Source organism: Pinus tabuliformis, chromosome 1_2 (assembly GCF_031772625.1).
Source record: "Pinus tabuliformis cultivar Carrire ecotype Pingquan chromosome 1_2, CPIR1, whole genome shotgun sequence".
Lineage (NCBI taxonomy): Eukaryota > Viridiplantae > Streptophyta > Pinopsida > Pinales > Pinaceae > Pinus > Pinus tabuliformis.
The window spans coordinates 263,043,623-263,299,715 of record NC_142298.1 but is presented as its reverse complement, the minus strand read 5'-3'; the positions used below and the strand labels follow the sequence as shown (position 1 = coordinate 263,299,715).

Genomic DNA, 256,093 nt, shown 5'->3' with positions numbered 1-256,093 from the left:
AGCTGAAGCAACTCAAGGAAACCCTCCACCGACTCAAGGGATTGTGCCCACAATAGATATGCAGGTGCCCACAATTGATCTGCAACGCCCTACTAGGGAAAGTTCCTCCCCAGCTACTCAAGCTTCCCTTGCGGGCCCAAGCGAACCGGCTCAGAGGATCCATAACAGCTCGGTGGTCCCTCTCTCTGACTTGGATGACTCCCAGCAATTTAGGGGCAAGGTGGAGGAAGAGCCCTATACCACAGACGATGATTAATTCAACCAATCAGTTCGCTCTCAGCAGCCTGGAAAGGAAAGCTACTCTTTGTTTTCGTACCTTGTTATTTGTATGTGTTCGGTTTCAGTCTGGATTTCAAATTCTATGTGTCGGCTATAAGGATCCATATGTTTATCAGTCCTTGATCAAGTAATGTCATGTGTCGTTATGTTAGTCCGTCACAGCATGTCCATGCTCAGCATCCAATTTTTGTACCTGTTCAATTTTGGGTATGTATAAATTTGGGCAAACTGTCAATCTTTTGGCAGGAGTTACAGGGCCATGGCCCTGCTATAACACTGATGTAATTTTTTGACTTTTTGTACTATAATAGAATAGCCTGATTCAAAAAAAAAAAAAAAAAACATATTGTTTTTCTACTAGGAATAATATTGCAGGAATATATGAAGGGTGTTGAGACAAGATCAACATATGATACCTGGAAATTATGAAGTCAAGAAGTCTCCATCTTGGGATTGATAGGTAGCAATGCGAGAAGATAACCTGAAGGGAAAGTTCATACAACAAGGAGATCACTTTCATGAGGAAGCTATGATCATCTTGAGGTTTGAAAAGGCTCAATATAATTCCTTCATTGATGATGACAAGATGAAAGTGATGTGCAATATTGAAGAATCAGATCCTGTCACAAAATTGAGGAAGAAGATGGCTCCATGATACCAAGGAAGGAAGGAAGCTTGATACAATGAGATGCGAAGGAAAGAGGGATGCATGCATCTATTAGTTGATACTCTTATGAAGACAAGCTATAAGGTTTGTGGTGTTGACTTCCCAAATTGAAAGGAAGTCTAGAATATCCTCTGGACTTGAGAGGGAGTAAAAGGGTCTCCTTAAAAAGGAGCAAGGATCTATTCTTTAATTAAAAGGAGAATAGGGATATCCTCTTTGGTTGAGAGGGAGTGAGATTGGACATCACTTTTTCATTCTCTTCTTCATGTGTCATGTACTTGACGAGGACTAACAGTCTCAAGTCTAAGTGAAGGCCTTGGAGAGAGAATGGTGGAGGATTGGATAAGCATATGTGGTTTCCTTGAGGATGTTAAAATTATGCAACTGTGGTGAAATTCCACTTTGGACAACTCATATTATGAAGATAATAACTAAAATAGATTCCTCTTTTCGAGAGGACCAAAATCGACCTAAAGATCACCTCATTTAGACTACAAAAAGTTAGTTTTTGAATTTATTTTATCCACTCATGTATATTGGAAAAGGTCGACCCTAAGCACATGTACAATTGGACAGGTCGGCCTCAACATTAAGTGGACCCTCATGGAATCCTATAAATAGAAGATACCTTAAGCTCATTTGGACGCATTTGATCATGCCATGTTCCCTTCTCTTCTATTGTCTTGGTTCGCACAAGTCTGACAAAAAAAGTTTGCACAAGGGTCCAAAATTATAGGGTTTAATCTCGCACGGATCTAGAGTTTTTATTTCCTGCATTCACACATGTAATTGAGTATTTTCGACCCCAGATGCATGCACAGTGGTCAAGGGTGCGTCTAGGAAGTCTCAGACGCTCGCACATAAACCTGAAGGGGGCATCTGGGATTTCTAGAACAAATCGGGCAGTTTGGTCCCCAGACGCATGCACGAAGTGGTCAAGGGTGTGTCTGGGAAGTCTCAAACACTTGCACATAAGCCTGAAGGGAGAGTCTAGGGTTTCTGGAGCAAATTGGGCAGTTTGATCTCCAGACGCACGCATATAGTTCACCAGGGAGTGTCCAGGACTGCCTTAGTCGCTTGCACAACTCTTCCTCTGTGTGTCCAAGACTAAAAGATGAAATTTTAGTATTTCAAAGACTCCACTTAGTGACAGAAATGTTCAGGAGTTGACTACAGACAGTGACAGTACCTTACAGTCCTCAGAATCAGGGTTTTGAGTATCAACATGATTAGGTTCATTTCATGGATGTCATAGTTGTTTCACTGGTTAGTTGCATAGACGAAGATTTGGATCATTGTACTCTCTTTTCCTAAATCATTTGATGACAATCTAAGAAGAATAATTTTCAAGTGCTTTCCCCATATTGGGTTTTTCCCTGGTCTCGGACCAATCCTGGTGTCTCTATGTGTGCATGCTTTTCTTCTATTGTTCCTTTATGTTTCGCTGCATTGATGATAATGATGTTGTTCTTTCTACATAGTTGCATATGTTGATGAATAATGATGTAAATCTAAATAATGTAATGATGATATGGGGTGAACTTAATGTGTTAATGAAGAAATGCAATTATCTAAGCAAAGAACAATATAACCCTACGAAAAATTAACATGGAATCAGAGTTGGGTTGAAGAAAAGTCGTGGAGATCATCGTGATGATGACACCTTTGATTGAAGCAAGAAGAATTCTAGGGTTTGAAGAACACCCTAGGCAACTTGGTTATTAGTGTTAGCGTTTGAGATAAACACTGGTTTATGGAAAAATATGAGATGTGAAACCTAGTATGGTCAATGTGAAGATACTCAAGCACTTGTGAAAGATTTGATGAAGCCCTAGATGGGATAATCCCTAGTAGGCCTGGTTGGTTGATTGAAGGCAACATTGGTATGTGGACAATGGACATTAATGGCTCTTGAAGGTTGGTTCAAGAGGGAGAGGATCACCTCTCATTGAAGATAAGTATCTCTTGACTTATGATGCTTCTTACTTTTGTTTAGACTTATGGATCTGATTGTTATGTTTATTGTTTATACTTCCTGCATATGTATTTGAGTATATGGATGTTTCTAACCTCCTTGATGAGATGTGATGAGTGGATCCTTCTTGAGGATCATTTGAAATGCAGGAAGGATGGCTAGAACTGGAAAATGTAAAGAGGCACTATATGAACAGGTGACACAAGTTGCCTATGTCTAATGAGAATGTGCACAGGTATTTGAACACTACTGTGGAGCACCTGGAAGGTATGCTTTTGACTAGCAATCTAGTGGTTTTTCAATAATAGTTATAACCTTTTCTGCATTATGAGTTCAAAGAAGATAAAGGGTTTTGATAAAATGTGCAACAATCGATAAAGGAAGCTTAAGTGCTAATGATTGACGTTTTCTATGCAGGAAGACGCGAAAACAAAGGATCGGCGATTGAAAGCAAGAAGCAAAGAGAAAATAACTACTGTCCCGCCAACAGGGAACCGGATGCGGACAAGATCAAGTAAAATTAGAGCCGAATAGCCCAAAGAAAGAAGGCGGGATACTGAGACGGAGAACGCAAGAAGGGAAAGAGAAGAATCGAACGATTAGCGAATCCCTCAGGATCCTTGATCCTGAGGGATCGCTGCTTTAAGTTATCTTTTGATTATCTAGATACCTCCGTCATTTCTGTTATATAAAGGCACCACGCCATTGAATGGAGGAGGACTGTCTTTGTAATTTTCAATTCCAGAACCAACTGTAATTATTGAGTCTCTCTGAGACCTGACTTTGTTATACTTTCGTTGATGCAATTAATATAAAAGACTTGGTGTTCATTTCGTCTCTGCATCTGGAGTAACCTCAGGCAGTGTTCCATTGGTAGCCAAGGGCCCAGCTCCGAAGGACACTTGCTTTTGTACTATTATACTGTGTGGTTTGTTTATTTCCATTATTTAAGTAATCTGATACATCTTCTATATGATATGCTATGCTTCGTTATAACTGACATCTGAATGAGTTCTTTTATCTCATGTCTCTACATTGTATAAGTGGATCCATTCGAATTACGTCTTTCAGCTATTTCTGTAGCGGAATGTTTGTATGAATATTATTGTTATCAGATCCATGTGAAATAGTACTTGCAAGACTCGAAAGCAATATTACCTCGTTCAGGAACATAGTCGTATCATCCATTATTCTCAGATTGTTGTAGTAGTAGAGAATGTGTACATACGGTTGAGGATTGTTGTTCCATTATTGTTGTTCCATGATTGCTGTTCCATTATTGTTGTTCCATTTCCAGATTGCTGTTCCATTTTACTTTTCGCTGCTTGATTTACCTGCCTTTGTTGTTTTAGTGTGAGAGCAGGCCTAAGGCTGTCGTGAGCCTCAGCAAGACGCTGCTTAGCCCCAGACCTATAAGTCCATGCTCTGATTTCCTTTCTTTATCAGTTTCTAAAGGGATAGGTTATTGTTTCCATACCCTTGACTGATCAACTGCCTTGCGTGATTTTATCTTTTGGGTTAGTTTCGTTACAGCTTAGCATCTGTTTCCTTTCAAACCATTAGGACACTATACTACCGAGCATTACTCGGACAAACAGCCTCGGATTGAGTTACTCCTTGCAATAACAGAACGTTCCCGGATTGACTTATTAATGTAGGATAATTAGCGGTGTGAGAGACCCTAGTTACAGCTCTACAACTACAAGGTATTGTTTCAATGTTATGTTTCAGCTATTAAGCCCTAAGGTATGATGAGAATGTCTCTTTCTTTAATGGCTCATACATGCATATGAAAGTGACTTGGATTTATGTTTCCTATGATGAAATGGTGCACCTGATGTTGAACATTTTGATCTTATTGAAGTCTATGAGGCTACCTAATGTTGATACATTGATATACTTGATGTTTGGCTAACATTTATCTGTTGGATATCTTAATCCTATAAAGAAGGCTAGCACCTTAACTCTAGTAGATGATACTCTTAATACTTGTCATGTGTAAGTCATGATAGATTTCACATAGAAGGATAGCTCATTAACTCTTATACATGATGCTATTGATAATGCTTGTGATAAGCATTATGAAAGCATGTGGAAAGAGAGATTGACACTCTTGCTGTTTTGGTAAAAGCTTTATTGAATGACCTTAATTGATCCTATTGATAATGAAAAGCATGATGATAGAGGTATAACTATGAGATTGATATTCTAAAGGCTCATACTACATGTGATCATGTCTTGATGACATATGGTAAAACTGAATGCCCTAACTTGATAGAAAGTGTTATTGTGTTCATAATCTTCAAGATATGATGTTACATCTGTCTGTTGCTTTGAGTCTAACCCTTGATGAAGATTGATGTCATGATGTTGATGACCATGAATAGATATATATTTGATTTTATGATCTAATAGATCTATTCTTGCATGACATTATTATAGACAGGATGATGACATGAATGAAGAGGAATGAAGTGGATTCCCATTTAGAGGGAGAATCTCTCCTCTAGATTATTACTCATATTACTATTTTCATTATATATTTTGTACTATTGAAGTATGATTGATATGCATATGACATTGTTGAATTGCAACAAAGTTCTGATCTAAGATAAGATGAGTTTTCTCTGACTCAAAGCCTCAGTCGCATGGAAGAAAGGTTATAGGTGTGACTATAGCCTCCCAGTGGCACAAATACAAGCTCAAGGGTGCGACCAAGGCCCTGAGATAAGTTTTGGGCTGATTTTACCACAGTCGCTCGAATAATATCTTTAAGAGTGCGATTGTGGGTCCCAATCGCATAGAGGAAGGCCTATGTGTGTGTTTGTGCCTGCAGAACACAGAAAAATGAAGTCTTGTGCATGAAATCAAATTTTCACCTGAAGGATGTCAGTACTACAGTTATGTAGCAGACAACAGAAAGATCTGAGAGCAGGAAAAGTTTGAATGTTTTCTATAATATGAATATGTAGACTAAACTTGCGTTTGCAGGTGACCGGGATATAGATATGTCATTATGCTTATAGTTTGTGTTACAAGAGCTTGATTAAATTTGTTTGACTGTAATAGATGAGCAATGTTTGGAGTTCTGACATGATGCTTAACAATGACTTAGAACTTGGACTTGATGATTAAGATATTTTTTGGACTACAAATATCTCTATGATAAACAATTTGGTTTTGATTTGATGATTAATTATTTGACTTGAACACTGATGATTCTCCTTATATGAGCATAATGACTTCCAATGACTTATATAGGTATTCAAAAATGGTTTGGTATTGGCCTCCTTGTTCCTTGCACAATTGACAGTATGATTCAGTATGAAGATGGAACTTGCATATCTAGTGACAGAAATGACTTGTATTATGATTATGAGAATGACTTGATGAAGTTTGGATTGGTATTGCATGATAGATGAAAAATTTGTTGGCATGATAATAAATGAATTCAAGACCTTATATGAGCTCTACGTATCACTTGGTTGAAATAATTGATATTGTAGTTTTGATCTGGCTTCTAAACTTTGAGGAGTTGACTTTGTTGATGTGATGGTACAACATTGATTTATGTAAGTTTGACTATGTTGGCTTAGTAAGGAATTATGTCTGCAAAGATAATTGCATGCAGCAAGCTCCCCAATGTAGATATGTCCATATTTGACAGTTATCTGATGAAGTCAAGATCATGAATTCTAAGGTATCGCTTTGATTTTGATTATGGTTTTGGTTTTATATATTGATGGTCTACTCTTGACAAATGATGATACTCTGGTGATCTAAGTAAGGGAGATGGCTTCTTAAGCTAGAAATGATGTATCATGGCGTGATGAATTGATTTATGGAATTTGGGAAAGAAATTCTATATTGCAAAGCTATTGAAAAATGTTTTTGAATAATGGAAATGAAAATCCTTGGACACTTTGATTTGAAGTTCAATATGTTGTTGAATTTGACATGGCATACAAAAGTTGATTGAAGCATTGATGTTCCATTTTTGAACACTCGTCCATATATATGATGTTCATAGCACCTGAATGAGTTCATGATTGAGCTGCTTCATTCACATTGAGTTTACACCAAGCATCCTTTGAGATATCCGCATAAGATGATCAATTCTTGATCTAAGATATTTTTTTATGAAGTGTGACTGCATGGATGTATTTTTGACATTTTATATTATTGTTGATTAACACATTTGGATATTGCTTTAGTATGAGATCTGACATGATATCTTGGATGAGAGGTTCATAGCACGACTGAGATTGAGTATGATGTTGCTAGCATGGCTAGCTGCGAGGCAGGATGTAGAAGCTCCTTAGAGATCCATTTGATTAGGATCTGAATATGACATGGATACATTGTGATGACAGAGAATCCCATATATATAGTTGGGACTGAGATACTTTCATATATTGAGTCAATGCAATTGTTCGAGACAAGCTTAGGCTTGTGATTGACACCTCCTTGAGAGGAAGGATGATTATGGTATCCTTTTGTGATTTATATGATTATTTATGATCTAACATAATATTTGATTTGATGTCATGTATGAATAGGAAAAAAATGTTATTGAGACAAGTAGATAACAGTAGTGTTGATCGAGGACATTGAGCCAACTCTTCCTCCCTGTCTGAACAACTAGGGAGAGGAATTGAGATAGAGGACTCCTGGGGTTGAGAGAACTCTAGAAAATATGGTATGATCCATATATGTTACCCATATGTTTGAAGATGCTTCTCCCCTATCTTCATAGGGTCAGAGAATTTTTCTCCCATGTTTGGTCTTTATAGAGTATACCCTAGTTGGAATCATACCCACAAGCAGGGCTTGTCGGAAATACCGCTCCCCATTTGGCCAACGAGTTGAGAGTGTACTTGGGGTGTACAACCCAAGTCAATTATGATGCAAGTGTTCTACCACATGACTATTCAGGGTCATCGATGGGAAGATCAATAGGCAATAGGATGGGTTGAGATAACCCTATGCGGTTCCAGGTTGAGATTGATCTCCCCGATGTGATCCCAGGGTCGAGATGTGTTCCCCCATGTGTTTGGATATCCTATTGCTCGACATGGGGTGAGAGTGTCCGGTAGGACCTTCCCCACTGTCATGGACAGGAGGTGAGAGTGTCCAATAGGACCTTCCTCGTTTTCATTGGTTTGTAGGTGGAGACGTGCTTCCTGGTGATATGCTCTTCGATGATGATTGATGATGAGATTCCGAGTAGTATCCCACTGACAAATATTTCGGACCATATTCCGATGACAACTTCTTCTTTTAGATTAGAGAATGTTCAGCATATGAGTATAAACAATCAAGAGATAAACGTGAATAAGCAAGGGATAGGTCGAGATGTACATTGATGTTTTGTGATGATGAGATACTTGAGATGGTCATGGCATGATGACTACATGTCAGAGATGGTCAATGACGATACGTGATGACACTAGAATGGCATGTTGATCGATGAATAGATATCGACAGGTGGAATTATCCCAAGTTGAGAGGGAGGGTTAAATTTATGCAACTGTGGTCAAATTCCACTTTGGAAATCTCATATGATGAAGATAATAATTGCAATAGATTCCTCTTTTCGAGAGGACCAAAATCGACCTAAATATCACCTCATTTGGACAAGCAAAAGTTGGTTTTTGAATTTATTTTATCCACTCATGTATATTGGAATAGGTCGGCCCTAAGCACATGTACAATTGGACAGGTTCGCCTCAACATTAAGTGGCCCCTCATGGAAACCTATAAATAGAAGAGACCTCAAGCTCATTTGGACACATTGATCAAGCCATCTTCTCTTCTCTTCTATTGTCTTGGTTTGAACTACAGGGTTGAAGCTCGCACGGATCTAGGGTTTTTGTTTCTCGGACGCATGCACGTAACTAAGCATTTTCGACCCCAGACACATGCATAGAGTGGTCAAGGGTGTGTTTAGGAAGTCTCATATGCTCACACATAAGCCTAAAGGGAGTGGTTGGGGTTTTTGGAGCAGATCCGAAATTTTGGTCCCTAGACGCACGCACAGAGTGGTAAAGGGTGCATCTTGTTAAATTGGCAACTAGGGCCAAACTCCATGTGGGTCGGCTTATTTATGGCAGCTGATATTTTTATTGGATCCCTCTCGTCGAGAGGTGTAGGATTGATCCAAAGATCATCCGATTCCGATAAGTATTTATGGAGATATGAATTTATTTTGTTTATGTAATTATAGTCAAGCCGACCAGCTCTTATGTAGGCTCTAGAAGCCCAGCCGACGTGTCTATTCATCATCCTTGTTTTGGTATAAATAGATGAGGATTTGATATCATTTACACACACTCTTTAGGCAATCTCCTCTCCACGTCTGGGTTTTTGGTGAAGGAGAGAGACACTAAGAGTATGCCGGGCTAAGTCGTTGATGCCCTAGCCGCAGGTAATACCCTAGACGCAGTAATGCCCTAGCCGCAGTAAGCAACAGGCTTATGAAGAGAAAGAATCTCACATTTCCTCTGAAATTTCGCTTGAAGGCGCAAAACTGCAATAAGGGTTTGACTGCACCTCGTTTGGGTTTTAGGTGCAGCCACGATCCTGGATAAATGGAGCAGGAATGACCTCGTGTAAGGATGCAGTAGTGATTTGAGTTTTGTACATTCTCGGCATGTCTATGAATTGCAGTCTTCGTATTACAATGATAGGTTGATCTCGCATGACAGAGGTGCAGTTATGAACACAGCTCGGAGGACGCAATATTGACCAAAGTTCTGGGCTGAATTCACTCTCGGCATACCTATGAATTAAACATATAATACGCTGGGCACTCAAGCAAATGAAACAACGCATGGAGTAATACGCTGGGCACTCAAGCAAATGAAACAACGCATGGAGTAATACGCTGGGCACTCAAGCAAATGAAACAACGCAGGTCATACATATAATACGCACAGCAAAAGCACAGCAATTCTATATACGCATCAGCAAATGAAACAACGCAGGTCATACATATAATACGCACAGCAAAGGCACAGCAATTCTATATACGCATCAGCTAATATACCACGCGGTCATGGAATATGGAACGCAAACGCAATGATGGAACGCGGTCATATAATACGCTGTGTATGGGTATGGAACGCTGTCATACCCTAGATCTGGCAGCGTGATTGTCATAGATCTGGCAGCATAAGATGCGTGGACCAATATATATATACGCTGATATGGGAATGAAGATATATTGAAACGCATACATGTAAACATCTCATACATGAAACGCAGTCATCGCATTATACATGGAACGCAGATGTCAACGCTGGACAGTCATACGCATTAAATGTAAACGTTGGACGCTGGGCAGTTATATATACGCTGCATCATGATATTATATATACGTTGGCATCATGGTCTTATATATACACTGGCATCATGGTCTTATATATACGCTGAGCAGACAAGGATGCCACTGTCATCAAGCCGCAGTGATGAAGAGGTAAACCCAGTCATGGTATTGGAGGAATACCAATATGCTGTGTATAATGAGATTGTGTGAACTATAGCCTAGCTGCTTTGCTAGGCTGCAAGCCATAGCAAGCAGCTAAGGCTGATATCAACAGCAGCAAAATATGTACAACATGATGATGGAGGGCACTAAAGTTGTGTACAACAACTCAGCAATAGAACAGTATGATGCAGCATGGGCAGCATGAAGCTTGGTGAGATCATGGGTGGCATGAAGAATGATGATGCATGAGCAGCTGAAGTATGAAGTCATGGACAACTTGATGTATGGGCAGCACAGTGATCATGAGCAGCATGAAGATACATGATGCAGCATGATGATGCTACACGGTAAGGTGCAGCAGATGAACAAAATGGATAGGTAAAGTCATCACCTAGGAGATTCAGTTGAAGCAGAATGTCTTCAACTGATCTCATCATTATAGGAAATGATCTATGCTCAGAACCAGATAAAGTCAAAGTGTTGACTTCTGTTGTAAATGTATTATCTCTCTCTCTCTGCTGAACTTTGAAGATAAAAGAAGATTTGATCAAAGGGTTTCCCCACACATTGTGGGGTTTGTCCCTGGCTCGCGCCATATCTTGTGTCCTCTTGCCTTGGCTTGTCTTCTGCGATTTATATTTATGTTCTATCTGCAGTTTATCTTAATGTTGATGTGATTGCTAACTGTGAAAATTTAAATAAATTGCTCTAGCATAGAACATACCGAATATTAACAGTCTGGGAAGTCTCAAACGCTCGAACCTAAGCCTGAAGGGAGCATCTAGGGTTTCTGGAGCAGATCGAGTAGTTTGGTCCCTAGACGCACTCATACAGTTCACCAGGGAGCGTCTAAGACTACCATAGTCGCTTGCACAGCTCCTCCTCTGTGCATCCGGGACTAAAAGATGAAATTTTAGTATTTTGAAGACTCTGCCTAGTGACAGAAGTGTTCAAAAATTGACTACAGACAGTGACAGTACATTACACTCCTCAAAATCAGGGTTTGAGTATCATCATGATTAGGTTCATTTCATGGTGTCATAGTTGTTTTACTAGTTAGTTGCATATATGAAGATTTGGATCATTGTACTCTTTTTTGATGAATCATTTGATGACGATCTAAGAAGAATTTGCAAGGGTTTTCCCTATAGTGGGTTTTCCCTATAGTGGGTTTTCCCTGGCCTCAGACCAATTATGGTGTCTCTATGTGTGCATTATTTACTTCTATTGTTCCTTTATGTTTCGTTGAATTGATGATAATGATGTTGTTTTTTCTAAATAGTTTCATATGTTGATGAATAATGATAAAATTCTGAATAATGTAATGATGATATCGGGTGAGATTAATGTGTTAATGAATAAATGCAATTATCTAAGAAAAGAACAATATAGCCCTACGAAAAATTAACAGAGGGTAAAGCATCTAAGAAATGAAAGGGACAGATGCTCTTTGAGACAGGTGTCCAAGATAAGAGTAGTCAAAGAGGACTGATATTCTTTGAGGATTTAGGTTTGGAAATCCAACATAAGGATACATTAAGGGAATTTTGAAGTCTAAAATGGGTCTCCTAAGAAAAATGCACAACCAAAATAAACTTTATAAGAACCAATAGGATTCAAGATGATGATGTCAACCATGGGGGATGATTCACCATTTTTTGAGTAAAAAAGTAGAAAGATTAAGAAAAAATAAAATAATAAAACTATTTTTTCAACTCATATTTTCAACTTATCTACCTAAGTTTTTACTCAAATTTCGAGTGGCAGTACTCATTGGATGAGAATTTTAATTCTTCATCCAAGGAGTACCCATATTGCATACTTTCGATGGACCCTACTATACGAAAAATGAGAAATACATGAAAAAATGTGATCAACGAAAGTATGCGACATGGGTATTCCTTGGATGAGGAATCAAATTTTGTATTCAATGAGTGTTTCCGCTCGAAATTTGAGTAAACCCATAGGGAAATAAGTTGAAAATACAATTTGAAAAATTTGTTGTCTTTTTTCCCTCTAAAATTTGATGATTTAATCTAATATTATTTTTTATTTCCACTATTATTTTATAATTTCCTTAGTAGGCCCATTTTAGACCTCAAAATTCCCTTAATGGTCCTAAAAGAACATACCTTGTGAAAATTTGGATGGGGTATGTGCTTGAAAGAGGTAATAGAATATCACATGTAAAGCCTCCCAACATAATACTCTTGAATGAAGATGAGCTTATCTTGTTAGGCCTCAAAGACAGTGTTGATCATAATGTTGATTCTTACAGTTGGCTTATCAATCTGACTCTTTTTATGAGAACTCTTCAGTCTGAGAATGTTGTTCCAATTATATAATTATGAATACCTCCCTAGTTAAGAGGGAGTGTTGGAAATGTAACTAATTTTGGTCTTCATAATTGTTATTATACTCATTTCAATATGTATCTTATGTAACAAACAAAAGAAGAAAAAGAAAAAGTTATCATTTTAAAGAATGGGTTTCATGCTTATTATTGATGGTCTTCTAGGTAAAGGATGTTCTTCGTGCTTCTAGGGAATTTTAGATCATAGGATTTATTGTCATGAGTCAAGAGATTCAACATCATGATTATAAGACCCTTCAGGGAAAAATGTATCTTGAAAAATAATTTATTTTGAGTTTAAAAGGTCCTCGAAACCTCAAAAGCATAAGTCGGCCCTAGAAGAGACAAGTCAACCTAAAGAGGGGCTATTCGACCTCTTAGAAAGGCTATATATAGAGACATCTTCAAACTCATTTGGAACTTCATCATCTCAAGTTCGATTTGCAATAAGAAGGACGAAAAGGAAGAGCGAAGGACAAGAAATCAAGGAGTAAACCCTAGCAAGGAAAATAAGTCAATTTTTTGGGCATTTTCTCTCACACGTGCGAGTTTCTAGAGTAACTACAGGGCCCGGAATTTCTACAGTAACTGCAGGTCCAAAATTCTATTACGAGGGGGGTTAATATCTTGTTGCAGGTGCAGTTCTGGAAGGGTTTGTTTATGGTCGACTTGATTTGACTTTGACCTAATTGGAAAGTCTCTTTGGAGGGCTGACTTGGTGTTAGAGGAGGACTTGGTCTAGGGTTTTTTGGTCTTAATTGTCTCATTTGAATCAGACTCTATAAAAAGAGGAGATTTTCTAGGTTTTCCCTTTGGAGAGGTTTTGCCCTGGATTGTAGCCTAATTTATGTGTCCACTATTTTTATTATTTTTGTTCTTGATAATTATTTGATGAAGAAGGTATAATAAGGAAACATAAGAAGATAAATAAAGTTCACATGCAATTATTAAGGTTAATGACAATTTGAATTAATGACAACCACATTGAATTTTCCAACCGGTCCCAATGAAGAGACACCCATTCGTGAAGGCATAACACTAATGGAATTCAACCTCCTTCACAAAGGTACCATTCGACCTCACACAAGAAAGAATATTTTGGGAATCCAAGTGAAGGACAAGCAGGATGAAGATCCCTCTCTTTCTTTAGCTCGTGTTTCTTTCTCTAGGCCTCGCACATGTGAATTTTGGGCAGTAATTTCTAGGCAGACAAAGTTGCAAGGCTGAAATTGCAAGGTCGAATTGCAGGTTGAGTTGCAAGGCTGAAGTTGCAGGTTCGAGTTACAAGGCCACGTTGCAAGGCAATTTAATAGTTTGACTTGAGGGTTGTGGACCCAATTTGACCATAAGCTTTATTGGTCAGTTTGACCTCATAATTGACTAGCTACATTAGATGTATCTCTTGTTGAACTAAAAAAATTCTCTAAAAAGAAGGTTGTTGGGTTTTCCCGAGGTAAATCTCGTGTTCTCTTTGTAAATTGTGATCTCTACTATCTTTATGGTATTTGCTTGAATTTTTGAAGTGTAATTGCTTAATCATAAACTGGAATTGTTAAAAGAAGATATATATCATTGGAAGTAATTACTAGTATCTCAGAAATATTGTGCTTGTATCTATTGCACTTGAAAATTAAACACAAAAATTTACCTTCCATCCCTACAATTCTCCCAAATCTCAATAGGCCAACCCCTCTCCTCTATGCGGAAATAAATTATATGCTAGAGGGCAAAAGGAAGAAAGATAAGAAGAAATTCACCTCTCACCAGCTATTAGTCAAATGGCAGTTCAATAAACATGAGTTTAGTGATAAATACTTTGAAATAGGTGAATTGGTGCTAAAGTGAGACAAAGCCAATGAAGCCAAAGATAAATACTCTAAATTTCAAAACCTATGGCTTGGTCCCTACCATAGAGCTTAGCAAATTGGGGCTAGCACATACCCATTACAAAGCCTGGAAGATGAACTAGCCCTCAAAACATATTTCACCTCATTGCTTCAAATAAATAGCCTTGTACCATAAAACTTTTGCCTTTTCATTCTTGTCGTTATTCATTGTTGTCTTTTTAGTTCTTTCTTTTAGGTTCTACACTTGTTTTCTTTTTCTTTTGAATTATTTGTTAATGTTGAGATTTCCAAATTTAGCTATTACAAAAATTGATCTGCCCATATTTGTTCAATGATGAAAGTGAGGTGGGTATCTTCATACAATATTTGAGGTCAAAAGATATACATAGTTCCTTATATGTAACATTCAAGAACAATTGGTTGTATTATCTATGAAGGTGAAGTCTCAAGAAGGGATTATGGAATGAGAGTGTATGACATTTCTAACTAAAAGAAGGCCAATAAGTGACATGTGCTATCTTACGGATTTCGTAAAACTTCAAAACATAGGCATATGCTAACCATTTCAATGACATATATCATCCTTAGGGTTGCAACATATGATCCATTTATTATTATTTCAAAAAAAAAATAGTGAGAAAGGAGAAATACATGTTATTAATCAGAAAATATAGATATCTTCATTGGGGCTATGGATGCTTGCTAGTAGCGAAGCAAGGTCTATGATGTCAGGGTAACTCCATCAAGGCTATAGATGCTTGTTGGCAACATGGCAACACTAAAAAGGCCATTAATATAGCTAAAGGTTACAAATAAATACCACCTTATCTAAAGTAAGTTTCTATGAGGTCTATCTTTGGTGATATTAGTTCTATGTAAAATGAGTCCAAGGTTGGATAGTTGGGGCATACCCCATGCTAAGGTAGTTAATTACTTTGAGTCATACATATTTGGACTGATGAATAAATCATGAGCTTGGATCCCACACCAAGATACTTCACCTAAAGTAAAGATAAGTATTTTCAAGATACAATCAAAGATGTTAGTTTTATCAAGTGAACCGCCATTTGTTGAGTACTCAAGACATTATATTATTCAAATTCTAGGGTGCCACCATCTTTTGTCAAATTTTTAACATCGTCGTACTTCTTTTCTCTAGGAAGCATATTCTTTTTTTTTAGTAGTTTGTTTGGATTCACTTATGTTTCTTGGATTTTGAACTTCAAAAATCTTAGAAAACCCAAGAGGATCACACCTCGCTTGAGAAAAAGAAAAAGGAAAAAAACCAAAAACAATCAAGGAAGAAAATTCGAAAACTTAAAGAACTGAAGAAGTTAATGACCAAATCCATAAAGATTCCACTGAAGGCAAATGAAGCCATCAACATTTGGCAAAATATTTTGGATGAAATAATCAAAATCCCAAAGATTCCACTAATCACCAAAGAAGCTATGAGCGTTTGGGGAAACCCTTTAGGTGCTACAATGAAAAACTTCAAGGATTCTATCAATTTTCAATGAACATTCTACCAAAGTGCTGACAGGACATCCTAGCCATCTATGCTATAAAAAATTATTAAACCTCATCCATCAATGCCACCACATAGACTTTCTTACATCATATTTCTATATAGTCTACATCATCAACCACAAAAATTTTCTCATCATTTTTTGCAGATGGCATTATCTACATCATCGTTCTTTACACTTGATGTCGTCAACTATTTATCCAAAATATTTTCAATCCCAAGCTTTCTATTAAACATCAATGGTTGGCAATCGATGAAATTGTCCATTTTTTTCATAACTCAACCCACAAAATTGACTGAAGTTTGATGAACTGTATAAAGTGTCCCAAGCCTTCACAAGAATATTACCCAAAATATATTGTGATGCATTCACCCAAATGTGCCAAAAAAGTGAAAACGCCTACCTTTCCCCCAAACACTAATGGGCATATTAAAGTGCACCAAAGAAATATTTTCAAAATGGTTAAGGCAAAGTTCCATTTACTCCCTGATATTAGGTCAACCATTAATGGAAAATAGATGTGTGAGTTTACATGTAGGCTGCACAAAATCACAAATAGGATTGTCATGATCAAGATTTGATAACAGTTTGCTTCCATATGTCTCCCTCTCATCTTAAATTCACACCCAAATGACAAATTAACCCACATTGTTCAACATTTGAATGACAATTTGTTAATTTTAGGTATGCTCTATGCTTAGAGCAATTTATTTCAATTTTCATAGTTAGCTCAATATATTTTCCAGATTAGCAATCACATCAGCATTAAAGTAAACTGCAGATAGAACATAAACATAAATCGCAGAAGACAAGCCAAGACAAAAGAACACAAGATGTGGCGCTAGCTAGGGACAAACCCCAATGTGGGGAAACCATTGATCAATTCTTCTTATATGTTCTTCAATATTTCAGCATAGAGAGATAGTATGTTTACAACAGAAGTCAACACTTTGACTTATCTAGATAAGAGCATAGATCATCTCTAAGAAGATGACACATGAGATCAGTTGAAGACATGCTGCTTCAACTAATTCTCCAAGGTGACTCCTTCACCTATCGTTGTGCTACATTTCATCATCATGCTACACCTCACCGCGTTGCACCATGTTGCACGCATCATCACTATGTTGCATCTCATCACGCTTCATTAATCATGACTGTACCCATCATTGTACTGCATTATCTACCATTGTTGCACCATGTTGCCATCTTGACCTATGTGTTGGTTGCACCTAGCTTGCTTGTTGTCCCTTTCTTGCTTGTTGTCCCTAGCATGCTTGTTGTTGCATGCTAGTTGTCCCTTGCATGCTAGCTATAACATTGCATGCTTGGTGTATTTGTTGATAAGTACCATACAACTGTCCCAATGTTAGTTAGTTGTCCCTTGCATGCTGCTCCGGTTGTTCTGGCAGTTCTAGCAGTTCCGGTTGTTCCCAGCAGTTCCGATTGTTCTTGGCAGTCCCGGCAGTTCCGACGGTCCGGCAGTCCCGGTAGTTCTGGATTTTCCGACTTTTCCGACAATTTCAGCTTTTCCGGCAATTTCGGCATTTCCGGCTTTTCTGGCTTTTTCGGATTTTCCGGCTTTTCTGGCAGTGCTGGCTTTTCCGGCAGTTCTGGCTTTTCCGACAGTTCCGACATTTCCGACTTTTCCGGCAATTCTGGATTTTCCGGATTTTCCAACTTTTCTGACAGTTCCGGCTTTTCCGGCAGTTCCGGCTTTTCCGACAGTTCCGGCTTTTCCTACAGTTCTGGCTTTCTGCCCTCTGGATCAGAGCAACGTTATTCCTTAGGATCTCTCCTCCTACTAAAACCCAAAGACAAGTAGAGAGAGGAAGAGATCCCAAGTGTGTTGAAATGACTTGAAGGCCACCTCTATTTATACTAAAACGTTGAGCACAAGTGGAGTTTATTTGGTTGCTGGCCGACCTTGACGAATTGTCTTATAACACAAATAAATTCATAACTCCATGAATATTTATTGGAATTGGATGATCTTTAGATCAATCCTACACCTCTCGATGAGAGGGATCCAAGAAAATATCAACTGCCATAAATAAGATGACCCACATGGAGTTTGGCCCTAGTTGCCAATATTAACACTCCCTCTCAACTAGGGAGAACTCCATCCGTTGATCCATATGTCTGACTGTACTATCTCTGCCATCAATGCCCTGCACTGCTCTGCTCTGCTCTGATTTGTTGAGCTCTGCTCTGCTAAACCATGAAGAAGAAGAATTGATCGAGAATGTCTCATACCATTCTCTACTGACCCGAAGTCAGTTTCATCTGAAGAGAGTGTGTCACATCACTCTTACTGACCCGAAGTCAGTTTTATTGATCCCAAATCAATATCACAAGAGAGTGTCTCAAACCACTCATACTGATCCCAGATCAATGGAGGTTATCCTAGCATAGGGAGTACGGTAAATACAGCGATGCGTCCATCGATAGTACTACTATGGTCCCTATCCTCATTTCCATACTCATTGATCAGATGAGAGGTACTTCCCATGAGTCCTAGACTGCATGGGTAGGATGCCTCGACAGGAGAACTAATCATCCTGTCCACAGGAGAACGAATCATCTTGTCAGTGGATGCCACGTAGAACTAATCATCCTGGCCCACAGGAGAACTAATCATCATGTTCCACAGTCGCCACGAAGAATAAATCATCCTGGCCCACAGGAGAACTCAACATCCTGTTCCACAGTTGCCACGGAGAACAAATCATCCTAGCCCACAGGGGAACTAATAATCATGTTCCACAGTTGCCACGGGAAAACTAATCATCCCGGCCCATAGGAGAAGTAAGCATCCTGTTCCACAGTTGCCACGAAAGAACTAATTATCCCGGCCCACAGGAGAACTAATCATCATGTTCCACAGTTTCCACGGGAGAACTAATCATCCCGGTCCATGGAAGAACTAATCATCCCGTTCATAGCACACCACCAGGGGAGGGTGAGTCGCCCTGTGGTTGTATGTTTCTCCAGTGAGTACCCCAAGCCCCCCAGAGCTCCCAGAGCTCAATGCATGCAACACCCTTATAAAAAGCTCTCTCAATGACTCCAAGTCGTTCGAGAAAGTCACAGATTTGACCTTTCCTCGGGGCTTTGACAAAATGTCTGCGACCTGTACATCAGTCTCAATGTGATGGAGCCTCCTCGCTCATCGACTTACCATATCGCAGATAAGGCAGTATCTGATGTCTATCTACTGGAGCAATCATCGAATACGGGATTCCTCAATAATCGAATCCCCCCTTTAGTTGTCATAGAGAATCACAGTGGTATTGATCATGTGTACAAATAGCTCACTTAAGAGCTTCTGCAACCATGCAGCTTCACACGAGATCATACTCGTAGCTATGTATTCAATCTCGGCGGTGCTTATAGCAACCAACTTCTGCTTCCTGCGCATCCATGATATTGAAGCAGAATCCAAAGAGAACCAGCATTGAGAAGTGCTCTAGTGATCCTCCACACTGCTTGCCCAGTCAGCATTCGAATAATCATGCAGTTTCATATTTCCGGCAGTGTATCTCAATCCATGAGAGATTGTGCCCCGAAGATATCTCAGAAATTCTTGGCACCAATCAGTGAGGCTCAACCAAATATGAACTCACCATGCTAACTGCAAAACATATGTCTGGACGGAAGTTCACGAAGAACATCAACGCGAATGAGTTTATGAACCTCAAAGGCATTTCCGAAATCTAGTCCGACATCACTACCATATAACTTCTGAAAGTTAAGATCCTCCAGGTAGTCACAGGCTTGCAGTTTACCATTCCACATCTAGAATCCAACTCCCTCTTACTTCTGCAAGTGAGAGGGTCTGCACCTGTTTGAAATAGGTTGTCCTCAAAAGGTGCTAGTATGAGAGGTTTATCATCCACAACCTTCAAAAAATGGTTTGGATCGGCTTCACTCTTAGTGAATCTTAGCCTCATCTCACAGCGATCAATCCTCTCATACTACGCCCGGGGAATTTTTCTTCAACCCATAGAGGGCTTTCTTCCACCTGCATATGTGAGATTCCTGATCATGAATCTCAAACCCCTCGGGTTGTTCCAAACCTCTAGACCTGCTACATGAGGGGAATGGTCCCCTTGTAATATTTTCCTTCGGTACATCTCAGACATGTACTTTCATGCTCTTTTTGAATTCAGGAATCCCTATCACCATCTAACTCACATTGGGTAGGGCCCACGTAGGTAGACCTCCAATGTTATAGATGCGATTGACATGATCCCCAATGGACCATCCTGCAACTTGATACAAATTGCCAACCGTAAAACCATGAGAAAAAATACCTTTGAAAATTCTATTTTTTAACACATACCTTTCCATCGATGAGTGCCACCCTGTAACCTTTGACTTCCATTGCCGAAATGGACATTAGGTTCTTCTTGCGATCAAGTACATAAAAGAGATTCTGTAAATGAATCGAGTTACCCTCATTCAATTGAGGGGTAACATTCCCTACACCCTTTCCAAGATAAGTGGCATCGACTCCAAGTATAATGCCACGATTGTTTCCATCTCTACCAAATTAGAGAGTGCGCCCTTCTATCCGATGAAGTGCCTTGAAGCACTACAATTAATAAGCCAGATTCCCAAAGAATCTGAAGGAGAGGGCCAATATAAGATAACGCTTCTTTATGTTGTCAAAAACAACATTTGATTCTTCATACCTGGGGTTCCTTGCTTTCTTCGAAGAGTTGGCCATTTCCTTGATGACCTGCATTAACTGTCATTCCTTTGATCATTGAAGATGTCCCTGGAATGATTGTTATCTTCATCAAGAGATGTGTCTCTGCCATTGAGACACTCCTTCGCATAATCGCCGAACTTATTGCAACCAAGGCATCTGCCTTCCCTTCCACCCTTATATCTGGACTTCCAATGAAGTGATCTTTAGGTAGGCCATCAAAAACTTCTGTTGCGCCATTCTAATAATATTCTCTGCTTCGACTTCACCCTCAGTGAATTTGAAGAGGGGTGAGGAATCCACTGATCCATTTGTTCTTTCCCAACTGTCTTCGGTGATTTATCTTTCACTCTTGCTTGGGCATTGTCTTCACCTCAGCGCTGATACCATGTTAATTTTAGCTATGTTCTATGCTTAGAGCAATTTATTTCAATTTTCACAGTTAGCTCAATATCTTTTCTAGATTAGCAATCACATCAGCATTAAAGTAAACTGCAGATAGAACATAAACATAAATCGCAGAAGACAAGCCAAGACAAGAGGACACAAGATGTGGCACTAGCCAGGGACAAACCCCAATGTGGGGAAACCATTGATCAATTCTTCTTATATGTTCTTCAATAGTTCAACAGAGAGAGAGATAGTACATTTACAACAGAAGTCAACAATTTGACTTATCTAGATAGGAGCATAGATCATCTCTAAGAAGATGATACATGAGATCAGTTGAAGACATGTTGTTTCAACTAATTCTCCAAGGTGACTCCTTCACCTATTGTTGTGTTGCATTTCGTCATCACGTTGCACCTCACCGCGTTGCACCACACTGCACCCATCATCACTATGCTGCATCTCATCATGCTTCATTAATCATAATTATACCCATCACTATACTGCATTATGTGCCATTGTTGCACCATGTTGCCATCCTGACCTATGCGTTGGTTGCACCTTGCTTGCTTGTTGTCCCTAGCATGCTTGTTGTCCTTAGCATGCTTGTTGTTGCATGCTAGTTGTCCCTTGCATGCTAGATGTAACATTGCATGCTTGGTGTATTTGCTACTAAGTACCATACAACTGTCCCAATGTTAGTTAGTTGTCCCTTGCATGCTGCTCTCCTTTAGAGACAGATCCTCCGGCTCTTTCGGCAATTCCCGGCAGTTTTGGCAGTTTCGATTGTTCCCGGCAGTTTCGGTTGTTCTCGACAGTTCCGGTAGTCCAAGCATTTCCAGTTTTCTGGCTTTTCCAACAGTTCCGGCTTTTCCGATGTTTCTGGCTTTTTCGGCTTTTTCGAGCAATTCCCACAGTTCCGGCTTTTCCGACAATTCTGGTTTCTTGCCCTCTAGATCAAGGCAACGTTATTCCTTAGGATCTCTCATCCTACTAAAATCCAAAGACAAGTAGAGAGAGGAAGAGACCCCAAGTGTGTTGAAATAACTTGAAGGCCACCTATATTTATACTAAAATGTTGAGCACATGTGGGGTTTATTTGGTTGCTGGCCGACCTTGACGAATTGTCATATAATGCAAATAAATTCATAACTCCATGAATACTTATCAGAATCGGATGATATTTAGATCAATCCTACACCTCTCGATGAGAGGGATCCAAGAAAAATATCAACTGCCATAAATAAGATGACCCACATGGAGTTTGGCCCTAGTTGCCAATTTTAACACAATTTTACTCCCTTGCATGTAAAAGTGTTATGCAATTAGGGTATCCATTGTACCAGATGAATTGCATCTTGGTTTCTCATTATATTTCCGACAAGCATCCTTAATCTCAACCGTAGTAACATCAAATACACTCCTTTTTTGGTAAAATTCACAATTTCCACATTTTCTTTGGTTAAATTACATTCTTACTAGCAGCGACCACTTAATTATCTTAAAATTCAATGGTTGTGGGTAAATTGCCTCCTAGGAAAACTCAACTCCAAATATTTCCAAAGAAATAGATAATGACGGACAACAAGCCAATGGAAACATCTAGCCTAGTGTAAGTATAGAAGGAAGAATCACAACGAATAAAGGGTCCTGAAACAATCATTTTGCTACCCTTGAGAAAGTTGTCTACGCAAATACCTCTATATGGAGATATCAATCCCAACACTAGTAAACCAGTACAAATACCAAGGTGGAATGAATTTTCACCAAATTCAAGAATTAAGAATAACTTGAGTTAACACCTCATAGTGACCCTGACCCCAAGTGGTAGACAACCACATTTTTTGGTTCATCAAGAATTCTAGATTACACTTAGCCACAATGAAAGTACCGAAGTTTCCCTACATCAAGGTGATAAAGAGGATTATTAAACACACTACTTGTGAAAATTATGTGGTCTTAATTAAAAGGGAGAATGCATTGTGAATTTCCTTCCATAGAAGAGGACTAGGTATTATAAATTCCATGATGCTAAGGAGTTGTCGAAAAAAGAGTCTTTGGTTGCCTTCTGCTAGAAATATGATAGTAGAAAAAATTTGGCCAAGTGGTGGAAGGAAGACAAAAGATTCTTCAACAAGTCTAGGGGATGATACACTGCAACAAACTTAAGAGAGCTCTACATGTACCTCATAATTCTATTGTGTAGATCATATGGAGAAAAAGATTGTTCCCAGTTCTTAGAAACATTGATACCATTGGTCTGCACTATAGCCATGCAAGGAAAGATGTTCAATTGGGGACCAAGCAACTCAGCATTAGGAGTAAACAAGAACATACCATTGAACAAGGTGCAATGTCTACTTTTCACATGGCTTCCTACTTATGTGATATACAAAGAATGCTTTTATTGGATTGTCGCTGAGCGGGAAGGTCTCAGACCTCCCATGTCCATGTTTTCTTCAACTTCTTGTGGGAAACCCAATCTAAGAGATCATATTCTTTACTTTGTTTTTCATTATAGTGCCTTTATATAATCTTATTTTTAGACAAGAATTCCCTAGGTTAAACAAGCACAAAAAATTCTTGGACAAATACATAATACTTATCTTGAGCAACCAACCCACCCCGCCTCTTACCTAACTACATCATGAATAGATTGGTGATTGGTGAGATATGTTGTCAAATCATTATTCAAGGGTTCAACACCACATTGACAAAAGACAAAAAATGATATTAATGCCACGTAACTTTCACATCATATATTATTTTGTCAAGGACATCAAACAAGCCAAACATGAAGTAAAACTGCATCTGGAGTATAGATTCATAAACGAGAGGTTTGGGAGGCATGATCCCAAAGGGTTAGTTCACAAACATGTTGAACATGTGTCACTTAATTAGCCTTACTCCCATCAAAAATGGCATGAAGATATTTTCACAAAAAATGTGCAAGACTAGCAAGAGGTTGCAATAAGGAAAGCCAACGCAAATGTTATTGTTCTTAGGTCTTATCACTAATGATCAAATTGAACTAATAAACTAGGGGACTACGTCCAGCAAGGATAAAGAAGTTATATACATAGGGGAAGCATGGCTAAGAAAATAAGCTAAACAAAAGGATATTCAAGCTACGTTGGATGAGATCCTTTAGGAGCTAGAGTTATGACACAAGGAAACGAAAGAATTAAGGAAGAAGAAAGAGGAAGAGGTTGCTTAGGAACTACCCAACAAGCAAAGGCTAGAAGCAACAACACAACAGAGAAAAAGGGAGGTGCTAGAGTGAAGAAGTAAGGCGAATGAAGTAAAGATTAAGCAAGATTTAGAGGGCGAGATAAAGCTAGCAAAGGTGTTTGTTAACAACAAAATAAGGCATCGGAAAAGAAAACTGAGAAAGGACAATTTAAAAAGTTGAAAAGACAAGAAGAAGAAAAAGGTTAGAACAAGAAATGTCTCAAATATATGCCAAGCCCATCAATATGCAAGATGTTATTGACCTAACTCAAGAAGAAGACACAATAAATAACAACACTCTTAAAGAAAATGAAAGCCCCAGTGACTATGACATTTTGGCTCAAGGATCAATTGAGGCCAAGGTTCTAGTGGGGACTGCAAAAGATACTACAAAGAAAATCTCCAATCCAAAAGGGGATACCATAAAACCCATTGATGAAAAGGTAGAGGATGTTACTCAGGCCCCTACTAATGATATCATCAAATTGTAAGACACTCAGGAGGTCCATGGCCTCAAAACACTCAAAAAGCAACACAATATCAAAAGAATGTAGAAGAGAAGGCCTCCACATGAGAACAAGTTTCCACTTAGGAATAAACCTCTCAAGAAACTTGAGAAACTAATAAAACTCAAGAGACAGTGATAAAACACGTTCACACTCCTAGTAATTTGTAGAATGTCTTGTCTTGGGGAGAACAATCGATTCACTAATCAATTGATGAGGTTGCAGATTTGGAATAGATTGGTTATGACCAAAAAAGATAAATCATCATCTGATGAACAAAGAGGAAACGAAAGATAGTGGCATGCTTTACACATCATAAGAGATCATATTCAAATGCAAAGAAGGCCCATATGAGTGAATTAGTATCAATTGATATTTCCTTATCTCATGCCTCATTAGATAAAAGTAAAGGAAGAGGAGAAGGAATTAGAAAACATAAGAAAGCAATTAGCATCACTCCAACATCAAGTCCAGTACTATAAGGGAGTTGGAGGCACTAACAATTTTGTTGGAGATTTGTTGGAAGGGCACCACAAGTGCCAAGAACTTCTAAGACACATTTTTGTTGCAAATAGTGGATTTCCAAGAAGAAATCCTCTAGCTACTTGAGGCACTCAAAGAGGTACTCTAGTGGAAAGAGAAGGGTGCAAGAGTTTTGAGCCATACTGAATTTATCAAAGAAATCCACAATGGCATCAATATCTTAACAAATGACAACTTGAACAAGATGCAAGTAGCCACACAATACTAGGTAGACCTTGTTGAAGAACCAACAATGCAAATGGATGAAGAATGGTCTATTTGTCACAAGACATGGGAGAAATTCAACAAAGCGATGGTTGAACTCCACTTTCATGTGTTTCGGACATTTGATGACTTTTGACTAGTTGAGGAGGTAGCAGTGGGATTCAAGAACATTATCTACAAGTGCCAAGAAGACATCAACCAAATAAATTCGATTGAACTAGAATACATCCAGAAATTCATGGTCAATGAAATCAAAGTGGCTAATAGACCAGAGCAATGGATGCCAAAGATAATAATAAAAAAATTGCAGTCATGCTACAAAGAGAGTAAAGAGAACTTGAGTGTATTGATGGATCAACACAAGCTCCCCTACAATCAAGAGTGTGAGGACCTATTCATTCAATGGGTTACCTTGGATTGTAGACAAGTGAAGCCAAAAACACACAAATCACCCAAATCATCTTGACTCAAACAATTGTTAGCATTTTCTTAGTTTTTTTTGTATGCTAAATATACTATTTTTAATTAATGTAATAATAATAACTACTAGAATCATTCTCTAAGAAAGGGCTTTGGATGATACATAAAATTTCTAAAATGTAACTAGAGAATCACTTCAAACGTTAATTCAAAAGCTCTACAAGAGCTAAGAGTTTGTTGAATCTCTCTGTGGATTGGATGTTGTTATGGATTATTCTATGCACAAGTTAATATGTTTGACACTTTTAGTTAAAAAAAATATATGAGACCTATATTATCCTTCCATTGCATGAATGAATTATTTCAAAAATTCTCTAAATATTTATAATTTGATGGATGGTATATCACCATTTTTTTTTGTATATCAGGCATGATTCTTTCATTTCAGTGTTAGATGTTAATGTGATTCATCAAGTTAGTTTACTTCTAACTAAACTATTTCTAAGATTCATTTACCATTATTTCAATTAAATTTCATTTATTATATGTAGTTGTAGTGGGTTATCCTTGAATACAGTATTCTATTACAGTAGGTTGTTCTTTCTCCTTTTTGTATGTAAATAAACAAAATCTAGGAAAATAACTAAACCGCCCAAAAAAAAATCATAAATCCCATTGTATAGGTTGTCAAATTTTAACCCATAGGATTATTCCAAACCAAACAAGGAAGAGTCTAATGGGGCTTCTTCTTTGGGTTTGATCCTTGTGGTTTGGGAACCCAATCCCTTCAAAAAACATCAAATGTAATTTATTATGCAATTAGGAATGAATACTTTTGTGGTTCCTCCATAAATGTGCACACGATGTCAATCATGAATTTATACTTTAGTTTAAAACTATAATATCACAATATTAAAATCACTAATATTAATGTGGTTATTAATATTAGGGCCATGTTTCAAACATTTTCGTGGAAGAAATGGGAATTATTTAAGCATGGATGGGGGAGATAAATACTCCATCTTCCCCCCCTTGCCTACGGATTAGAAAAAATAAAATATTTGCCAAAAAAATGTCAAAATTGTTCAAAATTTCGTAGTCAAGATCATAATTTCGTAGCATTTCATGATTTTATTTCAAAAGTGTTGATAATATGGTGATATTTGAAAATATCGCGATATTTTTAGCAAAACAATATATCGGCAAGTAAATATCACGATATTTTCCGTTTTGAAACTATTGCGATATTTTCAAAATATCGCATATTTTCAAAATATCGCACCATATTTTCAAAATATCGCATCATATTTTGAAAATATTGGCTAGATATCATCATATTTTGAAAATATCAATAATGTTTAAAAATCTGGTAAAAAAATAATTTTTTATGTCTGACGATATTTTCTGATATTTTGCCGATATTTTTGCTGATATTGCCAACAAGATGTTTTCAAGGCCCTCGCCTATATTTTGCCGATACCTATATGTTCAACACTGCTTCATATTAAAACCTAGTATAAGTATTAAAAACCTTAATAAGTGTTTTAATTTTTGATAAAAAGTAAATTGGAAATCATGCTTCTAGACATTATATAGAATCAGTTACATTGATTTGCAGTAAAAAAATTTAGCAAAGCAAGCCCTCCAACTTATCCATTGTAACAGTCCCTTGAAAAACAAAACTTACTCAACTTTTGTTAAGATAAGCATGAAACATTTGTAAGATTTTCAGATTGTTTGTTTTGCAATATCCCTTTTGAGCTTCAATTGCTCCAAGTGAAAATATCGTATGCATTAACTTCTAATGCCAAAGTTATTATCAGATATTTTATTCTATTATTTAATTCAAAAACTTCATATATACCGAATAAGATCCACTGCAAACTTGCCTTTCCTTGTGGTTTTTATTTCTCCCACCTGCATCAACAAATAAGAATACACTTCACAGGTCGTAAATTACATGGAATAAATTTGTGTAAAGAAGTTGAATTTCATTTATGTAACAAATACAACCAATGTTGGACTTCCTGGAGGATAACTTCACCTACAAAACTATTGATATACTCCAAAACGTGAGCCAGAACTTTAATCAAGAAAAAAACATGTATATGGCTATTTATAACTTCCAACTTTTGGATTTGAATTTTCAACTACAGCTCCTGGCCAATATGAATTACACAATAAACCTAGCTACTGTGCTCAAGGAAAAGCATTAACTGTGGCCGTTCATGACATTCGATTTTCAACTCATTGTGAAACAAACAGGCAGCAAACCTAGCTATACTAACTTAACTCTAATTTTTCCAAGAGAGCATTCATCATTATGTCCAGATTCTTAAATTAAGGTATCAAATTTGCAATGCAAAAAAAGATCTCAAGGCCTTTATATCGAGTTAGTTCTTGTAGACTCTTCATGAGATTGGGACCTGGTAGTTCTTGGAGATACTAATCACATAAGATCATTTTCAACGAGATCATTTTAATTTGTGATTATATAGATATAAAAATCATACATGTTAGACATGTTACCACAAAATCTAGCACCTTAGTGCAAAGCATCAGTAGTTTCCTAGATCAAGAGCAACAATGGAATCAACCACCATTGTCACATTAGTAACTATTCCCTTTTTGTTCTATGGATGGATGTTATCCCTAAAAGAGAGATTTCCTTGACAGATCTCGAATATTAAGTAACCCAAAAAATTTCAAGCTAAATACCTTCCAAGGATTCTACTAAAAAGACACCCCATAATAATATTCAATAAGATAGAACCCTGAGTGAGATGAGGTAATGAGTTCAAAGAACCTATGGCTAAATTGAGAGGGTTATTTTAGTTTTGGAGATGCTCGAATAGATTCCAACCATATGCTATGATGTTATAATTTAAGGCTTAGAATAAAAACAATTTACAGCATGCAAAATCTATGACTTAGACAATAAGGTAGGGCCTTGGGGAGATGACGTAGTGAGTTCAAAGGACCTATGGCTAAGTCTAAAGGGCTGTTTTAGTCCTGCAGATGCTCAAATAGATTCCAAACACATGCTACCTTAAATTTAATTATTGCTATTATAAATTAGGGTTTAGAATAAGGACAATTTACAGCACGTAAAATTTATGACATCAATAGCAAAAAAGCCTATAATTAATGATAAACAATAAATAATCAAAGGCTATTTAATGAGAAAACAAAGGAAAAAATTACAAATAAATTTTCAATGGCAAAATGCACAAAAGCAATGTTAAACCCTAGATGTCCGCCCTAAATGGGTGGCTGAAAAATGCATTCAAAAAGAAATATTTCTTTTTTAAATTTAGGAGATGCAATTCCTAACCCTAAGACTCTGATGTGTAAGGTATTTTATGCTATTTAATAAAGATTTTGTTGTAAGCTAACCCCAATTTACTCTATAAAACATTAAAAGAAGAAATATTTTATTTCTAAAAGATACACACAAAATACTGATGTCTTTATCAATCTTGGTTATATGGAATCAAAAAGGGCAAGGTCAAGGGTGGAAGACCTTGATTAGAGCAAGTGAGAAAGAGAAATGTGAAAATTCCTTGAACTACAACAACGGGATATTATTCTCCTAACTTTAACAGTTTATTTGTCTTCTATAATAATTATTACAACAAATAGCGAATAATTCACATTGTAATTCTTCACAATAAAATTACACTACAGAAATAATATATAGAACTAAGACATAGATGCACACACACAAAATAATGACACCATTATTTTTGGACAATTGTCCTTGGAAAAACTCCGAAGAGAAATCCGGTGCAACAGATGAGGATTTTATTATTATGTAGCAAATATAGAGAATTGCAACTGGATGCCCAACTGGCAATCCTCCGGCAATTTATCTCCACCGAAAAGCACTAGGAAAATTATTTTCCCTCACAGCGACTCGATTTGGCCCTCTTGTTGAAAAGTGTAACTAGGTTCAATCTTCATAATGACATGTGTAATTATGATTTTATGTAATTGATGTAAAGAAGAAAAAATAAAATTTTATTTTAGCTAAGGTTCCCATTGTGAGCCTTTAGGATGAGTCATCGGGCCATAAAAGTCTATTCAATCAATGTCATGTATGGAAGACCCTTATTGGGCATTTTACATATGTAAATGAGTCATTAAGAAACCCTCCAAGACCAAGCTCAAGCACCTTCTTCAAGTCAGCCTAAAGATATCTCTAGAAAGGCATCTCAGCCTTGGCTCTAAGAGATGTCGGCTTAATTGATGGGCAGATCACTATAAATAAGGCAATTCGGCTTTCATTTGGATAACACATTTTCAGTCAATGCAATCTGAGTGAGAAAAGGTGTGAAGATCACAAAAGGAGAAGTCTTATCATAAAGCGAATACAGAGCAAGATAACCGAGTTCATTTGGATCTGTTTTAGGGCTGAACTCTTCTACATGTTGAGAAATTTAGGGCATTCAATAAATAACAATTTCTCTTCTTGATAATTGCTTGAGATTCTCTTTTCTTCTTAATCGTATAATCAATTCTTCATTAGCTTATTAATGTGTTCTTTCATCAAGACAATTACCAATATGCAATAACAAAAGAGACAAGTGACACAGTGTATAGGCTTCTCCAGCGAAGGTCAAAACGTCTCACCTCTTGAGAGGAAAACCCAATAAAAATTCTTCTTCTAGATCTTCAATTAATAAGTACCAAGACCATTACACAGACCCTTGACTCTAGTATCCTTCCAAGAACCTTGTCACCAACCTTGATACTCTGCCTCTACCTTCGTTCTGCCTTTCTCACACTGCGTTCCTCAGCTTCTTCTAGAGAAACTTGGTCTCTATCCTTCTTACTGCTTCTCGGCTTCCTTAGAGAATCTCGATCTCTAGGTATTTACTTCAACCTCCCAGAAGGGTCTTTCTCTAGCTTCCCTAACTTCGAACTTCCTAGAAGATTCTACTGCCCAGACTTCACACTGCCCCAAAAGATTCTGCTGCCCAGAAGAAATTTCGTTGTCCCAAAAGATTTTGCTGCCCAGAAGAAACTTCGTTTTCCCAGAAGAAACCCTTCTTGTCTTCGTATAGCCCAGAAGAAACTTCGCTTTTCTTTCTTTCGTACTCCTCTTTCAGCTCCTTCTTCGCTCTTCCTTTTTACCCTATCTTCGCACTTCTTCTTATCTCAAGTAAGTCGAGTTTCTTGTCTTCAAATGGAGGATGAGTTAGGCTATATATACAACTCCTTCGTTGCCCTTTAGTGCGACTTGATAGCTAGAGTTAGGCCAACTTGATCTAGCAGCTTCCTTATCATTTGTAGGCCGACTTGAAGAGGTTTGGTGACAAGTTCTTGGAGGATACTTTACATAGATAATATTGACCTTTTACAAAGTGTAACATGACTTCATTTATATGACAATGACTCTTACATTTTATGACTAGATGACAAATAAATCCTAAAGACTCTCAATTGGAGTCTTGACTCAAAAATAAAAACCCTTGCTCATGAAACCCATCAAGCAAGTCAATAAAATAATTTCATTTTTCTTTATTTACATCTTATTTCATAAAATCATATTTACATGTCATTATGAAGACCGAACCTAGTTACAATTTTCAACACTACACATGCGAGATTACAGGCTGTCTACTGCAGGAAGGACCGAGATACCACAGTCATAGTGAGAGGGCAGTTTTGGGAGAGAAACAAAGTGATTCTCAAGCCAAGTTGAAGGAGAGAAGGTCTCCCTCTAGAGCAAAGGGAATCAAGGTGTTTCTCTCTCATATACCTCAACTAGCGTTTCTGAAATAGGGTCGAGAATTGCAATGTTGAACCAAGGAACTGAAATAAAAAGGATAACCGAGAAAGATGAAGCAGTTAACAGTTTAACTATCATTGACTCAAGGAAGAGGAGGAAACTTTCTGCCTTGGTCTTGGAGTGGCAAATAGGTCAAGGGTCTTGGTCTTGGTATTCGTCATTTGAAGTCTCTATAAGAAGAAGAATTTGTTTGGGTTTTCCTCTCAAGTTGGAGAGGTTTGGGCCCTGGCTAGGCACCTACATTCTATGTCTCTTGTCTCTTTATTGTTTATGCATTGGTAGTTGTTTGATGAAAAAGAACATAATAATAACCTAAGTAAAGAGAAGATCCTAATCTTAAGAAGTAAAAAGCATTCAGAAGTTGTTATCAAAAGAAGAGAAATCACCTAACCTTGATGCCCTAGATTTCTCAACATGATTTCAGAGCTAAGGTATCAAATTCAAGGAAGGGCATCTTATCAAGGAACACTCAAGGATCAAATCTGGAGAAAGACATCAAAGCAAATCTAAGATCATCTTGGAGTCAAGATCTACAAAGAAGTATCAAAACCCTAGAACGAAGAAGGGATCCTCAAGTCATAAAAAGGACCACAAAGACCCTACGCAAGATCAAGGACATTGTCATCATCTTCAGAAGTTCTAAGGCAATTTCCTCTCATTGAAGCAAGGACCTTACCATTGTAGAAGATCATCCAAGAAGCATCAAGAAGTCATCATTGATCATCATCAACAAGGACATCACCATCAAAGGATCTAAAGTGATCTCCCTCTTTGTAGGGTCAAGAATCATTCTTGAAGAGAACTATCTTCATCAAGGAGAAGCTCTCTGTTAACTATATCATCATCAAAATTCAAGGAGGCAACAAGTGGAAGAAGCATCTTCACAAGTAAATATATTTATGTCTAAATCTATCAAAATGCCTTTTTGCAAGGAAAGCAACAAATTGGTTGGGGCTTCAAACTATCTTGCATGGAAGAAGAGGACAGATCTAAATCTCATTGAAAATGAGGTGATGGATCATGTAAAAGGCTCTATCACCAAACCAGCGAAAGAAGATGCTCAAGCACTTGCAAAGTTTATGAAAGGGGAAGTGAGGGCTCAAATGATTCTCATAGAATCCATCAAGGATCCCCTCATTCCATATGTATCTAAACTCGACACCTCAAAAGAAATATATGACAAATTGGTAGAGTTGTTTTCTGTAAGCACTGCAGGAGAAGTTATCTCTCTAAGGCAAGAACTCTACAAGCTAAGGATATCAAAAGAAGAAGGGATAGCCTCATACTTTATGAGGATATCTGAAATAAGGGATCAACTTCAAGATCTGGGAGAAATGATGCATAACAAGGAGATGACCATTGTAGTACAAAATGCACTACCAAAGGAATGGGGTAACTTTACTTCAAGCATTTATGGGAAGAAAGAAGCTACTCCATTTCAAGATCTATGGTCTTTATGAAAAATCGAAGAAACTGGACAGAAGGAAAAAACTAATGTGGATCCAGTGAGCAAAATCAAGCATATGTTGCTATGGCAAAGAGAAGAGGAAAGACTAAGAAATTTGGTCCTCAAAAAAAGAAGACCCGGGCTAAAGTTCAATCATATGGATGTCAGAATATGGGCATTACAAAAGAGATTGTCCTAAGCTCAAGAAGGATAATAACAAAAGAGGTAGAGAAGAAGCCCATATCACCGAAGAAGTAGAGGAAGTTGAAAATAAGTCCAAGAAAGAGGAAGTAAGAGATCCCTACTATGATTGAGATAGTCTTCCTCACCTAGTTCTTTTCAAGTTCCTGTTTTCAAATTTTTCTGTTGTAAGATATGGCTATCATGATTCACTAAGGAAAATGATAGGATGCATCATGGCATCATAGAAGCATTAAAAGCAAGAGCTTGTGACATCATCATAGAGAAGCATGAAAGATGGTTGAAATAGAAGTATATGGAAATCACCTATGGAAGGGTAGAGCTCTTGGTAATCTCATTAGAAGCATAAGTGGCGCTTATGGGAAAAGGAAGAAAAAAGTCTAGCACAAAGCTCATCATAAATCAGTCAAAAGGAAACCTTTGCTAGACGAGGATACTCAAGATCCTCTATTGGAATCTTCATCAGAAGGTTCACCAATCAAAAGAAAGCAAGGGTTTCATCAAGAATTCCATCTTGAGGGAATTCATGTGATAATGATATGATGACAAAGGAGGTGAGGCAGATCAAGGGATTGAAATTCTTTCAATCAAGGAAGTTGTTGAAGTCTAAAATGACTAAAGGAAAAATGAGGTATGTATGCTTATATTCAATATTGTAGAGCCATGTCATATTGTTGCATGTAACATGCATAAATGCTCTATCTCGAGAGCATGATCAAAAGAAAGGATCTCCTCCTTTGAAAGGATGCAAGAAGGCATGGGTCACACAATCTCTAGATGAAATCAACATAATATGTCCTTATATGAAATATGAGGTGGTTGAAAAAATTGGAGAAACTATGACTAAAAGTTCCCAGAAGGAAATGTGTGAAGAAAGAAAGGAAGAGATCATGAAATATGCAACTATGGAAAAGGAAATCAACATCCGAAGACTAAGAGATTTGACTAGGATATCTCCATGAAAGATATGAAGACTTTGATGGAGTCTGAAAAAGAAAGAAACCCTTGACAGTATATATCTTATGGAGATGTGTCAATGTGTATGCAGGACGCTGATGCGAACTAGAAGATGTCATGATGAAAGACCATCACGAAGGTAATTTTGATTTAATGTTCATTCCTTATTTTTGAATGACATCTGGATGGGCTTATGCAGGGCTGCCAAAGGAAGAGCTATTGATATCTTCCACCACTGATGTCCATGTGGTATGATGAAAGATCCTTAAGAAAACATGGCATGAAGGCCAGATATGAACTGATGGATCACTTTTCGATGAAAGGAATAATGACATCCCTGACTCATGGATGAAAGTGATGGATGGTCTGTGCCCTACGAAGAAGTCCCAAAACATGAAGACTCCTGAATAAAGAAAAGAAGTTCATGACATCGCGAGGAGGAGTTCTTCAAGAAGTTGGTTGTCCCATCATCTTCACCTAAAGAGCTGTTGTAGGTCCCTAATTAAGAGGGAGCCTGGAAACAAGTTTCTAACTTGGTAGACACTTGGAAGCAAACTCCTAAGCCAAGAGGGAGCTTAGGTACATTCCTTCATTGGAATAGGTATATCCTCCCTAATTAAGAGGGAGAGATAGACACATCATTCTTGTCTTCACTTGGGAAGACAGAATGGAGGATTGGGTAAAGTTGTAAACATTTGGCATCTGATGCTCTTTAAGGATGAGTTAGGGAATCCAAGATAAGAGTAATCGTAGAGGACTGATATTCTTTGAGGACTAAGAATCCAAGATAAGAATAGTTCTAGTGAAACATACTCTAAGAGAACCCGGGTGGGGTATGTTCCGAGCAAGACAATGACGAGGGTGTCTATACATCATTGGTCTGGCCAGCATTGTGCTCTGATCTTGAGGAGAGATAGAGTTGTTAGTCAAGGCCTTGTTATATGACAATACTGGTTGATATGATGTTATACAGATGGGTTACCAATTCGACTCTTCTTAGGAGAATTCTTCAGATTGAGAATGTCCAAGTACCTTGTATGGATTATGAATACCTCCCTAGTTAACAGGGAGTGTTGAAAAGTGTAACTAGGTTCGATCTTCATAATGACGTGTAATTATGATTTTATGTAATTGGTGTAAAGAAGAAAAAATAAAAAAATAAATTGTAATACTTGAATCATGGGTTTCATGATCAAGAATTTTATTTTAGTTAAGTCTCCCATTGTGAGCCTTTAGGATGAGTCATTAGGTCATAAAAGTCTATTGAGTCAATGTCATGTATGGAAGACACTTATTCGGCATGTTACATATGTAAATGAGTGATTAAGAAACCCTCCAAGACCAAGCTCAAGCACCCTCTTCAAGTCGGCTTAAAGATATCTCTAGAAAGGCATGTCAGCCTTGGCTCTAAGAGATGTCGGCTTAATCGATGGGAAGATCACTATAAATAAGGCAGTTCAGCTTTCATTTGGATAACACATTTTCAGTCAAGGAAATATGAGTGAGAAAAGGTGTGAAGATCACAAAAGCAGAAGTCTTATCATCAAGCGAAGGAGGAAGACAACCGAGTTCATTTGGATATTGTTAAAATTGGCAACTAGGGCCAAACTTCATGTGGGTCATCTTATTAGTGGAAGCTGATATTTTTCTTGGATCCCTCTCATCGAGAGGTGTAGGATTGATCTAAAGATCATCCGATTCTGATAAGTATTAATGGAGATATGAATTTATTTGTGTTATGGGACAATTCGTCAAGGTCGGCCAGCAACCAAATAAACCCCACTTGTGCTCAACGTTCTAGTATAAATAGAGGTGGCCTTCAAGTCATTTCAACACACTTGGGATCTCTTCCTCTCTACTTGTTTTAGTAAGAGGAGAGATCCTAAGGGATAACGCTGCCCTAATCCAGAGGGCAGAAGCCGGAATTGTCGGGAATTGTTGGGAAAGCTGACGCAAAGGGCAAAATCCGGAACTGCCAGGAACTACCGAGAACAACCGGAATTGCCGAGAATTGTCGGCACTGTCAGAACTGCCGGGAACAACAAGAATTGCTAGGAACTATCGGAACTGCCAAAACTGCTGGAACTACCGGGAAAGTTGACGCAGAGGACGGAAGCCGGAACTGCCGAGAACAACCGGAATTGCCGAGAACTGTTGGAACTGCCGAAACTGCCAGGAAAGCTGACGCAGAGGGAAGACGCCAAAACTGCTAGGAATAGCCGAAACTGTCGGGAACTGCCAGAACAGTCGGGAAAGCTGACCCAGAGGGCAAAAGCCAGAACAGCCGGAACTGTCGGGAACTGCCGGGAAAGCTGACGTAGGGGGCAGAAGACAGAACAGCCGGGAAAGTTGACACAGAGGGCAGAAGCTGGAACTGCTGGAACAGCCGGGAAAGCTGACACAGAGGGCAGAAGCCGAAACTGCTGGAAGTGAATGGAACAGCCAGGAAAGTTGACACAGAGGGTAGAAGTCAAAACTGCTGAGAACTGCCGGAACTGCCGAAAACTATCGGAACTATCGGAACTGCCGAAAACTGTCAGAACTGTCGGAACTGCCAGGAACAGCCAGAACTGCTGGAACCGTCGGGAACTGCCGGAACAGCGAGAGCATCTGTCTCTGAAGGAGAGTCGCATGCAAGGGACAACTAACTAACATTGGGACAGTTATATGGTACTTAGCAGCAAATACACCAAGCATGCTATGTTACAGCTAGCATGCAAGGGACAGCGAGCATGCAACAGCAGGCACGCTAAGGACAACAAGCAAGCAAGGGACAACAAGCAAGCAAGGTGCAGCCAACACATAGGTCAGTATGGCAACATGGTGCAGCAATGGCACATAATGCAATACAGTGATGGGTACAGTCATGATTAATGAAGCGCGATGAGATGCAGCATAGTGATGATGGGTGCATCATGGTGCAGCGCGATGAGGTGCAACATGATGACGAAATGCAGCACAACGATAGGTGGAGTCACCTTGGAGAATCAGTTGAAGTAGCATGTCTTCAACTGATCTCATGTATCATCTTCTTAGAGATGATCTATGCTCTTATCTAGATAAGTCAAAGTGTTGACTTCTGTTGTAAACATACTATCTCTCTCTCTCTCTCTGCTGAACTATTGAAGAACATATAAGAAGAATTGATCAAGGGTTTCCCCACATTGGGTTTTGTCCTTGGCTAGCGCCACATCTTGTGTCCTCTTGTCTTGGCTTGTCTTCTACGATTTATGTTTATTTTCTATCTGCAGTTTACTTTAATGCTGATGTGATTGCTAATCTGGAAAAGATATTGAGCTAACTGTGAAAATTGAAATAAATTGCTCTAAGCATAGAACATACCTAAAATTAACATGGTATCAGAGCTAAGGTGAAGGCAATGCCCAAGCAAGAGTGAAAGAGCAATCACCGAAGACAATTGGGAAAGGAAAAAAGGATCAATGGATTCCTCATCCCTCTTCAAATTCACCAAGGGTGAAGTTGAAGCAGAGAATATTATTAGAATGGCACAGCAGAAGTTTCTGATGGCCTACCTAAAGATCACTTCAATGGGAAGTCTGGATCTAAGGGTGGAAGGAAAGGTAGATGCCTTGCTTGTAATAAGTTTGGCCATTATGAGAAGGAGTTTCTAAGGTAGGGACACATCACTTGATGATGATAACAATCATTCCAGCGACATCTTCAATGATCAGAGGAATGACAGGTAATGCAGGTCATCAAGGAAATGGCCGACTCTTCAGAGAAAGCAAGGAACCCTAGGTATGAAGAATCAAATGTTATTTCTGATAAGATAAAGAAGCATTATCTTGTATTGCCCTCTCCTTCAGATTCTTTGGGAATCTAGCTTATTGATCGTAGTGCTTCAAGGCACCTCATCAAATAGAAGGGTGCTCTCTCGAGTTTGGTAGAGACAGAAACAACTGTGGGATTATACTTGGAGTGGATGCCACCTATCCCGGAAAGGGTGTATGCAATGTTACCCCTCAATTGAATGAGGGTAACTCTATTCATTTACAAGAATCTCTTTTATGTACCTAATCGCAAGAAGAACCTAGTGTCCATCTCGGAAATGGAAGTCAAAGGTTTTAGGGTGGCATTCATCGATGGAAAGGTACGTGTTAAAAAATAGAATTTTCAAAGATGCTTTTTCTCATGGGTTCAGGGTTGGCAATTTGTATCAAGTTGATGATGGTCCATTTGGGATCATGTCAATTGACATATCACATCTATAACACTGGAGGTCTACCTATGGGGCCCTACCCGATGTGAGTCAGATGGTGATAGGGATGCCTGAATTCAAGAAGAGCATGAAGGTACATGTCTGAGATGTACTGAAGGAAAATCTTATAAGGGGACCATTCCCCTCATGCAGCAGGTCCACAGGTTTGGAACAACCTGAGGAGTTTGAGATTCATGATCGAGAATCTCATGTATACAGGTGGAAGAAATCCCTCTATGGCTTGAAGCAAAACACCTCGAGCATAGTATGAGAGGATTGATAGTTGTCTGATGAAGCTGAGATTCACTAGGAGTGAAACCGATTCAAACCATTACCCGAAGGTTGTGGATGATAGACCTCTCATACCGACACCTTATGAGGACGACCTATTTCTGACAGGTGCAGACCCTCTCATTTGCAGAAATAAGAGGGATTTGGATTCCGAATGTGGAATGATAAACTGCAAGCCTGTGACTACCTCAAGGATCTTAATTTTCAGAAGTTATATGGTAGTGATGTCCAACCAGATTTGGGAAATGCCTCTAAGTTTCATAAACTCATTCGCGTTGATGTTCTTGGTGAACTTCCGTCCGGACATATGTTTTGCAATTAGCATGGTGAGCTCATATTTGGTTGAGCCTCACTGGATTGGTGCCAAGAATCTTCTAAGATATCTTCGGGGCACAATCTCTCATGGATTGAGATACACTGCTAGAAATATGAAACTACATGATTATTCGAACGCTGACTGGGTAGGCAGTGTGGAGGATCACTAGAACACTTCTCAGTGTTGGTTCTCTTTGGATTCTGCTTCGATATCATGGATGAGAAGGAAGCAGAAGTCAGTTGCTATAAGCATCGCCGAGACTGAATACAAAGCTACGAGTATGATCTCATGTGAAGTTGCATGGTTGTAAAAGCTCTTAAGTGAGTTGTTTGTACACATGATGAATACCACTGTGATTCTCTGTGACAACCAGACAGGGGATTTGATTATTGAGGAATCCCGTATTCGATGATTGCTCCAGCAGATAGACATCAGATACTGCCTTATCTAGGATATGGTAAGTCGATGAGCGAGGAGGCTTCATTGCATTGAGACTGATGTACAAGTACAGACATTTTGTCAAAGCCCTGGGGAAAGGTCAAATCTGTGACTTTCCCAAACGACTTGGAGTCGTTGAGAGACCTTCTTATAAGGGTCCTGCATGTTGCATGCATTGAGTTCTGGGAGCTCTAGGGGGCTTGGGGTACTTACTGGAGCAACATATGACCACAGGGCGACTCACCCTCCCCTGGTGGTGCGCTATGTACAGGATGACAGGTTCAACCTTCCCCTGTGATACCCCGTGGCGACTGTGGAACAGGATGATTAGTTCTCCCGTGGTAACTGTGGAAACAGGATGATTAGTTCTCCTGTGGGCCGGGATGATTAGTTCTCCTGTGGCAACTGTGAATCAGGATGATTAGTTCTCCTGTGGGCCGGGATGATTAGTTCTCCCGTGGCGACTGTGGAGCAGGATGATTCGTTCTCCTGTGGACAGGATGATTATCTCTCCTGTTGAGGCATCCTACCCATGCAGTGTGGGACTCATGGGAAGTACCTCTCATCTGATCAATGAGAAGGGAAATGGGGTTAGGGACCATAGTAGTACTATCGATGGACGCATTGATGTATCTACCATACTCCCTATGCTAGGATGGCCTCCATTGATCTAGGATCAATGAAACTGATCTGGGATCAGTATGAGTGGTTTGAGACACTCTCTTGTGATATTGATCTTGGGATCAATAAAACTGACTTCGGGCCAGTAAGAGTGATGTGACACACTCTCTTCAGATGAAACTAACTTCAGGTCAGTAGAGAATGGTATGAGACATTCTCGATCAATTCTTCTTCTTCATAGTTCAGCAGAGCAGAGCAGTGCAGGGCACTGATGGCATAGATAGTACAGTCAAACATATGGATCAGCGGATGGAGTTCTCCCTAGTTGGGAGGGAGTGTTAAAATTGGCAACTAGGGCCAAACTCCATGTGGGTCATCTTATTAATGGAAGCTGATATTTTTCTTGGATCCCTCTCATCGAGAGGGTTTAGGATTGATCTAAAGATCATCCAATTCCGATAAGTATTAATGGAGATATGAATTTATTTGTGTTATGGGACAATTCGTCATGGTCGGCCAGCAACCAAATAAACCCCACTTGTGCTCAACGTTTCAGTATAAATAGAGGTGGCTTTCAAGTCATTTCAACACACTTGGGATCTCTTCCTCTCTACTTGTTTTAGTAAGAGGAGAGATCCTAAGGGATAACGCTGCCCTAATCCAGAGGGCAGAAGCCGGAACTGCCAGGAATTGTCGGGAAAGCTGACGCAAAGGGCAAAAGTCGGAACTGCTTGGAACTGCTGGGAACAACCGAAATTGCCGGGAACTATCGAAACTGTCAAAACTGTCGAGAAAAACCGGAATTGCCGGGAACTATCGGAACTGTCGGGAACAACCGGAATTGCCGGGAACTGTTAGAACTGCAGGGAACAACCAGAATTGCTGAGAACTGTTGGAACTGCTAGAACTACAGGGAAAGCTGACGCAGAGGGCAGAAGCCGGAACTGCTGAGAACAACCGAAATTTCTAGGAACTGTCAGAACTGCCGGAACTGCTGAGAAAGATGACGCAAAGGGCAGAAGCCGGAACTACTGGGAATAGTCGAAACTGCCGAGAACTGTTGGAACAGTCGGGAAAGCTGACGCAGAGGGCAGAAGCCAGAATAGCAGGAACTACCAGGAACTGCCGGAACTGCCGGGAAAGCTGACGTAGAGGGCAGAAGCCGAAACTGCCTGGAACAGCTGGGAAAGCTGACGCAGAGGGCAGAAGCCGGAACTGCTGGGAATTACCGGAACTGCCAGGAACTGTCGAAACTACCGGAACTGCCAAGTACAGCCGGAACTGCCGGAACAGCCAGAGCATCTGTCTCCGAAGGAGAGCAGCATGCAAGGGACAACTAACTAACATTGGGACAGTTATATGGTACTTAGCAGCAAATACACCAAGCATGCTATGTTACAGCTAGCATGCAAGGGACAGCTAGCAGGCATGCTAAGGACAACAAGCATGCTAGGGACAACAAGCAAGCAAGGGAAAACAAGCAAGCAAGGTGCAGCCAACACATAGGTCAGTATGGCAACATGGTGCGGCAATGGCACATAATGCAATACAGTGATGGGTACAGTCATGATTAATGAAGCGAGATGAGATGTAGCATAGTGATGATGGGTGCAGCATGGTGCAGCGCAATGAGGTGCAGCACAACGATAGGTGAAGGAGTCACCTTGGAGAATCAGTTGAAGCAGCATGTCTTCAACTGATCTCATGTATCATCTTCTTAGAGATGATCTATGCTCTTATCTAGATAAGTCAAAGTGTTGACTTTTGTTGTAAACGTACAATCTCTCTCTCTCTCTGTTGAACTATTGAAAAACATATAAGAAGAATTGATCAAGGGTTTCCCCACATTGGGGTTTGTCCCTGGCTAGCACCACATCTTGTGTCCTCTTGTCTTGGCTTCTCTTCTGCGATTTATGTTTATGTTCTATCTACAATTTACTTTAAAGTTGATGTGATTGCTAATCTGGAAAAGATATTGAGCTAACTGTGAAAATTGAAATAAATTGTTCTAAGCATAGAACATACCTAAAATTAACAGATATGTTTTAGGGCTAAACTCTTCCACACATGTGAGATTACAGGTTGTCTACTGCAGGAAGGGCCGAGATACCACAGTCATAGTGAAAGGGCAATTTTGGGAGAGAAACAAGTTGATTCTGAAGCCGAGTTGAAGGAGAGAAGGTCTCCATCTAGAACGAAGGGAATCAAGGAGTTTCTCTCTCACATATACCTCAGCTAGGGTTTCTGAAATAGGGTTGAGAATTGTAGTGTTGAACCAAGGAACTGAAATCAAAAGGATAGCCGAGAAAGAGGAAACAATTAGCAGTTTGACTATCGTTGACTCAAGGAAGAGGAGGAAACTTTGCGTCTTGGCCTTGGAGTGGTATATAGGTCAAGGGTCTTGGTCTTGGTATTCATCATTTGAAGTCTCTATAAGAAGAAGAATTTATTTGGGTTTTCCTCTCAAGTTGGAGAGGTTTTGGCCTTGGCTGATCACCTACATTTTGTGTCTCTTGTCTCTTTATTGTTCATGCATTGGTAGTTGTTTGATGAAGAAGAACATAATAATAATGTAAGTAAAGAGAAGATCTTAATCTTAAGAAGTAAAAATCATTCACAAGTTGTTATCAAAATAAGAGAAATCACCTAATCTTGATGCCCTAGATTTCTCAACACCTCTCTGACAAGCTCACACTTCCCAGCTAATTTGCATTGTTGGACTGGAAATACACATTGCTTGCTCAGATTAATTCGTTCTGCCTCCAAAACATCTCCAGATGAGTCATCCTGCTACAGTGGCTTGAATTCACAAGTGGTAATCCACAAATAGTGATGAATTCATCACTGCCCTATGCAAATCCTCCAATATACGACACCCAATAAGGGTGAAACTAGAGTTATCAAAGTTTGATAGAAATGAAAAGCAAAATGTGGCTTGGTTTAACAAAGCCGAAGAATACTTCGAAATACATCACAGTCAAAACAATGACAAAAAAAATTCAAGCACAACTTGCAGTTTGAGAACAATGCATACAATTGGTACATGTGGTGAAAGAAATCATCCTATTCTAGAATATATTCAAAAATTATTTCTTGAAGAGATTCCAAGTTATCTTAGGAAACTCCTTTTTGCAAAGCTTACTAGACTATGACAAAAAGGTGATTTATACAAATACAAGCATGAATGAGAAGCATCAACAACATAAGTACTTGAGTTCTTGAGAGACCAATTAATCCAATCTTTTGTACACAAAATAAAGCCACAAATACAGAATTAGATACAAATGCATAATACTACAACCATGGAAAAGGTTAGGCTCAAGGAAAAAGTTGAAAAAATTAAATTAGGTAGGAATAAGTCATCCCAAAAATTCAACAAAGTTTATTCAAGATGATAGCCTCACCAAAACACTAACACTTGAAATTCAACATAAATTTGACTACATCTAAGAGGAAGAAATACAGTTTCGGAGCAAGTTCCCTAAAGACCACCTAATCCAATCTTATCTACATAGACTAAAGCCACACATAAATAATGAGATACAAATGCATAATATTACAACCATGGAAAAGGCCCTGTTCAATGAAAAAGTTGCATAAGTTAAATTAAATAGATCATCCAAAAAATTCAACAAAGTTTATTCAAGATGATAGCTTCACAAAAACAAAGACATTGAAAATTCAAAATATATTTCATTACATCTAAGAGCAGAGAATAAATACTATTTGGAAGCCCAATGATGAAGGGAGGGAAAATTTAGATATTGTAGAGATAGGTGATCATCAAGGGACAGATGCAACAATAAAAAATCATGTGTGAAGCTAAAAGAGAATCGAACACCTCCATTAGTGACTCCAATAGAGAGGGAAAAAATGAGGAAAGCAACTATAAAAGAACTGGTAATAATTAGGCTCCAGGTGACAGATATCTAAACAATCCCTTGTATCATTGAAAAATTATGGATGGGAAGCTAGAGCTTGTCCTTAAAGAAGACATGTTAGAATCTGACAAGGATGAAAAATCGCCAAAGGTGTCATTACCAACAATTACATGTGTTGGCTATAAATGTTAGTCACAATCCCAATTTATTATAAATTGAACTTATCATACATGAAACATAATAGTAGTTGTTATAATAAAATCATAGGTATATCATCTAACTCGTAGTTAGAATTTACTAAATCATAAGAGAATGCATCTCAATCAATAACAACTTAGCTTACAACAGGGAAACCAAAAACCCCTTCAACGCCACATAGATCATCATTTTGATCATATCAAATAGACATAATGACTTTAAATCCATCTTATAGTTTAGTTAAATAAAAAGTGTACCATCCACAACAACAATAACAACTCTCTCTCTCTCTCTCTCTCTCTCTCTCTCTCTGCACCCACGTGTGTGTATCAATGTTGATGACATTGGCATCGGGATAAAATCAACAAGGGTTCAGAAAAGCAAAAAATCACAAAAATTGGGAAAATATTGGTAAAATCACAACAAACATTAACAAAAAAAATACAAAAGTATTGATCTTTTTTCAATTTTTTTAACATCTAAAGCAACAAGAGCATCAAATAAATGCATTGCCTTCTAAATATGAAAACAAAACTAATATATAAGATGTCTAGTGGTACATCACACATCAACACCAAATCATGTCCCAAATCGTGAGTCCTGAGTCAAACTCAAAATATCAAAAAAAATTAATATATTTATCTCATCATCATGAAACATCTATAATGAAATCTGATACATAAACTAGTGATTTCCTCTACCCCTTTTATGGGAAAAGGTAATGGATTTTCCTCTAGAGGAAGAAGGCCCTCGGGCTGGCATTGGACTTTGATGTCCTCTAGAAGAAGTAGGAGGTAGATTCTGATATCCTCTACTGGTGCCCATGCAACTACTAAGTCCGACTCACTCTATCAAAGTCCCTAAAGGTGGTGGTGTCACCTCCTCCTCCTCTACCTATCTCTCCCCTGCTACCTCCTCTGATGCCTCCTCCTCTATCTCTCTCTCTCTTGCCACTTCCTCTTGTCCCACCTCATTTAACCAATCATGTATTGATTCCATGATATGCCTCTTGATCTCCACCTTGCATACAACAGTGGTGTCAATCTCATCCAATGATATGGCATGTACATCAGGTGTTTTCTAAAGTTGCCTCACCCTTGATTAGAGATTGTAGTAGACATAGACCATATCATTTCAGGTGTTGGGACTCCAACCTATATGAGGGTCATAAATTATAAGTTAATAATTACAATACATATTATAATTAGTGGGTGACGGGGTAGAAAAGATAAATTATAATTTATAATGAATTCAAAATTTAATTTCAATTTTTTTAAGCTATTATACTTCTTCGTGTGTATTTTATCAAATACGATCCAGTTGCATTCACATCTAGAAGAGATAAATGTTTGGTTGAGGACCGAAATGGCAAGCTTTTGGATATTGGGTACTTTTGCACCATAGCTTTTCCACCAAGCATCTATAACAAATAAGAGAACAAAAATTGAAAGTTGAAACAAAATATGAAGAGTATGAAATTTGAAACAAAAGCTTACCTGGCATTTTGTTCTTCCTATCCTTGATAGCCATGTCAAAGCCAAATGTTCCAGCTACCATCCTATATATCTCCATTTCTTTAGAAATCTACACATGCTCTTGCAAAAATGGCACCATCCTATGAACGCAAGTGAGGAATCCATCTATCACTTCACCACCAAATCGAAAAGCAAAAGCATAATAAAATGTGGGGTTGAGGTAGATCCCTACAGCATGAATGGTGCAATGGAGCGTATTGTTCCATCGCTCATCAAGCACTCTCCATATTAGTAGTCATTTCTCAAACCCATTCCCTTTATCCTCATAATAGGTACAAATGGCTTCTTTGTCCCTATCCATGGCCTCATTGAAATAGTCCATTATGGATTGTCTCCATCAACCAACCAAGGAACATTTTGTTGTTGGGAGTCGGGACGGTAGCTGCCAACTTACAAAGGTGTGTGTATTGGCCTATAATGCAAGATGTCGCTTGGTATTTTAGATGATACATACTTTGTTATACCAACAAGCCCAGTAATAAAAAACAAGGTTTATATCATCTGTTACTTGTACCCACTGAACCCTAGGAAAGCATTTTCATGGATTTTGTAGGTGGTTTTACAATAATTGCGAAGGGACATAATTATTCTTATGGTAGTTGCTAGGTTCAATAAGATGCACATTCTTATGCCTTGAAGAAAGACCATCAAAGGTAAAAAGTAGCAAGCATGTTCTTTGAACAAGTCTAGGTGCACTTTGGGACACCAAGGAACGTCATCTCAAATAGGGATACCAAATTTCTCATGACTTTGGGATTAGACTTTAAAAAAATATGAACAAGAAGTTAAAGAGATCTATAGAATTCCATCTAGAAATAAATGTGGAGATAAAAGTTGCCAACAAGATATTGATTCAAACTCATGAGGGATTACAAATATAAGCATCCAAAGACCTAGGATGGAAGTTTCATCTATTTCAACAATATTATAACAGAGCAGTCCATAGACCCATCAATAAGTCCATTTTCAAAACTTGCTTTGAGTGTTTTCCACCTTTTCCCTTGGATGTTGTATATGGAAAGGAAGGAGAGAGGCGACATGTCAAAGAAGAAGCTTTGGAAGTGGAGGAATTTGTTGAAAAGATTAGGAAGATCCATTTGCAAGTACAAGATACATTGAAGAAATCACAGGAAAAGTAAAATACCTAACATGATCAACACAAAACCAAGATATCATTCAAGTGGGAGACAAAGTTTGGTTACAACTAAACAAGGAAAGACTATATGATCCTAGTAAAAAGATCAAAGTTCTGTAATTGGTCCTTTTCAACTATTGGAAAAGGTGGGTGATAAGGGCTACAAACTCTACTTCCATATATGTGCATTTACTTAGTAGCGAATGTCGAGAAATTGAAACTTTATGGGCCTTCCCCATTGGCTCAAAAAACTAAGGAGCAATACCTACCCTTCCATAGATGACTTAGCACCAAAATTTTAGGCAGAGTTGGCAGAAGATACAATTTCGCAGAGGAAGAGTCCAAAACTACAAGATAAGGGCAGCATGACCTCTAGCAAATAAGAATGAAAGGACAACTACAACGAAAATAAAAATGGTACTCTAGAGAGAAGGTAGAGGATGCATTTCCTCACCTGATCCAATAAGAGCATTTGGGACTAAAAGCCTCCTTAAATGGGGAGATATGATCTGGAATGAATCATTATATAATTTGTCGTTCTATCTTGACAGTTTCTAGGTGGAAAAAATGGAGGAATTAGCTTGCAAAGAAAAATTTAGTGTTAGGTCCCAGTTTGGAGATTTGTGTTCTAGAACCTTCAAGAGCAATTTTGAGGAATCAAATGACACTTTTTTGGGGTCAAAACTCTACAAGCGAATCTTCAAACCCTTCATCATTGTTATACACAATGAGAATTTTCCAATAGTGTAAAAATTGCCTCAATTGGAGCTAGTATGTGGAAGTTATCCCTCCTACAAGTTGACCTACCTTGTTGACCCCATGATACCAACTTCCAAGTGGACGCCATGTCAACCACCATAACTCACATGTAAGGCTAGTCACGTGGAATTTCAAGAAGATTCTAAAAGGTTTGAAACCTTATCACTAATTGAGTGTTGAGGATGCAAAAACCCTAACCCTAGATGGCTATCAGGGTATGTTAAATAATGGACCACTAAGAAGAGGGGGTGAGTTTCCATTCATTAGTATTGTAATTGTTTCATAGTTGAGAAAAGCACCTAGGAGTAGGATTTGAGAGCATAATAGAGGAGGAAGTGGATTCTATAGTAGCCATTCAGGCCACAGTGTCATGGGAAACTCCATAGTGAGTGCCCTTTTCTTTGTATTTAAATCTCATAACTGAAGAAAAGAGCAAAGCATAAGCCTCATGTTCTAGCCAGGTTTTCTCTCATTTTGGGTTTCTCAAGATACATCTTGTATTCATTTATGTGGATGATGTGTTTATTTGCTTGTTCTTTCCTTTTCAAAATTTAATTTATTTTCTTAAATTTGAGCAATAAACTAGCGAAAGAAATCTGAGATCTAAGGAAATAAGCCTACATAATAAAAGACTTCAAAAGATTACAAAATCTAATGTCATGAACTGTTCCAGTGGAATATCCATGACAATTTAGAAATTACTTTTCAAGAATGTTACAATTATTGATATAAGTCTAACAAAATGACACATTTATTACTCTTCTTGTATTTTTCCTTCTCAATCAGCCAATAAAATGTTGGAAAAAGTACTTCAAAGCTTTCTTTGGGGAGAGAAAAAGGGGGAGAAAGGGATACTTCTATGATCTTGGGATATTTGTACATTACCAAGTGATCAAGGGGGATCGAAGTTCTTTGGAATTTTTTATTTCGTCGTAAAATTCAACACCCTCAACACATTTAGTGTATTAGATGCCACATTCAATTGTGATACAAATGACAACACTAAAGCCTTTACACTTCAATTTTAGCTCTACCTTGAAGAGTTTGGAATGTTTAATAGACAATATCAAGCTTTCTCACATGGAAATCTAAGTGGCCACAAGATGCATGGGATCTTGCATCAACACTTACTTGGCCATTTCAATGTTCATGAGGTCAGCTTGGTCTCTTGACTATGTTATCAGGTAAAAGAATGGCCAAAGAAGGTTTGTTCTATCAGAGGGATTTGTAGAATAGAGTGCATCACCAATGGCACACTTGGTAGGATGTAAGATTCACCCTTGGTGAATATTATAATTCCCCACCAAATTTATGAGTTATATATGAGTTTTCAGTGAGTAATTTCATCAAACAGTTTAAGGAGACATGGTTGGGCAATACCCAGCAACACAAATGCTAAATGACAAACCTCTTTGGCAGCACCCAAGAGATAATATTTGCTACAATCACACCCTTACTTCTTTTGTGAGCAAACTCAATCTCAGGAAGAGTGATACCAATTAATTCAACAATAGAACTAAGCATAAACGTCCTTTTTGTAACTGGATATAATAATACACCATGACTGAAAGGTACAGAGGAACCTGTTGTGAATGTATGCAAAGATATTAGTCCAATTTCTGAGTGCATACAGCAGCTTCAGGGTGAGGTAATTGTTGAAAAGTGTAACTAGGTTCGGTCTTCATAATGACATGTGTAATTGTGATTTTATGTATTTAATGTAAAGAAGAAAAATAAAATTATTATTGTAATGTTTGTCTCATGGGTTTCATGAGCAAGGAATTTTATTTTTAGTTATGGCTCCCATTGTGAGCCCTTAGGATTGATCATAAAATCAAATTGAGTAAATGTCATGTATGATGGACCCTTCTTGGGCATGTTGCAAATATATGAGTCATTGAAAGAGTCAAAGAGACCCTCCAAGACCAAGCTCAAGTATCTCCATCAAGTCAGCCTTAAATGAAATAATGATGCCACTCCAAATGACATGTCGGCCTAAGAAAACTAGCAAGTCGGCTTATTTCTCATGGGAAAACCACTATAAATAGGCAATTCGGCCTCCATTAGAAGATAAGCAATTCGGCCTCCATTTGAAGATAAGCAATTCGGTCAAGCAATCTGAAGTAGGGAAAGGTGTGAAGATCACAAGAAGAGCCTCCATCCAAGCGTTGAAGAAAGAACAAGAAGCCGAGTCATTCTTTGAATCTGTTTTAGGGCTAATCAATCCATGTGCGAGATTGTGGGACTGTCTACTACAGGAAAAAGGACCGAGGCATTTCAGTCATCTTGGGTAACTGAATTGGGAGAAAATCAAGTCAAAAGGGAAGCCGAGTCAAGCAAGAAGGAATCTCTATCCTAAGCGAAGGAGTCAAGGGCACTATTTAGAAAGTAACGCTTTCCAAGTGCTGCAACTAGGTTTCTAAATTAGGGCCGAAAAGTTGCAGGTCTCAAGCAGAGACAACGAAGTCAAGATTTAAAGGGTAGCCGAGGCAGAAGGAAGAAGCAGACAGTTGACTATTAAGAAATAGAGATCAAAATAAGAAGCTTGGTGTCTTCGTCTTGGAGAGGTAAAATAGGTCAAGGGTCTTGGTCTTGGTATTCATCAATTGAAGTCTCTATAAGAAGAAGAATTCATTTGGGTTTTCCTCTCAAGTGGGAGAGGTTTTGGCCCTGGTTGATCGCCTATATTTTGTGTCTCTTGTCTCTTTATTTTTTTTGCTTTGGTAGTTTTTTGATGAAGAAGAACACTATAATAATCTAACTAAAGAGAAGATCCTAATCTATTGAAGTAAAAAGCATTCACAAGTAGTTATCATTAATAGAGAAATCACCCAACCTTGATGCCCTAGATTTCTCAATAGTAATGAGTCAAAAAACAACCCGGAAAGGTAGCTCGAACCCAACCTCTTTAATAGTCCAATAAACTAGCAACATATGTGCCACGACCTTCATGAATCTAGGCAGAACTTGGACTACTGAAGATTGATATAATAATGACTAATCTCAGTGCTCTTCTCAGTGGATGTTCAGCCAACAAACAAGGAGGAAGTCAGCCCACTTGAATGATAATATTCAGCTAGCAAGACTGCCCACACAAAGCACTGGGAACTAGAGAAATTCAACCCCTTTCTGCAATTATAACTCGGCCTCATAAGACACAATAAACTTAACAACTGTATATTCAACTTCTGGCCAGGAAATTGCGGCCCACAAACACAACAAACTATACCTACATGAAGTACCCAACTCATCCAGTTAGAAGAAGAGGAGCTCGTGTGAATATTTCACTATTGAAATTCTATTGCAGCAACTGGAATTAATTCTTCTAAATGTAAATTAATTTAACAGTTTATTGTTGCCACAACAACAAATCAATCACACTGCAATCTTCACAAATAAAAATACTACGGAAGATAAACTGGAAAGTGAGAAAATATCGGCACACACACAACAATATAACACCGTTGTTTTTGGACAAATGTCCCCGGAAAAACCCAATGTGGTAAAATTGGTGTAGCAGCTGAGGGTTTTTATTATTAAGCTGCAGTGAGAAAATTCTGAGTATAATAAATGTTGCCAAACTAGTGAATATATCCAAGAGAAGTACTGAAAAAATTTTACTAAGGGATTTTACCCTCTCTGAGCAATCCCAACACTGTCTAACCTCTGAAAAGCTAGTTGTCCAAGTGGTATGTGCAGGCTCTGCGTCACCCTAATGCTACCAGCCACATGCACTGCCCGAAACAACTACCAATTAGTCGTCCTGCCTGCTGGTGACTGGAAAAATACTTCTCCGACCCTCTGGAAAATATTCCCTACCTATGAAACTGAAAATGTCTTCCTCTTCATCCAAATCGAGATGCTCACTTGAGGCTCTGCTTTGCCTCTACGTAGCCTCCTAGAGAAAATTTTCAGCCTCATCTCTTTGACTCTCTAGAACTGGAAAACTTCCTTCGGACTCACTGTCTCTGCCCCTCTCTATCTCTGCATCCCCTCTCTGGCTCGAACTCTTCCGACAAAATGTTGTTGCTCTCTGGAAAGTCAAACTGCCCAAGGAAATCGATCTCAAGTATGTTCCTCCATCTACCCATCGACTTCTTATAATCTCATTGTGGGACTCCAACGGCCAAGATTAAAACTTAATCAACAGCTAAGATTATTTCCTAGTTGATCCGTGAGAAATCTCACCTTCCTCAATTAATTACTATTAATTAATCATTTTCCCTAAGTTACACTTAGGAAAAATTTAATTATTGATTAATTAGCTTAATTAAGGGATCTCTAGGTGGATTTTTCTTAAACCTTTTCTGGGTTATGGAGTTCAAGTGTTTCTTAGCCTCCCTAAAAATTGTCGAGACTAGAACACCATCTAATGCTACAAAAACTAACAACTTGGTCCAAATAGAGATACCACTCTGCCCTCTTTGGGTGACTGATTTGACCCTTTCCAGCAACTTTTGATGGATAGACTCAACCCTATGGCCAACAAAATTCGAACCCTCTTTTATTGATTCGAACATTGTTATTTGATGAACTTGGCTCCAAAACTAAGCTTGGATGGGTATTCTCAGCCTACATAGATTTCATACAAAATCCAATATTAGAAGATAAAATCAGTTGATAAAATTGTTACCTCCATTATATTTTGTAAATCTTCTTCTTTAGTGAAGCACAATGGCGAACCTTGAGTGATCTCACTCCCTAAACTTGCTAGGATGTATGGTTTCAACACTGAAACTAGCAACCAAACTTAGAGTTTGCAAAACCCTAGACTCTTCTCCAAGAGCTCTCCAAAAATCCTTTTTCGCAAATGGCAAAAATGCTAAAATGAGAGACCCCCTCATTTCCCTTTTTATAACTCATTTGCCATTTTTACCACTATTTTACCTTTTTCCACCAACTAAATAATAGAACTTTTCCCTTCTTTATTTAATAAAGTGATTTTTATTAACTAATTAAAGTCACTTTTAACCCTTAATTTGCCCCTTTTCATCATATTTCCTTGTCCCAATTCCAACGAGCTATTACACTAAGGTATTCCTCCAAGTAATCAACCCCAAATAGCACCTTAAGTGTAAATAATTAAAAGATGCATGATAATAACCCCATTTTATGGGAATCATCAGAATGCAACAGAACCAAGAGGAAACCATGCGAAATTGATCTTGATGATGAAATATGGCAAGTGATCCCACTCGAACCCCATAAAACTCCTCCAAACCCTTCGGGCCCACCAATGGTGTAATCCTACTTCTAATGATCTAGTTGACACAAGCTCTAGAGATCTCCCCTAACCATATTACAAGGATATCCAAAAATTGGGGCCATTACATGGGATCTTTCCTTTCTCGAAAAAATTGTGGGATGTTAACCAGGATCAAAATTTGAATCATTGGAACAAATCTCTTTATGAGGACTTTTAAAATTTCCTTGAACCTAACAAGCTAGCTACTTAATTCCTAACATATTACAAATCTACTAAATAAATAAACATTCAGCAGAAGCAAAATGATAACCAATCTCTTACATACAAATATTCTTCCCAATCAATTCTTCTTCATTAATCTAATATCAAAACCTACTTTGGATCCCTTCTCGGGAAAAAGGCCCTCTAAGGAATTTAAAAATACTGCATACCTTGGATCTGATCCAGCTGGTCAAAGCCTAGATCAATCTCTCTGTTGGGTTGTGTTATATTCTTTCCACGACTAGCCTCAGTAGTGAAGCCAGGGGGTTAGAGAGGAGGTGGCCAGCTCCCCTTCGTTGCGTCGGGCGCAGCAGGGGGGTCACGGGGGGGGGGGGGGGTCAGCAGCCCCCCTAGTCGAGGGGTTTGAGGGGAGCAGTAGCCCCCCTCTACGGGGTCTGGGGCAACGCCCTGCGAAAAATTCCATGGACCCTATATTAGGTGGCCAGACCTACCTATGGTTTTGTGCATGTATCCAGGGGAAATCTCTGTGTATATTTGTTTTAATGAGTTATGCTCCCGCCATTGTTTATTTTTTTTTTAGAATTCGTATGCAGGTAATTTTTGTACGATGTTAAAACCTACACCCTCAATCTACTTGGTTGATCTGGATCTCCCTTGCTACACCCTTGCACCTTCCTTGGACCTGACACACTTGGATAAAACTCCTCCTCCACCCAATCACTGAGATCTCTCAAGTCTTGTGCTTACTCACTGTTGTGTGTGTTTTCTTCTCTCCTTATCCTTGCTTTTATAATTTCTCATTGAGTTAAATCCCTAACCCTAATCTTCAAAGTGATGGATGGCTAATATTATTTCCTAAGACACTTGAGATCAGTGTTGCAGGAATCGCCCCCCCCCCCCCCGGATCCGAGGCCGGAATCGCGTCCCGTACGGAAGCGTTCCGGAACCTCTCCCCGAAGCGCGATTCCGATTTTATGAAGCGCGATTCCGTTAAAAAAAAACGATTCCTGGAATATTGGAAGCGGCTGCCCGGATCCGCGCTTCGGAGGGCGCTTCTGGCCTCCGGAAGCGCAACGCTTCAGGCCCGGAAGCGCACGCTTCACGAGGCCCGGAAGCGCGCTTCCTCTCTCCTCCGCGCGGGCAGCATGTTACTTGGTTTTTTTTTTTTATTTTTTAAAAAAGTTCACTTAAGTTAGCATGAGGGGGTGGGTTAGGGTGAGGTTAGGGTTAGTTTAGGGTGAGTTTAGAAAAGAATAAAGCCCCCATTCTCTTCTCATTTTCTCACTTTGAGTTTATGAGAGTTGGAGAAGAGAAGAGAGGAGAGGAGAAGAGAAGAGAGGAAAGGAGAGGAGAAGAGAGGAGAGCTTGGAGGAGTGAAGAAGGAGGAGCTAGGAGAAGGAGGAGGAGCTTGGAGCAAGAGCTTGGAGGACTTCATCTACAAGAGCTAAAGAGGTAAGTTCAAACCCCAAACTCCCTTGTTTTTTTGAAAAAAAAAAATTATTTTTCTCCTCCCTCTCCTACTCTTTCCCATTGTTTCTACTTGCTCCTTTATTTACAGGTTGTCCACCACCTATATCCATATTCCAAGATGGTGTTCTTTTGGCTTCTATGTATCATTCCACTCTTGGTTTTAATGATGGCAAGGGTGAGGAATAGAGGGGAAGAGGAAGGGGATGAACTTGGTGACCCAATGTATGATGAGGAGGAAGGGTTTGAAGAGGAAGGGGATGAACTTGAAGGGGACACTGAAGCACAAGATGGGAAAGGTACAACAACACCCTTGTGGAACTATGTGACCAAACTTGATGGGGGAAAGGGTGGTGGATCTTACAAATGGATGTGCCCTCATGATTGTCATGGAGGAAAACCATATTGTGGTTCATATACCCGTCTGAGGAGGCATCTTTGTGGGGTGCTGGACAGTGATGAAAAAAAGGGTTCTGTGGGGGTACAAATTTGCCCAAAAATTTCAGCTGAACAAAGAACAAAATACATCCAAATAGAGATGGCTGCACAACAAAAAAACAAGAAACAAAAAACTCATTCTGAATCAAGTGCAACCTCTAAATTTGGTAGTTGCCCATCTCCTCATGGTACTTTTTCAACCTCTGGAGGTAGAAAAACAATAGGGGATTTCCTTAATGTTTCTGGGAGGGATGATGTGGATGGAAAGATAGTCCGTTTTCTTTGTGCTTGCGGTGTACCATTCAATGTGCTTCGCTCTCCCTATTGGCATGAAATGGTAAAGGCCATCAATGAAGCCCCAAAAGGATACAAGGCCCCCAACTATGAGAAAGCTAGAACAGTGTTATTAGAAAGAGAAAAAGCTAAGGTTCAAAGAGCTTTGACACGTTTTACACATGAGTGGGTGGATTCTGGGGTATCCATTGTATCAGATGGGTGGACAAATATTAGAAACCAACATTTGATAAATGTTCTTGGTGTTTCTTCTAGTGGTGCAGTATTTATTGCATCTCATGACTCCTCCTCCATCAGTGCAACTGCTCAATGGCCAACATAATTAATTATGTGTTTTTCCTAAGTTAGACTTAGCCTAAATCACAAAAGCAACTTATTCAAAAACTAAGCAAGTATCCTAAAGAAAATTTGGACGACTTTTGCACGCCTAGACACTTAGCCTTGTGCAAAAGAACCATGCAAGCTACAAACATCAACGAGGACATATTTAGAATGATTCCTAAAACTTGTGTTTTTAAATATCAACTTCAAGGGTTGTCTTTTCTATGGGGATTGGAGGTGGATAAGCGGAAAACCCTTCTGCATCTATTGGAAAGGGACCTTTATGGTTGTACATGTCATACTTTTGATGTTGTCTCACACTTGAACAAAAGGTGGGGGTTAAAGGATCTAGAAGCACATTGGTTGAGTAGGTGTTGATCTATTTCGAAATCTATTTCTTCTTTCAAGCACAAAATATGGGCATGGTTGGTGCTCCACCAAGGTTTGGCTGTCAAGACCAAGCTTCATAAATTTGGTGTTACAACTATAACATGCATACCTTAGGGCAAGGATGAAATGATTAAGCATGTATTTGGAGATGCCCATTTTCCAAGACTTTTTGGGTATAGTTTTAGGTTGAACTTGATTTTTTTTATGGCTCCATTTCTGTGGTAAGGTTCACACATGGGAGATACTTGGCTGATTAGGGACAACTGCAAATCCTTATGGAACACAACTTGGTTGTTTGCTATTGGCTTAAATGAAACACCAATGTTTTCCAACTTATCATTAGGAACCATCCCCACTTAGCCTAGGGGAATTGAAGCTTTTTAAGCGGGAATTGACTTTCTTGTTAAAGTCAACCTTAGTTTTTTCATAAAGATGTTGACTTTGTTCTTATTAAGGCACAAACTCATATGCTAAATTTTGGCTTTTTAGGAAGGGATTTTGCTCCTAAACCTATTGTTATATTATTATAACTCTTTTTGTCCCAGGACATAATTTATACAGACCCAAGGGATAGCTCGAGTGGTTCCACCATTTCCACTAAACTCAAGGAGATCATGGGATGCAATCCCACCAAGTCTCATGAGGTTACCAACGAGTATTTCAACTACAGATAAACATCATCCTCCATCTACAAAATCAGGGAAGAGGGAAGGAGTCTATGGCACACTAGCAAGGTACCAACTTCCTCGCTTGAAATGCTTAACAAGTGGGCATGTGAAGGGAACTTATTTCTCTAAAAAAGAATAAATAAATATATATACATTCTTCAAAAGAATTCCTTTCTAGTTTAATTCATAACCAACATATATCATTACATCAATGACAAGATGTCGATATCATAGGTGTCTTTGAGAACCTTTGAATGGTCAATGGTCATGTTACTAACAGCATTTTATCATGATAAAAGATTGAAAATGGATGTTGTTCTCAATGTACTTGTATGCAAATGTATAACACTTAAAGCACCAAACAAGAGGGGAACAGGGTATAAACATTTACATCAGTAAAAAAAACTAAATCCATACCTGTACCCTTCCTTTTCCTTTGATAGAGATTATGTCTCCAGCCTTCAGCAAAGTTCCATTCTTTGTTACTTCACTCCAATTGACTCGAACATCCCCACTACTACTACAAGAGAATAAAAAAATTATTTTAAACAGCTAATCAGTAAAAAGAAATTCCATAATAACCATGCTTCCTGCTTTACTAATCTGACACTTCATCCTATAATAGCCCCTGGCTTGGGCTATCCGAGAGGTGTTTGATCTTCCCTAAACCCAGGAAACCAATCTCAGCCCCTGCCACAGTTTGAGTTAGAGTTTATATTGACTGGGTTGGAGCTTCCATTTCCCTGCATGAGCACCATGCTTTTGTAATTGAACCGGTTCTTTGAGTGGTCTGGGACCCCCCAATGGTGGACCTTCACCAGTTTCCTAAAGGGTTTTTCTTGTCTTATCTAATTTTCAGGAATTTAAAAACATCCTTAAAGAAACAAACTGTTTCAGTCTGGTTTGAAACATAGAACAAGGTTAGGATCTGCTAGAGATCACAAACAAATAAAATGCAAAGTTATAGGATTAATGGCATACATATATGGCCGCATGAGCTCTTATGGATATATATGGATGTAATTGTATATTTTCATATGGCATGGAGAAACTCTATGAAAGAAAGTAGTGTGGACACTAGGATTTGTTAGAGTAGGAATTTCAAGTTTCTTCCAAAACACGCTAGGGACTAGTAAAGCTGAAATGATCCTAAATAGGATTGCCTAATAATATAAGACCAGAAACATTTAACAGTGACAAGTCAACTTTGAAAGCAGACTAATGTTTGTTAAAAGTTAAAACTGATGGCTTACATCAAGCGACATGTCATTGGGTCTATAGAAATCTACCATTTACTGTTTTGAAGTTCTAATTCACACATCATCTCAATGAAGAGAAGCTAAACGGAAGAAAGTTTGAATGTTATGATTCCATTCATCTGTAATTTTATTGAACAGACTAATGCGCTCTGCTGTGTTATCAATTTTAAGCACTGATCATAAAGGATAACCAGCCCTAGTCCATGTAGAGAATGGTGATTTTGTGAACATCTTAACAAAGAACAAATGAGATTTAACAGCAAAATTATATAACAAGAGAATCTAGGGACAACAAAATAGAGTGATAAATTATCCCAAGCAAGAAGCATTTATTGAGTCAAATTCACAGAAAATGATTGTTTACAACTTTTGTGACATTCAAGCTTAGAAATACACAAAGGAAAAGCAACATTGTCAAGTTATAGAGAGGCTCTAAAGGGATGACAACTATAGCAAGGTTTAACTGAATGCTAGAAATTTTCCCGAGTGGGCCAGCCTAGATATCTGACCTAGTTTGCTCCTACTTACAAATTGGAAGTTAAATATCAAAATGAGAATAAATCAGTAAATATTTATTGTGCATTTAAAACCATTTATTTATGATCGATTGCTAAAAATTTAATTCCAAAAGAAAAGGAAAAAAATGTCTTATATGGTATTTGCCAAGATGCTACAAAATCATTAAAAAGTCCCATTAGACTCATTGAATTTATGGTAAAATCTACCTACAGTGCTGAATGTCACATGTACTAGTAACAAAATAGACTTTACTGGTCAAAAAGTTTCTCTACTAATTGTATCCCTCATTTAATATAATAAAAAAACTAAACATCCAAAGCTTAAACTAAGTCACTCCTTTAATTTTGATATCATAGATGTATGATATCGTGAGCCCAAATCCTCTAGAATCCAATAAAACATTTCACAAATTGGAGGAAATGCTCATGCCATATAAACAAATGGATCAAAATAATGGATATATTTCCTGTCTATATGTCAATCTAGATGGATACAAGTTTGTTAGAGATACATTTTGTGAAGGAAATTCTCACACCATATTTAAATTGAAGGAAACTCTCACATTTAAGTTTAAATAATTGACGTTGTTTAACCTTTCTCACATAAATGGTATGCTTTTGTATAATATCCTTGCTCCCCAAAAGGTGTGCAATGGTAGGTACCTGATCAAGTTAACAAGCTTGGAACGAGACATTTGAAAACCTGCACTAGCTATGGCATCAACTCTTAAGGATGCTTCAACGGACTTAAGTACCTTTGTCCTACATCAAAAGTCCAATTGATTGTAAGTTCTCTTTTCCATATCTATATTTTTGATAGATTAAATTAATTGAATACGTTGTACTTTCTATGAAACATAACATAACAATTATGACCTTGGTGGTTGAAATTCCAAGGCAAGTAATGGTATAGGTGAACAAGATACGGGAACATTGCGAACCTGCATATCATATATAGATAAGCATAAGGAAATCAAAATACATATAAAAGGCATGACCTATTTCATGTTTTAACATATACATATGTATGCCTCTGCACATATAGGCATTGATAAGAACATCCCATATTTTACATCTATTGTGCATTTTCAGGATTAACTGCACTTACTACTATTTGTTACCTTTTTAATGTCATAGCCCTTGCTTTTACAGTTTACTCAAAGCATAATTTGTTCAAAAGAGTAATAAAAGACCTAATCATAAAAAAAGGAATAATAAGCAAGCTCAGAGGGTTAACTCAACCAGATGTTGCTAATGTTTCTGGGCATTTGGCTAGTTCCATACTGACAGGGACCTGGTTCAAACTTCAAATTCACCTTGGCCAGGGCCACTACTCTACACTGGCAGGCTTACTAGGGATGTCATCCATCAATGTGAGGAAGCACTGTTTGGGTTTTCCAGCAAGGTTTTCCTTGGAACTAAAAAGATCAATAAACTAAAAAGTCATCCAGTAACAGTGACTTTCACTGGAAAAGCTCTAAGTCAGTGTGAACTAATTCGAAGTTGAAACTTGAAATGCATTCCAATGTCCAACATGAATTTGAAACAAGCTTTCAATACCAATTACAGAAGCTGACCATACATCTAGAAAAATACTTTCAATCCCACCTACAGGACCTGACCATACACCTACCATTCTTCCCTGTAAATGCAAAAGATTTTTAAATGCACAGATATAAGAGTAAGACCGAGCAAGAAAGCATATAAAAAGTTGCATGACATGATAAATTGTTAAAACATGAAGAGTGCCAAGCAGGGAAAATTTTAAGAATCCATAGTTCTGTTAAAATGTAGAAACTTTGGCAAATATTACTAATCTTTGAAATGCCAACTATAAAATATCTGGCAATAATTTTGTAAAAGTATTCATCTTTTAAGGATTTTATTTAGTTTCTAGAAAAAAAATTGTCAGATTTTTAGAGCAAAATAATTTTATCCTATATAATTTTGACAAATTATTTTTAGAAAAAATGAAGGCAAATATTTGTTTTTGCGAACACACAGAAAATTGGCCAATGGATGAAATTTAGCCCCTAAATTTTTCCCTAGTCCCACGTTGGCAACAAAACAGAATAAAATTCCAAAAACGTCAACAAGCAACTTGTTCTTTATGAGAGTATTTACTTTACAGATTTTTGTTCTCCAACCCTCTTACATTTCAATCACCAACAGTTTCAGAAAGTTCATTTGCCAGATGAAAAAACCATAATAGAACCTATTTACAGCTTTCTTATTCATCATAGCATACGTAACAAATATCAATAAAATTGTACATTACATTGTACTTGGATTGAAAGAGTGCTGAGGAACTGGAATGAAACGCCTTGGGAAGAAACTCAGGTGAATGTGTCATCCAGTTGTTGAAGTGAATGTGGTATGGACGTCCATGAATGCGTACACAAGCGAATATATACATTGAAATTTGGGCTGATAGCACTCCAAGATAAAACTTGTGTATAGTGTCTGATTAACTAGAATGACAGGATCAATGCCTAGGTATGGTGTGATTTCCAAAGCCCATTTAGAGGAGAGGCTCAAATAATCGCTTGATAGCTTCAAAAGCAAGATAAGGGCTCTCTAAGAAAGACTTATGAGGAGGAGGCCTAGACCTAGGAGGAAAGGGATACTCAATGCAAGGGATATACCTAGATCAAGGCTTCCTAAGGGGATAAGAGGACCTCTCTTAGGGTTTTGTAAGATAGTGATCATTCAAAGAATGGGACCACAAGAGAGAGACCTAGGGGATCCAAGCAAGGCCTAGGGTTTGTAAAATCAAAGGGGAATAAGATACCCTAGGTCAAGCAAGGATAAGTTAGGTCAAGGAATGATTAACTCCCAACGAGTTTTAAAGAGTAATTGACCTATGGAAAGCCGCTAACCAAAGAGGGAAGCCCACAGGTCCATGGTAAATCCATCTAATGGCAGGTGTCATGTGAAATAATGGTGGAACAGAGTGGGGTAGCAGGAAGGCTCCAAGCCACATGCCATGGTACAAGGGTAGGTATAATGAGGGAAGCCCACACATGGGTGTATACATGTAAGAGGGAGCAATCATAGTACATGAGTTACCCTGGCTTTTGTCTTTCCACCCTTCTTCATATGCCTTTTGCCTTTTATTGATTTTTATTTCTTTTAACTGCTCGGAGCTCCAGGTAATGAGAGCATGATGTGTATGATAAAGCAATGAATTCCCCCTTTAAAGTTGGGCAATTCATCGCCCACCAGAGGTTGGAACAATCATGGGTTCCTTAATGATGCAGAGGGCACACATAGGGGCCCTAGGAACTAGGGTGGTGGCCATAATGATAATGGGTAGAGCTCATGTTTGGCTTTTGGCCACGCGCTAAATTTTTATGTCCCGGCCACATGCCATGGTACAAGGGTAGGTATAATGAGGGAAGCCCACACATGGGTGTATACATGTAAGATGGAGCAATCATAGTACATGAGTTACCCTGGCTTTTGTCTTTCCACCCTTCTTCATATGCCTTTTGCCTTTTATTGATTTTTATTTCTTTTAACTGCTTAGAGCTTCAGGTAATGAGAGCATGATGTGTATGATAAAGCAATGAATTCCCCCTTTAAAGTTGGGCAATTCATCGCCCACCAGGGGTTGGAAAAATCATGGGTTCCTTAATGATGCAGGGGGCACACATAGGGGCCCTAGGAACTAAGGTGATGGCCATAATGATAAGAGGTAGAGCTCATGTTTAGCTTTTGCCCACGCGCTAAATTTTTATGTCCCAGCCATCTTTTGCATTTTATTATAACAACCCATCTCACATTATAGGCAGCATATGAATATTAGCATGCATACAATGCATGCATATGATAGCTACATATGCATGCATCGCATGCACTGCGCTAGTATACATTTTGACTTATTATAAAAATTGCCAAGTAAAGGATAAATGAATTATTTATTGAAAGTTCTAAGTGAATACCTAACTCACAAAAATATTAAATATATAGAGTCAGGTACTTAATGTATATACCACCATCATAATATATATAAATATACAAAATAAAGGGGAAAGACAGCGTATTATACAAAATAAAAAGGGAATATAATATAAATGGTGCAAAAATAAATGGAACATAATTCATATTATACAAAATAGCAAGGGCAATACAATATATAATATACAAAGGAATTATAATATAAATTAATTGTTATATAAACTAAAAGAAGAAATTTTAATATACAAACTATGAAACCGAATTCGCTAGAAATCCCTTGCGTGTCGGAATCCCACGAATCGAACACGATTCGTTGGGGATTCAAATCCCAGAATGGGACACGTTGTGTCCTAACGGGACACGTACGAATCCCGTACGTGTACCATTAGGACACAACGTGTCCTGATTTTGAGATTCGAATCCCAAAAAAGTGAAACCGCGGGCATAAAAAGGTGTTGTCCTTTCAGTCATTTACCATTTCTCTCTTTCAATTTTGCATACATTGAGTTGTGGGCAAGGAGCTAAGGGTTTGGAGCAAGGAGCTAAGGGTGTGGAGCGTTCGGCAAGGAGATTCAAGCACCACGTAAGTTCATTTCATCTCTATTTTTTTGCATTTCTATTACATCAGTTTGTATATGAATTTTTTTTACAAATTTGTGCATGTTTTGTTTATTTTTTTACAGTATTCATGGCTCAATCAAAGGCAGCAATTAGGGGGCAAAGGAAGGGGAAGAATGTCTCCATTGGAGATGCCCCTCCTCCCCCAATATCATCAGAGTCTGTTGCAAGTAAGGTTGAGGGAAGAGGAGGACCTAGGGACAGCATTGAGAAATATCCCTTGTGGAAATATGTCACAAGAGAGGATGGGACAAGCACCAAGGGGAAGGGAGGAGGCAATGTGCAATGGAGATGCAACTTTTGCTACATTCCTTTCAAAAGCACATATTACTGAGTGAAAGCCCATTTGTTGGCTTTACCAGGATGTGGAATTGGAGCTTGCAAAGCTGTTCCTTTACAAAAGAGGAAAGAAATGGAAAAGGAGTTCACTGTTGGTATGGAAAATGTGGTTGCAAAATCAAGAAAAACCAAGAATAAAGACCCCCTTCCATTTTTGAGGAAAGGCACCACCAAATTTCCATTTGAGAGTTTTATTGGGGGACAAGCAGCAAAAAAAAGAGTATTTACACTTGGTCCAATGGACAAGATTTTTCAAAAAGAGAAACAAAAAGAGCTTGATCTCACCATTGCCTTCTTTTTCTATCAAAACTTCATATCATTTAATGTTGCATGCTCACCTCTATTTATTGAGATGTGTCGAGCTCTAACTCACGGGTCTCCATCATGGTACGTGCCTCTTGGTTCAGAGAAGCAACCACATTGTTGACGAAGGCAAAAAAAGAGGTGCAAAAAATGCTTGAGCCTATTAAAGCATCATGGCCAACATCTGGGGTTAGCATTGTTTCTAATGGATGGACAGATCCAGCACGACACCCAATCATCAACTTCATGGTGTCTTCCTTGAATGGTCCAGTTTTCTTGAAAGCAGTGGATACACTTGCAGAATACAAGGATACGCAATTTATGGGTGAGTTATTTGTTAAAGTCATTGAAGATGTAGGTGTTGATTCTTATGTGCAAATCATTACAGATAATGCACCTGTTTGCAAGGTTGTTGGCATGATTGTGGAAGATAAATATCCATAAGTGTTTTGGACACCTTGCATTGTCCATTCATTGAACTTAGCACTGAAATCCATTGCTTCTGATGTGCTTTGGATTGGTAACACTATTGAGGATGCACGACATATCCATAACTTTGTGCAAAATCATACAAATGCCCTCACTATCTACAAGGAATACAACAATCTATCATTGTTGAAGATTGTTGATACATGGTTTGCCTCTTCATTCATGATGTTGAAGAGGTTGAGGGAGGTCAAGACCGCTCTTGGGGCCATGGTTATTTCTGAGTATTGGTATTTTTGGAGAAATAAAGATCAAGTAGCCTCTAAAAGAGTGAAGGACACAGTGCTAGATGATGCTTGGTGGGAGAGGGTAGATCTAATTATTCAGATCATGGACCCTATCATTTCTTTGCTTCGATTTACAGATACAGACAAACCCATCCTAGGAGAGGTTTATGAGGGATGGGATTCCATGATTGAGTCTGTGAGGAGCATTATTCTACAGAGGGAGTGCCCTGAGTATGAAACATCACCAGAGGCCTTCTGTGGTACTATACAGGATATTCTTGTCAGCACAAGGGACAAGAATTGCACACCTTCACATTGTTTGGCTCACTCATTAAACCCAAAATACTACAGCCATGAGTGGTTGAATGGTGGACCTTCCCGCAGATTCCCTCCTCACATGGATGGTGAAATCTCACAGGGGAGGAAAGATGCATTCAGGCGAGTTTTCCAGGATAGAGCATCCCTTGATGAGGTGGAGGATGCCTTTGCAAAGTTTTCCACTGGCACTGGTCGATTTGCAGGATATGATGTGATTAGAGACAGGGGGGCTAAGAAGCCCTATTCTTGGTGGGCAAATCATGGGGCAACAAGCCCTCCTCTTCAACAGTTAGCCATGAGGCTCCTCTCTCAGGTGACTTCATCCTCTTGTTGCGAGAGGAATTGGAGCACATATGGGAATTTGTATAGTGTGAAGAAGAGCAGGCTTGAGCAGTCCAGGGCAGAGACAATGGTGTATGTGCACACCAACCTTCGTCTTATTTACAGGCAGAGGGAAGAGTGGTTGAGGGGAAAGACAAAGATGTGGGATGTCTTTCCTAATGGTATGCGTCTGGACAGCAGTGTTGAGTTGGCATTGGCCAACATGGATCTCAATGATCCAGTGCTAGAGCCTTTTAGATTTGATGATGGTGATATTTTCGAGGGGTCATCCTTCACACTAGCAGATTCAGAGGCGACTATGGATACAGGGGAGGAGGAGGATTTAGAGGAGAGCAATGGCGACCATGATGATGAGGATATTGATGCTGATTTTGATGATGACTACGAGGATTGTTGACTCATCAGTCATGGGCTACCTATTTCCTTGAGGCTTGTATACATGTAGTTGTTTTATATTTTCTATTTCTATTTGCCATTGTGGCATTGCCATTGTACCTATGTAACACATTTTGATTTGATGACTTAATGAGAAAACTATAGTTGTCAGTGTCTTTATCTTACTATCGTGTCACTGTAAGTTGTCTTTCATTTATGAATCATGATTTATCATTTTATGTGACATGTATTTGAATTTTGTATGTACTATGCATGCTAATTGTTATAATGTTACTAACTTACTTTGTAAACAGTAAAACTAACATCTAGATGATCTATGTTTTAAATCAAAGAATTTGTATCATTAATGAGAATTTGTGTAAGAAATATCTAATTTTTAATATATATATATATAGTAAACTAATATATAGCGAATCCTACGTGTCCTGTTCCGGGGGGTCAACATGTCTGAATCCGACTCTCGAATCCCCGTATCCTACGAATCTCGAATCCCCGTGTCAGGTGACTTAGTATACAAACTATACAAACTTAAAAGAATCCATAATATATATATATATATATATATATATATATATATATATATATATATATATATATATATATTATGCAATCAAAAGAGATCATAATATAAAATCACAAGGAGTTATAACAAAGACAATGAATACAAGAAGATGTATATTTTCTATTAAAAGGGGTTTGTTGTCAACCATTAACGCAGGTGGTGGTTCCCTGCACAGACTTCCGCTAAATCTTATCACCTTATCCCTTCGCTAGAGGAACCTCAGACAATGGGTCACCGTCTGGAGGCAAAACAAGATTCTGTATGAGGGGGAAAGGATGAATACGAGGAGACAAACATGGGAAGGAAAGTTGTTAAATCTGAGGAATGAGCCTGAGTTTTGAGAAATTTGTAAAATTAAGCCTATGTTCTTGGAGTTTTGGGCACGAAGGCCAAAAGACTTTGATATCGAAGTCCTCTGGATCTGGAAACCAGATAGGTTGATCTTAGATAGGCTGGGAGGAAACGGTTGGTTTGGTAGCAGGAGCGGGAGCAACAACATACCAGAAACACCTTCAAATAGATATCCAGGTATTTTCTGCATTTAAATTGTTAAATTCTAATTAAATTAAATGTTTGAGTAAATTGCAAAGTCTAGGTATATTTTTTTTGGAATTGTCTGATTTAAATGTAATTTAGGGCATTAAATTTATGGTACATTTCCTGTTGTAAGTGGTCAAATTATGCTTTTAACTTTCCTTTTAGTTGCATAAACCTCTGGGGCATTGTTCCACGCCCAACCCAAAGTCTGGACAAGGGCATGGGGGAGGCTAACTCATTGTGGACCAAATGGACAAATGTGTACCTGGTTGGGAAAAGTGTGAAAAGGGGTTATAATGGGCGGAGGAGAGTGATGTATATGGTGTCGGGAAGCGAGACCACGCAACCAAAATCGAGACTTCCAATGTATTGCCACTCCTAAAGCTAGTAGCAAATAGAGGAGATCCCATGGGACTACGATACAACATTAATCACTGAGTTGGGACAAGGGAACAAGAGTATAGACAAAGCCCATTCTTTCTACTAAATCCCCCCAATAATCCATGTCCAAATGTGTCCAAGATAAGCAAGCACAAACACCCAATTGCATAATGAAAATCCATACCTTCAGGGTTGGAAGGCCCACCTTCTAACATACGATCATAATAGATGGGCGAGGGCACATAATGGTTGGCTCAGGTGGCAGAGAATGGTGGCACATCAAGCTATCTAGTGGTTGTAAGGGATTGATGATTGTCGGCTAAAGTCAAATCTAGGAGAAAAGCTCTCTTATGGGTGTCACCCACTGGTGGTGGGTAACAAGACTAGTGGCCATAGGCTAGCCCTACCTCCATTAGTGAAAACTCATGATGTTTTCCATGTTTCTTTGCTTAAAATATATGTACAAGATTCTAATCATGGCATTGATTGGTCTGTGCTACAAGTGGAATCAAAGGGAGAATTCCAACCAGAATCACTTTGCATTCTAGACAAGAGGAGCTTCATGCTCCAGAATCAAACAATAGAGCAAGTTAAAGTGCAATAGAAGCACTTTGGGCCCGAAGAAGCAACTTGGGAAATGGGTGACTCACTAAGGGCAGCATATCCTTCTTTCTTTGTTGGTTGAAGCAAATGTATATAATTGTAAATACCATAGAGATTTTTGTTTATAAAGCTCCATAAACAGTATGTGTGTGTTTGCTTTAAAGCATGTTTTGGCATTACATATCGAATAAGAACACCAAGAACGGTGTTCCCCCAAGGGGGGAGGGTTTTTGACAACCCCAAATTAACATATATTAAGTATGTAAACATTATGATTAAAAGGATAAATGGGCTGAATAACGGGACACAGATTCTAGAGGGATGGGGTGATTATTTGCTGGAAATAATATTAACGTACATAAAATTCAAATTAGGAATTTGAAAAGTCAAGAAGAGGAAAATCAAATTGTTGGAAAAGATGGGAACAACAAGAGAAAAAGGAAAAGAAAAAATAGAAAAAGAAGAGAGAAGAACACAGAGGCAGCAACACAAGGGGACAGAAATTTGAATACCATGAGAGACTAAACAGCAGAAAGGAATGAAGTTTTTGTTTGGAAAAGGAGCTAGAAGAAATCACCAGGTGAGGAAATGATTGCCTCTTGAGTCCTCGATGGCCTGGAGGGTGGAGATGGTATTTCTCAAGATATCCCAAAGGACTGGAGTGGAGGAATTCATCCTAGAAAATTCTTGGAGGAATTCTGGATGTTTCCCTGTTGTATGTTGAATTTACTGTGGGTTTTGGAATCCCTGCATTGGGTGGAATCACAGTGTTGTGTTTCGAAGGGTGGAGATGTTAATTTTAGTTAACAATGGTATGTTCTATGCTTAGCACGATTTACTTCAATGTTCCTTAGCAGCCCAATAACAATTTCCAATTTCCAATAGCAATCATAATAATCACATCGACAATAAAAGCAAATAGGACATGAAACAAAATGAAAAAGACAAGACAAGACAAGAGGACACCATATTTAGTGGATGCCAGGGAAAAACCCTAATGTGGGGAAAACCCTTTGATCGAATCTTCTTATTATTATATCAAATGTTCAGCAGAGAGAGTACAAAAGTCAAATTGACTTGCCTAATTCAAAGTCAAAACAACCCTATTAATTTCTGCAATCAATTGCAGTCAAACTTTAGCCCAAACCAGAGAGTCAATGTTGGCCAAAACAGCAATAAATTATCCTTTAAACAGCTTGGTCAAAGGAGAGAAAATTGTTGTAATTTTCTGCGCTCAAACTGCAGTCAACCCTGAAATCAGCATTGATCAAACTACCCAGATTCCCTCGATTATGTGCCCAAAAATGTGGCTTGCCCAAATAGATAATCACCCAAAAGATCGAAGTCAACTTCTCCTTGGAATGTCAAAGTCAACTTGGTCAAACTGCAAAATTTCCAGTGATTTTCGACCTTGTAATTCAGTCTGAAATTTCATCCTCCTTGATCCACACATGTGAGAGAGAAGAGTGCCCAATGTTGTATGAACCAATGAGAGGAGAGAGAATGTGTGAGTGATGAAGATGCCAAATGAGGTGGAGGGACACTTGTATTTATACAAGTCGATGAGGGTGAAAAGTCATGTCTATTGGGCTTCATGAGCCTACATGATGATGTGGCCAACCTGAACAAATTGTACATGAGTGGGCATAAATTCAAAATCATACTTCTGCTTGTCCAAATGAGATGATCTTTATATCAATCTTGGTCCTCTCGAAAAGAGGAAGCTAATGCAATCACCATCTCCATCAAAAGAGTTGTCTCTGTTGAACACTAGAGTGGCACCTGATGATTATATGAAAGACTTCATGCCCAAGGATGATCCAGAGGACACTTGTACCATCAGATATCATTAGTCAACAGAGTTTTTTAAACCCTACTTCTATTTTCTCATTATCTTTCTTGTACCTAGATTCCACACCCTGCGGGGAACTGTAATAAGTGATACTAGTAATGATGATTTTTGAGTCTATAACAAACCTAGCATGTTGGGACTCGATCAGCGAATCAGTACACCTTGGAGTGTTTTTTTAATTCGGTTAATTATCCCTTCTTTTTTAGAAGCGGATAATTTTCTGGGTTTTTTCACTCACTTTTTACCCCAAAGCCAGTGTGACGGTTTGAAGGTTGAACCCCTAACACATCTTACTGTCTAGAGTCGATGTATATTACCATACTAGATCACACAAAAAATGTCGTGGAATTTGGTTAGGTCTAGGTAGTCATTTTTTAAATTTTTAGATTTTCCGCACTACGAAAATTGCAATAAAAATTGCATTGTAATGTAATAAGTGGTGTCTAGAGAAGTTGTATGGAGTATGAGTAATGCAATTTGCACTTCTCACCCTCAACTTTCTACTATGACACACTTTAAGAGGTTAAAAATGTGTTTTGAACCCTCAAAACTCACTTTTCCTAAGTTTAGTGGGAAATCTGGCAATTAATTAAACCAAAAATTAAATAAATGGAGAAAAATAAATATCCACACATGCTAAATGTTGTGGAAATGAGGTCAAAAATTATGGGCGAGTTAAAGTGAAGCCCCAAGGTGATGTGGCCTCCTAAAATCAAGGAAATGACATATGCTCAAATAAATTGAATTTCTGGCATTAAATGAGAAAGTTGCTTACTTGGAAATTCGAATTTCTGAAGTTAATGCACATTTGGGAGGATTTAGGAAAATATTTGGTGGAGATTTTTGTGGGAAATTGTCCCCACATGGGTTACCACCCATATACACTTGTCATTCCATCATAAAATTCGAATTTGGGACATAAGGAAAAAAAAAAATCATATCCACTTGCCAAAATTCGATTTTTACACTTGCCATTGGAGCTCCATTCAACAAATTCGAATTTCTCTTTGGGATTGTCACCTCATGCCACTTGTTTAATCACTTCTACATTGGGATTGGCTCCCATAGTTCTATATAATAGAGCCTTGAGCTCTCATTTGTATCATATTGTTACTAGCTATTGTGCTTGTGGAAGCGTTGGTGCCTTGTACACTTTCAAAAATATCAATAAAGACTTTGGGGTTTCATTCATGAGGTGTTCCTCCTTGGGGAGAGATGAATTGTTGATCATTGGTATAATTCATTTTACTCATTCTTTAATCTAATTTGTTTCCATATGCTCTTGTAGATTTGTTAATATAGAGTTATATTGCATTGACATTTGATTTAGAAATCTGCTCTAGGTATAGAATGCTCTAGTTGGTTTTAAATAAATCTCTAGAGTTTCTTATCATTGTTTATTGCTAAATCTATATGAAACTAATTCTTGATTGAAGTTTTGTAGAGGGAACATCTTGTTGGGATCACAGAATCAAGTGTGAGGGGAAGTCTTTGGAGAGACCAACCCACTCTTGATACCTTCTTAAATGAGCTCTCATTTGTTCTTTGAGCCTTCATAGTCTTATCTTACGAAATGGTTTTGCAGGGGTCTTGGCACATAGCTTGTACACAAGCCGAGCACTCCTAAATTTAAATCTATTTTAAAAAAACATTATGCTTGATTCCTTTCATTTGATATCTAAGAAATTGAAGATGGCTAAGCAAAAACGAGAGATTACTCTCACTCTTTAGCTTAGCCTTTTAAAAATTATAATTGTACTTATACATTTTATCTTGTTGATTTTTTCACTAATACTTAACTTATTTTGCAATCATTGTTTGGATTATTTGCTAACTCTTGTGTGACAAATCTTGATGAGGAACCTCCCACAACATCTAACAAGTGTTTGCAAGACTTTTGTCAAGTGTTTGCAAGACCTTTGGCAAATGTTGGGGGTTCGATTTCCAAGGATGTCGTGAGCCCTTTTGAGGCTTATTTTGGCCAAGTCGAGTTCACTAGAGGGCTGTCTATTTTCCTCTCTAAGTCGTGGCCATTTGGAGGAAACTCACACCTTGTTTCCCTTGCATAAGTTTTGTGAGATCTTGTCATTACTTCCTCAAGAAAGGAGGTTTAGTGTCCAAGTTTCAAGCAATTATTGTGAGGACTCTCCTTGAAGTTTAGTTGAGGACTTTGAAGGGCCCTCTTCTCATTGTAATATTAATAAAAGATTTAATTTGCTTGTAGGAGCTTGGGATTTCTCCCATGGTATCCTATCTGCCCATTTAAAGGGAGGTTTCTCTTAGGTGGATTGACATTTAGATGGTTTAAACTTTCATACTTCATTCACTTACATGCATGCTTTAATTGGGAATTAACACAACCTCACTATCACATTTCATTTTTAAGTTAAAGTTTGTTACAATTTCATTTGAGCTTTGCATTTCCTATCTCATTGTTGCTTGGAACTACAAGCTTACACTTACTTTCAGCAATTCATCCTTTACATGCAAGCATTTTATATTCTTAACAAACTTTGATTCGTTATCATTTACCTTGGTAAATTGTTTCATGAGCACTTGAATACATGCTTCATTTTTATGCTACATTGTTATCTTGAATATTGGAGCAATTTATTGTCATTGTCTATTTGAAACAAATTTTACTTTCAAGCAAATTACTTGTATCATTTTAATTCATTGATGAGACACATGCAACACTTGTAAGTTAATTTTATTCCTCCAATTGAGGTTATAATTGCAACTTATGTTGAACACTATTTCATTTTCAAGCATTGCAAATCAATCTCTCTTTTGGGGAAAAAACTTACATGCATTTCATCTAGGCATTTTAGTATAGGAAGGCCCCAAGCCTCATTAAAATTTTACCTCCAACATAAGTTGGTTGAAGTAGACATCTTAGGGACCCTCTACTCCTCTATTGACTCCTCACTGTGAGATCCATATCTTTGGGCGAGGGTGAGGTCTAAGGATTGAAGAGTTAAATTGTAATCTTGTTGTAGAGATAATTAATAAAATTAACCAAGAGCACTTTCCATTACATTTACTTTACTTGTCTCTTGATGGTTTGAGTTTTCATATGCAAAGTCTATTCCAAAAGCAAGTATTGTAATCCTTTCAAACAAGTGTTTTCTTTTCATGCTTCAAGTCTAATTGCATATTGATGTCTTGGTTTAGCACTTTTTTTCTTTTACATTTCCAAGTTAATTACTAATTTTTGGGTTTGGCAAGATATGTTTCACATGTTATGATTTATAGAGAGTATTATCTCAAAAACATATAACAATTTTTGTTTACATTTTAGGGTTACTTTGTTTTCTCTTTTGAGAGCATTGCATTTTACTTTGAGCAAATATATCTTTAATTTGTTGAGCAAATTCCTTATAAGGCATTGGTTTTATGGTTTTTGTCATATTAATGATTCACATTGTTATTTACTTCATATTTGTTCATAAATCCTTAAAAGTAATCCATTTTCACTATAACACTTTCCTAGAAACTCACATCTTTTAACTTAATTTTTCATTAGGGACCACCCCCCTTAGCTAAGCTAGGAGATAGCTCAAACGGAGAGAGTCGGGATTAGTGTGACAGCCCCTTCTCTGAGTTCCCTGCCACCAACCATACCTTGTGGGGTTGAAGGTTTTTCTCACTAACTTGTAGGTAGGTGTAGGTAGCAAGGTCAACATCTTTGGCATTGTTGTCGAGGACAAGTCTTCTTGTACCCAAGAAATACGACTAACTTTTGGTTTTTGCATGTTGGATTTTAGAGTTAGATTCATGTTCAAGTGGCGACTCCACTTATTTCATTTTCTTCAAGGATTTCTACTTGAAGCTTGCTTCTTGTAGATTTCTTGCTAATCTTGGACAGGAGCCTCTCTCTAGTATCCATTTGCTCTTTTCAGGGTCAAGTGAGCATGACATCATGAATAATTTGTTTGCCCCTTGTGATTTTACTAACTTTTCAGGCTATTTCAATTTCATTCTGGATGAAGCCATTAAGGCTATTGAAGAGTTGCCTAGTTTTCTAGGTAACAATGTCATCAGTACTGAAACTCACCTTAGGAATTTCCAACTTTATGTGATAAAATGGTGCCATGATATTAACCAAGAGGACGTTAAAATGAGACTTTTCATCTTTTCATTAGATGGTGATGCTATGGATTGGTTCATAGATTTAACTTCTAACAATTTCGATTCTCTAGAATTAATCATTGATGCCTTTGAAGAAAAATATGGAGATGAAAGAAAGATCAAAGCGAAAGCTGATGAGAATGATAAGGATCTCATCAAGGAGTTGACTCAAATGATTAAGGATATGCAACTCAACCAAGCTCAACTAATTAAGACCATAGAGGTAAATCATGCACAAGCAATAAAGGCCATGGAAGTCAATCATTTTAATCAAATGGCCACTCTTCAAAATAGGTTGTCGCCATGGAAGAAAAACAAGCGCAATTAATCAACACCATGGAAACAAATCATGCCAAGGAAGTAAGTGTTATGAAGGCTAATCAGATAATTTTTCAGAATAGGCTGGAGGAAATGGAAAGGTTACAAGTACAAAAATTTCAGCTTAGGTGAGATGACGTATGGGAAAAGAACAAAGAAACAAATCATAAACCTCCAGATCCACTGAAGCAATCTTCATCTCATTATGAGGAGGTCATTTACTCCATTGAAAAATGGCTAATTGATGGAGACTTGGATAGCAAGGAAACTGAGGGGAATCAGGTTTATACTTATGAGATTGATCCATCACCCATGTCAGAGCATAAGTGGAATGGAAAAAGGCAGGTCAAAGAAGTCTTGGATACTTCAAATTTTCCATCTGAGCATCTTCAAGATTGGGTAGAAAGGTCTATTTTGATCACATCAACATCAACATCACAATCTGTTAAGAAGAAAAGAAAAAAGCAGAAAGGATTTGGTAAATCTGATGACCATGTACAACAGAGTGTTGGGACAAATCAAAATCCTAAGCTATTCAGAATTGGACAGGGCACATCAGAAAAACCACCCATGGATCTGCCTGAAAGTAAACAGGTTCTCAACACGAACTTCATTGAGGACATCTGATGCCATGGGACATCTTTTTGTATCATATTTCTAACCTTATCCCTTGTCATTTTTTTTAATTAGTTTTATTTCAGGAATAAATTGTCATTTATGCTCTTAGAATAAATTTTCATTTCTTCATTTCTATACTTGATTTCATTTGATGATATTTTGAATGGATACTATTGATATGTCTTTTGTCCATTGTTAATTTTAGGTATGTTCTATGCTAGAGCAATTTATTTCAATTTCTTTTCCACATTAGCAATCACATCAGCATAAAGTAAACTGCAAATAGAACATAAATATAAATCACAGAAGACAAGCCAAGACAAGAGGACACAAGATGTGGCGCTAGCCAGGGACAAACCCCAATGTGGGGAAACCCTTGATCAATTCTTCTTTTATGTTCTTCAAAGTTCAGCAGAGAAAGTGAGAGAGATAGTACATTTACAATAGAAGTCAATCACTTTGACTTTTGATATTGGCATGAGATCAATTGAAGGCATATTGCTTCAACTGATTCTCTAAGGTGACTCGTTCACCTATCATAGTGTTGCATCTTGTCTATTTGCTGCACATTACCATGTGACACCTTGTTGTACTATCACATGTGTTGAACCTTGATGACTGAGTTGCTTTCATCTTCATGATGCTCATCATGCTACATCTTCCATGGTCTTATTCATCATCACGCTGCCCATGCTCATGATCTCATTCATCATTATGTTGCCCATGCTCATATCATCATGCTACCCATGCTCATATCATCATGCTGCCCATGATCTCATACATCATGCTGCCTTCCTTCGAAGACAGATGCTCCGACTGTTTCGGTCAGTGTTGATAATATCGGTATCGGGAAAATATCGGCGAGGGTCCAGAAAATATCTTATCGGCAAATATCGACAAGCATAAAAAATGCATAATATATTCATTTTTTTCAGATTTTTAAACATATAAAGTAATAACAACATGAAATAAACACATTGGCACATAAATATGAAGAAAACACTGATATATATGATGTCAAATAGAAATGATACATCAAAGGCGATACCAAATCCTGCTAATCCCTGATAATTGTCCATTTAAGGACTCAAATGTGGAGAACCAATACAAAATAACATCACATATAGAAAAGTATCTCATCATCATGAGTTATATGTAGCACAACAAATAAAACTAGCAGCTATCTATTTGAAATCACTGCCCTCTCCCCCTTTTACTGGAAAACATGATGGGCTGTTTGCCAGGCCTGCCCTTAGTAGTAGGAGGCCCTGACCCTGCCTCTGCACCTAATGTCAAATAATGAGTGCTAGGTATGGGGCTATGCTCTCCTATATCTATAGCAGATGGCGTTGATGCTGATGCTCCCGCAGTGTCCTCCTCCTCCTCCTCCTGCTCCTCCTCTGAGTGTTGTTGCTCCTCTGACTCTGAATCCTCCTCTTGCTGCCCCTGCTTTAATGGATCATCTGCCACTGGCTCTAACCATGAAGGTGACTCCTCCAAGAGGGGCTCCTCAGACTCCACCCTCCACGAAGACAATACATCAATATTGTCTAAGCTAAGTCACATGACACGAGGACACGAGACACGGAGGACACGTAAATACGAGTATTCAATACGAAACACAACTACCTGGAAACAAGACACAGGGGACACGTTTTATATATATATATATATATATATATATACTACCTGGAAACAAGACACAGGGGACACGTTTTATATATATATATATATATATATATACCAAAATATAGTTTTTTATCCATATTAAATTGTAGGTTGCAGCTTATCTAATCAAATTAAAATATAATTACTTCTCAAAGTTCATAGTTCACTTTAAAAAAATAAATAGAATCAAAATTTACTATTTAGAAATTAGAATGTGATATGCTTGGTCTTGATTCTTGAATATTCAATGTTCATTGTTCATGTACAACTTAAAAGCACATAAGAAAATAACTAAAGTCTAATCCTATTAATTTCCTCTGCCCCTCTTGCGAGAAAATGCCACAGCTTTCCCTTTCCCTCTAGATGTAGATGCTGGTGCTAGTGGAGTTGGCAGTGGAGTTTGCTATGCTCTAGAAGTTGAAGAACTAGAAGTAGGAGCTATAGGAGGTAGACCACGTCCTCTACTGGTGGCAGGGGTAGCCCAGGCAGGTGGTGTCACCTGGAAACATTACAATCTCCCAATCCTGAAATCCTAAAAAACTGATAAGTCTGCTGCATTTTGAATGAAATCTAAAATTCTACTTTCTCCATATGAAATCCAATGAGACCGGAACCACTCTCAAACATCCTGAGTCATTTCATGGTAATGTTAAAAATTTAAGTAAAAGTGACATAATGTCACTTTTACTTTAAGAATTTAACATTACCATGAATAGCATATCAATACTAGGGCCTAGAATGCTCAAACCCTCCTTGGCAGCAACCACATAGCTCTCCCCTTCCTTCTCCAGCAATCAGAAATGAAAATGATATGAAAAAAAACCAAAATCGGATTTTTATAGGCCGTGCAGAAATTTTTTACAGTCACCGGGCGATATTTTCGATTGTCGCGCGATATTTTCCGAAATATCGGCGATATTTCGGAAATCGCGCGATATTTTCAAAAGCCGAAAATATCGCGATATTTTGTCGGCGATATATCGGCTCGCCGAAAATATCGCGATATTTCCGAATATCGCTGATATCTCGGCGATATTATCAACACTGGTTTCGGTAGTTCCCTGTAGTTTCGGCTTTTCCGGCAGTTTCAGCTTTTCCAGCAGTTCTAACAGTTCTGGCATTTCCGGCTTTTACAGCATTTCTGGCTTTTTCTGTATTTCCGGCTTTTCTGGCGTTTCCAGCTTTTCTGGCAGTTCCAGCTTTTCCGGCAGTTCTGGCTTTTCCAGCGTTTCCGGCTTTTCCGGCAGTTCCGGCTTTTCCGGCAGTTCCGAATTTTCCGGCTTTTCCGACAATTCTAGCTTTTCTGGCTTTTTCGGCTATTCCAACAGTTTCGGCTTTTCCGGCTTTTCCAACTTTTCCTTAGGATCTCTCCTCCTACTAAAACCCAAAGACAAGTAGAGAGAGGAAGAGATCCAAGTGTGTGTAGAAATGACTTGAAGTCCTCTTCTATTTTTACTAAAACATAGAGGTTGAATAGACATGATTGTTGGGCTTTTGAGCCTACATAAGTTGCTAGCCAACTTAACAATTTGTCCATAAAATAAATAAATCCATAACTTCATAAATACTTATCGAAATCGGATGATCTTTAGATCAATCCTACACCTCTCAATGAGAGAGATCCAATAAAAATATCAGCTGCCATAAATAATATGACCCACATGGAGTTTGGCCCTAGTTGCTGATTTTAACACTCCCTCTCAACTAGGGAGAACTCCATTCGCTGATCCATATGTCCAACTGTACTATCTCTGCTATCAGTGTCCTGCGCTGCTCTACTCAGCACTGCTCTGTTGGCTTTGCTGGCTCTGCTCAGCCCTGCTCAGCTCTGCTGGCTCTCCTCTGCTCTGCTAGCTCTGCTCTGCTAGCTCTACTCTGCTCAACTTAAGCTCTGTTGAACCATGAAGAAGAAGAATTGATCGAGAATGTGTCATACCATTCTCCACTGACCCGAAGTCAGTCTCAAAGTGTGTACCACTGGTCCCAGACCAGTCCTCAACCGACCCGAAGTCAACGTCATAGTAGGTACAACTCCTACCACTGGTCCCAGACCAGTACTCTACTGACTCGAAGTCAATCTCAGAGTATGTACCAGTGGTCCCAGACCAGTCATCAACCGACTTGAAGTCAGTGTCGTAGTGGGTACAACTCCTACCACTGGTCCTAGACCAGTACTCTACTGACTCGAAGTCAGTCTTAGAGTATGTACCACTGGTCCCAGACCAGTCCTCAACCGACCCGAAGTCAATGTCATAGTGGGTACAACTCCTACCACTGGTCTGAGACCAGTATCATTGATCCCAAATCAATGAAGGTCATCCTAGCATAGGGAGTACGGTAGATACAACGATGCATCCATCGGTACTACTATGGTCCCTATCCTCATTTCCCTGCTCATTGATCAAATGAGAGGTACTTCCCATAAGTCCCAAACTGCATGGGTAGGATGCCTCGACAGGAGAACTTAATCAATCTTGTCTCCACAGGAGAACTAATCATCCTACTACACAATCGCCATGGAAAACACATCATCCAGGCCTCACAGAAGAACTAATCATCCTGCTACACAATCGCCATGGAGAACACATCATCCAGGCCTCACAAGAGAACTAATCGTCCTACTACACAATCGTCATGGAGAACACATCATCCAGACCTCACAGGAGAACTAATCATCTTGCTACACAATCGTCATGGAGAACACATCATCCAGACCTCACAGGAGAATTAATCATCCTGCTACACAATCGTCATGGAGAACACATCATCCAGACCTCACAGGAGAATTAATCATCCTGCTACACAGGAGAGTGAATCATCCTGTCCCACAAGAGAGCGAATCATCTTGTCCACAGGAGAGCGAATCATCCTATCCCAGTGCGCACCACCAGGGGAGGGTGAGTCACCCTGTGGTCGTATGTTGCTCCAGTAAGAACCACAAGCCCCCAGAGCTCCTAGAGCTCAATGTATACAACATGCAGGACCCTTGTACAAGGGTCTCTTGACGATTCCAAGTCGTTCGGGAAAATCACAAATTTGACCTTTCCCCCGGGGCTTGGACAAAGTGTAGCGACCTGTACATCATCTCATAGCGATGGAGCTTCCTTGCTCATAGACTTACCATATCCCAGATAAGGTAGTATTTGATGTCTATCTGCTAGAGCAATCGTCGAATATGGGATTCCTCAATAATCGAATCCCACCTCTGGTTGTCACAGAGAATCATGGTGGTACAAACAGCTCACTTGAAGAGCTTCCCCAACCAGACAGCTTCATACGAGATCATACTCATAGATATGTATCTGGTCTCAGCGGTGCTTATAACAACAAACTTCTGCTTCCAGCTCATCCATGATATCGAAGCAGAATCCAAAGAGAAACAGCACTAAGAAGTGCTCTAGTGATCCTCCACACTGCCTGTCCAATCAGCATTCGAATAATCATGCAGTTTCATATTTCTAGCAGTGTATCTCAATCCATAAGAGATTGTGCCCCGAAGACATCTCAGAAGATTCTTGGCACCAATCCAGTGAGGTTCAACCAAGTATGAGCTCACCATGCTAACTGCAAAACATATGTCCGGACAGAAGTTCACTGAGAACATCAACGCGAATAAGTTTATGAGATTCAGAGGCATTTCCCAAATCTGGTCTGACATCACTACCATATAACTTCTGAAAGTTAAGATCCTCGAGGTAGTCACAGGCTTGCAGTTCACCATTCCACATCTAGAATCCAACTCCCTCTTACTTCTGCAAATGAGAGGGTCTGCACCTGTTAGAAGTAGGTCGTCCTCATAAGGTGTTGGTATGAGAGGTCTATCATCCACAACCTTCGGATGGTTTGGATCCGTTTCACTCCTAGTGAGTCTCAGCTTCATCAGACAACTATCGATCCTCTCATACTATGCCCAGGGTGTTTTGCTTCAAGCCATAGAGGGCTTTCTTCGACTTGCATATGCGAGATTCCTGATTATCAATCTCAGACCCCTTGGGTTGTTCCAGACCTGTGGACCTGCTACAAGGGGGGAATGGTCCCATTGTAAGATTTTCCTTCAGTACATCTCAGACATGTACTTTCATGCTCCTTTTGAATTCAGGTATCCCTGTCAGCATCTAACTCACAGACCTTCGGTGCTACGTGACAATGGACATGGTCCCCAGTGGACTTCCTGCAATTTGATACAACCCTAAACTCAAAAGCATCTTTGAAAATTCTATTTCCAAACACGTACCTTTCCATCGATGAGTGCCACCCTGAAACCTTTGACTTCCATTTCCGAGATGGACACCATGTTCTTCTTGCGATCAGGTACATAAAAATGATTCAGGGTTCCTTGCTTTCTTTGAAGATTCGACCATTTCCTTGATGACCTGCATTACCTTCGGACACTCCTTCACATAATGGACGAACTTATTGCAACCAAGGCATCCGCCTTTCCTTCCACCCTTAGATCCGAACTTCCCAATGAAGTGATCTTTAGATGGGCCATCAAAAACTTCCACTATGCCATTCTGATAATATGTTCTGCTTCGACTTCACCCTTTGAAAACTTAGAAGAGATATGTGGAACCCATTGATCCTTTTGTCTTGTCCCTATTGTCTTTGGTGATTGCTCTTTCACTCTTGCTTGGGCATTGTCTTCACCTCAGCTCTGATTCCATGTTAATTTTAGGTATGTTCTATGCTAGAGCAATTTATTTCAATTTCTTTTCCACATTAGCAATCACATCAGCATAAAGTAAACTACAGATAGAACGTAAATATAAATCGCAGAAGACAAGACAAGACAAGAGGACACAAGATGTGGCGCTAGCCAAGGACAAACCCTAATGTGGGGAAACCCTTGATCAATTCTTCTTTTATGTTCTTCAAAGTTCAGCAGAGAAAGTGAGAGAGATAGTACATTTACAATAGAAGTCAATCACTTTGACTTTTGATATCGGCATGAGATCAGTGGGAGACATATTGCTTCAACTGATTCTCTAAAGTGACTCGTTCACCTATCATAGTGCTACATCTCATCTATTTGCTGCATATTACCGTGTGACACCTTGCTGTACTATCACATGTGTTGAAGCTTGATGACTGAGTTGCTCTCATCTTCATGCTGCATCTTCCATGGTCTTATTCATCATCAAGCTGCCCATGCTCATGATCTTATTCATCATTATGCTGCCCATGCTCATATCATCATGCATCATTATGCTACCCATGCTCATATCATCATGCTGCTTATTATGCTGCCCATGATCTCATACATCATGCTGCCTTCCTTCGGAGACAGATGCTCCGGCTACTTCCAGCTTTTCTGATAGTTCCGGCTTTTCTGGCTTTTCCAGTATTTCTGGCTTTTCCGGCATTTCTGACTTTTCCGACAATTCCGGCTTTTCTAGCAGTTCCGGCTTTTCCTACTTTCCCGATATTTCCTGCTTTTCCGGCAGTTCAGGCTTTTCCGTCTTTTCCAGCTTTTTCGGTAGTACCAGCTTTTCCGGCTTTCCCTGCTATTCCAGCAGTTCCAGCGTTTCTGGCAATTCCAGCTTTTCCAGCTTTTCCTTAGGATCTCTCCTCCTACTAAAACCCAAAGACATGTAGAGAGAGGAAGAGATCCAAGTGTGTGTGGAAATGACTTGAAGTCCTCTTCTATTCACCAGTGTTGTTAAAATCGCGATAATATCGCGATTTTATCATTTTAGCGCAATTTTTTCCTGAAAACGAAAATATCGCGAGTAGTACTCGTGTTTTTTTATACGTGATTTTTTCGAAAAAATCGCGATTTTTTCCCAATTTTACGATAGAATTTTCGGCGAAAATCACATGAGAAAACATTTGTCGACGCGTTTCGAACCAACCAGTGTGGACGTGGTCTACCTCCTATAGCTCCTACTTCTAGTTCTTCAGCTTCTAGAGCACAGCAGACTCCACTGCCAACTCCACCAGCACCAACATCTACATCTAGAGGGAAAAGGAACGATGTGGCATTTTCTCTCAAGAGGAGCAGAGGAAATCAATAGTATTAGACTTTAGTTATTTTCTTCATTTTATTGTATATGACATTATGACTCATGAGATACATTATTATATTTTTTGTTGATATTTTGAGGCTGAGTTGAGACTCAGGAGTTAGGACTTATTATTCAGGACATGATTCACTGTTATGTGTGATTTTAGCACTAGAAAAGATATTAAACATCTTATATATTAGTTCTTTTATCATATTTATGTGTCAATGTATTTATTTTAGGTTGTAGACGGTTTAGATATTAAAAAAATTGAAAAAAAATGAATATTTTTGTACCAAACGATTTTTTCCCGATTTTTTCCTCGTGCTGGTATTATCCCGATAACGATTAATGTAACATTGATTTATACTAAAACGTAGAGGTTGAATAAATGTGACTGTTGGGCTTCTGAGCCTACATAAGTTGCTGGCCAACTTAACAATTTGTCCATAACATAAATAGATTCATAACTTCATAAATACTTATTGGAATCGGATGATCTTTAGATCAATCCTACACCTCTCAACGAGAGGGATCCAATAAAAATATCAACTGCCATAAATAATATGACGCACATGGAGTTTGGCCCTAATTGCCGATTTTAACATCCATGGATGCAGATTCCAGGTTCTTGCACACTATCACGTTGTATCTAGCATGCATCCCTATATGGAGCCAAATGTTGACCAATGGAGTAGCACCTGATGATTATATGAAAGACTCCATGCCCAAGGATGATCCAGAGGACACTTGTACCATCAGATATCATTAGTCAACAGAGTTTTTTAAACTCTACTTCTATTTTCTCATCATTATTCTTATACCCAGATCCCACACCCTATGGGAAATTGTAATAAGTGATACTAGTAATGATGAGTTTTAAGTCTATAACAGGACTAAGATGTTGGGACTCGATCAGCAAATGAGTACACCTTGAAATGTTTTTTATCTAGTTGATTATCCCTTCTTTTTTAGAGGCAAATAATTTTCTGGGTTTTTTCACTCACTTTTTACCCCAAAGTCGGGGTGACAGTTTGAAGGTTGAGCCCCGTTGACCACTGTGTGTCAACGACCCACAGCAGTACACCCCATTTCTTTGCAAAAGAGATAGCGCCTAATCAATGTGTTTGTGTCGTACAACTATCATCATCAATTTCACTTCCAAGATATTATGTAAACCATTTTTGCGTGTAATGTAAATAATCTCAACTAATCCATGTCGTGTATGTAATTGCCTAGGTAAACCTAGTTTTCTAGTGTCGATCTACAATCTAGGAGATTTTTTGTCTCACCGATCCATTCTTGGATGGTCGGCAGAGGTTTCCTTCAGTCTTACCCCAAAGCCAGAATGGATTTTGCCACTGGGATCTTAGGCAAGTCCTAGTGTTCTACATCGAGTCTATGTAAAATTGATTTGGGAATAATCCTAACTATTTGGTTATGTTATTTTATTACAAATTGCTTTGTCTGTTGGATTATATTTGTGTCGCGGAAATGGGTAGTCTGTGAGGGTCTATTACAGATGGGTTTTCCCCCTTGTGATGTAAAAAATATGAAAATCATGATGTAAAGTGTCTTAAGGGTTGGAAAAATAATTTATCTCTTCATAGGTTAATTAATTAAATTTTCTGGCCAAAAATTAATTAAAATCCTAAGCCAAAAATTTAATCAATTCTAAGTCTTAAATAAATTTAAATTCTCCAAAGGCAAAATTCATCGATTATTAAAAATTAAATTTTAAGAGGTCCAAGGACTAAGGTAAATTAATTATTTTGATAAATTTTAAGCCTTTGATCCCTGAGGTTAAGTCAAAGTCAAAATTTTGAAGAAATTAATTCAAAATTTTAATTTTTGAATTAATTAAAATGCATTTAATTGAAAATTTTGAATTTCCTCAAGAATATAAAATTTCGATGGATGAGATTAAAAAAAAGATTGATCCTCATCAACGGTCGAGCTTGTTTTGACGAGAATCACTCGAACTACCATTGGAGGATTTATCTTTAAATAGGAGGCATTTATCAGTTGATCTATCTAACCTTTGAGTCGTGTGTTAAGCGAAAAGCTCGTGTAATCTTTTTCTGAATAAGAAAGAAAGACTTTGGGGTTAATTTTCGTCAGTGTTACTCTTCATCAAAATACTGTAAGATGTGTCGTTTTCATGCGTAAATTTTTTTTAGCCATTGATGATAGCTTCTGAAGAGTAATTTGAATACAGGTATCTTGCTCAGTCGTTGGGGTTTAAGTGATAATTTAAATTTTGAATGTAATAGCGGGTATCTCTATTTATTTGAATTTTATTATTATTTTCTCGCTCTATTTTGATGGTTGAATTGAGTTTTGCAGGAAAGTCTTGATTTTTAAATCCTCGGTTGTTAGGGGAAGTTTTCAGTTGGACCAGCCAACTCTCGATCCGTGTTTTCTGAAGAGCCAAGCTTAATTTGATCCCGAGCTTATCATAAGATTTTTATTGGTGATGCATGAAGGATTTTGAGCTAAGCACCTTTAAAATTTAAAAATTTATTTTTTTATGTGCGAAATTGATGAATCTGGTTGTTGATAGTCTTAGATTATCAGATCTGGGAGCAGAGTTGGACTCATACTCCTCAGATCTGATAGATCTACCATTCTTGTACATATATCTGTAAAATATTTTTGGTTTTCTGACTTGGGTTTCTGGGATTTTATTTATTCTTTTTATATCTGGGTTCTGAGTGTTTTTGTTTTCAGGTACAGCTTGCAGATACGAAGGTGAAGTTTGATTTGAAGCCAGATCTAGGCCTTGGAGGGTAAAATCTGACTTCAAAATCATTTTTGCAGGAATATCATCCAGCCTTTTGCAGTCCAAGGGTTTGAAATTTTTTAAATCTGGAAAAAAATTTAAGGGTTTCATTGATAAAGCTAAAGCAAAAGTATAACATCTCAATTAGAAATTTCTAGGAAATTTTTAAGGGTTTTATTGGGCTACCGTTTTCCTTTCTGTCTGCTGCATTTTTCCCCTCCAGACATTTTCGAAAAATTTTCTTTTACTATCTGTATTTTGGGGTTTCTCTGAAAATTTTCGGATTTCTTTATCCTTTGTCCAAGCCCTCCTCTCTGCTACCTTTCCCGCTGCTCTCTGCCTCATTTTCTCTAACCAGCCGCAGTTCCCATAGCTCCTTTTGACTTTCTCTCCATCGCTGTTGTCCTAATCTCCCTTTTCCCTGCAATTTCCTCACCAAATCATCAGCTCCTCCTTTATCATCTGTCCGCAGCTCTCACCTATCACAAACGCTACTACTTCCCTACAAACAGAGTTGCAAACCCTCTCCTCTATTCGCTACTCCAAATCCACCATCCCAGCCACAAATCCGTGAACCCTGCTTCCTGCCCTCCATGCGATCTGCTGCTCCCTCCTAGCCCACAGCTACAGCTCCCGTAATCCCTTTGCGACTGCCTTATCTGACTCTCTGAAAGACGAATCCCACTCTGGTTGTTGCAATAGATCAACGTGGTATCCAGCACGTGCTCAAAACTCACTGAAGAGCTTCCTTAACCAAATAGCTTCACAACAGGCCATACTAGTTGCAATGTATTCGGCCTCAGCGGTGCTTAGAGTAATAGATTTCTATTTCTTGATCATCCAAGAAATCGAAGCAGACCCCAATGAGAAGCAACATCCAGATGTGCTCTTTCTATCCACCACATTGCCAACCTAGTCAGCATCAGAATATCCATGTAGCCTCAAATTCTCGGCAGTGTATCTCAGCCCATAGTTGATCGTGCCATGGAGATATCTCAAGAGATTCTTAGCAACAATCCAATGTATGTGATGAGGCTCAACCATAAATTGACTCGAAATATATATAGCGAAGCATATGTCCGGACGGGAGTTTACCAAGAACGTCAGGCCCCCCACAAGTTGTCGATACTCGTAAGGGTTTGCCACACCGATCCCAGCAACACTTCCACATAGCTTCTTGAAGTTGAGTTCCATCGGAGTAGACACAAACTTGCAATCCACCATCCCACATCTCTCTAGCAGCTTCACAATGCATTTTCCTTGAGAAAAGAAAATCTCGCCTAACTTTTGTCGAGGCCTAGGAAGTAGTGCATTAAACCTAGGTCCTTCATCTCGAATTCAGAAGCTAACTCCCTCTTACATTGATAAATGAGAGGGTCTGCACTTGTCAGAAAGAGATCATCTACATAAAGGACCAGAATGAGAGGCATGTCATTTTCAACCTTAAAATATAGGTTCCTTGTAAATCCCAGCTTCATAAGATAGTTATCATTCTTCTCATACCAAGCGTTGGGGGCTTGCTTCAACCCATAAAGGGATTTCTTCAACCTGCACACGTGTGTCCTACGATCTTGTACTTCAAACCGCAGAGGTTGTTCCAAGTAGACTTCCTCCTTAAGCGAGCCATGCAAGAAAGCAGTCTTAACATCCATTTGGTGTAGGCTCCATCCTTGAGAGGCAACAAGAGCAATAATTGAACGGATAGTGGTATATCGGGCAACTGGTGCAAATATCTCATCATAGTCCACTCCTTCCTTTTGAGAGAAGCCTCGAGCAACGAACCTGGCCTTGTATTTTTCAGCACTCCCATCAGCTCCATGTTTGATTTTGTAAAGCCATTTAGAAGTGACCACAGACTTGTCCTTGGGTCTAGGAACCACATCCCATACATCATTCTTCATGATTGATTTGTACTCCTCATTCATCGCATCCTTCCATACTTGGTGTTTCACGACTTCTTCGAACGTACATGGCTCAGATTGAACAATAGTACTCATAGCAGCAAGGTACCCTTGATACCTGTTTGGCTTCTTACTTTCACGAAATGTCCCTCTTGGAGCAATATGCTTTTCAACATCTTCGAGAGTGTCTTTGAGCCACAAAGGTCTTTTTCTTGAGGTAGAGGGATCACCAAGAGGTGGATCAATGGGATCCATCAGGCCTTCAACATCGGGCATAGGCTCATCGGACAAAGGTTCATCCTGCTTTTTTGTAGCATCATCATTCTCTTTTCCTGGAATGGGGAGATCTCTGGCTTTCCCAAGGGCAGTGTCTTCATCAAATGTATCATCATGGCTTACTTCCACATCTCGTTGACCAGGCACATAGATTCTATATGCCTTTGAATTTTCACTATAGCACACAAATGTTCTTTTATTCCCGAATGCTCCCAACTTGTTTCTCTTCTCTTTAGGCACATGAAAACACACGGGACAACCAAATATTCTAAAATGAGAAACATCAGGTTTCTTACCAGTGAAAACTTCTTCGGGTGTCTTAAAATGCTATGGACACCTATTTTGAACATACACAGCAGTATTGGTAGCTTCTCCCCATAAAAACTTTGGTAGACCTAGATCATGGAGCATGGCACGAGTGGCTTCCATGATCATTCGATTCTTCCTTTCAGCAACTCCATTTTTCTCAGGAGTGTATGCAACGGTTGTCTCCCTCTTAATGCATACCTCTCTGCAAAAATCATTGAGTTCATTTGATTCATATTCAGATCCATTGTCGGTCCTCAATATTTTGATCTTCTTCCCTGTTTGATTCTCCACCAAGGCTTTGAAAGAACGAAACCATTTGAACACTTCATCCTTCTTCTTCAAGAAATAGATCCATGTTTTGCGAGAGAAGTCATCCACAAAAATAGCATAATATAAGTATCCTCCCAATGATGTTACGAGCAACATACTAGATAGGTCAGAATGGACCAATTGAAGAATATCAGAAGTTTGACTTTCACTTGAAGGGAATGGTCCCCTTGTAAGTTTCCAGCTGCACAACCCTGAAAAATTCCTTCATGATTCATGTTGAATTCGGGCATACCTGTGACCATCTTCCTTACCCCAGGTAAGGCTTTGTAATGAAGGTGGGCAAATCTCTAATGCCATAATTCGGATTGAAGAGAAGTATCGCAAGACATGGCTCCCAAAGGACTTCCTCCAACTTGATAAATACCATCAACCCTAAATCCAAGTGTAAATGCATCTTTAGGGTTTCTTTGCCAAATACGTACCTTTCCATCAATGAATGCTACCTTGAAGCCTTTATCTTCCATCGCAGAAATAGATACCAGGTTCTTCTTCAAATCGGGCACATACAATACTTCTTGTAGATGAATGGTTTGACCTTGATTCAAGTGAAGAGTGACAATAACTATGCCTTTTACGGGATAGGTGGCATTATCTCCAAGTATGATCTCCAAATTAGTCTTATTTTCAATCAAATTTGAGAGGGCCTCTTTGTACCTAGTGAAGTGCCTTGAGGCTCCACTATCAATCAACCAATGATCCAATGTATCCGAAGGAGAGGCAATAGATAAAGCGGAAATAAGATAAAACTCGTTTTGTTTTTCTACAACATTACTTTCCTCATACCTGGAATTTATTGATCTTTTGGGAGGTCGACCATTTCCATATCGAGCAACGAGAGTATTCCTCTTTCCTTTATTGTTGAACTTCTTGTTCATTTGATTGCCATTGCCTTTGTAATTGTTCTAGTTGTTGATTTCATCATCCCTTGGAGTATCCTTCTTGTGAGGACACTCTCCAACATAGTGGCCAAACCTGTTGCAATTGTAGCATCTTCTGTTTCTTCCTTCTTTGAATCCCTACTTAAATCCTTGACCTTGTTTCCTTGGACCAACATCGTTCTTCCTCTTAGCATGATCGGAGAAAGCAATAGGATTATTTCCATTTGAAGGCTTATCCCTCTCCATCATCCTTGTCTCTCCTTGAGTGCATCTAGCCAATAATTCATCGAAACCAGGAATCTTGTCATTGTTGAGGATGGTGGTGTTAAACACACCATGCTCTTGTAAGACCTCCAAATGCAATGAGAGCGAGCTCCCTGTTAGAAACAACTTCTCCAATAGATAGAAGGTCATTTTTTATTTGTGTGATCCTCATGAAGTAGGATTGGATAGACTCCCCTTTGTCCATTTTGATGTCCTTCAACTTGTTCTTGAGAAACAAGATTTGATTTGCATTGTTCATTTCGAACATCCCAACCAGCTTGTCATACATCTCCTTAGATGTTTCCAAATCAGAAATATAGGCAACCAAATGCTTTTGAATGGTCTGTGATAATTTTCTTAGCTTTGACCTCACCTTTCTTGTACTTTGTTTTTGCAGTAGCAGGTGCATTTGAAGGAGGCTCCACCATTCTTCCCTTTACATAGTCCATTGCATCATGCTCTTCCAAAGTCAAGTCCAAAGTCATCTTCCATGCATGATAGTCAGATTTGTCCTTGAGCTTATCCTCAGATTTGAAGTAGGATGTAGAAGCCATTGAAGCTAGACCAACATTCTTGTCTAACAGCTTTCCTTAGTGATTGCTTTTCTCACTCTTGCTTGGGCTTTGTCTTCCCCTGGACTCTGATACCATGTTAATTTTAGTTAACAATGATATGTCCTATGCTTAGCACAATTTACTTCAATGTTCCTTAGCAGCCCAATAACAATTTTCAATAGGAATCACAATAATCACATTGACAGTAAAAGCAGAAGGACATGAAACAAAATGCAGAAGACAAGCCAAGACAAGAGGACACCAGATTTGGCGAATGCCAGGGAAAACCCCAACGTGGGGAAAACCCTTTGATAAAATCTTATTATTATATCAAATGTTCAACAAAGAGAGAGTACAAAAGTCAAATTGACTTTCCCAATTCAAAGTCAAAACAACCCTGTAAATTTCTGCAGTCAAACTTCAGTGCTAACCAGAAAGTCAACGTTGGTCAAAACAGCAATAAATTATCGTTAAAACAGCTCGGTCTTTCCAATCAAACTTGGCCTAATCAAAAGGTCAAAGTCAGCCCAAAATAGTCAAGTCAAAGGAGAGAAAACTATTGTAATTTTCTGCGGTCAAACTGCAATCAATCTTGAAGTCAGCACTAGTCAAACTGCCCAAATTCTCTCGATTTCTGTGCCCAGAAATGCAGCCCACCCAAACAGATAATCACCCAAAAGATCAAAGTCAAATTCTCCTTGAAAGGTCAAAGTCAACACTAGTCAAACTACAGAATTTCCTGTGATTTTCGGCCCTATAATTCAGTCTGAAATTTCATCCTCCATGATTCACACGTGTGAAAGAGAAGAGTGCCCAATGTTGTACGAACCAACGAGAGGAGAGAGAATGTGTGAGTGATGAAGATTCCAAATGAGGTGGAGGGACACTTGTATTTATACAAGTTGATGAGGGTGAAGAGTCATGTATATCGGGCTTCATGAGCCTACATGATGATGTGGCCAACCTGAACAAATTGTACATGAGTGCGCATAAATTCAAAATCATACTTCTTCTTGTCCAAATGAGATGATCTTTATATCAATCTTGGTCTTCTTGAAAAGAGGAATCTAATGCAATCATCATCTCCATCAAAAGAGTTGTCCCAAGGTGGAATTTGGTCCTAGTTACCAATTTTAATAGGAGACCGCTAGTCTCTAGAATCCCTATGTGTTTTATTAGTTTTAATTCAGCTGGTGGGTGGAGGTGGTTGAATCTCTAGAGTCCTTGTTTCAGCGGATGGATGTGTTCTAATCCCTGAACCAAAGATCCTTCAACCTCTGGAATTCGGCTCAGAGGTGGTAGCTACAAGTGATACTTGGTTGTAGTTGTCTATGGTTGGGTGGAGAGTCATAGTCCCAAACTCAGTTGTCCATTAGTTTTGAGATAAGTATCTCTCATGTTCTCAAGAAATCAAGAATATATATATATATATATATATTGTGGCAGCTACAAGTGATACTTGGTTGTAGTTGTTTATGGTTGGGTGGAGAGTCATAGTCCCAGACTCAGTTGTCCATTAGTTTTGAGATATCTCTCATGTTCTCAAAAAAACAAGAATATGTGTGTGTGTGTGTGTGTGTTTTCATTGCTGATCTGAAAATTATGTTTATTGATAGCATTATTCATGACTTATTTAACTTTATGAATTGACCAATGTGTTGTTGTTATTGTGTAAAAGGTCTTGGAATAACATGCGGCAGAATTGATTTAATCCTTGCAGTAACTAGCATGTAATCTTCTTTATTACAGTGATATGAATTTGTTTAAATTACAAGATTGTGCATGTTTAATGTGGAATTTCAAGCTACATGAAGATGTGAAATGCATAAAATGCATGGTTTACACTAACATCTTGGATGTAGGGGTTACCTCACTATGATGATGTTGGGTTGCATTGGTAAAAAGGAGTTCCCAATAGTATTAATGGATAGTGTGGAAAGATTTGAAATCGCGTGTTTGTTGCATGCTTAAATTGTTGTGTATGCAATGGCAGATTTGTTGCATGTTAATGGATACATTCTTGAATGAAGTGAGGGAGGCCTTACTGCCATCCCTTGTAGTCTCTGAGACTTTATCATTTATTTGCTCTATTGACAAGGCAGTTGAGCCAAGAAAATCAATGTTCTGCTAAGTGAGTGAGTTGTTACAGCTCTTTGTATTTTTGGAAGAAAAGCACTTGAAAATGTTGTTAAATTGATATCATGCATATGATTGATTGTTTCTTAAGTTTAGCCTTAAATTCCTTATGAATTTATTTGCCTTTAAGTTTTGGAAGTAGTGCTAGAAAGGTTGGAAAAGTTTGAAAAGTTCCAAATCTGTTTAAGTGTTTGAAATTGCAAATCTAAATTGCAGGTCAGCCAAGTCAAAGGTTGAGAGTTTGGCTTGAAAGTTCCGACCTCTATCGGGCTTCGTCGTCGGACTTCCAACAGGTCGACCTAGCTCTCCGCGCCCACAAGTCGGGAGGTCAGGAGGTCACAAGGGTTGAGATAGTCGGGGGTCAGGCCGCCCCTACCTTTTCATTTCATCGTCGGGTGAAACCGGGCCGACCCCGACCTAGGTTAAGGGTCGGGGGTCAAGCCCAACCTTTTGTTAACTAATGTGTTGTCAATGGGGAGGCCAACCCTGACCTTCCTCAAGGTTCGTGCCTGCCATGTGCGTGCAGCAAGTGCCACATGGATGACATGATGATGTGGCGAGGTGTAATTGGCCAATCTTTAGAGGGAGATAACTTTTGATCTATAAGTCAAATTTAGGCGAAATTTATAGCATTGGAATCATCTTGACGAAACGAACACAATGATGTTGTTTATTTGAAGTTTTGGAAAAGACGAAAATTTTAGCTCTCATTCCCATTACTATACGTTGAGGGTTGGCTTAGCAGAGTAACCACCTTCTTCTAACTCTGGTTGGGTTTGGGGTTAGGAGAGGTTTGTTTACATTAATCAACATGTGTGAGTAAGAGAGAGAGAGAGAGAGAATTTTTGACATCATCATCATGAGGGTTAAGATAATCCTAAAAGTCATGTCTCTAAGCAAAAGGTCATGCCTCCTCATCCAATAGGCATGAAGTAGCCCTCAAGAATCCTCCAAATGATGATATAAGCCCCCAAATGTGTGAGAGAAGCTTCTACATGTGAAGCGCTAGGGCTAGGAGTGACTTCATCTCTCCAATGCCTAAAGTTCAGCATCCTAAATGTGTGATAGGCCCTCCAAAGGACTATGCTAGCATCTCCAAGGTCAAACATCATCAAGCAAAACCCAATGCCCAAGGTGAGGTGCATGATGTCATAAGTGTAAATGTTGCATCATCAGGGATGTGATGAATGTTCTAAGGAATTTACACAGCGTCTTGGGTCCAGGGGAGTGAAGGAGGTGAATGGATCATCAATATGACATCAACATGGTCTGTGTCACCCTAGAAGCCCTTTGATTTAAGCTGAGTGTATCTAAAGCAATCTCCTGAAACCTATATACCTGGACCAAAAGTCCCTAAATTCTTCTAGCAAATGTCAACGTCATAAATACAAGGGTCCATAGAAATATATGAAATCGACCATACGTAATGCCTAAGACAAGAATAAGTACTTCACTTTAGGTCTAAACCTCTTATCTCACACTAGCTTACAATATTATATAATTTTCTACGTTTTTATGATGAGTCATCATATACTTCAATAGGGTGTTGCCATCCCAAGGGGAGTAACAATTCCTAGGCCGACCCATCAATCAGTAGGTGCAAGTAATCAATGACATGTCGTGGGATCTACTTCATGGAGGATGCCATTGTCTTGTATTGGGCTATGAAGCTCACAACATCCTTGATCATTATGATGTGAAGAGGGAGCAATCATGGGGGCTTGAGTTACCCCTTTCCTCAGCTTATTTTACCACCCCTCATGTGCACCTTTTTCATCATTAATTTACATATATATCTTGGATTACAAGCTTTCATTGATTCATGATAATCATTATTGACCCCTTAAAGATGAAGCAGTTCTTTGTTCATCGGGTTTAGGATACTCTAAGATCCTTTCATTTAGATATATCATGATTTAGCTAGGAACCAGGTAAGGGCTAATGAGGGGAGTAGAGCCTAGGCTAGGCTTTTGCCCATGCACATTCTTTAATCCCTACCACATTTTTGCATTTTAATATTTGGCTCGTGATTTTTCTTTTCTTTCAACTGCATCGACGTCTCAGGGCAAGGTTGTCAATCCCCTATGAAAAAGATGAGGAAATCAGGGAACCAATACAAGTAATAAATAAAAATCAACCGAAAGATGGGATGTGGATACATGGGGAAAATGCAAGGTGTTAAGTATGGATTACCATGGATGAGGCCTTTAAAATGGATGACAGCATGCTATTTTAGGGCTCCAAATGCTCCATCAATGCAAAGGAAAGGCTACAAAGGTCTCCAAGCATCATGATCAACCTCAATTTGAGGGAAGGTCCTCAAATCAAGCCTCAAAGCATCTCCATGTGTCCAAAATCTAGCCATGGATGCCCTACGTCATCTCCATGGGTACCAAGTAGATAATGTGATGCTCTCTCTCTCCAACGTTGGGGATCCATCAGGTGCAACAAACCCTCCTCTATCATCCTGGGGTCACCATCCTCATCTGGGCTCTAGATTAAAGCATGCCCATCAAGTAGTGTCAAGGCTAGCCTGGGGACAAATTGGATCCACTGGCACATCATCAAGAATCCTCCATGCAAAGCAAGAGAAGCCCAAAGTTTTAACATCTGAGGGTGCTCTAGGGTATCCATCAACTGCTCAAGTCATCAAAGCGCCCAATGCTTTACTATAAAGGGGCAACATTTCATCTACTAGATCAACATGCTCTATGAGAATATAATGTGGTCTGGGCATCATGTGGAATAGGGTTTCATCAAGGCCTCTACTACTCTAGACCACCTAGCTAAACCATCTCAAACTCAAGTGAAAGCAACCATTCATTAAAGATTAAGATCATAAAATGCATCTAAGTGGACCGTACTTAAAGTGTTAAGGGCATATTCATACTTCAAATCGGGATCACCTTCAAATACCTAACTAGACCAAGTCTTGTAAAAGTGTTCCCTACCTTTGTAGGGGTGGCTAAGCAGTCAACCCTATTAGGTGCTTCCAACACCCAAGGGGAGGTGGCATTTCCAAGGTCAACCCTTCAATCCATAGGTGTTAATCAAAATAGGTGGCAATGGAGGGAAAGGGACTTCATGGCCAAGTGCTATGGTCAGGGGACCAACTAATTAGAGCCCGCATCCTGAGTGTGGAGATGTAATGGAGGGAGGAATCGTGAAGGCATGAGTTACCCCTCTTGGTTTGCTTTTTCCACCCCTCTAGTGTGCCTTTTACTTCTTTTTGATAATGCCTTTTATTTTGGTGCATAGCTCAAGGATCAAATCTTGCTATTTATAATATAGCATTTGTTTTCCCCCTTAAGATGAGACGGTTTCTTACTCATCATGTTTGGGACATGCAAGGGTTCCTTTAATTGAGATGGAGCATGGAGTGCTCAGGAACCGGGTGACGGCTAATGAGGGAAGTAGAGCTCATGCCATGCTTTTTCCCACGCGCTAACTTTTGTCCTAACCATCTTTTGCATTTTAGCTTTTGTTTTTCTTTCATTGTGGCCATCTTATGTTTTTCATTCTTTCAGCTACACCAACGTCTAGGGAAATGTTTTCCAACTTGACTCAATGATGTGGATAAGAGAGTGTCAAATCCCAATGAACCAATGACATTTAACCCAAATAATGGAGATGATATGAAAGGAGATAATGTGACATGGAAAATGTTACATATGGAAAGGAGAATGGATACGCTACTTTAATCCAAGTTTTCCAAGTAGTGCCCCACTTATAACCCTAAGCCCTTAGGGGAGGTCCCACTGGATTAGGGCTAAAGATTAAGCCCCCCGGTAAATTGAGAGAACAAGTTTACAGTCAAGATCAGACAACCATCCAGATCACTCCTTTATTCATACTAAATGCCCAAAACATTAATTAAAAGCACTTGATTGCAAAATGATCAAAGGAATTGTTGAGTGGTGGCCCACCTTCATCCAAGAGGAATGTTAAATGGTGAGAGGTATATGATTGGTGCAGATGGCAGAGGAAACTGGCATGATGGCATCATCAATAAGCAAATGTGCAGGGTTCCTAGCTAGTTGGCAATCCAAGATAGGAGAAAAAGTTCTCCTATAGGGTTACCCATTTTGGTGAGTAACATATAGCTACAACTCAGGGACATGTGCTCACCGTAGAGGGCATGATTCATAGGCTCGAACAAGGACTTCATGAGAACCTCAACAATCTTTGGGCTCGCAGACCTATTACCCGCACACTCAAATCAACTTGTTTAGAAGCATGTGCACAGGATGTTGATTGTCACCCTTGTTTTTATATGATATAATAAAATCTGTATAGAAAAGAAAAAGCTAACTAAATGCAATCTAATCTAAGATGCAACACAATAACATGATAAATGCAACAAGTAGGATGCTCACACAAGATGCAACACACAAATGCAATGCAACTACTTATCTAAAATACATCAAGTCCCATTGAACAAAAGTAAGGTGATTTCCTCCTCCCAATGAAGGCAAGAGTTCACAATCAATCTTAGCAATGTAAAAGTACCCAACTCCTACTTTGCCATGGACCTTAATTGGGATAGGGTTACCATCAACAAGGACTAGATCACCTACTTAAAACTCTTTGTCTTGCCTTTGAACCCATTGCTTCTTTTTATTTTAAAATGCCGACCTCTTAGTTTTGTTCACCTGTGTGCTCTTAACTTGGCAAACATTTCTCGAAGGTTCAACTTCTTTAAGCTTTTCATCTCCTTTTGGCTCAAAATGTTTTTGCTTGATATATGCAAGTCTTTTGGAGGTATGCTACCTTTGAATTTTCCAACAAGCTTGGGGAATGGAAAATGTTCCATAACTTCCACATGCTCATGCATATGTGGTTCCCTATAAAGGATGAATGGTGCTCCATCAACCGTGGGTATAGTGGCATATGATAAGTCCATTTGTAAGTGTCCTCCAATTGAGGCACACCACTTCCTAGACAAGAGCATCCCCCAAGCATCTAGCACATCTATGACTACAATATTCATCAACACATAAATGTCCTTATTAGTAGCCACAGATGCCTTGACATCCAAACTAAGATCATAGGCAAGTATAGACTTTGAGTCAAACCCAAACACACTCTTATGAGGCCTCGTGATTTCCATCTCCAATTGTTTCATGACTCTTAAAGGCATTACATTAGCAGAGGCACCGAAGTCAAGCATACAATTGTGTAAAATTAGATTGTTTATCACTAGAGACAATAAAAAGGGTGCATGCCCTCCATTTCTTCTATCTTTATACATGTTTTGAAGCATAATCAAAGGGTGCTTAGGCTCTTTCTCAAGGTTGAACGCCTTCTTAACTTGCCCTCTTTAGGGCTCAAGTTTGGCCATCTCTAAAAGAGGCACCTGCACATTCATTTTAGCTAACACATTTCCCAAGTCAACACCCAAAGACACACTAGGATTCTAGGTAGCATGCTTGGGGACATTCTTAGGCAGTGGAGGTGGCCCCTATCCTTCTTTTGCAGGGTAGTGCTAGAACTAGTGCTTCCTTGGTTTTGGTCAATATTCCTTCTTGAATAATGTAATCCCTTAAACCTTCCTCCTTCAATAACCATGACTGGCTCATCTTGATCACTCTTCTTCATTATCTTCTTCATGTTGTTGTTGTAAGAAGGATTCTCCTAGCAAGATGTTAAAAGGAACATTGTCATGTACAATTTTAGATGCTTTGGGCTTCCTCCTCTTCCACTGGATTATCGGGACACTCCTCAAGGGAATGGAACTCATTGCAACTTTGACACCAGGGGTGCCCTTCTTGGTCAACCATGTTGATTGGAGCAAAATTGCTTTGAAAAAAAATTGTGAAACATTTCCACTAGCAAGGGATTATTCTTGAGGGGTCTCTCTTTATTGAATTGTGGCTTAGTAGGAAAATTTTGATGAGCTCCCCTTTACCTTTCCAACATTGACAACTTGTTCATCATGACCATCTACCCTTACCTCACCTTGGAAGTAGCTTTATTGAATTTTTGGGAAAATGCTTGCAAGGTAGGGTCAACTTGGGTACTAGGCTTAGTCTTTGGTTCAATTTTGGCCCTTGGATAAGCAAGAAGGTCAATTTTGGAAGCATTGAGATTTTGCTCTATTAATAGCCAAGATTTTAGCCTCATCTAAAGATTTAGGCTTCTTGTCTCTCAGAGCATATGACATGTGTCCAAGAAATGCTTTAATGAATCTATCAAGGATGGTATCATCAGTTGGTCTGTACATACTAGGAACTTCCCTGAGTAGATTATCAAACCTCTACATGAACACTAACATTTTCATTGTCGGTTTTTCTAGCCTCCTATGTTGGAATTTGGGTAGCTCGAAAGGTATTCCGAGAGAAGGAAACCCACCAAGGTGATTTGGTTGGGCAAGTTACCCAAGTGGTTGGGGTTTTGACCCAAAGTTGTGGGTTTGGAACCAAGTCAATTAATTGTTTATTCTAATTTATGGTTAAAGGGTTGAGTGGGAAAAACCTTAAAGGACCAATGGTTCCCCAAATAACCTAAAGGAAAACTATAAATAGGAGGCCAAAGGAAAGGCCTAGACACACAAGTGGAGAAGGACTTTCACTTGTGGAGAGAGGGAGGCTAAAGGACCTAGTCATAGATCTGCTTAAAGGAGCCGCAGTAGTAAGGAGGTTGAGTTTCTCCATGATCTGGTTAGCTAAAGGAGTCGTTGCCAAAAGGGAGAAGGAGGCCAAGTAGGAGGATCTAGCTGCATTACTAGAAGGTCAGATCTACAAGAAGAAAGTCAAATATGAGTGTTGGAAGGTATATTCTGCAAGAAGAAAGATTTGAGCGTTGGAAGGTTAGATCTGCAAGAAGAAAGTCAGATCTAAGTGTTGGAAGAGAGGATCTGCAAGAGAAAAGTCAAATCTAAGTTTTGGAAGGTCAAACCTACAAGAAGAAAGTCAGATTTGAGTGCTGGAAGGTCAGATTTGCAAGAAGAAAGTCAGATATGAGTGTTGGAAGGTCAAATCTGCAAGAAGAAAGTCAGATCTAAGTGTTGGAAGGTCATATCTGCAAGAAGAAAGTCAGATTTGAGTGTTGGAGGGTTAGATCTACAAGAAGAAAGTCAAATATGTGATCTGAAGAAGCAGATCTAGCAAATCGAGAAGTTGTAGCATGGTTGCAGAAGGAATGGTTGCCAAGGACAACAATAATCCAAGGACCTTGAGCTGAAGGCACTAGCTTAGGTATGCATTTAATTTTTTTGGGAAGATTGTAGATCTAATGGAATAGATTGCAAGCCCTAAGTTTTGTATACTATGTATAATAGTTGTATCATAGATCTAAGGGGCCATGACCCCTGGTATGCCCTAATGATTCTTTGGGGCCATATAAATCTAAGTACTTAATTGATTTCATTGTTGTTATATTTCTATAATGCAAAGTGTTTTTAGTTGAATACCTTCAATGTGTTTATGATCAAGTCTCGACATAGACTAGATTTGGGGTATAAGGAAAATTCAACATCCTAGAACTTGTCAAGGAGCATAATGTCTTCTTTGATCATGGCCCATCTTTTGTCGAAGGCTTTGTGAAATGTATCCCACTCAGTAAGTACCTTCATGCAAACTAAGGTACCAATCTCAAACACTTCCTTCTAAGGTCAAGGTACAAAATCCCTTCTTATGATGACTTTAGAGGCCGCATTCTTCAAGATGAAAAGGTTGACTGCACCAAAAGATTGGAGGAGTTTAGGGCATCATGGACACAAATAGGATGCACTGTGATGTCAGATGGTTGGACCAACCAAAAGGGGAGAACCCTTATAAACTTCTTGGTTAATTGTCCCAAGGGGACAATGTTTATGAAATCTGTTGATGCATCTTCACATATCAAAGATGCAAAATTATTATGTGATTTGTTGGATGTGTTTATTTTGGAGGTGGGTGCAGAACATGTTGTCCAAGTCATAACGGACAATGCTGCAAATTATGTTGTTGCTGGCAAGATGCTTATGGAGAGGCATCCTACTTTATTTTGGACACCTTGTGTTGCACATTGTATTGATTTGATGTTGGAGGACATAGGAAAAATTTCCTTTGTCAAAGATATTGTTGACTCATCAAAAAGCATTACAAAATTTATATATAATCATGCATCTGTGCTTAGCTTGATGAGAAAATTCACCAACAACAAGGAGTTGGTGCGCCCCGCCATTACACGGTTTGCCACCAGTTTCATATCTCTTCAATCCCTCTTGAATTCTATGTGGGATGTGAAGAGAATGTTTCTTTCAGATGAGTGGCGTGCTTTGACATTTAGCTGCAAACCAGAGGGAGAGGCCATATGCAGATTAGTTTCATACCAAGAAAACTTCTAGGCGGGAGTGCAGGAGGTGTGCAGTGTTACTGAACCTTTGGTAAAGGTTCTTCGATTAGTTGATGGTGAGAAGCCCGCAATGGGATATTTGTATGAGGCCATGGACAAGGCCAAAGAATCCATTCGAGCCTACTATGATGATAAAGGAGATGAGGGGTTTCAGAAACAACTCCTCCTAAGGGAAGTGATTGATGAACGACGGAACAACACACTCTATCGTCCCACTCATGTTGCAGGCATCTACCTGAACCCCGCATTTTCTTACCCATGTGGGTTCTTCTTTGATGCTAAGATCATGGATGGATTCTTAACCTGTGTTTAGAGGATGGTGTGATCTCCAGCAGAACGTGCAAAAATCTCCAAAGAAATGGAGATATACAGGATGGCAGGTGGCACATTTAGCTTTGAGATGGTTGTGGTTGATAGGAAGACTAAAATGCCAGGTATTTTTTAGTTTGTTTCAAATTTCATTGTCTCTTCAAGTTCATAACTTCATACTTTGCTTCAACTTTCAAATTTCATTTTTTTCTTATGTTTATCTTATTTGTAATTTTGTTGTAGATGCATGGTGGACTCGCTATGGTGCCAAAGTACCCCATCTGCGAAAGCTTGCCATTTGAATCCTCAGCCAAACATGTAGCTTCTCAGGATGCGATTGCAACTGGAATGTATTTGAAAAAATACACAACAAGAAGTGCAACAGGTTAAACTTAAAACTTAAAATATTCCAAATTTCCAATTAATTTTTTGAATTCATTAAATAATATTTTTTTTATAATTATTATTTTATGATCTTTGTACAGGTTGGAGTCCCAGCGACTTAATGACATGGTCTACGTCTACTACAATCTTCGATTGTGGGTGAGGCAACTTGAGAGGATACCTGATATGGAGGCCATCTCATTGGATGGGATTGACACCACTGCTGCATGGAGGGTTGAGGCTAAGAGGCATCTCATGGAGTCTGTCAATGATTGGTTAGAGCAGGAGGTAGTGGAAGGCATAGAGGGGGAGGAGGAGATGACACCACCTACCCAGGCTACCCCTGCCACCAGTAGAGGACGTGGTCTGCCTCCTATAGCTCCTAGTTCTTCAACTTCTAAAGCACAACAGAGTCCACTGCCAACTCCACCAGCATCTACATCTAGAAGGAAAGGGAAAGCTATTGCATTTTTTCACAAAAGGGGCAGAGGAAATCAGTAGTATTAGTTATTTGGTTCATTTCATTGTATATGACATTATGACTCATGATATGAAATACATTATTATATTTTTTGTGGATATTTTGAGGCTGAGTTGGGACTCAGGAGTCAGGACTTACTATTCAGGACACGATTCACTATTATGTGTGATGTAGCACTAGAAATGATATTACACATCTTATATCTTAGTTCTTTTATCATATTTATGTGTCAATGTATTTGTTTTATGTTGTAGATGCTTTAGATATTTTAAAAAAAATGAAAAAAATGAATATTTTTGTATTTCCCGATTTTTACCGATTTTTTCCCAAATTTTACGATTTTTTCCCCTCGTTGTTTTAATCTCGATCGCGATTTTCGCAACATTGGTTTATAATGACTTAAAATATTGATGGTTGATGATCTTCATCCTTTGAAAATTTTGGTACATATGCTTCCTTGGAACTTTGACAAAATGTGTGCAACATCTGGCTCCATATGGGAACACATTACTTCCATTAAGTAATGTGGGAACCCCAGAATCCTGCATCCAAGAAAACAGAAGTCCATCAAATAGATATCCATTTAAAATCGAAATCATCATGCATACATAGAAAATTCGCTAGAATAGAAAACATCTACTCTAACAAACTACAAAATATAAAGATACAAAAACATAAGTGCGTAAACTAACTAATGACATGAATGAAAAAAAGGAGTAGGTTAGAGATACTATACAAAGATGCGCCATGCCATCAGATGTCTTAAACATAGTGCATACTGAGCATCTGCCGACTTTTCGACAACTCTGTGGGTTGCTTCTCATTTGTGCCATGTCTAATCTTGCATATCGAAGGACTCTATCTTATCCGAATATCGAGTTGCTCCCGGCCATCGGATGCATCAAACTTCTTCTCTTTGTTCCCATTTCTTTCATACAGGGCAGACCGTGGAAGCTTAGCATTGTCTTTTCCTTTGTTTCTTTGCTTTCTTTGTTTCTTCTTGGCGGACCATGATGCTAGTGATGATGTGGTTAATGTAGACCTGCTTGCCTGATGCCGAAGATGGTGGGATGGAATGCCCAAGACTTTTGTGACCTGTCTCCCTTCATTCTGCATCTAAACGAGATATGTGACTACCTCATGAGACTCACAACAAGATGGGTCCTGGATCAGCTGGTTGGAAAGACTGTGATCTGTTGAAAGTTCTGGATTAGGCTGCAACTTTTGTAATTTTTTCATTTCTTCCAACCTCCTCTGCATGGAACTCATTTCCTTGGCATGTCTTACTATTAATTTTGCTTGATTGATTTTTGTCTTCACGAATCTGTCTTGAAGAGTGAAATGCTTAGCTTCCAAGGCTTTCATTTCCTGTGTGTGATTGTGCTCCATGGTCTTTATCTTCTCAGAGTAGTTAACCTCCATGGCACTGATTACCTGTAATTGTCTTTCTTCCATTGTTCTTATTTGTTGTGCGTGATCATCCTTCATGGTCTCTATCGTGTTCTGAAAACTGATCCTTTGATTATACTGAGTAACTTCCATAGCCTGTAACCTGTTCTCCATGGAACTCATTTCTCTGGTGTGATCTACTATTAATCTTGCTTGACTAGATTGCATGTCTTTGATCATTTGAGTTAATTCCTTAACAAGATGCTTATCATCATCTTCTATAGGCAGGCAATGTGATTCTTCAATAACATTGTTAATTTGGCCACTTGCCCCTGCAATGCCACCACCCAAGATTCCTCTTGCAATAGCACAAGTCGATTCATCATGAAAACTTTCACAAGGACTGCAATATGGCCAAGATTGATCATTATTATTATGCAGCTCATTCTCTTGAGATTCCTCCATATTAATTAGGCAATTATGCATGGCAATGACTTGATTTTATGATCAACTCACATACTTTTAATGATTTAAGGTAATTCTTTAACAGGATCACTTTCCTTTTCTTTAGTTTATTCCTCTTTAAAATCTGGAATCCCAAACTTCCCAGATGCTTTCTTGTCCTTTTCTAATTCCTCAGCTAAAGTCTGAGCAGCCCTTACATTAGTGGGTTTCCCGCGCATCAACTCATGAGAAGTGTCAATGTCAAGTGCATCAATGTAATGGTCTAACAAAAGCTTGTCAGGAGGTTTGTAATCTTGAGATAAGTTTCTTACAATGCCATTGAACCTCCTATTAAATTCTTTAACAGTCTCATCTTCATTCTTTTTCATACTATAAATGGTGCGAAGTAAATCCTTTTCATTCTTCTTATCTCCATATTCATTAATAAAGGCATTGATTATAGCTTGTAGAGAATCAAAAGAATCATTAGGAAAATCATGAAACCAATCCATAGCATTATCTTCCAAGGAAAAGACAAAGAGTCGCATCTTAATGTCTTCATGATTATAGTTAGCATTGCTGCACCACTTAGCCACACAAAGATTAAATTTCTTGAGATGGTCATTAGCATTAATTGCACCATTGCCTTGAAAAGAAGGCAAATTATCAATGGCTTTCTCTGGAATATCATGGGGATAACCCTGAATGTTAGTAAAACTACAAGGAGCAAGCAAGTCATTCATGATGACTTGCTCACTTGAGAGCAAATGGATATCAGTAAGAGGTCCCTGTTCAAGATAAGCAAGAAGTCTACAAGAAGAGGGCTTCTAGCATAAATTCTTGCAAAAAATGGAAGAAGTGGAGTTGCCACTTGAACATGAATCTAACTCTAAAATCCAAAATGCAGAAAACCAAAAGTTAGTCAAGAAGAAGTAAATGGATATCAGGGAGGGCTTCCTGTCTGAGAAAGATTAAATGCTCTCTAGAATGTAATTTGTTTAACCGAGCTCTTAAATCCTTTTCAGGATCGGGAGCGGGGTTAACCAAGCTACTAGGATTTCTTCTAGAGTAAGCTCTTGTGAATGAATGAATAAGTGGAGTCGCCACCCAAACAGGAAACCAACTAATATGTCCAGGTGCTAAAGGTGCGGATAAAGAAGATGCAAAGATGAAGAGATCCCAACAGTGCCAAGAACGTTGTGGAGTTGTCGACTAAATGAAACGATCAAAGATAATTGATGAAGATGAAAGATTGAAAGAATGTCATTGAAGCACCAAAAACAAGAAAGTCCCCGGCAACGGCTCCAAAAAACGTTGTTGCTCAGATTGTACAGGCACAGTGCAATAATGACTCAAGGCAGAGGTTGTCACTCTGATCCCCGCCCACTCTGTTCTAGTAGTCTCCCAAAAACAGACTATGGGGGCTAGTCCCTATGGAAGATAGAAATGAAAGATAAGTTGGCAACCAACGAGTCTAGGAGACACGATTGAATGGCCTAGCCACTTGGTTGATTTAGCAAGCTTTCAGAGATTAGATTTAATTATAAATGAGACCAATGCCTTATGGAGTCAACATACTTACTTTATATCAATTAAGGACCAAATGACCAGATGAACAACCGTTGCTTGAATGCTTAACTATCCTATATGCTATGCAAATCCTAAGACTTAGGTGAAATGCAAGAATATTGGTTACTTTTAATTATATGCCTGTTCTAGATGGTTCCTTCCTCTTAACTATTTTGGAACTAATCTCTAGAGTAGGTTGTGGAATAGAAGCCAACGGGAAGCACACAGAGGCTTGATTAACGATACATCCCCCTGTGTTCTAACCACCCGATGCCACAGGCGTGCAGATATTGTGGCTCTAACAACTGCAAGGTCACCGTGTTAACCACTAAAGAGGTGCTAGGCTCCTCAAGCTAGGTGAGAAAGGTTGTCCTAAATGTCTATCAACCAAGCTTATGCTTGGAGGTAAATTATTAGATGCAAGAATATTCCTAGAATGATATGCAAGGATTATGAGTGAGTCTTGAGTTAAGATTGTTTATGTGATTCAAGTACTTGATGTTGATTATCTTATAACAAGAGTACTTAACAATATATTGAAAGACAATCTTAAACAAGACCAAGTGTTCAATGATACAAGTGCCAACAACCAACAAGAGATCTTCTTACAATAATTCCACAAAGATATTGACCAACAAGTGATAACAATGATAGCAATTTAGGAAACTTAGAGCACTTATCTAATTAGCCAATGATTTCCAATACAAGATGCCAATGACTAAAATTTAGCCCAAATCACTTCAACCATGAATGATTATGAATTGTAAAATTTCCTTACCCAATTTTAGAGACTTATATGTGATTTATTATCGTTGCAACCTTGTATTCAGAGGTCTGCAATTTTATATCAGCAGTCAAGAAGTGATGCAAGATGCCAAAGATAAGCTAGAAAATCAATGCATTTAAATTTCAATGATATTCGCTTGATTATAGCATTGTTTAGAGTCTAGACACTATAGATCAGATTTATTATGCTCAGATCAGACCTCAAAATGATGTATATCAGATCTGTAATAACTCAAAAAATCAGTGATTCAGTCCTTAATAAACCAACAAGGTGCCTAAATATTAATGCCAAATAAGCTCCAATGATTAGCTAATCAATTTGAGTGATTTTTAGATGATCTTTAGTCAATTTTTATGATTCTTATTTAGTTTATATGACTGCATAAATGGCTGTAGAAAACATATCAGATCTGGAAATTGCCCATCAATCCTCAAAAAATAACTTATATGCAATCAATTTAACCACGAGATTAATGTTCAATGACTTAAGTGACTTGTTAACGAATTTAGGCTTATTTTATGTGTGTTTATTCCCTGAATACACCGCGGTAACAATCACATCAGACCTGAAACTTTCTAATTAGACCTTGAAAATTATATGACAACCAACATAAAGCAATAAAATTGATAGATCAAAGCCTTGTAATTTATTCTTGATGCCTTGTATGAGTTATTAGCTTAATGTGTGGATTATTTAGACTTGTATTATGATGATTATGCAACTGTTATATCACTATACCAGATCTGATATAAATCATGCAGTCAATTAAAATGGGAGATGAAAGCAATAGAAACAAACCCCAAGGCCTAATGGTCGATGCCAAGTTTGGAGATGTCAGAGAAATCGTCTGCACTCGCAAAATGTTAACTCAAAACCCAATGATCATAACTTTATGACTGCTGCAAGTGTTTTTAGGTGGCTGTAACAAACATATCAGATCAGAAAATTACCCAACAGTCCACAAAAAATCACTTCTATGCACTCAATTTCAACTTTAGGTTAATTATAAATGCCTTAAGTGATTTATTGATGAACTTAGGCTTATAAAAAGTGTGTTTAGGCCTTTAATTATACTGTTGTCATAAATTACTTCAGAATTCAATTTTAAGATAGAGGTGAAGTAAGAAGGTTAGAAAGCAAACCAAGAGGCTTTGGGACCTTATAGATGGCTAGGAAGACTTCCAACGAAGGTGACCAGCTGAAAACACAATGTTAACCCCAAAATCGTTGCAAAACAAGTTGTTAGAGATAAAATGCCAATCCATTGAAGAAACCCTTGTTTGCAATGAGATCTAGCCCTTGTAAGGCTTATGGTCTTCTTAATGCTTACAAAATTGGTTTCAAACGCTAACCTTTTAGGTTGGGTAAGAGCTAGGGCTTTCAAAAAATGGGTTTATTCCCCAATTTGAAAATAAGCAACCTGCAAAAATGGGTTCAAAAACCCTAGACATCTAGGGTTTTTAAGCATTGGAAACCTCAAAACTTTACTCCTTTCTTTGATCCCGTGAGAGATTTCAACTGTACAAATAAAAAGAAATTTTCCCAAAAATACCCAATATATACAAAAACAAAATAAAAACCCCAAGAAATTATATATAAGAAAAAATTAAAACACAAAGGTTAGTGAAATTATTTGCATAATAGAAAATAAAAGATGAAAGGTTATTATATTAGATAAAAATTAGAGAAACTATTTTCAAATTTTGAATGTGGGATAAAAACTTTACAACTAAAATTTGAATTTCAAATTAAAAGTTAAATCTAATTAAAAAATTAAAACTTAAATCAAATAAATATTTACAATGTTGAAATCTAAAAATTATTTACAAAATAAAATAAATCTAAAGAATATTTACAAGTATGCAAAAAAACCCAAAACATAAAATTTCAAATAAAACCCCAAACCCAAATCGCTGCAAAACAAGGGTTAGAAAAAATTATTTACAAAAGTTATTCTACAAAAATAATTTACAAGTTATATACAAATATACAATGCTTGGAAATAAATAGTTTTGTAAATGATGAATAATGACCATAGATAATATGTGTTATGAAAGTTATGGTATTGCCCACATCCTTAGCGAAGTAAGAAAACCAAATAAAATTCTCAAAGCCCAAACAAGGTCAGCTCTCCTCCAAAGTCTATGAACTTGGAGCCCAAGGGTCGGGGAACCTGCAAACTCTATATATTTTCCTCAAGAAAGCTTGTTAGACATATGGCGAATCAGATCACCTAAGATAGACCCAAAATCTACCAATAGAATGTTCTTATCACCATCTAATGAATAAACAAACTTTAAAATTTTAAGCATAATATAGAAAAGCACATACCCAACACATACCACAGACCATCGGATAAAGAACACCATGAACTGAACCCAAAAGTCTTTTATTATGATATTTCAAACATTCCTAGCAAATCAATGAAACAAAACCAAAGTTACAAAATTACATAGACTAGAGTCAGAGCTTTCATCATGACTTGAGAAGCAAAATGGCCTCTAATTTATAGATAAATCTTCCAAGTGGAAAATAATAGCTAGTTGGTTTCACCCCCGTCAAAATAATCTCGACCATTAATAAATATTTGATCATCTTTTAATCTCTACCATCAAAAATAATTATTTTTGAAGAATTTTTCGAATTTCTCATAAAACTCATCTTTTATTAGTCCAAAAATAATTATTTTGAACTAATTCCCACAAAATTTCACTTTGACTTAACCACCAAAGTCCAAGGGTCCATTTTTTCTTGAAATTTCCAATGTTCCCTTGGTGGGGGACCTCCAAAAATTAACTTTTTTTAGACCCACGAATTTTTCCACTTGGAAAAATTAATTTCTCTAACATTTTAATTTTGACTCTAAATTAATTAATTTTCTGGCTTAGAATTTTAATTTATTTTTGCGAGAAAATTTAATTAATTGACACTTGAGGGGATTAATAATTTTTTCAACCTCTAATATTTTAGCCATGGTGTCTAAGTATGAGGGACCATGCACTAAAATATTTTTTACATAAGATTTTACATAATTCAACTCTCAAAGGGAGAATACCCGTTCATTATAGACCCTCAAAATACATACCCAATTATGCGACATGATATGATCTAGTAAACCAAGTGACTCTTAATAAAATAATTTAGCCAATTAGATTAAATTATTCCCGAAACACTTTTACAGAAGACTCGACTAAAACACTAGGATTCACCTAAGACTTCAACAATAAATTCCACCCTAGCTTTGGGGTGAGGCTGGAGGGAAAAACTTTGTCGATCATCCGTGTTTAGAAACACAAATGAATTAGTGAGACGAAAAACCTCCTAGGATGAAATTCATCACCAAAATAATAGGCTTACCTAGGTTGTTACATACATACACAATCTTACTAGTATCATTTACATTAAAAAAATTGCAAAATGGGTTTACAATGACTTAAAATGTTGATGGTTGATGATCTTGATCCTTTGAAAACTTTAATACAACTGCTTCCTTGGAACTTTGACAAAATGTGTGCAACAAGGACTACCCCCCATAGCTTGTTGTAGGGAGACAACTAGAATGGAGAGGGTGGGGATCAGAATGACAACCCCTTCCCTGAGTCGTTGTCGCATTTACCTGTACAATTTGGGCGACAACATTTTTGGCGTCATTGTCAAGGACTAATCTTTTGTTCCTTGGTGTTCATGACATCTTTTAATTTCATCTTCACCCTTTCCCTTAGTCTGACATCATCACAGCATTTTTGGCCCTGATTCTTGACTAACTTTTCGGTTTTTTGCCTTTTGAATTTTAGAGTTATATTCATGTTCAAGTGGTGACTCCACTTCTTTCACTTTTTGCAAGAATCTCTACTAGAAGCTCGCTTCTTGTAGACTTCTTGTTTTTCTTGAACAAGGGTCTCTCTTTAACGTCCATTAGCCTTTGAGCAAGTGATCATGAATGACTCGTTTGCGCCCTGTCATTTTACTAACATTCAAGGTTATCCTCATGATATTCCAGAGAAGTTCATTGCTAATTTGCCTGCTTTTCAAGGTAATAATGCAATTACTGCTAATGATCATCTCAAGAAATTTAATATTTGTGGCTAAGTGGTGCAACAATGCTAACTATAATCATGAAGACATCAAGATGCTGCTCTTTGTCCTCTCTCTGGAACATGATGCTATGGATTGGTTTCAGGATTTTTCAAATAAGTATTTTGATTCTCTGCAAGTTATAATAAATGCCTTTAGGAATGAATATGAAAATCAAAAGAACCAAAATGATTTACTTCACGCTATTTACGATTTGAAGAAAAGTGAGAATGAAACTGTTAAAGAATTTAATAAGAGGTTTAATGATATTGTGTGAGATTTATCTCAAGATTACAAGCCTTCTGACAAATCTTTGTCACTCCATTACATTGATGCATTTGACACTGACACTTCTTATGAGATGAGGCATGAGAACCCGCTAATGTAAGGGTTGCTCAGACTTTAGCAAAGAAATTAGAAAAAGAGGGGAAAGTGTCTTTGAAGTCTGAGATTCCAGATTTTAAAGAGGAAGAGATTAAAGAAAATGAAAGTGATCATGTTAAAGAACTAACTCAACTCGTTAAGAACATGCAAGTTGATCATAGGAATCAAATCATAGCTATTCGAAATCAGCTAAATGATCTGGAAAGGTTTCAAGAGAATGAGTTGCATCAATCTTTGCAATATTGCGTACCTTTTGAAAATTTTCATGATGAATCCACTTCTGCAGTTGCAAGAAGAATAGTGGAAAGGCAGGGACAAGTGATCAAATTAATATTGTTGATAAGAAACACTTGTCTATAGAAGACCATCTTAATGATGAGAAAGAAAATGATAGACACCTTATCAAGGAATTAACTCAAATGATTAAGGATAGGCAATTCAATCAAGCATATTTAATGAAAACTATGGAGCTCAATCAGGCAAGTCATGCTAAGGAAATGAGTGCCATGGAAAATAGGTTAATGGCCATGGAGGTTACTCATTATAATAAGATGATCACCTTTCAGAACATGATAGATACCATAGAATCAAATCATGGAAGAGAAATCACTGTTATGAAGGTTGAGCATTCTAACCAGATGACTTCTATTTAGTATAGGCTTGGACAAAATGGAAAGATCACAGGTGCAGGAATTTCAACATAGACCAGATAATGAACATAAAAGGAAGATAGAACTTACGACAAATCATAAGCCTCCCAATTTGTTGAAGCAAACTTCATCTTATTATGATGAGGTCATTGATTCCAGCGAGAAATGGCTAAACGAAGATAACCTGGGAAGAAAAGAAGCTGGCAAGAATCAAATTGATACTTGTAAGATTGATCCCTCATCTTTGACAGAGTAGGTTCGTGAAAAAGAGCATGTCACAAAAGTCTTGGATTCTCCAACTTTTCCGTATGAGCGTTTTCTAAATCAAGTAGAAAGTTGTATACCGATTTCGTCATCATCAACATCACAACCTGCCAGAAACAAAAGTAAAAAACAGAAAAGAAAAAAGAAGAAATTTGATGCATATGATGGTCGGGAACAACATGATATTCTGATAAGTCAAAGTCCTAACATCTTCGGAATCCAGCACATCACATCAGAGAAGCAACCTATGGATCTGCCTAAGAGTCGGCAGATGCTTAGTATGCACTTTATTGAAGACATTTGATGCCATAGGGCATCTTTGTATAGTAACTCTAACCCTACTCTCTTATATAGGATTGCATTTACGTCATTAGTTAGTTTCCATTTCATGCATTTATATTTTACATTTTATGTTTCATTGTTAGAATAAGATTTCTATTCCAACAGATGATCTGTATATTTGATGATGTATACATGATGATTTTGATTTTGAGCGGATATCTATTTGATGTTACTTTGTTTTCTTGGATACAGGATTTTGCATTCTCACATTCCTTCAAGCGAAGCAATGTGTCCCCAAGTAGAGCCAGTTGTTGACCACACTTTGTCAGTAGACAAATTATTTCAAGGATCAATGTCATCATTCAACTTCTAGTTTTGTCATTGTAAACCCAATTTCTACAAATTATTGTAAATGATTTTAGTATGACTATTGAGTCATGTAATTTCACCTAGGTAAGCCTATGATTTTTGTCGAAGGATTTCATCCCAAGAAGTTTTTTAACCTCCCCGAATTATGTATGTTTGTAAACACAGATAATTGGAAGAGCTTTTCTTCCAGTTCTAACCCCAAAGCTAGGGTGGAATTTGTTGACAAGGTTTTAGGTGAGTCCTAGTGTTTATTGAGTCTATGTAAAAGTTTGTTTAGGAATATTTTAGTGCATGGTTACTCAATTAGACACCATAGCTAAATTATTTTATTATATACACACTTGGTCTCATACTAGATCATATTGTAGTATTGAGGGGGTTTTTGCAGTGCATTAATTTTTTGGGATTCAAATGTGTTAAGTCATTCATCTATGACCATTTCCATATTGTGTCGCAGAATTGGGTAGTGTCTTTAGGGTCTATGTCTAAATGTGTATTTCCCCTTCTAAGGGTTGAATTAAATTGTAATATCTTGATGTAAAAATATTTTAGTGCATGGTTACTCATAGTTAAACACCATGGCTAAAATATTTGAGGGTGGAAAAAATAATTAATCCCCTCTAGAGTCAATTAATTAATTTTTCTGGCAAAATTAAATAAGAGTCCTATGCCAAAAAAATAATTAATTTTGAGTCTAAAATAATTAGAGATGAATTAAATTCTCTCCAAATGGAAAATAATCAAAAATTCGTGGGTCAAACAGAAATCAATTTTTAAAGGTCCTCCACTAAGGGAAAAATGGATATTTTAAGAAAATTTGACCCCTTGGACCTTGGTGGTTAAGTCAAAGTCAAATTTTTGAGGAAATTAATCTGAAATATTAATTTTTGGATTACTAAAAAATTATTTTTAAGAGAAATTCGAACTTTTCCACAAAAATAAAAGTTCAATGGGGGATATTAAAAAAAGATCAAGATATTTTCAAAAGATGAGATTATTTTGACAAGGATCAAGCAAACTAGCCATTATTTCCACTTGGAGGGGTTTATTTCTCTCTCATTATCTATATAAGGAAGCTATTGAGCTCCTATTTCTCATCTTATGATGATCTTTAGATAAAGTAATTTTGTAACGCATCACTAAGCTTTGCTCTAATGAAATCATTTTTCACATAATAGAAAGACTTTGGGGTTTCAGTTCATGGTGTTCTTCTATCTGTTGATTTGTGGTATGTGCTAGTATTTTATTCTTTCATGCTCTATATTGTGCTAAAATTCATAATTGTTATTTCAGTTGTCGGTGATAAGAACATTCTATTGGTACGGTTATATTTACCTTACATGATCTGATTCACCCCATGATCTAACAATTATTTTCAAAATTAAAGAGGAATCTATAGGTACATTAGCCCTTCGACTCCAAGCTCACAGACTGTGGGGAAGGATCGACCTTGTTTGAGCTCTGGGATTTCATTTTGACAAATGATTTTGTAGGAGGGTTTTGGCCAGTGATTTTTCGAAATTATTCATCCATATTATCTACTTTAAAAATCTCAAAATTTTATTTATTTTGTGCTATAAAGATTTAATCGGCTAAGAAGGGCAGATATTTAAATTTTGTAAATATAGTGAATATTTGTAAATAAATCTAACCCTTGTTTTATTTTGAAGTTTGTAAATAACTATTGGGGTTTTGGGATTTATTTCAATTTTTGTATATATTGGGCTCTTGGGTTTTCTTATTTTCATTTGTGCAAGTGATAGCTCAAGGGTTTGAAGCAGCAATTATTTTATGGGTTATTCATCCAAGCAAGGAAGGTTGATCTAGGCCCTTGAGGGTAAGATCTAGCTTCCCCAGCTTCCAAAAACTCAACGTCCAAATAAAGAGGCAAGTTGTCCAGCCCTTTTGAGCCTTTCTAAAGTAGTTTTGCAATAGAATTTTTGGGTTTTTGGGAGGGAGCGAGTACAATTTTTGCCTCCTAGCCTTATTCACCTAGCAGTAGCCCCTTTTTGGGCTTATTCCCCAAGCGGTAGCCGTTTTGGGCCATGGCCACAAGCTCTAAGGTCCTTTCCCATCTAGCCGCAGCTCATTTAGGGCTTGCGACAGGCCTTAGAGGTCTCACTTAGCCGCAAGCCTAGTTAGGCTAGCGGCAGCCCTTATAGGGCCTTTTCTCCCTCATCGTAGGCCTTAGAGGCCATTTTGCCATGGTCGCAAGCCTAGTTGAGCAATTCCTTTCCATCATTGGGAATTTTTGGCATTATTGTGGGACTTTGGCATCAAAATTTGACATTTTCTTGTGATTGCAGGCCTATGGTAAGGGTTTACATTGTGTTTCAAACAGATAGTTTGTTTTGCAGGTGTTCCAAGTGATTTTGGAGTTAACATTTGTGGTTGCAGGTTGATAGATTCATTGAAAGAGTCCTAGAAGCCCAACTAGTCACCAACAAAGGCCATAAGGCCTAGTGGTTTGCCTCCTCAACCTTTCCTCTCTCATCACTGTTTCATTACAGCCTTAAGACATATCATAATAGTGGCATAAAAAAATTTATAGTCATCTTATCTCATTGGAAAATCATTTGCATTTTTGGGCATTCACTCTTAGCATCCCTTGCATCTTTGGTTGCGGTCTTTGTTGATTTGGGGTAGCATCGGATGTGCTCTAGACACGAAATTTGGTGGAGAGGTTAGGGCACATGAGATCTCCAATACCCAGAAAGGGTTTGGGCAGATTCTAAACAGTTAGGGAGATATTAAAATAATTAATATTTTTAATGGAGTCCATAAGTCTAAACTTATGGAAATTAAAATATTGATGTGAATTAATATTAAGTTGTGTTAGAATGGTCCAAAAGACATGGATCAAGCCGGATCTAATCTTCACCGTCGATTAGGGACTTAATCTCGGCAATTGATATGTCAGTGAGAAAAGTATAAGAGGAGGCTTGAGGGTCACTTGGAGAACACACCAGAGTGATCAGTCATTCTATTCTCTAGAGCGGGGTTTGCTAAAAGAGATAGAATTAGTGATCAGTTGCAGCGAGGGGCAATGAGTACGAGGCAGAGGGGCAGGGACAGTGGCAAGAGACCAGCACAAAAGCAGAGAGAGGCAGACGCAGAGGCAACAGAGACTGTGCAAAGCCAGAAGGGCCTGCGTCATCCACACAGAGGTCGTAGGAGTGACGCAAAGAGCCAGAAAGGTTGCGCAGAGCCTCAGTAGGCTGACACAGAGGGTTTCAAGCTGACACAGAGGTCAGCAGTGCTGACGCTGAGCTTTAGATTGTGCTAGAGAGGGGTTTCGTGGAGCAAGCTTTCTGAATACCTGTTTCTGAAGAGAGGTATTGCTGCCAGATTTTCTATCTCTGTCGAGTTAGCCAGTTTGGCACCCAGTGTACTCAAAAAAGAACTGTTTAATAATAAAACCCTCAAATAGTTGCACCGGTTTTCCCGCATTGAGTTTTTCCAGGGACATTAGTCCAGAAATAACGGTGTCATTTGTGTGCTTGTTTCTGTTTCCTTCAGTTGATGATCTATAATGTGTTGAGCATGCACTTGTATTTATTTTCAGTATTTACATGGTAAATAACTTGTTATTAACAGAACAAGTAGGTAGGAATAAATCAGTAAAGTGCATGAAGGGTTTCTAACGTGTCAGACTTAAAAATTCCAACAGTCTTGTTGTTGGCAAAGTAATTTAATTGGGTTGCCTCTCTTACTGTTGTAGATTTCTTTGCTGCCTCATATCATTCCTGCATTTCATTGTTAGTTCTTGCATCCATCTATTGCACTCTTGTACTCATAAGTAGTTCACTGTTAGCAATCTCATCTAATTAACAAGTTATATGTGCACACATTAACGCTCTAAAAGATAATTGGTATACTTGGACTAAATTGGCATTTCTCACATAAGATAAGCTTGCTTCTCTCATAAGTTTGCTCTTGTTCTTTTAATGTCATTAATATCAACTAAAGAGTAACATTTTTTGCATGTCATTGGTTATCAAATTAGTGAATGCTATGCTCCTTTTCCTCTCATTGGCATTGGAAAGCATTAGTACATTGTGTTGTCTAAACTTAAAGGATTGCTAGCATTTTGTGACATTGGTTTTAAAGGAATACTTTTACTTGTCATTGTTGAAGAAAGTGTAACTAAGTTCGGTATTTATAATGACACATGATGTAAATTTGTATCTAGCAGATTATTTTGTAAAATTTGAGTCATGGGTTTCATGCTCAAAATTGTTTTAGTAGCTCCCATTGTGAGCTCTAGGCTAGGTGATAGGATTGTGTCATTATTGTAATTGTTACACTTGTAAATAATATGTCAAAATGAGAAGTTGTGTCTCCAAGATCAAGGGCAATAACCATGTAAAATTCCTCCTCCAAAAGCAAGGCAAAAGAGCCATTAATTTGGCACAAAGAAGGCTTACACATGCATTGATAGAAGACGGCTTCAAGGCAGATTTCACGTCGACTTAAGGACAGTCATCAAGTCGGCCTAATGAAGCATCACAAGAAGACTATAAAAGGACCCCTCTCACCTCATTCAAGGACATCAATTCGGTCACTCTCTCATACTCAAGAACTCGTCAAAATCAGAGATAAAGGTGCGAGGAAAAGGTCAAGACAAGGAGCCGTAGATCAGCGAGAAAAAAGAGTCTGTTCTGCCATCCAAAATAGCAAGAAGTCTGTCCACACGTGCAGCAACAGATTGAGACTAGGGCATCATCTTGTGTGCTCGTTTTGGCAAGGAAAGGGTTCGTTTTTGGGACAGTTTGAAGGGCAGAAATAAGTGGAAGTATCCTACTAGAAGAGCAAAGGTTTAGGAGGGCTAGAAGAGCCCTAAACCTCTCCCACGTGTGAACTTGAATTGCAGACCTGTTCTTCTCTGATTTAGGGCTGCTAGGACAGTCATCCACAAGGTCTCCAAAAGGTTCGTTCTAAGGTCAAGGGTAAGGATCTTGATACACAAGACTAATCCTTAAGGCAAGCGAAGATATAGGAGGGCTAGGAGAGCCACTCCTTGACATCTAGTGAAGTCATTCACAATGAAATTGCAGACTTACAGGGCTGACTGAAATTGCAAGAGGAAGATCAAGTTGTTGGGTAAAAACTTGATTTGTAATCACCCTTGAAACAAGTACAATTTGAGGAAAGGTACAAGGAAGGTAGAAGCTGCTCCTAGCTCATCTAGAAGCTGATCCAGTTCACTGTACAGCAGCTAGATGACAGTAGCAGTAAGAGGACAACAGCAGTCAAAGGTACTTACCTTGATCTTGGAGACACATCAGTCAAAGGGTCTTTGTCTAGGTCTAGGAAATTTTGTCAAGTGAAGATTCTATAAGAAGATTTTCCATGGGTTTTCCTCTCAAGGCCTTGGAGAGGTTTTGCCCTGGCTGCTGCCTATATCTTGTGTTATTGTTCTTTTGTTTATTGTTCATGGTCGCTGGTTGATGAAGTTAATGAACACACACATAAGGAAGAAATTGTTTGTATAAATAAAAAGTTAAAAAGGACTTCACAAGTAGTTACCTAGATCGAGAAATCATTAACATATCAAAGCCCTCGATTTATCAACAGTCATTGCTATCATGTCCTAAAGAAAATTGGTTATTCGAGAAGTGGTTACATTCCTTTTCATCAATATAGTGGAATAAGCGTTCTTGAGAATAAGTTCACTAACATATTGTTTTGCAAGTGAGCATCACATCTAAGAATCATAATCTTGCAATATTGAAGTTAACTCACTCTTAAAAGCACATGATTGATCTCCATATTATGATAAGAGTAATCTTGAAGTCATCTAACTAATCTCAAGAATTTCTAATGGTATTGATATCTTTTTGACGGATTGGTATTGTGTAATTGGCCCATTAACATTGTTAAGAGCAGTGTTGATAATATCGGTATCAGGAAAATATCGGCGAGGGTCCAGAAAATATCTTATCGGCAATATCGGCGAAAATATCGGCAAGCATAAAAAATGCATAATATATTCATTTTTTTCAGATTTTTAAACATATAAAGCAATAACAACATGAAATAAACACATTGGCACATAAATATGAAGAAAACACTGATATATATGATGTCAATTAGAAATGATACATCAAAGGCGATACCAAATCCTGCTGATCCTTGATAATTGTCCATTTAAGGACTCAAATGTGGAGAACCAATACAAAATAACATCACATATATAAAAGTATCTCATCATCATGAGTTATATGTAGCACAACAAATAAAACTAGCAGCGACCTATTTGAAATCACTGCCCTCTCCCCCTTTTACGGGAAAACATGATGGGTTGTTTGCCAGGCCTGCCCTAAGTAGTAGGAGGCCCTGACCCTGCCTCTGCACCTAAATGTCAAATAATGAGTGCTAGGTATGGGGCTATGCTCTCCTATATCTATAGCAGATGGCGTTGATGTTGATGCTCCCGCAGTGTCCTCCTCCTCCTCCTCCTGCTCCTCCTCTGAGTGTTGTTGCTCCTCTGACTCTGAGTCCTCCTCTTGCTGCCCCTGCTCTAATGGATCATCTGCCACTGGCTCTAACCATGAAGGTGACTCCTCCAAGAGGGGCTCCTCAGACTCCACCCTCCACGAAGACAATACATCAATATTGTCTAAGCTAAGTCACATGACACGAGGACACGAGACACGGAGGACACGTAAATACGAGTATTCAATACGAAACACAACGACCTGGAAACAAGACACAGGGGACACGTTTTTTATATATATATATATATATATATATATATATATATACCAAAATATAGTTTTTTATCCATATTAAATTGCAGGTTGCAGCTTATCTAATCAAATTAAAATATAATTACTTCTCAAAGTTCATAGTTCACTTTAAAAAAATAAATAGAATCAAAATTTACTATTTAGAAATTAGAATGTGATATGCTTGGTCTTGATTCTTGAATATTCAATGTTCATTGTTCATGTACAACTTACAAGCACATAAGAAAATAACTAAAGTCTAATCCTATTAATTTCCTCTGCCCCTCTTGCGAGAAAATGCCACAGTTTTCCCTTTCCCTCTAGATGTAGATGCTGGTGCTAGTGGAGTTGGCAGTGGAGTTTGCTATGCTCTAGAAGCTGAAGAACTAGAAGTAGGAGCTATAGGAGGTAGACCAGGTCCTCTACTGGTGGCAGGGGTAGCCCGGGCAGGTGGTGTCACCTGGAAACATTACAATCTCCCAATCCTGAAATCCTAAAAAACTGATAAGTCTGCTGCATTTTGAATGAAATCTAAAATTCTACTTTCTCCATATGAAATCCAATGAGGCCGGAACCACTCTCAAACATCCTGAGTCATTTCATGGTAATGTTAAAAATTTAAGTAAAAGGATGAAAATGAAGATTAAGGAGAATGTCACTTTTACTTTAAGAATTTAACATTACCATGAATAGCATATCAATACTAGGGCCTAGAACGCTCAAAGCCTCCTTAGCAGCAACCACATAGCTCTCCCCTTCCTTCTCCAGCAATCAGAAATGAAAATGATATGAAAAAAAACCAAAATCGGATTTTTATAGGCCGTGCAGAAATTTTTTACAGTCACCGGGCGATATTTTCGATTGTCACGCGATATTTTCCGAAATATCGGCGATATTTCGGAAATCGCGCGATATTTTCAAAAACTGAAAATATCGCGATATTTTGTCGGTGATATATCGGCTTGCCGAAAATATCGCGATATTTCCGAATATCGCCGATATCTCGGCGATATTATCAACACTGGTTAAGAGGAACACTGAACTTGTGCACTTTATATTTATTGTCATTTGAGAAGTAATTGTCCATTGTGAGATTGTTAACCTTGAATTGTTTTGCACTCTTTACTTGTCATTGGATGATCTAATTCAAGAGTTCATTAAGCACTGCTTTTGGTGAAGATTGTCTTTACAATTGTTAAGTTCTTTCCTTTATTGCTCTAAATTGAATATTGTCTCAAAGTACTTACAACATTTTAACAATATCAACTAAAGCTAATCACTCATATCTACATCGCATTTTAGGATTAATAGTGCATTGTTAAAATTTACCTCCAAGCATAAGCTTGGTTGAAAGACAATAGAACCACCTTCTCACCCAGCTTGCAAAGTTTAGACCCTCACTTGTGGTTAACACGGTGACCTTGTAGTCGTCAGAGCCACAGTCTCTGCAGCGCCAGAGGCATTCGGGTGGTTAGAACTCCAAGGGAGGTATCATTAATATAGCCATTGCTATCTTCCCCTAGGTTTCTCTCCACAACCTACACTTGAGACTAACTTCAAAACAATTGAGAGAAAGGACTCACTTAGATAGGCATCTAATCTAAAATTAACCAAGAGTTTGCATTCACTTAGTTCTAGGTGTCACATCTCATATAGGATAGTTTGCATCCTAAGCAGCAACTGTTCATCCATTAACTTGGTAACTAATTTATATTATGCAAGTGATTTGACTCCATAAGGCACTAGTCACTCAAATAATCTAATTAAATCGTGCTAGCAATTAAAATTGTTGATAATCATTAACCAAGTTGCTAGGCCATTCAGTTGTGTCTCCCGAACTTGTCAGTTCCCGACAAGTCTTTCATCCTCACATTTCATAGGGACTACTCCCTATAGCCTGTTGTAGGGAGACAACTAGAACGAAGAGGGCAGGGATCAAAGTGACAGCCCTGACCCTGAGTCGTTGTCGCATTTACCTGTACAATTTGGGCGACAACAGGGTCCACTGGACTACGATGAAAGATTAACGTGAAGGAACAAGATGACGGTCAAAACCCATCTTCCTTCCAGGTTACCCCATAATCCACGCCAAATGCCCAAAATACAAACAAGCATAAGCACCCGGCTGCAAAATGAATAAACTACCTTTTCATTGGAATCCCACCTTCCAACGTACGCTCTTTCCAATTGGGGGAGGAAACATATGATTGATGCAAGTGGTGGAGAAATGAATGGTACATCATCATCGGCTACTAGTGGCTGTCAAGGACTGCTGGTTGCCGGCTGGAAGAGATGATGGGAGAAAAAATTCTCCTATGGGGTCACCCACTTTTGGTGGGTAACACACCCCATCCAGATCCTGATGCTTTTGCTTGCTCTTCCTCCTCTGCATCTATTTCTACTTCTATTGTGACTATGGATTATGCCACTGTTACATTGTACTGATGGATATAGTCATTTAATTTTACTTTTAGTGTTTCTAACATGTATTTTCTTTCCTTGCTCTTTTAGTTTTTAAATTTCTAGCTTTAGGAGTCGCTTTTGCACTTCCACTGATCAACAATGCTAATGTCCTTTCGTGTCCCATTGACCTACTTTTTTGATCATCTGTAGGCATTAATAAAGTTATCTTATCATATGTACACCAACTTCAAATGATAATTTTCTCAATGAAATTGCAGAACCTGCAAAAGAAATGTACAATCCTCATGCAACCTCTTTAATTGGAACATCTAACATTGTAAGAGATGCTTAACAATGACTATTGCTTTCCAATCTCCTGCCTATGGTGTCAAGACTCAAAATAACTCGTGGCTTGCATGATTCAACCTTTTGCACCTGTATATTGTGGAAGAAGGTAATCAAAACAAATGCCTCAAATTGTCAAGACACATATTAAATTACAAGAACAAGTCAGAAATAAAAAATATAAACAAGATGGAAATAGTTTTTGGCATGGCAGTTGTTGCAGAGACCAAAAAGATGAAATGAAATTTATATTTATGTCCACTAAAGACCAAACAGATAAATGGGACAAGAGATCACATCAGTCATGAGAAGCCCATAGAAAAACAGGAGGGGGTCCTGATGCTGCCGCACCCCCTGCCCCCCGAGATGAGAAATAAAATAACTTTAGGGAAATGAAAAACTAGTAACCAACAACAGTAAATGAACAACAAATGAGAACTTACTGTTTTGTCTTTACAGAAATTCGATAAGAAAAACTACCTGTGTGAGTGACGACACTAGGTAATCGACAAGCTCTGGAACAACTATGATTTGAGCCCCTTTCTCACCCTGTACTGACAAGGAACCTCAACCTACAAAGTTAGTCACTTTATGTGAAAAGTAGGTGCTGACTGAAGTCTGCCCGATAAATATCACTCAAAATGCTTCTTGTAACGACTTGCTCACTAGGTTGCATACCTGCAAGAGAATATCACCAATTTTTTCCCTTCTAATGCCTGTAGCCAGAACAGCTCCAAGAAAATCACCATGTAATGCAGGATCAAAAGTAAAGTTTCCTGAGATGCTGAATAGATAAATATTTTAACTTGTTGAACAAAGCTGACATATAATTGCTCACATTAACAATTAGTTCAAATTACTTCATTCAGGTAGCTCATTTCAGATGAATCAAACACATAAAACCTTAATGCAGCAACTGCATCTGAAGCAGAAGAGAGAACATCAGGATGTCCAATTGATAGGCGACAGCGTTCAGCCTGTCCAGCAAGTAAAATAAGTTTTAAGCAAATATGATGTGAATTGCATGTCAAGTATCTGACTACCTGACAGAAAATTATTAAAAAAAAAAAAATTATAAAATGATAAATTGCAGCCAGATCCAGAATAGTCTAACTCCATCTAATGCCTTACCTGTGGATAGCCACCTTGAACCAAGGTCTCCACATCTGATAGCTTCTTTATTGCCAATAGCGCATCCTCTAGAACAGGAGGCGTTAAAAAATCTGAATGGAAGATTTCCCGTCCAGTGGCTGCTTTTTGTGCCTAGCAAGATGCGAATGCCAATACAGATCAAGAGCAAATGATAATATATATTAAGAGTTTCTAAGCTCCTCTACAGCTAAAAAAATTGTCTTAGTGACATTGACTCCATTGTTGCTCTGCACTACAGAGGAATTTGACACTATAATAGAGTTGTTTCCTTGTATGTTCTTTGGAATATCAGACGTCGGGCTGCTTTTAAGTGGTTTCTTGTTATCTATCTCTTCACTTAGAGAACATATTTCAGTGAAATGGCTGTACAGTTCCTGGCTGGAAGCACTATCATTGGAATTTAGAAGAGATGCTCAAAGATGTGATCCTGGAGCTCAATCTGACCTGTGAACCCTCATATCCCATTTGGATGAGGATTGAACCAGTTTGAAGACCCCGGCCCTGCAAGTTGCAAGGATTTTGGTTTTGGTTGGTGCTTTGATACATAGTCGTTTATGGATTATCACCTCGGTAGCATCATCATTACATGTGTTAGAGGCCTGCATGTTTGATCATGATGGCTCAACTTCACCTTATTCATAAGTGGTTTTACTCCTCACATAGTATGAGGAATGTCCCTATTTGAAGGACCTGCTCAAGCAGGCTGTGTTTGGAAGACTTTTGGCTTTGGAGCCAAGGTGTTGGCTTAGTCACCTAGTTCATGTTTGTGTTCGAGTTCAGCAACCATGAGGCTCGAAAAAAATTCAGTAGTGCAAAACTATGTGATAAAATTAGGAATTAAATTCAGTATAAGTTTGAGAAACTATAAAATTCAAATTTTTAAAATATATAAAATAAAATTCCATGCCCTCACTAAGACTATATTATAAAAATGAAACTTGCATGCCAACATTAAACATATATTTTGAAAAGACATCTTATTAAAAAATTAGGGGTTTAGGTTAGGTTTTATGAATGAGGGATTTCACTTTTTTCCTTTTAAAATTTGATTTCAAATAAATTTGATAAAGTTCAAATAAATTTGGCTTGAAGTTGACTCAAGTTTGGTTTCACGTTCAGTCAAAATTTGACTTTAAGTTCAGCAAATTTTGAATTTCAATCTCGAAATATTTTGAATGTCATGGCTGTTGCCTCAAAATCTAGTAGGTCTTTTCAGAGGTCTCACAAGACGAGAACCAAACCAAGATACAACAATAGGGTGGAGGCCACTGTCACCTCAACACTCCACCTCCTGCTTTTTAGGGGAATTTCACCACACAGGAGGCTTCCTAGTATAAGTCACCTAAAGGTGTTGAAGAATGTAACTAAGTTCGATCTTCGTAATTTGTACCATTATGTATTTTATGTAAAAAGCAAAAGAAAAGAAAAGAAAAAAATTAATATTATTATTTTTCCAAACAAACATGTTCTTCATGCTTCTAGGTTTTTGAGTAAAAGAGTCAAAGTCCTATTTGGACCTATTGTAAAAGAAAAAGAAAAAGAATGTTCAAATATGTAATTTTGGGTCAAATTTCAAAAACCCCTCGAGGTGCCAAATCGGCCTACATATCAAGTCGGCATTGCCCCAAATGGATGTCTATTCGCACCCCTCTGAACTATATATATAGAGGGAAGATGGAGCTCATTTGGACACACACACACTTGGATGATTTTGGTCTGAAATATCGCAGAAAGGATAGAGATGATGAGGAGGGCCAAAGTATGAGAGATATCTTGTTGCTAATCTCTTGTTGATGGATTTGCTGGAAAGAAGGAAGGTGTGGCTTGGCATCTAGAAGTGGAAGTTTTATGTGGTCATTGATCTTGGATGTTATGAATAAAATATATATAAATAATGATGATAATTGTATAATGATTAGTAAATTAGTAATTAGTACTAAAGAGGCATGTCTACATGGGACATGACCTTCCATGAAGAGGCACCTGCCTAGGGTATATAATCAGGTCCTCACTCTCATTTGTATGATTCTCATTCGTACATTTTAATATATATTATTGTCTCTTCAATGGAGATCTTCATATTCCAAGTCTTCTGGAGTATTTAACTTAAGTACGAACTTTGTTCGTTCCATTTGGTATCAGATTTGTTCAATCCTCTGGCCGCTCAACCGCTGCAAAGAGTTGTGTTCTTCGATCCAAGTCTTTAACTATCAAATCCGTCAACATTGTTGTTGTTGAAGCGTTTTGCTACAAGAATTTGGAGTTTCTCCATATTGCCATTTAGGCCTTTGGCCATTTAAAAAAAAAAAGAGAGAGAGAATTTAATAAATAAATAAAAAATATATATATTTATATTTATATATATCAAATATTTAAAAAAAATAAAAAATAAAATGAGGCAAAAAAAGAAAGTCTAAAAACGTTTATAAAAATATATATATAATAAAATAAAGGAAAAAATTATTTTTAAAAAAAGTATATATATATATACACACACATTAGAAAGAAAAGAAAAAGAGTATATATTTTTACAAAAAAATAGAAAAGGGAAAAAAAAGGAACATAGTCGTCGGGTAGCACAACTTCCCTTTCTGTCGTTGATGCCCAATAGCACCGTCACCTGACCATCCGCCTGGCAGCTGCCATATCTGTCGAACACCACTCAAAACGTTTATAAAAAATATATATATAATAAAATAAAGGAAAAAATATTAAAAAAGAGTATATATATATATATACACACACACACATTAGAAAGAAAAGAAAAAAAGCATATATTTTTACAAAAAAATAGAAAAGGGAAAAAAAAGGAACATAGTCGTCGGGCCGCACAACTTCCCTCTTTGTCGTTAACGCCCAATAGCACCGCCGCCTGACCATCCGCCTGGCAGCTACCATATCTGTCGAATGCCACTCAACCCTGTATGACGATAGCTCGTAGATCTCAGCACTAACGTCGTCACCGTCGTCCCAACCGCAACAACCTCCTCTGCTTGCCAATTTTGCCATCAACCGCAGCATTCACCAGCCACCGCTCCCACAACAACAGCCACGTCCCACTTGCAACATTATCCAAACAACCAACCACCATTGCGACAACACGTTGACTCTTCCATGCCACCCCCGCCTTATTCGCTAAGTTCGGGTAACCATAGCGTCCAAACGCTGCCGCTCTACCTCTCCCATCTTCCAGTTGTGTTCCGTCGTGCACACTCGGCCCCTGCATTTCTTGTCGCCCACCTTGCTCCATTGCAGTCGTTCAACAGCAAACCGCACACATAGTGACAAGCCGCAGTCATTTGTTCGTCGTCTTTCAGCCTTCCAGCAGCCATTACTTTTGCCTTGAGCCTTTCGTTGTTGCTGCCAGCAATCCAAAATGACATCATGCATTTGCCATCATGTTTACACATTTTGTCGTTGTCTCTCCTCTGTTCAAGCAACAGATATTGACCGCCTATTCAAATCATTCCATGAGAAGAAAAGGGTCGTGACTCTTTTTGTGACCTTTTATGCTACTAAAAAGGTCAAAAGTATATATATATATAAAGGGACAAAAAAATAAAAATAAAAGGGACCTTTTTTGAAATATGAGGAAAGGTTTCACTAAAAGAGATAAGATTATTGAGCTTATTTATAAATGCTTTGAGTAATTTAATATTAGGAAATAAAAGAGCAAGTATTATTAAAAATAAAGGTGATAAAGTAAATTGAAGCTTTTTAAAGGAGAAGGAATTATTACAGATTTATTATTAAAGTTTTGAAGGGTTATTATTAGGGTGACTAAAAATTCATGTGGCCAAATACTCACTAAAAGACAAAAGTGAAGAAAAAACAAAAAGTTGGTGTCCACAAGAAGCAGTGGTTTTTTTTCAAAATGTTTGTTTTGTTCAAAGGGATATTCTAATTGTCAAGAGTCATTCCAAAATCAAAATGTGGTTTGCAGAAAATGTTACAAAACTTTTACCTTAGTCGAATCTCTAAGTGATGCACAAAAACAATCAATCGCAAGAGATATAGAACAATTAATGGCAATATTTAAGCGACAACATGCAAATTTTAATAAGGAAACAAAGAAAATGGAATCCAAATTGCAAGTGGAACGCTCATCATCACTCCTACAAAACGATGTAATCCAGTGTACCGAGAAAGTGCAGTTGGAAGATCAAGAGAAAGACAAAATAACCAAACTTCGGCAAAACAAGAAAGCATTACAACAAGAATATGAAGATCTTGTGGATATGCATTACAAAGAAGTAATGGAAAAGGACGAAGAAATTTCTCGCCTCAAGGACCATGTTGAAAAATTAATTGCACAAGTCAAGAAGACTAAGGTCACAAAGAAGGAACTCAAGAAGCACCTATCCAAACAAGAAGAGGAAAATTTACGTTTAAAGAACCTTAATAAAAATTTATTAGAACAAATCAAAAGTTTAAAAGATGAAGAGAAAGATATTAAGGCTAAAGTCAACAATTCAGAAAATGAAGAACTTTCACGTCTAAGGAATCATAATCAAAACCTTCTTACGCAAATAAAGAAGCTTAAAAGTGACAAAAGGTCGCTAAAAGACAAGTTAGAAGAAATTATCACAAAAGAAGTGTCTAAGTCGTCAGTCCAAGTGGAAGAAAGAGGAATAAATATCGATCCAATCAATATCACAGCTCAAGAAGACAAGCCAGCTGAAGAAAAGACACTTAGATGTTGCAATCCAGACGATGAACATCCCAAGTGAAGGTTTTGTAACTAACTCAACAACACCGTCACCTGAAGTAAATCAGAATATTACCACATACATGATAAAGGGAAATCAAACCACAAGAACTCCCTATCGACATCTGAATCACAAGAGTAGACAACTCAATCAAATTGCATATCTGTATCACTTAGATCAGAAACAACAAACTTTTGTTCCGAAAGCAAGTTGGCCTTAAATGAAATAATGGAACAACTCCAAACGACATGTTGGCTCACCCACAACTCAAGTCGGCTTATTTGATGGACAAAACACTATAAATAGGCAGCTCGACTCTCATTTGAAAAAAGAAGAATTTGGTCAAGCAAGTCTGTAATAAGGAGTGCGAAAAACACTTGGAAAGTTGCCTCATGACCAACGAAGAGAAGGGAAGGAAGAGCAAAGTCTTGGTATTACTTTGGATCTGTTTTAGGGCTATTTCTTGTCACACGTGCAAAGAAGAGAGGCATCATCTGCTGCAGGAAAGGCCGAGAGTATTACTGTCTGCTGCAAGGAAGGGCCGAGGTTGGTAAGTTCACTCTAGAAGCTGAGTCAAGGAGAAGACATTGCAACCATCAAGCCGAAGTGTAGAAGGAAGTCTCCCCATTCAAGCGAAGTGGTAACAAGGTGTTGCAACTAGGGTTTCTGAAATAAGGCCGAGAATTGCAGTGCTGAAGCAAGGAACCGAAACACTTCAAGATAGTCGAGAAGGAGGAAGAAACAAGGAGTTTGACTATCGTTGACTCAAGGAAGAAGAGGAAGCTTTGTGTCTTGGTCTTGGAGAGGCAAATAGGTCAAGGGTTTTGGTCTTGGTATTCGTCAATTTTAGTCTCTATAAGAAGAAGAATTCGTTTGGGTTTTCCTCACAAGTGAGAGAGGTTTTTGGCCCTGGTTGATCGGCTACATTCTGTGTGTCTTGTCTCATTATTGTTTATGCATTGGAAACTGTTTGATGAAGAAGAACACAATAATAATCTAAGTAAAGAAAATACCCTAATCTAACAAGTAAAAATCATTCACAAACAATTATCTCTAGAAGATAAATCTCCTATTTGCTATGCCCTAGATTTCTCAACATCCCCTCGGATGGCTTTTGTCTTGGCTTGGAGCCTATATCTTGTGTTCTTTTGTTTTTGTGATCTTCATATTCATGTTATGGTGATTGTTTGATGAAAGAATCAGAATAAATTTAATAAGAAGCCATCTAAATTCACAGACAATTACTATTGAAAAGGGAAATCTAAATTAATCTGCAAAGCCTCCCAATTTCCAACAAAAGGATATTCTAAATCAATAGCTCAAAGGTGATAGTTGCAATAGGCTCAGATGGGGTACTAAGACTCAGAACAAGGCTCAATTCTATGTATATAGGAAAACCATACCCTTAAAGTACTTATAAAGGAGAGTTTATAGCCTAGGGTTTGAATGATATGATGCAAAAATAGCACAATTTGACATATAAGACAAAGAAAAGGTTTGCTAGAAAGATATGATCAACAAAAGGGAGCAGCAAACCTTCAATTAGCCCTAAGTTGAAGCCTTAATGCAAGATTAGGTTTATTCAGCCTAGAATTACCTAGGGTTTGTGACATTAGCCCTAAGGAGGCTATTCCAACCATGCAAAATGCAAGATTTAGGTGAGATAAGGTCCAACAAGCAGTAACAACCTCAAAATAGCCCAACGCTTCAACCCTAGTTGAATTTGGCCTCAATCCCTAGCCCTAGCAGCTTGCCTTAAAGGGCCAAATTAGGTGAGGAGAGAGAAAAAAATAAAGTTTTTGTAGTTTTGACCACCTATGTGGGTGTCAATACCCTCTAACTACTTGGGTGATGGAGTCTAAGACAAAATTGCTATGGAAATATAAAACCCTAGAAGGGAGTAAGGGGGAAAACCCTAGCTTTTCACTTTAAAACCCTAGCTATCATTCAATACAAGGGTAAAAACAATGGAAAATCTCTCTAGGAGGTTCTCAACGGATGTTCAAGATTCTTAATTATGTTAGGGTGGACCTGGTAAACTTGACTCAGTCAAGTTACCCGTGGTTTTGGGCTCCACGGTTATGGGCATCCATGGTTTTTCCCATGGTATTCATCTCTGATGTAGCCTATTTAAAGGCTGGATAAATCAATGTTAAATCATCTCAGTGGCCATTGGGAACAAAACAACAGTGTCTTTAGACATCACCACTTCTCTCGGAGCTCTGTGATCCTAACAAATTAAAGCATGCAATATTTTTACCAAATATTTCATATAAAGATAAGCATTTAGGCATGGAATATAGCAATCATAGCAAGATACATTACATACAATAACCATAAAAGATATTCAATAAGAAAAGTACTCACAAGATATCAATGAACAATGCTTCTTTATCCAAAAATGACACCTCCACAACAAGGACTATTCTCCAATAACAAAAATCCACAAAGATCACATCTCCACAAGAGTAGCAAGGTACAAGAGCTAGGTTGAAACTCTAGAAGAGACCAAAATAATCCACACGTGATGATGCTTATGAGAAATGCAATAATTCTCTATAAGTATGAGGTCTATCACTCCATTTAACCTCCAAAAGCCACTAAACAAGTTTGATAATGAGTAAGCATAAACTAAACCTTGGGTTACAAGCCAACCCACTAGCTTAAACAAGAAATAATGCCAAAATAGACCCACGAGTGTGAATCGTAAGCCTCTAATATGGTGATGTCATGCCCTTTTTGGGCTCCAAATGCTGAGTCATGGTGAAAGGAAGGTTGGAAAGGTCTCCGACCATCATAATCACCCTTCATTTGAGGAGCAATCCTCAAATCATACCTCAAAGCAACTCCAAAGGTCTATCACTCCATTTAACCTCCAAAAGCCTCTAAACAAGTTTGATAATGAGTAAACATAAACTAAACCTTGGGTTACAAGCCAACGCACTAGCTTAAACAAGAAATAACGCCAAAATAGACCCACACGTGTGAGTCGTAAGCCTCTAATATGATGACATCATGCCCTTTTTGGGCTCCAAATGCTAAGTCATGGTGAAAGGAAGGTTGAAAGTGTCTCCAAGCATCATGATCACCCTTCATTTGAGGAGAAATCCTCAAATCATACCTCAAAGTTGTTGACGAATCAAGGGGAATTATGTATAGTAGGATTCTTCTAGACTTTATAACAATTTGAGAAGCACTTTTACAGTTTATCTTTGTTAGCTTGATCTTCTTCTCTTATTATTAGTGTGTGTTTACTTCATCAAACTGCTACCAAAACATTAGAATAAGTATACAAGATGTTGGCTACAAGCCAAGGAAAAACCTCTCCTCTTGAGAGTAAAACCCTTGAACCTCTTCTTATAGATATTTAGATGATGAATACCAGGACCCTTAACAAAATAGATTCAAAGTTACCTTCAAGATGTTTGTCACTATCTTCTGCACTAATTGGTCTATGATTCATTGTCTTGACATCACTATACTCCTTCTCCTTATGTTTTCATTGTCCTGTCACTGTCTTCGACATCTTCCCTTCTTGACTTGCCACAGTTCTTTGATTCCTCGTCAGTTATACCAAAGATAAGTTATGCCACCAAGGATCCCTTTCAATATATATATATATATATATATATATATATATATATATATATCCGAGTATGATTGAGAGGTTTCCGAGATATCCTTACAGGCTTCCGGGAAACATACCGAGCTTCACATATAGACTCTGAGAGATATACCGAGACTTTGAGATATATACCGAGACTCTGAGAGAAATACCGAGACTCTGAGAGATACACTGAGACTCTGCCTTTGAGATATGTCTGAGCTTTAATTACAAACCTTGAGAGATATATATCGAGCTTCTGAGAGATATACCGAGACTCTGTCCTTCGAGATATGTCCACTGTGTATTTGATGACTATAATGTGTGTTCCGAAGACTTGTTCTTCATTGATTCTACGTTACCCTTATATGTATATAGGTCAACGATAATGCCTCAAGCCGACAGGAGACCCTTTGAATCTAAGTCGACATGTCAAGGAGATATATTGCAGTTTGTAGAGCGAATTTGCATGATGATAGTGACACTTATCTTGGAGCATACCCTTTGATCTTTGACCTTATGACTTTCATAATATTTATGATGAAACATAAAAATCCTAAAGACATCAAGAAGAAGTCTTTGAACTATGGTAAACACACCTTGCTCATGAAACCCATGACGCAAGGAATAACAATTTTATTCATAAAATTATCATTACGAGTCATGATGAAAACCGAACCTAGTTACTTTTCCTTCAACGCTCCCTCTTAACTAGGGAGGTATTCATTAAATGGTACATCGCTATTCAACACTAAAGAGATGTCATAAAAAGAGTCGGACTAGTAATCCATCTGTATAGCATCATTATAACCAACATTGTCACATAGCAAGGCCTTGACTAACAGCTCTATCTCTCAATAGATCAAAGCACAATGTTGGCCAGACCAATGATGATAGACACCTACATCATTGTCTCTCAAGGTACAAACCCACCCGGGTGTTCACTAAATATGACCTTCTAGGACTATTCTTATCTTGGGTTCCCAACCCTCAAATAATATCGGTCCTCTTGCCTACTCTTGTCTTGGATGCCCTACACATCCTCAAAGAGTATCGGATGCCAAATGATTACCCAATCCTCCCATTCTTTCTTCCTAAGTGAAGACAAGAATGTTGTGTCTATCTCTTCCTCTTAATTGAGGAAGACATGCCCAAGTTTCCTCTGACAAGGAACTCGTCCAAGCTCCTTTGTAATTGGGAACTTGTTATAAATCCCTCTTAGCCAGGGACTTGTCCATTCATCAGCAACTTCTTCTTTGTGGGTCCTTTAGCTACTTGATCTCCTTCCTTCCTTTGGTGTCATGAAGTTTTTGTTTGAACTTCTTCTTGGTAGGGCATTGGCCATCGATCACTTTCCTTCTTGGCTTGCCATGTCATTGCTCCTTCGTGGAAAGTGGCCTTCTTAATGTAGGTCAAGTACTTTTGTCATTTGGCTACTCCTTTGTCATTTGTCTATGCTTTAGAAAACTTATCACGTAGATGCTTAGTTGTACTTGCTTGTTCCCATTCTTCGATTTAGTAGCCCTTCATGACTTTTATCCTAACATTGCTCCAATATTAAATAGTTCTTTTGTTGGATGGCTTCTACATCATGACATCTTTGTAGGGTTGAATCAGTTATCTGCACCTTAATATCTCCAAGGCCTTCATAGGTGTCAAGGGTCCTTTAATCTTTTTCTTCCTTTGTAAGAGTCGTCATGCCTTCTTTCGGGAGATGTCTTTAATGGATCTTATTAGATAGTGATTCCTTATGACCATGGTGTTCTTCACATGCTTGATCTCTTTCTTCATTTGCTTCTTCTTGAATGGTTTAGATAACAACCTTATACTTTTTCATGAGAGCACCTTCTTCTTTACCTGCTTCTTGGACTAGTCAGCATTTCTTCTTTAACTTGCTTCGTAGTCAGCAATCTTATACTCCTTAAGAGAGTATTTCTTCTTCACTTGCTTCTTGGACTAGTCAACCTTATACTCCTTATGGGAGCAGTTCTTTATGTTGACCTTTATTGTAGTACATGCCTTCTAGCAAGTCTTTGGTGAAAGAGATTCCTTTTTATACTTGATCATGCTATAGAATTGTTCCCATGACCCAATAATATATATGAATTTAACATTTGATATATACATACCTCATCTTGATTCTACTTTGATCATCTTCGCTTCATTTGGTGGTCCTTCTTGATTGATGTAGCCTTTCTTGCTTCATTTATTCTTGCCTGCATATCATCCTTCCTTGTATTCCATGAATGGAATTCTTGTTGATACATCTGCCCTTATTTATGAACCTTCTTTTGAAGATTCTTGTCATAGGATCTTGAAGATCCTCATCCTGCAAATGTTTCTTCCTTTTGATGATGGAGGCCTTCTAGGATTTACAATCGTGATCAATTATTCTTTTATCATGGAAGAGGTCCTATAATAGGTATGCTCCTTCTACATGAATATTTTGAGTTATATGTACACCATGCTCCTATATTCTAGAAGATATTTCTATTTTGTTCTATTTCTACATGCTCCTTCCATCCTATCTAGTGACATGAATTTTCTTGTAATGTTCATGTTTCCGCTACTAGCTTTCCTAATGTCTACCTTCATGAACTCAAACGAGACCTTATTCAATGACTTCATTCTTCTATGAGGACCATAACTATCATCCTTATTTCATGCAAGGATCTTGTCATAAGCAATATGACTATCCTCTAACATTTCCATTCCCTTGCAAACCGAAGTCATTAAATCAAAAATTGATTAAACAGGAGAGATACTTACTTGGCATGTGAAGAGTGTAGAAATTTTGAATAATTTAACACATATTCACAGAGATTATCCTAATCATACAATTATAAGCGGAACATGTATAATACATAATCTCCTCTACGTTGATCATCAATTTACAGAAGCAGAAACATTCACAGGCACACATAGAAGCATCAATCAAACCCATAAACACAGTATGTATCCCAGGGAAAGCATCTTGCTAAAAACCCCACACTATCTGTATATTATATTGATTGAATCATGTAACATTACAAAGTACAATGCTTATCGCAAGCAATCCAGTACCAGCTCCACTTGTTACACACAATACAGCTAAGATCTGATCTCCAAATCTATTCCACTGCTTGCCTGCCTCCACTGCTCAATACCTGCTCAAGAACTGATGAGAATGACTTCCCAAACTCGTATTTCACCTCAAAATAATCACTCACACTTTGTTGGACGTGAGCAAAGGCTACAATACTGGGCAAATACATGAGCAAACTCATTGACATACTCAATCCCTTGATTGTGCAAGATCTGGTGCACAACTATAGTCACAACTGATAGCAAACTGATTCTCTACCACCTGTCCCTGTTGAACTGAACATGCACTGACATGCAACTGAGTTAACTGATGTATTCATTAGTTGCATCATGAGTTAATAATTAGTTTAACAACTCATCATTAGTCTATCTGCAGTTAGACTAACTACAACTAGTTTAACCAAGTCAAACTGAACACAACTCCATCAACTCCACAATCAACTCCACCAAACTCAACTGATTGAGTTCTAACTGAAGTCATGCATGCAACAACTCAACAGACTCATAAGAAAAGCGTATTTCCTTCTGACAGTTGCATGTGCCACCTCTGTAGCTCAAACTGAAGTGCTCCAAGAGAATAAGATCAAGTTTATAGTCCAAATATTATTATGAGACAATAATATTTGACTTTTCTATTTTTGACAGCCAGTCTAAAAATAGACTTTGATCACTCACACTGTGATCACTCACACTTTCATCAAAAATAGAAGTCCATCTATTTTTCCCAACTTGACCAATCATCCATAAACAGCAACCTGTAATCCATAGACATGATCCATATGTCTAAAAATAGACATAGTCTAAAAATAGACTTGCGCCAAAAATAGCCTGCGGGCCCACTTAGTGAAGGCGACTCTTTTCACTAAGCTCCATCATCTTGTTGCACTCTCAACAAGCATTTCTTGTTGCACACTTTTCAACACTCCCTCTCAACAAGAAAGACTTCCTCTCAAACCCGATCCTGTAACTCTGGAATGTTCTCCATGCAACACATCTGGCCGGTCCACTTGCTCTGTCATCAAAGTCTCTGACTGCTATTGCCTCTGTCGACTGAAACTCTGCATCTCTGTGCTCTTCAGTATCTGACTGCTCTAGCCTCTGTCACTTTGATCTCTGACTGCATCCGTGCTGCTGCTGGTTCTATCTCCCAGCATTGCATCCGCACTGCACCTCCCAACTGACCTCCCTGTTGGGATAGAAACATCCTCTGATGCTGAAGCTCTACCTGCTGCTGACAAGTGCTCCCTCTCTGACATCTGCGCTACTGCAACATCTCCATGCATCTCGCACCATTGCACACCTCTCTGTGCCACCTAGCACTATGCAAAACACTTGTGCCTCTCGCATTGCTGCAGCCTACTAGCTATGCGCTGTCCTAGGATTCCCTGCATTGTCGCTCTCTCTGCCGCTCCATCCGCATCTGTCTCTACCCAATCAGTCAGTTCCTGCTACTACACATCGGGGCTCCCGTAGCAAGGTCTCATCCAAGAGGTTGGGTACCTCAAGGATCCTGCCCCTCCTCCTTGGGACAATCAATCCACATCACCCCACCTCCTACCTGGAGGTATGGCTGCATGCGATCCCTCAGCCCACCTGGCTCGAAGTTTCCCCCTACTGGAGGTCTCTGGATGAGTAGATGTCTCTACTCGATCTCCTCTCAGCTTCCCCTGTTGTGGCTCCTCCACAACCTCCTGAAGCTATTGCACCAATCGTGGCTCCTCCACAATCGTCTGAGACTTCTTCTGGCTCTGCATGTTGAGAGGTAATATACGCTCCCTCTCAACCACCAAGTCTCCATCAGTTGCCTCGCTGCTCAAGGCTTTGCATGCATCTTGAACTTCAAGAGCATACAGGTTCTTGACCCGTGAACCAATCTGCTTCACCTGTCTAGTGATGATGTGTCTAAGGAAAACCTTTCCCTTACTGAAGACTACATCATAGCCTCTGTCTTCCAGCATCGCAATCGACACCAAGTTTCTCTTCAGTCCTGGTACATACTTGACATCGGTCAAGGTAAGGCGAGCTCCATGCTCCCTCTGAAAAATAACCATGCCTACACCTGAGACACTATACTTCTCATCATTACCCATCCCTATGAGTATCTGGAGATCTTTCTCCTCCAAAGTACTGAACAAACTTTTGTCACCGGTCATGTGGAAAGAAGCTCCACTGTCAAGAAACCAACCACTTCCCACCATGGATGAAACCATGCATGCGAAGAGTGTGAAGTCCAACTCAAACTGTGAAGCAAGTGAGGCTGCCTCACCTTCAGATCCTTCCCCGGATCCCTTCTTGGACTTCTTCTTTGGGCAATTAGTAGCATAATGACCCAACTCATAACAACGAAAGCATCTCACCTTCGCCTTGTCAACCTTCTTCCCATCATTGGAAGAACTTGATTCAGAAAGAGAAACCTTCCCCTTCCCCTTCTTCGCCTTACTCACTAAGGCACAGTTCTCCTCATCCTGCATGGATGAAGAACCGTCTCTGGTGCTCCGTCTAATCTCCTTCTGCATCAAATCCGACCATAGTCGTTCACAATTTGGCAGTTTCTCCCTTCCATTTACCGAGTCCTGGTAGTTATGCCAACTCTTAGGAAGGTCAAGGAGTCCTAGACTCACCATCCCCATCATCCGACAGTCACCCCCACACTTCCCAGCTCATCCCGGAATTGGATGAACTTCGTGAGATACTGGGGCATACTGTCCCCATTCTCACACTAAATGTTTCTGAGTTTATCTCTTGCTTTGGAATAAACAAATTCCACCAACTCAAAACTCAACCGCTTCCGATCTAGAATGCGTGAGAACAAAGTATTTCTTGTACAGAGATCGACTGTATGGGCATTCACCGGATTTCTCACCTTCCATGAGAAGGATGAATCCAGAGGCTACCTGGCCCGATTACAGACTCTGCCTGAAGAAATAAAATGTAAACACTTTCTGAATAATAGATCCGATGATCAATCCTCGCTTGATATCCTGTAAAAATCTCTTCTACAAATCAAGCAGCTCTGATACCATGTAGAAACTTTTTCTACAATTATCTAGCTCTCATACCATGTAGAAATTTTGAATAATTTAACACATATTCACAGAGATTATCCTGATCATACAATTATAAGCGGAACATGTATAATACATAATCTCCTCTATGTTGATCATCAATTTACAGAAGCAGAAACATTCACAGGCACACATAGAAGCATCAATCAAACTCATAAACACAGTATGTATCCCGAGGAAAGCATCTCGCTAAAAACCCCACACTATCTGTATATTATATTGATTGAATCATGTAACATTACAAAGTACAATGCTTATCACAAGCAATCCAGTACCAGCTCCACCTGTTACACACAATACAGCTAAGATCTGATCTCCAAATCTATTCCACTGCTTGCCTGCCTCCACTGCTCAATACCTGCTCAAGAACTGATGAGAATGACTTCCCAATCTCGTATTTCACCTCAAAATAATCACTCACACTTTGTTGGACGTGAGCAAAGGCTACAATACTGGGCAAATACGTGAGCAAACTCATTGGCATACTCAATCCCTTGACTGTGCAAGATCTGTTGCACAACTATAGTCACAACTGATAGCAATCTGATTCTCTACCCCCTGTCCCTGTTGAACTGAACATGCACTGACATGCAACTGAGTTAACTGATGTATTCATTCGTTGCATCATGAGTTAATAATTAGTTTAACTCATCATTAGTCTATCTGCAGTTAGACTAACTACAACTAGTTTAACCAAGTCAAACTGAACACAACTCCATCAACTCCACAATCAACTCCACCAAACTCAACTGATTGAGTTCTAACTGAAGTCATGCATGCAACAACTCAACTGACTCATAAGAAAAGCGTATTTCCTTCTGACAGCTGCATGTGCCACCTCTGTAGCTCAAACTGAAGTGCTCCAAGAGAATAAGATCAAGTTTATAGTCCAAATATTATTATGAGACAATAATATTTGACTTTTCTATTTTTGACAGCCAGTCTAAAAATAGACTTTGATCACTCACACTGTGATCACTCACACTTCCATCAAAAATAGAAGTCCATCTATTTTTCCCAACTTGACCAATCATCCATAAACAGCAACCTGCAATCCATAGACATGATCCATATGTCTAAAAATAGACATAGTCTAAAAATAGACTTGCGCCAAAAATAGCCTGCGGGCCCACTTAGTGAAGGCGACTCTTTTCACTAAGCTCCATCATCTTGTTGCACTCTCAACAAGCATTTCTTGTTGCACACTTTTCAACAAAGAGGAGATCTTCACCTTGATGCTTGCTTGGGCTGCCCATCATGAACCACTAGTATCCTTTTACCAATACTTCTTTGGAGACCTAGCATTATGACTTTTGTGATCGTGACATCACCGAAACTGCTTTATGATCTTGAGATCATCTTGACTCTTAATCTACTTTTGACTCCTTTTATGCTAGAGATATTGCTATCTCACAAGTGGACTTTATCACACTCAATGTTCCCAGGAGTGTATGATCATCATTCAAACTATGATTGTGATATTGGGAGATTCATATTCTAATCCGAGCACCATGCTATTGTGATCATGTTCAAATCTGAGATTGTGACAAGTATATCAATATGACACTGTAACGAGACAATGATGTCTACTATATGAGTTGTGTAGAGAAGCACAATGTTTGTGAGCCCGAACTTCTCACCGAATGACTATTGCTCCATTGCTATAGCTTCACTCAGAGCTTCCTCATATTGATGTATGTATATACCCATGGATGTTGTACTGAGATTTTGCCTTCGTTGTGATTGAGTTTACTCAATTACTCGAGTGTCAAGACAGAGAGTATTAGAGGATCACTGAGATCCTTATCACCATAATTATGCTGAGAGGATATGATCCTTTACGTATGTTGAGACCATGAGTGCTTCAGCATGATCCATTTATGCGAGACTCTAATTATAGTTATATCGAAACAGGGATTAGTGTATATGTGAAGACACTGTGTGTGTCACTGTTAAGTTTTCGATTTACATATACCGAAATCAAGACTGTATGTCGAGATTCGAATATCATGCCGAGATTGTATCATAATGACTGTGACCGTGATGCCGAGTATATTCTCTTCTTCACCGAGAGTATTATGATTGTAGGCTGAGATATCATGTTGTGCTAAACGAGATTGATAGAGGAGTTTGAATATACCATTGAACTTCATCACCGAGATTCTATACCTGTCTGTACCATCTGAATATTCATAGTGATCCGACTTTTGAGCACGAGTATTGGGACTTCACTTTAACTAAGATTGATCTTGACTTGTCTTGCTGTTGTATACTGCTTGTGTCTCTTCCTTCCTTAAACTGCAACCATAGCTCTGATACCATGTTGAAGAATCAAGGGAAATTATGTATAGTAGGATTCTTCTAGACTTGATAACAATTTGTGAAGCACTTTTACAATTTATCTTTGTTAGCTTGATCTTCTTCTCTTATTATTAGTGTGTGTTTACTTCATCAAACTGCTACCAAAACATTAGGATAAGTACACAAGATGTTGGCTCCAAACCAGGGCAAAACCTCTCCTCTTGAGAGTAAAACCCTTGAATCTCTTCTTATAGATATTTAGATGATGAATACCAGGACCCTTAACAAAATAGATTCAAAGTTACCTTCAAGATGTTTGTCACTATCTTCTGCATTGTTTGATCTATGATTCACTGTCTTGACATCATTGTACTCCTTCTCCTTATGTTTTCATTGTCCTGTCACTGTCTTCGACATCTTCTCTTCTTGACTTGCCACAGTTCTTTGATTCCTCGTCGGTTATACCAGAGATAAGTTATGCCACCAGTTAACGTTGCATTGAGCACTTGTTACTGTGTGAGTATATGCACAGTCCTTTTATTAGTCCTAAGATATATACATTACAATGGATGATTTTCGTACTTCTGAAGGATGTCACCGAGGATCCCTTTCAAGCTTTCGAGATATATATATATATATATATATATATCTGAGTATGATTGAGAGGTTTCCGAGATATCCTTACAGGCTTACAGGAAACATACCGAGCTTCACATATAGACTGTGAGAGATATACTGAGACTTTGAGATATATACCAAGACTCTTAGAGAAGTACGGAGACTCTGAGAGATACACCGAGACTCTGCCTTCAAGATATGTCTGAGCTTTAATTACAGACCTTGAGAGATATATATCGAGCTTCTGAGAGATATACCGAGACTCTGTCCTTCGAGATATGTCCACTGTGTATTTGATGGCTATAGTATGTGTTCTGAAGACTTGTTCTTCATTGATTCTACATTACCCTTATATGTATATAGGTCAACGATAATGCCTCAAGCCGATAGGCGACCCTTTGAATCTAAGCCAACATGTCAAGGAAATATATTGCAGTTTGTAGAGTGAATTTGCATGATGATGGTGACACTTATCTTGGAGCGTACCCTTTGATCTTTGGCCTTATGAGTTTCATAATATTTATGATGAAACATAAAAATCCTAAAGACATCAAGAAGATGTCTTTGACCTATGGTAAACACATCTTGCTCATGAAACCCATGATACAAGGAATAACAATTTTCTTCATAAAATTATCATTACAAGTCATAATGAAAACGGAACCTAGTTACTTTTCCTTCAACAAAAGCAACTCCAAAGGTCCAAAATCAAGATAGGGTTCTCCGACATCATCTCCATGGGTCTTCAATTGTTAATGTAGTGCCTTCTTTCTCCAATGTTAGGGATACTTCAGGCACAATAAGCCCTCCTCAATCATCCTATGGAAGACCATCCTCATCTAGGCTCTGAATCATGGCTTTCCCATCAAGTAGTGTCAAGGCCAGCCTGGGGGCATGTTGGGTCCAGTGGTGCAATCATCAAGAATCCTCTATGCTAGGCAAAAGAAGATCAATGTCTTGGGTCCTAGAGATACTCTGGGATGTATATCAGTTATTCAAGTCACCATACTTCCCAACACTCTACTAGAAGTGGGCAACGTTGCATCTGCTAAGTCATCAATCTCTTTGTAGGGTCTAGGCACATGTGGGGTAGGTGCTCTCAAGGCCTATATTGTTGTGGGCCACCTAGCAATACCAACTTAAACTCAAGTGAAAGCAACCATTCATTAGAGACTAAGATCAGAAAAGCATCTAAGTGGAACAGTCTCTTAAGGACATACTAATACTTCAAACTAGGATCACCTTCCAATACCTAACTAGATCAAGTCCCATAAAGGTGTTCCCTACCTTGGTAGGGGTGGCCAATAGTCAATCCTATTAGGTGTTTCCAGCCCCCAAGTGGAGGTGGCATTTCCAAAGTCAACCATTCAATCAATAGGCGTTAGTGTAAGTGGTTCGCAATAGAGGGGAAAGGCTTCATGGCTAAGTGCCATGGTTAGGAGACTAGCTAATGGGAATCCACATCTTGAGTGTACAGATGCAATGGAGGGGGCAATCGTGGATGCATGAGTTACCCTACTTGACAAGTTTTTTGCACCCCTCTAGTGTGCCTCTTACGATGCATAGCTCAATGATCAAAGCTTGCTCTTTATGATATGCATTTAATTTACCCCTTAAGAAGAGGTGGTTTATTGCTCATCAGGGTTGAGACCTGCAAGGGTTCCTTTTAATAGGGAGGAGCATCAAGTGTTCAAGAACCAGGTGATGGCTAATGAGGAAGGTAAAGCTAACGTTATGCTTTTGCCCACGTGCTAACTTATGTCCCAACCATCTTTTGCAGTTTGACTTTCCTTCTCTTTCAATGTGGCCATATTATGCTTTTCCATTCTTTTAGATACATCAACTTCTAGGAAAATGTTTTTTGTCCCTACTCAACGATGTGGATAAGATAGTGCCAAATAGCAATGAACGAATGACAAGTTAGACCCGAAGAATGGAGATGGTATCAAGGGCATATAATGTGACATGAAAGTGTTAAGTATGGTGAAGGGAATATGAACACACTATTTCAATCCAGGTCTTCCAAGTACTGCCCCTCCTATAACCCTAAGTCCTTAAGGGAGGCCCCACTGGACTAGGGCCTAAATTTAACCCCCTTGTAAGGTGAGAGAACAAATTTACAGTCAAGATCGATCAATTATCTAGATCACCCCTTTATCCATATTAAATGCCCAAAACATTAAGTAAAAGCGCCCAACTGCAAAATGATCAAAGTATCTGTTGAGTGGCAACCCACCTTCATCTAAGAGGCATGCCAAATGACGAGATGGGTAATCACTAGTGCAGATTGTTAATTTTTCTTAGGGTAGTATTGCTCCTTGCTTTATAGAATTGCATTAAAAAACCTTTCACCATTTACATTGCATTCACGCCATATCATCATAACAGCAGTGGCAGTTATGTAGAAAGAACAGTAACATCAACCATGCAGCAGAATAATAGAAAGAACATCAGAAGAAAAGCATGCACAAATAGAGACACCGTGATTTGCTCGGAGACCAGGGAAAAACCCCACAAGAGGGAAAACCCTTTCAAATTCTTCTTCTTATTAGATTGTCATAAAGAGGATACGCTGCCCTAGAGGATGCCCTAGATCCTAACACTATCATGGAGGAGAATTTAACACAGTAAAGGAAACCTACATAACGCAGCAAGGAGAAATCTAATTGCTGGTCTAAAAGAGAGCCCTATGCTGCCCTATACACAGCTCTATTGGAGAGCCCTACGCTGCCCTGTACACAGCTCTATGGAGATCCCTACGCTGCCCTATACGCGGCTCTATGGAGAGCCCTACGCTGCCCAATACACAGCCTTATGGAGAAGCTCTATGCTGCCCTAACCGAAATAAAGGAAGACTATTCAAGCATGCCCCAGTGACAGCCATGGAGGAAGGAATGTCTGAAAGCAGCTTGTATAACATGGAGAAGAGTGCTGAAGGGTATACGTTGAAGTCTGTCCAGCAAGGCAGCATATGTTAGGACTGTGTTCATAATAATACAGTCACTTGGATGGAGAAAACAGTGATGATACAATGAAGCAGCATGACGTTGCAAGCAACAAATATATTGCAGCAGCATGTTGATGAATGTTGCAGCATGATGGGTACAGCGATGAAGTGTATCATAACATAATGAGGGGCAGCACAATGGTGAGGTACATCAGTATGATATAGCAAGTTCATAGTGTTTCTAGTATAACACATTGGGACAGCAGCATGATACTTAGTGCAGCAAGTACAGCTAGCATGCAAGGGACAACAAGCATGCTAGGGACAACAAGCAAGCAAGGGACAGCAAGCTAGCTAGGTGCAGCGAACACATAGGTCAGTATGGCAACATGGTGCAGCAATGGCACATGATGCAGTACAGTGATGGGTACCGTCATGATTGATGAAGCATGATGAGATGCAGCATTGTGATGATGGGTGCAGCATGGTGCAACACGGTGAGGCGTAGTGTGATGACGAGATGCAGCACAATGATAGGTGAAGGAGTCACCTTGGAGATCAGTTGAAGCAGCATGTCTCAACTGATCTCATGTATCATCTTCTTAGAGATGATCTATACTCTCACCTAGATAAGTCAAAGTGTTGACTTCTGTAGTAAATGTACTATCTCTCTCTCTCTCTCTCCGCTGAACTATTGAAGAACATATAAGAAGAATTTATCAAGGTTTTCCCCACATTGGGGTTTGTCTCTAGCTAGCGCCACATCTTGTGTCCTCTTGTCTTGGCTTGTCTTCTGCGATTTATGTTTATGTTCTCTCTGTAGTTTATTTAATGCTGATGTGATTGCTAATCTGGAAAAGATATTGAGCTAACTATGAAAATTGAAATAAATTGCTCTAAGCATAGAACATACCTAAACTTAACATGGTATCAGAGTTGAGGTGAAGACAAAGCCCAAGCAAGAGTGAAAGAGCAATCACTAAAGACAGTTGGAAAAGGATCAGTGGATTCCTTATCCCTCTTCAAATTCACCAAGGGTGAAATCGAAGCAGAGAATATTATCAGAATAGCGCAACGGAAGCTTCTGATGGCCTACCTAAAGATCACTTCATTGGGAAGTTCGAATCTAAGGGTGGAAGGAAAGGCAGATGCCTTGGTTGCAATAAGTTCAGCCATTATGCGAAGGAGTGTCCAAATGGCAGGGACACATCACTTGATGATGATAACAATCATTCCAGGGACATCTTCAATGATCAGAGGAATGACAGGTAATGCAAGTCATCAAGGAAACGGCCGACTCTTCAAAGAAAGCAAGGAACCCCAGGTATGAAGAATCAAATGTTGTTTCTGATAAGATAAAGAAGCATTATCTTGTATTGGCCCTCTCCTTCAGATTCTTCGGAATCTGGCTTATTGATTGTAGTGCTTCAAGGCACCTCATCGGATAGAAGGGTGCTCTCTCAAATTTGGTCGAGATGGTAACAATCGTGGGATTACTTGGAGTCGATGCCAGCTATCCTGGAAAGGGTGTAGGGAATGTTACCCCTCAATTGAATGTGGGTAACTCGATTCATTTACAAGAATCTCTTTTATGTACCTGATCGCAAGAAGAACTTGGTGTCCATTTCGGCAATGGAAGTCAAAAGGTTTCAGGGTGGCATTCATCGATGGAAAGGTACGTGTTTGGAAATAGAATTTTCAAATATGCTTTTATCTTTGAGTTCAGGGTTGGCAGGAAGTCCATTGGGGACCATGTCAGTTGACACATAGCACCAGAGGTTTGTAAGTCAGATGATGACAGGGATGCCTGAATTCAAAAGGAGCATGAAGGTACATGTCTGAGATGTACCAAAGGGAAAATCTTACAAGGGGACCATTCCCCTCATGTAGCAGGTCCACAAGTTTGGAACAACCCGAGGGGTTTGAGATTCATGATCGAGAATCTCATGTGTGTCGGTGGAAGAAAGCCCTCTATGGCTTGAAGCAGATCACCCCGGGTTTGATATGAGAGGATTGATAGTTGTCAGATGAAGTTGAGATTCACTAAGAGTGAAGTCGATCCAAACCATTGTTTGAAGGTTGTGGATGATAGACCTCTCATACCGGCACCTTCTGAGGATGACCTGTTTCACACAGGTGCAGACCCTCTCACTTGCAAAAGTAAGAGGGAGTTGGATTCCGGATGTGGAATGGTAAACTACAAGCCCGTGACTACCTTGAGGATCTTAACTTTCAGAAGTTATATGGTGATGATGCCAGACCAAATTTGGGAAATGCCTCTAAGTTTCATAAACTCATGTGCATTGATGTTCTTGGTGAACTTCCGTCCGGACATGTGTTTTGCAATTAGCATGGTGAGCTCATATTTGGTTGAGCCTCACTGGTTTGGTACTAAGAATCTTCTGAGATATCTTCGGGGCACAATCTCTCATGGATTGAGATACACTGTCGCAAATATGAAGCTGCATGATTATTCGAATGCTGATTGGCAGGTAGTGTGGAGGATCACTAGAGCACTTCTCAATGCTGGCTCTCTTTGGGTTCTGCTTCAATAACATGGATGAGCAGGAAGCAGAAGTCGATTGCTATAAGCACCGCCAAGACCGAATACATAGCTACGAGTATGATCTCGTATGAAGCTGCCTGGTTGTGGAAGCTCTTCAGTGAGTTGTTTGTACATATGATGAATACTATCATGATCCTCTGTGACAACCAGGGGGGGATTCGATTGTTGAGGAATCCTGTATTCGATGATTGCTATAGCAGATAGACATCAAATACTACCTTATCTGGGATATAGTAAGTCGATGAGCGAGGAGGCTCCATCACATTGAGACTGATGTACAGGTTGCAGACATTTTGTCAAAGCCCCAGGGAAAGGTCAAATCTATATGACTTTCCCGAACGACTTGGAGTGGTTGAGAGACCTTCTTATAAGGGTCCTACATGTTGCATGCATTGAGCTCTGGGAGCTCTAGGGGGCTTGGGGTACTTACTAGAGAGACATACAACCACAGGGCGACTCACCCTCCCCTGGTGGTGCGTTATGTACAGGGTGAAAGGTTGAACCTGTTGATTTGGGGTAGCATCAGATGTGCTCTAGCCACGAAATTTGGTGGACAGGTTGGGGCACATGAGATCTCCAATACCCAGAAAGAGTTTCGGCATATTCTAAACAGATCAGGAGATATTAAAATAATTAATATTTTTAATGGAGTCCCTAAGTCTAAACTTAGGGAGAATAAAATATTAATGTGTATTAATATGAATCTGTGTTAGAATGGTCCAAAAGACATGGATCAAGCCAGATCTAATCTTAGCCATTGATTAGGGACTTAATCTCGGTCGTTGAAATGTCAACAGGAAAAGTATAAGAGGAGGCTTGAGGGTCACTTGGAGAACACACCAGAGTGATCAGTGATTCTATTCTCTAGAGCGAGGTTTGCTAAGAGAGATAGAATTAGTGATCGAAGAGCAGCTGAGGGGCATTGAGTACAGAGAGACAGAGAGGCAGAGATAGTGCCGGGAGAGCAGCAGAGCAGCCAGAGAAAGTGACGCAGGAGCAGCCAGTGCTCACGCAGGGCCACGCAGAGACAGCTAAGTGTTGCGCAGAGCACCAGAGAGGACAGCATAGCTGATGCAAAGGGTCAGAGAGCTAATGCAGGGCCTCCTAGGGCTGACGCATGCCAAGATAGGTTGACGCATGGCCAACGCTGGGCTAGGAGAGGCTGACGCAGTCCAGATTGGGCAGACGCTGGGATTTTTGGGATAGATTGGCGCTGAGTAACTGCCGGAAGGATTATCAGGGGTTTCACCCAGTAGATTTGTCAGAAACTGAAAGGTATTACTGCCAAGGAAATTCTCTGTTGGATAGGCCAGTTTCGGCACCCAAATTGTTCTCTAATACTGCTTAATAAGAAAACCCTCAGATAGCTACATCGGTTTTCTCACATTGGGTTTTTCCGGGGACATTAGTCCAAAAATAATGGTGTCATATGGTGTGTTTGTTTTTGTTTCTTTTAGTGTATAGTATGTTGAGCATGCACTGGTGTTTATTTTCAATATTTACATTGTAAATAACTTGTTAAGGAAAATAACAAGTAGGTAGGAATAAATCAGATAAAGTGCATGGAGGGTTTCTAACTAAGTAAACTTAGAAACTTCAACATGGTATTAGAGCGTGATTGCAGATCACCAGAGGACTAAAAGACATCAGCTGAGCGGAGCAATAGTAGCAAAAAACAGTTGTCCCGAGGTGACAGAAGCTGTTTCTAGCAGCGCAAAAACCAAGGAATGTGATGCAGAGCCAGCGAGGGCCACACAGAGGAAGCCGGGAGCTGAGCAGAGCCTTAGAGAGTCCAGCGTTGCTGACGCAGAGGGCCAAAGGGCTAACGCTGGGCATCCCAGGGCTGACGTAGACCCATCCGAGGTGACGCAAGGCCAGCGTGAGGCAGAGAGGGGCTAACGCAGTTCACAGAGAGGCAATTGCTAGGGTCTAGAAGGCTGCAGGAATATTGGAAAGTGAAGCTGGTGAGGTACTGTAGTCATAACAGTACCTGACAGAGCAGGGCCAGAGGAGTTGTTACCGAGGGTTTCTAACCGAGGAACCCGGATTCGTAGTGCAATTGCACAAGACGATCAAAGTAGGGGGCATCTCGACAAGCGGCAGAAGGATTTCCAGGAGGGAAATCAGGACTCAGAGGGAGTCCAGCGGAGAACTTCCAGATGGGAAGTAGAGACACAGAGGAGTCGAATAGAGAACTTCCAAGAGGGAAGTAGAGGAGCATCATGGCACTACACGGAGTAAGAGACCAGGATAGACTGGACAGAGCATCGAACTTCGCAGTCTAGAAGGCCAGAATCTTATCCGTGATTGACAAGAATCATGTCAAGAACTTCGCCTTGAAGGTAATAGTTATCCCAGTCGACCCCAATGATAATGACAGGTACGAGGAAGCGATGGCGAGGGCCAAGTGCATTATCCTTGACGGGGTCAAGGATCATGTGGTACCACATATAGCCGAGAAGGAAACGGCATTTGAGATATGGGAGGCTCTCAAGAAGCTGTACCAACATACTTCTGTGCAGAGAAGAATGATGCTTAAGAATCAGTTGAGGTCATATCAGATGAAGAAGGGACAATTGATTGACACTTCCTTGGAGGACTGAATGAGATCTGAGACCAGTTGACTATTATAGGAGCGACACTGTATCAGGAGCTAATGATGAGGACAGCCCTGAATGTTGTCTCAGAAGACTGGGAAGTATTTGTCTAGAGTATACTAGGCAAAGGGACACTTCCACCTTGGGACAAGATGTGGGCAACTCTTCACCGGGAAGAGATCAGACGGCAGTCGAAGATAGGTAGCAGCAGCAAGGGGATCAAAGTCAAGCAGGAGGAGGAAGACGTGGCCCTAGCATCTGAGGGAAAGCAAGAGAAGCGAAAGAAGAAAGATCTCTCCAGAATCAAGTGCTTCCACTGTGGGGAGCTAGGTCATTATGCGACCCAGTGTCCAAGGAAGAAAAGTAAGGGAGAGTCTTCCGAGACTAAGGCAGCACTAGCACGGGCAGAGAAGGAACTGGAGACAGACGATCACTGTACCATGAGTGCACACGCACCACTTGAGTGGAAGTGGGGAGACATCGAGTTGTAGTTGGGAGGACTACAGGCGATGAGGGGCAGGATCCTCGAGGTACCCAGCCTCTTGGAATAGACCTTGCTACGGGAGCCCCGTCGAGGAGTAGCAAGACTGGTTGAGTCGGGTAGAGACAGATGCAGATGGAGCGGCAAAGAGAGCTACAGTGTAGGAGTCCTGAGACAGTGCGAGGCTAGAAGGCTGCAGCAATGCGAGGCACAAAGGTGTTGCACTAGTGCAGGATGGCACAGAGAGGTGTGCAACGGTGTAAGATGCCGGGAGTTGTTGCAGCAGTGTAGAGGTCAGAGAGGGACCACTTGTCAGCGGCAGAGGGAGCTTCAGCATCAGTGGTGTCTCTAGCCCAACAAGGAGGTCAGATTGGGAGATCAGTTACTTACTTCTCAGTAACTGAGTTGCAGTGCAGCAGTGGGCAGCACGATGCAGCATGATGAGAGGTGTAGTGCGGATGCAGTGTTGGGAGAAAGGACCAGCAGCAGCACAGATGCAGAGAGAGCTGTCGTACAGATGCAGCAGTCGCAGTGGTAGAACCATGGGTAGCAGTACCGGAGGCAGCAGTGCAGAGGATGTTGGGCAAGAAGGCCTAGCATCAGCACAGGTACCGATGTCAGATGATCAGAGTAATACTCAGTGAGGAGTATTGCTAGAGCCTAGAGCATAGTCCTCGCTAAGAAGGAGTGTTGATTTGGGGTAGCATCGGATGTGCTCTAGCCACGAAATTTGGTGGCAAGGTTGGGGCACATGAGATCTCCAATACCCAGAAAGGGTTTGGGCATATTCTAAACAGATCATGAGATATTAAAATTATTAATATTTTTAATGGAGTCACTAAGTCTAAACTTAGGGAAAATAAAATATTAATGTGTATTAATATGAATTTGTGTTATAATGGTCCAAAAGACATGGATCAAGCCAGATCTAATCTTAGCTGTGGATTAGGGACTTAATCTCGATCGTTGAGATGTCAACAGGAAAAGTATAAGAGGAGGCTTGAGAGTCACTTGGAGAACACACCAGAGTGATCAGTCATTCTATTCTCTAGAGCGAGGTTTGCTAAGAGAGATAGAATTAGTGATCGGAGAGCAGCTGAGAGGCATTAGGTACAAAGATACAAAGAGGCAGAGATAGTGTCGGGAGAGCAATAGAGCAGCGAAAGAGAGTGACGCAAGAGCACCCAGCGCTCACGCAGGGCCACGCAGAGGTAGCTAAGTGTTGCGCAGAGCACCAGAGAGGCCAGCGTAGCTGACGCAGAGGGTCAGCGAGCTGACGCAGGGCCTCCTGGGGTTGACGCAGGCAAAGATAGGCTGACGCAGGGCCAGCATTGGGCTAGGAGAGGCTGACGCAGTCCAAATTGGGCAGACACTAGTGTTTCTGGGGCAGATTGGTGTTGAGTAATTGCTGTAAGGATTATCCAAGGTTTTAGCCAGTAGATTTGTCAAAAACTGAGAGGTATTACTGCCAAGGAAATTCTCTGTTAGGTAGGCCAGTTCCGGCACCCAGATTGTACTCTGATATTGCTTAATAAGAAAACCCTCATATCGCTGCACTAGTTTTCCCACATTGGGTTTTTCCAGGGACATTAGTCCAAAAATAATGGTGTCATATGGTGTGTTTGTTCTTGCTTCTGTTAGTTACTGATCTGTAATATGTTGAGCATGCACTGGTGTTTATTTTCAGTGTTTACATTGTATATAACTTGTTAAGGAAAATAACAAGTAGGTAGGAATAAATCAAATAAAGTGCATGGAGGGTTTCTAACTAAGTAAACTTAGAAACTTCAACACAACCTTCCCCTGTGATACCCCATGACAATTTTGGGATAGGATGATTAGTTCTCCTGTGGGCCAAGATGATTAGTTCTCCTGTGGCGACTGTTGGACAGGATGATTCGTTCTCCTGTGGGACAGGATAATTAGTTCTGCTGTCGAGGCATCCTACCCATGCAGTCTGGGACTCATGGGAAGTAGCTCTCATCTGATCAATGAGCAGGGAAATGGGGTTAGGGACCATAGTAGTACTATCGATGGAAGCATCGTTGTATCTACCGTACTCCCTATGCTAGGATGACCTCCATTGATCTGGGATCAATATGAGTGGTTTGAGACGCTCTCTTGTGATATTGATCTAGGATCAATAAAACTAACTTCGGGTCAGTAAGAGTGATCTTCATCTAACACACTCTTTATATGAAACTAACTTCGGGTCAATAGAGAATGGTATGAGACATTCTCGATCAATTCTTCTTCTTCATGGTTCAGCAGTGCAGGGCACTGATGGCAGAGATAGTACAGTCGGACATATGGATCAGCAGATGGAGTTCTCCCTAGTTGAGAGGGAGTGTTAAAATTGGCAACTAGGGCCAAACTCCATGTGGGTCATCTTATTAATGGTCGTTGATATTTTTCTTAGATCTCTCTCATCGAGAGGTGTAGGATTGATCTAAAGATCATCTGATTCCGATAAGTATTCATGGAGATATGAATTTATTTGTGTTATGGGGCAATTCATCAAGCTCAACCAGCAACCAAATAAACCCCACTTGTGCTCAACGTTTTAGTATAAATAGAGATGCCTTGAAAGTCATTTGTACACATCCTCTTGGTGATCTCTTCCTCTCCACTTGTCTTTGGGTTTTGGTGGGAGGAGAGATCTAAAGAGGATACGCTGCCCTAGAGGATGCCCTAGATCCTAACGCTATCATGGAGGAGATTTTAACGCAGTAAAGGAAGCCCACATAACGCAGCAAGGAGATATATAATTGTTGGTCTAAAAGAGAGCCCTACGCTGCCCTATACACAGCTCTATTGGAGAGCCCTACGTTGCCCTATACACAGCTCTATTGGAGAGCCCTACGCTGCCCTATACACAACTCTATGGAGAGCCCTACACTGCCCTATACGCAGCTCTATGGAGAGCCCTATGCTGCCCTATACACAGCCCTATGGAGAAGCTCTATGCTTCCCTAACCGCAGTCCTCCAGGTGATATAAAGGAAGACTATTCAAGCATGCCCCAGTCACATCCATGGAGGAAGGAAGGTCTGAAAGCGGCTTGTATGACATGGAGAAGAGTGCTAAAGGGTATACATTGAAGTCTGTCCAGCAAGGCAGCATATGTTAGGATTGTGTTGATAATAGTATAGTCAATTGGATGGAGAAAACAGTGATGATACATTGAAGCATCATGATGTTGCAAGCAGCAGATATATTGCAGCAGCATGTTGATGAATGTTGCAGCATGATGGGTACAACGATGAAGTGTATCATAACGGCAGCACAATGGTGAGGTACAACAGTATGATATAGCAAGTTCAGTTTTGCTAGTATAACACATTGGGACAGCAACATGATACTTAGTGTAGCAAGTACAGCTAGCATGCAAGGGGCAGTAAGCATGCTAGGGACAACAAGCATGCTCGGGACAACAAGCAAGCAAGGGACAACAAGCTAGCTAGGTGCAGCAAACACATAGGTCAGTATGGCAACATGGTGCAATAATGGCACATGATGCAATACAGTGATGGGTACCATCATGATTGATGAAGCATGATGAGATGCAGCATTGTGATGATGGGTGCAGCATGGTGCAACACGGTGAGGTGCAGCATGATGACGAGATGCAGCACAATGATAGGTGGAGTCACCTTGGAGAATCAGTTGAAGCAGCATGTCTTCAACTGATCTCATGTATCGTCTTCTTAGAGATGATCTATGCTCTCATCTAGATAAGTCAAAGTGTTGACTTTAGTTGTAAATGTACTATCTCTCTTTGTTGAACTATTGAAGAACATATGAAGAATTGATCAAGGGTTCCCCACATTGGGATTTGTCCCTGGCTAGCGCCACAACTTGTGTCCTCTTGTCTTGGCTTGTCTTCTGTGATTTATGTTTATGTTCTATCTGCAGTATACTTTAATGCTGATGTGATTGCTAATGTGGAAAAGGTATTGAGCTAACTATGAAAATTGAAATAAATTGCTCTAAGCATAGAACATACATAAACTTAACAATATTCTACACCCTTTGGAACTCTTTTCTATGGCACTTACCTTAGGATGTACACTAGTGTAATTGAAGGGTTGAGATATGCTTTGGAGGAGTGCCTTACCCTAGAAACCTCCAATATTCACATTAGTCAACCATATTAAAGTGGATATTTGCTTGAGAGCTCCACTCTAGAGTGCTTGCCTTGGGATTTGTTATGGTGTGTTGGAGATAGATACTTTCTTAGGGAGTGCTCCACTTGTGCATTGTAATAACCATAAATATATAAATAAATATCAATAAATAATGACAAGAAGTGAATATGCCACAAAGTGGCTAGTTCATGCCAAATATAAACACTAAAAAGGTAAATAATATTTCAATTAAGTATAGTAATTGAGAAAGTAGATAAGAAATCACAAAAATATTAAAAGAATTTATGGAATGCATCAAATCAATAAATAATTGTCCTCATAAAAATATGAAATAAAAGTATATAAGATTGGTCACATCAAAATCAATGCATCACATAAAAAGTGACAACCACTTTTTTTTGTCTTTTAGGAAACAAAAGTCAACAATAATAAGTCAAAGTTACCACAACAATTTTAGAAAAACTCCATATTAAATGTCTTTAAATTTATTTTCTTACTTCCCCTTTGATTCTTCTCAATTTGCTATTGAGAGTATAATAACCCTTGACTCTTGCTCGCCCAGTCACCCACTCACAGAGTAGACCTTTTCCTCACAATTTGCGACCACCTACTCCGACTCGTAGTTTGCAACCTCTAGCTCCAACTTGCAATTAACTCCATGAACCCTCGGTTATTGCTCAAACCGTCACTCACCCATGCGTCTGCTCCAGCAACTGTTAGTTTTTGTAGCATCGGATGGTGTTTTGGTCACGACACTTTGTAGAGAGGCTAAAACACATGAGTTTTCCAAAACCCATAAATCGTTTCTGGAAATTCCACCTAGGGATGGCTTAATTAAATTAATTGACCATAATTAAAAAAATTCTTAAGTCTAACATACGAAAAATGGTTAATTAATAGTAATTAATTGAGAGAGGTGAGAATTCTCTAGAAACTCACACAGATCGACTTGGAGATGATCTCAACCATCGATTAAGTTTTAATTGTAATCATTGGAGTCCCAACTGGAGATTATAAGAAGAGGTCGATTGGTAGATGGAGGACGCACTAGTGTAAATAGCCAGTTGCCTAGGCAATTTGAATATTTAGTAGCAGGAGTGATTCAGCAGTGGAGATCAAGCCAATGGGCGAGTAACAGGTGGCAAAGGGGCAGCATAGCAATATTCCGAACAAGTTTCCAGTTCCAAAGAGTCAGAAAGAGGAGGCCGAAATTTATCTCCAGGAGGTTGCACAGGGGTTGCACAGAGCCTCACAATAGGCAGTTCAATTTGACTGAAGGGAAGGTCATTTTCAGTTCCAGAGGCCGGGAGGATTTTCTAGAGTGTCGGAGAGACATTTTCCCAATCAGCAGTAGGTAGGATGGCTTGATTAGCATCAGTTCTACGCTGAACGTGAGAGGGTCTGCGCATGGCCTGCGGGGTTTGGGCGGCTTGCTTTTCAGAGGTAGTCAGATGTCGAGATTGCTTGGAGAGAGGGTAAAATCCCTCAGTATATTTTTGCCAATATTTCTCTCAGATAGAATCGTCAGTTTGGCGACAGTTTATTGTACTCATAAATTCTGGTCCAAGAACGTCTTTGCGAAAAAAAATTGGCGAAGAAAAGCTAGGAAGCGGATTTTTTTTTTGCGGGAGTGCACTCCCAAACAGTTGTGAATCGGGAGCGGGAGCCAGGGGGAGGCGCAGGGGGGAGCGCTCCGCCGCAGCACTGAACAAGGCCAAAAATAATGATGTTGCCTCCAGTTAGTGTGGATAATTCATATCAGATTATCCCCTTATAGTGTATCTGTCAAGGATAGACCTCACAAGGCAAGATAACAAGTGGTTGTCGCCACTTGCCCGCTCGAAGTTGTCGAGGCTCACATGACTGACATTTGTCTTTTGGTCTGCATGCCAGCAGCCATATTATGTACCAAGATTCCCAGATGAGCAAATGTTGGTAATTTGTTCCTAAAACCTGATTATTACTAGATACCTGATGTAAAAAATATAAATAAAGCCCAAGCCGCCTCATATGGAGCATTCAAAAGTGAATTCTTGAGAGTCCACGTCTAGGATGAAATTTTAGAGTTGAGTACAATGCAGCACACATTTGGTGTCATGCCATTGGTGATCATAATGTCTGCAAAATATTCATCAGCGTTAGAGTCAATTGTCTTCTAAGCACCCTTTTGTCTGTGCTCTATCTTTCTAGTCTTCGAATTCTATATCAATGATTGTGCATGGAATATTGTGACCATTCCAATTCTGATTAAATGACTAACGTAGTCCAATCCCCAATTTGTTACTTGCTGGTTGCAACAGCTCTTAGAGTGAGTGTTCTGTAAATATATTTTCCTATCAATAAAATCATTTTCCCATCTTGTTGAGCTTTATCTTTAGATCTATAAAAAAAAATCAAAGTATCTTCGAGCTAGATCATTTTATCTTGCTAATATTCAAGGCATGGCCAATCCGAGCAGAAGTTCCTTCTAGTTCTACAGTGCAGATGTGAAGCCATGAATCCATTGAAGACAATTGGAGATGTTTGACGTCTATACCTTTTCAGGTGCCCCATAAAGAATTTTCCTTGGCTTTGGCTTTTCCTGGCTATATGATAATTTGCAATGGAAGTAATTTTAAAATCAAAAATCAAAACCTGGATATCTGGCAATATAGTCAGGAATACCTGTACAAGAACCAATTTGACAAGAGGTTCAACACTGCCTTTGCTTAGTCCTTTAAGATGATCTTCTTTATCATACTTTAAAGCAGCTGTCGCATCACAAAACCCTGTCAATTTATTATATGTCAACCACCATATCAGGCATTTGTTAATGAACAAGTAACATAATATACACGATTCCAAATGAAAGCCCCTTGTTCTAATGTGGTTTATTTTTTAAGTGTTTTGGATATTAGATATGCAAAATATTTACGAATTCCACATATCCTTAGGGGATGTTTGAGGTCTAAGATGGGCCTCATAAGGAAACTAATAAAATAATAGTTAAAATAATAAAATAAAAGTTGTGAATTTTCAAAGGGAGAAGGAAAATTATGATTTTAAATCATATTTTTGACTTAACTCTTTATAGGTTACTCAAGCGTAGGCAGTGAATGGATGTGGAGTTAAATTTCGCATCCAACGAGTACTCACTATGCATATTTTTGATAGACCCACACTGAGGGCCTATCAAAACTATGCATAGTGGGTACTCATTGGATGCAATTCTGCATCCAACTACCACCTACACTTGAAATTTGACTAAATCTATAAATAGAAAGGTCAAAAATATGATTTATAAACGTAGTTTTCTTCCTTCCCCTCCAAAGATATTTAACCTTATGGTTGACATCATCATCTTGAATACTGTTGATTATTTTAAAGTTGATTATTGATAATAATTTTTTTCTTTTGAGGGCCAATTTTGACCTCTGAATTCCCTAATGATTTGCAGTCGACAATTCAGTGTTGCCATTGAGAGAATAGAATTTTGTTAAAGATCATCTGCTGTTAAAACTAGTGAACTTATCAAAGGTTGTTTGCTATGTATGAAACAGGTCTTCTATGTTTATTACAGAGAATCATAGAATCTCCAAAACATCTAAAGATGCAAGTTCCAGCTAAACAAACCATTTCCACAAAGAAAAATATGATTTAGGTACTCAGTCATTGCCAACTTTGAGACTCATATCACAGGCACAGAAGTACAAGAAATAAACCTGTGAGTTTGAACATTCATTGTTGATTGGTTTTACTAAAGTTTGAAACAGAACATGAAGAAAAAGGAGGCTTAACAATAATGAATAGGAATAAATGACACATAAGCTAATTCACATGACACAGGAATACGAGATATGCATATTGGATACACAGTATGTAGACCTCCCAAAACAGGATATGCAGGATACATAAAAAACTATATAATTTGAAAAAAATAGAATGAAATATAGACACAGATAAGTAACCTTTTTGAACATTTAGAAAATAGTACTACATCAAATGGTGAAATGTCGAATGATATATTGGCTTAAACACATCTTTATAACAAATTTGAAACCATAAATATTTGTTTTGGTGCATTGTTTTAACTTTTAACACTCTGAAACCCTAAAATTTTGTTTCAATGCATTGCTTAGCCCCCTAAATGTTGAGCACGTGGGTACATGTAAGTTTTGCATGTCCAACACCATGGGCTATGTGTCTCGCACAAGACACATATCCCATGCATGTCAAACATGTGGGGCCCACATACTATGTGTATCCACATGTCAAACGTGGATACAAGATACATTTGAATATTGAACAGGATAGTAGCACCGTATGATTAAGGTCTAATAACAAAGTGGTTGATGCTCATTAAACAATGCTAAACTCGTTTGACAGATTTGTGCCCTCTGGGAGATCATTCAGAAAGAAAATCCAGCCTCCATAAAGAAGGAATGAAATTCAAAGACACCAAAGAACTAGATTCAATAATCAATTTAATAAACAATATAATAATATATTAACAAATGAGTCAAAGTTTACATGAAGTTTTGGTGAGTGTTGGAATCATTAGTGTAATTTGTATATATGGTTGGGGCTTATGTATCATTATTACTTGCAACAATCAATCTATTGAACAATATACAAACAAACAAGTCTTACAAGAAGTTTTGGTGATTGTTGGAATTATTAATGTAATTTGTACATGAAGCCATGGCTCATGTATCATTAAAACTTGTAATGATGGGTAAGGACATATTCTTTTTTCTTTTAGTGTATTACTAGGTATGGTTAAGGGTGAGCTAGTCAAACTAGATATGTAGGTTTAATTGTTAGTTTATGTAGCTCAAACAGGTGTTCTAGTCTCAGATTGTGTCTATGAGGCTAAGGAACACAGTGGATTAATTTTCTCCAGTACCCAGAAAAAGTTTCTAAAGAAAATTACCTTAATTAGAATTGATTAGTCAGTTTATTAATTTTCCTAAGTCTAACTTAGGGAAATGGATTAATTAATCGGGAGTAAATGAGGTAAAACACTTTCCCTCTAGTGACTTCTAGAAAAATCATTTGATAGGATCAAGATGATCTTAGCCATCGATTGAGATTAGATTGTGGTTGTTGATTGCTCAACGAGAGATTATAAGAGGAAATCAATGGGCATTTAGAGAACACAGAGACACAGATTTGTAGTGATAGCAAGGGCGCAATGGTAGCATGAGGGCACATGAAGATATCAGCAGTGATTGAATACAGGGTTGTCGGAGGAAATTACTCACAGTGATTTCCAGAGTTTATAGGAGACTGGTTTTATCTACAGAGAGGCCAAGTTTCCCAGTGGTGCAAGTTGCTTCAAAGAGGTTGAGTTGCCGGAGCAAATGTGAAAATTCGATGACCCTGATTCCTATTGCAGCAACTAATAATGTTTCTTCTATTTGTTAAATTAATCAATCAAATTATTTGCAGTTTCCTACAGCAAATATCGAAACATATACATTGTGTTGTCGCATAGAATGTCTAGGCAGCGCGACAATGCTCAGAGTAAGGGTTGTCACTCTAATCCTTACTCACTCCGTTTAGACTCTCTCCTAGACAAGTCAAGGGAGGTAGTCCCTTAGGTAATTAGATAAGGATAGCCTGTGAAACACAGGCTCTAGGAGATTTTAATGATGAACAACTTGATGAATCTAAAGCGAGTCTCAGTCAATTGAGTCTCGGTCAATTGAGATAGATAGATTAGAATAAGACACGATCACAAGATAAAAACGACTACAGACCAGTGCCTTTAATTTGAATTAACCATAGATCAAGTAAGAAAACAAGTTATTCAGAGCAATTTTCGAATGTGTGACGAACATTGACAATCAAGTATGATCAATATAAATGCCCAAAACTTTAGCATGCAAGAGATTCCAGATTTAAAATGATTTTCGCTAGGAATTCAAATCTAGAACATTCAACTTTCTCCTATAGCCAATACGACTTAAAACATTTATCGCACTTGACAATAGAGAAATATCAAAAACGCATTTAATCACCAAATAACACTAAGGAACTTCAAGTTTAAATTTTAATTATTCCTTAGGCAATAACTTTAATGATAACTGAAGAATAAATCAAAGGGTCAATGAATCGAAGTTTTAATGGGCCATAGGCCACATTAAAAATTTATAATGTTTAAGCGCAATTCCTTTAATTTACTTTAGTTTATTTCATTTTTAGAATTTTTGTGATTTTAGAAATTTTTAAATGTTTTTTTAGATTTTTTTTTAAGATTTTTATATTTTTTAATTTTGATAAAAAAAATCAAAAAAAAAAAAAAGCAAATGGAAAATAAAAGGAAAACCCAAAAATTGAAATCAGAGACAAAGCAAAAATAAATAAATAAAAAAACGTAAATAAAACAAAGTCACAAATAAATATCAAAAGATTAAAACAAAAATTAAATGAAAGGCCAAAAGACAAAAAGGGAATTGAACAATGCCAAATAATCGATCGAAAATGTAACTTGACCCGCATACATGACAAATGAAACTAAAATTGAAATGGTTGAGTTTTGTTGTGCGTATTGTGTGCAGGTCCGACGACGGAAAGGAAAACTCGACAGCACACAGCGAGGAGGGCGAGAAGGGTTTGCAGCTGTGGGGAGAGGAGAACAGGTCAACGGAAAGAGAGACATGAGGAGCATAGAGTTGTGATGGAGCCGTGGAAGAAGACTGCAAGTTGCAGTTTGAATAGATAGTGGACAGCGATTTAAGCCAGCATTTTGTAGGTTAAGGCAGCTCTTGGAGGTGTAGCAGAGATGGACAGCGACGGGAGCAGCGTAGGCAACTACAGGGCAGCGGGATGAAGGGAAGAAGCTACGCAGATGGGAGGAAGGGTTTGCTTGCAGGTATGCGGAAGCAGGAATGGAAGTTTGCGGAAAGGTATGAGGGGCTGCATGTTTATCGATGAAGGGAAATCAAGTTTAGAAGGATGTTGTGAGTTAGGGAGCCACGGGGGGAATATGGCTGAGGAATGGCAACGATTTTTGCAAGGTTTGAAGTCGTGGACAAAGCAAGGTATGGCAGCGTGAACGCATGGAGGATCCGAGGATATACGATGGAGCAATGAGAGTGAAGGCTACAGAGAGGAATAGGCCAATGAACTGAGGAATAACGAGATCTGATATATGGCAGCAAGGGCTTAAAAAAAAATTTGAAATTGCACAGCAAACCCAAAAACCCAGGCAACAAACTAATCAGCGAAAATGGTGGCCCAGAACCTCTTTAAATCCACCAGAACTTCTTTAATAATTTTCCAAAAATCTTAGTTTAAAATTTTGAATCAACTTGCTTCAGATTTAACCCTGAAACACTCACGAAATTTCCAAATCTGAATTTAAATTTAAACCCCTGGACTGCAAAATGTCTGAATAATATCCCTGGAAAACAATTTTAATGAACCCCAAAGATTTAGATCTTACCCTCCAGGGCCTAGATCTTGACTCTATGTAGATTTCTTCCTTAGATCTGTAGCTGCAAGACAACAATAAAACACCCAAACGATATATACAAAAACCCAGAAAAACCCCAAGTCAAAAAACCAAAAATAGTTACATATCTATGTACATGAATGACAGATCTATCAGATCTAGGGAGTGTGAGTCCCACTCTGCTCCCAGATCTGATAATCTGAGGCTCTCAACAGCCAGATCTATCAATTTGGCACAAAAAAACAAAAAAAAAACAAAAAAAAAAAAAAAATTTGAATTTTAAAGGAGGTGTTGAGCTCAAAACCCTTCATGCAGCACCCATAAAAAAATATGTTATGATAAGCCCAGAATCAAATTAATCTAGGCCCTTCAGAAAATATGGATCAGAAGTTTGCTGGTCCAACTGAAAACTTCCCCGAATGCCCGATGATCTAAAAATCAAGATTTTCTTGCAAAACTCAATCCAGCCATCAAACTAGAGTGAGAAAATGATAATAAAATTCAGATAAATAGAGATACCTACTATTACATTCAAAATTTAAATTATCGTTTAAACCCCAGCGACTGAGCAAGATACCTGTAATCAAATCACTCTTCAGAAGCTATTATCAATGACCAAAAAAATTTACATGTGAAAAACGACACATCTTACAGTATTTCCACGAAGAGTAACACCAGCGAAGATTAACCCCAAAGTATTTCTTTATTATCCGACTGAAAATTTACATGAGAGCTTTTCGCTTAGCACACGACTCAATGGCTTAGGATTTTAATTAATTTGGCCAGAAAATTTAATTAATTAACCTATGAGGGGATAAATTATTTTTCCAACCCTCAAGACACTTTACATCAAGATTTTTACATTTTTTACATCTCAAGGGGAAAACCCATTTGCAAAAGACCCTCACAGACTACCCAATTTTGCAACACAAATATAATCCAGCAGACCAAGCAATTTGTAAAAAAATAACCTAACCAAATAGTTAGGATTATTCCCAAAACACTTTTACATAGACTCGATATAGAACACTAGGACTCCCCTAAAATCTCAGTGACAAAATCAATTCCGGCTTTGGGGTAAGGCTGAAGGAAAACTCTACCGACCATTCAAGAATGGATCGGTGAGACAAAAAACCTCCCGGGATGTAGATCGTCACCAGAAAAGTAGGTTTACCTAGGTAATTACATACACGACACGGATCTGCTGAGATTATTTACATTATACACATGCATAATGGGTTTACATTATAAGATGATGATCAAGTTGATGATGATAGCTGGACGGCACGAACACATCGATCAGGCACTATCCCTTTTGCGAAAAAAGGGGGTGTACTGTTATGGGTCGTTGACACGTAGTGGTCAACATCTGGCTCTACTTGGGGACACGTTGTTGCACTGGAGGAATGTGAGAATCTAGAATCTGCATCCATGCAACACACAATATAACATAAGTAGCGTCCATCCAAAAAATCATCATATAACGTTAAGCACAGGAAAGATATAACCTCTTCATTTATTAACTACAAAATGAAATACTGAAATAACAGGGCATAAGGTTAGAAATACAATACAAAGATGTCCCATCACAACAGATGCGTTCAATATAGTGCATACTGAGCATTTGCCTGCTTTCAGACAAACCTGTCGGTTGTTTCTCAGATGTGCCATGTCCAATCCTGCACACAGTAGGATTTTTTCCTATCTGAAAATCAAGCTGCTCGCGGCCATCTAATGCGTCAAATCGCTTTCTCATTCTCTTTCTCTTGTGTTTTTTCTTTGTGGCAGGCTATATCACAGATGATGTGGAACATTCTACTTCACAACTCTCAGATGAAGTATGTAAGGTATGCATGACATGTCTTTCTTCATTCTGCATCTAATTCTTATCAATTTCTGTTTTATCCGGGTCACCTTCAATTAGCCACTTTTCAATGGAACAAATGACCTCCTCATAATAAGATGGAGCTTGCTGCAACAGATAGGGAGGCTTATGATCTGTTGACGTTTCCTTGTTTCTTTCATCCTTTCACTGATGCTGAAGTTTCTATACCTGTATGGTTATGGCATCCATCTGGGTAGAGTGTTCATCCTTCATAGCACTGACTTCTTTGGCATGGTTTTCCTCCATGGTCAATAACTTATTCTAAAGACATTTCTGACTAGCTTCCATATTTTTTATTACTTTGTCATTATCTACTTTAATGGTCATCAAGCAATGTTGCATAGAGTTTATCTCTTTCTCATGATTTGCTTGTATGATAGCTAACTAATTATTATAATCGAATCTCATGATGGTCATTTCTTTGTCCATAGTTGACAATCTGTTCTGAATCGAACTTATTTCTTCTTGATAACTTGTTTCCATGGCAGTCACGTGATTTGAATGATTAAATTCTGTGATCGTCATATTTTCCTCTAGGGCTAATAACTTGCTTTGCATAGAATTAATTTCCCTGTCATGATTAGCTTTCATGGTTTCCATTTCCTTAGCATGCTAACTCTGCATGTCAGTCCTCATATCCTCCATATTCTGAGCACACTTTTCTACTACGGTGGTTACGTGATCGGAGTGTTTAATTTTCATGATTTCCATCTCCTCATCACGTTTTTCCAGTTGAGTGTACAAAGTTCTCATATCCTTGACGTAATCAGTTATAATTTTTTTTATTAAGCCCCATATTTTTTACCAGTTGTGTTTGACTAAACTGCATGTCTTTAACCAATTGCTTTAGTTCTTCTATAAGATGCTTATCATTCTCCCTTTCATTGTCGACACTGATTTGATAACTTGTTCCTGCTTTTCCACTATCATGGATTCGTCCTACAACGGTACAAGTGGATGGCACATTCTGATATGGAGAATTGTCTTGAAATCTTTCATTGACAGTTGGATCCTTTACAAGATCACTCTCATTCTATTGCATAATTTTAGGGGCACAAGGCGAGCTACCTTGATTACCATATCTATCTGTAAAATCATTGATGATGTCTTGTAAAGAAGCGAAAGAATCTTCAGGACAATTATTAAACCAATTCAAAGCATCACCCTCTAAAGAAAAGGAAAATAGACGCATTTTGACATCTTCATGTTTATATTGGGGAGAACTACAATATTTGATTATTGTATGAGTAAACCTGCATAGATGCTTTCTAACAGCGACTGAATCACCACTCGAGAACAAAGGCAATTTATGAATGGCCTCTTCCGACATATCATGGAGAAAATCAGTAAAATGACACGGGGTAAACAAATCATCCATGATGACTTGCTTGAAGGGATAAGGAGGGACCAAATGGATGCTAGAGAGAGACCCTTGCTCAAGAAAATCAAGAGATCCACAAGAAGTGAGCTTCTAGTAGAAATTCTTGTAAGAAATGAAAGAAGTGGAGTTGCCACTTGAACATGAATCTAGCTCTAAGATCCAAAAGGCAAAAACAACTGGATATAAGGGAGGGCTTCTTGTCTGAGAAATAATAAATGAAAGAAGTGGAGTCGCCACCCAAACAAGAAACGAACTGAAATGTCCAGGTGCTAAAAGTGTAGATGAAACGATTAATGAGATGACAAAAGATAAGGCGATGAAAAGATCAAATGACGTCAGGAAATGTTGTGTCGCTGAATAAAATGAATGATAGAAAGATGAAAGATGAATGTTGTAAAGCCAAGGCCCAATAAATCGGTCCCCAGTGGCAATGCCAATAAGTCTTGGCTTTGTCAGCGTGAATGAGAGATGAAAAATGAAAAGAATGATGAGGAAATGTCGTAGAGCCAAGGCCCAATAAATCGGTCCCCGGCAACAGTGCCAAAAAATGTTGTCGCACAGAATGTCTAGGCAACGCAACAACGCTCAAAATAAGGGTTGTCACTCTAATCCTTACTCACTCCGTTTAGACTCTCTCCTAGACAAATCAAGGGGGGTAGTCCCTTAGGTAATTGGATGAGAATAGCCTGTGAAACATAGACTCTAGGAGATTTTAATGATGAACAACTTGATGAATCTAAAGCGAGTCTCGGTCAATTGAGAAAGATAGATTAGAATAAGACACTATCACAAGATAAGAACGACTAGAGACCAGTGCCTTTAATTTGAATTAACCGTAGATTAAGCAAGAAAACAAGTTTTCAGAGCAATTTTTGAATGTGTGACTAACATTGACAATCAGGTATGAACAATATAAACACCCAAAACTTTAACATGCAAGAGATTCCAAATTTAAAATGATTTTTGCTAGGAATTTGGATCTAGAACATTCAACTTTCTCCTATAGCCAATATGATTTAAAACATTTATCGCACTTGACAATAGAGAAATATCAAAAACGCATTTAATCACCAAATAACACTACGGAACTTCAAATTTTAATTTTAATTATTCCTTAGGCAATAACTTTAATGATAATTGATGAATAAATCAAAGGGTCAATGAATCAAATTTTTAAAGGGCCATAGGCCACATTAAAAATTTATAATGTTTAAGCGCAATTCCTTTAATTTACTTTAGTTTATTTCATTTTTAAATTTTTATGATTTTAGAAATTTTTAAATGTTTTTTTTTAATTTTTATATTTTTTGAATTTTGATAAAAAAAGATCAAAATAAAAATAAAAAAAAGCAAATGGAAAATAAAAGGGAAACCCAAAATCAAAATCAGAGACAAAGTAAAATAAATAAATAAAAGAAATAAATCAAAAAACATAAATAAAACAAAGTCACAAATAAATATCAAAAGATTAAAACAAAATTTAAATGAAAGACCAAAAGACAAAAAGGGAATCGAACTATGCCAAATAATCAATCGAAAATGTAACCTAACCCACATACATGACAAATGAAACTAAAATTGAAATGCGTTGAGTTTTGTTGTGCGTATTGTGTGCAGGTCCGACGGCGGAAAGGAAAACTCGATAGGCAGACAAAGGAGGGCGAGAAGGGAAGGGCAAGAAGGGTTTACAGCTACAAGGAGAGGAGAACGGGTCAACGGAAAGAGAGACGTGAGGAGCATAAAGCTGCAATGGAGCTGTGGAAGAAGACTGCAGGTTGTAGTTTGGATAGATAGTGGACAGCGATTTAAGCCAGCGTTTTGCAGGTTAAGGCAGCTCTTGGAGGTGTAGCAGAGATGGACAATGACGAGAGCAGCATAGGCAGCTACAGGGCAGTGGGACATAGGGAAGAAGCTACGAAGACGGGAGGAAGGGTTTGCTTGCAGGTATGCGGAAGCGGGAATGGAAGTCTGCGGAAAGGGAAATCGAGTTTAGAAGGATACTACGGGTTAGGGAGCCACGGGGGAATATGGGTGAGGAATGGCAGCGATTTTTGCAAGGTTTGAAGTCGTGGACAAAGCGAGGTATGGCAACGTGAATGCGTGGAGGATCCAAGGATATACGACGGAGCAATGAGAGAGGGAAGGCTGCAGAGAGGAATAGGCCAGCAGACTGAGGAATAATGTAGATTTGATATATGGCAGCAAGGGCTAAAAAAAAAATTCAAAATTGCACACTGAACCCAAAAACCCAAGCAGCGAACCAATCAGCGAAAATGGTGGCCCAGAACCTCTTTAAATCCACCAGAACTTCTTTAATAATTTTCCAGAAATCTTAATTTAAAATTTTGAATCAACTTGCTACAGATTTAACCCTGAAACCCCCACGAAATTTCCAAATCTGAATTTAAATTTAAACCCCTAGACTGCAAAATGTCTAAATAATATCCCTAGAAAACGATTTTAAAAAACCCCAGAGATCCGATCTTACCCTCTAGGGCCTAGATCTGGGCTCTATGCAGATTTCTTCCTCAGATCTGTAGCTGCAAGACAACAATAAAACACCCAAACGATATATACAAAAACCCAGAAAATCCCAAGTCAGAAAACCAAAAATAATTACAGATCTATGTACATGAATGACAGATTTATCAGATCTAGGGAGTGTGAGTCCCACTCTGCTCCCAGATCTGATAATTTGAAGCTCTCAACAACCAGATCTATCGATTTGGCACACAAAAAAAAAAATTGAATTTTAAAGGAAGTGTTGAGCTCAAAACCCTTCATGCATCACCCATAAAAAAAATAAAAAAAAATAAAAATAAAATTACATATGATAAGCCTGGGATCAAATTAAGCTGGGCTCTTCAAAAAACATGGATCAGGAGTTGGCTAGTCCAACTAAAAACTTTCCCGAACGCCCGATGATCTAAAAATCAATATTTTCCTCCGAAACTCAATCCAGCCATCAAAATAGAGCAAGAAAATGATAATAAAATTTAGATAAATAGAGATACCTGCTATTACATTCAAAATTTAAATTATCACTTAAACCTCAGCGATTGAGCAAGATCCCTGTACTCAAATCACTCTTCAGAAGCTATTATCAATGGCCAAAAAAATTTACACATGAAAAACGACACATCTTACAGTATTTCCACGAAGAGTAACACCAGCGAAGATTAACCCCAAAGTCTTTCTTTATTATCCAAGTAAAAATTTACACGAGACCTTTTCACTTAGCACACGACTCAAAGGTTAGATGAATTGACTGACAAATGACTTCCTATTTAAAGATAAATCCTCCAACAGCTAGTTCGAATGATCCTTGTCAAAGCAATCTCGACCGTTGATGAGGATCAAAAAAAATTTTAATCTCATCCGTTGAAAGTTTAAATTCTTGAGGAAATTCGAATTTTTCAATTAAATGCATTTTTATTAATTCAAAAATTACATTTTTGAATTAATTTCCTCAAAATTTTGACTTTGACTTAACCCTAAGGACCAAAGGCTTAAAATTTAGCAAAATAATTAATTTACCTTAGTCCCGAGTCCTTTCAAATTTTGATTTTTAAGGACCAATGAATTTTGCCTTCGAAGAATTTAAATTTACCTAGGACCTAGAATTAATTAAATTTCAGGCTTAGGATTTTAATTAATTTCGGCCAGAAAATTTAATTAATTAACCTATGAGGAGATAAATTATTTTTCCAACCCTCAAGATACTTTACATCAAGATTTTTACATTTTTTACATCTCAAGGGGGAAAACTGATTTGCAAAGACCCTCACAGACTACCCAATTATGCGAGACAAATTTATCCAGCAGACCAAGCAATTTGTAAGATAATAACCTAACCAAATAGTTAGGATTATTCCCAAATCACTTTTACATAGACTCGATCTAGAACACTAGGACTCCCCTAGGATCCCAGTGACAAAATTCATTCTGACTTTGGGGTAAAGCCGAAGGTAAACTCTGCGGACCATCCGAGAACGGATTGGTGAGACAAAAAACCTTCCGGGATGTAGATCATCACCAGAAAAGTAAGTTTACCTAGGTAATTACATACATGACACTGATCTGCTTAGATTATTTACATTATACACAATCAGAATGGATTTACATTATAAGATGATGATCAAGCTGATGATGATAGCTAGACGACACGAACACATCGATCAAGCGATATCCCTTTTGCGAAAAAAAGGGGTGTACTATTGTGGGTCGTTGACACGTAGTGGTCAACACAATGCAACCTTCACAAAATATATACTGCGAAAGAAATAAAAACACTGGAAGAATAGATGCACACACACAATAAACACCGTTATTTTTGGACCAATGTCCCCGGAAAAAACCAACTTGGGAAAATCGGTGCAGCAACTGAGGATTTTATTATTATGTAGTAGTAAATCTGAGTATAAATCTATGGAAGATTAAATCTAGCTTTCCGTACAAAGAAAATGACTGACAGAAGTCTAGTGAGAAAAATCTCACTTCCACCGATGATCCAACATTGACCTTAGCTCAAGATGAGCTGCCCCTTACTGCCTCTACGCTACCTCTGCGTCAGCCTACACAGATTTGTGTCAGCCTGTTGGGTCTAGCGTCTCTCTCTTTATTGATCAGCTACTGCTCTAGAAACTCGATCTTCTGGCCTCCAGGCTCCCACTCCAGCTTCGGCCTTTGAATCTCGACTTCTCCTCAACAAATACAGATCTCCCTCTGAAGCTCTGTGTTGCCTCTCTGCATTATGTCAGTCTCTCTGTGGAGTACACTCTCTCTCTGCTATGCACTCACAGGACTAGAAAAACTTCCTTCCGGCCTTACTATTCCTGCCCCTCTCTTACTACTTCAAAACTACTGAATCACCTCCGACAACACACAGCTGCTACTATGGAGTTTGATTTCCCAGCAATATCGAATTCCTTGCTCCTCAAGTGTGTTTTCCAACCCCCATCGAATTTCTTCTTATAATCTCTCATTGAGGCTTCAACAGCCAAAATTAAAACATAATCGATGGTTAGGATTAACTAGAAATCAATCCATGTCTTCTAGAAGATTCTCACCATGACTTATTTAATACCCTTTAATTAACCAGATTTCCTAAGTTTAGACTTAGGAACCATTAAAAAAAAGTTAATAATTTTAATTAAGTCGTCTCTAGGTGGAATTTCCGTAGACGATTTCTAGGTTTTGGAGAATACATGTATTCTAGCCTCTTCACAAAATTTCGTGGCTAAAACACATTCAATGCTACAAAAATCAACACTCTCTTAGCGAGGAATGTGTTCTAGTGTTGCAACCAACTGAAGCAACACCTCTTTGTACCACCTCCTGTTATGCTATTGATATCTGGCTGTTGCTGCCCATCAACTACTGCATAACTCTGATAAACACAACATTTGTGCTGCTGCTAGCTTTGCTCAACTTTTGCCAACACTGCATCTGCACTGCAACTCCTCCATTTGTTGTTGCTACAACTGCAACAACTGCAACGGAAAAGCATCCAAAATATTGAACCAACTATGGTTAGTATGATGCATCTGTCACCTAAGTCCTGACTACTACTAGACTCTCTGTTGTCACTGAAGCCTCTACGTTGTTGCTGACTCTGCTTTGTGCCAACTGCACTGTCGCCAACTCTGCACTGCGCTGCCCAGTATCTGATCTACTGCTAGCTACTGCATCTGTCACTCTGGCACCACTACACCAACTACCACTGATCCATCCTACTACTGCATGTTTTGGGCTCCCAAAGCCAAGTATTGATTCATGAGGTGGACCTCCTCAAGAATCCTTTCCATCCTGTAGCTCTCTGGGGCTACAAAACCAAATCACCCCAGCTCACTCCTAGAGGTATCTCGGTGATCATGGAAAACACTTCCTCAAATTTGGAAGACAGCCTGTCGATCTCTGCAGATGCAGCCTGTTGATCTTGCTTCTCCTCCTTGTCCTTCTTCCTCATATGACATTGAGTGTTGTAGTGGCCAAGCTCACCACATCTGAAGCATTTCACTTTGGAAATGTCCTTCTTCCTCCTGAGCTGCTCCTGTTGCCCCTTTAATGCGAGGACCACATCTCCCTCTTCCTTTACTTGCTTTGACCCATTGTTGTTAGTGTTGCCAGTGATGGTGATCTTCACCAAATCTCGCCTTATCTCTTCTTGATGCAGATCAGCCCACATTCGATCCCAGTCTAGCAACTTTTCTCTGCCCAGAATACTCTGGACGAAGAGTTGCCAGTCTTCGGAAACGTTGTTGAGGGCAAACTGTACCAACTCTGTAAGCTAAGGCGCCGACCCTACTACAGACAGTTGATCTCGGATATCCTGAAGTCTAGTAAGGAAGGGGTCTATACGCTCCCCTTTCTGCATCCTCATGCACCTCAGCGTTTCCTCAAGATAAATCTTTCGTTGCTCAAAAGATCCTTCGTACAAGATAGCAAGTGCCTCCCACATCTATCGGGCAATATCTTTGCCAGCTATTTGAGATACCATGTGATCTCGAACCCCATCGAGGATCAGCCTCTTTGCTTTCACCATCTCTTTCCTGTACTTCTTAAGCGGATCTGCATCTGCGGCTACAGCTACCACACTATTGATGTAAGTCTTGCGATCATGTTCATCTAGAAGGCAGGAAATTCTAGCCTTCTAGATCACATAATTGCAGGTTCCCTCCAACCAATTTTGATCTCTCAACCCTATTGATACCATCTCTCTAAAATTGTCGAACTCCTCCTATTCTCCTCTGCGCAGCCGCTGCCTAACTATTCGTACTCCCTTCTGTAGTGAGAAATTCTACATACAACTATTGTTGCTCTACTAAGAAAGATCGAACTTTTGTACTAGAAGTCCCCTAAGGAAAGAATTCCCTCAGTGTGTGCTCTTTCTTATACCTGACGCTATTTGCACTAGCAAACTGCTGCAAAATCTGCATCCCAACTAAAGATCTGCTCTGCAAGGAAAATATTGTTGCTCCCTTCCACCTCTGGTAAGCTTTGATCCGGAAAATCTAATTATCTGTCAACTCACTCAAAGAAATGGATCTTTCCTCAAAACTTGACCCTCTTGGCCCAAGGACCGCGCTGCCTCTGGGGTTACGAATTGTTGCTTACGCGGAAATTCGAACATCCTTCTCCTCTTCTGCCACTGAGCTCTCCGGCATACGATCTATGCTCTGATACCATGTGAAAATTCGGTGACCCCGAATCCTACTGCAACAATTGATAATGTTTCTTCTATTTGTTAAATTAATCAATCAAATTATTTGCAGTTTCCTACGGCAAATATCAAAACATATACATCGCAGCCATCACAAAATAAATACTGCGAAAGAAATAAAAACACTAGAAGAATAGATGCACACACACAATAAACACCGTTATTTTTGGACCAATGTCCCCGAAAAAACCCAACTTGGGAAAACTGGTGTAGTAGTTGAGGGTTTTATTATTATGCAGTAGTAAATCTGAGTACAAATCTATGGAAGCCTAAATCTAGCTTTCCATACAGAGAAAATGACTGACAGAAGTCTAGTGAGAAAAATCTCACTTCCACCATGATCCAACACTAACCTTAGCTCAAGATGAGTTGCCTCTGCATCAGCCTACTGGGATCAGCGTCTCTCTCACTTTGTTGATCAGTTGCTGCTCTCGAAACTCGATCTTTTGGCCTCCGAGCTCCCACTCAAGCTCCTACCTATGAATCTCGACTTCTCCTCAGCAAATATGGATCTCCCTCTAAAGCTTTGTGTTGCCTCTCTACACTGCGCCAACCTCTCTGTGGAGTACGCTATCTCTCTGCTATGCATTCACTGGACTGGAAAAACTTCCTTCCGACCCTACTATCCCTGCCACTCTCTCACTGCTTCGAAACTACTGAATCACCTCTAGCAACACACATCTACTACTCTGGAGTTCGATTTCCCAATGATATTGAATTCCTTGCTCCTCAAGTGTGTTCTCCAACCCCCATCGAATTTCTTCTTATAATCTCTTGTTGAGGCTTCAACAGCCAAGATTAAAACGTAATCGATGGCTAAGATTAACTAGAAATTGATCCATGTCTTCTTCTAGAAGATTCTCACCATGACTTAATTAATACCCTTTAATTAACCAGATTTCCTAGGTTTAGACTTAGTAACCATTAAAAAAAGTTAATTATTTTAATTAAGTCGTCTCTAGGTGGAATTTCCATAAACAATTTATGGGTTTTGGAGAATACATGTATTCCACCTTCTCCACAAAATTTTGTGGCTAGAACACATCCGATGCTACAAAAATCAACAGCAAAGAGATATTTGTCGGAGTGAATAATTTGCACAAGAGAAGCCGAGTTTGCCAGAAGAAGTTGAATTCTAGTGGAGGCCCAGATTATTTTCCAGCAATGTGAGTTTTCAATAGAGGGTTGAGTTGTCAAGGCTGCATGTGTGGTTCGATTCAGTGAGCCAGAGGGAGGCCAAATTGAATCAGGTGGTTTGAGTTGCCTCCAAGAAGCCAAATCAACTTGCAGAAGTGACACATAATTTTTTGGAGGTTTGTTAATTTACGACAAACAGTTGTAATTTTTCAATTACAGAGTTTTGCTGAAGAATAATAAAAATACCAATGTTGTAATATCATTCTCGTCAAAATATCAGCAAGGGTCCTGAAAACATAGTTTCGGCAATACCAACGAAAATATTGGCAAAATATAGGAAAATATCAGCAAACCTAAAAAATCATTTTTTTCAGATTTTTAAACATATAAAGCAATAATGGTATTTAACTGAGATTTTCAAAATATTGCGATATTTTCAAATCTGAAAATATTGTGATATTTACCTGTCGAAAAATCGTTTGCCTGAAAATCATGCGATATTTGCGATATTTCATGAAATATCATCGATATTATCAACACTGAAAAATACTCATCTGCAGAACTGGTTTTCCCCACACTGGGATTTTTCCATGGACATTTGTCTAAAAATATTAGTGTTCATTATTTGTGTGTGTGTGCAATATTTTCAAAGTTCCTGTGGTTCATTTATTTTCTGTGAAGTTGCAGCAGCATTTTATTCAATATTTGTCGCAAAGAAATTGCAGAAGACAAATAATCAATTGTTGAAGTGTAGTGAAGAAGGTCTTCTTCTTGACTTGTGCCTTAGTCAAGAAAGACTACAAACAGTCTTCCTTTAGCATGCATGAGTTCCTAAGAAATAGGAAGAGCTAATGGTGACAATTTGACTCATGCGCGGAATTGGAGTGGTAGTTGAGTCGATCTCCAAGTGCAAGTTCAAGTTTGGAAGTATACGAGTTAGTGAGCTTCAGTTTCTAATTGAGGTAGGACAAGTTAGAAGAGTCAGTTTGACTCAGTTAACAAATCAGTCACAAGTTCGAGTTCTACATTTAAACTTGCCAGCTATAGCTGAGTCGAAAATCTTAAAAGGAGGACGAAGGCACCTTTGTAATTCATTCTTGTATGCACGAGGTTGTGTGTATGAGCGCATCTTGTTGAGACTGTGTACTTTGGAGCAACCAATACGCTATGATAGAGAAACTTTTCCTACCAGATTTGCACTAGGATTTAGGAGGCTTTATCCTAAATAATAGGGGCCAAGACTGCACTAGGAAATAGATCTCCTGCTCGAGGGAAAAGGTTCAAGCAGACCGAAAGCAAGAAGGAGCAAATGCTGATAGGTTACAGGGTGTGTCCAACTAGTAAAGCAGAGAACAAGTGTGTTCTCAAGGTCTCACTATTTGCCTTAGCAAAAATAGGGTTTTCCTAGTTGGGTTTCCTAAGAAAAATCATTGTCTCTCTTGTGTGACTGTTTTTATCTCTGTGATTATTCTGTTGCTTATATGTGTTGAGAAATTATGTGTCTTGGTGAAAAGAATTTTTGGTTTCAGTTTGTAGTTGCCATTATTTTGAGATTGTTCATTCAAGCAGTTGCAAAATTTCATGGAAATTCAACATGGTATCAGAGGACAGATTCATATAAAGACCAGCACATTCACAAGAGCATTCGTATAAAGACCAGCACATTCACAATGAACTAACGAAGGACCTTCCTAAATGTGTTTACGATTCTACTCTATCTGGTAATTGTTATTCAATTAGATAATATCTTGTTGATGAATTGACTATTCTAAGTTCTCCTTTATCTTCTTACTTTCGCTTGCTTCCATAAATGTTCTTTTATACTGGCATACAATTAAAAGTCCTTTAAAAAAACTTACCTAAAAACTCTATAATTGACAATATTATATATTGAAAGGAAAAGACCAAATTGTGCATTTCATGTGAAACCAATGATTATGAGTTCTAGTCTACTACAAGTAGATCATCTAGTGGAGTTGCCATATGTTGACACATATACCCCTATGATTTTTTAAGACCTTGCAAAGCATTGCAAAGTGCTATTATTGTGTGAAAAAATAAAAACTTAAGTAGGTGGTGTCCCATAGAAAAAAATCAACTAAGGGATGACAACTATTTTCATGGTATGTGATGACTTGATAGCTTCATTTGGGTATTATATGTGTTATTTTCTGCTCATGATGAAAATTAGTCTTATAAGCATCAATGTGAATAAAACAACAAAGTACACAAATATGATTACAATGCTTTAACCAAGATTATATTAGATCTCTTCTACAACGCATATATATTTTATATGTATTTGTAACAAACTTAATTAAGACATTATATTTGATCATGATATACCCACATCATATACAAAGAGGAGGTTTATCCTTTGCATGCTATAATGATCCTAAATAGGAATACAAGTGATAACAAACAAATAATCTGTGCAACAATTTATAAAAACGAAATACACATTAAGCATCCACATAAACGTTGTAAATAGAGAACTGTTGAGCCATTTTATTAAGTTTCTGAAGGCAAAGTACAATGAATAACAAGATGGTGCACCTGGGCTTGTCTCATTGGGCAAGCATGACCAAACCTAGGCGGGAAAATGGCTGAGCTGAAGGTTGCCCAACTGCTGCACCAATCTACACCGCGCTGCCCAGAAAACTACCTCTCTGCTGAAGTTCGAATGGATGGAAGTGCACTTATACTTCCCAGAAAATTATGTGCTTTTAACCCCGGACTCCTTGGCCTAAACCCAGCAAAACCCAGAAAGGATTTTGGCTGGTTTAGACTTCTAAAATTCGACCCCCTTGGAGCCCCACTTCAACTTCAGCGGCAAAACTCGCCCTGTTGGAAACTGCATGTCAGTCCTCCTGAAAATACCCCCAAAGTGTTGGATTCAACCTTATTATCCAATCCCTGGCTTCTTGGATGAGCTCCTGGCCAAAATCACCTGCTCCCAAGCTCCACGAAAAACTGTTGAGTGGCCTTTGTGTTGTCCCTCAGCCCAGCAATTCGAACTGCTGGAATGCTAGCTCAACTGCCTGTAAAACCCAGCAAGAATGTTGGTCTATTGTTGCTACCTCAGCTCTCTAGCTCCCCGGCAAACAATTTGATCTCTGTTGGCCTCTATCTCCCTCTGCGTATTCTCTGGCTACCCAGAAATACACACTCCTTGTTCTGCACTGGTTAATGGTACTATGTCATTGCCCCGGAACTCCTGAATCCTTGTGAAACTACCTCCCTAGGGCGGGCATGGATGGTCCCCCTGAAGTAGAGGTTGAATCTCTCGCTTGAGAGACTCGTGGCTAAACAGCCAATTGACTTAGCTAAACAACAGAGTGAACAGTAGACTAGTTTGTTTGCAAATGTTAAAGATGAAACCTAAATGAGAGTTACTCCCTCCTTATAACTCCTTGGTCCTCCTTAGCCTCATGTGGGCCCTTCCATCCACCCATTCAACTTTCCCTCCAAGCTATTCTAATGGGCTAATTTGAACTCCCATGTGGGTGGCCCCCACATTCCACTAGCAGCCAAATAAAGTTGATTTTCCTCCTAAGTCCCTAAGTCAAAAGTGTGGGGTCCTCTTCCTTAGTCAAAACTGTGCAAAATTGTGTAGCAGCACCCTGTTACAAATGTGTTTGAGAAGGGACATGATAGTCCTCCCCTCCCAAATGTTGTTTGCCCTCAAGCAACCTTAGAGCTGGGTTCTCCAATATGTGCTCACCCTCCCAGGTGGCATCCTCATCCAATAAGTTCTTCCAACGCACCAAGAACTCCCTAATGGTCCTGCTCCTCAGTTTCCTTTCCTTGCTCTCCAAAATGGCCTCGGGTTCCAACACCAAGTGGCCTTCATCATCTAGTGGGGGTAGGTCAGTTGTTGTTGTCACCTATTGTCCCAAAACCCTTTTAAGGCATGAAACATGAAAAACGTTGTGGATCTTGCTCCCCTGAGGCAACGCTAGCTCATAGGCCACCTCCCCAACTCGTCTAATCACCTGGTAGGACCCATAGAAGCGTGGTTGTAGCTTCTTGGCCCCCTTCTGTTTCAACATGGGCTACCTGTAAGGCTACAGCTGGAGGTATACCAAGTCCCCCTCCTCGAAGTGTCTCTCTATCTTGTGTCGGTTTGCATATACTTTCTGCTGATTTTGGGTTGTCACCAGATTATCCTTGAGAGCCTTGAGGATATCTTGGCTCTCTTGGACCCAGTCTTTGGCCTTTGGGGCCTGGCTGTCTCCAAAAACGATATCAGCAAAGGACAATGCATCATATGCATATAAAGCACGGAAAGGACTCATACTGATGGACATGTGGTGCGTGGTGTTGTAGCAGTACTCGCCCAGAAGCAACCACCGAATCCAAGTCCTCTGCTAACCAGTCACGTAGTTCCTCAGGTACCCCTCCAACCACTGATTAACTCTCTCGGTCTAGCCATCTGTCTGAGGGTGATAGTTGGTGCTAGGAATGAGCTCAGTCCCAACCAATATGAAGAGCTCCTGCCAAAAGCCTCCCATGAATTTGTTGTCCCTGTCACTCACTATGTTCTTGAGGAGCCGATGCAATCTAAAAATCTCCCTGAAAAACAGTTTTGCAACCATGTACCTAGTGGGGATGGCGAAAAAGTGGGCAAATTTGGTCAACCTGTCGACCACTACATAGATGCAGTCCTTCCCCTACATTGTGGAGAGTCCTGCGATGAAATCCATCGAAATACTTCCCATTTCCCCTAAGGGATGGGAAGTGGTTGTAGCAATCTTGCGAGGTGAGTCAGTTCCCCCTTGTTCCTCTGACAAGCCTCACACTCCCGTATGTGCTACAACACGTCCCTCTTAAGGCCCTTCCACATGAATCTCTCCCTGACAACCATATAAGTCTTCCGGAACCCCTGGTGCCCGAATAGTGGTGAATCATGTATTGCCTGGAGCATCCTCCCTCAATTGCGAGTTGGGGACTAAGAAAATGCGCCCCGTGTAATAGATGACCTCATCCATCACTCGGTAATGCTCATCTGCATGGGTACCCTCCAATACCTCGCATGCCCTCCTATCTTTGGAGTAATCCACCAACAACTGAGCCTTTCAATCATGGCAGATGCTCATGAGGGATAACCCAGCTGGTCTTCGAGCTAGAGCATCAACCACCACATTGTGCTTTCCCCGCACATACTCTATATCGAAGTCATAGGCCTGCACCTTGCTGACCCATCTCTGCTGCCTACCATTGAGGTCCTACTGCGGCACTGCCCCATGAAATGTCGAAGACCATTGTGATCAGCCTTCACTCGAAACTTGTTGATTTGGGGTAGCATCTGATGTGCTCTAGCCATGAAAATTAGTGGAGAGGCTAAAGCACATGAGATCTCCAAGACCCAGAAATGGTTTGGACAGATTGTACCCGGTTTGGGAGATATTAAAATAATTAATATTTTTAATGGCGTTCCTAAGTCCAAAACTAGGAAAAATAAAATATTAATGGGCATTAATATAAAACTGGGTTAGAAGGCTCCAAAAGTCATGGATCAAGCCAAATCTAATCTTAGCCGTTGATTAGAGATATAATCTCGGCCGTTGAAGGACCAACAAGAAAAGTATAAGAAGAGGCTTGACGGTCAGTTGGAAAATATACCAGAGTGATCAGTGATTCATTTTGCTAAAGCGGGGTTGCCAAGCAAAGTTGAATCAGTGATCAGCAGCGAGGGGCAGTGAGTACTGGGTAAAGAGGCAGAGACAGTACTGAGAGACCAGCGCAGAAGCAGGGAGAGCGAGAGCAGCAACTAGTTCAGGCCACGCAGAGCCCAACAAAGACAGCGAAGAGGCCAAAGGGACTGCGTCATCCACGCAAAGGCTGCTGGAGTGACATAGAGGGTCCCAGAGGCTGCTCAGTGCCTCATAGGGCTGACGCAGAGGGTCTTGGGGCTAACGCAAGTCAATAGGATGCTAACGCAGAGGCTAGGAGGGCCAGCGTTGAGCTTCAGTTGTGCCAAAGAGGGTTTCGTGGGACAGGTTTTCTGAATACTTGTTTCCGAATATAGAGGTATTGTTGTCGTGTATTTTTCTCTGTCGAGTGAGCCAGTTAGGCACCCAGTTGTACTCAAGGAAATATTGCATAATAATAAACCCTCTAAATAGTTGCACCGGTTTTCCCACATTGGGTTTTTCCGGGGACATTTGTACAAAAATAACAGTGCCACTTGTGTGCTTGTTTTCTTTCAGTTGATGATCTGTAGATGTTGTGATTGTATTGTGTTTATTTCGATATTTAAATGTTTTAAATAACTTGTTCAGAATTTACAAGTAGAAGAAATAAACCAGCAGAATACAGATTAATTTTCTAACGGATAGACTTAGAAAATTCAACATGGTATCAGAGGGTGGTTGCAGATCACATAAGAGTTGAAGGCATCAACTGAGCAGAGCATTTGTAGCAGAATCAGTTGTCCCGAGTGACAGTGGTTGATCCTTGCAAAAGCGACAGAGGAAGGGTTGATGCAAAGGGACTGCGTCATCAATCAGGGCCAGAGAGAGGCCAGCGCAGAGGCTGAGGAGGGCAGAGAGAGGCTCACGTAGAGGCCAGGAGGGCTGACGCAGTTGGCTGAGGGAGTTGTTTTGTCGGTGCCGGGATTGCACAGAGCCAAGAGGCTCAATCCTTCAGTTGTTGGGGCAAAGGAAGTTGTGGGCAGTTTGCGGGAGCGAAGTTAGTGGGGTACTATGGTTAGAACAGTACCTAACGGGGCAAGACCAAGATAGAGGAAGTTGTTGCCGGGGCGGATTTCTAGCCAAGGAATCTGGATCAATGTTGCAGTTGCACAGACGATTGGAGAGGGGCAACTTGACAGTTGACAGAGGGATTTCCTGGAGGGAAATCGGGACTCAGAGGGAGTCCAGAAGAGAACTTTCGGACGGGAAGTAGAGAGACTCAGCAGGAGTCGAACCGAGAACTTCCGGATGGGAAGTAGAGAGACTCAACAGGAGTCTAACCGAGAACTTCCGGATGGGAAGTAGAGAGACTCAACAGGAGTCGAACCGAGAACTTCCAGGCGGGAAGTAGAGAGACTCGGAGGAGTCGACAGAAAAGCAGCGAGATGGTCCTGAATGGGCTGAGAGATCAGTACAGGCTGGACGGAGTGTCCAACTTTGTGGTCTGGAAGGCCAGGATCTTGTCCATTCTAGACAAACAACACATCAAGGGCTTCGCCTTGAGAGTGATGGCTATCCCAGTTGACCCAGTAGCTAATGAAAGGTACGAGGAGGGGCTAAGGCAAAGCGTATCATCCTTGATGGGGTCAAGGATCATGTGGTCCCACATACTGCCGAGAAGGAAACGGCAAAGGAAAGTGGGACACTTTGAAGATATTGTACCAGCATACTTCCATGTAGAGGAAGATGCTCCTGGAGAATCAGCTAAGGTCATACCAAATGCACAAGGGAGAGCAGTTAAATGTCTTCCTTGGTCGGTTGAAGGAGATCCGTGACCCCATAAGTTGGGTGGATCAATTACTTACTTCTCAGTAACTGAGTTGCAGTGCAGTAGCATGAGGCAGCGTGATGAGGGGATGCAGTGCAGATACAATGTTGGGAGGATGGACCAGCAGCAGCACAGATGCAAAGGGACCTGTCGTACAGATGCAGCAGTGGCAATGGCAGAGCCATGGGCAGCAGTACATGATGCAGCAGTGCAGAGGATGTTGGGTGGGGAAGCCTAGCATCAGCACAGGTACCGGTGCCAGATAATCAGGGTGATGCTCAATGTGAAGTATTACTAGAGCACAGTCCTCGCTAAGAGGGAGTGTTGATTTGGGATAGCATCGGATGTGCTCTAGCCATGAAAATTGGTGGAGAGGCTAAAGCACATGAGATCTCCAAGACCCAGAAATGGTTTGGACAAATTGTACCTAGTTTGGGAGATATTAAAATAATTAATATTTTTAATGGAGTTCCTAAGTCTAAACTTAGGAAAAATAAAATATTAATGGGTATTAATATAAAACTGGGTTAGAAGGTTCCAAAAGTCATGGATCAAGCCAAATCTAATATTAGTCGTTGATTAGAGATTTAATCTCGGTGGTTGAAGAACCAACGAGAAAAGTATAAGAAGAGGCTTGAGGGTCAATGGAAAAATACACCAGAGTGATCAATCATTCATTTTGTTAGAGCGGGGTTGCTAACCAAAGTTGAATCAGTGATCAGCAGCGAGGGGCATTGAGTACTAGGCAGAGAGGCAGAGATTGCACTGAGAGACCAGCGCAGAAGCAGGGAAAGCGAGAGCAACAGCCAGTTCAAGCCACGCAGAGCGCAGCAAAGACAGCGCAGAGGCCATAGGGATTGCGTCATCCACGCAGAGGCTGCTGGACTCTGGAGTGACGCAGAGGGTCCCAGAGGTTGTGCAGTGCCTCAGAGGGCTAACACAGAGGGTCCTGGGGCTGACGCAGGTCAATAAGACGCTGACGCAGAGGCCAAAAGGGCCAATGATGAGCTTTAGTTGTGCCAAAGAGGGTTTCGTGAGACAAGATTTTTTAATACTTGTTTCCGAATATAGAGGTATTGTTGTCGTGTATTTTTCTCTGTCGGGTGACCCAGTTAGGCACCCATTTGTACTCAAGGAAATATCGCATAATAATAAACCCTCTGAATAGCTGCACCAGTTTTCCTGCATTGGGTTTTTCGGGGACATTTGTCCAAAAATAATAGTGTCACTTGTGTGCTTGTTTTCTTTCAGTTGATGATCTATAGATGTTGTGACTGTATTGTGTTTATTTCGGTATTTAAATGTTTTAAATAACTTGTTCAGAATTTACAAGTAGAAGAAATAAACCAACATAATACAAATTAATTTTCTAACGGATAGACTTAAAAAATTCAACAATACTGACGGAACTTGGCCAATGCATGCATAATGGCCAGCATCTCCTTGTCATATATGGAATATGACAGCTCATACGATAGGAGCTTCCGACTCTCGAAAGCAATGGGATGCCCCTCCTATGACAATACTGCTCCGACTCCTACCCTGGATGCATCACACTCCACCGTGAATGACTGGGAAAAGTTCGGAAGTGCCAAGACCGGGCAATTGCCCATCACCTCCTTGAGGCAGTCGAAGGCAACTTGTGCCCCATCAGTCCATGCGAAAGCCCCTCACTTGGTCAAGTCGGTCAAGGGCGCTGCCATCTGTGAGAACCCTTTGACAAACTTGTCGTAGTAGGTGCAAATACCCAAGAAGCCCCTCAGCGTAGTCACATCTCGGGGCACTGGCCAATCCCGAATGGCCCTAATCTTCTCTTCATGGACCTTCATCCCATCAGCACCAATGATATGCCCTAGGTAGAGCATCTTTGTCAACCCAAACTCGCACTTGGAGAGCTTAGCATAAAATTGTTGCTCCTCTAGAATGCGCAGTACCTCCTCCAAGTGTTGGAGGTGCTCCTCCCATGTCCAGTTGTAAATCAAAATGTCATCGAAGAAAACTAGCACGAACCTCCTCAACTATCCCCGGAAGACATGGTTCATGCATGACTGGAAGGTGGTCGGAGCGTTGGTCAGCGCAAATAACATGACCAGCAACTCAAAGTGCCCATATTGGCACCGGAAAGTTATCTTAGGGATATCCTGATCCCTCATCCTAATCTGGTGGTACCCTGAACACAGATCAATCTTAGAGAAGTACTTGGCTCCTCTAAGCTCATCCATCAGCTCATCTATGCGGGGAATAGGGTTTTGATTCTTCAGTGTCTTTTAGTTGAGGGCCCGATAGTCAACGCACATCTGAAGGGTTCCATCCTTCTTCTTCACCAGTACCACTGAAGAAGCCAAGGGACTGGAACTTGGCCTGATATGGCCCAATGCTAGCAGCTCCTGGATGGCCTTCTCTATCTTGACCTTATAGGCCTTGGGGTGCCTATAAGGGGTGGTGATCACTACCTGCACACCCGACTCCAACTCAATAGTGTGCTCAAATCCCCTGTATGGTGGTTTCCCTGGTGGAATGTCCCCAAATACCACTGCATATCTGTCCATTAATGCCTGTATGTCTACTAGTGGTGGCTGAGTCTGTCCCCCAGCCTTTGAGATCCTCAGCTCGACTGCCCATGCAATGTCCCCATGTTGTAGGTATGCCTCTATCTTGTGGGTCAAAACCGTCTAAGGTGGAGAAGACTGCATGCCCCTCAAAACTACCAGTTTGCCATCCAACCCAATGAACTCCATCTCTAGCTTCCTCCAATCTGTCGTGACTCGCCCAAGGGAATACAGCCACTGGACACCCATCACCACGTTGGTGTCTGGCACATCGACCACAAAGAAATGGTCTATCATCGAGTAGTTCCCCATAACTACTGTCAAGGAAGGCACATATCTCGTGCACTGTATGGTACGATCACCTAGTACTAGGACTGAAAAGCCCTCGAACTCAGCTGTGGTGAGGCCCCTCCTCAAGTCCAACTGGGCATCTATGAAATTGTGGGTAGCCCCACTGTCAACTAGAACTAACACCCTCTACCCCTGTATAGTGACACTGATCCTCAGTGTCAAAAATTTGGGAATCCTGCATAAGGAAGCAAGGACTCCCCCGGCTGGGGCAAGAGATGCCCCACCCTATGGAGGTGGTGGTGGTGGCCCTCTATCTGTCGGACTCTCGCCATCTGCCCCACCACAATCCTACTCCACCTCGTCCTCCTGGCCACTGTCAGAGAAAACCTCAATGTAGCGTGCTCTACTGGTAGTGCACCGATGGCCTGGTGCCCAGGGTTCCTTGCATGTGAAGCACAACTTCCTCCTCTGGAGGTCCTTTCGTGTCTCCTCATCTAACTGCCCCCTCCCCTGTGTGTCCTCTGAGGTGGAGGTCTAGTCTCATGCCCCTTTGTGGGAAAGGCGTCCGTGCAGGAAAAGGTGCTCTAGTCCTGGTGATGACCCCCTGTATGGTACACAAGACTGCTTCCTACAGCGTGGAGGGTTTGCGTGACTTCACCAGTCCACACAGGGGCTCAAGCAATCCCTCAATGAAGGTATACACTCTCCTTGCCTCGAATAGATCCAGGACCGTCACTGACACCCGCAGAAAATTTGAGATGTACTGCTCCAGGTTCCTTGTTTGGCGCAGTTGGGTCAGCTCTCTGAAATCAGCCTCTAAATCTCTCTGATCAAAGCGCTCCACCACCCTCCTGGTGAAGTCCTCGTAAGAAGCCATGTGAACATGCCCTAGGGTTTTCAAGCCATGAAACCACCAATCATGGGCTTTCCCCTCCATGTGCAATGTGGCCATCTTAATGGCTTCCTGCTCTATCATCTAGTTGAGTTGGAAGTAGGTGTCCATCTTCTCAACCCAAGCCCTGGCTGTGCACTTGGCAATGCCATCAAAAGTAGGGAAATACATCCTCCCTATGGTCCTCTGCAGCTCATAGTTCTGGGTCCCTTGTCCTCCATACCCCTTGTTCTTCTCACTCTGCTTGAGCTTGCAGTAATCTCTAAAGGAGAGGGCTTCTTTAAAGTCTTCATCCATAGACTGCCACTCTCTGAAGTAATCTCCCATCTGAGGGGGGTCTTCCTCCCTTGCAGGCTCGATTTGTGCTACTGGCACGAAAGAAGGTAGTGTAGCACGAGTTGGCACACTGGCTGAAGGGCGTTGTGCTGCTGGTGAGGGATGATCGAATGGCTGAGAGGCCCCAGAAGTTTCCCCAAACAGAAACCCTCTAGGAGTGGTCCTCTCTTTGTTCTGCGACTTGATCTCTTCCAGCATAACTTTCTGACGCTTCGCTAAGTCATTCAGGGCCCTCAGGACGCTGTTTAAAGCCATCTCTTCCCTTCTCTTGGGCTCTACCATTTCCTCCTCTTTTGCTATTGCTTTCCCTATGTCCTCCATATGTGGAGTAATCTCCAACTCCCTTTCTCTACTCATGTACCTCTATCTTCGGTAGGTGATGTTTTGTTGGTCCCCTTCTCTCATAGGAGACAAACCCCACAGCTAAACCAAGAATTAGGCTCTGATACTACTGTAATGATCCTAAATAGGAATACAAGTGATAACAAGCAAATAATCTATGCAACAATTTGTTAAAATTGGCAACTAGGGCCAAACTCCATGTGGGTCATCCTATTCATGGTTGATAATATTTTTCCTAGATTCCTCTCGTCGAGAGGTGTAGGATTGATCTAAAGATCATCCGATTCCGATAAGTATTTATGGAGATATGAATTTATTTTGATTATGGAATAATTATCAAGCCGACCAGCAACTCATGTAGGCTCAGAAGCCCAACGGACGCATCTATTCATCATCAACATTTGTATATAAATACAAGAGGTCTTTTCCTCATTTGGACACACTGATCATCACATCTCTCCCTCTCTCTGGTCCGCGGCGAAAACTTGCACTGGTGCACGGCAAAATCTTGCACTGGTGCGCGGCGAAATCTTGCACTAGTGCATGGTGAACGACTCACCTGTGGAAACTTGACAAGTTCAATCTAGAGTCTTCTACCCTAGTTTAAGGTTGATCTGGGGTTTGCTGTTGCTGATATAAATCAGATCTTTGTACTATTTCTCTCTGCTGAATTATTGAAGATAAAGGAAGATTTGATCAAAGGGTTTCCCCATATTGGAGTTTGTCCCTGGCTAGCCGCCACATCTTGTGTCTCTTGTCTTAGCTTGTTTTCTGTCGATCATTTAATGTTTTATCTGCACTTTACTTAATGTACATGTGATTGCTAATCTGTGGATAATAATAAGAAAGAGGTATACTACTCTAAGCATAGAACATACCATAATTTAACATGGTATCAGAGCTGAGGTGAAGACAAAGCCCAAGCAAGAGCAAGAGCAATCACCGAAGAGGAGATTGGCAGGCTATCCAAAAAGAATTCATGGGGTCCTCAACACAATTCCCCGCTGAAGACAAGCTACGTGAGAAGTCTGACTACCACGAATGGAAGATGTATCTCGATCTAACATTAGAAGAACAGGAAGTGTTGGACCATTTGAAAGGCGGAATTGCTGAGCCTCCATCAAATGCATCTGTTGCTGCTAGGAACAAATGGACCTAAGGGTGGAAGAAAAGGACGATGTTACATTTGCGATAAAGCAGGTCACTATGCAAGGGAGTGCCCTGATAGAAGGGACTCACACCGGAACGATGAATAAAATCCCTCTCATGGCAATCAAAGGAATGGCAAATCTAATAGCAAAGGAAAAAGGAGTGCTGGAAATCAAGGAAGAGGACAACCATTCAAGAAGGCTAGAAATTCCAAGTATGAATCCAACATTGTTCAAAATAAGTAGGATGAATATTATCTAACTCTGCTCCTTCGGACTCAATGGGAATTTGGCTCATTGATAGTAGTGCCTCAAGGCACTTCACTGGTTACAAAGACGTTCTCCATAATCTAGAGAAAGAAACTAACCTGGAAATTGTCCTTGGAGATACTATGAAATATCTCGTGAAAGGTGTAGGAAATGTCTCTCTTAAATTGAATGAAGGTAATACGATCCACTTACAGGATGTATTATAAGTACCTGACCTCAAAATGAACCTGGTGTCCATCTCAACAATGGAAGACAAAGGCTACAAGGTGACCTTCAGCGATGGCAAGGTACGTATATGAAAAAATAATGTTAAAAATGCCTTCATTCTTGGGTTTTGACTTGATTCATTATATCAGGTCGGTAGAAGTCCGCTAGGTTTCATGTCTTGTGACACATCTCTTCAGTCCAAACTTTGGCATCGGAGGTTTGCCCACCTCATTATAAAGCTCTACCCGATGCAAGACAGATGGTAACAGGGATGCCCGAATTCTGAGTAGAGAAAGAAGGTGTATGTCCAAGATGTGCCGGAGGAAAGCTAAAAAGGGGACCATTCCCCTCAAGCCAAAGCAAGACCTCCGATATATTACAACTGGTTCACTCAGACATATCTAGTATGATGCCTGTGAACTCCTTGGGAAGATATTTATATTACCTTACTTTTACAGATGACTATTCTCGAAAGACTTGGATATATTTCTTGAAAAAGAAGGGTGAAGTGTTCTCTTGGTTTCGACACTTCAAAGCCTTGATTGAGAATCAAACCGAAAAGAAGATCAAGATCTTAAGGACTGATAATGGGACTGAATATGAATCTAACGAGTTTCATGACTTTTGTAAAGAGGCTAGCATCAAGAGGGAGACTACTACACCATATACTCCTCAACAGAATGGTGTGGCGGAAAGGAAGAACTGTACGATTGTAGAAGTTGACCGTGCCAAGCTCCATGATCAAAGACTTCCAAAGTTTCTTTGGGCCGGAGCTGCAAGCACTGCCGTATATGTACAAAATTGATGCCCTCATCAAGCAATGGGTTCCAAGACTCCTGAGGAAATGTTCACCGGTAAGAAACCTGACATATCTCATTTTAGAATTTTTGGAAGCCCTGTGCATTTTCATGTGCTGAAAGAGAAAAGGAATAAATTGGGTGCATCTGGAAAGAAAGGAATCTTCGTGGGCTATGGTGAAAATACTAAGGGCCACAGAATCTATGTAGCCGATCAAAGGGAAGTCGTGATTAGTCATGATGTCACCTTTGACGAAGATATGGCTCTCAGCGAGGTGAACAATCTTCCTACAGTGAGGAGCTGTCAAGAAGCTAACACCAAGGAACCGAAAGAAAAAGTGTATGACGAGATATTTGCACCTGTTACCAGATATACCACCATCCGCTCGATCATAGCCCTTGCGGCTTCACAAGGATGGAACCTACATCAGATGGATGTCAAGACCGCGTTCTTGCATGGTTCAATCAAAGAAGAGGTCTATGTGGAGCAACCTAAAGGATTTGAGATTTATGATCAAAAATCTCATGTATGCAGGTTGAAGAAGGCTCTCTATGGGCTGAAGCAAGCACCCCGAGCACGGTATGAGAGGATCGACAGCTACTTGATGAAGCTGGAATTCACTAGGAGTGAAGCCGACCCTAACCTCTACTTTAACGTTGAAGATGACAAACCTCTCATACTAGTGTTGTGTGTGGATGACCTCTTCCTAACAGCTGCAGAACCTCTCATTCAGAAATGTAAGAGGGAGTTGGCTTCTGAATTTGAAATGAAGGACCTAGGACTGATGCACTATTTCCTAGGACTTGAAGTCTAGCAGAAGCCAAGGGAAATTTTCTTATCTCAAGGAAAATATGTGGTGAAGATATTGGAAAGATTCGGTATGGTGGACTGCAAGCCTGTTACTACCCCAATGGAGCTTGACTTCAAGAAGTTAAGCGGTAGTGCTGCTGGACCTGTTTTACGAAATGCTACCGAGTATCGGCAACTCATCGGAGCATTAATGTTCTTAGTGAACTCCCATCCAGATATATGCTTTGCAGTCAACATATGGTTGAACCTCATCACATACATTGGATTGGTGCCAAGAATCTGTTAAGATATCTTCGTGGCACAATTACATATGGGCTAAGATACACTGTCGAAGATGTGAGACTACTTGGATACATAGATGCTGATTGGGCAGGCAGTGTGATGGATCGTAAGAGCACTTCTCGGTGTTGTTTCTCCTTGGGATCTGCTTCGATATCTTGGATGAGCAGGAAGCAGAAGTCGATGGCTTTAAGCACCACCGAGGCAGAGTATATTGTTGCTAGCATGGCCTCCTGTGAGGCAGTCTGGTTGCAGAAGCTCTTCAGTGAGTTGTTTGGATTTACACTAGATACCACCGTGATCCTATGTGACAACCAGAGTAGGGTTCGTTTGACAGAAAATCCCATATTTCATGATCACTCCAAGCATATCGATATCAGGTACCACTATATTCGAGATATGGTGCAGAGAGGAGCAATAAGGCTCCAACATATCGGTACAGATGAACAAGTCGCCGACATTCTGACAAAGCCCCTAGGGAAAGTCAAATTCCTGACTTTCCGAAAACAACTTGGTGTTGTTCAAAGACCCTTTGATGAGGGTCCTGTATGATGCATTGAGCTCTGGGAGCCCCGGGGGGTGCAGGGTACTTCTTGGATCGACATATGACCACAGGGTGATTTACCATCCCCTGGTGGTATACATGTACACCCCGCGGCGACTATGTAACAGGATGATTGGTTCTCCTGTGAGGTCTGGATGATGTGTTCTCCATGACGACTATGTAGTAGGATGATTAGTTCTCCTGTGAGGCCTGGATGATGTGTTCTCCATGGCGTTTATGTAGCAGGATGATTAGTTCTCCTATGAGGACAGGATTGATTAAGTTCTCCTATCAAGGCATCCTACCCATATAGTCTATGACTCATGGGAAGTACCTCTCATCTGATCAATGAGTAGGGAAATGAGGATAGGGACCATAGTAGTACCGATGGACGCATCGATGTATCTACCGTACTCCCTATGCTAGGATGACCTTCATTGATCTAGGATCAATTACACTAGTCTAGGACTAGTGGTAGGAGTTGTACCCACTATGACGTTGACTTCAAGTCAATTGAGACTGGTCTGGGACCAGTGGTACACACTCTGAGACTGACTTCGAGTCAGTGGAGGATGGTATGATACATCCTTGTTCATTGATCTGGGATCAATGATACTGGTCTAGGACCAGTGATAAGAGTTGTACCCAATATGATGCTGACTTCGGGTTAGTTGAGAGTCGAGACTAGTCTGGGACTAGTGGTACACACTCTAAGACTGACTTTGAGTCAGTGGAGGATGGTATGATACATCCTTGTTCATTGATCTGGGATCAATGATACTGGTCTGGGACCAGTGGTAGGAGTTGTACCCACTATGACGCTGACTTCGAGTCAGTTGAGACTGGTCTGGGACCAGTGGTACACACTCTGAGATTGACTTTGAGTCAGTATGATACATCCTCGATCATTTCTTCCTCTTCATAATTCGGACAAAGCAGAGCAGAGCAGGGGTCAAGCTGTACAGGGCAGTGCATTTGATGGATGAATAGTAGCGACCGACAAAGAGATTGGAGATGGAGTTCTCCCTAGTTGAGAGGGAGTGTTAAAATTGGCAACTAGGGCCAAACTCCATGTGGGTCATCTTATTCATGGCTGATAATATTTTTCCTAGATTCCTCTCGTTGAGAGGTGTAGGATTGATCTAAAGATCATCCGATTCCGATAAGTATTTATGAAGATATGAATTTATTTTGACTATGGAATAATTATCAAGCCGACCAGCGACTCATGTAGGCTCAGAAGCCCAACAGATGCATCTATTCATCATCAACATTTGTATATAAATACAGGGGGTCTTTTCCTCATTTGGACACACTGATCATCACATCTCTCTCTCTGGTGCGCAGTGAAAACTTGCACTGGTGCGCGGCGAAATCTTGCACTGATGCGCGACGAACGACTCACCGGTGGAAACTTGACAAGTTCGATCTAGGGTCTGCTGCCCTAGTTTAGGGCTGATCTAGGGTTTGTTGTTGCTGATATAAATCAGATCTTTGTACTATTTCTCTCCGCTGAATTATTGAAGATAAAGGAAGATTTGATCAAAGGGTTTCCCCATATTGGGGTTTGTCCCTGGCTAGCCGCCACATCTTGTGTCTCGTCTTGGCTTGTTTTATGTCGATCATTTGATGTTCTATCTGCACTTTACTTAATGTACATGTGATTGCTAATCTGTGGATAACAATAAGAAAAAGAAGCAAACTGCTCTAAGCATAGAACATACCATAATTTAACACAATTTATAAAAACGAAATACACATCAAGCATCCACAGAAAAGTTGTAAATAGGGAATTGTTAAGCCATTTTATTAAGTTTTAGAAGGCAAAATACAATAGATAACAAGATGGTGCACTTGGGCTTATCTCAAAGGACAAGCATGACCAAACCCGGGTGGGAAAATGGCTGAGCTGAAGGCCACCCAACTACTACACCAATCTGCACTGCACTGCCCATAAAACTGCCTCTCTCCTGAAGTTCGAATGGCTGGAAAGTGCACTTATACTTGTTGAAGAAAGTGTAACTAGGTTCGGTCTTCATAATGACACATTCCAATGTAAATGATGTAAATTGTATCTAGCAAAATATTTTTGTAAATTTGAGTCATGGGTTTCATGCTCAAAATTTGTTTTAGTAGCTCCCACTGAGAGCTCTAGGCTAGGTGATAGGTTTGTGTCATTGATGTAAAAAATTACACTTGTAAATTATATAGTTGTGTCTCCAAGATCAAGGGCAGAACCATGTGGAATGTCTCCTCCAAGTTCAAGTACAAATGGCTAGTAAAAGCCTCCTCCAAACGAAGATAAAAAGGCATTGCAATTTTGGCAAAAATGTATTATATTCATGTCAACTAAATCAATTATGTAAGTCAGCCTAAAGACAAGTCATGTCGGCCTAATGAGCAACCTTGAGAGGACTATAAATAAGGGCCTCTCCTCCCTCATTCGAACACACTCATCACATCAATTCGGTCTCTCTCCTATGCGAAGAATTCTCTCTAAGGGTGCGAAGAAAGGGTCAAGTCAAGGAGCCGTTGGTCAACAAGAAAGAAGTATATTCTTCCATCTATAACCGCAGGAAATTTGTCCACACGTGCGAGGCTAGGGCATCATCTTATATGCTCCCATTAGCAAGGAAAGAGTTCGATCTTGGGGCTATTGGAAGGGCAAATTTACTTGAAGAGAAGACACAAGGAGAGCGAAGGTTTAGGAGGGCTAGAAGAGCCTTAAACCTCTCACACGTGCGAAAGAACAGGTCACAATCAGGGTTGCATTACAGTTCTAGATCATCTTCATGAAAAGGATTGATTTGAGGCCTAAAGAGTTCAGTTGTTTATCTAGAAGGAAGCTCTAAGTATAGCGAGGCAAGGAAGAGGCTACAAGAACAAGTAGCTCTCTCACACGTGTTGATTTGGGGTAGCATCGGATGTGCTCTAGCCATGAAAATTGGTGGAGAAACTAAAGCACATGAGATCTCCAAGACCTAGAAATGGTTTGGACAGATTGTACCCGGTTTGGGAGATATTAAAATAATTAATATTTTTAATGGAGTTCCTAAGTCTAAACTTAGGAAAAATAAAATATTAATGGGTATTAATATAAAACTAGGTTAGAAGGTTCCAAAAGTCATGGATCAAGCCAAATCTAATCTTAGCCGTTGATTAGAGATGTAATCTCGGCCGTTGAAGGACCAACAAGAAAAGTATAAGAGGAGGCTTGAGGGTCAGTTGGAGAACACACCAAAGTGATCAGTCATTCATTTTGCTAGAGCGGGGTTGCTAAGCAAAGTTGAATCAGTGATCAGCAGCGAGGGGCAGTGAGTACGAGGCAGAGAGGCAGGGACAATACTGGGAGACCAGCACAGAAGCAGAGAGAGCGAGAGCAGCAGTCAGTCCAAGCTACACAGAGCCTAGCAGAGGCAGCGCAGAGCCCAGAGAGACTGCATCATCCACACAGAGGGTAGAGGGAGTGATGTAGAAGCTCCCAGAGGCTACGTACTGCCTCAGAGGGCTAACACAGAAGGTCCTGGGGCTGATGCAAGTTAGCAAGAGGCTGACGCAGAGGCCAGAAGGGCCAGCGTTGAGCTTCAATTGTGCCGGAGAGGGTTTTGTGGGACAGGTTTTCTGAATACCTGTTTCCGAATATAGAGGTATTGTTGCCGTGTATTTTTCTCTGTCGGGTGAGCCGATTAGGCACCCAGTTGTACTCAGATAAACTGCATAATAATAAAACCCTCAGAATAGTTCCATCGGTTTTCCCGAATTGGGTTTTTCCGAGGACATTCGTCCAAAAATAATGGTGTCACTTGTGTGTTGTTTTCTTTCAATTGATGATCTATAGATGTTGTCACTGTATTGTGTTTATTTCGATATTTAAATATATTAAACAACTTGTTCGAATTTAAACGAGTAGAAGAAATAAACCAGCAGAATACAGAGTAATTTTCTAACGGATAGACTTAGAAAATTCAACATGGTATCAGAGCGTGGTTGCAGATCACAGGAAAACTAAAGGCATCAGCCGAGCAGAGCATTTGCAGCAGATTCAGTTGTCCCGAGTGACAAAGTTGATCCTTGCAGAAGGCGACAGAGGAAGGAGTGACGTAGAGGGACTGCATCATCAGTCTGGGCTAAAGAGAGGCCAGCACAAAGGCTGAGGGAGGCAAAATCAGGCTCACGCAGAACCACGCAGAGGCCAGGAGGGCTAACGCGGTTGGCTGAGGGAGTTGATTTGCCGGTGCCGGGATTGCGCAAAGCCAAGTGGATCAATCCTTCAATTGTTGGGGCATAGGAGGCTGTGGGTAGTTTGTGGAGCGAAGCTGGTAGGGTATTGTGGTCAGAACAATACCTAACAAGGCAAGACCAAGGGGGAGGGAGTCGCTGCCGAAGCGGATTTCTAGCCAAGGAAGCCGGATCAGTGTTGTAGTTGCTCAGACAATCAGAGGGGCAACTTGACGTTGGTAGAAGGATTTCCAAGAGGGAATTGAGGACCCAGAGGGAGTCCAGAAGTGAACTTCCAGACGGGAAGTAGAGAGACTCAGAGGAGTCGAACTGAGAACTTCCAGACGATAAGTAGAGAGACTCAACAGGAATCAAACCGAGAACTTCCAGGCGAGAAGTAGAGAGACTCGGAGGAGTCGACAAAAGAGCAACGAGATGGTCGTGAATGGGCTGAGAGATCAGGACACGCTGGACGGAGCGTCCAACTTTGTGGTCTAGAAGGCCATGATTTTGTCCATTCTAGACGGACATCGTATCAAGGGGTTCGTCTTGAGAGTGATGGCTATCCCAGTTGACCCGGTAGCTAATGAAAGGTAAGAGGAGGCAATGGCTAAGGCAAAGTGCATCATCCTTGATGGGGTCAAGGATCATGTGGTACCACATATTGCCGAGAAGGAAATGGCAAAGGAGATATGGGACACTTTGAAGATATTGTACCAACATACTTCCGTGCAAAGGAAGATGCTGCTGAAGAATCAGCTAAGGTCAGACCAGATGCAGAAGGGAGAGCAAATAGATGTCTTCCTCGATCAGTTGAAGGAGATCCGTGACCAACTGACTTCCGTAGCGGCCATGTCGGATCAGGAGTTGATGGTAAGGACCTCACTTAATGCAGTCTCCGAGGATTGGAAGACATTTGTCCAGAGCATACTGGGCAGGACGAGTCTTCCGGATTGGGAAGAACTGTGGGCGACTCTTCGTTAAGAAGAGATCAGACGGCTAACCAAGGTGGTGAGTAGCGGCAAAGGGGTTAGGATCAAGAAGGAAGAAAAAGAGGATGTAGCTCTAGCATCTACAAGAAAGCAGGAGAAGAGGAAGAAGAAGGACCTCTCCAAGGTCAAGTGCTTCCATTGTGGGGAACTGGGTCATTTTGCGAACCAGTGTCCGAGGAAGAAGAGTAAGGGAGAGGCTTCTGACTCGAAGGCAGCGCCAGCGAAGGCGGAGAAAGAAGTCGAGGAGGATGATGATTGTGCCATGAGTGCTCATGTGCCACTTGAGAAGAAGTGGGGAGACATCGAGCTGTAGTCAAGAGGACTACAGGCGATGAGGGGCAGGATCCTCGAGGTACCCAACCTCTTGGATTATACCTTGCTACGGGAGCCCCGAAGAGGAGTAGCAGGACTAGCGGATGTCAATAGAGACGGATGTGGATGAAGCGGCAGAGAGTGCTACAGTGCAGGAGTCCCCGGGGTAGCGCGAAGTTAGCAGGCTGCAACAGTGCGAGAGGCACGGAATGTTGCACCAGTACATGATGGCACAGAGAGGTATGCAACGGTGCGAGATGTAGGGAGTTGTTGCAGAAGCATAGAGGTTAGTAGAGAGAGCACTTGTTAGCGACAGAAGGAACTTCGGCATCGGGAGTGTTTCTAGCCTGACAAGGATGTCAAAAGTTGGGTGGATCAGTTACTTACTTCTTAATAACTAAGTTGCAGTGCAGTAGCAATATGCAGTAGCACGATGCAGCATGATGAGAGGGGATGTAGTGCAGATGCAATGCTGGGAGGATGGACCAGCAGCAGCACAGATGCAGAGGGAGCTGCCATACGGATGCAGCAGTGGCAGTGGCAGGGCCATGGGCAGCAGTACAGGATGCAGCAGTGCAGAGGATGTTGGGCGGGGAGGCCTAGCATCAACACAGGTACCGATGCCGGATAATCAAGGTGATGCTTAGTGTGGAGTATTACTAGAGCACAGTCCTCGCTAAGAGGGAGTGTTGATTTGGGGTAGCATCGGATGTGCTCTAGCCATGAAAATTGGTGGAGAGGCTAAAGCACATGAGATCTCCAAGACCCAGAAATGGTTTGGACAGATTGTACCCAGTTTGGGAGATATTAAAATAATTAATATTTTTAATGGAGTTCCTAAGTCTAAACTTAGGAAAAATAAAATATTAATGGGTATTAATATAAAACTGGGTTAGAAGGTTCCAAAAGTCATGGATCAAGCCAAATCTAATCTTAGCCGTTGATTAGAGATGTAATCTCGACCATTGAAGGACCAACAGTAAAAGTATAAGAGAAGGCTTGAGGGTCAGTTGGAGAACACACCAGAGTGATCAATCATTCATTTTGCTAGAGCGAGGTTGCTAAGCAAAGCTGAATCAGTGATCACCAGCGAGGGGCAGTGAGTATGACGCAGAGAGGCAGGGACAATACTAGGAGACCAGCACAAACCAGAGAGAGCGAGAGCAGCAATCAGTCCAAGCTACGCAGAGCCTAGCAGAGGCAATGCAGAGCCCAGAGAGACTGCGTCATCCACGCAGAGGGTAGAGGGAGTGATGCAGAGGCTCCCAGATGCTGCGCAATGCTTCAGAGGGCTGACGCAGAGGGTCCCGGGGCTGACGCAGGCCAGCAGGAGGCTGACGCAGAGGCCAGAAGGACCAGCGTTGAGTTTTAGTTGTGCCAGAGAGGGTTTCGTGGGACAAGTTTTCTGAATACATGTTTCCACGTATAGAGGTATTGTTGCCGTGTATTTTTCTCTGTCGGGTGATCCAGTTAGCCACCCAATTGTACTCAGATAGGCTACATAATAATAAAACCCTCAGAATATTTGCACCGGTTTTCCCGCATTGGGTTTTTCCGAGGACATTCGTCCAAAAATAATGGTGTCACTCGTGTGCTTGTTTTCTTCTGGTTGATGATCTATAGATGTTGTGACTGTATTGTGTTTATTTCGGTATTTAAATGTATTAAATAACTTGTTCAAATTTAAACAAGTAGAAGAAATAAACCAGCAGAATACAAATTAATTTTCTAACAGATAGACTTAGAAAATTCAGCAACACGTGCGAAAACAGTGACATCTTCAGGTCTGTTGCTAGGGTTGTTGAACAGTTCAAGTCAAGGAAGTAGATCATCTTGTCTAAAGACAAGCTTTGAGGACAACAGCTTGACAAGTGAACTATTTTGGATGAGTGAGGTTTGGAGGAAGAAAGAAGGGAGAGGGAAGTTGATCCTTCCATCTATAGTTGCAGATCTGATCTATGGTACAATAGGTCAAAGGACAGCAGTAGCAGAAGGTACTAGCCTTGATCTTGGAGACACATTGGTCAAAGGGTCTTTGTCTAGGTCTCAGAAATTTTGTCAAGTGAAGATTCTATAGGAAGAATTACCGTGGGTTTTCCTCTCAGGTTGGAGAGGTTTTGCCCTAGATGCTGCCTATATCTTGTGTTATTGTTCTTTTGTTTATTATGCATGATAGTTGATTGATGTAGTTAATAAAGACACACATATGAAAAGATCTTGTTTGAATAAGTAAAAGGATAAAAAATACTTCACAAGTAGTTATATAAGATCGAGAAATCATTCAAATATCAAAGCCCATAGATTTCTCAAAATGGTATCAGAGCGATGGTAGTACATCAAGGAAGGGCTGATAAAGAACATTAAAGAAGAGGCAAGGCAGTTGAAGTTGAAGCCAAAGCTAGATTCAAATCCACATTCTGAAACTCCAAGATCTATCAAAGAGAAGACAAGATCTACTATTTAGGTAGATGTATAAGAGGAAGGTAACAAGTATCCTCTCACTTCAATTGAAGAGCAGATCCTCAAGGATAAAATATCAGGTTCCCTCACATTCAAGGATAGACAAGCTTCCTCAAGCTCATACAAGGTAGCCATCCAAAGTCAAGCTTCAAGGATCATCACATCAAGTAAGTATCTTATTCATTTGAGCAAGACTAATTTTTGAAAAGGATGTCTTCTTGCAAGGAAAGCAATAAGTTAGTTGGAGTTGCCAACTTCCTTGCTTGGAAGAAGAGAACTGACATCAATTTGAAAGAACAAGAAGTTATTGATCATTTACAAAAGAAAATTGTTGTTCCCACTGATAGTCAAGAATTGGCTAAGTACAACAAGAACGAAATAAGAGCTCAAAATATTATCATAGAATCTATCAAGGACTCTTTGATTCCTTATGTAGCCAAGCTTGAAACAACCAAGGAAATCTATGACAAATTGATATAGACCTATTCTCCGTCAGAACTGCAGGAGAAGGGATCTCTTTAATTTATGAGTTATACAAGATGACAATCAATAAAGAAGAAGGTATAGCTCCATACTTCATAAGGGTTTCTAAAATAAGAGGTCAGTTACAGGATCGAGGAGAAATCATGTCTGATCAAGAGATGACTACGATAGTGTTGAATGCACTACCTGAGGATTAGGGAAACTTTACAGCCAGCATATGGGCTAAAATGGAGGCATCCTCACTCAATGATTTATGGGCGATATGCAAAGTGGAAGAAGCTAGATTAAAGGCCAAGGAAGATATTGCAGTTGGATCCAAGGAGCAAGCATTTGCTGCCAAGTTCAAGAGAAAAGGTAATTCGGGAAGTTTGAGAGATCTGGTCACTAGCAACACCCCAAGAAAGACATGTCAAAGATTCAATGCTTTGAATGTCACGAATATGGACACTACCGAAGATATTGTCCCAAGCGAAAGAAGGATATCAAGAGGAAACATGAAACAGCGCATTTCGGCCAGGAAATACAAGACAATGAAAAGAAGCCAAGGAAGGAGGAGCCACAGGATCTTTACTATGATTAAAAGATCACCTCATGTTTTCTTTCATAGGTCTTAGTTGCATAACGGATTGCATATAATTTTGTGACATGTTGTGATTCATGAACATTCTTGTGTGTTGTTTAAGTAACTTTTTAAAGGATGTACTGATTATGTACATTGTATTCCGTACCATCCATGAATGAACAATTGATGTATGAGGATATGTTGAATCCTCTAGAAATACTGTTAATGGTTATGATTAAAGTATGTTGTATTTCTTTATGTAAGGATTCTAGGAAGGAATAAAATTGCTATGTGTAGGAAACCCTAAGATGAGAACACTTTGGTTCTCCGAATCTTTGGAGAGTTTTTACAGGCAAATAATCTCTGTGAAGAATCTAGATTCATATAAATCAGAATGGTGGTGCTAAGAGAACCTGTAAGAATCAAGTCAACTCCGTTGCAGGTCAAAGATCCCTCAGGAAGTTTGCTACAAGAATCATGGTATGATTCAAGACAAATGAGGTATGTATACTTGTGTTTAATATTATAATGTCATGCCATATGGTTACAGGTAAGATGGATCAAGCATGATCAAGAGAAAAAGGATCTCCTCCTCTGAAAGGATGCAGGAAGGCTTAAGTCACACTAGATGAAATCAACATAATATGTCCTCATATCGAGTATGAGCTGGCTAACTACAATTAAGAAACTCTGATTGAAAGCTCCTGGGAATGGAAGGTGTGAGGATGGAAGAAATCGTGAAATATGCAACCATGATGAAGGCAATCAACATCCAGAGGATCAGGAAAATTTGACTAGGAAATCCCCCGAAAAGATATGAAGACTCTGATGGAAGTTTGAAAAGACGAAGACCCTTGACAACAGATATCTTTGGGAGATGAGTCAACATGTATGCAGGGTGTTGATACCTACAAGAAGATGTCACTGGAAAAGGCCATCACCAAAAAGGTAATATGTGATTTGTTTTTCGGTTTCTAACCTCTTGGAGAAAGTCTGGGTATGTGTGCAGGTCCAAGGTAAGGAGAGTTGTGAAGGATGTCACAACTATGTACCTTGTGATCTAGAGCAATCACTGTTGAAAAAAAAGTGAAGATAGATGGCCCTATGAAGGAAGACCCAGATGTAAATCCAAGGAGGATACTTTCCAGGAAAGAAGGAATGACATGATGGAGGAAAGTGATGGATGGATGAACCCTACATATGAAGAAATTGATGACATTGAGATCTTGGATCATCAGTCAACTAGAAGACCCTATAAAGTACTGATGATAGAGTCCCTGTTTAAGAGGGAGCTCTGGAAGGTTCCTATGAGTAAAGGAACATGAGTAAGTTTCTAAGTAAAGAGAAACTTGGAACTCATCTTTGGTTAAGGGGGAGAGTTAGACACGATATTCTTGTCTTCAGTTTCGAAGAAAGAATGGAGGATTGTGTAATCATCTGGCATCCGACACTCTTTGAGGATGTGGTAGGGCATCCAAGACAAGAGTGGGCAAGAGGACCGATATTCTTGAGGGCTGGGAACCCAAGATGAGAATAGTCTTAGTAGGGCATACTAGGACTATCCCCTACTAGGACTATGAGAGTCAATGATGACGTGTGTCTGTCAGTCATTGGTCTCGCCAACATTCTGCTCTGATCTAAGTGAGAGATAGCGCTGTTAGTCAAAGCCTTGCTATATGAAAACCATGTTGGTTGAAATGATGTTATAACAGATGGATTGCAAATCCGATCTTCTTATGAGAATTCTTCTGTGAACTTGAAAAATTGTCCAAGTACCATGTATCTATGAATACCTCCCTAGTTAAGAGGGAGTGTTGAAGAAAGTATAACTAGGTTTGGTCTTCATAATGACACATTCCAATGTAAATGATGTAAATTGTATCTAGTAAAATATTTTTATAATTTTGAGTCATGGGTTTCATGCTCAAAGTTTGTTTTAGTAGCTCCCACTTAGAGCTCTAGGCTAGGTGATAGGTTTGTGTCATTGATGTAAACAATTACACTTGTAGACTATATAGTTTGTGTCTCCAAGATCAAGGGCAGAACCAGGTGGAATGTCTCCTCCAAGTTCAAGTACAAATGGCTAGTAAAAGTCTCCTCCGAATGAAGATAAAAAGGCAATGTAATTTTGGCAAAAATATATTATATTCATGTCGATAAATCAATTATGTAAGTCGGCCTAAAGACAAGTCATGTTGACCAAATGAGCAGCCTTGAGAGGACTATAAATAAGGGCCTCTCCTCCCTCATTCGAACACACTCTCATCACATCAATTCTGTCTCTCTCCTATGCGAAGAATTCTGTCTAAGGGTGCGAAGAAAGGGTCAAGTCAAGGAGCCGCAGGTCAACAAGAAGGAAGTCTATTCTACCATCTATAACTGCAGAAAATCTGTCCACACATGTGAGGCTAGGGCATCCCCTTATACGCTCTCATTAGCAAGGAAAGAGTTCGATCTTGGGGCTATTTGAAGGGTAGATTTACTTGAAGAGAAGACACAAGAAGAGAGAACGTTTAGGAGGGCTAGAAGAGCCCTAAACCTCTCACACGTGCAAAATAAAAGGTCATAATTAGGGCTGCATTACAGTCCTAGGTCATCTTCATGAAAAGGATTGATTTGAGGCCTAAAGAGTTCAGTTGTTTATCTAGAAGGAAGCTCTAAGTATAGTGAGGCAAGGAGGAGGCTACAAGAACAAGTAGCTCTCTCACACGTGCGAAAACAATGGCACCTTCAGGTCTGCTGCTAAGATTGCTGAACAATTCAAGTCAAGGAAGCAGATCATCTTGTCTAAAGACAAGCTTTGAGGACAAAATCTTGACAAGTGAACTATTTTGGACAAGTGAGGCTTGGAGGAAGAAAGAAGGGAGCAGAATGTTGATCCTTCGATCTATAGTTGCAGATCTGATCTATGGTACAGCAAGTCAGAGGACAGCAGTAGCAGAAGGTACTAGCCTTGATCTTGAAGACACATTGGTCAAAGGGTCTTTGTCTAGGTCTTGGAAATTTTGTCAAGTGAAGATTCTATAAGAAGAATTACCGTGGGTTTTACTCTCAAGTTGGAGAGATTTTGCCCTTGCTGCTGCCTATATCTTGTGTTATTGTTATTTTGTTTATTATGCATGATAGCTGGTTGATGAAGTTAATAAACACACACATATGAAAAGATCTTGTTTGAATAAGTAAAAGGATAAAAAATACTTCACAGGCAGTTATCTAAGATCAAGAAATCATTCAAATATCAAAGCCCATAGATTTCTCAACAATACTGCCTAGAAATTTATGTGCTTTTAACCCTGGACTCCTTGGCCTAAACCCAAAAATACCCAGAAGGGATTTTGGTTGGTTTAGACTTCTGAAATTCGACCCCCTTGGAGCCCCACTTCAGCGTTAGCTGCAAAACTCAGCTTGCTGGAAACTGCCTGTCAATCCTCCCGAAAATACCCCCAAAGTGCTGGGTTGTGCTGGGTTCATCCTTGCTATCCAATCCTTGGCTTCCCAGATGAGCTCTTGGCCAAAATCACTTGCTCCCAAGCTCCACGAAAAACTGTTGAGTGGCCTCTGCATTGTCCCTCAGCCCAGCAATTCGAACTGCTGGAATGTTGGCTCAGCTGGCTGTAAAACCCAGCAAGAATGTTGGTCTATTGTTGCTACCTCAGCTCTCTAGCTCCCCGGCAAATAAGTTGAATTATTTTGCACGGAAATAAGTTGATAGATATAACTCATATTAACACTGGGTTGGAGTTTTTACTATGTAAAAACTAGTAAATGATAGTTAAAAATGGTGTTTATAAATGTTGAACAATGTGTTTTATCGGTTAATGACTATGCTCTGTATTTAAGTCATGGTTGGAAGATGTTTATGTTAATAAGTTCAAAGAATTACGAGACAAGTGTTTCGGCGTAAATCACATGAAAGAGCATTTGTCGATGCGTTTCAAACCAACCAGTGTGGTTCATCGTCAGGACAAGTTGAAGAATCAGATCAAGCTCTGCATATTAAATAGCCAGAGCAAAACATCCAACGGCTAAATTTCTTGACCAGGAAACGGCTATTTGACTAACGGCTAGATTTGACCGGGAAACGGTTAGTTGGACCGGATTAAGAGCAGGGCCTTTATTTTAATAAAGTTAATTCAATTGACTATTAAAATTGATAATTAGCTATATTCTTATTAAAATAAAAGTTAAAGGGACAATTTTATAAACTTCTAATTATAAATATATAAATAAATTATAAAATAAATATAAATTAATAGTTAGTTAGAATTTTTTTTTTAATATATAAATATTATAGTAATTAATCATTAGTTATAAAAAAAAAACAAACAAACAAACTTTTATAACTAATGATTAATTACTATGATATTTATATATTTCAAAAAATAAAAAAAACAACAACTAACTAACTATTAATTTATATTTATTTTATAATTTAGTTATATATTTATAATTATAAGTTTACAAAATAGTCCCTTTAACTTTTATTTTAATAAGAATATAACTAACTATCAATTTTAATAATCAATAGAATTAACTTTATTAAAATAAAGGCCCTGCCCTTAATCCAGTCCAACTAACCGTTTCCCGATCAAATCTAGCCGTTAGTCAATATCAATGTTTTAAAACTCCGACTCGGTCGAGGATCGACTCCGACTCCGACTCAGAAACGGTAATGACTCGACCGGCTCGATTTCAATGACTCAGTCGTTGTGAAAAATACATTAAATATGTTTTTTTTAATAAAAAAACATAATTTTAAAGATGTCCATTCATGTTTCCAAACACACAGCATTATAATATAGATGGAAGACAACATATGATCAAAGTAGGCTCATGAACCAATCCATTATATCAAAATGGCACCCAGTGCACTGTCCAATGGCAATACATACTCATAGTCAACTGTCATACATGATCAAAGACTCAAAACAGAAAACACATAACCAAGGAGGCTAGAAATGGCCTCTACAACAAAAGTAAACTGTGACCAGACTCCAGTGCTAGTACTACTAACTAGTAGCTACTGCCAAAGGAGCCAAGATCATGTCGATCAATCTCTGGATCATCATCAAAGTCAGACAGGGGGCCCCATGGCTCCTCCTCATCATCATCATCTCCAACTGCAACTGTAGAAGTGGTACCACTAGCAGGCTGTGCAACTGCAGCAGATGCAAGCTGAGATAGAGTAGATATGCGCCTACACTTCTGTCGTGACTGAGCAGAGGAAGCACCTACAACTGGAGTCCTTGCTGGCTGTGAGACTGAGGCTGGTGGATCGGGATCTGCATTCAACTGAACAGCATGTTCAAGTTCAACTGATGTCTCGATATCTAAATCTAAATCAAGATCCTCATCAGGATCAAACTTTGCTAGACGACTCTGCACTACCCAATCTGATGTTGGATCAATGTCTTCCAACACAATGGGATCTGAATCGGGTCTTTTGTTCAGCAATTGGTTTCGTCTGAGCCGGAGGTTGTATTGGACATAAACTAGATCATTTAACCATTTTTTATCGAAATGGTTTCTCCTCTTTGTGTGAATCCTCTCAAAGACAGACCAATTGCGCTCACACCCAGTTGCACTGCAAGTTTGACTCAAAATACGAATTGCAAACCATTGCAATTCAAGACAATGGCCACCAAAGGCCTCCCACCATTGTGCTACAAAAAACATAGGAGTGTAATGAGTTAGCTCAACAAAATTACAAATTATATCTAACTTTCAAATTATAAACGATTTAACAAACTTTAAAAAAAAAGTAAAACTACTAAGAATTTGAAAATTGAAATTTTTGTTTCCCTGGCTCATCTGCTTCTCTTGCAATCTTTGCTAGGTTCTTCCCAAAGGTACCCGAGGCATTGGTGAAGGTTGTGACCTGTCGATGTATCTCCAGCTGATCAGACTCCAATGGGATCATGCGATCAATGCAATCAATTAGTCCATCTCTGACCTCCCCCCTCAAAGCTCCTAACTCCTTAGCTTTATAATGATACCATGGGTTCAAAAAATACCCAGCTGCATGTATAGGGCGATGGAGTTGATTGTTCCATCTTTCATCAATGATTGCCCAAATGGGCCCATACTTTGCCACTCTATCCTTGTATACCGTCTTTATTTGCTCCTTTGCTTGATCCATAGCCTCATAAATGAAGCCCACAGCCAACCTTTCCCCATCCACCAACCGCAACACCTTAACTAGTGGCTCAGCAAGCTTCACAATCTCTGCTGCCTTTCTCCAAAAAGTTTCTTCATAGACTTTCTTTTTCAATTCTTTGCCTTCCGGTTTGTTAGACCAATTGCTTTGATTCCATTCATCACTGGAAAACATCTTTTGCAAGTTTCTATGTTGGGAAAGCATAGATTGCAATGTCAAAAAATGAGTAGCAAATCTAGTGATGGCAGGCCTAATAATATCCTTGCCCCCAGTGTGTTTCCTCATGAGGCTCAAAATCAATGTATGATTGTAGATAAATTTGGTTATGCTTTTGGCATGATCTATAGTGTTTTTGACCCAATCTATTTTTCCAATATCCTCAAGCATGAGGTCTATGCAATGTGCAGCACATGGGGTCCAAAAGATGGTCTTGTGTTTTTCCTCTAACAGTTTACCAGCAAGAACATAGTTAGAGGCATTATCTGTGATGACTTGAACAACATTAGCCACCCCCACCTCCTCAACAACCTAATCCAATAGCTGAAACAACAAGTGGCCATCTTTTACCTTATTAGATGCATCAACTGATTTTAAAAACATGGTTCCCCGTGGGCAGAAGACAAGAAAGTTTATGATGGTACGGTTGCTTTAATCAATCCATCCATCTGACATAATGGTACATCCTGTTCTTGCCCATGAGTCTTTGAACTCTTTCAAATACTCATTAATGGATTGAATTTCTTTCTGCAAACGATACCCCCTTAGCTCATGCATAGTAGGGCCTTTGAAGCCTTTTCCAGCAACATGTATGGCATCAAACATAGGCTCATAATATGGTGAACGAGCAACATTGAAGGGGATATCAGCATCATACCACCATCTAGCTATGTACTCACAAGCAGTCTCCCTCAATTCTTTCTTCCAATGGTCATCTAAAGTGGGCTGCATTTGACTTTTACTAACTTGAGGACCATGTGCATCTGATGGAGAAGAGGGAGTGAAATAACTTTTGATAGTCACATCACCCTTTTTCATTCTACCCTTTCCCTTATCTTGAACAGAACCAAAAGAGGGAGGAACATATCAGAAAGGGTTGGATGTATCAGTTTGAGGGATAGAGGAAGAACCCTCAAAATCATAATTGGGGTTGGTAGCCATCATTTTGTGTATCTCCCTCTTCCTCCCAATTCCAGCCTGTATGTCTCTATGCCTAGCCTTATCTTCTTTGAATTTCTCAGAGCTGGCCAACAATTGCTTCCTAATCTCCCCAATTTCTGGTGAGGTACATGGAGTAATTTGGCCTCTAATCCCTGCCAAGTGTTGTTTCAGCCTATTAATGCCCCAAGGACCTTCCTTAATTTTCCTATGGAAAATTTTGCATTGCATTTGACTATCAACCATTTCAACATATGCCCAAGCAGGATCTCTCGCTCTAGGTGCCATTTTTTTACTAGGAAATGAAAGCAAACAATTTGAAAATGAAAAAAAACATTGATTCAATGTTCATTTCTTTGACAAAAAACACTCTCTAGGCTTTCTAGATATGCACCTAAAATTTAATAAGCAAATACAGATTTATAGAGGTGAAAAAAAATACCTTCATGCACAAACTGCCTCCTCAAGCTTGCTCCAAGAATCAACTCCTCAATGCTGCTCCAAATGGCTGCCCAAGAAGCTCCTCACTCCAGCTACAATGCTTGCCCAAGACTCCTCACTGCTGCTCCAAAAACAAGCTCAAGAACTGCTCACTAACTCTCAAAGAAGTTCTCACTCAAATGCATGAGATGGTTGTGAGAGAATGAGAGCATTTGAGTGTGTTAAATAGGGTTTGGGAGGGGGAAATGGACCCCAAATAACATTTAACTCATTCATAAAACACATTGGAGTCCAAACCAATCAGCAAACACCTTAAAATTTCATTAAAAAAATGTTAAATCGTTGTTTTGATGGGGTTACGGGCCGTTGTTTGTGACTCGGCCGAGTCAATACGAAAACGGCCGAGTTGGCCGAGTCATGGCTTTATGGCTGACTCGGCCAACTGAACCGTTTCTTCAACCGAGTCATAAATTTGGGCAATGAAACGGATCAACTTGGCTGTTTCCGTTTCGAATCGGCCGAATTTTAAAACTATGGTCAATATAGCCGTTTCCTGGTCAAGAAATTTAGCCGTTGGATGTTCTACTATGGCTATTTAATATGCAAAGCTTGATCTGATTCTTCAATTTGTCCTGACGATGAACCACACTGGTTGGTTTGAAACGCGTTGACAAATGCTCTTTCATGTGATTTACGCGGAAACACTTGTCTCATAATACAAGTTCAAAGAACTCAAACATTAAATTTCTTGGGTTTAAACCAACTACAATGCCAAGGTTTTAATTAAAACTCTATGATTCACACAAAGTATTTGCAGTAATGCATATTTGACTTCACAGTAAAAAAAATAAATAAATAATTAAGTAAAATCCTAACCAGCTTTACATGAAGTGAAGACGTGGTAAATCATTTCACCCAGAAATTTAAATATGGTTTTAAAAAAAAGAACAAATGTATCCTAGCATTCACGAAGGTTAGCATGGTGTTTTGAGTTGTTTGATTTAGATAAAAACGCCAACTCCGTAACTAAATAGAGTTATAGTCAATGTTCCACCAAGGTTCCGAGACGAGGGGGCGAGGGAGCGAAGGGGCACGGGAGCGGCCTATGCAAAAGCTCCCCACCATTTTTTAGGAAACGTGGGGGAGCGTCAGGGTCTTAAAAACTTATAAATATAAAATATAATTTATTAATTGAGTCCACTATGACAATTTGGTTTGAATTGAAAAGCTGCAAAGCATGATCATTGATATGAATATCATTATCTAAATTTCTAATATCATATAAAATAATAAATTTAAAATTCTAATTTATAATCATACATCAATGATCATACATTATAACAAAATACAAAGACAGCAATACCACCATCTTCAGCATTCTGATAATACACAGCAAACCTCAACAATGTCGTTGTAGAAGATCACTGTAGATCTATTCTTCCTGCATCTCTGTTATCAATAAAAGATCTTAATCTCAGAATCTTAACACTTCTGTCCTCTGCAACTTCAACAATATGTTATCAAGGCAACTCTGTTCAGTTCTAGGCCAAACTGCTATAATCATTGGTGAGTTTTGCCCATCTATACATAGTATCAATTACAAGGATATACAAAACAACAATGTTGTGTTATGCTCGTGTGAATTCTATTGTCAATTGTATCCTTGTTGAAGAGTGACTGTTGTGCAGACTCCTGATGGCATAACAAGATGCTAATGCCTCTGTCCACTGATGCACATTTGTGTCTAGAACATTACTCATACTTCTATCATAACTCCAAAAATCTGCAATCTAAACCTGTAGCTTCCATATCTGACAATTTGGCTATATGTATTACAGCTTCTGCTCCTTTACTTTGAAACTCTTGTTTAAATTCAAATTACAATGACCTCAAGGATTACTGTAACTTGATTATACAGATACTTGTAAGACACCAGTTAGGGTTACTTAGAGAAATCAAAAATACTTCAACGTGATCGGTGTGTCTTTTAGAAAGCAAGCACTGCCACACAAAAGTTAAGTTAATTTGATGCTGAACTTCTTTGCCTTCTAATATTTCTTATTGTCACAAACTGAATTCTTCACAAGAGGGAGCCTCTGATGTTGATCATCCATAGTGAATCTTGAAGAGCCGAGCTTTGAGAGAAGCAGAGAAGCATTGATGAGTAACCACTTCAGGGATGATCTCCTCACAGAATGTGTAGGGTAATATTGAGCAGCAACCACAGATAAATGAATTTGTTTGGAACAAACTCAGAATTTGTCTAATCAAAGGGCCAACAGTTCATAGTGATAGAAATCCTCAAGATCCGTCTTCAATTCTGTCTAATATGTGCACTCCAGAATTCCTGCAAATAACCAAATCACATTACCAATGTGATAGCCATATCAAGGGTCCATTCTGCAATCTGCAATGTTCCAACAGATGCCATCAAGGTTCCATGCATGGGAGTGATCAAATCTAGTAATAACAACACACAGAGCGCGCGAAGGCTGTGTGTTGTTATGTGTTCACCCTGCCGTTTTTATAACATGAAACAGCTAAATTCCAAACCCCTACACTTAGTTTAACTGTTAATTAAATATTAGTTTTAGGGTTAAGTTAATTAAAATCGTTTTTTTTGCATAAACGTGTGCCATGTCCCCCCTCGCCCCCCCCCAACATCCCCTCATGTCCCCTTTTTCGGAAACGCCCCCTCAGGAAAGGGAAACGACTCCCTAGCACGTCCCCCTAAGTTTCCTCATTTTTGGGGGCGTGGGGAAACGTCCCCTACTCGTCCCCAAGTCCCCGGAGCATGGGGGAGCGAGGAAACTAGACCCCTAGGAGGGGGGGGCGAGTCCTCGTGGAACACTGGTTATAGTTTGAAAAGTTGTCCTAAAGACAATAAGAAACTCAAGTTATTTGTGTGTGATGTATATATATATTCTCATAAATCTTGTAACTGATAAAAGTTGAGAGTTAAGGATTTTGATATACTATAGGCTGCCTTGTGAAGAAATATACAGGTTTAGACCATAAATTGGGCATTCAATTTAATTGTTTCCTTTTTCAAATGATTTCATGCCTATAGTAGAAGCAACTTTCTTTTTGCCAATTTGCATTTACGTCATTCACATTTTCACTTTTCATATATAGTATGTACGCATCACATTAAATTTTAATAATCATTTCCCAAATTAACGTTATGCCTCATACATATATTTCACTTTTCATGATAAAAGTTACATATATAAGCAGAGATAATAATTCATTATAGAATACATACATGAGAACGTGGAGACTTATTTGTGAAGGCAATAGGAAGGGATGAATGTATTTTTCTATTGATGATGTTGAGTGGAGAAACAAGGAGTTTTGTAGTTGGCTAGATTGATTCATAATGATTTACTTTCTTCATGTTATTTATATCTTATTCCTTTTAATGCTTGAGTATTTATATTGTGATCTGGGCCATGTTTAATGTATCTACAGAATTAGCAATGTGTTTACTACATTTAGTATGATAATTTCGATTATTAATTCTTTGTATGGATGTTTATGTGAGTTTCTTCAGTGGGAATAATAGAGGAAACAAAAGGGGAAGAGGTAAAAGGACAAATGTTATTTGGCAGGATGGATGAAACAAAAGAATTAGATTTTCTATACATTTTGATGCAAATTTTGTGAGTTCAATCATATTTTGCAAATTGTTCAGATTAACCTTGATGGCCAATTTGTCTTGCCTCATCCACTAGCCCAGGCCGATAATTTTCTATAGCCTCACCCTAGCATTGTTGATATTCCTAAGTCTCCTCGACATCCTACTAATGATGAATGGAACATTAATCCTGTGCAACCTCCCTTCGGTGTTATACATTGGCATTCTATGCCTGCAAACATTCTAGTTATATCTGCTCTTGATTACATAATTCCTTATAACACCTCTTTTGCTCATTCTCTTGCCAGATAATCCATTCCCATCTTCCATGAAGGCAAAGAGAAAATACTTCTAAACAAGCCCAGCTCTGATTCTTCTGAGTCTACCTCTGCTCAATGGAAGTCACATTTAGTCAAGGTTGAGGAAGAAGGCAAAAGAGAGGTTCCATTTTGAGATATGCATACAGAGATCATGTGAACCTTGTGTTATTGTTAAAATTGGCAACTAGGGCCAAACTCCATGTGGGCCATCTTATTTATGGCAGCTGATATTTTTCTTGGATCCCTCTCATCGAGAGGTGTAGGATTGATCTAAAGATCATCCGATTCCGATAAGTATTCATGGAGTTATGAATTTATTTGTGTTATGGGACAATTCGTCCAGGTCGGCCAGCAACCAAATAACCCCCACATGTGCTCAATGTTTTAGTATAAAAGTAGATGACTTGAGAGTCATTTTACACACACTTCTCTCTTGATTTCTCCCCACTTGTCTTGGGATTTAGTGTGAGAGAAATCTAGGAGGAAGAAGCCGTAGACGTTGGAGGAATGGAGGTTGCCCTAGCCACAGCAAAGAAGACAAGCCAGCGAAGCTATGGAAGGGATCTACGTTGACCTAAAGGAGCTCATGGAAGAAGTTTAATGCAGCTATGGAGGAGGCATTAACAAGCCCTAGCCGCAGTTCTAAAGCAACCCTAACGCTGTCCTAAATTTGCCCTAACCGCAAGTCTGCCCAACCCTAACTGCAAGTCTGTTCAAGCCCTAGACGCGGGTTTATTGAAGTGTCTTGGGTGCAAGAAGGGCAGCGTATGATGCTACAAGAAGAGGCCAAGGCAGTGAGGGAGTTAAGGTTTGGTTCAAGGCTAACCGAGCTGCTGTTAGAGAACCGAGGAGCTGAGCTGGTAGGCCGAGTTGAAGAAGGGTGAACGCAGGATTGTTTGGGGCAGCGAAAAGGTAAGGGAAGTCTGTTTTGAGTGGGTTGTAGGTGACAGCTTAGGACTACTTCAAAACAAGGACAGCGTGAAGAGGTTTTGGGTCAGATTTGTGCCCAGAACAGCAGCATGTATGTGGAGGACTCTTCCTTAGTACGGCTGCAGATATTAAGAGCCGTTTTGGTGGATAGTTAAGGGCTGTTGCAGCATGACCAGATGCCCTAACCAATCACAGTATAAACATCAGTGAAAGCATACAATGGGGACAGCAGTTATGGCATGGCACAATTGATGGGACAGCAGCGATACAATTGGGACAGCAGTTGTGTCATGGCGCAATTGGATAGCAGCTGTGATGGGACAACTGCAATAGCCAATTGGGACAGCAATATGGTAAGTAAGATGTATGGGCAGCGTGTTACAATGACAGCATGATAGCAGCAATGTTACAATGATGGCATGGGACAGCAATGTAACAATGGGACAGCAGCAAAGGCATGCTTACAATGAAACAACAGTATGGTAAGCTGGGTGCAGTAAGCACATGGTGGCAAGCATGGTGCAGCAAGCACATGGGATAGTATGGCAAACATGGTGCAGCAATGGCACATAATGGTACATGATGTAGTACAGCGATGGGTACAGTAATGATTGATGAAGCATGATGAGATGCAACATAGTGATGATGGGTGCAGCACGGTGAGGTGCAGCATGATGACGAGGTGTAGCACAATGATAGGTGAAAGAGTCACCTTGGAGAATCAATTGAAGCAGCATGTCTTCAACTAAGTTCAGTTATCTCATGTATCATCTTCTTAGAGATGATCTATGCTCTTATTTGGATAAGTCAAAGTGTTGACTTCTGTTGTAAATGTATTATCTCTCTCTCTCTGTTGAACTATTGAAGAACATATAAGAAGAATTGATCAAGGGTTTCCCACATTGAGGTTTGTCTCTGGCTAGCGCCACATCTTGTGTCCTCTCTCTTGGCTTGTCTTTTGTGATCTATGTTTATGTTCTATCTGCAATTTACTTTAAATGTTGATGTGATTGCTAATCTGGAAAAGATATTGAGCTAACTATGACAATTGAAATAAATTGCTCTAAGCATAGAACATACCTAAAATTAACATGGTATCAAAGTTGAGGTGAATACAAAGCCCAAGCAAGAGTGAAAGAGCAATCACCAAAGACAGTTAGGAAAGGACAAAAGGCTCACTGGGTTCCTCATCCCTCTTCAAATTCACCAAGGGTGAAGTCAAAGCAGAGAATATTATCAGAATGGCGCAGCAGAAGCTTCTGATGGCCTACAGATCACTTCAATAAGAAGTCTGGATCTAAGGGTGTAAGGAAAGACAGATGTCTTACTTACAATAAGTTCGGCCATTATGTGAAGCAGTGTCCAAATAGCGGGGACACATCACTTGATGAAGATGACAATCATTCCAGGGACATCTTCAATGATCGAAGGAATGACAAGTAATGCAAGTCATCAAGGAAATAGTCGACTCTTCAAAGAAAGCAAGGAACCCCAGTTATGAAGAATCAAATATTGTTTCTGATAAGATGAAGAAGCGTTATCTTGTATTATCCCTCTCCATTAGACTCTTTGGGAATCTGGCTTATTGATTGTAGTGCTTCAAGGCACTTCATCGGATAGAAGGGTGCTCTCTTTAATTTGGTAGAGATGGAAACAATCGTGGGATTATACTTGGAGTTGATGCCACCTATCTCGGAAAGGGTGTAGGAAATGTTACCCCTCAATTGAATGAGGGTAACTCGATTCATTTACGAGAATCTCTTTATGTACCTGATCACAAGAAGAACTTGGTGTCCATTTCGGCAATGGAAGTCAAAGGTTTCAAGGTGGCATTCATCGATGGAAAGGTACATGTTTGAAAATAGAATTTTCAAAGATGTTTTTACTCATGGGTTCAGGGTTGGCAATTTGTATCAAGTTGCAGGAAGTCCATTGGGGACCATGTCAGTTGACACATCTCATCTATAGCACCGGAGGTCTACTTTATGGGGCCCTACCCGATGTGAGTCAGATGGTGACAGGGATGCCTGAATTCAAAAAGAGCATGAAGGTACATGTCTGAGATGTACCGAAGGAAAATCTTACAAGGGGACCATTCCCCTCATGTAGCAAGTCCACAGGTTTGGAACAACCCGAGGGGTTTGAGATTCATGATCAGGAATCTCATGTATGCAGGTGGAAGAAAACCCTCTATGGCTTGAAGCAAAACACCCCGGGCATAGTATGAGAGGATTGATAGTTATCTGATGAAGCTGAGATTCACTAGGAGTGAAGCCGATCTAAACCATTGCTTGAAGGTTGTGGATAATAAACCTCTCATACCGGCACCTTCTGAGGACGACCTCTTTCTGACAAGTGCAGACCCTCTCAGTTACCAAAGTAAGAGGGAGTTGGATTCCGGATTTAGAATGATGAACTGCAAGCCCGTGACTACCTCGATGGAGCTTAATTTTCAGAAGTTATGTGGTATCGATACTGGACCTGATTTGGGAAATGCCTCTGAGTTTCACAAACTCATACTAACATTGATGTTCTCGGTGAACTCCCGTCTGGATATATGTTTTGCAGTTAGCATGGTGAGCTCATAAATGGTTGAGCCTCAGTAGATTGGTGCCAAGAATCTTCTTAGATATCTTCGGGGCATAACCTTTCATGGATTGAGATACAATGCCAAAAATACGACGCTGCATGATTATTCGAACGCTGACTGGGCAAGCAATGTGGAGGTCTCAAGAGTACTTCTAAGTGTTGATTCTCTTTGGGTTCTACTTGATATCCGGGATGAGCAGGAAGCAGAAGACAATTGCTTTGAGCACCACTGAGACCGAATACATAGCTACGAGTATGACCTCGTGTGAAGCTGCCTGGTTGCAGAAGCTCTTCAGTGAGTTGTTTGTACACATGATGGATACCACCGTAATCTTCTATGTCAACCAAGGGGGATTCGATTGTTGAGGAATCTCGTATTCTATGATTGCTCCAGCATATAGACATCAGATACTACCTTATCTAGGATATGGTACATCGACGAGCGAGGAGGCTCCATTGCATTGAGACTGATGTACAGGTCACAGACATTTTGTTGAAGCCCCGGGGAGAGGTCAAATTTGTGACTTTCCCGAACAATTTGGAGTCATTGAGAGACCCTCTTATGAGGGTCCTGCGTGACGCATGCATTGAGCTCTGGGAGCTACGGGGGGCTTGGGGTACTTCTTGGAGCAACAAACGACCATAGGGCGACTCACCCTCCCCTGATGGTGCGTTGTGTACAGGGTGAATGGCTCAGCCTTCCCCTGTGATACCCATGGCGACTTAGGGACACGATGAGTGGTTCTCCTGTCAAGGCATCCTACCCAAGCAGTCTGGGACTCATGGGAAGTACCTCTCATCTGGCCAATGAGCATGGAAATGGGGTTAGGGACCTTCGTAGTACTATCAATGGACGCATCGTTGTATCTACCATACTCCCTATGCTAGGATGACCTCCATTGATCTGGAATCAATGAAACTGATATGGGATCAGTATGAGTGGTTTGAGACACTCTCTTTTGATATTGATTTGGGATCAATTGGAACTGACTTCGGGTCAGTAAGAGTGATATGACTCACTCTCTTGGAACTGATCTGGGATCAGTAAGAGTGGTATGACACACTCTCTTCATATGGAATTGACTTCGGGTCAGTAGAGAATGGTATGAGACATTCTCGATCAATTCTTCTTCTTCATGGTTCAGCATAGCAGAGCAGAGCAGTGCAGGGCACTGATGGAAGAGATAGTACAGTCTGGCAGATGGATCAGCGGATGGAGTTCTCCCTAGTTGAGAGGGAGTGTTAAAATTGGCAACTAGGGCCAAACTCCATGTGGGCCATCTTATTTATGGCAGCTGATATTTTTCTTGGATCCCTCTCATCGAGAGGTGTAGGATTGATCTAAAGATCATCCGATTCCGATAAGTATTCATGGAGTTATGAATTTATTTGTGTTATGGAACAATTCGTCAAGGTTGGCCAGCAACCAAATAACCCCCACACGTGCTCAACGATTTAGTATAAACGGAGATGACTTAAGAGTCATTTTACACACACTTCTCTCTTGATTTCTCTCCACTTGTCTTGGCTTTTAGTGTGAGAGAAATCTAGGAGGAAGAAGCCCTAGACGTTGGAGGAAATGAGGTTGCCCTGGCCGCAACAAAGAAGACAGGCCAGCGAAGCTATGGAAGGGATCTACGTTGACCTAAAGGAGCTCATGGAAGAAGTTTAACGCAGCTATGGAGGAGGCCTTAACAAGCCCTAGCCGCAGTTCTAAAGCAGCCCTAACGCTGTCCTAAATTTACCCTAACCGCAGGTCTGCTCAAGCCCTAGACGCGGGTCTATTGAAGTGTCTTGGGTGCAAGAAAGGGCAGGGTATGATGCTACAAGAAGAGGCCAAGGCAGCGAGGGAGTTAAGGTCTGGTTCAAGGCTAACCGAGATGCTGTTAGAGGACCAAGGAGCTGAGCTTGGAGGCCGAGTTGAAGAAGGGTGAACGCAGGACTGTTTGGAACAACGAAAAGGTAAGGGAAGTCTGTTTTGAGTGGGTTGTAGGTGACAGCGTGGGACCACTTCAAAACAGGGACAGTGTGAAGAGGTTTTGGGTCAGATTTGTGCCCAGAACAGCAGCACGTATGTGGAGGACTCTTCCTTAGTAGGGCCGCAGAGATTAAGAGCCATTTTGGTGGATGGTTAAGGGCTGTTGCAGCATGACCAGATGCCCTAACTAGTCACAGTATAAACAGCAGTTATGGCATGGCACAACTGATGGGACAGCAGTTGTGTCATGGCACAATTGGATAGCACTTGTGATGGGACAGCAGCAATAGCCAATTGGGACAGCAGTATGGTAAGCAAGATGCATGGGCAGCCTGTTACAATGACAGCATGATAGCAGCAATGTTACAATGATGGCATGGGACAGCAGCAAAGGCATGCTTACAATGAAACAGCAGTATGGTAAGCCAGGTGCAGTAAGCACATGGTGGCAAGCATGGTGCAACAAGCACATCGGACAATATGGCAAACATGGTGCAGCAATGGCACATGATGGTACATGATGCAGTACAGCGATGGGTACAGGAATGATTGATGAAGCATGATGAGATGCAGCATAGTGATGATGGGTGCAGCATGGTGAGGTGCAACATGATGACGAGGTGCAGCACAATGATAGGTGAAGGAGTCACCTTGGAGAATCAGTTGAAGCAGCATGTCTTCAACTGAGTTCAGCTATCTCATGTATCATCTTCTTAGAGATGATCTATGCTCTTATTTGGATAAGTCAAAGAGTTGACTTCTGTTGTAAATGTACTATCTCTCTCTCTCTGCTGAACTATTGAAGAACATATAAGAAGAATTGATCAAGGGTTTCCCCACATTGGGGTTTGTCCCTGGCTAGTGCCACATCTTGTGTCCTCTTGTCTTGGCTTGTCTTCTGTGATCTATGTTTATGTTCTATCTGCAATTTACTTTAAATGCTGATGTGATTGCTAATCTGGAAAAGATATTGAGCTAACTATGAAAATTGAAATAAATTGCTCTAAGCATAGAACTTGCCTAAAATTAACAGTTACGTTATTATCTTTTTTACATTTGGCACATTACATTTTGACACAATGGGGCAAATGTGATATAATTTTGACGAATTGGATATCATACATGATGATCTTTTATTCGGGAGGCATAAGTAGCATGTAATTACGCCAATAAGCGTTCTTATGGTGAGGTTCTTCTTATGGACACTGTACAGATTCGTCGTCCACCACTGTGCAGATTCAAATGACGTCATGCGGGTCGAATTCCTCCCGGGTTTGGCGTGTTTAGCAAGATTGAGGTACTGCATTTGCCCTTTAATTTGCTCCACGGTATGATTCCTGCGTTCCTTAGGAATTTGACGAATCTAGTAAGATTGAATTTGAAGAAAAACCTGTTTGCTCATGGTGAGATACCGGAGGGATTGGGTAAATCAGGGAGGCTATGGGTATTGGTTTTAATGGCATGCAATCTGGTTGGGAAAATTCTGTCAACACTTGGTAATTTATCTGAGATGGGCTATATGGATCTTGGCAGTAACCTGCTCTCAGGAAATATTCCTGAAAGTTTGATGGCTCTGCCGAAAATGTGGCAATTAGTGCTCACGTGTAACAGACTTTCTGGACAAATTCCGTCCAATGTTGGAAAGCTTAAGAGCATGCAGATTCTGGATCTGTCACAGAATTTGCTCAGTGGTAGAATTCCAAAGAGAATTGGGAATTTGAATTATTTGAAGAAATTGTTGCTCTTTAGAAATCAGCTTTCCGGACCCATTCCTCTGTAGTTCGACCGGCTTCGATATCTGAACTTGCAGATTTTTAAAAATAAGCCCACTGGACTGTTGTTGTGGAATCTTGGATTGAATTTGCAGCTCATCAGGGTAGATGTTTCATTCAACAATTTATGGGAACCTATACCACAGAATCTCTGCAAGGGTGGAATGCATGCAGCTTTGTGTGTTTCGTCCAATAATTTGAGTGGAACCCTTCACCTGTCTTCAGCCTCTTGCATGATATTAGTGGCACTGGGTATTGATGAGAACCGGTTGAGCAGGAAAGTGCCTCTAGGCTTGTGGAGTTCTCCAAATCTACAACTGTTGCCTTTATCTTTGGTCAGTTTACAACCTGAGTTTTTTTTAAAGGTTAGGGTACGCCATGTTTTTATGTGTAGCTTACTTATGACCAGGCTTTGGTCGTTTTTTGCTCACGACAAAGGCCTTTAGCCATGCCGTGAATAGAACTACAGGTAGAACCCTCTTAATAGGGTTCTCACTTGTTCAAGGGTTTTACCTTGTTAATTTTTCTTCCAGAATTTTCCATGGATACTTTTTCACAGGTATACCAGGACACCCTGTCATGGCCTCTGCACCTTTGTTTGCACTTTGTTCTACACATTGCAAGTCCCCTGACCCTTTTCGGCTCTTTCACTTACAGGTTGGACGTCTCTTGCACTCTCTAATCTGCTTGTGTAGATGAAGGCGGAATACCAGTCTTGGTAGAGATAATAAAGATTGGATCTCAGAGGGACAGAGAATTTGCCACAACACTTTTGCATCTCTATGAAGATAGTTATCTGTTTTGGACACTGGTTTCGCAAGAGGAGACTATACCACACCTTGTGGCATTGTCGCAGTCAGGCACTTCTTGAGCAAAACATAACGTACGATATTCTTCCTATCATGCCTCAAATTGTATGTTTTGGTGTTGAATTTTGCTTTCTTCATTTCTAAAAAAAATTAATTGCCAATAGCAGAGATTATGCTTGGTCTGCGAAAGTTCCCCACAAGGAGCTCACAATAGAGAAGGTTGTGCAGAACTAGATCCAAGTTGAAGATGGCAAGTTCCAGTTTCCAGTTGCTCACAATAGAGAAGGATGTGCAGAACTGGATCCAAGTTGAAGATGGCAAGTTCCAGTTTCCAGGAGGGGGAACCATGTTCACTCGTGGTGCAGATGCTTATATTGATGATATTAATAAGTTGATTCCTCTGACAGATGGATCTGTCAGGACTGCCATTGATATAGGGTGTGGAGTGAGTATTTTACTTGTCCTTTTTCTTTCAGTTCATTGTTATCTGCATTGCACCTTGTGATTTTTTTCTCTTCTTCTGATATCTAGCTAATCTTTGTTCTGCCATCTAGATGATTGTCACTTATTGGTTGTGTCAACCAAAGACCTGTAAGTCTACATTGGAAATTCTCTAGATTTGAATCATGGTTGAGAAACATGGCCAAAAAGGTGTGAGTTGTTCTCAAATACAGTTACAGATAACTTCTGGGTTGATTTGATTTATGTCTATATATAAATCAATAGATATGCTTGAAATGGAAAGACTAGCAGTCATTTTCTTCATTTGGAAATGTTGAATACTATGCTCAAAGGGCCTATTTAGCTATATTATTTAGATGTGAATTCCTTCATTGGTAGAATGTGAGTCTCTCTGCCACTTGATATCATGAAAAAGAGGATGTAAGAGTGCCTCTACTTGCATTATCATCGATGAAGGATTTATAGCCAATAAGAGTGTACCTCTACTTGGATTATCATCTATGCTGAATTTATAGCCAGATGTGTTTTGTTCTTATATATATTTTCAACTAAGCATCTATTATTCTATGTGCTAATATGCTTCTGTTATCCCAACTTCCCTTTAGTTGCCTACAACTTCTACTGTAGTGATTCTAAGAAGAGGGAGGTGAAAGTTGTATTCGTATCTCTCATGTTTAGGGTCGTTTTGTCCCGGAGGTTCTAAAGTATATCTCACAATGTCATGATTTCTAGTTTAGTTAACATTGAGCATCCTTGAAGACCCCTCTGTAAGGAGGATGCATTGATCAGAAAGTAGGCCTTGGTGATCTATCAAATAATCCTCGTTTAAAGAAACCCTCTCATGGATGTATCAAAGCTCTTGCTAGATCACTAATTGTCTGGATGAAAATGATCATGTTTGAGTTAAGATTGCCCTGTAGTTAATCACTTGCATCAGGCAAACAAATCGTAAGTGACCACACCGATCCTCTGAAACAACTGCAGGTTGATAGTCGGGGAGCTTATCTGCTAAAGAGGAATATCTTAAGTTATAACCATGTCCTTTGCACCAAGGGACACACATGAAGCACAAGTGCATTTTTCTCTCGAACAAGGCGTTCTAGCAATGATGGGGATCATGTCGTCTGAAACGATTCCATATCCAGCAAGAGCCTTTGACATGGCTCATTGTTCTCAATGTCTTATTCCATGGAAAGATTATGGTAATTGCTCAACATAGCAAATCCTCCTATAAGAGCTACTTTAATCCTACGCAAAGTTCATGATGCCTAGTTCCATATTTATATCCTTGTGTGGATGCATTTGAACATTTTTATTACTTATGGCTGCAATTGTTCAGTAGAATATTTGATCAGGTAGCCTTCATGCCCATGATTTTAATTTTAGTAGATTGGGAATGAGATCTCCGTGAACCTTGAGAAGTTTTGCCACACTGTTTGACATTTCAAAAGCATTCTTTTCAATATGTTTTTGATCGAATCCACGCTTTTTGTTGCCAGATGGCATCTATTTGATTGAAGTGACAGGGTATTGAGGCCTGGTGGTTACTGGATTTTATCTGGCCCCCCAATAAATTGGAAAAAATATCATAGAGGATGGGAAAGAACTCCTGAAGACCTGAAACATGAGCAAGATGCTATTGAAGATGTTGCCAAATGTTTGTGTTGGAAGAAGGTTGTTGAAAAGGGTGATCTTGCTATATGGTGAAAACCCATGAATCACATTGAATGTGTGGAGAACATAAATATTTACAAGGTTCCTCATATTTGTAAAATTGATAACCCTGATTATGCTTGATATGTACTAACACCCATTTCTTATGCTTGCTTGATTTTAGTCCTGAAAACTTGGTAATATATTCATCATGGCATGATAGTTTCCAGTTTGGAACCATTGTCATATTTTGGGATTGAAAAATCATGGTATCCATGGAAATTCTAGGAATGAAATGTGTGAGAATGTGTTGTGTTATTTGACTTTTGTTATTTTTGTTACTAAGTGCACTACCTGACTATTTGATTTTTGTGTCTGAAATTTGAATGAAAGGAATAGAAAGATGGAAACCTGCATAACAACACTGACAGAGGTTGATGATATGAATGCAATTGCAGGAGAAGCCTTAGAAATGTGGCTGAAGAGTGCAACAGTTGTTCCCAAATAAGTAGTGTTGGAATTACTACTAAAAAATTCAATGAAGATTCTCAACTATGCAATGGCAGGGTAGCAAACTACAAGAGGCTTATAGGACAACTAGGCCAAGGAAGATACTGGAATATCATGGACATGAATGCTAGTTTAAGAGGCTTTGTTGTTGCCTTGGTCAATGATCCTGTGTGGGTCATGAACGTTGTGCCATTAGTTTCCAAACATAACACTCTTCGAGTCAGCTTTGAGCGAGGATTAATTGGAAGTTATCAAGACTGGTAAGCCATATTTTGGTGCACATTTCTGTTGCAGAGATTTCATCTAGGGACAGTGACTCGCTTTGATATAATCTTTTGTTTGCTGAGTTCTCACATACCCTGCAATCAGAACATTGTAGTCTTTCGAATATGTTTAAAGTTACTTGATTGTCTCTTTTTCTTCTTTTAGTTTTTACCAAGGAAAACCTCTTCAGGATCTCCTTTTTCCCTGGAATTTCAGGATCTCCCTTGTCCCTAGAATTTGCTGATGGAGAGTGGCTCAACTACTAGCCACAAGAGTGGCTGGTAACCCTGAGGGACTCAACTGGATTTGAACCTGTAACTTGTGGTCTCCCTGTCGGCAACATGCCTTGCGCAGATGAACCGTCTGCACTAACCATTGGGGCTAGCTACTTGATTGTGTCAATTTGCAACTATTGTTAACTGAAATATTGGAGTTCAATGTCATTGTACTTGCACTGAAGATTATGATTTTCATGTTTGGGTTTTGAGCTAGTGAGGAACATAGATATCTCCATGGCTTGGGGAATGCTATATGCAGGGACATGCTCCACATTGATCCCTCTATGAGCAGGCGGACCTTAAAAGTAAAATTAGTTTATCTGTCTATGCCCTGAAGAGAGGGCAGTCGCACCCTGATTAGGTGTCAGATTTGGAAGGTTGGCACTCATTATCAGAATCCAGTCTTTGAAATTTGAAACAACTTTGTTGTCCAGACAAATGGACTTTATGAAGTTTTACTGTGACAGCACAATTACTGTTAATGTAGAAAAATATAATGTATTCATAGTAATTAACTCTAGAACTCTCTAGCATCTTTGGTGTTCAACATATAACAGCAAGCTCCTCAATGCTAATATTTGGGGAATCTCATTGATTGAGGACAACTCCAACTTGAAATTACTGAATTTCGCATAGGAGGCCAAACTGCCTTCGATCTGCTTGGAGATGCATGCAAATTGAAACTATAAGAACCTCTTAGTAAGTTTATATTCTTCAGTTTATTTTGGTTTTGCTTATTTTCCTCGGGTTTGAAAATGGCCTCAGCAGGTTTGAGAGATCAAGACAAATTGGATGGAGCCTCAAATTTTGTCGTCTAGAAAACCAAAATTTCTCTGTTGTTGGAAGAGAATGGTCTCAAGGACTATGTGCCCAATGCGATAGCCATTCGTATAGATTCACAGGAGCTTTCAACATACCAGAAAGAAGATGCCAAAACACAGAGACCATATAGTTCCACATATTGTTGAGTTGGATACAGCGAAGAAGATGTGGGACACTATTTTGAAATTATTCCAGGATGCAACCATGTTAAATTGGCAACTAGGGCAAAACTCCATGTGGGTCAGCTTATTTATGGCAGCTGATAACTTTATTGGGTCCCTCTCGTCGAGAGGTGTAGGATTGATCCAAAGATCATCCGATTCCGATAAGTATTTATGGAGATATGAATTTATTTTGTTTATGTAATTATTATCAAGCCGACCAGCTCTTATGTAGGCTCTAGAAGCCAAAACGTCATGTCTATTCAACCTTACGCTTTTAGTATAAATAAGAGAGGATGTGAAGTCTTTTAGACACACTCTTCATGTGATCTCCTCCTCACCACGTCTTGGGTTTTTGGTGATGGAGAGACACACAAGAAGATATATTGGATGATGCCCCAGCTCATACGTGAAAGATGCCCTAGCTTACACACTGTTCAAGAAGCCCTAAACATCTGAACGCAGTCTTGTAATGAAATCACCTAGAGTATGAGAACACATTCTTACGCTGGAGATTATACTCAGTTCACACGCTGTTCATGATGGATTACACACTGTACATGATGAGGAACGCAGTCATGGAGACATTCATACGTATACAATTCAGACATCTTTGGGATCTCGGATGCCTCTGAAATAAAGAGCAGCTATAGGATGAATGTCGGAACTCTGGTAATAAAGCCGCAGTAAGGGTAACGGTGGCACCACCGTCAAAATCCCACACAGTCAATGAAGAAGTTGTTGTCATAACCGCAATCCAATATGGAAGAGGAGCCGCAGGCTTATGAAGATCTAAACGCAGTCAATGGGTCAAGTCAACAAGACCTGTTCATGCATCTAAACCTCGCACTCCTCTCTGCCATTCCACATTTGTATATACGCATAGCATCACGCAGCTCATACGTTGTAATGAAGGCAATATATACGCACAACATTACGCTGTCCATACACTATAATGAAGGCAATACACACAGCATTACGTTGTCCATGGAAACCTTTATACATAGTTAATGAAGCCACAGTAAGACCCTATGTGCAGTCATGGAGACAGTCATACGAACTCAAATACTTTTGATGTTTTGAAGAGCAGTTACAGGTATACGCAGTTAAGGAGAGACGGACTTCTCATATCCGCAAACAGAAGAAGATTCACATTAGGGCTTGACTGCACCTCGGTTGGGCATTAAATGCAGTCATGGCAAAATCTCAGGTACATGATCTAATTCGATGAGGACGCAGCATTAACTAAGGTCTGGTGTAGGTTCCATTCTCAGCATAGCTGTAGGTGCAGTCTAGATGAATCTCAGATCTCATATTTTGTAGATCATGGATGGATGAAGGAGAAAGGACTGCGGATAAGGTTACAACATTAGCATGAAGTCTGTGCTATTAATCTTGGCATATACATAAGTGTTTTTGTGCCCTTACTATCCTCACTGTCTGGGTCTAATTGAGATCATAGTAATCCTGTAGTTGTTATCTCAGTCTTAGCATTGATGTGATCATGTTGGAGAGTATTTAAGTGATGACTGTGTTTACTACACTCTAAGCATAATCTACAGTGATAAAATGGCTTACCTGTAGCAGTCCTATCACAATGAACAACAGCGATAGAATGCCATCTGTCAAGGCAGCAACATGATGATGATGCACATTAGTATGGGCAGCATGATGATGAATGATGATCATGGACACGAAGGGCAGCATGATGATGGATAAGATCATGGACATGAGCAACGTGATTAGTGAAGTATGGTGCAGTATGAGTGGTACATCAAGAGAACCAGATGCAGCACGATGATAGGTGAAGGAGTCACCTTGGAGAATCAGTTGAAGCAGAATGTCTTCAACTGATCTCATTGTTATAGAAGATGATCTATGCTTAGATCTAGACAAGTCAAAGTGTTGACTTCTGTTGTAATTGTACTCTCTCTCTCTCTCTCTCTCTCTCTCTCTCTCTCTCTCTGCTGAACTTTGAAGATAAAAGAAAATTTGATCAAAGGGTTTCCCCACACATTGTGGGGTTTGTCCCTGGCTTGTGCCATATCTTGTGTCCTCTTGTCTTGGCTTGTCTTCTGCATATTATATTTATGTTCTATCTGCAGTTTATCGTAATGCTGATGTGATTGCTAACTGTGAAAATTTAAATAAATTGCTCTAGCATAGAACATACCAAAAATTAACAAACCACTAACAGGACGCTACTTCTCAGAGAAAAGTTGAGGAATACCAAGATGCAGAAGGGAGAAGGTGTTACTAATTACCTCACTAGACTTAGATTGGTAAAGGTCAAGTTAGCTACAATGGGAGACAAACCAGATGATGACGAGATGGTGTGTATAGCCTTGAATGGCTTTACGAAGCAGTGGGATGTATTTGTCTAAGTGATCAATGGACGAGAACAGTTGCCAGGTTGGGATTGATTATGGAGTGATTTCACCCAAGAAGAGTTGAGACTCAGTCTTGTCAGTGGCAACAGCAATAGAACTCAGAAGAGTGAGGAGCAGCAAGAGAATGAGGCCCTAGTCAGCAAATAAAAGGTGAAGAAGAGGTCCAACAAGGGACCAAACCCAAAGGGTGAGAAGAAGAAGAAGGACCTTTCCAAGGTCAAAGGCTATGACTATCACAAGTTCGACCACCATCTCAGCAATTGCCCGCAATAGAAGAAGAACGAGAAGAAGGGCAAGAAGCAAACAACAGCTTCAGCGAGTGCAGATGAGCTCTCCAACAAGTTGAATCATGAATTCACATTAATCGCTTACCAATCTGGCTCAACTTCACATGGTGTCTAGTATATAGATAGTGGGGTGTCATTTCATATGAGAGGAGTTAGAGAGTACTTCTCCAGCTATAAGGAAGAGGGCATCAGATTTCAGATCCAGATGGAGAATAAGTCCAAGTGCAACCTAGTTGCACGAGGGTTGTTCTATTTCAAAGGGAGAATGGCAAGCCAATTCTGATTCATCATGTGTTGCATGTGCCAAGCTTGGGGATGACCTTTATCTTCGTATCTATCCTTCAGGATAAATGGTACAATGTTCCCTTTAGAGTGACGCGGGTGCTATTGAAGCACAAGGATTGGAGATCTCCTATAGCGATTGGAGTTAGGAATGGTCGGTTTTACAGGTTGCAGATGGACACTCCTAAGGCCCTAGTTAGCAGCAGCAATCCGAGAGATCAGAGGGAGCTATGGCGTAGGAGGATGGGCCATATACATCATGAATCAATTAGATTGCTTTGTGAGACATCGACAAGTGTTCCAAACGTGAGCATGGAGCATGATGATGTTTGTAGAGGATGTGTGTTGGGGAAGTTTGCGAAAGCAACTTTTCCAAGGAGTGACACGAGATCACCAGGGATACTAGACTGAGTGCATTCAAATATATGTGGGCCAATTCCTATGAAGTCTCTCAGGGGATATGAGTACTTCGCTACTTTCATAGATGATTTCTCCAGGGAAACCCGAATATACTTCCCAAAGACCAAGGATGAGGTCTTTAGTTGCTTCCAGGAGTTCAAGGCTCTAGTGGAGAATGAGACAAGCAAGAAGATCAAGGTTCTTCGGCCAAATAATGGAGGTGAGTACACTAGTAAGGAGTTCCAGGAGTTTTGTACCAGGGCAGGAATCAGGAGAGAGTGGACGGTTCCTTACAACCCACAACAAAATGGGGTTGTTGAGAGGAAGAACCGCTCTATTTTGGAGGCAATGAGAGTGAGGCTGAATAACCAGGATCTGCCATGCTATTTATGGGTAGAGGCATGCAGTACAACAATTTACATATAGAACAAGGTCCCACATAGAGCGCTAAGCAAGATGATGCCAAAGGAGGCATTCACAGGGAAGAGGCTAGATGTTCAAAATATTAGGCAACCTAGCGTATTGTCATATTCCAAGAGACACACATTCGAAGCTAGATCAGACTGCAAAGAGGGGATACTTCGTTGGGTACAACGAAACCTTTGAGGCATATCGGATATTCATTCTAGGGGTCAGGAGGATTATAGTCAAACAAGATGTCAAGTTCCTAGAGGACAAGGCATACAAGAGGTCTAGAGATTTGCCAGCAATTGATGATCACAGTGAGCGGCCAGCAGAAGCTCCTAGAGTTAAGAAGCAGGATCAGAGGCAGCAGAGTACGAGTATAGTGACTAGTACGAGCACTAGCTCAGGTGTAAGTGTTCCTAAAAGTTCGTTGAGTAGGGACCAACAAATGCAGTGGATCAGGGAGATGCATCAAGAGGATATAGAGGTGGATATTTCTAACTCCATTGTTGGCAAGAGAAATAGTGAGGTTCAAAGACACTAAGGGACACTCAGGAGTTTGTGGGGACTCCTAGGACGGGCAAGGGAGAGTAGAGACAACCAGAGAGATACACTGGCTACATGGCATTAGTCAGTTTGCTAGTTGATAGCGATCCTTCCAGCTATCAGGAGGCCGCACAGCAACAGGCGTGGTAGGATGCGATGGTTGAGGAGTATACTGTGAAAATTTCTTAATCTAACACATCAGAAACCCCTATTGCAATGTCTGGTTTACTATCTCTTATTTGTTCTTTACATTAACAAGTTATTTAAATGCATAAATATCGAAGTAAACGCAAATGCAACCTTCACAGATATACAAATCATGCACTGAAATAAACAGAAACAATAACACAAGGGACACCGTTATTTTTGGACAATCGTCCCCCAAAAAACCCAATTCGGGAAAATCGGTGCAGCATATATGAGGGTTTTATTATTAAGTAGATTTCTAAATACTAGGGTGCCAGAAATGGCTCACCCTTCAAAGAATATCCTTGGCAGTAGTACCTCTATCCGGAGACAGATATTCCGCCAAATTAGCAACCAAATGAACAATCCCACAGTGACTCTGGTTGTTCCTTGTGCTGGATAGCGAAAGCTGCTCCAAGCACTCCTCTAGAACTACGTCACCCTTCAGGAACTGCGTCACCCTTCCTCGGCTCTACGTCAGCTGATCAGCTCCCAGTCTGCCCCACAAATACTCCCAGCGCTGCCTCTGAAGCCCTCTTTAGCTTTTGTGTCAGCCTCTACGGCTTCTGCGTCAGCCTCTACGGCTTCTGCGTCAACCTCTACAGCTTCTGCGTCAGCCTCTACAGCCCTCTACGTCCTCTATGCTAGCCTCCCTAGCCTCTGCGTCAGCCCTCCTAGGCTCTATGCTACCTGTTCCGGCACTTTACTGCCTCTCTGATATGTATTCTTCAGCCTTGGATCGAAATCCCTTGCTGAACTGCCCCTCACTGCAACTGATTTCTAACTCGATTTCCTCAGCAAACCCAGCCCCAGAAAATCGAATTCTTGATCTCTCTTGGTGTATCTCCAACTGACCCTCAAGCCTCCTCTTATACTTTTCTTGTTGACGAATCAACGGCCGAGATTAAGTCCCTAATCAATGGCTAAGATTAGAATTGGCTTGATCCTCGTCACTTAGAACTTTCTCGCCCATTTTATATTAATACACATTAATATTTTTATTTTCCTAAGTTTAAACTTAGGGACCCATTAAAAATATTAATTATTTTAATATCTCTTCATCAGTGTGGAATTTCTCCAAACTATTTATGGGTCTTGGAGATCTCATGTGCCTTAGCCTCTCCACCAAATTTCATGGCTACAGCACATCCGATGCTACCAAAAATCAGCATATACCTCGATCATGGAGAATGATGTGTGGGAGTTTGTACCAAGATCGACATACAGGGCAGTGGTTGGATCACATTGGATCTTCTATTTCAAGCATGACGCAAATAGCAGCATCGAAAAATACAAGGCAAGGTTCATGGCCAAGGGGTTCTCTCAGAAGGACGAAATAGATTACGAGGAGACATTCGCTCCTACGAACAGGTATTCTTCTATCAGGGACATAATCTCATTAGCAACACAAATGGGATGGTTGATTCATCAGATGGATGTCAAGACAACGTTCCTAATTGGTGAGTTGGAAGAGGAAGTATACATTGAACAACTGGAGGGCTTTGTAGCACACAGCAGAGAAACCCACGTGTGCAGATTGAAGAGAGCTTTGTACAGGCTCAAGCAAGCTCCTAGGGCGTGGTATGAGCACATTAACATGTACTTGCAAGGCATGGGCTTCATGAAGAGTGAGGCGAACGCGAACTTCTACTACTTGGTGGTGGGAGGTGAGGTTCTCATTCTTGTCTTGAATGTGGATGACTTATTTCTAATAGGTTCATTGTGGTTCATAGAGGAGTGCAAATGGGATCTTGCAGCTAAGTTTGAGACGAAAGACTTGGATCTTATGCACTGTTTTCTAAGCATGAAGGTGTGACAGACAGATAAGGAGATTTTCCTTGGGCAAGGGAAACATTGCATCAAGATCTTGAGGAGATTCAAGAGGGAGGACTGCACAACCATGTCTACACCCATGATCACAAATTGGAGGAAGACAGACCCATCCAAGGAAAAAGATGTAGACCCCACCTTGTACAGGCAGTTGGTAGGCTCTCTCATGTATTTGGTCAACACCAGGCCAGATATCCTATGTAGTAAACTCTCTCAGCCAGTTCATGGTGGAACCAAAGAGCATGATTGCACAGCAACTAAACAGGTGTTGAGATATTTGTATGGCACTATTGAGTATGGGATCGGGTATGCTCGAGGTGATGGTGTCAGGTTGGTTAGATATATTGATGCAGATTGGGTAGGTAACACAGTGGATCGAAAAAGCACTTCAAGGTGTTGCTTCAGCATTGGATTAGGAGTTGTTTCTTGGTACAACAAGAAGCAGAGGTCCGTGGCACTGAGTTCTACAAAGGCAAAGTACATAGCAGCGAGCATGGCTACGTGCGAGGCTATACGGCTTCAAAAGTTGCTAGTAGCCTTAATTAGTCAAAGGGTTGAGATGACAATGATACACTGCGACAATCAGAGTTTAATATAGTCATTTAATATAGTCGTTACTTAATAATATTTGTTTTTAATATATTAATAAATTAATATCATAATTTAAATATTATTGTTCAAATATAGTTGTTACTTGAAATTATGGTCTCTACATTGCTCTCTATTTAAGCCTTTGCCATGGTCTGCCTCTTCATCTGGTCCTGATGATGAACCACACTGGTTGGTTCGAAACGCGTCAGCCAAAAATTTCTCTTATGTGATTTCTATCGAAAGACTTTTCTTAATTCATTATGGATCACAGAAGCCTGAATTCAGAAATTTCATTAGGCTGTCAGAGAATCAGGTGTTTCACGACAAGTCCAAGCATATAGACATCAGATACCACTTCATTAGAGATTGTGTGCAAGGCAGGATTGTTCAGCTACAGTATATACCCACAGATGAGGAGTTAGTAGATATACTAGCAAAGGCAATGGGGAAGGCGAGATTCATTTTCTCCAGAGACGAGATGAGTGTTATGCAAAACACCTTCCTCGCTAAGGGGAATGTTAATTATGTATCTCGGACAGGTGTTCTAGTCTCAGATTGTGTCTATGAGGCTAAGGAACACAATGGATTAATTTTCTCCAATGCCCAGAAAAAGTTTATAAGGAAATTACCTTAATTAGAATTAATTAGTCAGTTTATTAATTTTCCTTAAGTCTAACTTAGGGAAATGGCTTAATTAATCGAGATTAATTGAGGTAAATCAATTTTCCTCTAGTGACTTCTAGAAAAGTCATTTGATGGGGTCAAGATGATCTTAGCCATCGATTGAGATTAGATCATGGTCATTGATTGCTCAACGAGAGATTATAAGAGGAAATCGATGGGCACTTGGAGAACACATAAGATAGATCAGAGACATGGATTTGCAGTGATAGCAAGGGTGCAGTGATAGCGTGAGGGCACCAGCAGATCGAGATTAGCAATGATTGAAGACGGGATCGTCGGAGGAAATTCTTCATAGCGATTTCAAGAGTTTGTAGGAGATCGATTTTATGTCAAATCGACTTGCAGAATTGACAGAAATAATTTTCCGAAGGTTTGTTAATTTACGGCAACTAGTTGTAATTTTTCAATCACAGAATTTTGCTGAAGGATAATAAAAATACTCATCTGCAGAACTAGTTTTCTCCACACTAGGGTTTTTCCAGGGACATTTGTCTAAAAATATTGGTGTTCATTATTTGTGTGTGTGCAATATTTTTCTCAGTTCCTGTGGTTTATTTATTTTCTGTGAAGATGTAGTAGAGTTTCATTCAGTGTTTGGCGCAAAGAAATCGCAGAAGACAAATAATCAATTGATAGGAGAATAATAACATGTGAACTGCAACAGTATTAATATTTCACATTGATAAAACACATCCTTATGAGAGCAGTTGAGGATCGCGCGCAGCCCTAGCTGCTACTGCAGCTCCTAGCGCGAAGCAGCATTCACTACGCCTCAGTGGCCCTTGTTGTTGAGGTCAGAACGGCAAGAAGAGGAAGGCGAGATCGCAGCTGCAGCATTCGGCAGGCAGCTACTACCCCAGATCGTATTGGCCCTCAGTGGCCTTCTGCTGCTGAGGTTTGAGCAATATGGATCCAACGGAAGATGAAGATCATCATCACACAGATCACTAGCAAGAATCAGAAGTAACAGAAAAATCTTTTGCTTCCCTCATCTCTGCAATGGGTCCAACAAAGAACAGACCGTCAGTTTCAAATTTTGTTAAAAGAATGGAAGAAATACCATAAATATCTCTCCCCCTAGCACTCCCAAGAAAAGCAGCACTCTCCCTGGCAGAACGAGGATTAGTAGAGCAGTATACTGGGTTGTGGCCATCACCCAAGACTGTGCAAAAGTGGATAGAAAGAAACTAGGCTACATCAATATCTAGGAAGATCTCAATCAGATTCTGTGGTAGAGGTTACTACACCTTCCACTTCGAAACCAAAGAGGACCGTGATCTGATATTCAGGAACGGTCCATATTTTATGGATACAAGGGGACTATATTTGAACAGATGGACACCGGACTTTGATCCAGAAATGGATGTCCCAAATGTTGTTCCAGTATGGGTAAGATTGTCGCATCTTCCCCTCCACTGCTGGGGAGATGATTCAGTTAAAGCTATAGGAAACGCAGTTGGGAAATACATAGATAGATGTGAGCCTAAAGAAAACATGCATGCATGCGCCCGAATCTGCATGGAAGTGGATCTAGGGAAAGGTCTCCCAGAAGCTATCAAAATAAAAGTGGATCAGTGGACGCACATACAACAACTGGACTATGAGCAAATCCCCTTCAAATGCAAGGTATGTCATGAATACGGTCATTTTACAAATAGATGTACAAAAAATAAAGAAAATGAAAGTGAAAAGATTGAGAATCCAGAAAATAAATGGGAACAGGTCAAATGAAAGAAGATAGCCAACAAACAACCAGCTCAGCACTCCTCTTAGCCCACACAATCTGTTGAAGCTCACTCCCTCTCGCCAAAAGTAAATTTAGCTAGCCATAAACCCTTTGATCCACTGCTCCCATCAGATCCCCCATCCCCTGGAGCCACATCTAGATCTAGAACCCTGCGCTCCCCAATCCCCCAGCGGTCCCCCCTCTTCCCCAAAGATTCAATTCACCTCTCTCCCCCTCCCTTAGTAGGCAGGATATTAACCAGTGTTGCACACATCGCGATAAAATCGCGATAAAATCGGAAAATCACGATTTTTTAAATTTGCCGATTCAAAGCGCGATTTTTATCGAAAAAATCGCCCATTTTTTTTATAGCGATTTTTTCGATAAAATCGCGATTTTTTCGGTTAAAATCGCGGGGGGCGCGGGCAGCGGGGTTTTATATGGAAAAAACGATTTTTTTTTTATTCATTCAGCAGTCCGCCGCGGAGGAGAAGGAGAAGAAGGGAGGGAGAGGGTTGCCGTCGGTTGTGGGAGCGAATCGAAGCGATTTTAGGAGGAATCCAAGCCAAGATCGCCAATTTGTCCATAAACCAGGTATGTAGATTAATTTTTTTTTGTTTTGGTTCAATAAAAACTTTGTTTTTCATTGTTTTTAAAGAATTTTTGGAAATTTTTCATTGATTTGGGATGGGTTATTTGTTATGACTATGAGAACCAATTTTTGATTTTTATTTTCTCATTTTCTTTAAACATTGTTTATTTTTTTTTATTTTTCATTGTTTTTTGGCATTTGGTTGGGTGACTTGGGTTTAGAAATTGGGATTTTGGAAATAATTAGCTTGTAATTTTGCAAATGCTAAATTGTAATTTGTATTTACTATTATCATTTATGTAATCCTAAATTCCTATTTCCTAATCCTTATTTTTCCATAGGTTTGCAAATTCAAAATTCAAAAACAAACATGCCAAGGAAATTGGATCCTTTCTGGGAATATGGTGACCCTAAAACTCCGAATGATAGACAAAACTTGTATTGCAAGTTGTGTGGAAAGGAAATATTCGGGGGGGTGTACAGGTTGAAGTTCCACCTTGCACAAATCCCTGGACGTGATGTGGGGCCCTGTCTAAAGACAAATGCTGAAATTATCCAAAAAGCCATGAGAGCATTGGGAGAATTAGAGCACACTAGAGACGCCAAAGAAGAACTCAAAAGGCAACTAAAAAGGTCAGTTGAAGGAAGTGGGCCAAGTGGCACAGGTTCTACTGCAGCGTCAGTCAATCCGTTTGCTGCATCATCATATTTTGTTCCTCGAACCACACCTGGTTCACAACCAACTATCGGTTCAATGATGAAAAGAACTGAAAAAGAAAAAGCTGACAAGTTGATGACAAAATTTCTCCTCTGGAGTGATATTCCTTTCAGCATTATAAGGAATAATCCATTTTTCCAACCTACTCTTGATGCTGTTGCCAGTGTTGGCCCGGGGTACAAACTCCCTTCTCTTCATGATTTCAGAGGCCGGCTTCTTCAAGATGAAAAGCGTGACTGCACCCAAAGATTGGAGGATTTTAGGGCATCATGGGCACAAACAGGATGCACTGTTATGTCAGATGGTTGGACTGACCAAAAGGGGAGAACCCTTATAAACTTCTTGGTTAGTTGTCCCTTGGGGACTATGTTTATCAAATCTGTTGATGCAACTCATCAAATCAAAGATGCAAAAAATTTATGTGATTTGCTGGATGTGTTTATTTTGGAGGTGGGTGCAGAAAATGTTGTCCAAGTCATAACGGACAACGCTGCAAATTATGTTGCTGCTGGTAGAATGCTTATGGACAGGCATCCTACTTTATTTTGGACACCTTGTGCTGCCCATTGTATTGATTTGATGTTAGAGGACATAGGGAAAATTCCCTTTGTCAAAGAGGCTGTTGACTCATCAAAAACCATCACAAAATTTATTTACAATCACACATCTGTGCTTAGCTTGATGAGAAAATGCACCAACAACAAAGAGTTGGTGCGCCCCGCCATTACACGGTTTGCGACGAGTTTCATATCTCTTCAATCCCTCTTGAATTCTATGTGGGATTTGAAGAGAATGTTTGTTTCAGAGGAGTGGCGTTCTTCGCCAATGAGCCGCAAACCAGAAGGAGAGGCCGTCTGCAGACTTGTTTCATACCAAGAAGACTTCTGGGCGGGAGTGCAGGAGGTGTGCGCTGTCACTGAACCTTTGGTAAAGGTTCTTCGGTTGGTAGATGGTGAGAAGCCCGCAATGGGCTATTTGTATGAAGCCATGGACAGGGCCAAAGAAGCCATTCGGTCCTACTATGATGACAAGGGAGATGATGGGTTCCAGAGACAACTCCTTCTATGGAAGGTCATTGATGAGCGATGGAACAACACACTCCATCGTCCCATTCATGCTGCTGGGCTTTTCCTGAACCCTGCATTTTCTTATGCATGTGGGTTTAATTTTGATGTTGAGGTCGTGGAAGGATTATTAACCTGTGTCCAGAAGATGGTGAGATCTTCAGAAGAACGTATGGAGATCTCTAGACAAATTGAGCAATATAAGTTGTCAGGTGGCTTATTTGGCTTTGATATGGCTGTCATTGATAGGACGGTTAAAATGCCAGGTATTTTTTAGTTTGTAGTATGTACTTTGTAACTTTGTTTCAAATTTCATTGTTTCTTCAAATTCCATTTTTTTCTTATGTTTATTTAAAATTTTATTTGTAATTTTGTTGTAGACGCATGGTGGAAGGTGTATGGTGGCAGAGTACCCCTTTTGCAAAATCTTGCCATACGCATCCTCAGCCAAACATGCAGCTCCTCGGGATGTGAGCGCAATTGGAGTGTATTTGAAAAAATACACAACAAGAAGCGCAATAGGTTAACACTTAAACATTTAAAATATTGCAAATTTCCAAATAAATTTTTGAATTCATTAAAGTTTTAAACAATATTTTTTTTATAATATTAATTATTAATTATTAATTTATTATTTCATGAACTTTGTACAGGTTGGAGTCCCATAGACTTAATGACATGGTCTATGTCTACTACAATCTTCGATTGTGGGTGAAACAACTAGAGAAGACACCTGATACGGAAGCCATCTCATTGGATGGGATTGACACCACTGCTGAATGGAGGGTTGAGACCGAGAGGCCTCTCATGGATCCCACTGAGGATTGGTTAGTGCAGGATGAGGGGGAGGAGGAGGGGGAGGAGGAGGAGGAGGAGCAGGAGCAGGAGCAGGAGGAGGAGGAGTTGGAGGAGCAGGAGGAGGAGGTGACACCGCCTACCCGGGCTACCCGGGCTACCACTACCACCAGTAGAGGACGTGGTCTCCGTCCACCTCAGCCTCCTATAGCTGCTACTACTAGTTCTTCAGCTTCTAGAGCACGTCAGACTCCACTGCCATTTCCACCACCACAGGCACCAGCTTCTACATCTAGAGGGAAAGAGAAAGTTGTGCCATTTTCTCGCAAGAGGGGCAGAGGAAATCAATAGGATTAGACTTTCATTTTATTGTATATGACATTATGACATGATGAGATACATTATCATATTTTTTGTTGATATTTTGAGGCTGAGTTGGACTTGGGACTCAGGACTTACTATTCAGGACATGATTCAATGTTATGTGTGATTTTAGCGCTAGAAATGATATTAAACATCTTATATATTAGTTTTTTTATCATATTTATGTGTCAATGTATTTATTTTATGTTGTAGATGGTTTAGATATTAAAAAAATTGAAAAAAATTGAAAAAAAATGAATATTTTTGTGCCAAACGATTTTTTCCCGCTTTTTTCCGATTTTTTCCCGATTTTAACGATTTTTTCCGCTTTTTTCCCGGCGCCGATTAAATCCCGATCGCGATGTGTGCAACACTGATATTAACCAGAAAACAAGCTAAAGAAGCATTCCCAAATGCAGAAAAACAAAAAAAAAGTTGGAAGAAAGACAAATAAAGAAATAAGGGATGAAGCAGCAGCAAAAGAAATGGCCCTAGGAACACAACAACCCATGGATACTTATCTAGGGAAAAGTACAAGAAATATGGAGAAAAGCCAGCATAAGGGGAAAGGAGCCATGCACCACCCAACAAGTAAATAATGATAATAGTCTCCTGGAACTGCAGAGGAATGGGGACACCTTTTAAGGAAAATGCAACAAGAGACATTTTGACAAAAGAGAACCCAGATATCCTTATGATCCAGGAGACAAAAGTAAACAACCAAGAATTGGAAAATCTTAAAAAAAAGTTCAAGGAATATGAAGGGGAAGCAATCCAGGAAACTAGAGCATCAGGAGGCATATGCACAATCTGGAAAAAAGGAAGGTGGGAATTAATGGGGAAAAAACAGGGCGGCACTGGATTTTAGCGGATCTTAGGAGGATCAACACAAAAGAGAAATACAAGGTGATAAATATATATGCCCCCAGCCACTATAAGGAGAAAGAACAATGTTGGGCAACAATTAAGGAAGTCTTACAAGAAACACAAGCTGGAAAAATAATTTTAGAAGGAGATTTAAATCTGGTTAGAAGCACAGAGAAAAAGTTTGGAGGAAATTATCAAGCCGATCCATCCAGAAACTCTTTAGAAGAAATAATGGAACAGTATAGCCTTTTGGATATTCCTCCAAATAATGGAAAATATACCTGGAATAACAAGAGAGTGGGTAAAAGTAACATAAAAGAAAGACTGGACAGAATTCTGATCCAAGAAAACATAGCAGCAATGTACAGCTCTATCAAATCCAAAATCATTCACACCACAGCTTCTGATCATAAGCCAGTTGTAATAACAATGGGCAAAATGGAAAACCAAGGCCCACTCCCATTCAGGTACAGCTCAATCTGGGACAGCAGCACAGAAATCAGCGAATTAGTTAAAGCAGCATGGGCACCAAGAATATCAGGCTCACCACAGTACATATGGGAGACAAAATTAAAAAATGTAAGAACCAAGCTAAAGGAATGGGCAAGGTTAAATGAAATTTGAAAGAAAAAAAAGAGCTACAACAGAAAATGGACAGCATGCAGGCTGAAAAAGAATGTAAAGAAGAAAGCAAGCAAGACTACCTAAAAGAGAAAGAAATATTCTGGGAGATATACAGGGAAAACAGGAAAGAGGAGGAAGAGGCCAGACTGAAATCTAGAAGCCTCTGGCTCAAGGCAGGGGACAAGAATACATCTTTTTTTCACAACAGTATGAAAATCAGAAGAGCTAGAAACCAGATAGAAAAAATACAAGTGGAAAATCAAGAAATCAAAGGAGCGGAAGAAATAAAAAAAGCAACCCACAAGCACTTCAAAAACTTACTGTCAGCAACGGAGGAAACAGCTGAATATGAAGAAATTTTGCAGCATACAAAGAAGAAAATCAAAAAAGAACAAAACAAAGACATGTGCAAGGACCTCACAGAAGAAGAAATTGTGGAGACCATTTGGAGCCTGCATCCGGACAAAGCGCCCAAGCCAGATGTATTCACAATAGCCTTCTACAGAAATCATTGGCATACAATCAGAAAGGATTTCTTAAGAATGGCAAAGAATGTTTTAAAAAAAAATGGGAAGCCACACAAGATCTTCCTATCTTGCTTTGGTTCCAAAGGAAGCAAACCCCTCCACCTTCAATAGGTTCCGGCCCATTTCTCTGTGCAATTCCTCCTACAAGATAATAACAAAAATAGTGGCAAATAGAATAAAGAAAGTGTTGCACTTAATTATCTCAGAAAACCAAGGAGGGTTTGTCCCAAACAGACAAATCATTGACAATGTCATAATAGTTCAGGAAGCTGTCCACTCCAGTATCTTAAAGCAAGAAAAAGGTATGATAATCAAACTAGATATGGCAAACACTTTCGATAGAGTCAACCACCCATATCTAATGGTTGTACTTCAGAAACCGGGCTTCTCAAAAGAAATAATAGAAGTGATACAAGAATGCATATCCACTCCCTGGATCGCCCCCCTCATCAATGGAAGACCCAATGAATTTTTTCAAAGCACAAGAGGCCTCAGGCAAGGCTGCCCTCTATCACCATTTCTCTATATAATAATGGCAGAAACTCTTAGTAGAGCATTGGAAACTCAGAGGAAAGAAAGAACTATCACAGGACTGAGAATAGAAAAAGGAATAAAAACCATAAATCATTCCTTGTTTGCAGATGATACATTGTTGATGGGAGGAGCATCAACAATAATAGCAAGAAGATTCAAAAAAATAATGGATGCATTTCTACAGGTGTCAGGTGGACTTTTGAATAATAAAAAATGCAGGATCTATGGGTGGAACATTCCACCGAGAACTATGCAAATTATTTCCCAAATCATGGAAATCCCAGCACAGGAAAATTGGAATCACTTCCTCTATCTGGGATTACCAATATCAAAAGGGAGCATGAAGACAAAAATATCGACAAAACAAATTGGGAAAATGCAAGATAGGATAAAGAATTGAGCAATGATGTGGTTAAATATGGCTAGAAGAGTGATATTAATTAAGGCTCTCCTTGCTGCATTAGCAATTTATCAATATGCTCTAATCATGGCACCAGCAAGTGCCCACAAGCAGATGGAATTAATTCTAAGAAGTTTTCTATGGCAGGGTGGGAAGCAGGAAAACAAAAAGTTCAGTTTGGTGAGGTGGGAACAAGTAGTGCTACCATATGAACAAGGAGGCATGTCCATTCGGTTGCCTGGGCTCATGAATGTAGCCCTAGGAATGAAAATTGTTTGGAGACTCATAACAGGTAACGAGAGATGGTGGAAAAAAGCCCTCATAAATAAATATCTAAATGGTTCCAAGGAGAAACTGTTGAATGGAAACATCCCAATAAGACAAAGCACCCAAGTATGGAAGCTAGTCAAAAGAGTCATTCCAATAATGAGCAGCCACATTTCCAAAACTCCAGGGAATGGACAAAAAATCTTGATTTGGGAAGACAGAATCATGGGAAAAGACCCATTACAGGATCACCCAGAAATGGATGGCATTCAAGAGTGGATGAGAGGGAAAGGCTTTAATACCTTACATTCAATCTCCCTGTGGAATCAGAAGGAATGGAAAAGGCCAGCAATCCCAGCAAACATGGAAGGACAATGGAACAAAATCAAGCAGCATCTAAAGGGGGCAACACCAATTCATCGTGATGAGGAAGACAATTACCTTTGGGACCCAAGTAATGGGCAATATACAGTCAAAACTGGATATAAAATTCTCCAAGATCAAACAAATCAACAAGATTGAGAACCATGGAAAATAGCATGGAAATCTGAAAGTTTACCTAAGATAAAAAAATTTCATTTGGACGCTATTAAAAGGAAAGATCCTGACTGGCAAAAACCTTAAAAAAAGAGGATTCCAAGGGCCATCAAGATGCCCATTATGCCAGCAGGCAGAAGAAACCATTCAACACTTATTTCAAGACTATAAATTCTCAAGAGAACGTTGGGAGCAGCCCCTGGACCCGCTGGAAGTAAATATAGACTATGGTAAACCATTGCTGGAATTTCTCAAAATTCTAGAGAAAGCCTACCCATATGCAACAAAGAAGAAAGTCACAATTATAAGAATCTGGAAATGCATTCCAACAGTCCTATGCTGGAAAATTTGGCTGACTCGGAACAAGTGCATCTTTAAAAACCAAAATCCTAGAGTTGGAAAAACATTATCAAAAACATGGGGATTAACTTCAGGAATATTGAATGAAAAAGGAATTGCTGAAACGGATTATAGTATCCTTCAACAAGAAGAAAGAGAATGGCTCAGCAAAGCCATAATAGACAACAATGGTAAAAAGGGACAGAGAAAAGAAAGCTCAGGGAAAAACTGGAAACTGAGAATGACTGAAGAAGAAATTGAAAGTTGGAAAAGACTACAAAATAGATATTGTTTGCAATTTGATGGAGCCTCCAAGAATAATCCTAGAAAGGCAGGAGCAGGTGGGATAATTTTTTATCCAAGTGGGAAAAAAATTGTCACATATGAATGAGAATTGCAACAAATTTCAAATAATAAGGCCGAAGCTTATAGCTTGTTCATGGGGACAAAAATAATTAAAAAAGAGGAATCCAAAATCCAGTAATCCTAGGAGATTTAGCCATCATAATTGACGCAATGATCCGAACCAAAAGTCCAAGCAACGAGTTTATGAGTAGAATTATCAAAAGTATAAGGAATTTAGAAGACTCTGGAAGTGTAACTTTCAGACATATACGGAGGCTTCACAATGAGCAAGCGAATCTCCATGCAAATCAAGTAGTGGAGATGAATGAAGGAAGAGTCTGGGAGAAAAATGAAGAATACCATCACTCTGTGCCATAACATCAAAATGAATTTGAAAAGATTAAAGTACTGGGAAAAAAAGGGACAAAGCAAGATAAATCATGGAGAAAATAAAAACAAAAAACACAGAAAATCAAAAAACACGCAACCCAAAGAAATCTCAAAAAATCATGGATAGGCAGAGGAAAAAGCAAGGAAAAAAGGATATGCAAATGTTCATTATTAGAAAATGCAATCTAAGTCACAAGGTTCATGAGCAAGCAAAGCACAGCTCAGAAGAAAATCGAGCCAGAGAAGGAAAAAGCATGGGGGGATCATTTCAGCTATAAGTTCGGAGGCAAGCCTTCAGCACACAAGCATCACAGTTCTAAAAAAGAGCGGATAGGAGAGCGAATTGTGATTTGCTGTGAAGTTATTATTTGCCTGAGGCCCGTGACTGGCCATCGACTCTCCATAGCGCTTCCAACCCAGCACTCTCGAAGCCCAGTCACTCTTTGGTCAGCAAGAGCAGCTGCTCTCTGCGCAATTCATATCCCCTTCCTCACGCAGGCTTCCACGCAGTCTATAAGGCGCGCTCAGCTACCATTCCTCCATCTAACCTACTTAACTCTGCCCTCTGTACCTCGTCCACCTGCAATCGCACATCAGCTCGCAGCCTTTTTATCTCCCAGCCCTCTGTTTTTGTTTGACAAGCCTCTGCCCATAATGTCGTGGCTCATCCACTCCTTGCTCCTTTTTTATCAACCTTTGCCTTCCCTCATCCAGCTCTCATCGCAGAGTTTCAATATCCGCTGCATATTACCTTCCCCTCTCCAAAATCGCAGGCCCTCTATCATATTATCTACCTCAGTGGCAATATCCACAGCTACACAAAAAGTTCAAAACAGAGGCCATCAAATCAGAGCAACGAAGGATCAAGGGAGCGCAGGCAGCTACAACAAAGCAAGGGGAAACAACAGTCAAATGGAGTTTAACCCCATTAAGAAGGCAGCCAGGAACGACTCATGCCCAGCATGCAAAGGAAACAAGGTCATGATACATTGGCTGCAGCAGTCTCTCAAAGATCTAAGAAGTGAAATGAGAATGGAGTATAGCTTTCAGAAGCAAAATATGGCAGTGCAACAACATGAGATAAAGGATCTGAAAACCAAGTGCAAGCATCTGGAGGAAGCAATAGAATACTACAAGAGCAACACTATGAGCAGTGAAGGAGAAAACTCAGTGAACAACAACAACATGACTGAAGCAGCCCAAGAATACTCAGTCAACAAGCCATAAACCCAATGAGAATTTATGTTATGTAAATTTGTTTTCTTAGTAGGTCAATACGTCCAGCAGTATCCTAGAATAGTTAAAAGAATCTATGAAGTTTGGAAATTAAGCACAGGAGAAGGGACTGCGCTCTCGTCTCGTTGCTTAGTCTACTATCGCAATATAGCTGAATGTAATAGGAGCTTGCTCTACACCCTTTTTTGGTAATATATCATCTAACCGATCTTGTTATATATATATATATATATATAGATATATATATATATATATTTCACATTGATAACCTATTGGAGTGTGCACGCCTTGTCCTATGTGCCCATAACGCCCCCTTCAAAGGGTTTGCTCACTTATTGAAGAGACACCTCACTTGAGTTGTGTATAAATACACAACTCAAACTCTCATTTGTATCATCTCCTCTTGTGATATTTTGTGTTAATTTGGCAGCTCAAGGACAAATACCCTCATTTGGATATCCTTCCTCATCAAAAGAGGCTCCTCCTAGCCCTTGGAAGAATTTAATTTGGTCAAGGAAAAATATATTTTTAATGTGAAAACCCACAAGTGCACAAAAGTACAGGTTGGCTTTAAAGACAAATTGGGTCTCCTCAAACACCTATAAACACAGAGCATTAGCACCTCATTTGGACACACATCTCACACATTCATTTTTTCTTCTCTTGGAGGTTCATACATCTAAAAAAATGCAGGTCTCTTTCACATGTGCGAGGAGGAAAGAGGAGATTTTGATTGGGCCAAAAATCTGTCTTTGACCAGCACTTTGACCAGCGTTGGCTTTTTTAGATTGGGCATAGTTTGACTTGGCATTTTGGACTGTTTTTGGAGGCCGAATTCTTTGGCACAAAGATCAAAGTTTTCTAGGCAGTTTGGCTGGAGTTGACCATAGGTTTGACCGCAGACTTTGACCACATACTTTCTCTCTCTGTTGACTGAGTTTGACCGTGGATTTTAGGATTGTTTTGACTGATCTTTGACCAGCTTGGAAGGCCACATAGACTGGAAGTTTGACCAAGCCTTTTAGAGGACTATTGACCATTGACTTGTGACTGGTTAGGGCATCTTCGACTGCTGTTGACTTTGACCAGATTTGACTTTTGGGCTCATCACTTGGATTTTTGGATATTGGTTGTTGAAAAGTCAAAGTTGTTGACCTTTGACTCTTGATTGGTGAATTGGATCATCGTATTCTCTTTGCTGAATATTTTATGACAATCTAATAAGAAGAAGAATTTGAAAGGGTTTTCCCCCTTGTGGGATTCTTCCCTGGTCTTTGATCAAATTTGGTCTCTTGTCATTGCTCTTGATGGTCTTCTACTGTTCCTTACATTTACTATTCTATCTACAATTGCTATTGATCATTAGAAGATTAAATTGTTTTGAAAGATTGCTAATCGAAGAATAGAATTGGGCTAAAGATTATAACAGCATAGAAGAGTGGAAAATTAAAATTTTGGATCTCTCTTACAAAGTGTTTTAACTTTTATGGCGAAGGGTGCCTATGTTTTTAACATTTAGTATTCTCTTGTGCTTGGCATTTCTTTCTTCTACGTGTACTTGTATATTTCTTGTGTAGCACACATGTACTTGGGCATTGTTATCACGTGAAAAGGTCCAGTTCCAAGGTAACTAGAAATACTACGCTGTCACCAGATACTACACTTCAGGTTAGTGCTTGCTAACAATAGGGGTTGTCCCTAAATAATTCTGGGAATCAAATTATGATGCAATAAACAGTCAATAACCCTCCAATCAATCATATAGCTCACTGCCCTAAACAAGTTTGTGCACAAAACTGAAAAAACAGTGAGTAAACGATTTAAGGACTGTAAAAATGCATCGAAAATAATGCAATATCTATCCACAATTGAAAGGACTAAATTTAATATAATTATTCTATGAAAAAATATGCCAATAAGCAATCAAACGGCTGTAAACTCTGTTTAACTTTAGATGCAGAAAATGGCAGAGTAACTAATACAGAAAATTAATATGGTGCTGGGCATGCAACCCAATGCATTTATATGACAAAACACACTTATGTAAGTGCCAAAAAAAAATTACAGCGGAAAATTTATGGCTGCTTAATGAATATTTTTTATAATTTTTATGAATGTTTATGCACAGAACCAAGAACATAAAGTTTTTCTCTGTTTATGCAACCAACTGAAATTACAAGAAGCTAATCTTTCAGTAATTTATGTAAAACAGAATGAAAATGACCTAGATGCCTACTTGAATATACCCGGAATGGATGTTATTCAATGTTTGATGTAAAAGTTCATTGTCGATGAAAAACTAAGAGCATAAAATCCAGTAAACCAATGCCTTTTAATGGAGTCCAAGGGATAGTAAGAAGAGAAAATGAATAGGGTAGAAGATAATTCAAAGCCTATCACTCAAACCCTAGTAAAATCAATATTAAAAAAGAGTCAAAACCTAAGAAAATAAGGGCTCCACACATAAAGAACATGTAGTAAGTCACCAATAAAAATCTCCCTTTATGATCAAAAGTTGTGGACTAAACAAAAATATGACAAGTTTGGATGTAAAAGTGTTGTAGTCTTCCTTTCTATGTAAAAGTATTGCTCATGTTGTAAAGGTTGTCATACCTATTTGAAAGCACACTTTCTTATGCCCAAGCATGGGCCCCCATCTTATCACACTTTGGCCATGTCACCCCTTATGTCAGCAAGGTACATAAATTTTTTCACCTACATTTATCACCATTGTAAACCCAAGGTCACATGTCAAAAGCTTTGTAACAACAATGTGAGTCAGTGTATTAGGTGTCTTAGACCTTGTGATGGGCAGCCATGACTTGTCCTCTTGGGTTGTGTCCTTGGTCTCTTTGTCCTCTATAGGACTAGGGGATTCTAGATGGATATTGGGGGGACTCATGGTCTTAGAAAAGCCTTGCTTATGTACGAGTCATCACCAATGTATGGGTCAATCCAACCCATGTTAGGGTGCACCTATGTCTTGCCGCATGATTATGAACCATAGAGTCTATATGTGGCCTTGATCTTGGTGCAGTATTCCTCAAACAATTCTCAACATGGCAATCTCATAAAATCAATAGTTTCATGTTTCTTGAGGCGTTCACATTCCCCAATGCAAGTGGTTGCAGAAGTCAAAAAGTCAACCCCATCCCAAAATGCTCAGCTTGATGAGAAGATACCATGCCATGTTGAAATTTTTCCAAACATTGAAGGCATGATGCAGTTACAGGTGGTAAAAGTTGGTCAAGTGGTGTGTGGGGCTTCCAACTAGTAAAACAAGGGCAGGACTTGTCAGTTTTCAACATGCATTATGTCAAATTTGGTCTACAGAAAAAGAGGAACAAGACCCATGTTTTAGTTTTCCCATGTTCCTTAGCGCATTAGAGATCTACCAATTGGGCATGATGATGTGGCATAGACAATGATGATGTGGCAACATAGGGCATTATTTGGACAAATGAGGCTAGACCCAGGTGAAATCAAGGAAAATATTAGCAAACCCAAGTGGCAAAAGTGCAAAATTCATCAAGACGTTGGAGAACCAAGCAAAGGGGCACCAAGTTGAGTTGTATTAGCCATTATAACCACTTCTACTAGTCGTTTGAGCTCATTGACTCATAGTTGGAGGGTCAAAGTGGAATGTTGGAGGCCTTGTGGACCAAAAATTAGCAAAAGGATAAATTTCTAGTTGTTGGAAAGCTAAAAGGTTCCTTCATCAACCAAATGGAAGTCTTCCTCAAACAAAGTGGGTGGTACTATGGACCAAGTTAAGCCTCATCCAACCATTAGAGTGAGATGTTGAGCATCCAGGGGGGTCGTTGGAATTTTTGGGACATCTCTCTTCACTCATTTAGGGTCAAATGCAAGTAAAACCATAGTTTTAAAAATAGGAACCAGGTTTTGAACCAGGCCACCTATCAAGCCGAGGTTCGAACTGAAATTGGAAAAAATCCATAAAAATAATTATTTTTAATGGGGAAAAATAAATAAAAATAATTTTAAGATTTCAAACCATGATTCCAAGCCATTAGAGACAAAATAGGAGAAGTTTGTTCATTTGTACACCATGTAAGGCTGCATATATCAAAATGGCACTTAGTGCAATACATATCATCAACAAAATACATAATCAGTGAGCCTCTAAATGGCCTCTAATGTCCAAAAACAATGCTACAAATGAAGGTACTAGGCCATTGGCTTGCTACAAATCACTGATCAACATGATCACTCATCAAACTTCTGCTTGTAATTTATGCTTGTATATCCTTTTCCCTATTGGAGAATGTATCTAGCTTCGGTCTTCATAATTGTCATTTGACTCATGTATGATGTAACTCCTATGTATCTATCAAAAGAAGAAAGAAAATGTAAATTTATTTGTGAAGCATGGGTTTCATGCTTAACTCATTTTATCATTAGGTCAAGCCTCCATTGTAGGCTCCTAGGGCTTACATAAGTCAAAGAGTCATGGTCACATCGTAAGAGACCCTTTTGGGCACTTGTATTAAAGCAAGAAATGATATTTCGTATTTTAGAAATGTCTAGCTGCTCCAATAAATCAAGTCGGCCAGCAAGTTAAAAGTCGGCCTTTATGAGGGCTTGAAAGCCACATGTAAAGGCTATATAAAGACCTCCATTGAAAAGAGACAAGAAACTCGTATAAGTCTAAGTTTGGGTCTGCGGCTGGGAGGAGGAGCAAAGGTGGAAAGAAGGTTTTCTAGGCCAATGAACGAGGATAGTTCTGTGTAGTACCTAGGGTTACCTCAAATATGACGTTAAGGAGGTACTACAGTTCATCTCTTGAAGAGTCTTAATTTCGTTGTCCTTGGAGAACTAGTGGAGGGAATTTGGTTGATTGATGGGTGGAAGCAAAGGTCTAAGGTTTGGTCTTGGAAGTCTCCTTTGATTTGATTCTATAAGAAGAAGTTCTCGTGGGTTTTCTCCTTTTGGAGGGGCTTTCTAGTTCCCTTGGCTTGGAGCCTATTTCTGGTGTCTCTCTCTTATGGTTGTGATCTGTATTGTTTTGGCATTTATTTGATGATGAACATATGCATAATAAACAAAGAAGAAGAACTAAATATCACAGATAAATGTGATGTATGGAAAATGGAATAATAAGTTGCCCTAATCTTTAATTTTCCAAGATGGTATCAGAGCTAAGGACAATGAATCAAGGCAGCTCGAAGATCACAATTTGAATGGCAAAGGGTCTGTTTATTCTAGTCTTAAAGGCCAAGCTCCTACAAAGAAATCCAAGCTACAAAAAGAACATGTTTCTGGGCACATTCATAAGTCTACACCTATGCAACTAGGTCGCAGACCTGAACCGAAATTCTTAGAGGAGCAGAGAAGCCTTATTTTGGAGATCTGAAAGGCTAGATCACTAGCCTAGACAAGGCCGAGTTCCTTGTGCTAGAAATCAAAGTTCTAGGCATAAAAGTTTAAGGTCTGAAATAATCTCAAAGATCACAAACCTGTGGAGTTTAGACCGAAGATCTAAAGTGGTTGATTGGAGGGCTAAAAAAGCCTAAACAAAGTGTTGTAGGTACCTATCGAAACAGTGTATAGGATAAGAGGCTAAAGGAGGAAGTCCGCAGCATTTCGGAGAGTTGTTGTAGTAGTTGTGGAAATTTGTAACAAAAGATTGGATGCCCAAACCAGTGAGTAAAGCTACAGTTAGTCTACTCCAGGAAAAGGAAGTCACCTTAAAGAAGATTCTAGACCTCAAATTGCAGATTGATGGCACAATCAAAGACAACAAAATATCTTTCAGATCTCTGTGGTAGAAATACTCATTACCTGGTGGAGGAAACTAGGCTGACTTCTGTGGAAGGCTTTTAGGCATGTTCTAAAAGTTTATTCAATAAGGTGTAAAGCCCTAGTTTGAGATATCTAGTCCAGAAAGCAGTCAATATAAAAAGGATATAAGTCCACTGAATGAAAAGATGTTTGTCTCAAGAAATTTTAGTGTTTGTGCCATAGGGAGCAAGGTTGGAGAAGCATATATTGGCGTGGAAACCAAGATCTGAAGCAATAAGTAGCAGATAATCACCTTATGGTGAGCATCTTGTTTTGGAGTTGTTCTTAGGAAGGTCATGACTTCAATGAAAAGAGCACTTGTACCTTTGATGGCAAACGTTGGCTTCGACATCCTTGGAGTTTTTCACTCTTGAAAACAGTAGCATCTAGAAGAAGGATAAGGATGAATTGGAAGGACTATATTAGTAGCAGCAAATTTGGCAAGGAGGATCTTGAAGGCAGTCTTGAGAACTCTTGAAATCAAGATCTTGTAAAAGGTCCTACAACAACGTCCAAGTAATCATAGAAGACAAAGGTATGTACTACAAGGTATGTATGATTGTTTAATGAATAAAGGGTCTATATGCATTGGGGTTTTGTTGCATAAGATCTAGGGTTTGTGAATTTTCAAAAGGATTTGGTATCTAGGAATTGGAAACACTAGATGGGATAGAAAACCCTAGCAAGAAGCCCTAACCCTAATCTAGTTTGTTCTCTCATAGAAACTGTAACTTTGTCATCTAGGGTTTGTAAGAAGTATCTAGGTCATAGTAAACCATTGTGAGGAATGAATTGGACAACTCCTAGGAAGTGACATCAAAAACCCTAGACTTGACCTTTCAATGAAAAATTCAAGGTATTTAGATCTTGTGTCTAAGAACCCTAGGAATGTATCCTCTAAGGAGACTATGGAAACCCTAGGTTGACTAAATTCTCATCATGCTCTTGTATTTGTATTTTGCTTGGTTGTACTTGTCAGGAAATGTTGCAAGTACATAATGAAAGAAGCAAAATAAGAAGGATGGATAAGCAAGGTAGTCCTTATGCTTGGTAATGATAAGCATGATGAAAGGAGGGAACTGAAAGGACCCTGAAAAGACAAATGCTATCAAAGGTCATTGAAGGAGTAAGTATACATCATTGTGAGTATGGCATCATAAATAGAAGCATGTGATAGTAGCATATTTTAAGTCTACTTGTTTTGCTTGAAAACATCTAGTCCTAAACATCTAGTCCTTTAAGACTATAAAGCTTGGGAACCATTTTGCATAAGTGTTCATCTATACATTGTCTAACAATATGTTAAAAGAGGTCATTTTGCGAAGGTGGGTCATCATGATCCTATAAGAGTCAAGACTCTTGGAATAAGCATTATGACAAGATCAATATAAAAAGGGATGAAGGAATTGCAAGCCCATTGAAAAATGCATATAGCTAGATGATTGTGTGAAAGATTAAGGAGGCATATTTAAAAGTAACCTTCAGGTAGGATTCATATAATCCTAGAAGAAAGGTTGGTCACATGCATAATGAATATTTCATTTGATGAAATGATGTCTAAAGTAGACGGAATTGACTTACTCGGGAATGGTTAAGAGTGTTATGACTTTCTCTCTAGAATGTGTATATATTAATGATCAACATCTGGCATAATCTCCAGAAGAAGAATGATAACTTGGTAATCAAGTTGGATCCTTGGACATTATGATATTTGAAGGAAGACTTATGTGGAGATGGACAATGAGGATGTTGATGATGAGAGAGTCGTCATGAGGTAAGTCTTGTATTTCTGTTTTTGGTTATTTGGTTATTTGATTAACATGTTGTTTTGGTACCTGAAAGGATGTAGCAGGTGCACAGGATGACAGTTGAGGCAAGTTTAACTAAGTGAATGGATTGTTGAGGAAAAGTCAACATTTGGTACCTGGAAACTGTAAAGTCAAGAAGCAATCATCTTGGGATTGATAGGTAGCAGCATGAGAAGATAATCCGAAGGTCAAAAGTTCGAGGATCATTCAAGGAAACTCTGATCAACTTGAAGTCTGGAAAGGCTCGACAGAATGCCTTCATGAATAAAGACAAGATGAAAGTGATGGATGATCTGAAAACTATCATGAGAAGATGGCTCTGTGACCTGTAATACCAGAAAGGGAGCAACTTGGAATAATGAGATGCGGAGGAAACAGGAAGCCATGCAAACTTTGAGGAACTGATAGCTGAATAAAAGACAAGGGAGAAAAACTTGTGGTCGGGAATCTCCTCTAGATTTGAGAGGGAGTAAAAGGAGTTTCCTTGCATAGGAGAAGGATATCCTCCCTGTTTGAGAGGGAGTGATGGCGGATAGTTCTTATCCTTATGAATCAAGCACTAGACCAAGACTAACAATCGTAAGTCTTATGAAGGCCATAAGGAAAGAATGGTGTCTAGAGGATTGAGTAAGCATCTTTGGTTTCCTTAAGGATTGATCATCCAAGAAAGGAAAGGGATCGATACTCCTTGAGGATTTGGAATCCAAGATAGGTAGTAAGTCCCATAGACCGACACTCTTTGAGGATAGGACAGGTGTCCAAGACAAGAGTGGGTGAAGAGGACCGATGTTCTTTGAGGATGTAGGGTTGGGAACCCAAGATAAGAATAGTCCTAAAAGGACATACCTTGTGAACAACCCAGTGTTGCACGAAGCGCCCCCCCCCCCCCCCGGATCGAAGCTCCGAAGCGCGCCCCGTACGGAAGCGCCTAGGAAGCGCCGTACGAAGCGCGCTTCGGAATTTTGGAAGCGCGCTTCGTGAAATTTTTAGCGCTTCCTGGAATTTCCGAAGCGCCGGCTCCGAAGCGCGCTTCGTACGGCGCTTCGGGCCGCCGAAGCGTGGCGCTTCGGAGCAGGAAGCGTGCGCTTCACGCACGCTTCCGTACGCTTCGGCGGAAAGGGGCGCGCCCAAGGGAGAAAAACACATTTTTTTAATTTTTTTTTTAAGTTATGTTCACTCAACCTTAAGGGGGTGGGTTAGGGTGAGGTTAGAGTGAGGTTAAGGTGAGGAATGAAAAGAATAAAGCCCCCATTCATTCCTCATTTTCTCACTTTGAGTTTATGAGAGTTGGAGAAGAGAAGAGAGGAGAGGAGAAGAGAAGAGAGGAAAGGAGAGGAGAAGAGAGGAGAGCTTGGAGGAGTGAAGAAGGAGGAGCTAGGAGAAGGAGGAGGAGCTTGGAGCAAGAGCTTGGAGGACTTCATCTACAAGAGCTAAAGAGGTAAGTTCAAACCCCAAACTCCCTTGTTTTTTTGAAAAAAAAATTGTATTTTTCTCCTCCCTCTCCTACTCTTTCCCATTGTTTCTACTTGCTCCTTTATTTACAGGTTGCCGTTGTCCACCACCTATATCCATATTCCAAGATGGTGTTCTTTTGGCTTCTATGTATCATTCCACTCTTGGTTTTAATGATGGCAAGGGTGAGGAATAGAAGGGAAGAAACAGAAGAGGACATTGGTGATGGTCCTAATAGTAGTGACCCAATGTATGATGAGGAGGAAGGGTTTGAAGAGGAAGGGGATGAACTTGAAGGGGACACTGAAACACAAGATGGGAAAGCTACATCAACACCCTTGTGGAACTATGTGACCAAACTTGATGGGGGAAAGGGTGGTGGATCTTACAAATTTGTGTGCCCTCATGGTTGTCATGGAGGAAAACCATATTGTGGTTCATATACCCGTCTGAGGAGGCATCTTTGTGGAGTGCTGGACAGTGATGAAAAAAAGGGTTCTGTGGGGGTACAAATTTGCCCAAACATTTCAACTGAAGAAAGAAGAAAATACATCCAAATAGAGATGGCTGCACAACAAAAAAACAAGAAACAAAAAACTCATTCTGAATCAAGTGCAACCTCTAAATTTGGTAGTTGCTCATCTCCTCATGGTACTTCTGCAAGCTCTGGAGGTAGAAGAACAATAGGGGATTTCCTTAATGTTGCTGGGAGGGATGATGTGGATGGAAAGATAGTCCGTTTTCTTTGTGCTTGCGGTGTACCATTCAATGTGCTTCGCTCTCCCTATTGGCATGAAATGGTAAAGGCCATCAATGAAGCCCCAAAAGGATACAAGGCCCCCAACTATGAGAAAGCTAGAACAGTGTTATTAGAAAGAGAAAAAGCTAAGGTTCAAAGAGCTTTGACACGTTTTACAAATGAGTGGGTAGATTCTGGGGTATCCATTGTATCAGATGGGTGGACAAATATTAGAAACCAACATTTGATAAATGTTCTTGGTGTTTCTTCTAGTGGTGCAGTATTTATTGCATGTCATGACTCCTCCTCCATCACTGCATCTGCACAAAACATTGCAGATCTACTATTGAAATCAATCAGAGATGTTGGTCCGAATAATGTGGTTCAAGTGATCACAGATAATGCAGCAAATTGTAAGGCAGCAGGAAAAATTATTGAGCGTACTCATCCACACATCTTTTGGTCTGGGTGCCTGGTTCACACATTGAACCTTTTGATGCATGATATTGTGAAACACAAAGAATGTGGGTGGATTGCTGAGGTTTACAGGAAAGGGAAGCAGCTCATTAAATTCATCACAGGGCATACAAGGGTAAACTACTTCTATGGCACTTACTCCAAGTTGCAATTGCTTAAAATTGCAAAGACAAGATTTGCTAGTTATTACCTCACCTTTAGGCGGCTAGTGAAGGTGAGACAAGCTTTAACTAATCTGGTGTGTGCTGAAACATGGGATGAAATTAACACTGACATAGATGGTGCTAATGCAGTCAAGGACACTGTTCTTGACAGTTACTTTTGGGGACAGGTTAAATATGTTTTGCAATTCACCAAACCAATTTATTACATGATCAAGTTTGCAGATTCAGATCGACCAGTAATTGGGGAGGTGTATGAGCAAATGGATAGCATGTTGGGGCAGATTAAAGACATTGTTGAGCCTAGAGATACCACCTTGTACAATTATATTTGTGTAGAGGTGGAAAACCGATGGGAAATGCTAAATGTTCCATTGCATGCATTAGCATATGTTTTGACACCTAAATACTATCATCCATCATGGCTTTCAACACCAGCACCTGGGGGGGGAAGCAGGAGAAAACCACACCAAGATCAAGAGGTTCACAATAAATATATGGCTGCATTGAGTAAATTAATCCTTGATGAGGAGGAGGCTGCATTGGTACGGAGACAGGTGAGCAACTATACGCTCAACACTGGTCCATTTGGGAGCATGCATGCAATTAAAGATCGAGAGACTTTTTCTGCTCTTGAGTGGTGGAACATGCATGGAGGGGGTACTCCACTTCTACAGAGTTTGGCATTACGGGTGCTATCACAGGTGGTAAACACTTCTTCTGCAGAGAGGTGTTGGAGCTCTTATTCTTTCATCCACAGTGTTAAAAGGAACAAGTTGAGTTTAGACCGGGCAGAGAGCTTGGTTTGTGTTCATTACAACTTGCGATTGTTGTCCCATTACTGTGAAGATGCAAAGTCTAATAAAGACTTGTTGATTTGGGACAAGAATCCAGAGGAGCCCAATTTGGAGGATGGAGTGTTGCAACTAGAGCAATTAGAGGATGCTCTTATCCAGGTATGTCCATTGTGGTATGAATTTTCCAATTTTCCCTTATAAAGCATTTCTCTAATTCATATTTTTAATTTTTTTGTTAACTAGTGTTTTTTTTTTTGCATGAATTTTTTGACCGTGTTGATATGCCACCACCCCCACCCCCATCTGGTCCCTTGGTTCCTAGGTTCCATGGTTCAACAACAACAGCAGGGGGTTCTTCTTCATCAGTTTCAGTGCCACGACTTCCACCGGCACCATCTTCTTCATTGCCACCACATGGAGGCCCGCCACCACGTTCTGTTCGTGGTGGAAGGAGGAGAGATTAGTAGATATATTCACAATCTACTACTTTTTGTCATAGATTACTCATTAGACTTGTAGACTTGTGAATTTGAATTTTGAACCTTTTTGGCTTGGCGGTGACCAAGTGACATATCTTGTAAACATTATTATTTGAATTTTGGACATGACAAATGTTGACAGTTGCTCACTTGCTAGATAAATCATAATATGCTCTATGTTTTATGTTTTATAATATGCTTAAATGTTTTATGTTTTATAATATGCTTAAAAATTTGATGTATGTTTGTAATAGCTAGAATATAGATGATTGTTGTACATACTAGTAACTACAATGGAATCATGGATGCCATATCTATCTTGATTTATGCAAAAATATGCATGTTTTCATGTCTTCTACAATTAATTTGGTATTTGGGATGTTTGTTTTGAGTATAAATGCAAAAAAATATAAAAATATATATATATATAGCAGACGCTTCGCTTCCTAGATTTTTGGAAAATGACGCTTCGGCGTCCCCGCTTCCAAAAAACGTTTCCGCTTCGCTCCCGCTTCGTGCAACATTGGAACAACCGGATGGGATATGAGCCTTGAGAGGTAGTGCACTATCACACGTAAAGCCTCCCAACATTATGTCTAGCTAGGCCTCAGAGACAATGTTGGTTGATCATAGTGTTGATGCTTACAAGATGGCTTATCAATCCAACTCTTCTTATGAGAACTTTTCAAATTGAGTATTGTCCTTGTACCAGTTGGTAAATTATGAATACCTCCCTAGTTAAGAGGGAGTGTTGGAGAATGTAACTAGTTTCGGTCTTCATAATTGTCATTTGACTCATGTATGATGTAACTCTTATGTATCTATCAAAAGAAGAAAGAAAATGATAAAAAGAAATATATTTGTGAAGCATGGGTTTCATGCTTAAGTCATTTTATCATTAGGCCAAGCCTCCATTGTAGGCTCCTAGGTTTTGCAAAAGTCAAAGAGTCATGGTCACATTGTAAGAGACCCTTTTGGGCACTTGTATTAAAGAAAGAAATGTTGTTTTGTATTTTAGAAGTGTCTAGGTGCTACAATAAATCAAATCGGCTAGCAAGTTAAAAGTCGGCCTTATGAAGGCTTGAAAACCACATGTAAAGGCTATATAAAGACACCACTTCGACCTCCATTGAAAAGAGACAAGAAACTCGTATAAGTTTAAATTTGGGTCTACGGCTAGGAGGAGGAGCAAAGGTGGAAAGAAGGTTTTCTAGGCCAACGAAGGAGGATAGTTTCGTGTAGTACCTAGAATTACCTCAGATCTGAGGTTAAGGAGGTACTACGGTTCATCTCTTGAAGAGTCCTAATTTCGTTGTTCTTGGAGAACTAATGGAGGAAATCAGGTTGATTGATGGGTGGAAGCAAAGGTCTAGGGTTTGGTCTTGGAAGTCTCCTTTGATTTGATTCTATAAGAAGTTCTCGTGGGTTTTCCCCTTTTAGAGGGGTTTTGCCCTGGCTTGGAACCTATTTCTAGTGTCTCTCTCTTATGGTTGTGATTTGTATTGTTTTGGCATTCATTTGTTGATGAACATAAGCATAATAAACAAAGAAGAAGAACTAAATATCACATATAAATGTCATGAATGGAAAATGGAATAATAAGCTGCCCTAATCTTTAATTTTCCAACATTCCCTAACCTTCGCCTCCTCAAACTTTTCAAGTCCTAATAGGCCCTATCACATCATTTGGTGCATCACATGGGGTTACTAGGCCTCTTATACCAAGTGTTGTTTCAGCCCATGGATGCCCCACCCCCCCCCCCCCCGCATTGGGCATTTGCAATATTTGCACAACATTTTTCAATAAATTCACAATGAATCCATGTAGCATCTTTGGCTTTGGGGGCCATGGTGGATGGTGAAATTTCAGATTTGAAAGGAAGGAGACCTGCAAATAGAAAAAAAAATTGCAGCTAATCAAAATGAAAAACCTATGATAAATTTGAAAACAAAAATAGGCAGAGTCAGTCTACAAAGCCTCCTCCCAAAAATGCCAACTCCACTAGACAACTCCAAACCAGCTCCAAGATGACAAGGAACCTCCAAACTTATTGTTGTTGCAGAACTCTCCAAGCTCCTTTATGCTCACAAAAACTTGAAATGAGAAGTGTGAGGCGAATAGGAGGCCAAGCCTGTTTTTCTAAGTTTAAGAAGCCAAAAATTGCAAGGAAACTGCCAATGGTTTCCTTAGAACCCAATCTGTGGGCCTATACCACTTTCTGTCTACATTTTAGCTAATCGGGCTGGTTTACAATGGAACCGGCTGGTTTGGAGTCTGGACCAGTTGATACCAATACCAGCTGGTTCATTGGGCCAGTTTGACCACCCTCACGTCACACGTGCTGACCAGCCGGTTTGACTGGTTTTCAGTTCAGACCAGCCAAGTTTTAAAACTATGCCAGTAGTACGATTTGGCCTAAGTAATGACAACACTTATCTAAAGACAATTATATCCCCCATAGTACAAGAAACAACATCATAAAATCTTTGTTCTTATGATGTGTTATTAGGTCATATCCAAAGTTTATTACTTTCATGACTAGTCAAGAAACCATCACACCACATATAAGCAAGACATATAGACACGAATCGTAATACATCAACTAAAAATATTATGCACAAAGTATCATCTACGAGTGCCCATAACATCGCATCCAAGGTGTAAGGCATAGGAACTAATATCCCATCATAGAGTTAACTAATAGAACTTGTGGATGATGTAAGGCTGGATGAGCATATATCTGATGGAAGAACTGGATTAACAAGTTTGAATAAGCAGATATGAGCAGGATGGTAAAGAGGGGATGGTAATATTCCGCCCACCTGGGTCCAATTTCCCTCGCTATATGTTAGCCCCTCGTGGGCCATCGTGGCTGCACAAACTGGCCAGATGTGGTGATGGACAAAGTTCCTAGCCTGAGAAACAAGGGCTTTCCGCCTGGACAGCACTCATAGTCCAAGGAAGCATATTCTGAAAAAACAAATTCACACACATTTTTGCTGACAGTAACAATGAAAGGAAATGAGCATGGAGCAGAACAATCCGTACGGAATTCAAAACAGAGTCACTCAGATACATAATTGAGTTTAGGATGAATTCACTTGATTGATTTAGGACAATTGATCAACTCGGAGTCACTCAGATATGCTATTTTCAATGGCGGGCATTACTTCATTAACCAAACCATTGATTTGTTTTCCCAGAACTGGGACTTGACACTACATTTCGTGACCGCACTTATGTAATGTAAGGAAACACAGTATGTTCTGAAAATGAAAGCCACAAGCCACAGACACTTCACCTAGATTCTTATGTCATACAATATTTGCATTATGAAATAATCTCTGAGATTTATGTTTGGGACACAATAATAATTCTTACCTGCTGCATTTTTCGGAGCTGCTCCTGTCAACAGTGAAGTTGTGTGTGTGAGTGTAGCCAAGTGATGGTGATGTAGAGGTAGAATAGGCAATGGCCTGCGTACCCGCATGCTAGTGGTGCATCTGCTTCTGGCTAAAAGATGATATGCCACTGTGGTACAGAGAGAATACATGCCCAAACCCATTGCCATAGGCAAGGTCAATATCGATGTAGTATACGCTAGCTAACTAGATGTTTCGCGCAACGGTGATTTTTAATCCAATTCATGCATTGCGCTAAGTTGTTAAGGGGGAGAACCTATACTTTATTTTGTGCGAGATATAATTTTATTTTATTTTTTTTTTATTTTTTTATTTTGAAGTTGGACTAAATATAGTCTTAAAGTTTATAGGAAATAAAATTCACCGAGTTGAATTTTTTTTATTTTGGGAAAAATTAGTAATTATGGTATTAAGTCTGCACTCGGTAGTAGTAAAATATTTGGGAAATTTTTAAATTTGGTTTCAAGATGCAAGATTGTTTAAAGAGATCATGAGGGGATTCGTATATTTAACCTGTTACCACGATCATATATAATGCAATAATTGTTATAGTTGTAAGCTCTACAACACCGACCATGTAGCAAAATACTTTTGCCGTATGTAAACATAGTTCAAGAAGGAGGATCAATTGACATCTTATCTGAAGGCCCACCAAGAGCATTGTTGGTTGTGCTTCGGTTCTCATCATCGTTTCTCTAACACTGCAAGTCTACAAGTTGACAATGAATCCCATCAAGCTCATCTTCATGTTGATTCACCTTGGTCTTGAGATTTTGCAATTCTTCGATCAAGAAGAGGATATTAGCAGACTACTGGCAAAGTTGTTGCCGAAGCTCATTAATCTCATTATGACTGTCGACACGAGGGTGAGGGAAAAGGTTACAATGGCTAGAGCAACCAAAGGAAGAGCAGGGGAAGTCTTTGTCTCCATAAGAAGCAAGAGCCCAAAGTTGCAAAGAGCCAAACACGATTGGTAGGGGAGGAGAGGATTGGGCAAGGGAGGCACCTCGCACTAGAAGGCCTGTGGTAGTACGACACCAAAAAAGAGACCCACAAATAGCGAGAGAGGGGCCAGTCATACTTAGACGACAATTTATAACAGAGATGAAGGCACTAATGAAGAAATACCTATGGTGAGCTTGTAATTTCAGGGGAGCTAAGAACAGAACCAGTAGAGAATTCCTTTTCATATGACCACCTTTGGGCATTGGGAAGGTTTCTTTAAACGTGCGGGATGGCAAAGAGGCCCCAGGCTCAAAAGTGGAAAGAACAGCACCTACAATCAAAACTTCTAATTGGACATCCAATGAAATGTGAGTCACCTCTGATGTGCCTGAAGGGAAATTATTCCATCAACTTGCGGAATTGGAGGAGGGAACAAAGCCAAAAGAGGACAAGATAATTATATCCCTGTGCGTCTAAACAAAGTTGAGCCAAAAAACCTTCCAACCACCGAGTAGGAGGCCCCCTAGCTTGGAAGAGCTTTGAGCCTCAAAGGAAATTAAGGAGTGATAAACCCACCAATATATAGGTTGCCTTGACGCTCAATGGCACCTTCCGAATCAGTGCTTACTTCCTTAACATGATTTCACCCACCATGAATGCAGCTCGAAGTCCTACTAATTCCCACACTCCAAGAAGCAAATATGTCATGGGATACATAAATTCTACACAGACATTATCCCTCAATATTGGTGTGAAGGAGGAGGAGGAAATGCAAGGTAGTTCGAACTCGTTTGACTACACATGCTGAGTAAATAGGTGCATGGCCTTCCTCCCCATAAGTT

The 256,093-nt window shown here is 39.6% G+C and overlaps 2 protein-coding genes and 1 pseudogene across 6 annotated transcripts; 2 read left to right on the top strand and 1 right to left on the bottom strand.

Moving 5' to 3' along the window:
* Positions 1 to 27,761: 27,761 nt before the first annotated feature.
* LOC149205360 (uncharacterized) lies at positions 27,762 to 254,527 on the bottom strand. 5 transcript variants are annotated; one of them, XM_089393451.1, is made up of 10 exons: positions 254,266 to 254,527; positions 154,951 to 155,036; positions 122,147 to 122,278; positions 121,919 to 121,992; positions 121,694 to 121,799; positions 121,496 to 121,564; positions 59,599 to 59,663; positions 59,386 to 59,484; positions 57,363 to 57,465; positions 27,762 to 28,064 (listed from the first exon to the last, which is right to left on the bottom strand). In XM_089393451.1, the coding sequence occupies exons 1-10, from the start codon at positions 254,453 to 254,455 to the stop codon at positions 28,002 to 28,004; spliced, it is 987 nt and encodes a 328-aa protein (XP_089249577.1). In that variant the 5' UTR covers positions 254,456 to 254,527; the 3' UTR covers positions 27,762 to 28,001. The 5 variants fall into 5 exon arrangements, with proteins under 5 accessions (XP_089249577.1, XP_089249574.1, XP_089249576.1 ...); XM_089393448.1 differs by having other exon boundaries at positions 27,763 to 28,064; positions 154,951 to 155,054; XM_089393450.1 differs by having other exon boundaries at positions 27,763 to 28,064; positions 57,363 to 57,459; positions 154,951 to 155,054.
* Positions 214,844 to 218,983, top strand: LOC149205362 (putative methyltransferase PMT17; annotated as a pseudogene).
* Positions 232,353 to 233,402, top strand: LOC149205361 (uncharacterized). The gene is made up of 2 exons (XM_089393446.1): positions 232,353 to 232,466; positions 232,598 to 233,402. The coding sequence occupies exon 2, from the start codon at positions 232,623 to 232,625 to the stop codon at positions 233,088 to 233,090; it is 468 nt and encodes a 155-aa protein (XP_089249572.1). The 5' UTR covers positions 232,353 to 232,466; positions 232,598 to 232,622; the 3' UTR covers positions 233,091 to 233,402.
* Positions 254,528 to 256,093: the final 1,566 nt, after the last annotated feature.

Bases quoted from the DNA above. Each gene is read 5' to 3' on its own strand.
- LOC149205361 (XM_089393446.1), top strand. From the start codon at position 232,623: ATGGTCTATGTCTACTACAATCTTCGATTGTGGGTGAAACAACTAGAG.
- LOC149205360 (XM_089393448.1), bottom strand. From the start codon at position 254,455: ATGGCAATGGGTTTGGGCATGTATTCTCTCTGTACCACAGTGGCATAT. The intron at 155,055-254,265 runs GTAAGAATTATT...ATAAATTGACAG, and splicing joins AGCTCCGAAAAATGCAGCAG to GGTTTTGTGATGCGACAGCT. The intron at 122,279-154,950 runs GTATTCCTGACT...GCATCTTGCTAG, and splicing joins TCAAATTGGTTCTTGTACAG to GCACAAAAAGCAGCCACTGG.